At 40.1% G+C, this 288358-nt stretch overlaps 8 protein-coding genes across 18 annotated transcripts in view; 5 read left to right on the plus strand and 3 right to left on the minus strand.

Moving 5' to 3' along the window:
- The first annotated feature begins 2365 nt into the window (after positions 1 to 2365).
- On the plus strand, positions 2366 to 56366 carry LOC124147109 (endophilin-A3-like). 6 transcript variants are annotated; one of them, XM_046517735.2, is made up of 13 exons: positions 2366 to 2516; positions 3291 to 3359; positions 19220 to 19292; positions 21398 to 21541; positions 34258 to 34391; positions 34982 to 35049; positions 40598 to 40632; positions 42850 to 42855; positions 44956 to 45056; positions 46989 to 47092; positions 47925 to 48091; positions 49616 to 49645; positions 53516 to 56366. In XM_046517735.2, exons 1-13 carry the CDS (start codon positions 2472 to 2474, stop codon positions 53710 to 53712), a joined length of 1173 nt encoding a protein of 390 aa, XP_046373691.1. In that variant the 5' UTR covers positions 2366 to 2471; the 3' UTR covers positions 53713 to 56366. The 6 variants fall into 6 exon arrangements, with proteins under 6 accessions (XP_046373691.1, XP_046373690.1, XP_046373693.1 ...); XM_046517734.2 differs by lacking the exon at positions 49616 to 49645 and adding an exon at positions 48737 to 48772 and having other exon boundaries at positions 34982 to 35048; positions 40600 to 40632; XM_046517737.2 differs by lacking the exon at positions 49616 to 49645.
- A 15678-nt stretch (positions 56367 to 72044) lies between these two features.
- LOC124147108 (heterogeneous nuclear ribonucleoprotein K-like) lies at positions 72045 to 128411 on the minus strand. 4 transcript variants are annotated; one of them, XM_046517731.2, is made up of 16 exons: positions 128311 to 128411; positions 100923 to 101125; positions 82595 to 82713; positions 80986 to 81042; positions 80026 to 80069; positions 79444 to 79516; positions 78640 to 78753; positions 78210 to 78338; positions 77875 to 78041; positions 77479 to 77721; positions 77027 to 77139; positions 76677 to 76732; positions 76395 to 76466; positions 75929 to 76098; positions 73839 to 73868; positions 72045 to 72881 (listed from the first exon to the last, which is right to left on the minus strand). In XM_046517731.2, the coding sequence occupies exons 2-16, from the start codon at positions 100948 to 100950 to the stop codon at positions 72854 to 72856; spliced, it is 1443 nt and encodes a 480-aa protein (XP_046373687.1). In that variant the 5' UTR covers positions 100951 to 101125; positions 128311 to 128411; the 3' UTR covers positions 72045 to 72853. The 4 variants fall into 4 exon arrangements, with proteins under 4 accessions (XP_046373687.1, XP_046373688.1, XP_046373686.1 ...); XM_046517732.2 differs by lacking the exon at positions 128311 to 128411 and adding an exon at positions 107077 to 107210 and having other exon boundaries at positions 72045 to 72900; XM_046517730.2 differs by lacking the exon at positions 128311 to 128411 and adding an exon at positions 107077 to 107207.
- Positions 128412 to 128586: 175 nt separating this feature from the next.
- Positions 128587 to 137780, plus strand: LOC124147107 (DET1 homolog). 2 transcript variants are annotated; one of them, XM_046517728.2, is made up of 3 exons: positions 128587 to 128627; positions 130787 to 132363; positions 137141 to 137780. In XM_046517728.2, the coding sequence occupies exons 2-3, from the start codon at positions 130793 to 130795 to the stop codon at positions 137331 to 137333; spliced, it is 1764 nt and encodes a 587-aa protein (XP_046373684.1). In that variant the 5' UTR covers positions 128587 to 128627; positions 130787 to 130792; the 3' UTR covers positions 137334 to 137780. The 2 variants fall into 2 exon arrangements, with proteins under 2 accessions (XP_046373684.1, XP_046373685.1); XM_046517729.2 differs by having other exon boundaries at positions 128592 to 128680.
- Positions 137781 to 148021: 10241 nt separating this feature from the next.
- On the plus strand, positions 148022 to 181673 carry LOC124147106 (GTP-binding protein Rit1-like). Its single transcript, XM_046517727.2, has 5 exons — positions 148022 to 148251; positions 176764 to 176820; positions 177341 to 177414; positions 177691 to 177882; positions 178195 to 181673. Exons 1-5 carry the CDS (start codon positions 148167 to 148169, stop codon positions 178438 to 178440), a joined length of 654 nt encoding a protein of 217 aa, XP_046373683.1. The 5' UTR covers positions 148022 to 148166; the 3' UTR covers positions 178441 to 181673.
- Positions 181674 to 185464: 3791 nt separating this feature from the next.
- Positions 185465 to 186103, minus strand: LOC125372173. The gene has a single exon (XM_048381331.1). The coding sequence runs from the start codon at positions 186101 to 186103 to the stop codon at positions 185465 to 185467; it is 639 nt and encodes a 212-aa protein (XP_048237288.1).
- A 5027-nt stretch (positions 186104 to 191130) lies between these two features.
- On the minus strand, positions 191131 to 198309 carry LOC124147105 (ATP synthase subunit alpha, mitochondrial-like). Its single transcript, XM_046517726.2, has 10 exons — positions 198155 to 198309; positions 197183 to 197258; positions 195815 to 195981; positions 194599 to 194772; positions 193891 to 194054; positions 193506 to 193654; positions 192877 to 193028; positions 192365 to 192697; positions 192076 to 192220; positions 191131 to 191575 (listed from the first exon to the last, which is right to left on the minus strand). Exons 1-10 carry the CDS (start codon positions 198212 to 198214, stop codon positions 191343 to 191345), a joined length of 1653 nt encoding a protein of 550 aa, XP_046373682.1. The 5' UTR covers positions 198215 to 198309; the 3' UTR covers positions 191131 to 191342.
- A 2991-nt stretch (positions 198310 to 201300) lies between these two features.
- On the plus strand, positions 201301 to 218729 carry LOC124147103 (tetraspanin-3-like). Of its 2 annotated transcripts, XR_007223061.1 has the most exons (8): positions 201301 to 201467; positions 209283 to 209474; positions 210909 to 210983; positions 212661 to 212753; positions 213088 to 213228; positions 213666 to 213749; positions 214470 to 218022; positions 218093 to 218729. XR_007223061.1 is itself a non-coding variant. In XM_046517725.2 (7 exons), exons 1-7 carry the CDS (start codon positions 201405 to 201407, stop codon positions 214566 to 214568), a joined length of 747 nt encoding a protein of 248 aa, XP_046373681.2. In that variant the 5' UTR covers positions 201301 to 201404; the 3' UTR covers positions 214569 to 218729. The 2 variants fall into 2 exon arrangements, 1 of the variants encoding a protein (XP_046373681.2); XM_046517725.2 differs by having other exon boundaries at positions 214470 to 218729.
- A 10459-nt stretch (positions 218730 to 229188) lies between these two features.
- The window catches only part of LOC124147102, a 69745-nt gene continuing 10575 nt past the window's right edge, over positions 229189 to 288358 (plus strand). Inside the window, exons 1-2 of the mRNA XM_046517724.2 lie at positions 229189 to 230071; positions 278929 to 279123. Of these exons, the coding sequence (XP_046373680.1) occupies positions 229828 to 230071; positions 278929 to 279123 (439 nt within the window). The 5' untranslated portion in view covers positions 229189 to 229827. The remainder of the gene's footprint in view (positions 230072 to 278928; positions 279124 to 288358) is intronic.

A 288358-nucleotide genomic window follows, 5' to 3' on the forward strand; every position in this document is an offset into this window, starting at 1 on the left:
TTAGTGAAGAGTAAAATGTTTAGTTCGGACAGCATGCTTTTATCGGGCTCGAGTCTCCACTTTAAGATTATCTGCATGTCCCCCATTTCACAGGTGATTCACGCATAGTGACTATGGTCGATATTCACGAAACCAAACAACGGCATTTAAATAAATATACAAACTGAAATGATGAATGAGTGAGTGAATGTTGTTTTACATCCAGCAAGTAATGCCACATCCTCCCTCCTTAACTACATTCTGCTTGAGTGCAGTTATAGTCAGTAGCTAGTTATAACAAAACTTAATTCCAATTATTTTACATCACTGCACAGTGGATAATTCTACTCGATGTAAGTCTGTCTTACACACCCCAGAGCGCATACACAATATCCATCCCCATTCTGCTGCAGCCTGTACGAAACACATCAACAGATCACTGGAAACATATCAATAGAACACTGGGAACATATCAATAGAACACTGGAAACATATCGATAGAACACTGGGGACATATCAATAGTACACCGGGAACATATCAATAGAACATTGGGAACATATCGATAGAACACTGTGAACATATCAATAGAACACTGGGAACATATCGATAGAACACTGGAAACATATCGACAGAACACTGGGAACATATCAATAGAACATTGGAAACCAATATCAGTAAGTTCTTATGTCAGTTGCATGTAGAGCCAATTGCAATAATCTCAAATATACTAATTAATATAAAATAAACTTGTGTTCTCTGAACCATTGGAGTGGGTGGGTGAGAATGGTTTTACGCCGTTTTAGCAATATTCCAGCAATATCACGGCGGGGGACGACAGAAATTGGCTTCACACATTGTACCCATGTCGGGAATCGAACCACTAGGCTACCCGACCGCCCCAGCTCTCACGAGAGTTGGTCTCCCCACTCGGACAGCGGACATTGTATCCTACCGATCCACTGGTTTGTCTGTATTGAGACGGGGGTTGAACAAATGAGGGAACTGAATAATGTTATCTCATTAATACACGGCGAACACCCTTTCCCCTGTAGAGCCTACAATCCGTCTCCCAGACCCTACAGAATATATTAAAAAAGGAGTCAAACTCAAGTCTAGAATGATTGGGCAAGTCTAGAAATGAAGCATTATTCTAGACTCAATTTTTTAATTTTTGTTTATTTTTATTTTTTGTGTGGATATCTATTTTTAAATAAGATAACTTTATTTCGAGGGATAAATTTTGATCTAGGCCTATTTATATGTGAGGGATTGGTGCTGGTTTGTCATTTAAAACATGTAAACATGAAATGTATATGTATTGTATACACCATGTATTGACATATATCCACAAGCCACACAGTAGAACCTACGACAATATGGAGGGGGTGTATCGGATGTAGTATTGCTTACAGTGATTATGTCTGTGTGTGATGCTGAGTGTGTAAAAGAGACACCGCCTGCTTAAAGACAGCCTGCAAACAATGGCAACACACAGTATGTGTTTGTGGATACATCCAGACTGTTTTAGTTACCCAACGATCAGGTGTGATCAAACACCACGACAGAAATACAAACAGCGGACGGGTAGTGAGAAGTAAAACCAGTGTGTCTAATGAACTGTCTGGTGACTGGTTACAAGGGAATATCAAGCAGATAACACGACAACGTCAATCACGACAATACATTATTATTATTCTACACAAATTGATACTTTGGTCAAAGAGGAAGTGACACATCATTCAAATATGTTTAATTATTATGTGTGTGATTTGAACATGGCATCGATTGATTAGATAGTTATGTTTATGATGACATAGTTATATTTTTAAATTAATTTTGTTGTCCTTCTTATGACAATATCTAGGAGGCTTGTTGCCTTTTCATAGTCATTTGTGCAATGTCGTAGCAGATATAGTGACGTTTTGCTGTGAGTAAAATTACCAACAAGAAACTACTCTTAAATATGTCGAAATGGAAGCAAGTCTTTAGAAGAAAGAATCTTGCCGTCCTTGATACGTAGCCATTTCCTTTGATCGGTATCCCATAATGAATTCACAATTAAAATAAATTATCTTTTATCATAATAACTATCGAATTTATGAATGGCACAACATCTTATGGAAATTGATTTAAGTTTACTTTTTATTTGATAACACTCGTATAGATTTTGAATAAGTGATAATAACCTTATTAAAAAGAATAAATACATCAAGTATGCCAGTGAACATCTGACATATTGATAAACTAAAAATTTCATAACTTAATTTGGTTCTCTCTCCTTTTTCACATAGTGACACTTTGAAATTGTAACTATCGAAGGAAACCAGCAGAAGGTTTATGCATGCATCCTTCTTTAAACATTAGTCGTAAGGATAGTACGATCCATATGACGTCTAAAGGGATGCCCCGTCGGTGGGAGTAAATTCGCTTAGAGAAATAATCACGGGTGTTTGAGTATTGTAACGCATGTGAGTCTCTCACGCTTGTCAAAATGTCGTTGGCGGGACTCAAGAAACAGTTTAACAAGGCCAATCAGGTATGGTGATAAAACAAATCATATGTATAGAGAAATGAACGAGTAACGGGAACGAGAAGGATCTGACAAGTCGTGTGTTTTGACAATCTGGCGGAGTCAAGTGGCTGTGTTTCGCCACCGCACCGTGTCACCCTTCACTGATTCTGAAGATTCGTGCTAGTTGGCTACCGTTATGTGTCATAGCTGTGTTCTTCGCAGTATTATACATCAAATCGCCACCCTCTATGGATAATTGTTTACTGTATAATTTTGACAGGTGGTTGACAACCTGTTCATACGCAATGTGAGGCTGAAAATGTTTTGAGACATTGGTATATATCGTGATTGAGAAAAAAACAGCCAGTTAAAAAACACGTTGACTATGACAAAACATTCCAAGTTCGTTGTTGTCTGTACATTATATTTGGTGTTTTTTACTGACAGTGAATAAGTCAGTGCAATAGTTCCTTATAAAGGGTATGATCTTCAAATCAAACAGATTATTTAGTCAGATAGGTGCTCTTGTCCAGTTTGAAATCTTAGTTTTATCCTTATGAATATGCTTCACACAGTATTACTCATTGAACTGTATTGAACAAAACTTTCTTGCCAAATATATCAATTGACAATGTCCTCATAATTTACTCTCACTTTGACCACTATGTCTCCTACCTATGACTTTTTTGCACAACATTTATAAGAATATTGTTTCCAAGTGAATGGTTCTGGCTGGTGATTCAACCTGCAGCATTATTTATCCAAAATGTTACTTTAAGATGGCCTCATTTGTTGCAGTATGTCAGTGAAAAGATTGGCGGAGCCAAAGGCACAGAACTCGATGACGAGTTTACGGAAATGGAAAGAGTAAGTATCATTTGGCCTGTTAATGACTTGCAGAGTTCATATGACAGTTATGAAAAGACTACAGTATTATGACTATGATTCACCAGCAATAGCAAATAAGTATTTGCAGGCTTCTCATTGATATATATATATAGGTCACTTTTCTCACAAACTAAGACAATTGTCCTCATTTTAAAGCTTCCCAAACGGGTTATAAAAAGTAACAGATCTTTAATCTCTTATAATGTTTCTTAAATGATCTCAAACTTAGCAGAACTCCAGATTACACTGTGGAGTCAACATTTCTGCTGTAGCAGCTATAATTAGCACAAATATTGACCTAATTACATTTATGGCATACTGAGCTATATGTCATGATTGACAGTATGTAGTGTGTTGATTGACAGGCTGGATTATACAGACTATGTTATCTTTGTAGATAGGTTAATAGATAAACCACAGTAGATAGGTACTGGAAGTTGTCACATTGTTATGATTATGGAAATATAATATGCTAATTGATATCAAGATCTAGGATACTGTTTCTCTTTATCAAATTGCCTATTTACATGAATTTGAATGTGTATTGTGATAGCCTTACACTTCCTTTGGAGTAATATGTGTTTAATGATCTACTCGCAGTTCTAGTGTAACTGATCAAATGTTTAGAATATTTTCTGTTTGTCAGCTATCTAAAAAAAACATTCCATAGCTGCTATTGGTCCTGTGTCCTTTCTGCATATGACCTTAGTACTGTATTTGTTGTCAGTTTGCTATTTACTTCACCTCATTACACAAAAACAGTGCTATCAATTGTTGAGGTAACTCACAATCATGAACTATTGACCTGTCATTGTAAACAAGTCTTGTCTCAAATACATTTTGTGTGGAGACAGATTGCAAGTGAATATATTATGTTTGGTGAAAGATGCATAACAATAGTCCAATTGCCCCAAATGATAATCTTTTGAATGGTTTGTATGTTCTGTACATATTGGGGCCTTGCAGTAAGTTGCTTGTGCCAATAACAGGATAAGGACATGTAGGACTCAGATAATTCTCAGGATGGATTTCAACACACTAGGTTGTGGAGTAGTCGTGACCTTGTATCGATGTGATGGTCAAAAGAGAGGATGACCTGACAGCAGGGTGACCTGTGTGACCATCAAGCCTTCAGGAAATGACAAGATTAAGATTAACTTATCTCCCACAATCTGTAATGAAGAAGGAAGTAGTGAGAGGGAGTTCAAATACACGTTGTCAGTACTTTTGTATGGGAATAATGGTTTTGACCTAAGTACCAAGACCAAAAATCAACAGATGTTTCACATAGATATTTAAGTCATATTGTGGAACCTGTGTTTATTTAAGCTTTTGGTTAAGGTGAACATCACTACCATCCAAGTAGTAAGACGTAGGTCCTCAGTTGTGTATTGGTGCACCTTGACAGTCAAATTGTTGAGTTGTTAAGCGGTGAAAGGTTCAAGATGTTTGTATGTTTGAGATAACAAGGTCTGGCTATGTGATGTCACTGCAGCCTTTAGGGTACTTGAGCCAGGGCTAGAATAACTAGGGGTTAATAGTGTAAGCGACAAGTAGGTTCAAGACAAAAAGATTTATGTTGTCACTCTGTAGCCTGTCCATCTTAGCAAGGGCTAGACAACCCAGGGTTAATAGTGCGAGCGACAAATTGGTTCAGGATGACAAGATATATGTCAAATCACTGCACCTGTTGGGTACTGGAACCAGGGCTAGCAAGACCAGGTGTTAAGAGTGTGATCAACAAATGGATTGAAGATGTCTGTATGTTCCAGATGTTTGTATATTCAAGATGACAAGATATATGTTAACACGCTGCAGTCAGTAGGGTACTTGAGCCAGGGCAAGACAAGCTAGGGGTTAATAATGTGATCAACAAATGGATTGAAGATGTCTGAACATTCAAGATGTCTATATGTTTAAGTTGACAAGATATATGTTAACACGCTGCAGTCAGTAGGGTATTTGAATCAGGGCTAGACAAGCTAGGGGTTAATAATGTGCTCAACAAATGGATTGAAGATGTCTGTATGTTTAAGTTGACAAGATTTATGTTAACGCGCTGCAGTCAGTAGGGTACTTGAATCAGGGCTAGACAAGCTAGGGGTTAATAATGTGATCAACAAATGGATTGAAGATGTCTGAACATTCAAGATGTCTATATGTTTAAGTTGACAAGATTTATGTTAACACGCTGCAGTCAGTAGGGTACTTGAATCAGGGCTAGACAAGCTAGGGGTTAATAATGTGATCAACAAATGGATTGAAGATGTCTGAACATTCAAGGTGTCTATATGTTTAAGTTGACAAGATTTATGTTAAAACGCTGCAGTCAGTAGGGTACCTGAGCCAGGGCAAGACAAGCTAGGGGTTAAAAATGTGATCAACAAATGGATTGAAGATGTCTGAACATTCAAGGTGTCTATATGTTTAAGTTGACAAGATTTATGTTAACACGCTGCAGTTAGTAGGGTACTTGAGCCAGGGCTGGACAAGCTAGGGGTTAATAATGTGATCAACAAATGGATTGAAGATGTCTGAACATTCAAGATGTCTATATGTTTAAGTTGACAAGATTTATGTTAACACGCTGCAGTTAGTAGGGTACTTGAGCCAGGGCTGGACAAGCTAGGGGTTAATAATGTGATCAACAAATGGATTGAAGATGTCTGTATGTTTAAGTTGACAAGATTTATGTTAACACGCTGTGGTCTGTGTCTGTTTGAAAGTTAGAAGAAAGAAGACCAAAAATAAGTACCATCTTGTATTATACATTTCTAAAAATACTTCTTGAGTTATGCCTCTATTATGTATATAGTGTTTTGTTCAATTAGATTGCATCACTGTCACACAACTTATTAACTGTTGCAATTAATAATCGCTGCTTGTATGTATATATGTACTCTTTCATGAAACCAAATGTCACAACACATTGATTCACCAGTATTAACTCTTCTTTTGAATATTTATTAATACTATTACCTGCTTATGGATGATATCCAAATATCATCAATAACTCTGTCCATTGAGAACTCTGTGGAAGTATATTTGAATTCGGCTGGTATCATATTCTGTTTCCTGCTAATAGTATAGTACGCTATTGTGATAAGTTGACAGTAACAGGCAGTATCATTTGAAATCATGAAAATACAGGCCTTTTGATGTGTAAATATGCGGAAAGTGCATGTAGAACATGTAACCTGAATGAACTTGTATGAAACAAATATTGTGTTTAAAACCAACCAGTTTATTTCAGTACGTGGCTGATCAAAGCTATTAATAAGTCATATGTATTCTGTAGATCTAACTTCACAAGGTCACTTTGATCTTGCAAGTAGTTCCTGGTCAGAATGGGCCACTTAGTACGACTGCACAGTGTTTGAAATTGACACTAGTCCTGTAGCCCTTTCCAAACTGCCCAATATCATAAGAACTAGTAGAAATTTGCCATTTTAAACGGTTTTGCTATGATTGTGTTATCATCAATTGGACTCAGGGACTAATGTTAGTTTCTACCGCTGTTGCACTGGCTGATTTATATACATCTTGCAACCATCTGACTTTCCATCCAAAAGGTGTCCAGCTCATCATCCAGATCAGTTCTTAGCCCATCTAAAATGAAGGATCACTATGCCCTCATGGAATATCTCCAAGCTGAAACAGTGACATTTGTTCAATTCAGAACAAAGTTAATATGATTCCGTTCTCTGTTCTGTGTTCTAAAAATGTCAGGTTGACCACGGATCCCAGACAGGTAGTTGTGTGTTGTGTGAGGAATCAAATAGTCTGTGTTGTCCTGAATAGTTACTGAATGTCATATGAAATGGCTATCTTGCATGTCTTAAGTGTATGCAAACTCAAGTCAAAAATAATTTATCAAGCAACCTTAAGTTTGTAAACCACAACAATTATTTCCTGTAGCATTGTGTCTCTGGTGACGATGATTCTTATGTAACCTGACCTAACAGGGCTGAAAAATGTATATAGGAGCAGTCAATTACACTCGTCATTGTGATTACACTCGTCATTGTAATATTTGAAAAACCAAAATATTTAATAATGAATGAAAGTAATAGGTCTTGTCAAATTATTATTGAAAATATTGTACAGTCTCTCTCTCTCTCAAATTATCATTCAATTTGCTCTGAACAATAAATTTCATGAACTGACTGGGTTTTTCTCAAAAGGCATTCATGTGTGGGTAATCAGGAAAACTTCTCGGTTCAATAAAATTCCTCTTGAAGCCTGTGTCGATGACTGTACACTGCTATTTATGGCTGAGAATGAGGTGCAGGTGTGCTGCCTGCATGAGTGGTTCTGATGGTGGGGTGAACTGGACAGAGGGTCACAGGTCACTTCACTTGAGTCGTGCTAATCAGGGCTATTTGTGGGGTTTGAGTTCATCAATAGGACTTTTTATTGCAATGATTACCTATGGTTTTGTTCGAATATCAAGTCAACATGTTTTGATTTTACTCCCTTCAGTCACCCTTGTAACATTTCTTCATGGCAGGGAAAGCTCGTCATTTTAATATATAAATGTCACTCAATTCAGTATTCATGAGTTACCTGGTTACCTGTATCTGGGGACAGCATTGTGTGCATGCATATCAATTTGATAAACTTGTAATATGTGGCATAATGACAAACTCAGCCACATTCCTTCTGTGTTGCAACGGGGCTAAGTTGTTGTCTACCTGCTGACCTGATTTCCTAAACACATATAGTTGTAAGCTGAGCAGCATATATATTCATCATTAAACTAATCAGAATTGATGCAAGATCTCACCTCATTTTCATAATGTTTGGGTACAGTTACTCATAGTCAATTGTGTCAAATCAGGGCGATGCAGTGATTATTCGAAAGGTTTCTAGGGTAGATCAAGGTATTGATCACTGTGTTAACTGAGAAATGTCAGCTTTTACAGTGAAGAAAAGTAGAAGTGAGTTATAATTCATAACCAAAATCAGGAAGTAAGATCATTTCCACAAGAAAGTTTCCACAAATGTCAGTTAGATCTTTTTGTGTCTTTATTTGTTAAACAATTGTGACCCCAAGGTTTATTGTGTTCTCCTCTTTGTAAGGGTAGGGAATCAAGAGCCCTTGGACACCATGCCCTTGGATGCCATGTCCTTGGATGCCATGTCCTTGGTGCCATGCCCTTGGACGACATGTCCTTGGTTCCATGCCCTTGGTACCATGCCCTTGGATGCCATGCCCTTGGTACCATACCCTTGGACACCATGTCCTTGGATACCCTGCCCTTTGACGCCATGTCTTTGGATGCCATACCCTTGGACCCCATGCCCTTGGATACCATGCCCTTTGACGCCATGTCTTTGGATGCCATGTCGTTTGTACCATGCCCCTGGTGCAATGGGATTCTAAGAAGTCTGATGAATCTCCTGTCCTGCTTAAGTTTGAGACTGATGTTTATTTGCAGTATTTGAGGTGCAATGGTGGATTCTGTTGATGTCATTGATTTGTTACATCATTGGCAGGAAAATCTAATTATGTCCTTACTAAGTTCTGCAGTAGGTGCATGTCTATGAATTTGAGTGCTTTCGTACGGTAAAGGCAAGTATTGTTGTTAGATTTTTCACATTGATCAGAATGGTATGCAGTTTTTAACTAGAAGCTCACCACTACTTAAGGCAAGCTATTTCTGGTGTCATCAGGGCTTCCATGTTAAAGAAAATAACAATATTAGGTCTGTAACAATAATATATGCAGCACTGATTTTGTAACAAATGTTATATTTGGAATTACACTTTCTTTATCATGTTTATAGTGAAATACAATTCTAGTTCATTTTTATGTTGAGTTCCATTTGGGATTCAAAACCACACTCTCAGAGTGAGGCACCTAATTGCCAGCACACAAAGTCATGGTGGCTAAGTGAGTTAGATCGGTGACTTTGTGTGCTGGCGATTAGGTGATAAGTAGAATTTGTACTTTAGTAAGAAAGTGTAATGTCATATAAAATATTTGCTACGTTTGACCACTTTCTGAAAGACATGTATTAATTCAGTGACATTACCGGAGACAAATGGCATCTGGGCATTTTCCTGATATCTTCAATTTTCACTCGCATGCACGCACGCAAGCACACACACACGCACACACACAGAGTCTCTGTCTGAACAGTGTGGCATTCCACACACAATACATGAAAACTCCAACTCCAACATCCAATGAGGCTGCAGAGACTTGCAACACAAGCTAATTGTAATGGGTATTCAGTGCTGACAATGACAACGTGGTATTACTTGGTTTGGAGACCACAAGGGAAAACAGTCATGTCTTGGATGTAAGCGTTTTTTGTTCACACTGTCAAGCTCAAATAAAGTAATAATACGAATATAACTATATCAGTATATGTAGTTTTGGTATTTGATTGGGAAGCATCTTCCTTTATGTTCAGCGATAGTGTATTAAATGTATGGATGCCCTAAATCTGTGTTTTGGTATTACTTTCATGCTAAATCCTGGCACTGTTGGACAATGACAAAATGCCACTTATGTGATGCTCCAACACCCACAAAGATTTCATTGTGCCTAATATGAGCTGTTGCTTTCAAGTCAGTGAACATTATGCATGTGGAACCATCAATGGTCTAGGATGCAGCATTTTGCCACTGTGGTTAAGTATTGACTTGAATCCGTCCAACAAAGCTGTGTATTTAGGGATACATATTATGATCCTATTTGTGACAGCCAGAATCTGATTGCTCGTCTCCAGGCAGTATTGATCAAGTATTCGATCATAATGCGCTAACCACTGATTTTGTAGTATGCTGACACAGCAAACTCTAGCTTTTAGTGTGATAAAAATGTGTGTCCTCTTTAAAATAGGTTGAAGGTGAAGCATTTCACACCATCTTGTGTTAGCTGACAACTTCAGTTTCAACTTGCATGTTGATCTGAGTTTACAGATAGATTTACAGACTGACAGAAGACACATCCTCAAAGCTCAACAATTAAGGAAGTTAAAGGGGGTCTGTGCTCCACTGTCTGGTGCCAAGTCGAGGGCTAGATGTTGTAGTTAGTGGCATGTTTGAAAGTGAGACATTCTGTCAGTTTTACTGAAGATCCAAAAGCTCAACAATTAAGGAAGTTAAAGGAGGTCTGTGCTCCATAGTCTGGTGTCAAGTCTAGGTCAAGATGTTGTAGTTAGTGGCATGTTTGAAAGTGAGACATTGTCTCTATGTACTTGAATTCAATTAAGAATTATCAACAGTGGATAGACATCATAAAAGTAATTAACAGATATCAAAATCTGTGTTGATTGGAATCAAACTTGCTTGGAATTCCAAGTTGCCTGAGTCTCCCTTTAATGGCAGTAGGCAGGATAAATTATCCTAAAACATTTATTCACCCGAATAATGTGAATAGTGATGACATTCTCCCCAAAGCCTGAAATTCTACTAAACCTCAAGATACCTATGATATTAACTTGGCCCATCTGACTCTGGCTCTCTGGCGAGTGCAAATTTCTGTCCCTGCAGTTGACTAGTACCAGTAGAAATATATAAATTTCGGAAGATGTCCTTCACATTCATTAAAAGGCGAAGCCTCTTTTCCCAGTTGTACAAAGAAATTGTAGCCTTATGGTGCAAGTTTGTGAAGTTTGGGAGTTATGACGTAGTGGTATGATCGCTGTTTACCATATGGGCCCTTGTCAGTGACAAGCTAAGATATGCCCCATAGACCTGCTCTCTATATATTCTACTATTCGCTATAAGCATTTTAATTTATGTAGAGAAGCACAAACTATGGCACACAATGGCAATGAAATATTAATAAAACAATTTTGTTGTTTGATATTGATTACCACTATGCCCATGGCATTTCCTGAGTTGGTTTTAATAGCCCAACAGGTTTTAATATAGATAGCTTATATCAGTAGTGTTCAGAGCACAGCATGACATTGTCATGTCTATTTCAGTTACTATGTTTTCAAGTAGTATCACATACTGCAATAGGGTTTGTGATTTCCGATTCTAAAAAGTTGTGTGTATTGAATATATCCTATATGTACGTGTAGCACATTTGTCAACATAGTCCTCTTGTTGGTGTGTTTACATCAACAATGATGAGTGTGACTGCGACATGTTACAATGCATGCTCCATCCCATTCAGAGTAATGCATAATCCCAGAAAATACATGATTTTGATAGAAACAAATAACTCCATGTCAATAGAAAAGAACCCCAATGAGACGGGAGATTCAGAACCTGAGGAAAATATAGACATCTCTTGATTTAGGATATATTAGCATTTGACAATAATTGGGTTGTTTCAGGATAATTTGAAAGAGGAAATCTGAAACAAATTGAGGAATGAGATCGTGATGTGTCTGTTCAAACTTAACTTTTTCGAGTGCCACAGTCAAAATGTGAATGTGGCATTGTCTTGAACTGTTTGTTCTAAGAAAAGTGGTTGTATCTGTTTCATTGGCTACTTTTTGAAAACTGACCCAAATACTAATTTCAGGACCTGAGCCCTCTTTAATGTCACGAGCAGGCTAAGAAGGGCCCCACCAGTTTTAGCAGCTTAAAAGAAAACTGGAGTAGCATATATGGAGTAGAATAGTTAGAATAGGCCAGCAGCAACCTATACTGGTCATAAAGGCAACCAGATGGATGGGATGGTCGGTTGTTTGCGTGTTATCGTACCCCTACAGCATGGATAGTTCCTCACTCAATTATTTCCAGGCCACCATCATCTAGCTGGAATATTGCTGTGTGCAGTGTTAAACAACAAACAAACAAAATGTTTCTGAAACCCTGATTGTGACATGACTATGTCAAATGTATGATATAACAAATGGTATATCGGGGGTAACACTTTCTTAGTAAAGTACAGATTCTAGTACTTTTTAGGGTTGAGTCCCCATCCAAAAATGTACTAGAATCTGTACTTCACTAAGAAAGTGTAATATAACAGATATAACATTTGTTTCCTTTGGCCACTTTCTAAATGGCATTGTGTTCCTAGCTATTGTGTGCTGGCGATTAGGTGCATCAGCCTAGCAGTGTGGGTTCAAATCCTGGATGAGATTCAACCCCAAAAAGTATGAGAATGTGGACTTTACTAAGACAGTGTTATCCCATATATCGGTGTATCATTTGTTTCATTTGACCACTTTCTAATTGCATTGTGTGTTCAGCATGTTCAAATGGATGACATGTGATCGGTGTCCATCTCCAGGCTGCAGAAGACTGAGTAGGTATGTACAGGGCAATAATGGACCTTGTGTTGTGGGAGGTGGTGAGGTGCCCAGAAGTGTTCAACCCTGCTTGAATGCCAAGTGTTGCCAGTGTAGACCAGCAGACCCATGGGAATGACTTGCCTATCTCTCCCTAAACGTAACATGACAGCTCACTCATCCAGCTAACTAACCTGGTAGATTACCACAAACTTACTGCAGACTAGCTATTATTGTTTTGGCATCAGTTCAAGTTAATAGCTGAAGAAAAGTGATAAAGTGATGTGTTTAGGACTCAAAATGGATTGTCCAATGAAGCATACTGTTGTACATGTGTTGTATGCAATGCTGCTAGGCTAAAATGTGGTACTCTAAGTTCTAATATGTACTTCTTGTTGTAGTTGATACTCTAGTTTCTAGTACTAGTACCTTTCTTCAGTTGTGTATGGGACAGTGAGGTAGCCTAGTGGTTAAAGTGTGTGCTTGTTATGCTGAAGGCCTGGGTTCAATTCCTCCACATGGGTACAACAATGTGTGAATACAATTTCTGGTGTCCCCTACAATGATATTGCTGGGATGTTGCTAAAACCATATGCAACACTCATTTGTGAATGGCCGACATATGTCAGCTGCAGAATGCTGTTGGAAGTCCATAGCTTATCTTCCCACTTCTAACTAACTGCCCATGGCACCCTGCTGTTGTTTCAGGCTTTGCTCCCACTATAACCATATCAATCCTAATAATTTCCTAATGTATTTGTCATATTACTTCCCACGCTCCAACAGGCATCCCCTGACAGCTCCTTTTCTAGCTCTCAATACAAAGCTCCAGTATTTACACGACAACCCATAATTGCCTTGTAACTACTATAAGAAATGCTTTAGTTTCATTGACATCTGAATTAAGTCTGTTATCCATCTCTTGATCTCTGACAAGTTTAACTTGTGAATCCTTTGTGAAGTTTCTGAGCACCCAGAAGGCTTATTGCGGCGACTACGGTAATACATTATTTTGTTGAAAAACTTGCACAGATTGCCGGCAGGAGATGCTGGATAATGTATGGTGGCAATAAAACTTTCCTCCCTGTCCTGAGGATGTATTTTCAGAAAAATAAGAAATTGCAGGTAATATTCAATTGATCCTATTTGCAAGCTCAATATGAATTCCGTAGTCACACAGACCCTGAAACAACTATATTCAGTTCAGTCCATGCAAATCTATAATGTATATGGCAAGTTAGATTACTTCAGTTTCTGAAAATAAAGCAAGTCTCTTGTCTCCTTTTTGCTATATTATATTAATATGATTTAACGACGGGTTTTTTTTCTGTAAAATATGTTCATTTCAGAGACCAGATGCTAGTTTATGAAATTCATATCTATCATGAAGGCCTCCTTGGAGACGTCATGCCAGACACCCTGTAAGATCTCAGAACAATAACGCAGAATAATTAAGTTCATGGTGGGGAATAATAAAATACAGCAGTGTCAGGAAGAACTAAGCCTTTTCTGTCCAGAAGATGAAACAGGGATCAGTATGTCTCTCTTTCTTTACTTGACAGCCGGCTCAGGTAGATCAACCAAGAGCTGTATGAACAGTCGTCACTGACATTCACTTTGACTTGCTTTCAAACAGTTCCGGTTAGCTAAATGCAGCACTGATCTCTGACACTGCTCTTGTGACTGAAATATTCCATATATTGTGTGCTCGCAATATATTTCATAGTACTCAAAACAAGTTAAAGAACACCCACAATTGGAAGTATGTGTTAATGTGCAATACGCACCAGTCGTCACAGAGTAACTCGTCATGTGAAAAAATGGGGTGTTCTTTAACTGCTCTTGAGTAGCATATTTTGTACTTGAACTGTGGTGAGCATACTACATTGATCTTTGTTCATGTTATGTACATTTGATTTGTAGTACACGAACCCTATATACATGATTGGATATGATGTTTCAAGTTCATTCAGGTGTAGAAGGTCCACTTTATTTTGATGTATTTGATCTCTTTTTCCTCATAATATTTTACCTGACTCAGCCTTGAGGACAAGTGTTGTTACAAACACTATAGATTATCACTTATCAACAGATAGGGTTGTCATCAGGTCATCAGACAAGCATTCTGTCGTACCTTTTAAGGATGTAAGCATTAGCTTCTGTTTGGCCAAATTTGACAGGCTGGCACAGGAATTGATTTACATTAAGACAATTTTCCTACCTAAATTTTACCTTTATCCTTGTTCTGATTCAGATGACGTTTCTTTTACGTTTAGAAATACTTTAGTCAAACTATAGTTTTTAATATGCCAGGATTTCAAAGTCATGTCCTAATTTTTAGGTCAATTGGTGAAAGATGAAACAGTTGTTGTTCTGGAGAGTAAGAGGTATGACTTGGTCCTTGAGTGGGGCAGCATGGCCCCGGGGGAGCTGCCCACTCACATTAGACCAGGGTCTGTATATGCAGTCCTACAGTGAGCTATTGATATCATAGCTACACTTATTCTAATGAGATTGTGGGAGATGGGCCAGTGATGAAGACCAGCCAACCCCAGATGAGCACCTTTGAAGTGGTTCTTATTGACAGTGGGACTGCTTGGGAGAATAGCTCTACACAAGTAATCTGTTTTAATCATAGCTTTAGAGGCCATGCGGAGCATTTTGCTGTGATATTTTCTGTGGTAATCAATTATTGATCTTCAAATCAATTTGAATTTTCTTTAATTTTGTGACAAATTATCCTTGTTGAACTGATGTGTGAATCAGTGTTTAGGCAGAAGCTGTCTAGGTTGGAGGATGTTTTGAGGGTGGGGAAGTGTTGGAGAAATGAACTGCTGTCATCTGAACTACACCAAGTGGTTTAGGTAACCTGAGAATATTTGTGCCATCTTAGCACTGTAGGCTGTACATATCATATTGGATGCTTGTGGAGAGAGATTATCCCTTGGGGGTGGTGATGAGGGGTTCCCTTGTGGAGATTACTCATCTCTGGGTGGTGGTGGTTGTGTACCCTTGTGGAGAGAGCTCATCCCTGGGGTAGTTGTGTACCCTTGTGGAGAGAGCTCATCCCTTTGGGGTGGGGGTAAGGGGTACCCTTGTGGAGATTACTCATCTCTGGGGGGTAGTTGTGTACCCTTGTGGAGTGAGCTCATCTCTTTGGGGTAGGGGTAAGGGGTACCCTTGTGGAGATTACTAATCTCTGGGGGGTAGTTGTGTATCCTTGTGGAGAGAGCTCATCCCTTGGGGGTGGTGGTGAGGGGTACCCTTATGGAGATTACTCATCTCTGGGTGGTGGTGGTTGTGTACCCTTGTGGAGATTACTCATCCCTTGGGGGTGGTGGTGAGGGGTACCCTTATGGAGATTACTCATCTCTGGGGGGTGGTGGTTGTGTACTCTTGTGGAGAGAGCTCATCCCTGGGGTAGTTGTGTACCCTTGTGGAGAGAACTCATCCCTTGGGTGGGTGGTGAGGGGGTACCCTTGTGGAGATTACTCATCTCTGGGGAGTAGTTGTGTACCCTTGTGGAGAGAGCTCATCTCTTTGGTGGTAGGGTGTACCCTTGTGGAGATTACTCATCTCTGGGGTTGGGTTGGGTGGTTGTGTCCCCTTGTGGAGAGAGCTTATCTCTTGGCAGGGCTCAATTTAGCTATATAAAACATGCACCAGTGCAACCTATTATTGAAAAATGCAACCTAACCTACATGCGCTAAGTGACTAACCCAAGTCTGTCCACACAACAGCGATTGATCTTTAAACACACTCAGTACCTCTATGCTTTATTTACCATACCATATGTTATTCATGACACTTGACATAGTCATCAGAGATCTGGAATTGTACTTGTTTAGACTAGTTTATGCATCTATGTGATATCTGAGATAAATTTATGGGACCAGGGTGCAACCAGCTAATGTCTGGTGCAACTAGCTTGGGAGTGGTAGTGTTCCCTTGTGGAATGAGGTCATCTCTTTGGGCCAGGGGCAGGGGAATGTGGTCGGGTAACCTAGTGGTTAAAGCATTCGCTCATCACGCCGAAGACCCAGGTTTGATTCCCGACGTGTACAATGTGTGGGGTTAGCCCAGTGGTCAAATTAAGGCCTTGGTTTGATTCCCACATAGATACAATGTCATCAATCCCATGTAATGGCTGAAATATTGCGGAAACTCATTCGCTTCAGCTTCTTGTTCCTTTGGTCAGAATTGACCCTAATTGATATTTCCATTCACAGTGATCTTGATTAAAGTTTATGACATGTAAGTGTTATGTCCCTCCGCGACTGTACAGCCTCAAGACAGCCTGCCCATTCCCCATGTTTACACTATATAGTACATGCATTACACACAGTTGATACACTAGAGCAAACCTCGTGTTTCTCATGGATTTGATAAAGATGTATATTAGTTCCATTATTACTTACAAGATCGCTAAGTTCCATTTTTTTGTTTCTGTATGTTACATGTAGGACTACACTGGTATCCTGGAATACGCTTTATAAATGATACGTATTGGAATATTTATTCTGTATTTCTTATAAGCTTCTTTCGTATTTTATTGTTTAACCTAAATTCTACGTAGAAATTCATTCACAAATGTTTCCCTTCAAAATTAGTTGACAAAACGGTGGTAGTGTGGAGGTGTTGTTATCTTGCGTGATACTGTTTACTTTAGTATGTTGAAAATAGGACTCACATGTGCAACCAGTCTCAGTCACTGCCACTAAGTTCCCGTTATGTCGCAATACGTTCCACAATACAGACACCTGTATCGCAATACACTGCAGTACAATATTATGCTGATTCATGTGACGGTTGTATTTAACATACATGACAACCTTGTTCTGTCATATTATATCAATATTTTATATTTGGGAGCCTAAAGGGAAATATGTGGTACATTGTCAGAGACAGGATAAGATGTACATGTAGAGTATGCTGATATGAAATGATGGTACCAAGGTGGAAAACAACCCCATTCTTATGATACAGTATTTACTGCTGTCCGTGTCTGTAATACCAGATTGCTAATACATGTCATTACCCATGAAGATCCATGGTAGAATAGGTCTTCAGCAACCCATGATTGGAGTAAAAGGTGACTATGCTTGTCGTAAGAGGCGACTAACAGGGTCAGGAGGTCAGGCTCACTGACTTGGTTGATGCATGTCATCGTATCCCAATTATGTAGATCGATGCTGATGATGTCAATCACTGGATTGTCTGGTCCAGACTTGATTGTTTACAGACCGCCATCATATAGCTGAAATATTGCTGAGTGCAGTGTTAAACAACAAACAAACAATGATACACATCGTAGGCTTGGGAACAATACTCATGCCAGTGAATATGAAAGGAGAATAGTATGTTGTATGTATTACATCGAGAAATATTGTTTCTGTATTTGTGAACATGATGAAAAGAACACCTGCATGTTATGTTCTAGGGCACCATTACCTTCGTCCAATATTGGATTGCCCAGACCCTACCTGGTATTTCAAAATTGATTAGATGCTTTTTGCAAGTCAGTGTATGTTCATTGTAGGCAATATGATACCCATTATCAAGTTGCTGTTGATAATTTACAGAAAAAGAATACTCTGTTCTCTAAGATAATTCAAGGTGAACGCTAAATAAGTTACGGTTATTTTAATTTTCCTGGTTATTTCCTGGTCATAATGCATCAGTCTTGTTTGCAAAAGATTATGTCATTTGAAAAGGTTTAATACAGATGGTTTTGGGTATGGTCATCTGCATATTAGCAAATAAACTACAGTCAAACAATGTTGTGTCGAGGTTGAACAGAGCTATGAAAATACTTTGATTAATCAAAGGTGGACAAGAGTTACATATAAACTAAGCATGCATTGGTATATTTTGTCTAAAGTGTAGGAAGTTATGGAAACTGGCAACACTTTACGTTGCACCTTTTTCACTTGCCTTTACCAGATTGATGGAATATTTATAAGCACCTAATTTCAATGTGCTATATTGATTTAGCCCTTAATTGGTGCCAAACATGCAGGGAGAACATGCATGAATCACAAATATGCCTGTCCGTATCCTAATTCTCTGTAACAGTGTAAGACTTCAATGGTTTTATAACTCTGTATCATCTGTTTGCTGGTTTAAACAAAAAGATTTCTTCTTAATCGCAATTACAAACAGGACGAGTTGACTTGGTTGATGCATGTCATCGTACCCCAATTGTGTAGATCGATGCTTATGATGTCAATCACTGGATTGTCTGGTCCAGACTCTACTCTTTACAGACCGCCATCATATAGCTGGAATATTGCCGAGTGTGGCGTTAAAAAACAAACAAACAAAACAAACAAACCTTGCTGATTGTGTGTCATCATATGGGTGAGTGAGTGAGTAAGTGAGTGAGTTTGGTTTTACACCGCTTTCAGCAATATTCCAGCAATATCCTGCCATGACGAGCGAACACTTTAACCACTTGGCTACCTGACTACCCCTCATCTTATGACATATGCTTGGCTTTTGATCATGCAACCAACCATTGGTTTGCCTCTCCCAGACTCATTTATGTACAGGACACTCTGGTACAGCCACAATATTACTGACGGGGCATAAAACAATATTCACTCACTAATTCTTTTCTCTCTATTGCAGAAGATCGACATTATGGGAAAGTTGGTGGATGACCTTATCATCAAAACCCAGGAATACCTCCAGCCAAACCCAGGTGTGTGTGTGAGGCTAGCAGCTGTCTTTGAAAAAAACACAGCTCCAATAATCATGAAATGATTGGGGCTTGTTTTGTTGAGTTCTATCCTTTCTAAGAAATGTTGCAACATATAGTCTGAATTTATGGCCATGAGGACAATTGTGCAATGAAAATCTCAATTACACTTTGATATCTCACATGATATTTGTACCTGTTTAATTGCTGATTTATCTTATGAAAAATACTTGTTCAAAGATGTTTAAGATAGGAATCTGTTTCTTTTATGTGGATAACTGCAACTGGTATTGAACTTCTTGATTTGAACTTGAATGGACTGGTACATATTTGTCACACATATACAAATTCTGAAAATCATCGATTGTATTTTGACAATAATATGTACATGAAGTCTTGTTTAGTTCGTTATGTTTTTGAGGGAAGTAAGTTCACCATTTAGGTTGTATAGATTTACAGTAGGAACACATTTAGAACAAGACACTGGAACACTCCAAGTCAAAAGATATCCTCCACACACTTCACATCAAGTTTTTGAAAGGAAACAAGAAAGATTGTTGTCTTAATCTTCTTGTTAGGAATGAAATATTCAGAATGCCTAGATTAAAATGTTTCACCAAAAGGCTCAAGGCTCGTGAACCCACCTTCATTTCTAATACTATTTTCAATAATCTGAATCTGAACATCAATTATTAATCAGTTGGAATTGTTTTATTTCTCTTCAAGAAGTAATTATAGCACATCACACAATTTAAGTCTTCAGCTGGTTACCTGCCTGCTGTAGACTCCTATATAGAGAGAGAAAGGCGGCCCCGTTGGGACTCTGGGTTAGAACAGGTCCCCAGCACTATATTGCTTGTCATGACATGCAACTAGGTTGGTCAGGCTCTGTGACTTGGTTGATTGCACATCATTGTGCCATGATGGTTGGGATCATTGTTCAACTCTTCAGTCACTGGACTTGATTATTTACTGAGCATCAGGATTGAGTGCACTATTGCTGACTGTGGCCTAAAACAAGATTCAAACACTCACACAAAAGATATTAACAGCCACATTCTTAGGCAAAGATAGTTCCTTACAATAAAGTGTATGATTTGATATTTTCTTGTGATTACAGTACAAAAGCTGTTATCTTGCCATTGTTTCTTTTTGTTCTGTATTTATTGGATATTCCCTGTTGGCACTGAAGGCAGAATAGATCCCAGTAAGGCTGACTATGTGAGGTGGTAGTCACTATGTGACATGACTGTGTGTAGTTTGATGTCATGGATCATTACCCCTGCTACCAACCACCAGTTTGCCTGGCCCAGACTGGGTTATTTACAGACCGCTATACGGCTACCAACCTCCAGTTTGCCTGGCCCCGACTGGGTTATTTACAGGCCGCTATACCGCTACCAACCACCAGTTTGCCTGGCCCAGACTGGATTATTTACAGGCCGCTATACGGCTACCAACCACAAGTTTGCCTAGCCCGAACTGGATTATTTACAGGCCGCTATACGGCTACCAACCACAAGTTTGCCTGGCCCGAACTGGATTATTAACAGGCCGCTATACGGCTACCAACCACAAGTTTGCCTAGCCTGAACTGGATTATTAACAGGCCGCTATACGGCTACCAACCACAAGTTTGCCTAGCCTGAACTGGATTATTAACAGGCCGCTATACGGCTACCAACCACCAGTTTGCCTGGCCCACACTGGGCTATTTACAGGCCGCTATACGGCTACCAACCACCAGTTTGCCTGGCCCTGACTGGGTTATTTACAGGCCGCTATACGGCTACCAACCACCAGTTTGCCTGGCCCAAAACGCGGATTATTTAAAGGCCGCTATACGGCTACCAACCACCAGTTTGCCTGCCCCAAAACGCGGATTATTTACAGGCCGCTATAGTGCTACCAACCACCAGTTTGCCTGGCCCGGACTGGATTATTTACAGGCCACTGAAAAGCTGGGTTGTTGACTTTGCCATAAAATAACATTCACTCTTACTCATGTTTTGACATCACCAAAGGTTTTGCCAGTTCAGGTGGATTGATTGACCAATATTTTATCAATTGTTGCAGCACTAGAACCATTATTTTCTCCTTTTTTTCAGCATCAAGAGCAAAATTATCCACAATGAATGCAATATCAAAAGTCCGGGGCCAGGGTAAAGTGGCTCCGTATCCACAACCAGAGGGAATTCTGGGAGAACACATGATCAAACATGGCAAGGATCTTGGAGATGACAGTACCTTTGGTAAGTAGTCCTCCAAGCGTGGGATCCCACACCACCAAACACACAATACCCATCACAGGGAATAACTTACAGTCATCAAATGTGACATGAGAGACCTATTTTAGAACTACGTTGTTGGTCTGCAAGGTGTGTGCGGTAATGAAGAACCTTGTTGTGAACACTACCCATGGAGAAAGTAGATACATGCTGATGTACGTGTAGGTTGGCATCATGTTTGTTTGTTTGATGTTGAACGCCGCACTCAGCAATATTCCAGCTATATGACGGTGGTCTGTAAATAATAGAGTCTGGACCAGACAGTCCAGTGATTGAAATCATGAGCATCGATCCACGCCTTGGAGATAGGATTACATGCATAAACCAAGTCAGCAAGTCTGACCACTCGATCCCGATAGTCGCCTCTTATGAAAAGCATAGTCACCTGTTATGGCAAGCATGGGTTGCTAAAGACCTATTCTATCCCGGATATTTAGAGGTATTGGCATCATGTAAGAGGGACTAAAATGGAAGTAATGTGGCAACAGTGCCTGCTAAGAATGAATCCTTCTTGGAAGGATGTTGACAGGGTGAAAATAAACACTCAGTTGTGACCTGGTTGATTGTGTCACAGTGCAGGGATAATTCTAGGGTGGGGCCTTGTGCTTTTAGCCCCTAAACTAGGAAAAAGGCCCACATTTTCAAATACAATTTTATTTTTTAACATAATGCTGTATGGGCGTGCCTCTGGAATTTTTGAAATTTTCACATCAAGGGCCCATTTGAGAACGTTCCTGGAGTGAACCCTGATTGAGCCCAAACCATTTTTGAGTGTCGTATGTAGAAGTAGTTGACCATAGGTTCATCTGTCCCAGCACAAACGGTCATCATGATACATAATGCTGTTAATAATGTATGGTGCAAGAAGGGATGATCACTGGGTCAAAATGAACTCACAGCTGTGGAGTGGGAGTTAGTCATGGGAAGATATAGTTGATAATAAGGCTGAAATGACTATGAAGTTCCTGCAGTTGACTAGTTGCTTGTTTCATCTGCCTGAGTTCATTTTATGTAATTCTTTCTTGTTGCAACACCAACCAACCCTTTTAGTTTTCTTGTCATGAGACATGTATATATTCATTATTACATACCCATGGTGGAGAAACAAATGAAGTTAAAATTATGGAACTATTTTGTCATAGATCATTATCGTAATGAGTACTCTTATTGGCCTGCAAACATATATTCATAACCTCCCGCAAGCAAATTCACAATGAAATCTAAGTTCAGATACATGCAGACAACCATTTTTGTTTGTATATTAGCATTATGACTAAGTCATCCAAAGTTCTTTATACACATGTATTATTTATAGGTTGCAAAATAAAAGCTGCTAATTTTTAAACAAGGTAAAAGCTTTCGTATGTGAGGTGCTATCCTCACACTTCCATACCAGTCTTGACAGTCACTTACCGACTGTTTGAGGTTGGTTTTCATTGGTCAATTCATATATGGAATGCAACTTGATGGAACCATTTCAAAGAAAACTCGTATTTTTACATTGTGTGTCAAATAACGACATTGATAATTGAGATTTGTTTGTAGTCTATTTTTTCATTTCGAGTACTGAAGAATCAATAGTTACGTTTTCTTTGGCATCATCTGTATACAAAAAATAATGTACAAGAACTTAGAAACCATCCCTGACACTTCGACCATGTGCTTCGTCTTTTACTGAATATGCATTGTGATACAGTTAACTACCACTAATTTTAGTTCGTTATAACCGTAGTTCGTTATAAGCATTATGCTGCATATATACAGCAAATGGACGAGATCAAAACTCATTTCGCTATATCCGCAGTTTGTTACAAGTGTGTTTGTTATGAACGTGGTTTACTGTATTTTGCTCATGCTGAGTTGTAAGATTCTGTGCAGGTTTTTGGCAAAGGCTTATTAATAGAATTTGTGGGATTGACAAGATTTACAACGATATACAGTCATGTCAAAACTTAAAGCATACTTCTTAATCAAATGAAATGCAGAGCAAGAAAAGAAGGCCAACTAGTCTACCATATGTTTGATAGCATTCCAATGTTTTGAATATGGATTTTGAACAGATAACTCAAATAATTTAATATTTCAACTGTATCAAAATATCAGACTTCAACAATAGTGATTAATGTCCGTCAGAACACTGAATGTGGGGAATCATTTTGTTTCAATGCATGCAATATTTATGAGTTTGTAAAATACGAACTTCAGTAGCACACTGGTATAGGGAAGCTGTCTCCAGCATGAATATTCATTGTGACATGTTGAGGCACATTAGGACCATTGTCATCAACAGCTGCCATGTTGTGCTATACGACATGTATCACATCTCCAAGCACTTATAACATGTGCTGTAACGTCACTTGGTGGTCGGCAGCAGCACGACTTTTATTGCCTCATGCCACAATTTAAATTGGCAATTTAGCACATTATGATTGATGATTAATGCCTCTGACTCATGTAGACAATTATGACAAACTTTTATATTTGACATATTTTATGTGTTGTCAGATTCAGAAGTATTTATGCCCCGAGTGCATAATATCCCCTTTGCCCAGGCTGTAATGTGGTGATGGGAATAGATCGTTATTTGGTTATGATTTTTTACATGACAAAAATGTTTTTCTGATTTGCTTTTGATATGATTTTGCAGGATTCGTTTTCCGTTGACTGTTAGATGTAACTCAATGCATTATCATTCCTTGGAAGAGCATGACATTCTTTCCAGGATCAGTGTGCACGGTTCTGGGTTACAGGGTTGATTGCATTCCAGATACAGTCATCTCATTTATTATTTATGATCAGTAATGTCATGAATAATTAGTTCACTGCAAGTGTAGTCCAGCCTAAGATAGGGCCAATTTGAACACAAGGCTATATTGACGTTATCTTGTGTTGAGAGGTGACATGATGGTATTACACTTCAGATCATTGAGCCAGTTCACTCCAACACGGATGGGGGCAGTTGGGTAGCCTAGCGGTTAAAGCATTCTCTTGTCACGTCAAAGGCCTTGGTTTGATTCTCCAAATGGGTACAATGTGTGAATCCTATTTCTGGTGTCCCTTATTGCTAAAAGTTGCGTAAAACCATACTCACTCACTCCAAAACGAGTGCTGGAACACCCATCACATTGAATATGTGACACAGTAAGGAGGGGTTGGTAGCCCAGTGGTTATTTGCTTTTCATGATAGTTCACCGAGTTTGATTTCTCACTTTGGTACAATTTATGACTTAGTGTAGGCTGCCTGATATGGCTGTGATGTTGCTGACTCCAGTTTAATACAGTATTCACTTTACTTCATTTTATGATGAAAACTGCTTTCTGTAGACTCTTAATTGTCTTATTATTTATTACGTCGAATACGGCAGTCTTATTTCATTGTTAACCAAAGGAGACAAAGCTGGTTGAACCAAGCTGCTTCTCCATGGACCTTCATTCTATCTCCATGTTGTTTGTGTTGTTTGACTCACTGTGAAATATTCATGTGTAGACTTGCTATTTGCCCCTTATCTTATTCACATTATAGATTTCTTGGATACAAAAACATTGATTTCTTTTCATCTTAGATCAGGTATTTTTAGACATTGTTTCCAATAAGTACCAAACTTATTTAGAAGATTAATTTGTATCTTTAAGCTCATATTTCAAACCTTTTCAAGTATGTCTAAGAAATGTGTTCATTGATATAGAGACTTGTATCATGGAGAGTACACTTCTGTTTTGTCCTGGGGGTCTAAGTTAAGACGACCTTGAACTGACACATTACGTGTGAAGGACTGATGAACGATCCTGTCCCATCTGCCGGCCTGGTTCATGTCCATGTGGAGGCTGGCCAGTGATCATCAGCCATGTGTGCAACTCACTGAGTGTGGTGGGACTACAGAGTGTATTGATTCCTGTACTCATGGCCATACCTACAGCCTGGGGGAGTAAATCACACCTCACTGGCTGTGATAGCTGCAACACATGCTACAAGGCTCTCAATGGCTGTCAAACACACAGCTGGTCACTTGGGCAAGGTTTTTGTTTAAGTAAGGTTCAATCCAACCTTTTCACTGCCTCCGTGGTAGACTGGATAGAGCGTCTGACCAGAAATCATTATGATATAAAAAAGGTCTAGCTGGCTTGGAGTCAGTAATGTGTCGAAGTGGTATATCCAAGCTGAACTGAGGCATGATATCTCAGTGGGCTAGCACTATAAAACAATCATTAGTCCCAGCTAGTGCATGCACATATATCAGTATGAGTGTAATATTCTTGAAAGAAGGTATACCCTATTTCACCTTGCCTCACCTCACCTATCTGGTCATATTTAGGCACCGGTGGCCCAGTCGTCTAAGTCGCCGTGATTTGTGTCCCTTGGGCACGCCACAAACCTATGATTGTGGGATCGAATCCCAGTTCGTCCCGATTATGTTTCTAGGTTTGTCAGCACCATATCCATGCTCGTGGGTTTCACCAAAGTGGCAAATGTATGAGACCTGCATCAATTCGGGCTTTCCTCCCACATTAAGCTGACATGCCGTGATATAACTGGAATACTGTTAAAAGCGGCGTTAAACTCAACTCACTCACTCACGCACTACTTCCCCTTTAACAGCATTGAACAATTCTTTTCTTTAGTTTAACATGTGGCTATTTAATAGCCCTCTTGTGAACTCTATTTTCCTTGTAGTTATTCTTGTCTATTTCCTTTGTGTGTCAAACACATTACCAATGACAAACTAATACAAAACAGTTTCAGATACTAAATATTAGCAAATATGATCACGATAATTTCCTGCTTCATGTAATTATATGCACCATCACATTAATGGTCATGAACTTATGAAAGCCACACACAGTGGTTTGGTAGTTTGTCACTGCTTGCACTGGTGTCTGTACTCCTTCCAGCATACATAGATCAATGTAGACAGACAATGTAGATTGGGAGAAACTAAACAATGGCATCCATCCAGGGGAGACCACCTGGTGTATATTTGCATCAGCTTTGTCCATGTGTTGACACAGCCACACCCCCAGTGTCACTGGACCCCACATACCTGGCGGGCGGGGCAGAGGCCGTCACTGAGGGTGGGGACTCAGTCATCTGTAGCTGAATCTCAGCATACAGGCCACCAGCACCTGTCCAAGCCTTGTCTTAGCGATATTTATGGTGTTGATAACTAAATAATTACTCAGGATCAAGAAGACAAATATGATGTATTTGCCGCTCCACTAACCCGCCAACATGATTTGATGTTTGTTTGGCTAAGTCAGAGTTTATGAGGATTTTGTTTGTGAACTGAAAAACTAGGATTATATTTTTACCTCTACTCTGTGTTGCAGTCCGAGACTTGATGCCCTTGTTGACAGCTTGTTATGTCTTGTATTGTTTCAAATATGTCCCAAGGGTAATTGAATACTAAATAAATCAATTGCAAGTGATTCAGTAGCATTTGATTGTTTCACCAATTGTTTTTTCATGAACAAAAAAATAGTCCACGCCGAAATACTGTTACCTGATTGACTTACAATAGAATTGGGGGAATGCATTATTGTGCTGAACTGTGTCACTCATTTTGAATTGTTGTCCAGTTTTTTGTGTGTTAATGATTGTGCAGCCAAGAAGTTATCAGGGTTTCAAACCATTTCATTTTCTGGCACATTGATTTTTATCTAAAATGTCCCGAAGATATTTTTCACTTCAGGTGATGGTATAGAAGAATGTCCTATTTAGATTTGTTAAAATCATGAAAATATCCTGATGACATGAAGTTTTGTCTCCAGCAAAGTCTGCACTATTGTTGATGTCTTCATTGATAAGAATTGACTGTGATAAGTTTTTTGCATTTATGGAAGTATATACGTTAAAACCGATGTGCACATATGGAATTCAATTCTTAAATGAACACTATGGATATTGTTCTGATGTTATAGCCTTGCCAGGTGTCTCAGAATCAAGGCATGTATTTCAGTAACACGGCTTATTTTCATGACCTTTCGGGAATCAAAGCATTCCTATGGAAAGTAATCAATGAAAACAGATCTTCTGTCTAACAGTGACGACCAGCCTTGATGAGATGAGAGCTTAGGTGTAACTACAGCAGATATTCCTGTAGGGAAGCATTGGGTGATAGCAAAGAGGATGACACAGGATATAGGAAATACCACCGTTGGAGAAGTGATACTAGCGACAGGACAGGAAGAGTTTCATCATATTGCTCTGCACACATAGAGGAACTATTATTTCTGTGTGATTGAGTTTCAGTTTCAAGATGTATGAGGTGTAGAAGCAAGTGAAATGGTTGGTACATGTGCAACTATCAGAAAACGTGACCACTTGAAAAATGACACTTCCTCTGTCTGTAAGAGACGGTTTCCTGGCTATAATTAGTCACCACATCAAGCTCGTTAGTGACGCTGATCTTGAGCCTGTTACAGTGTAAAACAACCTTCTTTTTTGGTCAAATTGGTTAATAAATGTTTTTGTGTGTAGATGCTTGTTACACATTTGGTAGAAGGGAAAATGGAAATTAGAGTAATTTGACAGCATTTAGTGAACCAGTCACTAATTGTAATTAAAGTTATGAAGCTGTTTAGATATGATAGATATTGTATTAATGAAGATGAAGCCATCGGCCAGCTGATGTCATGCCCTGGGTGATAAGTAGGATCATGTGATGAGCCCTTTCATTAGCCAGATAAAGATAGTTGACCCCTGAGGTTTATCTAAAAGTAGAACACACAATAGGAATGTGTTATTGGCCAGTTGAGTGCAAAACTTTACTTTGGAGATTGACCTATATACTATGGAGATGGCCCTTGGGTGGATTACACGAAGAGGCCTTAGGTATGAGATTGACTTATGACAATTGTAGTGCTATGGTCCCTTTGTGAAATGGGAAAAATGGCCCTGAGATACAGCTCTCTTCATACCAGCATTGGGTGGACCAGTTGTCTAAGGCCCCGTGATTCGCTGTGCAGAATTGTGTCCCTTGGGCATGACAGAAACCTATGATTGTGGGTTCGAATCCTGGTTCGCCCCGATTATGTTTCTAGGTTTGTCAGCACCATACCTGTGGGTTTCACCGAAGTGGTAAACGTCTGAGACCTGCATCACTTTGGTCTTTCCTCCCACATTAAGCTGACACGCCGTGATATAACTGGAATACTGTTAAAAGCGGCATTAAACCCAACTCACTCACTCACTCACTCACTCATTGGGATCTCTCCAAGGTATGGTATGCTGAATGTCAGGACTAAAACACATACAATGTTTTTATTTAAACCTGTATTTACAAACAACTGTTTTAAACAAAAGTTTAAATACAATTCTGTATCAGCATGTGTCCTTACCAATCTGCCAAATAGTTAAGGTATCATAAGGCCAAGCAGAAATTTGCCATTATTAAGTGTTTTGCTATATGTTAGTTTCTAACACTTTATATTAGTAATTAAAGATAAAATGGCAATTGGCAAGTCATTGAAATGATTTGTGAACAGAGGTACTATAGGTCGAGACACAACCAGGCCAGCCAGCCTGCCCACCCAATCCTGTTAGTCGCATCTTACAGCAGGCATGGGTTGCTGAAGACCTATTCCACTCTGGATCTTCACGGGTCTGGAGGAAGTCCTGTGGACTACATGTCAGCTGTATGACCTACTGTGTGCTCACAAACCAACCTGAAAAGGAAGCATGACCTGGCATTATGTGATACTGTCATCGCGGCACGAACTACGGTCGCACTGAGCAGGCAGGCACACAGACACTTCAGTCGGCATCTAGATAGGGAATACTTATCAATTATGAATTATTTCTCCTTACAAGTTTAAGTCAGCATTCTGTATGGCAGGGATAGAAACTGGCACTAGCTCTGTAGTCCTTGCCAAACTGCCCAATAGTTAAGGTATCATAAGGACTAGTGGACATTTGCCATTATTAAGAGTTTTGCTATCAGTTATCATTATAAGGACTAGTGGACTGAACTGTTAGTTTCTACTGCTGTATGGTGTAATTTTAACCAAGCATTATGTGTTTATATTGTGCAGCACAGCCTTGTTGATTATGATGTTTTTTAGTACTGAATTTTATCCAAGAGCAGTTGAGGTAAAGGATTTGGCAAGATTACATCTCTAGTCTTAGCTTTATGTCTTGGGCCTCCTCTGTACTTCTTATTTGTCTACGTGAATCTTTAGTTGTATGTGACATTTCGGTTTAGTCCTATTATTATCTTTAGTTATTGATAATTGTCACATGCATATGACAAACTGTAAGTGTCAACATTGTTATTTACATTGACATTCATGTTAATTGATGCATTGAATAAAAACAACCTTGTTAACTAGGTTGTATTGACCTTTGTTTTTGCAGCAGAACTTACTGATGAATTTACTTACTATAGGATCCTCTATTACACTCAGTTCCCAAGGTAGTTGATGCTATGGGCCCGAGACCGCCTCCGTGGTCTTGTGGTAGAGCGTCCGCCCGGAGAGCAGAAGGTCCAGGGTTCGATCCCGGGCCGCGTCATACGAAAAGACGTTAAAAGATTGTACTTGTTGTTACCCTGTCTGGCGCTCAGCATTAAGGGGCTAAAACAAGGACTGGTCGGCTCGGAGTCAGTATACTGTGTCTGAGTGGGGTATTCATGTTAAACTGCGGCATGGTATCTCAGTGAGCTAGCACTATAAATCGGCATCAGTCCGGACTAGTACAAGCAGCCACACACACACATACACGTGCATGCACGTCGCTATATAAGTGCAATAATCTTGGACGCGACGTTAAACCCAATTTCACCTCACCTATGGGCCCGATATGTCGGGATTAAGGGATTATTTACACGTTGAAATTGTGGCCTACATTTTGTGTTTGGTGTTATTAGTAGAATTGCTATAACATATACTACTCAAAAGAAGTTAACTATGTTTAATCTATCATGGCTTCTTTTAGTATTTTGGTGTTATTTGTTTAATTGAAATAGCATATTTTACTTAAAGAAGTTAAAAAACACCCATTTCTTTTATATTACTGTTGTTAATCTGTCATTATAGTAATATGAAAAAAGTGGGGGTTCTCTTGAGCACAGTATATTAAAGTGGTCACTTACCAGTGGTAAGTTATGCCTCCTTCTATATGGAGAAATTGTTTGAAAATGCCCTGGTGATATAAGTGTCTAGGATGGACCGATTTCCTTCCTATTTGTGTCACAAGGAGACAAATCCAAGGCAGACAATGGGCAGCTCACAGGTCAAGGTCATCAATATCAAGAGGTCAATTCCTCTACATCATGTTATGTAAGATCCATGAAGAGACTTTGAGGTGTAGGAGAATATGATGTTATGTTGAGTGTGCCACACTTTTGCTCAACATGATTGTGATGATCTGTTGTTCTGAAGGGGTCACCCTCGATCGGTTTACCATCAGGATGTACCTTGGGTTCCCCGAGGCCTGGATTTGCCCAGGTTATATTTCTAGGTCTATCAGCAACATTGCCGTGTTTATAGGTCATAAATATAAAAGACTTGCATCATGCCATGATATAGCTGAAAACCTGGTCAGACAGGCATCAACCATGCCAGTAGTTCACTCACTCAAACATTTGTTCATTGTTTGTTTTTTAACACCACACTCAGCAATATTCCAGCTATATGACAGCGGTCTGTAAATAATGGAGTCTGGACCAGACACTCCAGTCACTGATATCATGAGCAACGATCCACACAATCAACCGAGTCAGCGAGCCTGACCACCTGATCCTGTTAGTCGCCTCTTACGGCAAGCATGGTCACTTTAACAGCAAGTATAGGTTGCTGAAGATCTATTCTAAACCAGATCTTGTGGGTTACATTTGCTCATACTTTGTGAAATATTAATATCAATATTATTGGGTATAACCTATATGACTATTATCCTAGATAAGGCAGTTGAAAGTGTAAGCTATCAAGTTTAACACAAAGGGTAATCTCAACATGATTTTCAGCTAACTAAATATTAATAACAATAAGACAATGCTCCATCAAGGTGACACCATGCCAATACAGGGAAGAAACCGGTCCTATGTGATGAAGAAACCAGTCCTATGTGATGAAGAAACCGGTCCTATGTGATGAAACCGGTCCTATGTGATGAAGAAACCGGTCCTATGTGATGAAGAAACCGGTCCTATGTGATGAAGACACCGGTCCTATGTGATGAAGACACCGGTCCTATGTGATGAAGAAACCGGTCCTATGTGATGAAGACACCAGTCCTATATGATGAAGAAACCAGTCCTATGTGATGAAGAAACCGGTCCTATGTGATGAAGAAACCAGTCCTATGTGATGAAGAAACCGGTCCTATGTGATGAAGACACCAGTCCTATGTGATGAAGAAACCGGTCCTATGTGATGAAGAAACCGGTCCTATGTGATGAAGAAACCGGTCCTATGTGATATGGATTTTATTTTCAACACATGTGTTCATTGCACTCAAGGAAACAAGATTATCCTGTGGGAAGTATAGGCAAGCCATTGTGAACACGTGATTTCACAACTAATGACATGTGGCATTGCATTTGGTAGTTGTAAATTATCTTAAATTAAACCAGCTGGTCATAAAATAGAACATTTTCCAACAGAATATCCCAAACATTAGGCTGGCCAGGATAATGCAAATCTGTTCTTTCATCTCTATCAACATTTACAGACCATGCTTGAAACAGTAGTAGTGTAAGTTTCGAGACTGTTGTACAAACTGATATTACCTGGTACTTACTTTTGCAACGACACCTGGTGTATATTGCTGTGCTCATGAACTCCCATGATTACATTGAATACACTGCTGATGACTCAACACTGGTAGCTGCGTTTTAGTTTCATTGAATATTTTCCATAATAAATTGTGTGATCTTTGAAACTCACCTGTGTCATCAACAAGACAAAACAAGTCTTCAGCTGCAAGCTCATTTTGTGGCCTAACCAGGCTTTCTATGTCTGCCTTGACAGTTTTTTTGGATATGCCATAAAAAACCTGAGTTTTTGTAGATAGCTATGTGCCATGTATTACGCAATAAATGTTGACTGAAAGCTGTGTTAAGGTTAGTTTGTGTTTCTAAATAAAATCACTATTTGATCATTTTAGGTATTCCCTTTTACCTATCCTTGTGTCTGGTGAAATATTTTCCTGCTTGCTTGATAGAGTGAGGCTATTGAGGAGTTTTCTCCAGACACTTCAACCTGAGTTTGTATCTGCTAACTGCAAGACCAAGGCACAGATCTGTGGTCTTATTTGTGGGAAATTAGAAATTCCTTCTTCATTCTTGTAATATTGTGAATTTTGCTTCAACAGTAGCGTCCACACAACTGGTTTTGTTGAGGATCTGCTGCGCGATGCAAACAGAGCCAGATCCGAGATAAACAGTCAATGTTTTGTCACTATTACAAAGATGAAACGTGGACCAGCACACAAACACTGCCCTCACAAGTTCTACACTGATTGTGCAGCGCCATCTGTCCAGGTTCCTACACACCCACATGTCTCAAATGTTTTCTAATTCATTGCCACATATAAAGAAGGGGGGGTGGGGGGAATAATTTTTTAAGAAATATTCTTGTGGAGTGGAAGTATCTGTTGATGTTAAACAGATTTGTGTAATAAGATGTTTGTCGTGTCAACATGGGGGGAAGCATCGCTAACAGATTGGTTGGGTCAGCAGTGAGAACAACAGGGTAAATACAGCAAGAGGAACACTGTCAGCTTGTTCATTCTCTAGAAGTGCTTTCATATAGAAGGACTCCATAACACAAAGAATTCTGTTTATTTTGCCTCAATCAAGATGTACATGTTTAGTTTTTGGGAGACTTTTATAGTTATGAAACAAATAGTACTTTATTTCTATTTGTTGTGATGTGTTACAGATGCACTGACTCTAAAGTTTGCAAATGTAAAATAATTTTTTAGGATGCTATGTTGAAACTGTTTATTTGTACATAACTGTGTTCATATTTATCTTTCAACGTTTACCTTAAATTTACCTCACATACTGGTATACCTTAAGTTATGTTATTTTGTCTCTTCCATCTTAGAATGTTGACCTGGAAATTGGTAAAACCAATATATTTGTTGTTGTGGCCTTAATAAGACATATATGAGCAAGAAACTACATAATTCTTTAGTAATTCGCTATTAACAAACAAAAACACAAGTTTCTGTTAATTATGAGTGAGTGGGTGAGCATGGTTTTACACCGCTTTTAGCAACAGTCCAGCAATATCATGGCGGGGACACCAGAAATGGGCTTCACACACTGTTAATTATGAAATACTCCATTTATATGTCCTCATGTTGAGTATCATTGGTGAATGGTAACACATTAGCTCCCATCCATCCATCCATCCATCCATCCATCCATCCATCCATCACCCCTGCCTCCTGACTTGGTGTGTAGGGGAGGTGGGGAGCACTGGAATGGGTGGCCCAGTGGCCTACTCTATCATGATTGCTGTGCATGCCTTTGTGCAATTTACTGATTGTGAGTTTGAGTCCCAGATTCACCCTGATTATGATCCTTGATCTGTGCATATCATCCCATGCTTGTGGGTTCCACCACAGATGCAAACATGCTGTGTAATTTTTGGGTTACAAACTTCATGTTATAAAAAGTCTGTACTATTGTTGAACCCCATCTTCCTCGCTCACTGAAGGACTTATTCTGTTGCAGGATCGTGCCTCCAGGAAGCGGGAGAGACGTACAAGCACCTCGCAGAGATCAAGTACAACTTGGAGGACAATGTCAAACAGAATTTCCTGGAACCCCTGGCACTGCTGCAGACAAAGGACCTCAAGGAAGTCAACGTCAGTATTAGTCAGGCACATGTTTATACTCGTCTTTCATGTCAAATAATGTGTTAAAAAAGTCTTTGATCATCTGCCCTTTAACAATGTGTCTGTACCAGCTGGAACTTGTCTGTTGACATCATTTTACCCCGACTTTAATGTTTCTGCCTGATGGTTTTGTTAATAATTTTAACTATATTTTCAGGTTATGGGTTGCAGGATCAGATTGTGTAGAATATTTTGTCATATTTCTTCTTATATGTGTTCAATTATTATTGAATTATTTTTAAAGAAATGCAAATTTATTAAATTATGAGTCAAAGATAGTATTGTTGAGGCAATGTGCTGTGATACAAGGGAGGTAACTCCTAGTATTTTATAGTTGTCTCCCTTTGGACTCTTGAAAGGGTGAATACATCTGCTTCATCATTCCTTATTGTAAGATATGAGTTAATAATTGTACATTTTTCATTGTATTCCATGACTGAAATAATGCTTTTCTTATTCAGCTTTGTTTTAGCCTAGTGTCCTGTTCTATATGGACACACGTATCAGCCTTGTGTGTTATTCTGTTTTGGTGACTGTTTTTCAATTGTGTTTACTTGCAGCACCATCGAAAGAAGTTATCTGGGAGACGGTTGGACTTTGATTGTAAACGCAGGAAGAAAGAGAAAGGTGCGTATGTGATGTAGATGTGTGGCAAGATGACGTAGGTGGCGCCACACCTGTGCACCTGCTGTCACACTGACGCACAATGCTTACACGCATCTACCTCATGCATCAGATCCCTCGTGATGATGGTTTGTCTGTAACGGACACTAATTGTAAATGTAACTTGGTCTGCTGTGTTGTTGGCTCGTTTTGTGTCAGCGACTATTGCATTAATCTATATTACATGTGTGAAAACCCTCCCTCTTACATTTAATACAAAACAGTTAAAAATGTTATATTCCCCATGCCATAATCAAATATTTCATTAATATATCTTTGTTTAGTCATCATATGATGTATTTTAATTTATTTTCATCATCATATTTGATATATTCCTTTCACATCTGTTTTCTGTTTGCCTTGAATTCATTGTGAAATTTGTTTTCTGCTCAATGGTGAATGAATCCTTGTAAGACTTCAGAATTACAGTTTATCATAATTATTTGTAATATGAACGCTAACACTTTGAGCAATACATTTTCTTTGTTTCATATTCATTATTTCTTTTTTACTTTGATAATGATACAGGGTAATTTGAAAGGAAGGCAGTGACAGATTGTATTTCCACCACCCCTGTTGGGCATTTCTCTTTATTTCAGCGATAATCATAGTGACATGTATCATATATATCAGTCATCATCTGTGTGGCTTAAAAAATATTTTAAAATGGGTTCTCAGGCAGCGTTGATTTTTTTTAATATAGTGTGGACAGGCGATTGGCCTTTCTTTTTCTTCTTCGTTTTTGCCAAACTAGTATGTTATCAAGTAAACAGTTTGTGTACGATCATCCTGGGAATAGGGCACTCTAGATAAATATATTTATACCTTGTTGAGTGAAATCCTGATAACTTTGTCTCTTCTTCCAATTTGAAGTAGCTAATCTGTACTAAAGTATGCAGTTTGGTCATGTTATTACGCTATCTAATTATGAAAACTGTTCATGGTTTACGAGACAATGACACCGTATTTTCAATCTCTGCATATTTATTTATCGCAAATTTCACAAGCACACAAAACATGGTTCAAAATACAGCCATGATTCATAACACAGGTGTGCAGTAAAACACTGTCAAGGGAAGTACAGCGGTCCCTCGCTATTGCGCTATTCAATATAGTGCTAATTCAGTTGTAGCGCGCGGTAAAGCATGGCTCCCAAAATTTACTAACATTTTTAATAAACTCAAGTTTTCCAATGACACGATGTTTTCCCCCATCTCAGAAAACATTATCAGCTGATCACCGGGATCACCAGTCAACAAATCCGAAATGAAGTACGCATTTTAATCCTATTATTATATTTGGTTATAGAAAAAGTTTTCATTGTTTATCTGGACTAATGTTGGACTAATTAATATATTTTATTAATTATATTCAAGATTTCATTCAATAATTATAATCATGTTTACAATAATTTCGACGAAATCGTATGCAAAGTGATCGGTACATCGCATAACTCACCGTATTTTCATATGCAATTTCTTCTGACCATTGCATCAAAATTCTTTGAAGTTGTATCATTTGGTACTTTTTAACTAAATCGCCGGTAGATTGGGAGGAAACGTGTGCACAGCTGATTGCTTTTTCCGGCTTAGTTTACGAGAAAATACACATGGTAATCTTAATCTCTGCATATAAAACAATGCCTTGGAGAGCAGGAAATACATTTTTATTGGTAAATCATAGTGTCTAATGATGTTCTATATCAAATTTCATACTTTTATTGACCAAGTTTGTTATACCTGTTTATTCACCTGAATTCACTGAAGGAATATGATGTGGTTTTCTTAATCGCATATCAATACTTGATAAATCTTTTATTCCACTATGAATCATACACAACTTCTATTCTAAACTCTGAAACGTGCAACATTACATAGATCGTGTCAGGTAACAGAACATGTATGCTGTTTTGTTGATCATCTACCACCTACGACTCGACCTCCGTTTAACTGCTGATCATCTATAACGCTGATCAATTTTTATTTACACCCCGAAGGTAGAGTTGTAGCGAGGGATCATTGTACTGGTAACTGTGTTCTATATTTGATTTACATTTTTCGTATTCCAGCATTTCACTGCTGAGGTGTTCAAAACACAGAAAATTTACCAATAACTGTTGTTGTGTTTTTTTTTAATGGAAATAAAAAAACTAAATGTATAGCAGATATTATGATGATGCAATGCCTGGGAACCAAGCCTATTTTTTAGTGTGTATAATGTGAATTCAGTGTCAGATTTTCCAGCTATTTGACATGCTGTCAGTATTGGACCAGGCATTCTGTGCCTGTCTTTGGTTAAAGTTCCTCTCTTGGACTTCTGCATCATTCATCCCTTGTCATTCAGCTTCTCAACAACGTCGACAAACCCCAACCTTAAACCTCATGTTTCCTTCCTGATGACGCTTTACAAGCTGCAAACCCAAACCTTCTTTCACCCTCATGCTTTTTCCTAACCACATGTTATCCTTCATTTTCCCTGTTCCTTATGTCATGCTACTTCCCTGATGACACATTTTGTCAAACCCCATTTAGCTACGTCATGCTACTTCCCTGATGACTAATTTCGTCAAACCCCAATCAGCCACGTCATGCTACTTTCTTGATGACACATTTTGTCAAACCCCATTCAGCTACGTCATGCTACTTCCCTGATGACTAATTTCGTCAAACCCCAATCAGCCACGTCATGCTACTTCCCTGATGACTCATGTTTTCAAACCCCATCATGCTACTCTCCTGACACTTAGCCTGACCCCAATCTGTCGACTTCCCAAGAAGTTTTTATACCCTGATCTGTCACTTCAAGTTACTTTACAATGACACATGTTGTCATGTTCTTATATGTCATTTATTGCAGGGGGCAGGGGTGGCTAAGTTGTCTAAGGCACTGCTATTCTCTATGCAGAGTAGCATCCCTTGGACACACCAGGAACTTACGAATGTGGGTTCGAATACCTGTTCACCCCGATTATTTTTCTAGGTTTGTCAGCACCATACATGTGCTCATTGGATTGACAAAAGTGGTACATGTCTAAGACCTGCATCACTTCAGGCTTTCCTCCATCACAAAGCTGACACGCTGGGATATAACTGGAATACTATTCAATGTGGCGTTAAAACGAACTCACCCACCCACTCATGCTACTTAACAATGACACATGTTGTCAAAACCAAATCAGTTTTCTCATGCTATTTCCCTTTTGATTATTATGTCCCTTCATTTTCTCTTATCCTCTCCAAAAATCTCCACCTCCTGCTACTTCCCTCATGACACATTTCCTCCTTCCCAATCTGCCAGCTCATGCTACTTCCCTAATGACACATGTTCCTACCCTACAGGAGGTAAGACTCTGACAGTTGCTGTCAAACACATGGTTTACAGCTAAGTATTTTTACTTCTCAGCTCACAACACTGACTGCTCTGCTGCTTCAACTTCTAGTGCTGGTTAGCGGTGGAATTTCTCTTACAGTTTTTAACAGTCATACCATGAACAGACCCCATTCATTACACTTTTCCAAACAATTTTGAATAAAAGAAAAAGTGTTATTATCCATGTCTAAAACTACAAATTTAAACTTTTAAGTTCACATGACTTTTTAGAAGAAATGAAATATTTTCTGCATTTTTCCCATTTTGAATTAGGTGACATCCTTAAACATTTGTTGATGGCGAAATACTAAAGAGAATTCCATGTCTTACTAACATTTAACAGGTGGTTGTGATATAATAACTTAACCAGTAGAAGAGATGCTATCCATTTAACATGTTTTTCTCCATGCTTCCCACTGTAGGCTATAGTTATCTAATAGCTCTAGACAGTAATACAGTGCATGATCTCAACAGATTGTGTGACAGGTGGAACCTCTCGTATTCCACAGGAGAGCATTTGGCGATGGCATGTAATGACGCTCACGTAACATATATACCTTGCAGTTCGGCTTGCGTCAGCAGGTGTTGGGTAGCTCACCTTGTCCCTAAACATTAGTCTGTACAGTTGGCATTGTCATGGAAACCATGCTACTAGTGGATACATACTACACAAAATGGTTTGTTTTGCATGATTGTATCCATTGCACAATTGAAATTCCTCTATAACATATGCACCCACGGTTTACTCTAACACTTGACTGGTTCTTGTTATGGTGAATGGTTCTGCGTATATTTGTATGTAGCATTTTGACAAATCTATTTAGCTGTCAGTGAATATTTCTGAGTGAAGTCAACCGAAGAAGGTACTTCCTCTTCTGACCATACTCATGTATGCCTAAAGGTTGCTTGGTGTGGTCAAGGGCTCCATTCCATAGTGGTTCTAGTGCTACGGTTGTTACAGCTGTTGGATATAGCCATAGGTCCACAACTGAAACTCCCTTGCTTAAACATTTCATTATCATATCGTTATTGGATACATATTTGATATTTCCCCTACTTATCCCTGTGCATATGGTACCTACACTGGTTCCTATACTATAACATAGATATATCATTGTGCTGCTACTCCTACTTTACCTGTCTCATAGCAACAGTGGTCATATAGAATTGTGGATTGAGGGTTCCTTGTTTTGAGGTGTCAATGTAATTACTTCTATCAATTTTTGTAGGGGAATTGGGGGCTTAACAGTCCGGAAAATGGTTAAATTATTTGCAGAGAGGATTTTACTTGTTGGAGGCAGATATATAAGATGATCACGGTCACTGCATTGATATCCCTTCAAGGCGATTCCAGGACAAAGTCACGAGTGGTGTACAGGGAAAATGGAGATTGGTTACCATGCCAATGACTGTTGGACAGGAACCAATACAATAACAATACTCAGATCTAATGTGGCCCCTTAGCAGATGTCAGCCCTGAGCTGGATTGGGGTGGTAAAAAGATGATATAATTCAGATATAGCTGAGATATAGCTGGCTGGGGGCAAAAACAGTTGTGTCCTTTCACTGCCAAGAACTGCTAGCCATGGGTTTGAATCCCAGATTTGCTCCAGTTTTGATCCTTGGTTTGTCAGCACCAAATCAATAATGTTTAGTTTCAACAGATGGTGAAAAGCCTGCATAGCTTTGCTTCCACTTAAGCTGACATGTAGTGATAAGACTGACATTCTGTTAAAAGTGGCTGAAGACCCACCCAGACTCACTATTTCACTCACTGGGGTCAGATTTTGTCTGTAAATCCAATCCTAGGTTTGCCACTGTCCGGAGCGGCTTGATGTAACTGGTGATAGCGGTTGGAGCTTCCATTGGAAGTGTTTCCTAAGTTCTGATGTATATGCTTGCATGGATTGCTTCTGTTTCTTGAACTGCATGCATGCTATTGGCAGTTCTTAACTCAACCTGTACTCACTTTAGACATATTTACATGAGTGATCACATCATAACATTTGTCCTTCTTGTACCATTGTTACTTTACTCAATGATCATTACAGAACGCTGTTTCATGCTAGTGCTCTATGAACCCAGTGTATAGCATTACCACAGTTGTGAGGTAGACTGCTTAATGGCATATGATTTACTTACACAGGAAGTGACAGCAAGGGAGGCTCGCGGGACCATGGTAATAACCTCTCACTTCCTGAATGATAATGATGCATTGTGGTCTGGTTTAGGGTTGTATTACTGCACACTTGAAGCTCCGTGTTCCTCCACACTTAGTGTCCGCCATGTTTTGGGATAGCTAGGGCTTAGTGTTTTGTTTTGGACATTTAGTTACTATTTGCATATCTTTCCTTACATTCCTTTCATGCCTGACATTTAGATTTTATCATGTTTATATTCTTTTTTGAAATTCCTTTTTGCTGTACATTTTTTGTACAATAGTTTTTCCGGTATAATTTTTTTTCTCTTTGTTACATGAAAACATGATGTTGATATACAAAACATTTGTGTCAAAGTTTGACAATGGGACAAAAATCCAGGAGGACTGTATGGAGAGAACATTTGAATATTAATTTGTAGCTCACCTGGACCTAAGGTCTTGATGGGTATATATTGAGGCCTGCTCGTTTGTCACTGTCATCTGTTGACATTAGGTACACCCTATAATCTGTCAGAACTTCTCCCAAACTGTGGAAGCTTCCCCTTCGTGTCTGTTCAAAGATGGAGAACTAAATTCATTGTTTAGAGAGATACATTTGTTCTGGATTACACATCCATATACTGTTTTTTCATGAGGTGTGGTTATTGGTTATACATAAAATGACAAAGCACTCCCTTTGTGGATTCTGAGAAGAATGGTCTTTCTGGAATAAGCTTCCAAGTTGGGTGTAATACCTGATAATACAAGGTACTGGTGGCTGCTTACATATATATGTCCCAAGACTGATCCTGACCACGTTACAATACATTACAGTAATTGTATTCCGTTCCAGGTTAACCGTACGGAAACATCCATGATTGAAATAAGAAGCAACATTAGTCTATTTTATGCAAAATGTTTTGTCCCCCCCCCCCCCCCCCCGAATAGAACTACAATACCTCTGTGCCTAAATAAATGTAATTGTGTCATCCTTGCTTGGATTTTGGTTTTACCCCGCAGTATAAATCTGTGTTTATGACATCACTGTTTGCTGGGGTCAGCCTCTATTAGTTTGTGTAGTGTTAAGACTACAGTTTGATACCTGTATAATGTTTACTCACCTATTCAGAATTTGAAAACGGCCACTTTGACTAATTTGACAACAAATCTGTTTGCAGACTCACTCATATTAGTAACATTTTCACTTCATCCTTGTCGTACTGCCAGGTTTGTGGCAGTATAAGTATTACTGTAGTGATACCTTTAATGATACTGTGGCATTTTGAACTTTCATTCAACAAAGCAGGTCAGAAAGTTCACAATGACATTGCATATATGTCCTGTATGTAGGCCACATTTTTATGGATGTACATCTGTGATTGGATATTGGTTACACTTGAAATTCCTTACTTCCGAGGCTTTGATAAAACCAGATTTGACCTTTGTGTGATATGTCAGTGTCACGACTGAACACATTGGTTCCCTTCAAGCCACCGCGTGAGCTACAGTGCCATGGCTGTATATTTTCTACAAACTATGGTTTATTAATGGTGCATGAATAATTTCCCACGTTAACCTTTTACCAAGTCTCATGACCTTTATATCTCACCACTTGTGTGGTAGCTGATATACTGTCCCGAGATCTCACTTAGGGATGGAATATGTTCAATTTATGTGGATGCATGATTTGGTTCAAGTATATTTTTATTCGGTCCATGGGCAATTTCGATTTTCACGGTGTGATTATAGTTTCATGGAATTGGTTGAAACTCAGGTTCTTCAATTTCAATTTGCATGACTCATATGGTAATAATGGTTACGGTCTCAGTTTATATTCAAGTTTGCTGATATACCCCTCTTCAAGTCAGCCAGCAATGTAATGAGAATGATATGCTGAGACTGCCTGGTAGACATTGTTATGATATCAGTATAGGAGAAAAGGATATTCTTGACTGACAAACATTCCCGAGATGGTTTGATTTAGCCATAAGAGTAAGGATATTTTTGTTTCAAGCAAGTTATTCCTGAATATAATAATATTGAATGGCATCCATTTTCATCCCCTTGAGAACTATGATTGTGTAAGTTGTGTGTGGTAGTTTGGTCTGATTTGTTGGTCTGGAAGCTGTGTTGGACAGACAGTCGGCACCACACTGTCAACTCTATTGAATTCACTGTATTAGTTATAACACAGGTTGACAGATAAACACTATTTCCATTTTAATTTGACTTATTTCTTTGCATGCTCCCTGAAAGCTGGAGGTAGTATATTCATTCATTCATTCATTCTACTCATCATTCTGCTCATTCTACTCATCATTCTGCTCATTCTACGCATTCATTGTTACATTCATTCATCCAGCATGCCGTCACACTGTAGTAACCCGTGCATGTCTGGTCCATGGTGTGTGGTTATGTATGTGTTTAGGTTACGGCTATGACAATAGTTTTATAAGATACCAAAGCTAGGCACACAGGTACTGGGGATATTACAGTGTGGTCTTTAAATATGTGATGAAAAGGATGCTTGAAGTATTTTGATAAGATAAAAATGTTTTGGTCTGTGGTTGTAAAATACGCCAAGCATTGAGGAGAGCATGTCTTCAAGTACAGGTTTTAGGGCACCAAGAGGATGGTGAAATGGGCATTCATTCTAGATAATGTTGAAATAACATCAAGACTTGAATATTCATGGTTCAATTTTTACAAGAAACAAATGCCTTACAAATCATAATCTATCAACTTTGAAGTCTGCAATGGATACATGTATCTGATTTTGTTAAAATGCTTAAATGACAGGCGGTAACAGTTAAAGGCTTGTGTTTGACCCGTGTAGTGTATGTGACACAGAGTGTGTGGATCTGGTGCCCCTGTGCTTTGTGATTGTGTTGATTGTGGCCTTCATCCCGACATATCATGCTCATATCGACCTGTAGAAGATGGCCTGCCTGTGGTATATCCTGCTATATCATCATGGCCATGCTGCTTCATATAGTCAACAAACAACAGCTCAAATATAGCATACTAATTCATACTAAGGCCAGACCTTTTCTTCTGATGGAACCTAAGGCAAGGAAAAATATTGGTCTGGCCTGAGTAATAATACTAAATATTGAGTCCCAAATCTGCCTCAGTGGGGGATCCAGTCGTCACAATTTGGTGATGTCACCCTGCTCATTGTGTCATTGTAGTCCTGTTACTGTGGACTGTTTGTTCACACCATCAGCAGCTGTTTTGTCTGGAACACTCAAGTTACTTACAGGCTGCTTATATTAGCTGTAATGTTCCATGCAAAGGCATCAACTAATATTAACCTGGCCACATAAGAGCAAGATATAAGTTCAGTTCACTATGGCTTCTGTATGTTTAAATCAAATCAAATAAAATACAAGGAAGAGGATTTGTGGGTGTCAACTTCTTTATTATGAGGAACACTGAGGCGTGAGGAACACTCCTTTATCAGGTGATATCAGGGCATATACTCCAAAACATTGTGTTCCTCATAACAAAGAAGTTGAGATCCATAAATTCTTTTCCTTGTGTGTATTCACTTCTGAATGTTTTTCAAAGACTTAAAATAAAAAAGTCCATCAGCATTTTGTTGGAAAACGATATCAATACTTCAATATATATATATCTGTAGAGGAGCACCATCTTGATTTCAGTAACCCTCAGCTTTTGATAGAATCTAACAAAGCAAAGTTGCATTTTATTATCTTAGTAATTCATTGAATCTATTAAATGCCAACTCTCTGCCAAACTCAAGATGTAGTAATAACAGGAGACAGTGTAATAACACATGTAGTACTAGTAACATTCTCAAGCGACATCGTTACATTGACCCAAATTACAAAAGTGTACCGTGTCTGTTTGTTCACAATTAGTTCTATGTTGAATCCTATATAAAGTCAAGAAGCAAGTATGCCACAGTTTGAGAAATAAGGATAATTGTGTATCCAGTATCACCAGTCATCATCAGGTTGTGCCTCGGACATCCAGTGCTTTCTGTGTTGGCTAGTGAGTGATGTATGGTGGTGGTGTTTTGTCTCTACTGATGGTGTGCCAAGACGTCATCAACTTGGAACATAATTTCACTTTGTCTTTTCACTATCCGATAAATACATGAAGTAGCAGCAATACAAATACTCATACATGTATAGTTCTGTTTGGTCAAGAAACACTTTCTATACTATAAAAGGAAAGCAATGTTTATGTATATATGTATATTAGCATTTTTATTTATGTTTTTTCTTTACAGTTTGCCATGATTTATGTTCTTTGATTTGTGCAATTAATTTTCCAGACCACAATCCAGTTGATTTTATTGGAAAGAAAATGGTGATTATGTTTGTCCTTGCCTAGGTTCCAACATAACAGATGAAGAGCTCCGTTTTGCGGAAGACAAGTTTGAAGAGTCAAAAGCCATTGCAGAAACCTCTATGTACAATGTGTTGGAAAATGAGGTTGGTTTGCCAAGCATGTAGATTGAAGTTATTGAACATATGTTGACTTTTTTCTCTTTGTTGACACCATCACAACATGTTGATGGTAGCACTGTTAAGTTGCAACTCCGAGGGGAGTACAGCATTAGGCGTTGGCACTAGTCCTGTAATCCTTACCAAACTGCCCAATAGTTAAGGTATCCAAAGGACGAGTAGAAATTTGTCCTTTTCAAGGGTTTTACTATATGTTTTGATTATAAGGATTAGTGGAGTAAAACTGTTAGTTTCTATTGCTGGGAGTATGGGTTACAGGTTTATTCTCCCCAACAACCTATGCCGGTTGTAAGGGGTGATTTATTGCATGGGGTGATCAGGCTCGGTGACTTGATTCATTGCATTTCATCATACCCTGATGGCGTGAAACGTTGCTGACAATATCGATCACTAGATTTTCTAACCTGGACTTGGTTATTAACAGGCTGTTGTCGTATAGCTGTTATATGCTTAGTGCAACGTTAAACAACAAACAAACAGTTTCTCTACATTTCACCTAGCATGATCTGCAGTCATCATATTTTTGGTGATTATTTCCTTAAGAGATATGGTTTTCAACTGTGACAGTATGAGAACATTTTATTTGTCCGACCTTTTGATACCAGAATATATATGACAATGGACCACAGTGTAATACCCCACCCTTGTGAATTGTAATAAAAGTTAGTAGTATAAGCATGGGTTGCCCCATATGACTGTGCAGACTTGCCTCCCTTGGCCAAAGCAGGATAGGCTGGTCATCAGTTTGAATCTCTAATCAATCTCGATTATTATCCCGTTTCATCACCTTGGATTTCTTACCATGTTAAGCTGACACACTGTTGTATAACTGAAATACTGTTTAAGGTGGTGTTATCATAACTCAGTCATTCACTGATCCGTGAAGATCCAGGTTAAAATATACTTTGTGAAATATTAATATCAATACTATTGGGTATGAACCCGTAAGATCTGGTTTAGAATAGATCTTCAGCAACCCATGCTTGCTGTGAAAAGCGACTAATCTTGTCTCAAGAGGCGACTAAGGGGATCGGGTGGTCAGGCTCGCCAACTTGGTTGATGTATGTAATCATATCCAAATTGCATGCATCGATGCTCATGATTTCAATCACTGGATTGTCTGGTCAAGACTCAAGACTCCATTATTTACAGACCGCCGTCATATAGCTGGAAAATTGCTGAGTCCGGAGTTAAACAACAAGTCATTCACTGGTAGTGTTACTCACTCGCCCACAAATATATGCACCAATACCACACATTTGTGTATTGTGTTTGGCTTTTGTGTTTGTGTACACTGTCATGGGGCATGGGTTGCCCAGTGGTCTAAAGTTTGGCAGCGTGCTGTGCAGGGTTGCATCCCTCAGCTATCAGGATCTGTTCTACGGTTTGAGGGGCGGTGGGGTAGCCTAGTGGTTAAGGCGTTCGCTTGTCACACCGAAGACCAAGGTTCCATTCCTCATGGGTATAATGCGTGAAGCCCATTCTGGTGTCCCTCACCGTGATATTGCTGGAATAATGTTAAAAGCTGATTGAAGCCATACTTACTCACTCACCTTGATTATGTTCCTGTCGGCACTATTCCCATGGGGGCGGTCGGGTAGCCTAGTGGTTAAAGCGTTAGCTCGTCACGCCGAAGACCCGGGTTTGATTCCCGACATGGGTACAATGTGTGAAGCCCATTTCTGGTGTCCCCCGCCGTGATATTGCTGGAATATTGCTGGAATATTGCTAAAAGCGGCGTAAAACCGAACTCACCCACCACCACCACTATTCCCATGCTACCAAAGCAGTAAGTATGTACAACCTGCATCACTGTGGCTTTTGTTCCACATCATACTGACACTGTGATATAATGGAAACTGAGTTTTACCCAGCTGACTGAGGGACTGGCTGTTGCAGGTGGAGCAGATTGCCCAGATGGAGACATTTGTGGAAGCGCAGTTAGACTACCATAATCAGGCCATGGAGTCGCTACAGTCTCTGCTGGAGATCATCAAGGACAAGTGAGTATGGGGTCTCCAGTCAGTGCAGCAACCTTTCATTACCAATATCACCTAAAGAAATCTGCAGGGTCTAAGATAAGTCTGTTTGACTAACAGGGCCTTTTCCACAAATTGATCTTAGAGCTACAAATGTTGGAATACATTGAGAAAATGTGGACGTGTTTGTCTTCCTGCTAGGACTGCATTATCTGCCACAAAGTGTAAGGGGGATATTGGAATGGGTGCTGTCCGTCCATCCTTCCATCCGTCATGTTTCGTTTCCGGAGCAGAACTCAAAAATCATGAGAGATATCTTAACCAAACTTGGCACATTGATAGGTCTAGTGGTGAACTGGTGCCTTTTGAAATTTGGGGATTTTTTTCCATGGAAATTACTTTAACTGAAATGGCAGTATTGGTGGGGGATATAAGTATTTCCTGCTTGTTGAATATGGGCCTTGTTATCACATTGAGAATGAGCTCTTAAGATGCAGTTGGTTGTCAATTTAGGGATAATATTTTTGTGCAGATTCTATACTGGTGCTTACCGTTCCTAGTGTGCAAAGCCAGACTTACTATATGTAGGACACCCTGACATCCCAGGTGTGGATAAATCAATACTAAAACAGCAGACAGTGCCTGTCAAGTGGCTGCACTGGAGAAGCTGGACTGGAGTTGCCTCCCTTTGGTCATGTGTTAGAATCCCATAGCTTCCACAATTATGATACTTAACCTCTTAACCCTATGCCTGAACACATCGTTTTTATCAAAGATGTAAGTGCCATGGCCTGTGTTACATTGTACTTTCTTCCCACACAAACTGACATGCTGTAATAAGACGATGTGTGTACAGACGGAGCGAGGCAGCCAGCAAGCCACGAGGAGAGCACATACCAAAACGAGTGTCCTCCTTCAGGAGAAGCGAGTCTCCCTCCTCCTCCATGTTTGATACGACCAAGAATGATAACTACGATGGCAACTCAGGGAGCTACAACTTCTCTTCGAATTTCAACCAAACAGGTAGGTTCACAATTAACTTAGTATCATTAAACCATTTCCTAAATAACAAAGCAGTCTATGAGATTAATCTTTGATATATTTGATAGAATAGTTTTGAAGATAGGAGATAGCCCCCTAAGCTTGTCATTTAAGGCTACTGAAATGTTGATTAGATGTCCATAATGGTTGGTTAGAGTTCATACTTGACAATTCTGAAGATTATTTCCATGTGTTACCAAGTCTGATTGTGTCCTGACACATCAGGGCAGTGGGGTAGCCTAGTGGTTAAAGCGTTCACTCATCACACCGAAGACCTGGGCCCCGTTGTACAAAGCAATCTTAGCACTAAGGTGATCGTGACTCCTATACCTTAACATAGACTTACGACAGTCGTAGCGGTATGGTTGATTTGTACAACTGCACCCTGGGTTCAATTCCCCACATGGGTACAATGTGTGAAGCCCATTTCTGGTGTCCCCGGCTGAGATATTGCTGGAATACTGTTAAAAGCGGCGTAAACCCACTCACTCCTGTCACACATAACAACGTGGACCAATGTAACACCATGTCCCCCAGCCCACACGTCATACAGCTGTGGTACAGCTGACGGTGGTGACCACTCCCTCGTACCCTACTCAACTCTTCATCTCTGTCCATGCTAACCAGGTTATGAAGGCTTCGATGCCTTTGATGAGTTTGAAGGTGAGTTTAGCCGGTAGCATCCATGTCCCACTCCTGCATGTGGCCGACTTTTGTAGTACAGTGTTGTTCTTATGTCATAGTTAGCACAGTGTTGTTGCTGCTGCTGTTACAGACGATGCAGATTATGCTGTCATCTACATGCATGTACCTACTACAAGACTTGCATGACAGAGCTTGTAGTGACCTATTTTTTAGGTTTCTCATGAAAAAGGCCCTTAGATAACTTGATTGAAAAATATATTTTTCCTTAATATTGTACAACAAAACACTGGAATCTCAATTAGGTTTTTTTTAAACTTCAGTGAAGTAGTACAATCTCTCTGGAATAATTGTTTAACAGTCGATTAGAAAATCCATAGGAGTGTCATTGTACACAGAGGCAACACTGTTCGTTTGACCCAGGTCGACCTGTAGACTTCAGTGTTGTTGTTGAGATAATTTTCCTTTAACTAATTTGGTAAAGGTTTTCATGAGGTTTTTTATACCTTTCTTTTTTAAACTTTTTCTCATTCCGTTCATGTGAAATGGTATAAAATATTGTGTGCACACAATTGTTTGTTCTTGTTCAAGCAGCTATTTAGCACATGCAGAAGGTGAATTATCTGCCCGCATCTTCTCCAGGCCATATACATATGTAGTAATGGTATTGTGAACTCATGGTATAAAACAACCAGGTCTTATAAAGACACTCCGAAATCCTGTTAATGTGACCTGTCCCATTTCCAGTGAAGGTGTCATGATGGACCCCTCCAGGTTCTGTAGTAATCATCAGTATGACCCTTTGTGTGCATGTGATGTTGATACATGTTCATAATAAACAACCCACCATAACTCTACCTGTAGAAAAACCCAGAGGATTCCATGTCATCGAGTGTAAGTTTATACAGTCTTGCCTAGAAAACTCAGCAACAGTAACTGTGTCTTCGCTTGCTTTACTCTGATAACATTACGAGACTAGCTGTGTCCCTGCCCGTAGGAACTGTCAGCCAGTGAACGTCCATCCTTCCATCATCTGTCTCAGAGCTACAAGGACATTATCTTTGATTATTTCTGTCTTTGCAAAGATATTTCTTCACCGTTTGATCCATGAGACTAGTGAAGATGAGGACCTGAATTGATCACAATTCCATTGACTTAAATGGCATATTTTTAAACTTACCCTATCTCACACTATGCATTTATTCCTTCTTCTATCGATCTTATGTGGATCGCATCAGGAACAGACTGTTGAACTGGCACAGTAGGGATGTCATCTGTAAGAAAAATATCAGAAACGTGGTGATGCAAGGTGATATGCCGGAGGTGGTTTGACCTTCATTACAGAAGAGAGGACAGCCGGCTTGGTTGACTTCTTAGACTTCTTTTGGGGGGGTCGGGGGTCGGATAGCCTAGTGGTTAAAGTGTTCGCCTCATCACCCTGAAGACCCGGGTTCGGTTCCCGACATGGGTACAATGTGTGAAGCCCATTTCTGGTGTCCCCCGCCGTGATATTGGTGGGATATTGCAAAAAGCGGCATAAAACCATACTCACTAACTCTTAAACTTCTTAACGAAAGACTGACCATGTTCTGAGTTCCTAGATTTTGAGCGCTGGTCAATTTTCTGCCTGTGGTGTTGTTGTCGATAAACAATGAAGGATTGTCTTGTAACATGGGCACACAGGCAACAATACTTGTTAGTACTGCAACGGCCGTGACAGTGACAGCATAAGTCATGAGGGTCCGAAGTAGAAAAGGTAGTTCTACACTCAAGACAGGCCAGGCGAGGTTTCTTATCTGTACACATCTTCCTTCAAACTTTAACGTAAAGTCCATACAATGTTGGAGGGAAATCCAGCATAAACAACTAAAATGTATTCTCTGAATTCTGTGTCTCCATAGTATGGCAATGAGAATGATGTGGCAGCAGCATTCATGTGATCAGATCGTGTAGGTCCTCATGCGTGGAAGGACAGTGTGTGGCCCCTTTGTTTGGGTGGTGACCATGGGAATGCTGGGATATGTTGGGGTGATTGTTTTAGAAGCTGGAAACTTTGTTCAAACACATTTCCACATAGAATTGAAAGGAGGAAGAAATGCATAGTGTGAGATAGGATAAGTATATAAATATACATTTTAATGTAACATTTACAATTTCTTTAATGACTACTATTATGCTTAGCTGGTTATAATTGATCATGAAGATTAACACAAACTAGTTTTCATCATGAGGGAATATTTAACAACAAAATCTACATTAAGGTACAGGTACATATGTTAGCATATATTAATTTTTTCTCAGATTCAAGAATAGGAGTAGTAAAATTGTTATGAGTACTCATGTTTTGCTTGCCTGTCAAGTAATGATTCTTTTTTCTTTGCGTTCATTTTATTTTCTCTCTGCATTGTTTTCCCATCTATGGCCCATAAGGCTAAATTTGAGTCTCAGACTAGTGTTCCAGTCACCATTGATCATGGTGTCTCCATGGTAGGTATGCAGTGTTTTGTCAAGTCTGCATGCGTAGACCCGTAGAAATTCTTCCATTTTGGTGTACTAGTTACGTATTATGGCAGTAAAGTTTATCTCCCGTCTATATTGTGTGCCATCCCACCTTGTCAAGTGTTGTTATACATGAGGTCACTCCTAGGGGTCAGCTGGTGATGTAGTCTGCACTGTTACCTGTTATCTCCAGATCAAGTGTTTGGTCTAATAAGCATGCTGTGCACTCTGTCATACTGGGGCTTTTTCTCAATCAATTCTCAAGACAAATGTAATTTTGTTGTCAAGTGCTTGTTGTAAGTGGCACCAAACTGTCTGATATTTATTCTGAATTCAAATGTATCTCTTTGAGAATCAACTGTTGCTTGTAATTATGTCCTGACTCTTCATCACGCTGTAAAATCCCCATGATTTCCTCAACAGACTTGGAAACATCATGCACATGCCTTCATACCTTTGCCCACCACCCTTTGTTTGTCACAGTCTCAGATGATATCAGAGTAAAACAAACTTTCTCTTCCTTCAATCTTGCAAGCTTGCTGTCTGTGCTGTTTGCATGGTGTGCACATCACTCTTTGATTAAGAAGACAGAGTTGACTCATTGATATCAAATTTCTTCATCCTTCTATGGGCCATTTGGGTACCGGTGCTAGTGCTTGCTTGGTGAAGGTACCAGCACCTGTACCAAAATGTTCCATAGAAAAACTGGTTGAAATCCATAAGTCAGCTATTCATAATGCCACTTCTAAACTGCCAATTGAAGATATTCTTTTCTATTTGCTTCTATCATTGGTGTCATTAGGCATTGGAAGTAGAATTGTTTGGTTCCTCTTATATAATAATGCTGTCAAGAAATAAGAAAGTAAATTCCAGGTGGAAATACCTGTTTATTTCAAAGTTATGTAAGAAATCACACATCATACACTAGAAGGGTGTTTCTGGATCTGGTTATGCACAGATTTGTACCTCACCTGACTGAATGTTTTTTTAAATTAATGTTCTCATGTGTCATTTTTGCCCTTCATTTCCGCATGTATGATTATGAAATGTCATGTGCAGAAATTACATGTGCAGAATAACATGATATGATATGACATATTTTGAACCCAACTCGGGTGTCTCTTAAATTCCAATCTTTGAACATGGCAGCCATTATTTCAGGTTAGCTACAGCCTTTTGAGGCTCAATTTGTTTTTTATCATTTGCCACAGAATATTGAAGTCCAACCAGCCAATTCTGCTTTCAGAGACACCTATTATCAAATATTCATCAATAACATTTCACACCTGTCTACATTATTACGTTCGCTAATCACAGAGCATTATACTTAGTACTTACTCATGGTGTTGGACTAGTACAGGTGTATGTCAACTTTATATTAGACCTCTTGTGTAACAATGTTTGGTGAGGTGGAGTGGGACGAACTGTTGTTGAGAAACACTGATGGTTGAGTCAGTGACACTGGTTCTCATTCGTGTGTAACATGGTCACCATATCTTTGATATTCAGGCTACCCAGGAGAGACGTTTTCAGTGGCAGAATTTGAAATGTGTTTATTATATTGCAACCTGAATATTTAGTTTGATCACATTAAAATGTACTGCATGACATTGTTCTCAGGTTAAACAGCAGCTTACGATTTTACATTTTTGTGGTCACAAAACTTTACCATTCACTGCCTGTTTGTATTGCTGATAAGATGTTACGTCTGACTGTGGTCCAGTGAAGATCTGGGTTAACATTGGTCTCTAGCAACCCATGCTTGTCACAAGAGACGACTAATGGGATCAGGTGGTCACACTCAGGTGGTCACACACAGGTGGTCACACTCGTTGACATGGTTAAAGGGCAAGGAAAGTGCAACAAATGATTGCGATTTGTTTTGTAAATATTAATTTCACTAGGTACATTTAGAGAGAGAAAAATTCATAATATTCATAGAAAGTATTTAAGTGTCCAAGTGAAAGTGATGAAATCACACACTTCGTAATTGGCATCAAAACACAGACCTGTTTTTTGGGCGTGGCCTCAAGCTACCGGCGCAGCAGTGACAACTGTTTTCATTGGCTGTTACGTTTGGCAAGTACATGTGATTAAGTATACCCTAAGGTATTAAAATCTGCAAAGCTGCTATGTTGACTTTATTGTCGTTTCCCAATTGTGTAGACAGATGGATTGTGTGGTCTGGACTTAATTATTTACAAGCCGCTGGAATATGGCTGAGTGCAGCATTAAGCAACAAACAATATCTTATTTGTGTTGTAGGCCCATCACGTTCCCAGCCATGTGCGGAGGCCATGTACGACTTCATCCCAGAGAATGAAGGAGAGCTTGGCTTCAGCGAAGGACAAGTCATCACCCTGCTGACACAAATAGATGAAAACTGGTACGAAGGATCTGTTGATGGACGGACAGGATTTTTCCCAGTAAACTACGTTGAAGTGCGTACACCACTGCCCTAACTCTGCATTCCAGAGTGGGTTGTCTCCCTTGACTCAACTTGCCACCTTCAGACAGATCGAGAACGATGTGACCAAAGTTTTCTTGATTGTCTGTTTAATTGAAAACTTGTTGTGTGCGACAGTTTATTGATAGTATGGTGCAAATATATGAACAGTTCTAAACTGTTGATATGTTTATATTATGACAATACCTACCATCCAAGTCACTTGTATTATAGAATTCTCTCACACTGGTTTAGTACAAAAGGGATTAACATATCACTTAAATACCTGGGGATGAAATCTCCCAGCATTCCTGGTGGTTAAAGTTGAAGGAAGGGAGATAACTTACTAACATCAGACTCTCAAGGTCTCAAGGACCCAGCTAGGATCATCCTTTCTATTCAACTTAGTATTGAACTAGACTGTACACAGATTGGCCTCGTAGGCTTATATTGTCTCGTATGTACCAACTAGTTAGGACAAGATGATGTTTGGGCGGATGTATAGCTTCCCTTTACCAACATACTTGGTGCTATACCCTCTGCTTTTAATATCAACTGGATGTGGATTGAGGTATTCGCTATATAGCAGTGGTCATTGTTAAATACGGTTCTGTTTCTAGAAACCTCAGATTATCTGTTGATTTTAACATTTGACATGTTATTGTATTTTTACAGTGAGAATGAACATCTTGTAAACAACATTGATTTCCTGTATTATTTATGTTGAATCATAATCAAATGTATTGAGTGTGAAAGACCGATTTGTTTTAATCCTTTTTACAACTTTGGTTCGATGGTTAGATGTGAAATGTCCTGCACCAATGATTTCATCTGTCATCTTCAGTCACACATACAAATCTTTCTTTCTGAGTTTGTTTCCATGCAAACGTCCATTCATAATTCAGTCATGCAACATCATCATTTAATGACTGCATCTTAAAATTACCTCAACACAACTCTTCTGGTAGTTTTCTGTCACAATACAAGAAACAGTTGACTTTGGTCTGCATAAGTTACCTCCCTCTGTTCAGGCCCTACGAACCTTAAATGCACTTTTTGGGTGTCCCAGTATATATGTGTCTACATTTCAGACTGACCATTGACTATGTAACTACCAGTATCTATGGCTATGAGTGAAAAACTACATTTGCAATTATAGAATGTATTTTTATTTTCTTAAATTTTCTGTCTTGATTAATTTGAAGCATTTTTGTAGGTAACTGGTTTACCTAGCGTTCCTGTACATAGACTGTTACTGTTCTCCAGCTAGATCCACTGTTCCATGAAGAGTGCTGCCCCCAACAACTCCCACTTCACCTCCCCTGTAAATGATCTGATTAAACTTGCTGGAATGTCCCTTGAGCCGCAATACATCAATTATTTGGTCTTAATGAAGCTATCTGAACTTTCACAAATTTCCTGTGGATCTGTAAGTAGGAACGACTGACGTATTTCAGACATTAACTTGTCATTTTGTGAAAGAAGTAAAGTCATTCCAGGGATCTTTTGATAGGTTGAAAGTCGTATGTGTCCATACTCAGTCTGGCTGTTCAGCCATATTCATACCTGTCCAAAGTGAGTCCTTTTGTTTTATTTAAAGCATAAAGAGCAGGTAACTGATTTGTTGCCGTGGTAATAAATGATCTTGTCACCAAACACAGTGAGTTCATGCCACCACACGGTCCAACATGCTGAGGGTTCACAATGAAGTACAACATTCTTGAGACAAGCAGGTCAAACAGCCCTACTCTATGGAAAGTTCTTTCAATTCACAACTCAATGAATAAGAAGTATGTTTCTGAACCCTTCAAACAGACTGTACTCCACATTGTCACTGAGCTCAAACCTCGGTAGATACTGGAAGGGGTGCACATAGGAAAATGAGACATCGTCTCTAATTAATTGAGGACATTATTACCTGATTGATACATGTCATCATATTTGAGTTAGCAAACAAACTTGCAAAGACATGACCAAGCTTATATGCCTGCCCTTTGATTGAGTATGTTATGAACATGACTGGTGGTATAAACAACTGCAGGAAGTAGTGTGTGGTCCTGTTCCTGCTCCTGCTGGGTGGAAGTATTCATCACAGGAAGCCCTGTGTATGTGTGTGCACACAATGTTAGTATGGCTGTAGATGTTGGATGTGGCTGCTTACAGCGGGGACCAACCATTTCATATTCTTGGGGGGGCACATATTTGTTGGAGATAATATGTTCTCGGTCACTGCTTCAAGACGTAATATTTATTTTTTTGTTAATATTACTATCTCGTAGGTCTTTTTGTTTCGTTGTGTGTCAAAGCTTAGACAAAATTGATACTATTCCTGCATTTTCTGGAACTTTTGAAATCCCAGTTCTCCCCCCTGAAAGTGAAATGGTCAATCCCTCAGGCACCATGTGGGAAGTGAGAGTGAGAGATGGCTTCAGCATACACAGATTGGTTGAGTTTAGAAATCTTGTTGATGTTATTACACATGTTATCAGTTGTTATTTACATGAACTGTTTCTGTCAAATGGAGCACTGGTAAATCTCTACATAATCCTTAGGCTTTAAACACTTTTTGTATATTATGCCAAATATATTAACTGGTAAGCGCATACATTTGTGTTATTTCCTTCATTAAAACAGGGGCATCTTTCTTAGGTTGACTGTACTTCCCAAAAATTGTAACAAAATGACAATGTAGCTCAACAATTTTATTGTAAATAGAATCTGTGTATATAGCCTCACTTATCAACTTCATAAGGCTTACAACATAAATCAGATAATGTCTACAGTTAATGAATGGCATAGAGGTTCCACTTCTATATGAGCTCAAACACTCTGTATTTGTTTTGGTATTATTCCCAGTCGTGGTCCATGCGGAGAATGAAAATTAAGAACTGACTACTGAGATAGTTACTGGTATGGTTAATTGGCGAGAGATTTTGCTGTGTTGTGAATTCTGTGAAGATCATTAATCAGGGATCCTGAGCCAATGGTTAAGTATCTTAAAGGCTTGTAGCATTTTCAAACATTTTGGGTGTGCTCTTATGTGTTATCACTTCCTGGTTAATTTCTATCCCTGTTGCTATGTACGACACATGTACTGTACCTGTGATCGACATGTACCACACCTGAAGTGTACCTGTGATCTACCTGTAGCTCACCTGTACCTGTGTTCTGTCTGAGCTGTGATCTGAGGTTGTAACATGTGGTTGCTGGCAGCCATTATGGTATACCACTCCCTGGCAACATAGCATTGTATGATTATATCACCCACACTATACAGGCTTGTAGCAACCCTCTCATTATGCAATCACATATGTATAGGTATACATCGCCTTTTTTGTTAATTGTCTTATTGACACAAATATTTATGCTGATAATTTTTTTGTGCTGATTTGTTTTGGAAGAGCTCTCTTTGACATGCAACAGATGTACAGAACCATTAGGGACAACTGTTGATAGCATGGTTATGTGTTCCTTGATTACATGAGTGTGGGTATGTTGAGGGATGCGTGGTGAGCTGCATTACCATGACCCCCTAACCAGCTCATAAACATTCATTTTGGAGGGTTTTACATGGAACTTTGAATTTATGACATAGTCTCTTGAAACACCTGGATATCAATTTCTCTGATTAAAAAATGTTAAAAAATGACTTGTGTTTTCAATATGTTGCATGTCGTGACAGTTGTTGTATGTCAAGAGTTGACACAGCTTTCCAGAGGACTCCCCCTGGCAGAAACCCGGGATTGATGAAATAGTAACTTTACATGGACTATGGGTGACCAGAAGATGTCTTATCGGGGCTTAATTCTCGAGTTCACCCCATCATGTGATAGTGTAGAGCCTTTCAGACTATTTGATTTCTTCTAAGCACCAAAAATCAGATAATGTGAAGGTGTCCAGGCCTGGAGGAGATTCCTGTGCGTCCACATCCCTATTGCAATATTCTTCAATCAACAAGTACCTTCAAACACCTTCAAACAAGACAACTACATTTTATCCCTTTGACTTGATTTGGAACAACAGATTGTACAAAATATTTAAATTGTGGATATTTGACAAAATGCTGGGGACACCAGAAATTGGCTTCACACATTGCACCCATATGGGGGATCAAACTGCGAGCACTCTAACCACGAGGCTACCTCACTGCCCCTCCTGATTGTGTCATTGTACCCTGTAGACGTGTGCCAACTCCATAGTACATCTGAGTTAATGGGCAGGCGTAAGAGGAAGACAATGAAAACAAAGTTTTACAAACAGTGGACAAAATGAAATCCCAAGCAAACCTTAGTGTTGGATAAGTTGGGTTGGATCAGGCAACAGGAAACTGGTCTCACTGAAGCAGGTAATGCTGATTGAGGTAGTATGTAATGGAGCATGTTATTAGTGTGAAACCTGAGAGAAATATTTAATGTTTCATGAGTTGCATACTCGACTGACTGATGCTTGGCGGAGCTGAGGGATTTGTACTGTTGTTAGATTCATTTGAATATCATGTCTGATTGAGGATGTGAAAAGGATCAGCCTGTCAGAAGTAGGTCATGGGTGGGGCTGTTGTGAAAGGTTCCGTATTTGGTTGTGCAGAGTTTGTCCCTTGGGAGTGTCAGACACCGATGATGGTGGATTTGATCACCAGATTCACCCTGATTGTTTCTAATTACTCATGTGTTTCACCAAAATGCTAAACCTCTAAGACCTGCATCATTCATCATCTTCTCGAGGTAAGGGAGTTAACTGACTTTAGCTAGGCTGAAATTTGTATGGCCCTTCTATGGCCCTTCTATTGCCCACCTACTGACCAACAAGACAAAAAAAAATGGCGGCACCTAGTCAAAACAATGCCATCGATAAAAAAAGTTATTTATTGTGAAAAACAGGTTTTACTTCACTAAGTGCATCAAATCACTTGAGCACCTTGATTAAAAACATGAAAAGATTTGTAAAATATCTGTCACAAAGCCCAGTTGACAGCACACATGCTCTGCAAATCCTGTAATCGAACAAATTTGGCACAGCAGTTGCCATGTTGCTTATGAACTGGTTGTCGATTTCGTTACGGGATTTTGGTTGGACTATGCATAGATTGGTTAGTCCAGCCTAAATATAACTCCATAATTCCAGTTCAGCTGTGGTGGAAACTGGACTTATAAAATCAGTCAATTAGCTGGTGCCTAAGCCTGTTGGTTGTCTATACCTTTGGCTTGTCCAGTTTTGATACTTGCATTGCAGGTTTCTGTGGTCAATATGCCAACATGCTGTAAAATCAAATAAGAATATTATGTTGGTCTAAGGGTAATTTGAACCACAGAAATACAAACAAAGAGCATATTTTTATTCAAGCAATAATTTTGTAATGTTTTGCTGGGCCATGTTTTCTTATGTTGGGTTACACAACACAGTGCTTTCTCTCTCGCAGTTCAAAGTATTGAAGAAGAAACGAGGTCAGAATATTTTATGAACAAAAGATTTATATAGGTATCAGTGTTTCAAAATATATTCATTTTGTAGCCTTACACTGCAACTCCATGTTCTCTCGAGACCCTAAGATCCTTAACCGCAGCTGTACATGTGTACATGCTAGGCACCAACTTACTGTATACTTCCCTAATAATTCAAAGAAAGTGTATCAATATTAATTTTCGGACATTTTATTTTGTTTTTGTTCACAAAATGACATACACAAAATACAGAAAACAATATTAACTATCTACTGACATGTTTTTTAATTCTTCCATGGTAATAGGAATTCACCACCCTTTGTTTTGCAATTTTGGCTTCTTTGCATCATGTAATGAGACCCCCTCCATCACCCCCCCACCCCACCCCACTGTCATCCGCCTCATTACCCAGACTCCCCGGCTGGTTCTAACATTGATGTTTTGCATTGTTTAGTCCGGCCTGATGAGCTGCTGAACCTGGCCACACCCAGATGGCTGCCGCTTGTCTGCTGCTCGCGCCAATCACACTGGCTCCATTCCTACTGTGGCCTGCACCGTTGTGGGCAGCGACAACTCCATCATCGTTAGCAACTTCATTCCTCATTACATCAGACTAACTCATTAAGATAATTTGCACTACCCAGCCATTCTAAATGAGATCATAGATTTTCATCATTTAATCGTTCCCTTATGCGAAATGGTTTGTCTTACTCTGAGTGTAGTAAATATTGGAGGTCAGACGGCTGGTTATGAAAATTGATGCAGAAGAATTACTTGTTTTTTAATTTGCTTGCTCCGAGTTGATCGAAAATGGAAATGTTATTTCGTTTTGTGCCAAGATACAGCAGTGACTGCAAAGAGAAATACCATTCCAAGCTATACAGTTAACTGGTTGAAATCAATTTGCACAAATGAATAAAATCAAATCGTTTCTATGCTGTCTAATTAATAATGCAATTGAAAAATATTGATCTGTAAACTTTTGTGACTAGGGACTGATATGAATATTGATATTATGAGAACATGTATTTGTGATGCGGTCCGGAGTATCTTTTCAATCTGTGCGGAACTGTAATGTCACTTCATTGGTCGTAGCTGCCTCTGCAGCAGCAGCAGCAGCAGCAGCAGCAGCAGCCAACTCCGTCAGCATGAATAACTAATGGCCTCCAGTCAACACCTGTTGGTTGCTATAGCAACTGGTTGTGTACAGGTATTTTGAAGGCTACCTCACAGCCAGGGTTAAATGAGCTAATTACAGTAACGAGGGACTGGCATTAATATTTATAATTCTATCTAAAGAAAGAGGGTTGTTGTGGCAGCCTGCTCATTGAATACACGCATTGGTTGAAGAAGAGGGATAAAACTTGTCACAAATCTCATTATACAGTTGGACGCTGGCAGCAACCCAGATAATTATCGTCTCCTTACAAGAATTAAAAGACGATGTCCAATCCTCCATGAAAATGTTATTTAATTTTATTTAGATCCATTCCGTCTGCAGTTGCTCTGCTTCCTGACATATTCATCAAGTACTTGAGCCATGGCTGTAGCTACACAAAACAGTTTCATTTCAATGAGAGTGCGCTATCACAATTCTTCTGTAGTGCTGTGGTATTGTGACCGAACTTTGGGATTATTGTATTGGAAAAAAGGATTAAATATTTTGCTGGTGTTTGAAAACATTTTTTTTGCATTGAATTGTTAGGAAATTCAAGTGTGTTGTGGAGATATTGAACTAAACAACCCTAAGTGCCATTGTATGCAAGTATTGGTCTTGGTGAATTGTTTTTCTTTACTTCTGGAAATTTTCTTGACTGAATGGTAGGGCAGTGGAGGGCCTAACCTAGGAGGGGTAGGGAGGGGTGGTGGTGGGGAGGGGTAACAAGAAGGGGCCTGGCCTAGGAGGGTTAGGGTGGGGTAACAAGGAGAGGGAGGGTGGGAGGGCCTGACCTAGGAGGGGTAGGGAGGGGTGGTGGTAGGGAGGGGTGGTGGTCCGGAGGTGTAACAAGGAGGGGGAGGGCCTGACCTAGGAGGAGTAGAGAGGGGTGGTGGTGAGGAGGGGTAACAAGGAGAGGGAGGGTGGGAGGGCCTGACCTAGGAAGGGTAGGGAGGGATGTGGTGGGGCGGTGCGGGGTAAAAAGGAGGGGGAGGGCCTGACCTAGGAGGGGTAGAGAGGGATGGTGGTGGGGAGGGGTAACAAGGAGGGCCTGACCTAGGAGGGGTAGAGAGGGATGGTGGTGGGGAGGGGTAACAAGGAGGGGAGGGCCTGACCTAGGAGGGGTAGGGAGGGGTGGTGTTGGGGAGGGGTGGTGGTGGGGAGGGGTAACAAGGAGGGCATGACCTAGGAAGGGTAGAGAGGGGTGGTGGTAGGGAGGGGTAACAAGGAGAGGGAGGGCCTGACCTAGGAGGGGTAGAGAGGGATGGTGGTAGGGAGGGGTAACAAGGAGAGGGAGGGCCTGACCTAGGAGGGGTAGAGAGGGATGGTGGTAGGGAGGGGTAACAAGGAGAGGGAGGGCCTGACCTAGGAGGGGTAGAGAGGGATGGTGGTAGGGAGGGGTAACAAGGAGAGGGAGGGCCTGACCTAGGAGGGGTAGAGAGGGATGTGGGGGGCGGGGCGGGGTAAAAAGGAGGGGGAGGGCCTGACCTAGGAGGGGTAGAGAGGGATGGTGGTGGGGAGGGGTAACAAGGAGGGGAGGGCCTGACCTAGGAGGGGTAGAGAGGGATGGTGGTGGGGAGGGGTAACAAGGAGGGGAGGGCCTGACCTAGGAGGGGTAGAGAGGGATGGTGGTGGGGAGGGGTAACAAGGAGGGCATGACCTAGGAAGGGTAGGGAGGGATGTGGTGGGGCGGGGCGGGGTAAAAAGGAGGGGGAGGGCCTGACCTAGGAGGGGTAGAGAGGGATGGTGGTAGGGAGGGGTAACAAGGAGGGCATGACCTAGGAGGGGTAGAGAGGGGTGGTGGTAGGGAGGGGTAACAAGGAGAGAGAGGGCCTGACCTAGGAGGGGTAGGGAGGGGTGGTGTTGGGGAGGGGTGGTGGTGGGGAGGGGTAACAAGGAGGGCCTGACCTAGGAAGGGTAAAGAGGGGTGGTGGTAGGGAGGGGTAACAAGGAGGGGAGGGCCTGACCTAGGAGGGGTAGAGAGGGATGGTGGTGGGGAGGGGTAACAAGGAGGGCATGACCTAGGAGGGGTAGAGAGGGGTGGTGGTAGGGAGGGGTAACAAGGAGAGAGAGGGCCTGACCTAGGAGGGGTAGGGAGGGGTGGTGTTGGGGAGGGGTGGTGGTGGGGAGGGGTTACAAGGAGAGGGAGGGCCTGACCTAGGAGGGGTAGAGAGGGATGGTGGTAGGGAGGGGTAACAAGGAGAGAGAGGGCCTGACCTAGGAGGGGTAGAGAGGGATGGTGGTAGGGAGGGGTAACAAGGAGAGGGAGGGCCTGACCTAGGAGGGGTAGAGAGGGATGGTGGTAGGGAGGGGTAACAAGGAGGGCATGACCTAGGAAGGGTAGGGAGGGGTGGTGGTAGGGAGGGGTAACAAGGAGAGAGAGGGCCTGACCTAGGAGGGGTAGGGAGGGGTGGTGTTGGGGAGGGGTAACAAGGAGAGGGAGGGCCTGACCTAGGAGGGGTAGAGAGGGATGGTGGTGGGGAGGGGTAACAAGGAGGGCATGACCTAGGAAGGGTAGAGAGGGGTGGTGGTAGGGAGGGGTAACAAGGAGAGAGAGGGCCTGACCTAGGAGGGGTAGGGAGGGGTGGTGTTGGGGAGGGGTGGTGGTGGGGAGGGGTTACAAGGAGAGGGAGGGCCTGACCTAGGAGGGGTAGAGAGGGATGGTGGTAGGGAGGGGTAACAAGGAGAGGGAGGGCCTGACCTAGGAGGGGTAGAGAGGGATGGTGGTAGGGAGGGGTAACAAGGAGAGGGAGGGCCTGACCTAGGAGGGGTAGAGAGGGATGGTGGTAGGGAGGGGTAACAAGGAGAGGGAGGGCCTGACCTAGGAGGGGTAGAGAGGGATGGTGGTAGGGAGGGGTAACAAGGAGAGGGAGGGCCTGACCTAGGAGGGGTAGAGAGGGATGGTGGTAGGGAGGGGTAACAAGGAGAGGGAGGGCCTGACCTAGGAGGGGTAGAGAGGGATGGTGGTAGGGAGGGGTAACAAGGAGAGGGAGGGCCTGACCTAGGAGGGGTAGAGAGGGATGGTGGTAGGGAGGGGTAACAAGGAGAGGGAGGGCCTGACCTAGGAGGGGTAGAGAGGGATGGTGGTAGGGAGGGGTAACAAGGAGAGGGAGGGCCTGACCTAGGAGGGGTAGAGAGGGATGGTGGTAGGGAGGGGTAACAAGGAGAGGGAGGGCCTGACCTAGGAGGGGTAGAGAGGGGTGGCGGTGGGGAGGGGTAACAAGGAGAGGGAGGGTGGGAGGGCCTGACCTAGGAGGGGTAGGGAGGGGTGGTTGGGAGGGGTAACAAGGAGAGGGAGGGTGGGAGGGCCTGACCTAGGAGGGGTAGGGAGGGGTAACAAGGAGAGGGAGGGCCTGACCTAGGAGGGGTAGGGAGGGATGTGTAGGGCGGGTAACAAGGACACATCATACTGACTCTGAGCCAACCAGTCCTTGTTGTATGTTATCAAAGGTGAGCACAAGGCAAGGGAACAAGTTCCATCTTTGGTCTTTTGGTATGGCGGTCGAACCACAAACTTTCCGCACTCATTGCGCTGGGCTATCCACTAGATGCGGCAGTCTAAAATGAACATGACATATTTGGTATGTCAAATCTTAAACCGAAACAAAGGTATCATGGAAGCATCCAGACAGGAATTTCAAATAGTCATTCTCACAAGCATAATATCTGTCTCATTCATTAACTGTTTTAAGGTCACACATTTTTGTGTGTGACAAAAACATCAAACCAAAAACATACAATGTCTAAATCATTGTGTCAATACTTTCTCAATATCATTAAAATCCGATCTTAGTTCTCGCTACCCCTAAACAAAGTTTAGATCTGATTTTAATGAGATTGATACTTTCTGATCCATTTTTTTAAATGTGCCCATTACCCAAATGACCTTGACATTGACCCCCAACTAATGAGATGCAAGGAGTGATTATAATGGTATTGATAATTAGTTTTTGCATTGGACAATCCCTTGCTTAGTCACATCAATGAATGGCACAGCTGTTCACTAGAAATACGTTAATAAATGATGAAAATGCATTGCACATCCAGACTTATCGGACATAAAGTTAGACTGTGAAACATGCTGAAATGCCTGCTGTGATTAATGACATTCAAAATGGCTGCAGTCACAGCAATGTTTAAACTTATCCTCATTCAGTAAAGACATTTAAAGACAACAGTGTTATACAACAAGCCATGATGATAGACGTGTCATGACATGAGCTCACTCACACTGAACATGGATATCCTTGAACATGGGGCAGGAATTGATGAAAGTATTAATTATTCATTCATTATTGGAAAAAGCTATGTATCTTAAGAATGTTACTATTTCGCTATGTTTGTATGTTAACCTTGACCTTGAATGGATGCATGCTCAACTAGGAGTATCAACCCACAACCAAGGGACATAACTCTGTTAAATGCAAACCTATTGGTCCAATATCCAATGTGTATTTGCACCAAATAATTGTTGGCAGGAATAGTGAGTGAGTAAGTGAGTATGGTTTTATGCCACTTTTAGCAATATTCCAGCAATATCACACTGGAGGGGGGACACCACAAATGGGCTTCACACATTGTACCCATGTGGAGAATCAAACCAAGGTCTTCGGCGTGATGAGCGAACGCTTGAATCATAGGGCTACCCACCGCCCCGTTGGCAGGAATATACTGAGGGTGCAGTAAGCAGTAGTACGGAACATGTGCGGAACCCAAACAGAAAACCCATCTGACAACTGCTGGTCAGGTCACGTCCTTCAGTTCGCCTGAAGCTGATATAGCTTGTTACAGTGACGTCATCCGCTGTGTAATAGTTTCATGTGAATCTGAAAGGCTCAATGTATAGAGAACATGATTCATTCCATATGACTGATGGATACAATATTGGATTTGTGATCAATAATCATTGAACACAGAGGCGGATGTAGGATATTTTAAAGGAAGGGGTTCAAATTTTGAAAAGTTAACATTGTGTGGAAATATGGAAATATGAAAATCTTTTTTCTCTTTTTTTTCTTGTTTTCCTGTGTTTTATTTACAGTAGATGTGTGGAACCAATCTGGACTTTATTACAGATATTTCAAATCAACCTCTGTACTGGATAGTTTGTAAACATTATTTTAGAGTCCACTTTGTAGAAAAGGAGGTGAATAGTGCTAATTTGTTCTCATGACATCTTAGTTTGTCAAACAGTCTGCAGATTGGATGTTGGATTTATCAGCTCAATGTCTCGATAGATCTGATTGGTACATGGTGATTGAACAGTCAGTGGTCAAATATTTGAAAAAGATTTTAGAAAAATCTGAATTTTTCCTAGCACTCGTTCCACTGCCCAACCCACCACACCACACTCCACACCACCCCGACCCATCCCAGCGCACAACACCCCACCCCACCACATCACACTGCACCCCACCCCACCACACACCCCATCCCCACACCACACCACACACTATTCCACGTGCCACACCACACCCCACCGAACCCCACCCCAACCCACCACACCACACCATGCACCGCACATCACCCCACCCCACGCCACATCACACCCCACCACACCACCGCACATCACCCCAACCCACCATACCCCACCCGACCACACCCCACACCACCCCACGCCACACCACACCACACCACACCACACCACACCACACCACACCACACCACACCACACTAGCTATAGGCCAGGATGTTCTCACAAGCACTGTGATAATGTTTGTTTTTGTGGACTTATAATGCAGAAAATATGCTGAACCATTTTGGTGAAGTTTAACTTGAATTTATTCAAACTGTTCACAGTTTTCCTGCAACCTCTGCCTTCACAGCCTGGGTGCTCATGCTTGTTGCCCTTGTGAATCTAACAGATCATTTGAATGATTCAACCTCGGAATTACATGTAACTGTACCTTTTCAATTTTCTGGACTTGATGTGCTTTTTGAAGTTTGATTTAGAAATCCAAAATCAAGGCTGAAGTGGTTAATAGTCAATTTAAAACCTCCAAACTTTATTTTATTGGTTAATAGTATTCAGGTATGAATAACTGCACCGAAGAAAATAACGATTACTTGCTGTCTGAAGGAGTAATTGATAGTTCATTTCAGATATCAATTACCTACCCAGTGACACAGGAATCTATTGCATCCATTATTAGGGTTCAAATGGCTTATGACTCACTTTCAACCAAGGTACTGGAGCTTACCTTGCATTATGAAACATGTGGAACCAAACTATCTTGTCTTAAATCATTGTGTCTAACCTTTTGCACTTACATTGACATTAAATATTTACTTGCGAACATTTGAAATATATTTAATTGAGACAGCTGTACTGGATGTGACCCTACTAGAGACAGCTGTACTGGTCAGTCTAGTTACCCCTGGATGTGATCCAACAGCTGTACTGGTCAGTCTAGTTAACCCTGGATGTGACCCAACTAGAAACAGCTGTACTGGTCAGTCCAGTTAACCCTGGATGTGATCCAACAGCTGTACCGGTCAGTCCAGTTAACCCTGGATGTGACCCAACTAGAGACAGCTGTACTGGATGTGACCCAACTAGAGACAGCTGTACTGGTCAGTCTAGTAACCCCTGGATGTGATCCAACAGCTGTACCGGTCAGTCTAGTTACCCCTGGGTGTGACCAAACTAGAGACAGCTGTACTGGATGTGACCCAACTAGAGACAGCTGTACTGGTCAGTCTAGTTAACCCTGGATGTGATCCAACAGCTGAACCGGTCAGTCTAGTTACCCCTGGATGTGACCCAACTAGAGACAGCTGTACTGGATGTGACCCAACTAGAGACAGCTGTACTGGTCAGTCTAGTTAACCCTGGATGTGATCCAACAGCTGAACCGGTCAGTCTAGTTACCCCTGGATGTGACCAAACTAGAGACAGCTGTACTGGATGTGACCCTACTAGAGACAGATGTACTGGTCAGTCTAGTTAACCCTGGATGTGATCCAACAGCTGAACCGGTCAGTCTAGTTACCCCTGGATGTGACCCAACTAGAAACAGCTGTACAGGTCAGTCTAGTTAACCCTGGATGTGATCCAACAGCTGTACCGGTCAGTCTAGTTACCCCTTGATGTGACCAAACTAGAGACAGCTGTACTGGATGTGACCCAACTAGAGACAGCTGTACTGGTCAGTCTAGTTACCCCTGGATGTGACCCAACTAGAAACAGCTGTACTGGTCAGTCCAGTTAACCCTGGATGTGATCCAACAGCTGTACCGGTCAGTCCAGTTAACCCTGGATGTGATCCAACAGCTGTACCGGTCAGTCTAGTTACCCCTGGATGTGACCAAACTAGAGACAGCTGTACTGGATGTGACCCAACTAGAGACAGCTGTACTGGTCAGTCTAGTTAACCCTGGATGTGATCGAACAGCTGTACCGGTCAGTCTAGTTACCCCTGGATGTGACCAAACTAGAGACAGCTGTACTGGATGTGACCCTACTAGAGACAGCTGTACTGGTCAGTCTAGTTAACCCTGGATGTGATCCAACAGCTGAACCGGTCAGTCTAGTTACCCCTGGATGTGATCCAACAGCTGTACCGGTCAGTCTAGTTACCCCTGGATGTGACCAAACTAGAGACAGCTGTACTGGATGTGACCCAACTAGAAACAGCTGTACTGGTCAGTCTAGTTACCCCTGGATGTGACCCAACTAGAAACAGCTGTACTGGTCAGTCCAGTTAACCCTGGATGTGATCCAACAGCTGTACCGGTCAGACTAGTTACCCCTGGATGTGATCCCGATGAAGACAGTTGTATTGGTCAGTCCAGTTAACCCTGGATGTGATCCCGATGAAGACAGTTGTATCGGTCAGTCCAGTTAACCCTGGATGTGATCCAACTTATGAACTAGTCTGTGAGTTAGTTGGGTTTAACGCCGCTTTTAACAGTATTCCAGTTACATCGCGGCGTGTCAGCTTAATGTGGGAGGAAAGCTCGAAGTGATGCAGGTCTGAGACATTTACCACTTTGGTGAAACCCACGAGCATAGGTATAGTGCTGACAAACCTAGAAACATAATCGGGGCGAACCGGGATTCGAACCCACAATCATAGGTGTCATGCCCAAGGGAAGCTACTCTGCACAGCGAATCGCGGCGCCTTAGACGAATGGGTCACCCGTGCCCCCTGAACTAGTCTGAGGTGAAATTGGGTATAACGTCGTGTCCAAGATTATTGAACTTATATAGCGACGTGCATGCACGTGTGTGTGTGGTTGCTTGTACTAGTCCAGACTGATGCCGATTTATAGTGCTAGCCCACTGGGATACCATGCCTCAGTTTAACATGAATACCCAACTCAGACACAGTATACTGACTCCGAGCCGACCAGTCCTTGTTTTAGCCCCTTAATGCCGAGCGCCAGACAGGGTAACAAGTACAATCTTTTAGCGTCTTTTCGTATGACGCGGCCGGGGATCAAACCCCAGACCTTCCACTCTCTGGGCGGACGCTCTACCACTAGACCACGAAAGGGGTCTGAACTAGTCTGAAATTAGCAGGAGCTGTATCAGTAAACTCTGAACTTAAATAACACTCAGCATAAAATTGGGTGCTGTGCATCTATAAAACACTGTGGGAGACCAGTGAAAATGGGTATGATGCTGGCAACATAATTAGGGTGAATTGTGAATGAAAACCCTTGGTTATCAGCGAGTCATGACTTTCAACATCCTGAAGAGATGGTTCAAATAGCATGCAGCACCTTCAATTACACCAGAACATCCTTCCACCCACCCACCCCCAGTTCATGGAAGGGATACTGTTGTTAATCCAGGGATTCTGGTGCAGATAAGTTGCCAAGCTTGATTTAAGCATTAACCAAAATTGGGAAATTACAATCTGATCAGGCAGTGCCATTATGTCCCTTTATGCTGAATGCTTGTTCTTGCTATCAATCACTGATTTGTCTGATTAGCATGATAAACTCTAATATTGTTGTGACAATGTGGTGTACACAAACATTCCCTCACTCACCTAAAACTAAACTGTGTGGGGTACGTTGAAAATGGTATATTGGTGAGGTGAAATGGGGTTTAACATTGCGTCCAAGATTATTGCACTTATATAGCGACGTGCATGTACGTGTGTGTGTTTGTGTCGCTGCTTGAACTAGTCCGGATTGATGCCGATTTATAGTGCTAGCCCACTGAGATACCATGCCGCAGTTTAACATGAATACCCCACTCAGACACAGTATACTGACTCCGAGCCGACAAGTCCTTGTTTTAGCCCCTTAATGCAGAGCGCCAGACAGGGTAACAACAAGTACCATATTTTAACGTCTTTAGGTATGACGCGGCCAGGGATTGAACCCCGGACCTTCCGCTCTTCGGGCGGATGCTCTACCACTAGACCACGGATACTGTAAATGGTATATTGAATATCTGATCACATTGTCCACAATATCTCTTGTGTACATGGCAGTGGGGAAGAATAGGTGCCAGCACTCCACACTTAGAGCCCAGTGAAAACAGTGAGACTAAATGAGTTTAATGCTTTCTTAGTTAGGTGTGAGAAGCCCAAAGTAAATGCAGGTCTTGGACAATAACCACTTTGGTGAAACCCATGACACGGGTGCAACTCTGCACAGCAAATTGTGGTACCTAAGATGACTGGGCTGCCATGCCCCGCCCAGTTATGAGGTGGTGGTGGTGGTTACTATGTGACTCAGATGATTGTATATTTGTACTCGGATGGCTTTCTTCATGCATTAACAACGGGTTTGCCTTGCCCAACTTTGACAGTGATGTCAGACAACATGCACTCTCTCAATTACGATAAATATATATGGATGAACAACTTCTTCATTACAATTAGGAGTGAAATTTTGGTGTAGGTTCTTATACCATTATCAAGCAAATGGTGTTAACCTACACCAGAACGTTGCAAATTGTAACAAAAAAGTTGTTTATCCATATATCTTATCCTTACTTAGTACTCCAACTTCTAAATGCCTCTCAAAGATGTTATTCACTCAGTCATCAATATGAACACCAAATTGCACATAAACAGACTGATTCTAAATTTCCCTTGAACTTGGGTGTTTACCTGTGCATGACAATAAATTCATTCTAATTACTGTATTCGACGTAATAAGCGCCCAGGGCGCTCTCAAAATTAGAAATAGGGGGCTATTATAAGAATATATTTTGGTGAGATTAAAAACGAGGTTGAAAGATTGTAAATTTTGTGGTTTATGCTGACAGCCTGAAATGATATAAAAGAGGAATCTGTGTGTATTACACGATAGATATATTATCGAGAATTGAGTTGCCCATCATTAAGGGTGCATATAACAAACGAGTGCATATTATACACGAATAAATAAGTCTTGCTAACTGGTGCTAACTGGGATTGTTCATAGCCAATATATTAGCAAATAACACCGTGGGCGCTTATTAGAGCGGGGCGCTTATTACGTCGAATACGGTACCAATAACAATGGTATTCACATAACAAACATATCAGAATAATCTTTTGTACTATGTTTTGTTTGCTTGTTGTGTAATGCCGCACTCAGCAATAATCTAGCTATATGATGCCAGTCTGTAAATAATCAAGTCTGGACCAGACAATGTGACTAGATTCACACCTATCAGTGGAAAATGGATACATTCACATGTCCTGAAGTAGGAACCATATTTGGAAGAAATAATAATAAAATCTCTGATTTGGCACTTGGCACTAGATTTCGGTAAATAGTTTTACCAAGGGTATTTGTTAATGCCACATACTGTCATCTTAGCATGGATCAAATTTGGCATCCAACCCACGGAAACCATATGAGGAAACCACTCCCCATTAACCAACTTGCGATGAAGTGACATCAACATGTAAAGATCTTTAACCGAGTCATCTCAAACATCTCATCTAGTCCAGATCATAACAAACACATCTGTTGTGTGTGTTTAGCATGGGTGCTTGCTTGAAATATTACCTCATTAGTACAAAAAGGTAAGGATGTTATTTTTTACAGTATCTCATTCTGGAAACAGTTAGCTAAGTTACTTTACAGGCAAGTGATAAAGAAAAGACTTGTTGGAACAAATACATCCTATCACTCCCAAGTCCATCGATCACAAAGACCATTGAGATCAATCAAGAATGAGACCACCAGACAACAATTAACCTCATGTCTGACCCGTGTTTCCAGCATCGTCTCAGCATTTTGAAGCAACAAGGTCTGGACATACTGTGCATGATAGACTACCAAGTGGTCGCTCTGTGCTTCATACCACACCTAAAACTGGTCTAAGCTAAACTGTACAGGAGTGATGGTGAACCTCTGATATACATAACTGTATATTAACAGTATTACCAACATACTAGGGGTGTCACAATTCATCGATTCATGACATGCCTACTCATGTGCTGATTTATCATTGTATTCTGGATCAGTTTTCAAAAGGCAATATTTATGCACTCTTGCAATAGCCTGTATCATTTCAGGATAGGCTAATCTCTCAAACATTATGAGATCTTCTTAGCAATGCTAACAATAATATCATTTGGCAAATCTGACTATAGTTGAGAAGCAGAGTCAAATAAGTCTTTGCTAATAATTGTTTCTCAACTGATTCTGCATCCTTAACTGTTCAATTTTCTTTGGAGACCAAAGATTTGCTGGACTAGGCTTGTATGTTGGCTACAGGGGCGTACTGTTAAAACACTGACTTGTTAAGGCTGACCATGTTTTGAAAAAGCTGCATGAATACAACAAACACAAATATAGAACTGAACTGTTTATTATAATAATAACATATTATTTCAACATGTTTTACATTTTAAAACAATGACAATACAATGATAAAATGACCCGCTCGGACCCCCGTGTCCGACCTACACAAACATGCTGCATCAACAGAACCTAAAAATAATTACAATGATGTATCTTGTGTTAAATAATAAAACAAACACAACCTATGTGGTTGCAAGTGAAAAATGAGTATGAAATTTGTGAAATAAAACATAGAACATCTGATACAAACATGAGATGAAAGGGAGATAAAAAAATAGTCACTTGTATTTATTACCAAAATGCACTTTTAATACGAGATTTCTTGAATGTAGTTTGTGAGATGTTGAGCTACGTGGAACAGACTTCTCAAGCTAAGTTTGTTCATCTAGGTCATAACAAAATGAACACATACATGAAGCGTGGCTTGTCATTAACAGGTGACAATGAATGCTTAAAACATTATTCTTTATGAATTGTCGTGATTTCATTGTAAAAGATTTGAATGTTAAGCTCATTTCTAGTGACAGGTCAGTGAAGAACCAACAGTTATTGCCCTATCAAAAGTGCAGTAGTTGAATACAAATATACAAAAGGCATGTGTCGTGGAATCTCCCCGTCCGCTGCAGTGAGAAGAGGCTCTCCACAGTCAGCGCTCAGTGTCCTGCCTACAGTATGTGCTATGTGACAAGCTGCCTACAGTTATTTCCCCTTGGTTGTGCAAGCACTGTCAGCATGAGCTATCTAGATGAGACAGAGCCGACTGGTCCAAGTAGATGATCCCCCAAAGTCACATACATCTCCTAGTACTTCCCTGAGTACTTCTTCACACTGCAAAATAAATTAGATTCTACTAAATATTTTTATCACTCAACATGCTCAACGACAAGAACTACTTCAAATTATGAAAGAGACTTTCTTTTGGAGTTCACAATAATGCAGACATATTCAGGTGTCTAATTAAGCATAGTGCAGATAATGGCAGTAATCAATATAAAAAATACTGAAACAGCTTCAAAATTCTTCTCACAGATATATGATAATTCAACAATTTTGTTGAATTTATTGTAAAGTGACATGGACAAAATAATGCAGCAGTACACATGCAATGGATATGCTACAAGCTATGACAGCAGACCAGAAATATACAATGAAATGGCAGAAATGCTGGTAATTTTATAACAAGAATTTTTTGTGAGCGAAAAAAATGAAGGATAGCAAAGCTCCTCAGACAATGAAAGATATCTAGGATCCTCAAACAAGGATATTGAAAACCTGGCTCCTCAGACAAGGAAAGAGATCCTGGCTCCACAGACAAGGAAAGAGATCCTGGCTCCTCAGACAAGGAAAGAGATCCTGGCTTCTAGGACAAGGAAAGAGATCCTTGTTCCTTGGACAAGAAAAGAGATCCTGAACAGGAATCAGGATCTGATCATCAAACTTAGCTTCATATCCGGCAACTTTAGCTTGGGCCCATTACTACCACTACATGGTCAGCAGCTTTCAATGACAAGACCTCATGCATGACACCAGACACCCTCACTCCTGGACAGGGATTAGTACATGACAGTATCAGCTGTGAGAAGTAGGTCAAAATGGAAGCACTGCAGAAGGAGACCCCAGCTTACAAAGTGTAGATAGCAGTGAGAGAGACAGACAACACACAAGCTTGTCAAACTTTTGACCATCTTGTGATGACATGCAAACTAGCTTGTTGGCCAGTGAGTAATGATGGAGCGCTGAGCGGACTACACAGTGGTGAAATGAAGGACCTGATGCTGTACTCACCCCCCTGCTTGTTGCATCTGCCCTCTCAGTCTGATGATTAGAAACACACAATCTCAGTATACCAACAGTCAACACAAAGACATACAACATTAACACAACCTAGCACAAAATACTTTATGTCATTTGGTTTTCTTGGCATTAAATAGAAACATTTGGAAAACACATCTAGAAAGGTGACTTCAGATCATGATCAAACAAGTGAAAAATAATCCAGATGAAATAATTACAGATTACAAGAACAATAAATATGACAAAATGGATCGCTGTTGAGGTATTAGATAGGATAGGTATCATGTTTTAGAATAAGAACAAAAGGTTCAGAAGACAGAAAATACTAAAGAAAGAGTCATTTTGTAAGTAAATATGCTTAAGACAAACAGGAGTGGCCTATTGAACTGCCACACACCAAAACCACAAAGTTACACAAGTTAGGACAAATCGTTATCCTTCCACTGTATAAGGTTCTTTGAAATTAGAATAAAAGGGTACATAGATCATGCACACAAACTACCATGCCAACACAATGTATCCAAATGTACTTTTCTAGGTAGATTATTCAATAAATACTGATCTTTTCCTTTAAACTTTTCACTTCAGTTTGATGAAGGGACAAATATGGTCAAAGTTTGACAACAGATCAGCAATAAAATGTAAGTGAAGAGAAGGTTCTTGATAAAGACCAAAAATATATAACAAATCAAGGAAACAGAGTAACTTCCTTAACACTACAGCTTTTTTCAATACCCAAAATTCCATATGCAAACTTGGTTGGAAATCATCACCAAACTTCTTTATTACTTGTATGTGATTCACAAGCCCATCTCAAATCAAAGGATCACAATTTGCAGAGTTCTCAATTTGCTTTAACTAACCAATAAACAAACCACTCCACTGAATCTGATCATAGATATAAGTACTACACCTACACAACTGTAAACTTTCGCGTTCCAACTCTGACTGTAACATGACCTACCACGACAATCTTCATCTCAGTGTCCTAGCACTGAGAAACACACAATGAAGAAAAATCACTCTTAACAAAACTAGATCCTGAAGTCCAATATACCAGCTTCTGTATGAAATCAAGCAAAAAAACCCATCTCCATGCTAAGAATGTTAATATGAAACAAGACTTGAAGGGTCATAGTGACCTAGGTCATCCAGTGTGAATGTCATGCTAGGTTAGGGTCAAGGCAGCAGGCTGTTAGGCACAGCCTTAGTCAGAGAAGAATGTGATTTATTGTTAGGTATGTACAACAACAAAATCACTAGTCTTCCAGACTAAGACTGAGAGTTAATGGTAGCAAGCATCCATCACCAGGTGGTAAGTATCAGTTGCAGATCAGGCAATTAAACAAGCATCTAGCCAACACCATCTAGCCAACACCATAACTAATTACAATTGCAAACACTCCATGGTAGTAGAAATTCCCCAACACCTTCAATTAACAAATGATATCCCGGGACTTAGAAGAACATTGTAAAGATTGAATTTTCCAAGCCATAGGAAGAGAATAAAACTTAGTTGATGTATCAAAACTACCCAACAAGCAGTTACAAGCAGCACAAGAAACCAGTTCCACTATGTCAGGTGTTACAAGTTAGGGCATATTACTGAACTCAAATTGTTAGATCCATGCCTTAAGGGAACCATGCAAAGTCGCAGCAAGATTTTTACGCTATCACTAACCAATGTTAATCCGAGCACCTGACAAGATTCCAGAGTTAATCCACTAGCAGGGGAGAGATGTTATCAGACATGGTAGGAGTCAAGAGTCAAGCATCTACTTGTCTATCACAGTACAAGATACAGTCTCAACAAGTAGAGAATTAGAAAGCTTTCAGTTAGTGTTGCTTATCTGTCTGAAATGATTCAATTCCTTTGAAGTAAATAGATCTATATTCCAAAAATAGGAAATCAAAAGATCAAAAAGGAAATTATTAATAATTTCATTTTTGTGTCTCAAAATTTGGAAAACAAATTGATAATCAATGAATGCTTTTTTTGGCCTGCTCTACTTGTGAGACTGACTAGCTTGACTATATTGTTAGGTACTGGTTATACAAGCTTAGTATTTGTAAAGGCTCACCTCATCTGCAGCAAGTACTGAGCGTTTTGTATCTGGTCGGGGGTTCCTGTAATAGTGATGATTCGGTCATTGGAGCCTGGTAGGGCCTCATCAATCACGATCTGAGCATTTGACTGGCGGCGAATATCCATGATACGACTACCACCTTTGCCAATGATTGCACCAGCCATCTGAAACACATGAAGAAAGAAGTGTCATTCTCCGCTCATTTCTGCCATGATAGAAATTTGAAAATAAACAATATGTCTCCATAACATTTTCTGGTAGAATTATTATTCTGCATAAAAATTTATAATGACAAGTCAACTATACTAATATGAAAGAACCGGGTGTTCTTCAACTTCTTTTGAGTAGCATAACATGTGATTTCTTATTCTTTTTCATTTTGAATAATAGTTATCATAAGGACAAAATCATAGAGCCTTTTTCGAAGCTGTTGATTTTTTTAGAGAGCCATCATTCTTACATCTTTTGGAATGGTGACTTGTGTGGAGTTTGTTTTTTCATCAAACATCATCCCCTGGTTCCCCATGCCACCCTGGAACAAGGATAAACAGTCAAACATAAAAAAAATGTAAACACAGCATATTCACAAGGTACAAGTAGCAAGCATCGAAGATATCAAGGGACACACTTTCATTTGAATCGTTATCTTAAATAGAATATTAATAACTATATCTGTCAATGAAGTTGTGATCAGGCCACTGCACAAATTGCTGACATGACAACAACTGGTACATCAACTCACCATATCATCCCCGAAGTCATGCATCCCTCCTCCCTGGTTGAAGCTTCCTCCCATCCCTGCAGACACAAAAGCCATACAGACAATATACATTAGCAGTCCAGTACAACACATGCTCTACAAAGTCAGCTTACTTATTCAGGACTAATATCACAAAATGGAAACTTCAAAGAAGGTTTTTTGACATCAAGTGAGGGAAAAAAAAAAAAATTCAATATGAAGAACATCTTGTCACACAACATAAAACTGGTTGCATGCTTTCATAAACTCACTTGTGATAAGCCTACAGATCAAAGAAAATAGAAGTAAGTGAATTGATAAAGATATATTGAAGTAATAGCAATTGTTCTGACCTTGGTCAACATCAGCAAGTAGAGATTTGGGAGAGGAGAAGTCCCCCTGGCCACCTCCGCCTCCACGGTTCATGTTCCCTCCACCGCCGCCCATATTGCCATTTGGAGACCCCCTGGAATACATTCAAAAACATGTTAAAGCAAGGATCACTGACATGAAGATAAGGTTTCATTTCAGCAAGTTCGGTACTGCACCCTTTCGAGAATTATTCATGGAAGAGGCCCCCAAGAATGAGCTTCACACATTTTACCCATGTGGGAGATCTAATCAAGGACTTTGGCGTAATGAGCACCACTATATAGTTTAACCACTATTCAACCCAAGTTATCATTAGAATAATAATAAATAATTAACATTAACTTGATAACAAACTTAGATATTTGTGTACACCTCCATGAAGAAAGATAAATCCCAACTGAAGAGAAACATAGATAACTGAAGACTCATATACCTCATTCCTCCACGTCCTCCCATGCTGCCTCGACTTGTTCCTTGTCCGAACGCCATTCCAAAGGAGCCTCCCCCCATTTCACTCATGTCATTGTCCATTCCTCCTCCCATGCCCCCCATACCACCACCCATACCTCCTCGCATCCCCCCTCTGCCCATCATCCCCCCTCGGCCCCGTCCTCCACGGCCAAAACCCATGTTCATCCCTCCACCCATACCAAAATCATTCATCCCCATTCGGCCCCTGAAAGAAAATCAAAAAGTATTTAATGATATTTATTTCAGTGAAAATACCAATTAATTCAATATCCAAAATAAATAATTATATTTTGCAATTTAAACGAATATGCAAATTTACCACCATCTACATAAGAAAATAAATGGTGTCGTGACTGACCTTCCACCTCTCATTCCGAAGTTTCCTCTGGGTGGGGGAGGAGGAGCTCCCCGTGGGCCTCCCTTGCCTCGGCCACCTTCAGCAGATGTGAAGCCACCATATTCATGTGCAAAGAACTCATCATAATTGTGAGGGTCGTATGGCTGGATGGGCCCTTTAGGTGGAGCCTAGGAAGAGTTGAAACACATATACTTATTATCTAGATGCAGGTTTCGTGAATACACAAAGTTATTCCATTTAAACTACACATATCAGTACTATCACATGAAGAAAGGTTTGACATTATATGCATAAAGATAAGCTAATGATTTACGAGCAGTAAAGTTCAGTCTCACCTGCTGTAGAGTTTCAAACACCTCCTCAATACAACCAACGACAATTTTGGGCTTGCCAGAGATCATCACCACCCGATCTGTGGACTGTGGACAGCACTGCGAGTACACTTTAATGTTAGCTCCAGTTTTCTGAAACAATTTAGGCAAGATAAAGACAACATGATCTGGTCCATATTAGCATAATTGTATTGTGTCACCAAAGGATTACTGACATCAGCATAAGACAGACACAGGTCCCCATATACAATGAGCAGCATAAAATGTTATGGCAAAGATGGAGGACACAAATCAATGTTATAAATTGAAGAAGGTCCTCAAGAATTAATATTTCTAATTACAACCACAGTGGGTGTTTGACAAAGTACATCATGTAAGCTAAACAGTGTAATATTCAGCAAACTATGGGGTGCTGTTTTGAATGCTGACCCACCTCTCTAAGTTCTTTGATCTTAAAGCCGGCTCGGCCAATGATGCATCCTGCCTGACTCTGGTGAACCAGCATCCGCATCTCACAGTCGAAGTCCAAGTCATCATGATTCTTGTACTGGTGTACAATGGACAGCATGAGTACACAATGACATAGTAACTTGTTCAATGCAAAACATAAACATCACACTTGGGCAATGATAATGTCCATTTCAAGTATAACATTGCAAGAATCATTGGACTTTCATCATTAGCCACAACAGGATAGTGTGCTAACATATATCAAAAGAGGTAAACTGGCGGAAGTGAATAAATGCTATTTCACATTGATCTATCATCACTACAATTCCAGGAATGAAAAAAAGAAGGAATTTCTTGAGTGCAATGTCAGCTCAACATTGATAGTTACAATTGCAAAAAATCATGGAAGTATTTCTATTCCATCTGGTGCAGGCATAAAACTAGAGTTATATTGTCTCCGCAACAGCTAATGTTGGCAGCGGGAATCACACTGGCAATGTCAGGCATGTCCACAAGCCATATTTAGCTTTCAGGAAAAACCAAGACACCATTTCCTTGAGTCAACTATTGTAGGATCCAGAATAAAGGTGCGTTGGAACGTGATCACTGCCACATCAGTTAATAGATTAATGTTCTGATAGATTTCTGCAATTTAATTCTTTATAACTTTATCTTATTAAATATACAAAAATACAAACATGGCTGTATTGTTAATCATTTCTGGTGATAAAAGTAACTAAATTTTCCTGTGAAGTATCAATATTGCGTTGTCATGGTGAAAGCGTACCTCTTCCAGATTGGGAATGACATCAAGTATACACTCCAGTACGGTGCCGAGGTCTGCGCTGACGGAGAGAATGCTGCAACAGTAGTATGATCACAGTTACAGGGTCGTCAGAGATGCACACAAGACACAACACAACATTCACGCTATGTGTAAGATCTACAAATACCAGATGTTAAATTCTCCTTGTTGGACTCGGACTTGAAGAGTAAAATTTTTGTTAACTCAAAACAAAACAAAATGTGTTTAATATGCATACCATGCTAACTTCTGTAACTTTTTCATGTACTTTAACTGTATTTCTTTAAACAAATGACAACACATAAAAGAAATTAAATCCAAAACAATTCACGGCATTCATTGCTGGCAGGCATGACTTCGGGTAATTTTATGAGGTCAGAAAAAAAGTCTGGCCAAGGAACTTTCTTCTTATTTCAATTTTATTACAAGGGCACACTCTGGAGCTTATAAAGGGTTCAGAGGAAGTGTTTTCCCCCACAAAATCCAACAACCCCTTGAATACCCCCCTCAAACTGGGCAGTAGGCTGTGCGGGTGTAACCAACTGATGTAGACAGGGTGCATACCGTTCCGGACCGTCGCTATCTGGTACCGTTACTGTGGCTTTGAACTTCAGAGGGCGAACCATGATTCCGTGTCAAGGACATTCAGACAATCAGGGTCAAGGCCATTGTTTGATGGGCGGGCGGGCGAGAGTTTGGGGTGGCGAGGAGGAAGGAAGGGTACAAGAATAATTATCAGATCTTCTACACAAAATATATGGGCAAGGATCATACTTAGTCATTCTGTTACTCACATTCTGAGAAAATAAAAAGGCATGTCATTATCCAAGAATAAGCAAAAATTGAAGCATGGTAATGACACAATGTTCTAAATGGGCTCTATAAATGGGCTATTTGATTACATTTGGCCAGAGTGGATGGCCCCAAACAACTGGAGGACCCCAGGCAAGAGGAGGAACAGGGCCAAAATCATTGTATTATATATCAAATTACCTTCAAAAGGAAATATTTTATCTACATGTTTTCTTTGTGATTATCTCATTTTTTAATTTCATTTACTTATTTTTTTTCAATTTATTGCATAACAGTGTCCAAGCCAAACTAAAGTTAAACATCTTAAAGGGTTCAAACAATTATGTTTCATGTAACAATTTTGTTTAACATATATGATTGTACGGGAATAATCCACAAACCAGTGATACCTAAGGACAACTAACTGCTTTGGAGGTATACACTTGCAGCAAAACAATCACTGTAGAGCTACAGCAGAGGACGTGGACTCTGTTGAGCGACATATTGGACACCTCAGGCAGTGCCTGCAAAGCTTTAGTTGGAAGTACTATGAACTTCATGATATGTCAGAAAACATAGTTTTCAGGGGTTTGGTGTACTGTCACTTCAAACTTTTGTATTAGTCAAACTGTTGACATGTGCTATAATGATGTGCATGTGATATGTTATCTCTTACAGAAATTGAAAACAGTAACAAGGGGAGTAACCTTAGTCTGTTCATATAATACTCACATCACTTCGAAGACGTTTGATATTCACTCCTCCTTTGCCAATAATGGCACCTGCATTCTGAAAACAGAAACTTCCTTTTGAAATACTGGGGACAAAATTCATAACTATCAAATAATATCAAATAGGAATAAAACAAGAACAACAAACAAACTTGTTCTTTTGTAACTAACCATCTTTCTTTGTATGAAACAGAGACATTAAAGTTTCACCCAAAGTGGCAATCTGATAATACTCAATTGGAAGGGATGCAGGTTGTATTGTCTTATGGCTGACTGGCAGAGATATGTACACGCAACTGTAAAGAGTGTTATTTCAAATATAGTTCTGAACTGCATCTGTGACCCCATCCCCTTGTATGACTGTATGAATCTTGAGTCATCTGGCTTGAAATCACTAATTAGATATAGGCTACTTCTACAGTTCAACAGTTGGAAAACAGATTAAGATTCTGAAACTCATAATCTTTTCTTCCTTATATTCTTGGGTTCAGACTAGCTACATCACTACTGATGATACATGCTGAATATTATCTTACAGGAAAATCTGACTATAACTAAAATAAGTGGCACGTCTAGCATGTCCAGCTGAGAAATTGTTGCAGAGTGGCTTCAGATTTTCCTTCAACTTTCTAATCGATAAAAAATGACTTAGGAATAGTTTTGCAGCAAGAATACAGCAGATGCAGAGCTTGCTTCACTATCTCATCAAGATCCAATCACGCTGCTCTGAGCTTCTTGTAATGGTAACACAATTATAGCGACAATCACTCAAGTCCCTTTGGTCTCAAAAACATTCCTACCCCATTAGCAAGGAGAGTTCCGTATGGTGATTTATTGCCATATTTGAGGCAGTGTATGGAGGCGATGTAAGGAACATGGTCAATCCAACAACATGAATAAATCATTGTCCCCAATACTGCCATTGTTGTTCAACAGATCAGCAACACCCAAAGCTCTCGATTAACTCACAACATTGCACAGGTGAAATACTAATGGCAGCCAAATGAATTTGTGGCAAACAGTTTACCTGAATTATTCATTAAGATCCTATAAATAGACCATTAACCTCCTACATTATAAAGATTTAATCTTTGTTGCATTGTTTGGAGACTTCAGGTGCTAAGGGTTAATCTGGTTCCGAGTCCCACCCCCAAGACAGAAGTGGACACAGGATGCTTGTTCATTGACATCTTCCACCGGCACACAGGTGAACAATAGCCCAAGGAGATGGACGGCACAGCATGGGGGACTGATGTGGACATTAACCACTTAAAGGCCACGGTCAACAGCTCTTCATCCAACTTGGGCACGTGCCCCATTATAGAAGGCTGCTCTCTGACTACTGGTTCTATTGTACAGCCCTATAATGACTCACATACAAGATGACTAGCAGAAGCTAACACATGAGTAAGATCTTGTTCAGACTTTTAACAGAGAAAAAAACCTATCCAACTGAAGTGTTATTGCAAATAATCACCAGGACACAAGGACACAAGGATCTACAATAAACTAATATTAACATTTTGAAACGACACATCAGTACATTAACAGAAAGATAAGCATGTATCATTTTGTTTCTCAGCTGCCTGGGGTATCATAATGCAACTAACCTTGCTTTGTATGAGCACTCGCAGATCCACCTTGGGTCCCTCCCCTCTCTGCCGCTTGGGGGCACCACAGTTCCCTTCCTCCTCTTCTCCACCTTCATCTAGGGGGCGTTTCATTCTGCCTGAAAGGACAAAGTTTTTACATGTAGTAATAATATTAACAACAGCTAGTACATAAGAAGCCTCACATCTCAGCGCCTGATAAATTGCTAAAATACAATTTGATGCAAATTAATTTGTGTGCTACCTACTTTTTATATTGTGAACATAATAAACACAAGCTCACATAAGCGATTGCAGGGAAAGAAATACAATCCAAACAAAACTTGTGATAAATGCACTTGACTCCCTCAGAAAAGAATGTCTCCCTATGGCTTTGAATTGCTTATTCATTATTTTCCCACCCCGCTATCCACCTTAACTGACAAATCCAGTACGCAGCAGATGTGCAGCTATGTTCAACCATGGTGTTGAGGGCTTCAAACTTGATCTAGCACATATCTGGCACACTTTAACAAGGATATTTCCATATGTATGAGCAAGTGAGACAGATATGAACAAGAAAAGGAAACTAGTTTTACCTGTGTTAGCATAGACAATGATTAAAGACTTGAGCAGGTGGTCGACTGGTGACCTCCCACCTCACCATGACCGGTTGTCATGCAAGAGGCACCACCTCCAACATATTAATATCCTAACAACTGCTATTCACTTAATTTGCTGGAGAGTAGGCACCTGTTTAGTTGATTACATCCCAGCAGAAGCTGAATAATTGATAGATGTGGCATGCTAGCACCTCAGGCAGGCCCCAGGTAGCCAACAACATACACCTTACACAAATTTTAATACCAGAAATTTGACGAGGAGATATATCAGACACTAACACAACACAGTGATTTAAAAAAACACAAAATTAAAGAGAGAGAATTTCTGATTCAATGTAAGTCTAATCATTGTTATAAAAGTGTATCGTATTATTTCCTTCAGCATCATTGTTTCAAATTTCCTTCTAAATGCTTGAACTAATCTAAAAAGCCATTTGGCCTATTATCAATACTGGTAATTTCTAACTTGGCTATCCACGGCCATCAAGTCAAGACATGGAGCCAGTCAGTCTGGTGGGCTGGACGCACTAATTTAAAAAACTAATGCTACCCAATATTGGCCATCTTGAGCGGACAGAAGCCTTAAAAGCAGAGCCATTATGATCGGTAACATGGTCAATGGAACCTGGTCTTTCTTACTGTGGGAAAGAAAAGGCTGGGGAACAAAGAGCCTGTTACTACACTCTGCTACCTGAGCAGACAAATATTGGTGGTGGAAGCCAAAATCAATCTCTAAGTCTGCCTGGGATTGTGTGGATTTAATTTTTCTGTTATTCCCTTTCTTTGCATTGTTTCTCTGTTCCTTTTCATTAATAATTTCATCTGTTGACCTTTCTTTTCAAATTTTGTTCATTCACTCTGTGTTGCTTGATACTGCTTGTGGCATTTCCCAGGTATGAATAAACTATAGCAAACTGGATAGCAAAAGGAGTTCTACAAAAGATTGCATTATTTATTTCTTGACGATCAGGTAGATGTCTTGTTGCAAATGTAAAATGGCCTCATCAGCGGAAAGTCGTGTTGATCAACGAAGAACAAAACAGCAGGAAGCATAAGGGGGATTTCCAACTAAACAATTCACTAACCAAACAAAACATTATTTAGACACAATAGGTAACAAGGCAGAAAATATTTCCAAATAAATATAAATGAAACCTAATTTCCAGAATAGAAGACAGGACAACAAAGAGATCCTGTCTAATCAGTTTGGGATACAAAAGAAAGGTTTAGCCGAGATTAACCTGGCCTCAAATATCCCCCACCTAAGATCTGTAGTTGAGTATTTAGCATCATTAGATGAAGCTATTGATCGCCTGGTCCCTTAGTGTCAGACCCCCACAAACAAAGGCAATTTTTTGTTTGATTCATTGTTTTACATTCTGAGGCTGAGCAAACATAGAGGCCTGTTGCAGGACCTGGACTTCCAATAATCAGGTGATGGTTAGATTTGATAACTGGAGGTGGCACACGCCATCATAATCTGACTGATTATCTTCATCAACCTGTGATAGCCAAACTTGAGGCTCAGTTAATACAAAACTGGACAGACAACCATAGACCAGAAGGACATTTCATGAGCACTTATTCGGTAATAGTACAAGAAGTATGCAACAAAGATGTTCATTTTTGAAGACAATTGTTACTATAGTGCAATCAGCTAACCATGTACAACTTGGCCATTTCATGTGTTTACTAAGTCGCGAGAAAGCGACTTTGAGGGTCTTCTCACTAAAAGATTACTTGGAGGGTCTTCTCACTAAACTACAAGATTTTAAATACTTTTCAGAAGCCATTTCACATATGTGCCTTTGGGTTCTGCAGTTCCATACAAAACTATCCAACCAAATTTCAGTTTGACAGCAATATTTCTATTCTGTGGAACAGTATCAGGTAAAGGGAGCCTTATGTTCGATTTTGGCATCAATACCTGGAGGTGAAAATCAATGTGTTTTGATTGATCACACAGTGGACACGCAGTCTCTGGCAACTCACAGCCAATTAGAACTCAGAGCAGCTACTAGCCTGGCAAGCCATTTCCCTCATTTCAAACCAAAGCTTATTCTATCACCAGCAATGGTTATTAATCAAATCTGTCGAAATAAAACTTGTTTTAGTTTCCAATTAAGGTAAGAATTTCCATGAAAACTGTGTTATTTCAGCATGGAGTCGGCCTCAATTGCTACCTGCATCAAACTGACGGTAATTGTTTTCTGTTGAGGTTTACAAGAGTATCAGAACTCATGTAATCTGAATTAACTCTGCAGACATTTGAATGCCATCTACTAAACTACATCGACATATAACCAAATCTGTTGGTTTGACACAATCATGGTTTGCGATGTAATTGTGGAAATTATCACTGTATCATGCTAGAAGTCCTTGCACAGCAAACCTACAAATACTTAAGAAATTACTAAGATAATCCATGTATTGGTTATTGATGATCTTCAACAAATATTTACTCGAAAGACAAACAAATGGAGCCTATGCTTGGAGTCAGTTTCCACTAGAACCACCTGGAGGAGCACGTCTCCTGTCTGATCAATAAGACACACATGGTCTGGACACATGACTGGGTGGTAGGGTCGAAACGATACAGCAAGGTGATGATACAACATGTATCGCGATATGCATATTTACGCCAAATTGTGTGGAAACGTTTTGACTCTTAATATTTCAGATCAGGTTCAAAAGGAAAAGCTAGCTGTAGACACATGTCCGTAGCGAATATTCTTATTAGTGAACTTGAAATGCTAATTACTGTATAACACATTTTGCAATATTTGACTGACAAAGATGCTGGGGTTCATTAAACTGATACAGAATAAAAGATGCATCATGTATTGTATCGTGTATCGTATCGTTTCTACTCAACTGGATGGGCCAGGCATTACAGAGACACTCTATATCTGACCATCAACTAACAACTATAAAAACATGTTTTAATTCAACAAATATCAAATGAAAATGATATTCTTTAAGTAGAAGTCCAGCTATTCCAATTTCCCTGAGAGTTCTGCCAAGACCTACAAGCCCACTTACTGCCATCATGAACTGTGATGTAGTGAACAGCACATAGAAATTGTAAACTAGCCCCTACAATAAAAGCAGTCTCCCTACTGTGCAGAGCAAATGAGGCCTACCATTACTACTTTCAAAGTCCTACTCCTGGCAGAGGCTATTACCACTGACTTTATAGATTGGTATGGGAAGCATAAATGACTAGACATTACTTCATGTTTATACATGATGCATGATTCTCATTAACTGTGGGCAATAGAAGTGTTTCCAAATAACAGTTCAAGATAGTTACCCCTACAATCCAGTCACCATTACAACATGTTTATACATGATGCACAACTACATTATCCCATAGTCGGATGATTCACTCAGAACAATCATGAACATTCTGTTCAAGTACCTGGAACTCACTAATAGTTCTGGTTAACAGTTGATGAAAATCCACAACATACACATTTACTGGGCTAACACATATCATACAGCTTTCACTAATGGAAATCGGCTCCTGCTAAAGCCTCTAGCACTGCTACTATAGGCGATCAATGCTATATGTGAAGCCTGAGTGTATTTAGAAAAGATTAAAAGCAATTAATGCATGACTGAGACAGGTATTGACGATGCCAGCCATGTGATAACCAGAAACAAAGGTCCAATGCTGAGTTACAATGTATGGTCGACCACAGAGGTGTTTAAACAAGGGGTGATGGTTGGGTAGTCAATACCCATTACTCCAGGGTCAGATGATCGAAACAGTTTCATTTCATTGTTAAACAAGCCATTGTTATAAGTGCTTTGTTTGACTACACATAGCATAATGGCCACATTTAGGACAGTGAGCCTGAATGGGCCTTCATGTCTTCCCACCCATGATCAAGTTATTATCATCAGCCAGGTATGAAGGCCAGCCGTTAGATCAGGCTGCGGAACAATATGCACTCGTTGCCACATAAATACTTTATGCCGCTCTTGTGCATATGCTCCAAGACACAGTAGCCTGACACAAGTAGCAACAGACTACTGGGAGAGTGGGACAGCAACAATGTAGTCTCCATCAGCAGATCTCTACCATTATGCTGTTGCATGACAACTGACAAACATGGCCCATACAAATTTGTCTGCTTTGTCTCATCAGTATTTCAGTTTTGGACAAAGCCGTTTGAACCTGTTTGAAGGACAAATGCAGTTAGAGCATTGCAAGACGTGTTCAGAACAGATCAATTTTATGGTTCAAGCAGAGCAGAAGCAGCAATCTTCAAGTCTGGACTTGTTTGAACACCTAATGGTCATGTAATTTAAGATAACATTTCCCACAAATTTTTCTGCAGCAAAATGTGTATGATAAAGAAACAAAATTATTTATTAATGATGCCAGTTCCTGACAGTAAGATAAGAAACATTTATGACCTTGATCCAAATGACCTTTGAATCACCTTCATAAAAAAAATTACTTTGCAAACAGGTATAAAACAGAAGTCCAAACCTGAAACCAGCCATTCAAAATTAAGAATTCTTTTTACTCATAAACATCGTTGTATTTGTCATTTTGGGTACTTCATGTAACAATGTTGTATAATTGACATAACTTTAAGATCATTAGGCCTGATATCTAATTCATGAGTTACACTACACCAACCAAACAGTGACTATAAAGTCACCAGCTAACCTGACAATATATGCCCTCAGAAAGCCATTCGCTGCGGCTAGCCTTACCTGGTTTGACTGAGACATGACAAACAAGAGGATCATATTTCCCCATCCCCCCATCACCCTTGCCTCTCCCTTTTCACCCACAACAGGTGAGCATTAACAGACAAGATAAGTGCACTCATCACATTTCCAATTAGTTAAGTAATGACTGATGTGGACACTGTAAAAGCCGCTCGGGAGGCTCTCTGGTGTCTCCTGCTCATCAGAACAGAGTGTAGGGTTACTCTTGCTCTGGGGTGTGGTGTGGTGTGTGTGTGTGTCCTGCTGGGAAGGTACAACTGCTGTTCAGGTGGGGGAATCACCTGGACACTGGGAAGCTAGCACAGGAGGGCTGCTAATACCTACTAATGATCAACTTGGGTTATTACTATAAAGGCCAAAATGTTTGACAGTGCTGATTGTAACGTCCGACCTACTGGGGATTACTCAAAAGCAATGAAGCATGAGATACTCTCTGTCAATGAGACAAATATAGTAAGAAGATTTGGGATTGGCCAAATCTGGTTATTTTTACAACAAAGGTCATATAGTGTAATCAGTCCGTAAGATGACAATTATTTCATTGTTTTCAGTTTAAGAAGTGTAATTACTAATCTTAACTAATATAATAAACCAAAGATAACCTGCCATACCATATTTACATATCAGCTACTTTGTTGACAAAATACTGGAACAATCAACATATATTTGCATCCCATGAAAGTACTCCTTAATTTTAATAAATTAGAGGAACACACTACAGTGAAACCTCCTTTTGCTTAATTTACTTGCAAAATCCTGCCATTGGTACAAGCAATAACCTTCTTGATAAACACTGTCATATGCTGACTGACACTTGCATGTAAACTATAGACAAATATTGTATGGTACCTTGGATGTAATGTTAACATTTTTTTTAAAACATACACATACAGAGGTAACAAGCGATAAATTTATCTGAAATCATAACCAAGTATATATACATGTGAAAATCTGTTCAAACTTATATCTTAGCAATACTGTCCTTGGCCATCAAGAACAGCCCCTATTGTGGTTATCAGATTACAGGAAGTCCTTATGACCTTTGATGTCTGGAAATGCATCTATAATATATCCATACAATAAACAATGTACATTCAGCCACACTGCCTCAAAACATGGAATACAAGTCTCGTCGCATGACAGTAAAGCAGCATGCCTTACATGAAATAACAAACAGGATCAAAGTACAAAGGCAAGGGTTGTGAAGATCAGTTTTGTTTATTAATATTGTCAGATGATCTGTATAATAAAATATGATGCTTTTGTTTGTTCTTATCAATATTTTATCATAGTGGAGTCTCCCTCAATCTTAACACTTGCAGAACTCCTCTAAGCCTAAGTCATCAGTGTGATGCAGATGTCCTAAGGTGTGGCTTCAAATAGTTTCACCTTCATCACACACCTACATGTAGTCTATCACATAAGTGGTATATGTCTTGACAGTCATTTCCGTTGTTGATTAAGTATAACATGAGAATCACATAAGACTAGACACAGGCATTACATGTAATCACTGAATTATTATTTACTTCAAAATACTGAAAACTTCACATGAATGAAATACCAAAGAAAAGGGTAAAACAAAGCAGATAACAGGCAAATTCAATTTCTTATTTGGATATGCAGAAATAGGAAGTCTCACCTTTGAAAGAACCTCGGTTTTTGTTTTTATTACTGGTTTATTCATCAAGAATACTAGCCACAAGAGAGGACATAATGGCTGGTGTAAGAATCTATGCTCCAAGTAACAATGACAACTGTTCAGTGTGATTCCTACCTTTTCTACTCAGTCATCATTAATGGCAGAAAATGGACAGTGCTGTTTCTGAGCTAAATATAACTGTCAGCTGAGGTTTGGCTACTTCATTACAGATAAATGATACTAATTCCTTCCAAACAATGCTCCACTTTTAATTCAGCATCACACAGCTATTGTGCATCTTGGACGAGACTACTACAGCCTGGTTTCAAGTTTCTAGTAATTCTGTCTCTGACATTTCCTTCCCCCTTATTCCTGCCATGGGTTCTGATGAGTCATGCAAGATGCTATTTATACCTGGTGATACCTGACGAGTTATATGACAGTGTTAGCTGCACAGGGATCAATTCTTGCTCTTTTAGTCCACATCCACATCCACCCCCACTTCTGTTTTTGCAATGTGTGATAAAGAGACCACTTGACAAAATGACATAAAACCTGGAGTGCGGATACAGCAGTGCCATTATTGTTCCATTGTAACACCAATACCATACAGACAGACAAAGCTGTCAAGGAAAAATGACATCTTTGTCTGTTCAAAATTATTGAATATATCCAAATACGTTTACAGAATTATTAAAGTCCAACTTAGTACAACAGGATCAAAATGATTGCAGAAAATGAGTGAGAAACAAAGACCCAGTCTAATGTCTTACCTGTGCAGGTGAGATAACGAGGCCAGCCTCCTCCCTGATGGCAGGTGCTCACAGGTACAACTATCGTGTTTGGTACCCCATCTTGTTACTGCTACAGGCAGCAAACACCCCCTCCCTCCCTCTGTTGGTCTTTCTCCCCGAACTGACGAGGGGCAACTGACAGAATGCCTACCTGGACAGGTAATGTAGCCCAAGCATGCAAACTACCTGTAAATGATCAGGTTGTCTCTACCTTCACCAACCCTGCTGTTGACAATCTGTCACCTAGCAACAGCCAATCAGAATGTGCCAGCATCCTGGTTGTTAAATGATGCAGATGAAATGCGGGTTCATTGAGCTGAGTATGTACGTAGACAGGTGTGGCAGGGAACCTTGGGTAGCCGGACACAGGGAGGGGGCAAAATACGGGGATTAAAGGGGAGGGGCTCAACACAGGTGTTTGTCAGAAAGGGAATACTGCAATTATTGTCATTCACAATTTACATGTTTGAGAATTTACATCCTATGACAGGAATTCCACATCCATATAAGGAAGGAAAGACAAATGTGTTCGAAAATGACAATGGGAAAAAGACCATACAGAAAGTGTATCTAAAGCACTGAGTAAATGAGAGTGCATCTGCCCTTTGAATGCATCAAGGAGGTGGCCCGGTGCAATGCATTTTAATGTCAATACGTGGTTACATTTGCTTGTCATATTACAGAAATACATCAGCAGCAGAAATACTAGGGTAGCTTTGTACCTTCATACACATAGACAAATATTCGTGGGTCTGTACCATTTATGTCTATCATTCCTAAAAGTTTAACTTTACCCAAAGAAGACATTCTACACCTTCTTTCATAATTCCCAAAGATTATTCATGTCAAAGAGACAAGTAATACACCTGATCTTCTGCTGATGGGCAGATTAATAAGATTGCTGACCTGCAAAAGGATTTCACTTAATTCCAGTTTATTCAACGAAGCACTCCTCTTTTGGAATAGGTTTGATGCATTAGATATGCATCAATTTCCATTTTTACAAACAAGTTACATCACCTATTTCAATTATGCTTTCAAGTTGCTTGAAGAGTTACCAGTTTCACACAAGGCACTATAAGTATTCTGAGGTGTCGAGAGATCCAACCCCCAACACAATAGGAAATTTGTGACAATGGTTCTCACCCCAAACCCCCATTCACCTGTATCCCTTCTACCTTTGTAGTCTATATTGGCCTGCCTTAGGGGTAATTAGACATCTGGAAAGTTGTTGTACAGGATATTCCCTTCTCTAGCACAAATCTCATCAGTTTTCATCAGAATGTACAGTCATGCTGTCACTATAAATTCACAAAAGCCAATAAAAGTTTTCTCACACAAAACCCCATGCCAGTGTATTAAAGTAATGATATGCTGTTTGACAAACATTCATCAACAATGTGATGCAGGAAGCATACTGTGAAGGGTATTTGTTTGGCGATGAACACGAGATGGGAGATGATTTCCTGCAACTGAAGTTGGCAATACAGATCAGTGCGAAGACCGTGGACCCCTTGGGACAAAAACATTAAGTGAAGAAAATTGGATGACTAAATTAAGAGCTATTATTGAAGCAATCTTTTCTCCAGGTGCAAAACCAACCAATGAATTCGAACTCATTGTTATAAATGATGGAGTCAGACTTCCCCAAACAAACAATGTTGATCACACTTGCAACAAAGACAAATTTCTGTATTGAGACTGTCCACTGAGGCATAACCACTGCCATGCATTCATTGCATTTAGGACTGACAGTACAACAAATGACAAAGGAATGATCTCTATTACCATTGAGGAATACATGAAACATTTCATTGTTCGCAAAATGCAGTTTAATACCATCACAATTGATTATTACACCTCCAGGGCACACGCTTTGATCAATTAAAAAACAATTAACTAAAACCCAAGTTGCATCATCACATAAAAGATGCAAGGTTTTTGTCCTTACTGAGAATTATATGACACTTCAAGTGAGGCAGAAAATATTTTTTTTCATTGTTTATCACTACAGAAGCATCATTTACAGAGTTGTTCTACAGGCCAGGATCAGCCTGTTCGCTAATCCACTGTGCTGTTTTACGATCATTGTACATGCCATGTTGTTTTTGGGTCAGTAAAAAAATGCTTAAATCTCGAAGTCTTTGAAAGGCATTTAGAAGTAATACAAATTCTCTTCCTTAAATCTTGAAGTTGGTTATGGTAAATTTTCAGTCATACATCCAATCCCTCCTATCACATAATGTAGGTACCCTGTCAGTGTTTTAGACCTGTGTATATGTCTTTGGTTGAGCATGTTATGACTGACTCGAGTCAGAAAGGTAAGTTTCCATACATTGATGACCCCTTTATACTAATTCAGATTTTCACATTCACTTAAAGATGTCACACGACAATGAATAACCCCAAAAGCATGTGCGAACTTACTATTATTTAGAAGGGGAAGGGTACTTAAGAAACAGTTTCCTAAAAGGATGTCATGTTATTCCTCTTTGTGACTGTTTCCACACGTTCATCATATATGTCATCTCCTTTTTGAAAAACTGGTGAAAATACTTTGTGTCATTAGACTGAGAAATACCAATAAAGCTGACATTCATACATTGAAACATTAACCGATATGGTCCATGACTTTCTGTGACTAATAACATTACAGTCCAAGAACAGATCTGCAGTTCACTTTGACATATTTACTGAAACTGGTTAACTGGGAAGCAGTGATTAAGTCAGTATCAAATACAACGATAGACGCAGATTACAATCCTATCATAATGCTGCGATTACTGTGATAGATCAAAGGTAATTTGGGTATTGGCGTTATCCATCAAACTATGCTGCTTGTTGAACCCTCAGGGAATTTTAACGAGTTGAGCTGCACAATATTGCTGAATAATACCTGTATTTATGTCACGCCAGATTGGCTCATACAATCAATGCTAGCAATTTGGAGCTCTGTACAAAACAATCTTTACATGATCAATTCATCATTCTCTTGACGACTTAAATCAAACAATGCAAAATTTCTAGGAACATGTATCAGGCCTACCTTGAGTTCTGGCCCATAACAAGCTTTCCTCGTGGTTGTCACTATACAGCAGCATATTCTCACCATGTACACAACTTGTAAAATGTACACCCACAAAGTATAGGTTTCCATTGAAACGAGCTAAGCATAAAACAAACAGGAGTCATCAGATGACTACAAATCTCCCAGCCCCCACAAAATCGAAAGAACAAATCATCTGACTATTACATTAAGTCCAACTTCATGAGAAAATTTCTATTTAATCCGTCTGTCCGTATACAGGAGTAGTTATTGAGCTATTAAAACAATACCATGGAATTGGGATTCGGAACTTTGTATTTCTATGTCAGGTACACACCAATTTGAACAGTCATGTCAAACTTGTTGCCGGAAACCTAAACTAAAAATCCCTTTATAATAAAAGGCACCAGTCGACCCCCACCCCATAATATGCCAGGGGTATAAAAATGAGTCCCTATTGACTAAAGATTGAGAAAACAATCCTCCAACTTTGCGAATGAGGGGTAATCTCTGAGATACCTGGGCAAGAGACAGATGTGGTTCTGTCCATGTTGCAGCACTTACATGTATGTGGCATGCATGTGCATGTGCTCGTGTGGGCTTGAACTAGTCTAGTAACTGACGATTTTTTAGTGCAAGCCCACTGATATACCATGCCGCAGTTGAACATAAATACTGACTTGCCCTTGTTTTAGCCCCTTAATGCCGAGGGTATCAACAAGTACCATCTTCTGATGTCTTTTAATATGACGCGCCCGGGGATGGAACCCCTGACCTTCCTCTCTCAGGGAGAACACTCAACCACTAGACGACAGAGGCGGTCCAAAACAGTGGAGATGTTCTAGTATTGTCGCAGCAGCTAAAGGTTGGTATTTAACCAAAAAATAAATATGTTGCTACCATTTTTTTTCTGGTGGTAACACTTTCAGGAAAGGCCAAGAAATGTATCATGAAATAAATTTGGTAGTTACTCACTGACAATTTACTCAGTCTCATTATATAATACAAACCTACCTCTTGACTTACAGTAAAATCATGTATGCTACCAACCAAAAAAGCCCTGCAGATGTATGGATTTTTTAAAATACATTTATGGGTACTGAACTCGTAAATCCTACATGGCCAGCAAAGGTATTAAACACTGTGCCAACACCACCTTCAATGTAAATATAGGATATTTTGTCATTCAATACAACCTGATATAGAATTATTTTAATTTGGTTACTATTACAGGGATATATTAGAGAATGATATTGCTAATGGAGCTTGTGTCAGGAAAAAATGTTCACGGCTGCCGAGTAGGGCTCACAAACACATCCATGACAGCCTGTGCACAGACATTTCTCTACAGGGGTTAGATTAAGTCTCTGCATAGATGTCAACCAACCTAACAGATAATATATGGTAATCATCAGCCAACCAAAAACCATAAATCAATGTTTACATTTGCTCTTAACCGTAAGGATTTCACAGTCAAACATTGAATTTACTGTGAAGTTAAGCTCCAAATACTGTCACCCATGGTGTGACATGCAAATCAGACATGCTTTAATAATTATAAATAATAATTCCATACATTCATTAGAAATTTTCTCCTACTTGGAACACAACAGAGTAACCATTTTAGAAAAGGGATATTTTTGGACAAATCATCTATAAAAAAAAGTTTTACTTGATAAGATGTGGACATACTATACTGCCTTCAGTTTTGATAGAATTCCCATTTCTTAATTCCCTAACACTGGCAGTAGCAACATCCCATCTATTCACCCTACACAATAAGCTATTGTTCCCAATTGACTCGGCCAAAGCTTGCTACCAGAAAATGCCATTATTTTGATTTTTTCCCTGAAAAGATTTCATTGAGATTTCACATTTGTCAGAAAAATCCATGATTCTGAGGCGATATTGGACGCTTGCATTGTGGCAGTCACAGGAAGGAAACGAGATCGGGTGTGGATGGGTCCATTATGAGATCAATACAATCCCTGGGTCCAGTTGCCACGATAGCAGCGAAGCATCACCGTACGAATCCTGCACTCTCTGATCCAAGCGTGACGTCGACACTGATGATGCTCGATTCTCACGCCCGGCCTCAGGTGATAAGCATTCAATGGTGCCGAATTAATTTCAAATCAGCATCTAAATCACACGACTGAGCACCTTAATTCCAGCAATTCTCAGCTAAACAGTATTTGCCTTCACTGCAGAAAGCTAAGCCTTCCAATCTCTCTACAAACACACCTGAGCAGGCTGTGATAAACACAAACTTTCATGTATAACTCATAGCTCATTAAGGTAATTTGATAATTCAAGGCATCAAATATCCATGACTGTTTAAACTTTGGATTTTGCATGTGCCCCTGTCAGATGAAAATTTCAAACAACGATAAAAGTTTTTGTGTTGTAAGCTAATATGTTCTCGAGCACATTTTCCAAAGTGGTCATGCTGTGCCAAAACCTTTAGTGTTAAGTTATATCTCTGTAACTTAATTCATAAATCATACCTTAAACATATGGGCTTTTACATTATCAATGATCATGAGCTAGTTTACTGGAAGCTTTTACTCTGGCTTTAGGCTAGTGGTCATAGATACATGCTTCCAGGTGTATTGTTCATATTTCCAGTCAGTGACTTCAAAACACTTGTAGAAAGTCAGCATCAAGTAAAATTTTAGCCTAGAAACCTCAGCTTATGACAGCCAATACAAAGGAGTAAAATCTAGTTAAAAACACAAGGGAGGACAAGTTCAGGAAAGGCACAAAGTCTTATTCTAGCTAAATTATTAATATCATTGATCACCATTGGAAAATACTCCAAAATAATTCAAGTGCCAACAATTTTCCTTATTAGGATAAGTCATAGGTAAATGGCCACCTGAATGTGGAGCAGGCTGTTGTGAAAATTCCTTGAGCTAGTAGCAAAACTGATCATTAACCTTGATGATAACTGACTCATCAAAAAGATTGTATTTGAGTACAAATGGTGATAATTTGCAATATATTGATGGCACAGATCTCTTCACATATGGGCCCCTCCCTGTCATGTGATCATGTCGAGCCAATAATCCTTTCATAATAACACATTCATATTCTTGTCGAATCAAGAAATATCGGCACAACAAAATGAGGTAGTCAATACATCCAGAAATATGTGGATGATAAATGAAAGGAAAAGATCAAGACACATTTTTTTTATTCATTTGATGCCTTGTTCTCAACTCCCCATTGATTAAATTATGTTTTAAAAAACATCATAAGATTTTTAAGATTACTTTTTGCAACATGGCACTTCTATGGTGTGCGAAAGTTGGGTTATATAACACTGCCATACAGTAAATTAATTTCAAGAAGAACTCATATTTCTACCTGGCAATGAAAGATAACCCAGATGGAGCAGGTATGAAGTCTCTGCTGATATTTCCCGTTTAGCTGCAGCATAACCAAACACAGGTGATTAATTGCATTGCCATTTCCACGGCAACACAAGCAACACACCCTGTCACATGAGCTAGAACTGAAACCTCATTATGCCAACTGGTGCTAAATTCTCCATTATCAATCCAGTTTAATGTTCCCATGGTGTGGGGGATGGTATATTTGTATATCATAGGGGAGCAGTATCTGTCAAATTCTTCTGTGTTGTGTTGTGTTGTGTTGTGTTGTGTTGTGTGCAGGACAACCTCATATCTATCTTGAACAAGCTGGACAAAGATGCTAACACAAAAATGTACTGCAGAAATAATTTCTTTGAGCAGATTTTTATTAAAGGAATAACAGCTTCTCCAACAATGGACAAAATGTTTTGAACAGCTGGACACCTGGAGTCAATAATGTTGACACCAACTTCCACTACAGAAACCATTTCTTTGAGTGGCATTTTATTAGTGGAATAACAGCTTTTTACATAACTGACAGGAAAGTTTCGTGTCTTCCACCTTCAAGCATGATATGCAGAAGCTTACTTTGTACTGCTGTTTCAGCTAAACCATGACAAGGAGGATACAGTAAAAGTGGTTTTTTTAATATGGCAACTTTAAAGAATGTCAGAAGATATTCATTTAAGATGTTTTTAAGAGATAGTCATATGTTTAAGTGGCTTCTTAGTATCACAATGGTTTCTGAAAATGTTCATGCAAGAGCCACTCAGTTCCAAGGAAAGAAGGTTAAGTTAGAGGCCAGTTGCTGGTTACTGTTAGGCTGCCTGAAAGTTTCCTCCACCTGCCCCAATGTCTGGCAGATAATTTTAAGACTACTTATGAATTCAGTTTTATTATAAGTCCTTATAGATTCTGAAGTAATTGTTTGCAATATTTCCACTCAATCAAATCCGCGGTCTGTCTATATTTTTTTTGTAATTTTTCAAAATTGATAATGGCTGAATGCAGGCAGGTTACTTTGAAGATGGGCAGGCAACACTTGTGAGTCACCTGCCCGGCTGTCTTTTGAGGTTTTAAAATGATTTCAAACACTCGATATAGTACACTGGTTCCATATGAGTGAGTGTGTGAATTGGCCAATTAATGTCACTATCATAGTCACATCAAGCCAATGTAAGGGAAAGTATAAAGTCACAATAGTTTTTTTGTTTTATTATGTGCAATGTCAACATAATTCAAAGATATTTAAAAATCCTTAGCCATAACTTCTGAACTTTCAATTTTTGCTGAGACCCCAGGAGAAATTGGACTTACCCTAATGGTAAAATGAATCTTGCAATTAGCTAGACAATGATGCATCCATCCCCACTGCCCAGGTTAGGACCGGTTAGGTGAAATGGGGGTTTTACGTTGTGTTCAATATTATTGCATTAATATGATGATGTGCATGCACATGTACGTATCTGCTTGTACTAGTCTGGTTTTATAGTGATAGCCCACTGAGATAACATGCAAAGGTTTAACATGGATACCCCTCTTAGATACAGTATACTGCTTGTGCAACCAGTCCTTGTTTTATCCCCTTAATGCCAAGTGCCAGGCAGGGTAACAACAAGTACCATCTTTTAACATCTGTTGGTATGACACACCCACAATCAAACCAGTGATTGTCTGCTCTCCAGGCTGCTGCCCTCCATGTGGAGGTGGTCCAGGGTAGGACAGACAATAATACAGATGCTCTCCTATAAGTCTACAGCTCACAGTGCCATCATGATGACAGAGTAGAGCACATGTTGCTGGAATGTGCATGACACGCCATATCTCTCCCACCATTCTTTGTCTTCAAGCCAAGGTGTAGCAAGAAGCTCCCTGATAATAGTCCCTAAATCATAGCAGGAATCAACACATGTACAACAAGAAAGAAGTGAGCAAAGCTCACATACCCCCGTTATCCCCGCTGGTCAACAACAAATAGTAAATAGTTTGTTAATTGATGAAATATTACATATTTCTAACTGATTTTAACTTCAATGTTTTAAAAAGTAACATTGAGTTCCAGTGATAATTGACACACACCCCCCCCCCCCCCCCACACACACAATCTCCCATGTTACCAGTGTTCACTACGAGGAAGTAGATCACCATGAACACGTTTGAATAAAAAATTGATTACATAAGAAGAATTATCAAAAGGACCAAAAATTGTTGATATAAAACCACATAAAAAATGGAACAATATCATATAAGAAAATCAATAAATTAATAATTTCCATCTAGCCTTAACAGATATGGTAAAGAATTCATAAATTCAAACTAACACAAAGCACAGATACTTATGATGATCTACATATGTGGAAACAATTTTGGAAAATATATTAGTTATACAAAACCAGTCATCAAAATTTCTAAATTCCATCACGTTTCCATGAAAACAGCAAAAGAGAAAACTTTCAGAATCTTATAAAAGATAAAAAACAATCATAGTGGTTAATGTAGCAAGTTTGCTGAAGCTAGGATACATAATATTGTGAACATGGATCATACAAAAACTCTACCCAAAATTTAGGTTTCACCATGATTCCATGGAAACAGCGAAAATTAAAAAATTCAGAATCTTCAAACTAGCAAAAGGCACAAGTACTCATTGTGGTAAATGTGTGTAGCAAGTTTGGTGAAGCTAGGGTGCATAGTTAAAAAGATATAGGCCGTACAAAACACCCACCCTAAAAGTTTAAGTTTCTTAATGTTTCCATGGAAACGGCAAAAATTAAAAAGTTCAGAATCTTCAAACTAGCAAAAGGCACAAGTACTCATTGTGGTAAATGTGTGTAGCAGGTTTGGTGAAGCTAGGGTGCATGGTTAAAAAGTTATGGGCCGTACAAATGCTCGGACGGAAAGACGGAACGCTATATACCCCCGATTTACTTCGTAAACGGGGGTATAATTATTTTATTACTTTAATGATTGAAATGTTCTTACATCATAAAACAGTCAAGCACTGAATATGACCACACATTTACCCTAATGATGAAACAAAGTCATTAGAGAAGTGTTTACCTACAACAATGACTTCTCATCATTTCCAATGGACGTATTGATTTTTGCTCTGGTCATGTGTGTTAAATAAATCATTAAAAGTTCTGGAGTTGTGATGTTGTTGTGATAACAACATCTAACGACACTGTCTTCAAATCAACAATAGCTTCAGTCTCAGCAAACATGTCATTAGTGAAAAATTGTGAAATTAATTTGTTCACATACTTTGAACACTAATGGGAAAAAAATTAATTTATTTAAACAAGGGGATATTCATAGTTCTATCACTATTTCCTTTAGTTCTTCTGTTGTTTCAAAGCACCCAAAGAATTTCTAAAAGCATGGAAAGCAAAGTAAAGGATCATAATGCCCAGGGTGGAGTTTACCTCTAAAAATCATTGTATGGAATAAATAACCTGTAATCTTTTAGGGTAATTTCAAATGTATTTTACCTCTCACATCCTAGTGCTGCTCTGAATAACCAATCTCAATGATAAGAGGTTGGTTTAAATTTTAATCCAAGAATCCATCAAGATACTCTTGATCACTGTTTTTTCCAATCATAAGTTCCTTTAAATAATGAATATTTTGCATTCTACAATAAGAATACAGATGTATGAGTATGTACTTACAAAAATCATATATAAAATTCCCACAAGAGAGATAATTCATAAAATCAATGATTGCTTTTGTCAAACCCCTGATTAATCTTGACATGTGGACCAACTCCCAACACAAGCATTAACACTGTTAACACCTTGTGTGACAACCACCTACATCAATAAGTACTAGATGACTTCATAGTTCAGGAAGTCATCAGGTTTAATATTCAACACATCATTGCACAAGTGAGGACATGTTATTTGCTGACGTGGCAAACAATATGATTTTTTTTTCACTATCATTTTGGATGCCCCCAAAATACACCAGGTTTTCATAAACAGTTTGGTCAATAACATTACTAAATAACCAAATAACATGATTTACTGTGATGTTTTATTTCAGTTTTCTTCTCAACCCCGATGATTTCAAGACTTTGAATTCATGTCCCTGACAGCTAAAATGGTGCATGGTCTCACCTTCCAATCCCTCCATCCCTTCAGACATATCGTATGCCAGTGTGAGTTCAGGTCAGTGGCCAAAGCCCAAGTTGATAACAAAGCTGGAGAGGTGTCGTCGGTGCTAATTAGCAAGCCAAGGGCTCTAATTAGCAGTGTCACAGGCTGTAATTAGCTTGTCGTTGATTCAAAAAGAGTTGCAGGTCGACAACTTGCCAGCACACCTGAAATGACAAAAGCTACAACCAATGACAAAGCTCCAGGTAGAGTTACTTTCAGCTAATCAATGCCTCATTAAATATTGCACATGAAGGTAAGTACATACATGTGTATAGGCAGCAGAATAGCCCCAGGAAAAGCACGAGCATATACTGAGTCTGATCACATATCTCTCACACTGATTACACACTCACACTCATCACCTGCAATCAGCAGGTAATATTGATTAAACACCCCTTCAGTAAATCCAATATATTTCAACTTATAAATAGAAAAAACCCTGAAAGTCTGCTTGTATAAATAGTAGAGACTTCCATGGAAACAAAAAAAGCTTAAATTCTACTAGTTTAGTAGACCTTTAACATCAGGCACAACTGGCCCCAGCTAGATTCATAATTTGTCTCCATTTACTTGCACTAATTCATTGCAGTCTATGCCGATAATCTCCAAGAAATAGGTTTTATTGTCATATTAAAATTGACCCATCGTCAGACTTTCTTTTTCTCACAACACAAATACATGTACACTGAACACCCCAAGAACATGCTTTTATTGCTAATGTTTATGGAAGTGTACAAACAGAAAATAAGCCTCATTTTAGCCCCCCTTACAGATTTGATACAGACCTCAATGGATCATATGCATTTTCTTTACATCATGTAGTTAATAATTCTGTACTAATGTTTCAAGCACTAACAAAATAAATGTTACTGCAAAAGACTCCTGTAAAGATACAGATTAGAAATTGTCTTCAGCAACCAATGCTTGTTGTAAAGGGCCATAAACAGGATCAGGTGGTTAGGCTCACTGATTTGGTTGATACATGTCACAGTATAACATTTGCGTAGGTCGATGCTCCTGATGTCAGTCACTGGATTGTTTGATTCGGACTTGACTACATACAGAGCGCCATCATAAAGCTGGAATATTGCCTAGTGTGGTGTTAAACAACAACAAAACTGCCATAGAATCAGTTAATTCAAATGCAGACTACATTAATACTGTATTGTTTCGGGGGTGGAATATCATTTGACCGAATACTCATCAGTTAATTCAAATGCAGGTTACATTAATACTGCATTGTTTCGGGGCTGTATATCATTTGACAGAACACTCATCAGAATGTCAGCAATAATGGCATAAAAAAATCAGACAATTGAGGTTGCAAAACATGCAACAATGTGTTCCTGAAAGTAATAATTACATGCAGTACTTAGGTTATTCAGATGCATTAGTTCATGGTAGTATTGATACATAAAATATCATAAGAATTTCATACGATGTAAAGCAATGTGTAAATGAAAGAGTCTACATAACTATTTTACATTGGTGACACAGGAAGAAGTGCAGTGCACGTGCACGTGCATGCCCACGCACATTCTCATCTGATCAACTGCTTCGAAAATTGAGTTGTTTTTCATACTACAAAATGTACCTAACATTTCATAAGGGATAGTTATCACGAGTTATTGGATGATATTCTTGTAGCAATTCAAAGAAATATCCATCAATATTGTTGTAAATTAGTAATTAACAAGTGCAAGGGAAGGAAGGGCACGCTGCCTGATCAACACACAGGGCATTCCCAGGAGTGCTGTCACACTCAACTTGATACAATGTCACCATGTGACACGCCTGTCACGCTCTGCTACCTATCGTGGGAGTGAGATGGCACGACCATTGGCATGACATGAATCGTGCATATGTAATCAAAGACAAATACTGTATTTCACTACAACAAAAACCCTGTTTCTCTCAATGGAGATCAGTCCTGCCATCCTTGTATCTACTAAGGCATGCATCCTCCCTCCTGCCGACACCTAGCAACATCCTGAGAAGCAGCATATTGATTCTCCACCCTGTGAACTTCATCACCATTAAATATTTACATACTCTGTTATGTCTTGGACTATCTACTAATAAGAGCTTTGTATGGCCTTTGTGAAAGATGTATACTTTGTTTATAGCAATCAGCCCATGGCATGCCTGGGGTGAAACTAGTACTTCACCTCAGGCATGCAATCATTGAAGTTTCCTGACCACATGATCAATCTGACCCTACTTACTCAGCACTTTTAAATATTACCAAACTATGAATTGGTAGGTCAAAAAAAAAAGAACTTCATGAAAGATTAAGTTTGATTTCTGATAATGGGAAACAAACCACTGCATAGTTTTAAACAAGTAAATCCTCATATGAATTAAAACAGTTGACTTGCACATACATTTAAATTAGAATTTAGATATTAGGTATGATAGAAGGTGCTAATGTTTGCCAAGTACATTTGGAATGAACAGGAAGTGATACAAATTGAAAATTGTTATGAGCGTTTTTGATGTTTCCCATATTATAATTGGTAGTGTGATATGGTCTGTTCGATGTGCTGGATGACAGTCTGGCATCAACGTAATATTCAAAAGAACTTGAAAGAAAAATTCTATGACATTAGACATACAAATAATCATCACAGTTGATACAGTATTTACTGAGGTATCAATATGACTGGCTGAAGCTTACATGCTGTATGAACATTTCCCAGTTAAATTCTAGTTCTACACGTTCCAACAAAGTTTCAGCTCCCTGCCCCCTTTGGAAGAGGCTTCCTGCAGATGTTTTCTGCATTTGCTTAAGAATTTATATGTACAAATGTAAAGGTGAGTTCATAAAGAAGTCAGAACTTAAATTGGAGCTCTTCCTCAAAAAATTCTATCCTGGAAAGCTAAAAATGAAAATTCTGCCTTTATTATCAGCTTATATTTGAGCTATTATTCAAACATTGCATCTATAATGATCAAGGTTGTCAGATGGTCCTATAGGGCAACTTCCTGGTTAAAAGTATTTTCTGTCACCCTTGGGTGCACTCCTTATCTGAGATATTTTCAAAAAGATTCATTACTTATCTAAATGAAATCATAATGCATCAATCCTATTCAAATGCATGAAATAACAGCACAGTGTAAAATTCATTCTTTACATTAAATTTGCTGACAACAATAGGAAGGTTTTGTTTAGATTTCACCACTTTATGTAATGTGTGCAGAAAATGTTTTCAGTTTATCTTGAACAGAAATATTATGTCAAAGATTGCAAAACATCTGATTGCCAATTCAGTTTTGAAAGAACAAGCTTCCTATCAGATCTAAGCACTAATCTTATCAAGTTGTCCCCTTTTTGATGCTTTTATTCTTTCAGTCAGCACACTCTCAATCTCGGTGTGCGCCAGTGCAGAGCTCTCTGCGCTGTTTGTTGAGAACATTCAGTTCCGTAGCAAACTGTACACTTCCTTCCAAGAAAAGCATTGCAGATCAAGGTGATTCTCAAAGTCCTCACACATCGATGGGCCCCAATATTCCTAACAATGACAACCAGTTCCTTGATGCTGAGCAAGTTTGAGACAAAGACGAGGTATTGTCGTGAAACATCAATATATCTGGAGCCGTGACAGAGGATCAATGTAAAAAGGTGCCCATCAGGTGATATTGATGGTGAATGGGGAAGGAAGCATGGGGGATGGGAGGGGTGGGCGTGGCATCTAATTTCATGTCATTTTAATTGTACAAAAATATTCATACCACAGAAGATGGCTAATTCTCTATTTTCTCTGCCTAAACACATTGTAACAAACAAGCATATTACTCTCATCAGCAAATATTCAGCAATACCATGGTTACCACAATGTGTCTTTTAACATCAGCAATACATATCTGAACCAAAGCCCAACATAAAAGGATGGAAATCTAACCAAATCTGATGCTCTTACAACATACAACAGGAAACATGCAAACTTGAACATTACCAAATGAGACCACTATTGTACAGTCTGTGCCCAAAACTTTCTCATCTACTAGCCCCAAACAAGCATTGTCTTCAGTTGAGTTCAGTGTTTTCATATGAAATATTATCAGTGAGCTTACAAGACCAAACAGAATTTTACTTAACTCTGCTTCGGACTGGTTGCAGGCTGGTATTACCATATATCTCGACCACTGCTAAATTGGCAAACAAGAAACTAGTGGACAGGTGGCAAAACCAGTAGGATAACTTTAGAGTGCTTTCTAATGCACAAACCAAACTTAATGCTGCAATGAAACATGTAGCTGTACAGGAACAGCCATTGCTCACACTAATTGCAATTCAAGCGCCTTTCATCTCTGACCAACATATTCTACAACCTTCACAAAAACATATGCAAATTTATTGCTTTTTGATGGCAGTGGAAAGAATACACCTGAAATTAAAGAAAATCTAATCAAAATTTCAACAAACAGAATCAGAGAAATGATACATAATGTTGATAACTTGCCCACCCTGCTGGGAGAAGTCTGTCCCAATTCCACAACTCACAAAGCATATTCAGATCAGCAGAATATGCCAAACCTTTTGTTTGGTTTGATATCAATGAAACTTCCCACAGTTCCATAAAGACGGTTATGTTGTATTTTGGGTAGCAAGCAGAAGACCAACATTGCAATTATTCTGCAAGGTAGTACAGTAATTGGAATTGAGTTTGAGAATTGCTAATCAGAACATTGACCCTTTTTACTTGACATACAAGCTTGAAAGGAATTCCTACCTGCTAACAGTACCAGTAAATGTGCTGTGTATTCAAAACTCACAATGAACAAGCAACTGGTATTACATAGCCTTAACATGCCAATCCAATAAATCAGCATACGCCTACAGATACCAACCCAACAAATACGCTTAGCAACACAACAACCATCATATGAAAATGCATAATGAAAGTTCAGTAGAGTACAAAGGAAAATACAGAGAGGGATGTAACCCCTTCACAAATATCACTGATCACATACGAAACCAAACAAGATTTCAGAATAGTAGCTTAAATGACCTGCCAACAAAAAAGTCTAATCCCCTTTTAAGAATCTGTATATTCAAGTCTGGTGCTGAAGATGGGACATAACCTCAAGTCAAAGGGTCTGTTCCCCACCACTTAACTACAAACAAAGACTGAAAGAGTGTTTGCAAATGGACACAAGAGTTCATGAAGAACACACTACTCTATATCTGTTTCTTTTCTTGGCGTACAAAGTGCCACTGTCAACATTGCCGATCAGAAAATAACCCAATGACATGACAAGGCTGGATGCATGTGCATTGCAAGTGCACTAGTCAGACATGTCAATCTGTGAGCATATCAGTATCTCACTACCCAGGCAAGCATTCAGGGCCCAACAGCAAACTCCACACCAGATCATGTGTTCCTTCCCTCAACAGTTTGTGTGGCCATATATATGCATTTGAGACAACAGGGTCATTCTGATCACATCTAATGTAAAGTTTTTGTTTGTTTGTTGTTTAACGCCGCCGCCAGCAATATTCCAGCTATATGAAGGCCTAACGTAAAGTAGCGAACCATGAGTCTTACATTGTTCTTTTTCCGAAACTATTCAATACAATGACAAGGACTGTTTCACCATACAAACAATACCAAATTGTTAGATATTAATTCCTAAATGACAACAAGATGTTAACTACTGTGACTTCACAGCAAGCTTTTGTCTTATCTCCATATCACAGCTTAGACCTTGTACTAAGTCAAGGGTGATCCCAAGCCTACAGTGACTGCTAGGAACCTAGGCAGCACTTGACTTGTTCTCTTCCCACTAAGTAAGATTACATTACAGTTCTGCATCAGAGTAGGGAATTAATTTTTACTTTCAACAGTCCACAAAACATTATCCGCTACTACTGGTGAAAGTGGCAGTCCACAAGGAAGTGTCACGAAAACTCTGCATGTTACTATTCTCAGACAAGTGGAACCCTGTGCTCACATACAACATCACTGTACATTAACATGAAACAGTGAGGAATGATGTTACAAGTTTCCATTGCATGAGCCAGTATTCTTGGACAATGTCTTATCACATACTGGTGACACATTGTCCAATTTCTGCATAATGCATCTTAACAACAGAGCAGAACCCAACTTACTGTGTGTACGTTGAGAGAGCCCACCTTCAAACCAGTCAACAAGTCACTTGATGTTGCAAGCCTGTCTATTCACAATCTGGACAGCAGTGAGTACATACAAACAAATGCAAGTGCAAGATATCTGACAAATTCATTTTTCCAAGATGAGCACAGCTAAATGTCAGGAGGCAGGGCCTACAATTACCTTGACATAGCTGGCACAGCTGGTATAGATATATGTTTCTGTGTACATCATCACACTACCATGCACGCCTGTGCTACCACCGCCCACAATCAAATACACATATCAAAACTTTTACGACCAGTGCATGTGCACAAAACCCAGTTAACAAGGTCTATTTTTAGTGCCTGCATATTTACGTTGAAAAAGTTTGTCTAGGTATTCTGCATTACAAATCTGGATTTCATGAAGAGAAAACCTGTTTGATGTTACTGAGCTGTTGTGCCTTGCTTCAAGTTTTGGAGTTTTACTTGCAGATAATGTTTTAACAAAGCACAATACAACACTGGATTGACTTTCTTAAAGTGAATCATTTACAGGTCCCCATCTTATCGGTTTATCTCACCCCAAGTGTGACGCTATGCTCGGAGATATAACATTTCATTTCAAGCTGGAACGAGTTGTTCAAATGCTTGAACTCATTTCCCATAAGCAGTATCAAAAACACTGTCGCTAAGATATTCATAATGACGTAGGACTTGGTAAGTAAAAACCATATTTTTCAAGCAATCCCATTGTGATGATGTCTTGTCTGTGATGACGGCACTGATGTAGTATTATCAAGATATGTCTCATCTCTTGACGAACAAACTATGGTCATATCAGAAAAACGGGTGTTCTTTAACTTCTTTTGAGCAGTACATATTGTTGTAATTCTTTTATTGTGCACTCCCCCTTTCTTACCCAATTAACTAGATCTAACGACAATTTTCTTTCATGGAGATGCAAAAACAATACTTTGCAAACAAATGTTATCAAAGAGTTCATATATTCCATTTTGAAAACATGAAAATCACAATCATACGTGAAAGAAATTTAGGGAGCTCCTAGGGTCCTTGGGGTTTTCTGCTATAGTACTTATCAATAGAAACTTCAAACATAAAGCTTATGAAAAGCCCCATGACTTTCATTCAATTTTGAACACTGATGATGCATTGAAAAGGTACATCATACTTGTACTTGTTAGTACAGGAGATCAGGCTAACAGTAAGTTTCTACTGCCAGAGTTCAAAAAGGGGGGTCTTTTCAAGCATGCCACAGGGCACCATAAAGATTTTACAAGAAAATTAATTATTTCTTTTAAAAAAGTCTGTTTGAAATGCTGTCTTTCATTCTTGCAATCAATATTGTTATGAACAATGTCACTCACTGGTCAGTATAGTTAACCTGGAATTATAATTCATTTTAAGTTGAATCAACTATAATCAGTGGGTAACATTTTCCACTTCTTTCAGCAATATCACTGCGAGAGACACCTGATATGGGCTTCACATATTCAACTCATGTGGAGAATGGAAACTGTGCTTTGACGAGCAAATGCTTTAACCATTAGGTACCCCACTGCTTCTATCAACCATCAGTTTCTATTTAAATGCTGTTATGAAGTCATTCCTAAATCCCCAGGTTTATTTTGTGAATCATTCTGAAATTGAATGCTATCAAATGTTCACTTTCAATGCCCTTTTGGCACAGGAACCTAATCTAACCATTGCATTATAATCCAGACTGTCAATGGCACTCTATAACAAGGAACCTCGAACCTCAGTCAATGCTATACAGCAGTGTTTTTTCTAGACTGTGTCATTGCAACATTGCCACATCTTTTCTTAATAATTATCACCCATGTGCGGGCGGTGTTTACATCGAAAATGACCAGTGTGCAAGCTCCATACCTTCATAACACTCTCATATTACAGAACAGGGAGGTATGCTGTAAGGTCTGTTGCAGTATCTGACATGTAGAACATGCTTTTTGATTGGCTTGTGTCATACATAAACATTGTTACGATTGGCTCACGCTAGCATGGGTAAAATTCTCTCTTGTCAGATAATCATCAACACAGCAGTAGTTTCAAGAGTTTTAAGATGCTATTGAATTTTTTTACAGAGAACAGACTCTCCATTCAGGAATTTGGAGATCAGCAAGCCAAACAACAAGATAATTACAGGCGTGTTGTCCCTATCACTACTGACCTTGACAGATGGTTTATTCAAGGGAAGAGATTTGCCAAAATTGGAAATTTATGAGTTGTGAAATGTGCATTAAGCACAAGAATCAAATACGATGATGAATACAATGGATTGTAAAACTGCTTATCAAGCATTTGTGAGCTGGAAAGTCATGCCTCAAGGAAGGATCCCCATGTAATTTGTGCTACCCTTTTTCAGATGACCCCACCTTTTTCATGACGAGTGGGCGTGAAGGTCCATTCTTATTTGTCAACTTGAATGAACACTATAACAATATAACCTACTGTAACGAATGTTGAGAGAAAAATATTGAACATAACTACCACTTTCAGCATGACTTTTAAACCACTTACATCAGGGCAAAAACAATGGATAAACATCTTTCAAGTACCCGAGACAACTGATATCAGTCCATCTTTGTAACCTATATTTACATAGACCTACAGTTAGCGAAAACAAAGTGCATGTATATCGATTGTCCCACTATTAGGCTTATGAGGAGAAGTGAAACTATGTACACATGTATGAAGCATGCCCAAACCAAACTGAAAGCAGATGACTCAAGCATATGCAGAATTTCTCCATGACTTATCACGTAGCATCACCAACAATAATCCACACATTGACTTTGGAAGGTCACAGTAACACATCTTGGCTTACACAAAAACTTGTTTCCATGGTGGAACACAAAAACATGTCTGTAATTACTGCAGGTATGTGCAATTAATTTTGAATTTGCACAAAATACTATCTGAAGATCTGTCTGTATACTATTTGATATGCCGTTAAAATGAAAATGCCATTAACTGATAGTGAGAGATGAACTATTATTAAGGAGTAAAAATAAATTTTCTAAAAAGGACACCAAGGGGCTCTACTTTGAACAATGGCTCTACAACTCTTTGCCAAAGTCAACATTGCAGGTCATCACAAGATTTTGAATATACAAAAACAAAATGTTCAGCAGGTTTCAAAGAGTTCAAAAATAACAATCTGCAAGTGTGCCCAAAAAATATGTCATCAATGTAACGATCAATCACCTTTAGAACATATGATCCAAGTTGACCTCAAGTCTTTATCACAATATTGCTTTAGATCAAGAATAAAAGATCCTTTGAAAGATACATCTTGTACTCAGTGACATCAGGTTAGTAAGGCGAACAAACAATGACACCTCCAATGTGGATGGTTCTTCAAGCAAACTACATCGCAGGTGCTTGGCAACATGTACATCACAGACAACAACCACAACATCTCCCATATACAAATAATATTGAAAATAGAAAACAGTTTTCTTCATGCTCAAGCATGACTATTGAATTGCAAAGACAGAAAAACTGAGTGCAACTCTCTAAACAAAAGAATGGACAGCCCATTGTGTGCAGTCAGAACAGAGTAAATACCGACACATTTCATTTTAATGCACCAATCGCACACATATTGATAGCCAATATTTCTGGATGTAGGAATATTGACAGAACTTTCATGGATAGAATAGAAGAGAAAGTAAAGGTTTTACATGCCGTCATCCCAACAGTGATCTCAATAACAAAAGACAACTGGGTATCTATTTGGGAGAGGGAAAGGAGACTAGCAATTAGAAATTGTTTGCAAGAGACTATGTATGCCTAGCACTTGCTGCACAGCTCTCAACAATGAAAACAACATAGGAGTCAGTCTCCATTAGCTGTTGTCAGGGTACCATTTGCCTCCCATTAGAATCAGGACGTCTCTTGCTAACAGCATTCTCATAACAACTAGTGTATTGAACACACATTAGCAAGACAATGATGGCCATGTTCGTAAGGTCATATGATTTTAACCCACAATACATAGCAGTCAACCAGAATGATGACTGTATGAAAGAAACACTTACAAAGACAAATTAATCTTAGAATCAATTTTGAAACATTTTTCAGGAAATAATTACTGATTTCACCCTGAGTGATAAGATGGGCCTATGTTTGGAATGTTCATCTACCCGAGGTAAGAAAGTTAACTGACTATAAAAGTCCATTTTCCACCCTTGCCGAACTAGGCTGGTATTATGGAGTTAGATTTTGGCTGGTCTAACGAGTCTATGCATCGTCCAATCAAAATTGTGCACCGAAATCGAAATTCAGTTCGTAAACTGTCGTGCAGATTTCGGTCGATTGCACCGCCAACTCAACATATATTTTCTTTTCAAGTTTTTAATCAAGGTGCCCACGTGATTTGATGCACTTCGCGATGTAAGACCCGTTTTCTCACAATATAGATCTTGATTATCAATCAGATCTTCTTGACTGGGCGCCACCATTTTGTTTGAAGCAAATACAAGTGATACGAGAGGTGGAATCTGACTAGTCCATAGGAGAGGCATAGAAGGGACTTAATTTGTAACAGCCACTGGTGGTGCTACGATCGAGCCCAGGAATTCCAGCCTAGTTCGGCAAGGATGAAAACTGGACTTTTAAAATCAGTTAACTCCCTTGCCTCGGGAAGATGGGAATGTAAGAATTACAGCTTTCAATCGGGTGGACCACATTTTTTTGTTCTGAACAATGACAATAATATTCACAGCAAGAACTGAAAGAATCTCCTAGAAACATTTTCTGGTCCTTGAGATCCCTTCAGATGCAACTATTAAAACATAAGAATCAGTTATTGCAAGAAACAAGCCCAAAATGATAATGACGCTGATCTATTATGAATTATCAGAATTATGACCATACAGAAAATATTCACGATGTTATTATACCTACTATTATTACATTATTATCATTCAGTGCAAGCATTTTCACACAATAAACAGGATATGATTGAATGATAGTAAGCTTGATGAATATTCAGCTTCTACATGATGCGCTTGTATGACAGATATAAGCAACCATGAACTTCACTGAAACCACTGCTGTATTTCTACAGGACTTATCAAGTTTCTTCAGTGCATGTGTCTTGTTGCACATGGTAGAAATGTGTGTCACTGCAGATACAAATCAAAACTTAACTCCATCTATAACCTTACACTATTAATATTAGATTGTTCTTAAATGCCAAAACATGTTGATACTGTGTTCAAATGCAAGCTCTCTATACACCAGGACATGACTAAATGTCCAATACTGTCTAGTCAGATACTCCATAATAACCTTTTAAATGTAGTTACAAAGGTGTTTGAATGTAACAAGACAATGAAACAAGACAATAAAGCAAGCAAATTCAGGTGGGGTGGGGAAGGGCATACAAATAGCTCAAGGCATCTTTTCCCGTCTCTACAGCAACAAGAGTCAGTGTCTTTGTTATACGGATGCATTTAAAAAAAAAAAAATGACGCAATTTGCTAAACAATGATTATCAATTTCATAAAGGAAGTTTGCCTTGTAAACATCAATTATTGCACAATATGCCATTCTCTGGGACGAGTCTCACTCTGAGTGCCAGCAAATGATAGTATCCGTTCTGAAGAAGATATGGAATAACATTATATACCATCATATTCCATACATATCCCAGTTGGTTATGCAATGTTATGTTTCCACCCTTTTAATATTAACTTATTCAACAACTCTTTATATTTCTGACTGACAGTAGCATTCATATTTTTTTGCAGTTCCAGACTTTAACTTTCTGATATCACCACGATTGGTATTGCAAAAATGAAAGTATTGGTTGGTTTGTGGAAATGTATGACAATATGATACAGCAATGCAATCAGTCTAGCATTAAATATTCAATCTAGTTTATTAATTTCACCTAAAAAAATTTTTTTATCTAGAAAATTAATTTTTGTTCAGTAACAAAATCCAAAACTGTAACCTTCAACTTGATAAAAAAATGCCTGAAAGTAGCATTTTGTACATGATACGACATATCATCTTGTACATTTTACTCTAAATACTACAGCAAATAAAAATGGTTTTAGTTACTTGGGTGTCATCATATGAAGCATAAAATTTCAGCTTCATTGATTTAGTGGTTTCTGACGAGTCATGTTTACAGTGTGAGGAAATGTATTTTGAGACAATTTTGGTCAAACCGTAACTGTTAAATTTTATATCGTCGCAAAACATGGAGCCTAAGTGTTGAGTCCCACTACTTGCTACACATATTGCAAACTTGATACAATGACAGGCATAAGTCATAGGAAAAACATATCCACCGGTATTACTTCAGGAATACCATGAAATCTCAATTGCGATCGTGTTGCCTGGTACCAATATGCAACAGAAACAATCTAAAGGTGAAGCAGGCTGAAGGAATTAATTATTAACAGTACAGAAACAACAGAAGGCTAAGAGCCCAACCTTGCAGAAACATGAAACCAACTCATGGAAAATTTAAAACAAGGCCTATATCTATATACATATATGTTGTAGTGCAGCTTATACCTACTGATATCAATGATTTCTCTATGCAAAATTTGTGTATGGATACATGAAAATACTATCACCTCTTGGCACATCAGACAATTCTATTTAAATGTGAGACTGACTACTGTTTACATCTTATACAAAACGAAAGCAATCAGATGTATTTCTGATTCTATAATTTGGATTTACGAACAAGTCTGTACCTACGTTCTTGGTCAACATCACTTCAGATAAATATACACATCATCTAAAATATTCTTACAACTTCACATCACTGTCACTGTCACTGCCAGCCAACCTGCCAACCAGGTACCGTATTTGACATAATAAGCGTCCAGGGCGCTCTCAAAATTAGAAATAGAGTTGAAAGATAAATTTCGTGGTTTATGCTGACAGCCTGAAATGTTTATACACAACAAATATATTTTTCCAGAATTTAATTGCCCATAATTTAGGGTGCATATAACACACAAGTGTATATTACCGTATTCGACATAATAAGCAAAGTTAGAAATAGGAGGCTCTTATTAGAATATTATTTTGGTGGAAAACAACAGAATTGAAAGAGAGTAAATTTCATGGTTTATGCTGACAGTCTGAAATGTTTATATACGACAGATATATTTTTTCCAGAATTTAAGTTCCCATGATTAAGAATGCATATAACATACGTATTATACACGAAAATAAATAAGTCCTGTGTACATTGATCAATCAGAAGGGGTGCTAATTGGGATTGTTCACTAGTCAATATATTAGCAAACATCGCTGTGGGCGCTTATTAGAGCGGGGCACTTATTACGTCGAATACAGTATACACGAATAAATAAGTCTTGTGTAACTTGAACAATTGGAAGGGGTGCTAATTTGGATAGTTCACTAGCCAATATATCAGCAAATATCGACATGGGCACTTATAAGAGCGGGGCGCTTATTACATCGAATACGGTATTCCGTAGATGAATTCCTTCAAAAGTGGACTATTTGCACTAATTATGTTACATATATCTCAACCAGTGTTTGAAATAAAACAAATTGCCAGGCTGCCATCAGGACAGACAGACTTTTGGCCCTCATTAAAAAAACCTGCAGCTTATTGTGACAAATAAATACACACCTAAATTTACCCAACCAACTTTGAAACTACATGCCCGACACAAAACCTACCTGCCCCGGGCCTACGGGCAGGTGCTTATTTCGAACACTGATATCAACTATTGCATATTCAATATTACATAAAGGTGGCAACTGCCATGTAAATGGGACATTTTTGCCTCTGATTCTGCCTCTAATATGTCTACTCGACCATCGATGACCAAGCACAAAGCTGTCTCCTGCAATATTCACCTCCATATTCAGTTCATGACTGCACATAATGGCAAACCTGACCCCCACCTCATACCCTTGGCCATCAGGATTCCTCAAGGGCCAATAAAGGCTCATCCACCTATCAATAATTAAAGTTGAAATGACCTGGCTCTCTTGATCTAAGACTATTAAACCTCTTCATATATTCAGGTAAAATAGAGAATCATCTGAAGAATAAGCTTTTAGGTATGTGCTAACTTATGCATGACACAAACAGGACAGCACTATAAAAGAAGCAAGCAGATAAATATGATTAACAAGATTTATCTAAATTGGATGTTAACTCACACATCTTCAAGCATATAGCCCAAATTATCTGATAAAGAGAAACCCAATAGCAATTTGAATACAAGGAAAGAAATAGCCCATCCCTCTCTAACAAGATGAGAAAAGGTTTAAATTTTATAGTGAATAGTTTGCCTATATGTGATAATGACTAAAGTTGTCTTTCGTGTTATAATATGATTTCATAATCATTTAAACCAAAAAAATATATATTGAAGAAAGACTATGTACATGATGTATTGATGTCTGTCACAGTAAAAGCAACAGGTTTACATTCATCTGGTTCAATTAACCTCCTGATATATTTTACCTGTAGCCAACTTTCTTTGTTACTGTACTTGTCCAATCCCTTGTTAATTTGCCCCCAGACAATGACATCTATCAGAAAATCTTGTTACACACTAAGAATAAAAATTCATAGCAAGCATATTGTCTCCACTTCCCGAAACACTAGCTAACTGCTACAGCACATGAAAGATGCATCTTCCAATACTTTGTACTGGACATATCTACACAAGCATCACGCTTGTTTCTTGCTGTGTTATTTCTACACTATTATCATAAAGTATGACGAATCCTCCCAGAAAACAAACAAAACCATGCAGCACCAAAAACCCTGCAAGGATCAAATCATTAACAGTAGCAGAAACATCTGAGAAGAATTTCTTCAGAAATATTGTTGTAGATTTATTTTTGGTGCCGCATTGTGACAAGATGTGAAGAGGTAGAATAGCTTGAAGGCTGGCTCATAAATAATACAGCACATTTTGAAAGGGGGCTGGTTACCGAGGCTGTGGCATCAAGCCAAGCACGTCTAAGGTTTGCTGATGCATTGTTCACAACTCAGTACCGGTCAATGGAATCGATCAGCCCCGTTCCTACCTGAACAGGCCGATCAATCCCAACATGAACCAACATGCTCCTCCTATCCCTCTCCAGCAGCAAGTGCATCTCATGGCAACATTGTAACCTTTTCAATACAATCAAAGTCAAATAAGGCTACTGAAGCTCTGGGATACTTTAACTGGTTTGTGCATGTGTCTGTCATCACAATAAAGAAATATACTGCTGAGTATTGGCCATATATTGTCTGGTCTGAAAACTAACCGCACTTCTCCTATTTCAACTGAATGGGGACAGAGAATGGGAACACGCTCCAAATGTGTTCATTATCCACAAATGTATTCATTACACAATTGTTTATCAGCTCCAAACATTATACCAGGTGACACTCAAATGGAAAGCATTGTTTAAAATGAAGTTTCTTGTCGTTAAATATGAATTAAACCTCATTGTTAAGCATCTTCAGTACACAAAGACATTTGTTATAAATAAGCTACACATACAACATATACAACAAACTGATGCTAGTTGCAACCTAACAACGATTAACAAATAGTCTGTTTCACAAAACGAGCCATAACACAATCTGGATCAATTTCCAGCATTATTACAAAATATCTTAAGGTTCAAGCTCCATAACAAGGTGTGCTCCTGGGACAGTCTCCACAAAGTCTATCCAAAAGCATATGAAATGAGAGTCATTGTCCTAAGAAAACTTTATCATGTTTGAAACGTGAGATGTTCTTATTGGCTAGGGGCTCATCCATCATTACAAAAATTAATCATTGATCATAATCGGTTCAATATTTGGCATTTAATTAGTTTTTACATATCAAACATTTGTCAAAGTGTCTGATTTTGTCAAGACTTAATTTTTAAAAATCTTACTGGAGAGAAAATATCTGCTTAATTTACTGTATTTCCTCAGTATGCTGGTCAAAGCACACATAGATCTGATTGGAAAAACCTTCAAAATACACAGAAACAAATATATTTTTCTCTACAATAAAAACATGATAAATTAGGAACTTAAATCAATCCTCGGGGGAACTGATCTGTATTTTAGATCGTTGGCTTCCATCCCTCCTTCTCATAAGATTATCATAAAATCATGGTCATTTACCACACTATGATCTATAGGCTTGTGAAGCAGTTGTTAAGACAAACTACATCAAAATGACCTGTTCTATCCTGCAGAGAAAACAGGTGCGCCACATCTGAAACCTATTATGTCCGAGTTACCAAACCAATGTGATTATGTTACAATATGAGGTTTTCTTGTTAACTAATTTAGACATGTAACAATGACCACGCTGACCACTAATCAGTAGCATGTTTGCCAGGTTGTGCCACTGAAAGGCAGTCCCAGGTGCAGTCACACAGAGACAACTATTACCTTTACTAATTCATATGGCTTACTGCTATAATTAAGCCCCTGATTGGATAGTGAGCTTCTTGGCTATAGCAAACATCCTAGTATCTTATCATGCTCCCGAATTATCATTGCTGATCAAGATTTCAGACTGATAATTATGGGAGATTGAAATCGGGTGTGAATTGGAGTAGATTTACATGTTTCCATGGAACCTTTATGATTTATATGGAGACTAGTAAGGAATAATCTTGTACTGTCCAATAAAGACATAAAGCTATGTCATGAACATTGATGCAGTAATACAAAACTGTCCTTTATAATTAACAGAAGACAAAATCTAACTAAAAGCAATTACTGATCCACTGCACCAATGCTACAGTAAACTAAGGATTACAAGTAATACAGAAAGTAACAATATCACAACTCCTTACCAACATTTGTTAAAAGCAAACTTAAACATGAGGTGAGCTGTCACCATTTTGGGGGTTATGTTAGATTTAAATATTGCCTAAACCTACAGTTGGAATAATGTAGTATGTTTTGTTGCCCAACATAACTGCCATATTGACCAACAGGTGAAAATCTAAAATTCAACCTAACAAAAAATCTGCAAACTGACATTTCTTCACAATGGTCATAATGGCGTGCATTGCAGTATATCCCCATTCTGTAATTGTTGTGAAATTCATTTATTTGTTTGGTCATGAAAACATCACAATATCTAAAAATCATTTAGAAACATGTTTATCAGAATGAATTCAATCTATTGACAACCTCAAGGAACCATGTTTGATAATGATATAACAATCTCATACCACACTTAGTACAACAAAGACAAAATAACATGACAGTTTCTCTAAAATAAACTTGAGATTAGTATTTGATCAAAGCTCATGTGCATCGTTCATTTAGTTCTTAATACCAACAGTCAGCACACATTTATTCGACATGTCAGACCTTTTGGTTGAAGAAAAACGAAATGAAAAAAAAAGAAATGTTCAACTTGTGTAACATTACCATTGCTATTAACAACTAGTGGTATCTATGACATATATGCTGACATCTAATATCTATAAGAGAATGTTGATAGCTTTCAGAAATGATTAGCACAAAAAAAAGGCTCAGGTTTTTTGCAACTGATAGAAAATGTGAAACAGGGCAAGGGGAGAACCAGTTCATTGATTCAACCTCATGAATAAAAAATGACATCATTAATAAGAAAGCAATGGTAATTTCCCTAGTCCTTGGGTCGTGTTGAAGCCATCTTTCAGGTTTGGAGATAAATAATTGAAACAAGTACCAAGGAAGCTCTTAATTAACAGGACTTTGGTCCATTGACCCGAAATTAACTGCAGCTTCTGCCATCGAATTCCCTTCATTGTCGTGGGTGTAAGGGTCAAATACACTAGTAATGGCAGTATTTAGAACCAAATGTCCTTCTTTAACAAGTTTAGCAAGCTAACGCATTCAAAGATTGACATTGGTAGAAACCCTACCCAACCCCTGACAAAACTACATGAACAAATAAAAAAATAAAAATGAATTGAATAAATAAAAAACAAAAAATAAACATGACTTATTATCAGAGAAACATTCATCACATATTTTCCATTGTACCTACAGTGTTAATGCATTAATGACAAATCTGGAAGTAAACATGTTGATTTGTAGTATACATGTGCGAAACATCTGTAGTTATTTCCCTTCAGCAAGCCTCAGATGTTCAGATTAATGTCACATTTACACCAGCAATGTCTACTGATATAGTCAAAATCAAAGAAACTTCAAATCCCTCGCACTTTCCTGCACTACTACTAATCCTGTAAAATGCCAAATGGGGAAATTCAATGGTTGCCATAGTGATAAACAAATATTAAGGAAGTCTATAGAATTTCTTGACAGCAGCAAACATAACCATGTGACCTGAAGTGATTGCCTGTGTCCAATCCAGTGTTAGCATGGGCCTCTTAATGAGACATAAATTAGTATATTGTACCTCTTGACATTAACTTCAATTATGCACTTTGCTGGCACATTTTCAAATATTATTTATATATAGAAGTTATAATAGAACATATGTAACAAGAAATACCTGCAGGAAATTAAATTTTTGCATGCGAATTAATCATTATTGTTATTAAGCTAAAAATTAAATTCTGCATAAACCTCTTTACGCATATATACTACTCAAAAACCTGATTTGTTCATATGTCCATAGTTAATTAGTCATGCCTGGTGGGTATTGCAACACACAGCCTTCCAGTTGTGGGTTTTCTTTAATATTTTTAGTAGCATATTTTTGCAGGTTTTTTTCTGTGACATACCTCTAAACATACATGTAACATGCATCAGAAAACATCTATGGTTAAAACTGAAGGGGTCCTGAGGCCCTTGAGGTTTGATGCTAGAGCACTTGAATCTTTAATTATTTACAACAGGGATATGACAAGAACCCCTGGACTTTCAGGCCTTATTAAAAACACACAGAGATGCAATTCTGATATGTACGTCATCAATGATTATGTAAGTGAACAGTAACATGAAATACCCCTGCACAATGAACAGACACCTTAATGCTTAAAGCCACCCTCCAAAGAAATCTCAAAGCGACATGGTAAGCAGCAAAACAAGAAATTTCTACTCCTCAAAGACAACAATGGGCAGATAGTTCCAGGTGGGTGGGAGCACATTGGTTCTACACTACCTTCCTAAGTTAATAAACGCTACATTGTGGCATCTAACAGTTTCAGCCCTGCTTCACTGTCTGAGTCTCCTTGCACTTTTGCAGTGCCGGTGTAGAATACAGACACCACACATGGCATCCGGCATCTGAACTTTAACTGTTTCTACATCTGCAATAACATCTTGCATCAGTTTGATCTGACGTGAAGAAAATACACCTTCAAACTAGTTCCACCCTTCATCTAGCACATACCTCACACTGGATCTACATATCATATTCACAGTGTGTTTGTTCGAGTAAAACAAGTTTCCTATCTTGTACTTCCCAGGACCAATCTCATTAAAGACGTAACAAAGTATAGTATTGTAAGATTAACTCAAGGATAGGATATTAGAAAAGAATTTCTTTGCGATTAACATACTGGTAATGGTTACTTGTTCATAGCTGCAGTAACCGTACATGTGTGCTACTTCCTATAAACAATTTTGACTTGTCACTACCCAGAGCTACGGGCTGTCCTATAGTCTTCTCTTAAAGATCCCTGATCCATATCTGCACATACTTTATATGCTTCAGTAAAGTGCATGCGTCATGATCTAAAGATAAGTGGAAGAGAATTCACTTCTGAAGACACTTGCCTTCAAATAAGAGTACTTGTATTGTAGATTGTGCAGCAATATATTTACTTATTGAGTTGGAAACCAGATCAGTCAAGCTTTTTTTTTATCAGGACCTTCTCGGCAATTCCAACCCCCCAAAAACATGGAAAGTTGCATGATCAGAAATATAAGTACTTGTACAGATATTTGAAGGCAAGTGTTTGAGGAAGCAAAAGGTGTTGCAGTTTTCATGGGATTATGGTTCATGTACATCATGGCTGAGTTGTTAGTGTGGTGTGTCCCATATCAGGAATCTATAGGAAAACATTATGGAACAGCCCGTGGCTGTGTGTGGTGACAAGTCAATATCAAAATCGTTTATAGGGAGCAGCACAGAGATAAAGTTACTGCATCTAACTTGTTCAGTGAATTATTTCTGACCAGATGAGACCGTCAGAGATAATATTCTTTAGTTTTTTAAAAACTTAATCATACCATCTTTCAAAACAAATAGGACAGTCAGATCCTTGGACCTGTCCGACAGGTAATAACGTCAGCAGTAAACACAAAATACTATTAACTGTATTTCATGTATTTAAAGGTATTTCACTGACTGAAAGCCTGCAAGTCATGGATCCTGTATTCTATTTAGGAATGCATAAAAATCAAATTCTGAAACATGGACCCTCAAGAAAAACAGCACATCCTAGCCTGGCCTTAAGTAATACAAACTTAGTATTTTCTCTTTTGGCGCAATGTCCTGACTGATAATGATGAAATCATTGGAAAAGATATGTAAGAACATTTTCACTGAACAGAAACCAGGACACCTCAGAGCCATCTGCCAATGCAAACCTGTTTTGCTTTCTTCTATGTAATTCCTGCAATAATCAGTAAGGCTATGTGCATGAATGAAATCAACTCTCATATTAATAAAATCTCTCATACTGCTGAATTGCAAAAAGAGTGAAATGCACATATCAACTACCATTTCACAACAGTAAACATGACTAAAAGTAACTTTATCCAGAATATGACATGTATAAGTAAGAACAAAAAGATATGCGCATTTGCACAATTAGGAACATGCCTTACTTTTAGAAGCGCACAAAATCAGTTTAACAATTAGGATAAATTATTCATGCCATTCAATATAAATAAGTCTGATGAAGCATCATTCACTTGTCAAATAGCTATTTCTAGGAAAGATGTAGACTAACATCTGGTCTCTGATATGAACTATTTCACAGAAAAGAAAGAGTTGCTAAACTATAGTCATAAAATATAATAAAAGGAGCCCAGAGGCTTTATTCATTTTATGCAGTAATCAGGATTTCCAAACAGTATCTCACTTACATTGGCTGTATCGGATATATTTGTTTCAGGGTCTGTATTACAGACCAGGAAAATTGTTACACTGTACATTACATCAGGTAATGCAACCATTCAAAAGGTATCATATGGTAGTCTACTGTCTTTTAAAGGTAATTATCAGCAACAATAATATTTCAACAATCCTGTTCAGTTGTTACAGATCAGTGCCAATTTATATCTGTGACATACCACAAACATCTAACCAGCAAATGAAACCAAAAACCCTTCATTGCAGCTTCCTACCATTCACATAATCAAGTTTCATGTTGCAATTTTCTACACGTTGCAATTTTCTACACATCAAATCTTTCATGTCATAAGCATGAACTGTTATTTGATTTTTCTAATAACAACCTGTAATCACATATGAAAATTGGCTTCTCCTGTTCTGAAAATGCATTGCTCTCATGAAACAAAATGTCAAGAAGGCCTCAGGAGTTACTTCCCTTCCTGAGATTACTATAAATATCTCCAACTATGAGGTAAGGTGAAATGGGGTTTAACGCTGTGTCCAAGATTATTGCGCTTATATAACGATGTGTATGCATGTGTGTGTGTGTGTGTGTGGCTGCGTGTACTAGTCGAACTGATGCCGATTTATAGTGCCAGCCCACTGAGATGAATACCCCACTCAGACACAGTATACTGACTCCGAACTGACCAGTCCTTGTTTTAGCCCCTTAATGCTGAGCGTCAACAACAAGTACAATCTTAACGTCTTTCAGTATGACGCTGCCGGGAATAAAACACCGGACCTTCTGCTCTCCAGCTGACGCTCTACCACTAGACCATGGAGGCAGTCTCCGACTATGAGGTTTACATGAACACAAATAAGTTTCAGTATCCAAAAAGTAGGCATAGGCAGTTATTCACAGCGAGGAGGAGGAGAGCGGGGAAATCTTTGTTAAAATATATGTTACAAGATCTTGCTAGACAAGTTTGAAGCTAATATCACCACAGATTAGAATTGATTTTATCCATTTCAGCTGAAACATCTTTGCAATGGAGCCTGGTCCAAAATTTGGGGCTGTTTATGGGAGAAGCTATCATATTTTAGCAAATTTGTGGTCATTAGAATTCTCATCCCTGATCACTCAAAAAGTTTGTGGTGTTCCTCTCAGAATATGAATTAAGAGGTTCGCCACAAGGCAAGAGAGTAGATCATGCATTATTTCAATTTCAGGAATAAACATAATCTATTGCAAATATAATATATATAATCAGAAAAGCGTTATGCACTGACTTGATTGTGTGCTGACTTAGCAATGACTAAGAGGAAGCTAATACCAGTGTTCCCCCTGGCTTTTGAAACTGCCACTCCTTGTGGACTGGCAACTCAAAAAATTACCAGTCCCCCCTCCTAATTTTTGCCAGTCCCAACTTTCAACAAATAAATAAACACATGAAAATTATTTGGTTTTAATTCTTTCAACTTCATGTTCAGTGCAAAGATGTCATCTCTGAAGTAACTTAGCTAGATCTATACGTCATTCACACAAACTTCAGTCACAATTTTCTCTTTATTTTTTAATATTTCGAGACGAAGATGCTTCAACTGGATATTTAACCTAGAAATAGACAAGGGGAAACCCTGATGGTAACAGACAGGCTGACTTTGTTTGAAGAATGTACTTATATGAATAACAACAAAGATTTATAAGTACTTTATTTGCCGGTCCACAGGGACTGTCAGTCACATCAATTACCAGTCCAAGCCTAATTTTACTGGTAAAAAACTGGTAAACAGGAACACTGTATACATATATTGTTTATTGTTAAATTGAGCTAATGGTTAGCTAACATTTATACTCCTTTTAATGTTTTACGCCACACTCAGCAATATTCCCGCCATATGATGGTGGCCTGTTTATGATGATAAACAACAATCCACATAAATCAGGGTATGATGTCATGCAATCAACCAAATAACTGAGTTTGACCACCATGGGATGTTGGGGTCCTATAATAAACACAGAATAATCACAGGGCTTAAAATGAGCTTATTATTGAGTGTAGTAAAGTGTGAGTCTAATTCTGTTATTCCACAAAGAGAGTGACTCAAAACAGTAGGAATAGTGCCTTCCCACTGACTCACTGTACCAGTTATTGACATAGCCTAATATGATCTCACACTCCTCTTTGTTTATGCAAAATACTTCCTTAATGCACTTTAGGTCAACCAGAAAATTAAAGTACTTTGAAGAAAGAAAAAAATATATAATAGTTTGTTGGACAGAAACCTTCCTTTCTTACAAGTTATTAATTAACATTTATTATTGTAAGAGAGCAAAAATACATTTTCAACATGGCAGCAAAGAATAACAGACTAAAAGAATTTGAGGGAAATACATAAATATGCATGTTTTTATCCATTTTCTCAACATGCTCAAAAATGTGCACACTATCACGTTTATATTAGCACTTTATTATATATGTTGCTAAAATATTTTTAAAAGTTAAAAACTATTAGATATATATATATATATATATATATATATATTTATTTTTTTCTGTAAAACTTTTAAGGCTTCAGTTATTTACCTATAAATGCTTCAATAGTGAAGTGTGAATTGGTGCAGCGGTAAAAAAATTGCTACTAGCTGACATTATTCTGTTTTTGGACAGTTAGATTAAATAACAGATTTTCAAAGAACCTACCTAAGCAAAAGTTGTATACTCCTAATACAGATCAGTGGACATCCTTTTCTAAAAACCAACAAAATACTTATTTTTTTTATTTGTTCAACACTTCAACCTTATTGTGACACCCAACTTTATACTTAATTTGTTCAACAATGGCAGCCATGTGGTCATTTTAAACTTTCAGATCAATTCAATTTAAGCAATGAATAAACACACCATTTACAGACCTAAGGGCTAAAAATCTCATCGTTCAAATGATGAAAAGCATACTCAGTTCCAAATGAGAGTCGGAATATCAATGATGTATATAAATTTCACATGGTATACTAAGACTGATATTCTTCCTTATCAGAAGAGACAAAAGTAGTGTCTGTCTAGTCAGGTAATGAGATATCAAGGATTACTGTAGGAGCAAAAACATTGTCCTGACCTAAAAATATTTCTGAAGAAATTACTTTCTCTATTAATGTGCATGTATAAACAGATTCTCTGAAACATATATATTACCTCATAATCAAAGACAAGACAAATTGCTGATGTTACTCATTCCATTCTTAGAAAACTAGTGGCAATGCACTGTGGAGTACAGGTGCATGTACATTCCAAATAAGCCTTATGTTATACGAAATCAAACTTACAGCATGCCAAACACCACAAGCCATTAAGTGCATTGAACAAAGGAAAGTATGGCTGTGTAATGTGGTCGTTTGGATGTGAGATATAGCTCAGTCTGATAAGAAACATAGTATCATATGTTATTAAACATTCATGTTTATTACCACCACATTTGGCAAAGCAGTTTCTATGCAGTAAGAAATGGTAAATTTCCAACATCGTAACAATGGCCACAGTGAGTATATTTTCTCAATCTAAAACCAAGATAACATCAGGTAGGTAGGTAAAAATGTGACAAACTGAAAGTAGGATATTCATAATATGACATATTTATGTTGATTAAAGCATTCATGCTAAAATGCACAAACTTGAGTTCATGAATCACAATTTGACTGTTGCTGTTACATAAACAGCACGTATACTTGGCTTGCTACCTTCATGAACTTAAAAGCTGTTGACATCTAACATATTTCACTACAATAAAAATTCTGGCATATTTCTCTTTTGAATAATGAATAGGTTACACAACAAAGATACTGAGCGGCATATTTTGGATCGAAATGAATGGGAAAGTTAGTGAAAAACATGATAAACAGCATTTGTCCATTATCATTTCTTATTGACATAGTTATCAATACTTTCAAGAGTATATAACAGCATCAAAGTCATCTATTGATACTTTTTACTGTTCACTTGACCATGGCCTATTGCATGGACAGTTTGGTCCATCATTACACCCATTATCAGGAAGAACTGTTCTTGTAGTGAGTGAGTGAGTGAGTATGGTTTTACGCCGCTTTTAGCAATATACCAGCAATATCACGGTGGGGGACACCAGGAATGGGCTTCACACATTGTACCCATGTCGGGAATCGAACAATTTGAAAGCATTCACTAACCCAGCTAGCGTTCACTAACCCAGCTAGCGTTACCTTACCACCTTTCTAATAAGGCCTACGTTGACGTAAGTTGTGGACACAAATGAATTGTCTCTTTTACCATTGTTTACACTTTTTGTTTTTCAAATTAAATTTTGGTTAAGTATTTGTAATTAAGTATGCCCTACAGTACCAAGTCATAATTTATGAAATAGATCTGCAAACATAGCGTTTTCTCTGGTACAATACACATAAGAATTACTAGCTTTATACATCACGTACATTGTCTACTGTCTAGATTATAACATAAATCTGCCCAAGCAAACTACAAAGTACTGTAAAACCTGCAAGTGGCACATATACACAATATATATATATACACAATTGTTTGAACACCATCATGAACATGATGAACATGTAATTGTAGAATTAAACAAAACAAGATTAATGATGGCACATATCTTTATTTCATCTTCAGATGATGTATCGCTTGAAAGGAATGTGAATGTTAATTGGCAAATTAATAATAATAATTCATTAAGACATATGCATACATAAAACACCTAACTTTGTATTTGCTTAGTCTGGCTGATTCCAAGTTGTGCCAAACCTGACAAATGGTCTTAACTGTGTTCTTGAAAACAACACAAGGAGCAAAGTAGACACAATTTATGGATAACAACTTCTTACATAACTGTAAAGGCAACGTTTCGGTATAGATCTTTATGTCGCTGTCAAGCAAGACTGAATGCTGAACATGGTACAGAATATATATAAATATAAATTGAAAATGAAATACAAGGGGATACAACCCCCTTAGACCCGTAACAGCACAAAAAGCCTCATATCCATCCTTGTCAATACAAATCTAATTGATTTATTGCAAAAGAAGTCCCACGGTAGATAGATAGTGTTTGGACCGGCAATGTTTAGATGTGTGCAACGTCAATAAATATCTAATAAACTGCACTCTTGTGCACAATGGTGCATAATTATGAAAACTACCATACCATTTTTTTTTTAAAAACATGCTTACGGTATTAATTCCCATTTACAATCCATTCTTCAACAAAGTAAGTTGAAACCGAAAAACAATACATATTGTAAATATAAATGCTTTTTATGGCCTTCTATAAAATGTGTCGCTACTGGCTATATTTAGTAAACAGAATATCAAAAACACTCAACATCGCTTGGCTAATTCAATGACATTGCTGATACAGAGATGGGGTCTAAAATAAGTAATCATGATTTAAATATTGTCAATGTTGGTGGAGAACGCATGTTCATCGCGAACCCCATGACAAATAGAGAAATATGAAGAAGCCGAAGAAACTATTCATATAATCATGATAATACCTGTGATCTTAACACTTAAAGTTTAGGTTGTGCTGGAACCACTGTTTCCATAATCATGAATAAGTGGAAAGTCATGCTTGGTTCGGTCCCAATATTAACACGTTTTACGGGGAGCAGACAAATAGGCTACGTTCCAAGGGAAGTAACCCATAACGTACCTGCTACAAGGAAGTAAATATTCCTCAAATCCAAGTACCAACGTCAAATAATACCATTTTCACACACGCAAATTAACTTTGAACATTATAACGCTTCACGCAGAATACAAAATGAACATCCTTCATAAAAAGAAGCAAATGATTTCACGAATCATCATAAAATGGACATTTCAAACATGCAACAACATGAAAATTCAAACGAATGGATATTTTGTCGAGAATTTATTAATTTAATTTGATGCTACAATACTCATTAACATTCATTAAGAATTCGAAAGCACATGTGAATTCAAAGAAAGTGTTTCCGTAACAATAAAATAGCTTACGGAAAGAATACAAATTGTTATTTCAATTTAGCACATGCAATGGATAGCTTTTCAGTTAGTCTAAGTGGCGTTTGTAGGCCTCGCTAGGTAAGTATCATCTATCATGCTCGTTCTGATGAAACACTACCATTTGGTTATAATGAGGGGTTAGTGATTATTGGACTTGATTATATCGCAACTCTTACCGGTTTCTGAAAAATTAATTTTGAGTTTTTCAATTTCCGTCTAGCAAACTCTTGACCAAAAATGGCTGCCGCGTGGTTGACCTCTCGCATGGGGATTGACCTTTACCCTAGTTTGAAAGATACGGTCGGTTTTTATCTTTTATAGCCAAAATCGAGGTTTAGTTTGGTTCTAATATATCATATGGTATTTATCGAATAAAAACATATAAAAGTTTCTGAATGGTGCCCTACATGCATGGAAACATTAAATGTGTGTGGTCAGGTCTAGTCAAACTCGGGTAAGTAAACATACCGCCAGTCAAGATGAAAGTTGCAAGGTGTGGATATGTGAACGATTTACACTAAGTTGGTCGTGCTCGCAATACAAAATGTTAGTAGAGCTTGTTACCTAGATTATTGAATTAGTTTTGTTGAAGGCAGCGAATTTTGGAACGTATAATAAATAGGCCTAGGTGAACTTGGGCCTCTCTTGATGTTGTTGAAGTAAACTTTTGGCCACAGTACTAGGCTAGGAGATGCTCCGCTGATGTTGCTAGTCTTGATAACAACACTCCTCATCCAACATTTAACGTGAAGGGTTGAAAAAAACCAAGACCCATTTACAGCTCCTTTTCATCCATGCCGTTAACTTATATTTAATCTGTTGCAAGAGAAAATAAAATTTTCTTCTGGACATAAAAATTGGGACAGTTGATTCTGTTCCCAATAACTGCTTGAATCATAGTTCATTGACATAGGGCCTAATACCTTGTTGATGGTGTGTCATTTTGCCCAGATGACAGGACTTGTCGTTCATGCAATCATCCATTGGTTTGACCTAGCACAAATTTCATTATTTCCCACCAACTACAGCCGTTATTTAGGTGCAGTACTGTTTATTCTCTGTAACAACGTTTCAGGTCTACTTCTTGTCCCATCATCAGGTGAATACTAAACAAGCAACTTGAGTTGGTATAAATAAGCTGGAATGTTTACACACAGTGTGATTAATGTACAAAGATTACAATTTACAATAAGAAGCCAATGGGATTAACGGAAGATTAAGTACAGTGCATATTAGGGCTAGGACGAGTCCAAAAGTAATACCCACATCCCTGTTACCTGACCCTACCTGGGTACCCGCTGTTGGTGTCAAGAGATAGGTACAAAATGGGAATAGTTTGACAGTAGCCCTGGCAAAATGTATTTAGATACACGTATAATACAATGTGGTCATGCATACACTGAAGCTGACTGAAGTTTTATCTTTGTTCAAACATATGTAAGGCAGATGGAATGCGTCCATAGACATGAAGAAAAGCGAACGTTAGAGACTTAAAGTTGTTGTGTAACCATAGTGAATATTTGTCATGAAACAATATATCACTTGACTAACCACGGGTCCGCGTAGTCCTGTGGGTACCTGGGTCCTACTCACTACCCACCCGATCCGAATTACCCGTCCCAAGAGTAGTGCATATGTAGTGATGGCGCTGGATGTTATAACAAAGACGTCACTGTGGTAACAATAAGACTATCAAGATATCCATTTGCGATTTATTAGAAGGTTAAAGACCACTAGGGCGAGGAATGTTTTTCTGGTTGGTTTATGGAATGTTGGTTTGTTCTTACTTTGTTGATGGTCTAAGTTTTTGGTAAAATATGCTCTTCAAATGGACATGTCATGGTCAAAATAAAATGTGAACAAAAATCGAATTGAGTTTTCTGCGCATTAAAAAAACTACATTGTACCCCTTCAGGTGAATGAACAGGTGATGACAAGGTCAACTAAAATGTGAAATTTGCAATATAACATCTTAGACATAATGATTTTCCATTTAAATTTTATTTTCTGTTCTGCTAGGTATTGTTTTATTTGCAGTTGTGGTTTCTCATAAACTAAGTTGGGAACTGCAATCAGCTGTACACACATTCTCCAGGATCTATAGTGATTCACTGTGCTGAGTTGTGTCCCTTGGTCATGCCAGAAACCTATGATTGTGGATTAAAATCCCGGTTTGCCCCGATTATGTTGCTAGGTTTGTCAGCACCATACCCGTGCTCGTTGGTTTCACCGAAGTGGTAAACATCTGAGACCTGTATCACTTCGGGCTTTCCTCCCACATAAAGCTGACACGCCATGATATAACTGAAATACTGTTAATAGCGGTGTTAAACCCAACTCAATCACTCACCTAATGTGTTATTTCAAATCTGAATTAGAGTTAAGCGCCCCCTTTGCCCCATTTTTACAATAAAATAGCTTTAATCATAACCTGCTAGCAGTTTCACGATGGAAGTCAAGATTAACCATGCAGCAGCTTTCACTCGTATTGGGATGTTATTAGTTTTCACCAATCTATCAGTATTACTTCTGGTTGTATATTTGATAAATGTTATTTCTTGCCAAGAGAAGACAAATTTTGAGCAACATATTCATCCTGGTGAAAAGACAAAAGTGAAAAGTAAAAGTAATGGGATGCCACTTTTCTTGCAGGTAGCAATGAACCCTCAGTCTTGTGAGGTGCAGATGAGAGCAAGTAACTGGATGTCGAATGCAACCAAGAGTGTTCCGCTGGACCTTTTCAATGATGAGGCCGACATTTTTGCCTTTGCTGACAGACCAGCACCAACGGAAGAACCGGGAATACGCTTCCGTAAGATTCCAAATCAGAATGTTGTGCATCGTTTGATGAACAGAGAAATTCATGCAGCAAAGTCAGGAAATCAATTTCATCAGGCAAGAAAGTTTTACACCAATGTTTTTCCAAATTACACTGTCATCAATGTTGAGAAACCTCCGTGCTTCCTTAGAAAGTTTTCACCAAGTGGGCGCTACTTTATAGCATTTTCATCAGACCAGACATCAATAGAAATATATGAGTTTCAAGGGTCAGCTTCAGCCGAAGATCTGATCAGTAATCACAAAGGCGATGTTCTATCAGTGTCCTCAGACCAGGCATCGCAGCAAGTTCGTAATGAGTTGTTTGAGAGATTCTTTAAGTTAAGACATACAACAACTGTTGCCCAGAATGGAGAACATTTGAACCGGGAGTGCAGTTTGTTCACCGACGATGGCAACTATGTCATCGTCGGGTCAGCTGTGTATCTCCCGGAAGACCCTCACCCTCATTTCCATGACATGTACCGCAATAACGAGTCTGTCCCGCCAAACCAAAGGTCACCATTGGAGGACTATTCCTTGCATCTTGTGGAGCTTGAGACGGGGAGACTCTGCGACCGGCGCCGCTTCAAGTGTGATAAGATTTTCCTGTCTCACAACCAGGGCCTGTACTTGTACAAGAACACTCTATCGGTTCTGTCTGTGCAGCAGCAGACAATCCACATCTTTCAAGTGACTGCTGATGGTCAGTTTGTAGATGTCCGAAGCATCGGCCGCTTTTGTTATGAAGATGATGAACTCCTCTACAGACAGGGCTTGGACCCCCGCAATCGCAACCATCCTCGCAGTGAAGAAACCGTCAATTCACTCAAACACAGACTGTTAGTGTTCTTGTTTAACAGGGCCAGACATGAAGGTACATTGTATGCTCTCAGGAAATTCTATCAGTACTTTGATCAGTTCAGAGCACTGCGAATGTGGAAGATGCAGTTGCTGGATGAGAATCATTTGCTGATCAAGTATGCCAGTGAGGACGTTGTTACACTCCGCATCCCAGATCCAAACTCACAACCATCGTTTTTCATTGTCTATAATATGATCACAACTAAAGTCGTATCTGTGTTTGAGAACACATCAGAAGAACTTCTTGAGCTATTTGAGAATTTTTGTGACTTATTCCGCAATGCCACGCTCCACAGTGAAGCCCAGTTCACATGTTCGGTGTCCAGTAACATCTATGCTTGGCAGATCCAGCAGAGATTCAAACAAACGATCATCAATGCAAAGTTTGGAGGCCGTGTGGAGGCAATTCGACGTTTGCTAGCCCAGCTTCCAATCAGTGCACAGTCGTACAGCAGCTCCCCCTACCTGGATCTGTCCCTCTTCAGCTATGATGACAAGTGGGTGTCTGTGATGGAGCGACCCAAGGCGTGTGGAGATCATCCCATCAGGTGAATAAGAGGCTCTCTGCCCATGGGTTTTATTGCAATACAGAGTCTTTAGGTTTGGGAACTGAAAAAGTAGGATGTTTCTGTTTCAATTTTGGGTCACTGCAGTTGAGGGTCTTATTTGAATATGTCAGTAATCCAAGTAACAAAACCATGTCCCATAAATTGTACACAATACAAATTTCAAAATCTTTAGGAAATGAAAATATTTTTGATTGAAACAGTGAAACCATTTAATTTGAAGATTTTGAGATCCTCAAAACATTTCAAGGCAGGCATGGTACCAGCATAACCAATATTGGTCTTTAATAGTGCCAAGATAACCTAAACATTTAATGCTCATGATGATTAGCTTTTTCTCGATATTTTATATTTTGAAGTTGATTGTTTAGGATCATGCTCTTAAATTCTCTCCAAATGCATTTTTGGCTTTGTGAACCTATCTGACTGAAATTTGGCATGTGCATTACTTGTTATAGTGACATCATAATTTTTTACTTATCCTGCATTACTCCGTAATGCATATTACTGCTTGAAGAAGTTGTGCCAACAAGCTGAGAGGCCACCCCTGTCACATAGCTCCCACGTGACCAAAGGAAGTGACGTCACGGATCTTCACATTACTCTTGTCACTTACTGAGTGAAGACCTGTTTTTCATCTGTAGCATAAACTTGTTCAAACCCTCACGTGTTTGCTCCTTGATGTAATGTTTATTGTCTTTGTGTTGTGCATACGGTTTGTATTTTGTACATTTTATGTTTGATAACATGTGCATAACATTTTTTTAACCTGCTGGCTTTTTTCTTTTAAGAAAACAAAAGCCATTTTGAATATTTTACTTGGCCAGTAAGTTATGAACTCGCCTCTGTTCTATATTCTTCTTGCTTGGTGATTTTACACTGCTTCATTGCAGATACCATGCCCTCCTGCTGAAAGGCCCGTAATATGTCGGCGTGGGATCCCCACCCCCTGTGCCTTAATTGTACATGTCAATTCCTCCAGGGTTCACGATGTAAAGAATGTCTTCCACTTCCCCCCACAGCTTTCAGATAGTACCTCCTTGTGTCAAGAAAACAGATCTCAACAGGCCAGGAAACACTGGCACAAGATGTCTGACCTCTCCGAGAATTTGCCCAGTACTAAATCGCCTATGTCGCACAACAACCAGTCTCTACCAAGAGCACCCTGACGACCACTACTACGTCTATCTTTACAGCGGCGGCCACCACCATGAGGCCCGGCGTGGCGCTCTCCTACCCAATGGCACCTATCAAGTCCACCGGACAGACGCATGGCTCCCAACAGGCGCCCCCGCCTACGGCACAGATGCTTATGATAGATGCCTCTCTCCTCCAGTACATCCAGTACTTACAGGCCATGCAGATGCCAACGCCTATTGCCCCAGCGCCTATACCTCTCATTACTCCTTGGACTCAGCTTCCCCAAGTTTGTCCTTACGTCGGAGTGATAGTCGGTGGTCTTGTAGGGGTCCTCGATCTAGGAACTGCTCCCCTGTTCGCAGACACTCTAGAGGCTACCGTTCCGACTCCTGGGAGGGTGCCTTCATCCCTTGTTATGACGACACCCCCATGGACGTCGAGTCCCACCTTGGCCTAGACCAGGTTGCAGACTGGCCCTGGATGAGGACTTCAGCAAACTTTCTCTGACTCCGTCCTTCCGACCCCCACGCTATAAATGAGGCAGCTACCCAGTCCTCTCTTTCCAGGTCGCTTCAGATGAGGAACTGCTCCGAATGACTAGGCCCAACTGCTCCACCTCAATGCAAGTTTCTGACAATAATCTCGCCTACATGGAGACTAAGATTCGCCACACTCTCAAACCTCTCACTTATGGGGGCGTCCTCCAGAGCCATTCTCCACGACTTAGGATAGACGACCTGACCACCCATGTATCCTACCTCCAGCAACAAATCGAGCATATTGGCTCCGATATGCGCGCCGCCCTGATTGAGCTTACAACCTTGGCTACCTTGCTCCATCGGACTGGGACCCAGAGTTCAAGAGAGATCTCCTTTGTCAACCATGGTTCTCTCCTGACATATTTAACGGACAGATCACCAAGACTCACTCCCGAGCCTCAGCCTTGGCTCGAGACTAGAAGGCTCTCAAGGCCTTGGCTAGGGTGTCACAGCCAGCCTTCTCTGCGATGTCCCAGTCTGGCTCCTACCAGCCGTGATGCAACTCCCTCAGGGGCGGGGCTCCACCTCAGCCTCTCAGGGCAAAGGTAAAGGCAAGTCCTCGGGCTCATACCAGTCCTGCCACGGCCACTCCAAGGAAGGAGGCGCCGACCGCAGGGACTTCAAGTGAATCGCCAGACACGCATGACAGGGACCTCCCACCCCCAGTCGTCCAAATTGTCGACATTTCAGTAGGTGGAACACAGGGTCAACTCTGTCAGAATTGGGAGATCCTGGGGGACCCATATGTCACCAACATCCTCCGACGTGGGTACAAGCTGGCTCATAAAGACGACCCGCCTCCCACGTCGTCCTCTATAGCGGACACCTCCCCTCCATAGCGGCTACTAGGCCAGAACATCATCTTACTTCAAGATGACCACGCTCAGGCTGCTGCGATCCCGGATCCAGGCACAGGATGTGCTTATCAGCCTGGATATTGAGGACGCCTACCTACATGTCCCAATACATCCCGACGACCGGAAATACATCCCATTTGGAATTTCTTTCTTTTGCTTATCTTAGCCAGCTCTCGGAACCAGGGAACGACTCACTTGGCCTCGCTCCTTCAACAGACCTTCCGAATTCATTCACCTGGTGGATCATCTGGGGTTCAAGGTCCAACACATTCCAGGCTGCCAAAACATCCTAGCGGATGCTCTATCTTAGCCAGGCAAGGTTTCCCCCACAGAGTGGAAGCTCCACCCAGATGCCTTCTATCTTGCTTGTCGAGACCACGGTCTCCCCAACGTAGACCTATTTGCCACCAGCCAGAACAGACCCCTGGGAAGGACCAACAGTGTACGCTTTTCCGCCACCTGTACTCCTTCCCAGGGTCATCCAGAAGATCAGATCGACACAGAACCTTGATCTGACTTTGGTCGCGCCCTGGTGGCCGGCAAGGGTTTAGTTTGTCGATCTCAGTAAGCTAGCCGACTCAAACCTGCTGCCACTCCAAGATTGGCCAAACCTGCTGATCATCCCTCACAGCAGGCAGCCGCACCTAGGACCAGACAAGTTATATCTTCATGTCAGGTCCATTTACAGAGAGCACTGAACGCCAAAGGCTACTCGGCCAGAGCGGCAAAGGCCATCACGATGGAGCCTTGCCCAACCACTTGGAGCCGCTATGGTGACAAGTGGCAATCCTTCGAGAGCTTTTGCAGGGGCAAACAACAAGACCCCACTACTGCATCACCTCTATTCCTGGCCGAGTTCATGCTCTATCTCAGAAGCTCAAGGGTAGAACCATCACAACCTACCTTGTGGTACTCAACTCTGTCCTTTGCAGTTCCGGAAGATTGGCACATGACGAAAATTCTGGAACTACAGGATCTGCTCCGCTCATTCAGGTTGGAAGACCTAAATCCACCAGCTTGGGATGTCATTCTCAACTCGATTAGAGACTTACTACCGGCACTAGCTACTGCAGCCCGTTTCAGTGAGCTACACGCCTTGGACCTCGTGAGTGGAAGTCAGCCACAATACGATCACCCTCTAGCTGCGAGCCATCACTCTCGAGGCCTACGAGGCAGCAGGATTGGCCCCCCCACACTCCAACAACCCGCATGAGATCCGGGCAGTCGCCTCCACAATGGCGCTTCACAGCAACTGCTCTCTACGTGCCATCATGGAGGGGTGTTTCTGGGGTGTCCTCGCCAGTCACTACCTGCGAGACGTCGCATTGGAGGAAGTGCAAGGCACTCATAGTTTTGGTCCATTAGTACTGGCCCAACAGGTCACCACTACTAAACGCCATTTACATCGCCTCAAAGTCCAGAGCTGGCCTCTCGACCTCCTCTGGCTTAAATGCCCTGGACTAGAAGGTTCATGCCCCACTTGCATACGGCTCGGTACACCAGTCTAAAACATTAACTTGAGAGGGTTATCGTCTATGGCTGCGTAGTACCTGGACACACCGCATACCTGACTCTTGGTTCCCATCCGTGAAATGGTCATTGATGCCGACCATACAGCCGAGGACCTGCTGAGGGAAACGGTGGTTCCCATAAATGGATTGGTCACTCGAAGCCGACTACACAGCCGAGGATTGGCTGAGGGAACAGAGATCTGAGATGTAAGTCCAAATCTGAAGGTAATCCATAAAGAGGCATTAAGGCGTAATGCAGGATAAGTAAAAAATCCAGTAAAATCCTAGATATTTTTATATATTTGTATACTTATCCTGCATTACTGCGTTCTAAAGAGACCCACCCATCGCAGAGCTGCCTCCCCACAATGCCTTCCGATGTTCCGGACTCAAGAGTAATGTGAGGATCCATGACGTCACTTCCTTTGGTCACGTGGGAGCTATCTGACAGGGTTGGCCTCTCAGCTAGTTGGAACAACTTCTTCAAGCAAAGACCTTCACACAGCTCTTTTCTCTGTCAAGACAAGCAGTAATATGCATTAAGGAATAATGCAGGATAAGTATACAAGTTTTTTACTAGTTTTGTCCAAATTATTAGGATGGATAAGGGATACATCTCTACATCAGGTAAAAAGCAAATGTGAAAAATGAGTCCCTACTGTGGAACACAATCTTCATGATGATTGCTCCACTTTCCTTGTCTTGTCTTCAGATTCTACACGCGAGACTCTGGGCTGTTGATGTTTAAGATCTACGCAGGAGTACTGAGCCGCAACCCGCCTCCCGCTGCAAGACGCCTTGTTGCCTTCACCTTTCATCCTAGTGAACCATTTGCAATCAGTGTACAGAGGACTAATTCTGAATATGTTGTCAATTTTCACATCAGACATTGTGTTTCCAGCTGACAGATACCGGTAACCGCTTCCTAGGAGGTTAGAATCCTGAGATTGTACCCATTTTCAGAGACCATATACTGATCGGTGTATTGTCTCTGCCAATGTTCAAATGCAAATTAATCCTTGTAGTTTAATGAGAAAAAACTTTTGGTTTTAATATGAAGCACTGATAACCCGGACGATATCCCGTCAGTGAAATAGTTCAGATTGACAGGTACAAAATAATACATAATTAGATGTCCCCAACAAAACACATAACGAAGGGTTTTCTGATAAACATGCTTCACTGAACATTTGGACAATTAAAGCGGTAATGATGACCATTAATGTAAACACCAGTTTCTCCATATGGTCATAGTCATGAAGGACTTGAAGCTTGTACATCCACCATGTGTTACTGTCATTGATTACAAACGCATTAAATAAATGTCTTGCTGCTCACAAGAGCGATGGTCATGTTCTGTCTTGTTATCATTGTCTACGGTTGCCTTGTCAAAGTCTTGTCTGAATTGATATTTATTAGGTTCTGATTCCTTTGAAATATTAGAAACAAAACAGTTTCTAGAACTGATTTGTGTTTGAGTGAAAGTGGTTATGAAAACCTGAAGTGGTTTCAAGATTATTCCAGGCAAGATCAACATTTAAGTTGGGCCATTGTAGACGATGTTGCAAAAGTTTTTTTCGCATTTTCAAAGACACTCTTGCCTAAAATCTGCTAAAACTGTGTGTGGCACTGTATGCTTGTCATTTGGAAGTTATGGTTTGAAAACAGGTATCCCTTATTTGCTGATTGCATATGTTTTTTTTCTTTTGAAGGGAGAGAATTGTTTGTTGCATGGTGTTTGTTCCCTTGTTCATGTGACAGAGAGGGCTGTGGGTATGGAAATGGTACATGTATTGATAATTGCAGTAGTTTGGAGTGTACCAACCTTGGCTTGTATCACACATCAGGGCCACAGTTGCCTAGATTCAGGGATCAGCAGGAGTGTTGCGAGACGAGACAGCTGTAGTCTTTTATGAAGATATTCAATGTATTCTGAATAGATTAAAACATGGTGTATTTTACATAAATTAGTCATTAGCATAAAATGGTAAAGTACTTACAAGATGCATTCATATTTCATTTTGATAATTTCATTACGATATATCTTTCAAAATTATCAATACTGCTAACATCTTAAAGCCATATCCGAGCCATAACTCAAGAACCGTTCTACAGTTTTCACTGAAACTTGCCATATGCCTTGCTCATCAGCTTAACTGGTGTCTTTTGCTATTTTGAAATTTTTCAAACTTTATTTATTTTATTTTTTTCCATGGAAACAATTTGGATTTAATCTCAAACTCTGGGCATTTTCGAGGCATAACTCTCTAACAAATGAGTATTTCTGCATGAAACTATGTATGTGAAATGACTGCATGCTCAACTATACATATATACTCACACGCAAAAGAAACGCAAATGGTTTTAAGCTAATAGGTAACAAACACGGAACCATAAATTGATACGAGTTTTAGCCTGTAGTGAAGCCTGATGGTGTTATCAATATTTTTGGTTGTATTTTTGAAGTCCCGAGTAAAATCGCAACATAAAAAACGAATCGCCAAAACACACCATTTCAATGAATATGTGGGTATCATGCACCCATTTCTCGCAAAATCGAAAATGCACGAACTGTCACGAACTGTAGTGGGTATAAAACTGTGGCTGATTCTTGGACCTACCACTCCTTGGTCAACAATGCTAACTCAAATTCAGAGAAACCAGGCTATCAGACGTTTGGAAGCTGGAGAGTCAGTCAAAGATGTTGCCCGTCATTTCAACGTTAACATAACCACAATTTACCGTCTCCTGCATCGATACAATGCTACACAGACCACAGATGACCTTCCACAGAGCGGTCGTCCTAGGGTCACCACACCTCGACAAGATCGGCAGATTACCCGTCTACACCAGCGACATCCGTTCCTAACTGCAAGTGAAAGTGCTCAACAGACCATAGGAACACATAATGGACACATTAGCCGGGACACTGTGATCCGACGTCTCTGTTCCAACAACCTCAGATGTCACCGACCAGCACGTCGTCCTGTTCTCAAACCACGGCATCGACAAGCACGATTTCAGTAGGCACAGGGTCTAGCAATAGCGTCATTGTGAGTGGAGGCGTGTCATCTTCTCTGATGAAAGTCACTTTTGTGTCTCCCATGCAGACGGAAGAGTCAGAATTTGGCAGCGTCGAGGTGATCGTTGTGGAAAGGGATCCATGGGGTGGACCTAGCGTCATGATATGGGCAGGGATTGGACGTAATGCGGGACTTGGACCAATGTGCTTTCTGAATGTTGGTCAAGGTCGGGACACGACGTCACTGCTCAGCGGTATATCGACCAAGTGATCAGACCCCACGTTGTTCCATTTTTTGCGCAACATCAACAACACATTGCAGGACAACACTCGTACCCATGTTGCCAGAGCTACCATGGCCTTTCTGCAATAACACATCATCCGTGTTCTACCGTGACCAGCCCTCAGCCCTGATCTGAACCCCATCGAACACTTTTTATGATGAGGTTCAAAGGCGTCTGCACAATGTGCGCCCAGTCCCTACAACTGCTGATGAACTACGCACAGCTGCTCTGGATGTGTGCAGGAGGATCCCTAGGGCCTTCACAAATCGTCTGATCCACTCAATGTACAGGAGATGTGTGGCAGTGATCAATGCTAATGGTGGTCACACCAGGTATTGACTGACATTTTGGGTATTGACCCGAAACTGTGTAAGCCCTTAACATTTGCCTTTAAATCCATTAAACTCTCTCCAGTCAAATTTTTGTCAATCTTGCCCTATTAGTTTTTCATGTCTTTACTGTTGAAAATATATAACATGTATACTGCACATGCGTGTGAGTATAGTTCAATTCACTAAGTCTCGAACAAGTAGCATTTGTTTCCCGCAAAAACTTGACAGCTAATGAATATGTCTGCATGAAACCATTTCCTTTCCAGACTATAATTTGCCATTATTTTGGATTTACAAACACGTGAAATCTGAAGTAACAACTTGAACTAATGTATCAAAACAAATGAGGGGAAAGACATATGTTTTTTGAGTAATAACACGTTCTAGATCATCATTGTGTCAGTTACAATCCTTATGTAGATTATTGATCAACCAAAGCCATCATCATGAGAGGCAGACTGATGTTATTATCCCCCGCCACTAAGTGGTCGGGTGATATAGGAAAGGGTGCCTGCCGTCTGTATGTCCTTCCGTCGGTCTGTCCATCCGTGACATTTCGTTTCTGGATCAGTACACACAAAAAACAATGAGAGATATCTTATCCAAACCTGGCACATAGATAGGTCCAGTGGTGAACTGGTGCCTTTTGATAGTTTGGGATTTAAAAAAAATAATTTTTCGAGTTTCTCTGGCAACGACTTTGACTTAGACTGAAAATGGCAGAAGTGCTTGTTTCCAGGGCAGATCTTGAAAACCGTACAATATTTCTTCACCAAACTTGGCACATAAATGGGTCTAGTGGAAAACTGGTGCCTTTTGATACTTTGGGATTTTAAAATTTTTTTTTAAAAATTGAGTTTTCCTGGCAACAACTTTGACTTAGACTGAAATAACTGGTAGTTCTCATCTCCAGATCAGATCTTGAAAACCCTCCAATAATTTTCACCAAACTTGGCACATAAATTGAAGTAAACAAAAAAGCATTGGATGAGATGACTAGATTGTGGAATGAAAGACTTCACCTGGACACACCCGGTAGAGAAGAACAGTCATGGCGATGGACTCAGGTGGCTCACTCAATGTTCGATCCCTCAATGCTCATTTCAAAGATGTGAAGAAGGGTAAGTTTCTTGGAGTGATTCATATTTTATGTTTCACAGAAACGGACATGGAAATAATTACAGTGAAAGAGACCTGCAAGGATATCAAGTCTATCCAGGAGACACGACACATGATATTGCTGTGCATGTTTCAACAAGTTTCAAGAACAGTGTCCAGCTATGTGATGTAATGTCATCTCGCAGTATTGAATACATGTGTGTATGTTCCTCCAAAAGTGTCATGGACACGGTTGTCGGTTGTGAACATGTCCTAGTTACTGGGGATTTCAACTGTGATCTGAGTGAAAAACTGAAACTTGAAGATTTCTTTTATAAGCTGAAAATGACTCAACTCATTCTCCAACTCACTGTCTGGGTGCTACACTGGACTTGTTGTTTACTGATCCTGCCAGTGCTGTAGCATTCCAGACTCCAGTCTACTACTCAGATCATCAGATGATTGGTGCTGTACTTCTCAGTACACCTCATGTGACCCCCTCTTTCTAAGTAAAGTAAGGACTCCCTTATTTCTCTGATTATTGTTAAAGTAGTAACACAACTCATTACAATTACAGTTACGTATTCTATCATAAACTGCAGATCGCAAAACAACGCCAGTAATAACTTTTTTAGTGCTTCAATTAGGCCATTTACAAAAAGGCCCAGTGAACATATAGTTCACAGAAGCTAATGCATTGCACACAACCGGACATGTCATACTGGCGGGGGATATGAGTATTTCATGCTTGTTAATCATTGGATGTCTGCACACAAGTCCATGTGTACTCAGATGTTGTTTGTCATAATGTGTACTGAGGTTGTGGTACATGTGAAATATGGCTTTAATTGTATGTCATTACAAGCATCACGTTAAGCGTATCAGGTAGGCAGACAGGTCGTCAGTACCTAATGTGTCACAAACCAGGATGTAACATTTTGGAATTGGATTGATGCATTTTTATGACAAGTTAACACACAAGAGGACGATGGATGCAAATCCCCAAAGCCTTTTGTTTTTGGTACTGCTAGTTAAGGGGGGTACACCCCCCCAGCACCACCCCTACGGATCTGTAAGTTAAGGGGGATATGCACCCTGCACCGCCCTTACAGATCTGTAAGTTAAGGGGGGTACACCCCCCTGCACTGCCCTTACAGATCTACAAGTTAAGGGGAGTACACACCCCTGCAACGCCCCATCCCATCTTTAAGTTAAGGGGGATATGCACCCTGCACACTCCCTATGTATCTGTAAGTTAAGGGGGGTACACAAACACCCCGGACCGCCCTTACAGATCTGCAAGGTAAGGGGAGTACACCCCCCACCCCCCACCCCCCACCCACCCCCAAACTGCCCTTACAGATCTACAAGTTAAGGGGGGTACACACCCCTGCAATGCCCCATCTGATCTGCAAGTCAAGGGGGGTACACCCCTGCACTACCCCTATGTATCTGTAAGTTAAGGGGGGTACATCCCTGCACTACCCCTATGGATCTGCAAGTTAAGGGGGGTACACCCCAGCACTACCCCTATGGATCTGCAAGTTAAGGGGGGTACACCCCTGCACTACCCCTATGGATCTGCAAGTTAAGGGGGGTACACCCCTGCACTACCCCTATGTATCTGTAAGTTAAGGGGGGTACACACACACCCCGAACCGCCCTTACAGATCTACAAGTTAAGGGGGGTACACACCCCTGCGATACCCCATCTGATCTGCAAGTTAAGGGGGGTATACACCCCTGCACTACCCCTATGGATCTGCAAGTTAAGGGGGGTATACACCCCTGCACTACCCCTTTGGATCTGCAAGTTAAGGAGAGTATACACCCCTGCACTACCCCTATGGATCTGCAAGTTAAGGAGAGTATACACCCCTGCACTACCCCTTTGGATCTGCAAGTTAAGGTGGGTACACACCCCTGCACTACCACTATGGATCTGCAAGTTAAGGGGGTATACACCCCTGCACCGCCCCTACAGATCTGCAAGTTAAGGGGAGTATACACCCCTGCACTATCCCTTTGGATCTGCAAGTTAAGGGGGGTACACACCCCTGCACTACCCCTATGGATCTGCAAGTTAAGGGGGGTATACACCCCTGCACCGCCCCTACAGATCTGCAAGTTAAGGGGGGTACACCCCTGCACCGCTGTTACGGATCTGCAAGTTAAGGGGGATATAAACCCCTGCACTACCCCTATGGATCTGCAAGTGAAGGGGGTCATACCCCCTGCACCGCCCCTACAGATCACCAAGTTAAGGAGGGTACATACCCCTGCACTACCCCTTTGGATCTGCAAGTTAAGGGGAGTATACACCCCTGCACTGCTCCTATGGATCTGCAAGTTAAGGGGAGTATACACCCCTGCACTACCCCTATGGATCTGCAAGTTAACCGGAGTATACACCCCTGCACCGCCCCATCCAATCTGCAAGTTAAGGGGAGTATACACCCCTGCACCGCCCCATCCGATCTGCAAGTTAAGGGGAGTATACACCCCTGCACTATCCCTATGGATCTGCAAGTTAAGGGGGGTACACACCCCTGCACTACCCCTATGGATCTGCAAGTTAAGGGGGGTATACACCCCCTGCACTATCCCTATGGATCTGCAAGTTAAGGTGGGTACACACCCCTGCACTACCACTATGGATCTGCAAGTTAAGGGGGGTATACACCCCTGCACTACCCCTATGGATCTGCAAGTTAAGGGGGGTACACACCCCTGCACCGCCCCTATGGATCTGCAAGTTAACGGGTGTATACACCCCTGCACTACCCCTATGGATCTGCAAGTTAAGGGGAGTATACACCCCTGCACCGCCCCATCCGATCTGCAAGTTAAGTGGAGTATACACCCCTGCACCGCCCCATCCGATCTGCAAGTTAAGGGGAGTATACACCCCTGCACTATCCCTATGGATCTGCAAGTTAAGGGGGGTACACTACCCTGCACTACCCCTATGGATCTGCAAGTTAAGGGGGTATACACCCCTGCACTATCCCTATGGATCTGCAAGTTAAGGTGGGTACACACCCCTGCACTACCACTATGGATCTGCAAGTTAAGGGGGGTACACCCCTGCACTGCTGTTACGGATCTGCAAGTTAAGGGGGGTATACACCCCTGCACCGCCCTTACAGATCTGCAAGTTAAGGAGGGTACACCCCTGCACCGCTGTTACGGATCTGCAAGTTAAGGGGGGTACTCACCCCTGCACTACCCCTATGGATCTGCAAGTTAAGGGGGGTATACACCCCTGCACCGCCCCTACAGATCTGCAAGTTAAGGGGGGTACACCCCTGCACCGCTGTTACGGATCTGCAAGTGAAGGGGAGTATACCCCCTGCACCGCCCCTACAGATCACCAAGTTAAGGAGGGTACATACCCCTGCACTACCCCTTTGGATCTGCAAGTTAAGGAGGGTACATACCCCTGCACTACCCCTTTGGATCTGCAAGTTAACGGGAGTATACCCCCTGCACCGCCCCTACAGATCACCAAGTTAAGGAGGGTACATACCCCTGCACTACCCCTTTGGATCTGCAAGTTAAGGGGGGTACACACCCCTGCACTACCCCTATGGATCTGCAAGTTAAGGGGGGTACTCACCCCTGCACTACCCCTATGGATCTGCAAGTTAAGGGGGGTATACACCCCTGCACCGCCCCTACAGATCTGCAAGTTAAGGGGGGTACACCCCTGCACCGCTGTTACGGATCTGCAAGTGAAGGGGAGTATACCCCCTGCACCGCCCCTACAGATCACCAAGTTAAGGAGGGTACATACCCCTGCACTACCCCTTTGGATCTGCAAGTTAAGGAGGGTACATACCCCTGCACTACCCCTTTGGATCTGCAAGTTAACGGGAGTATACCCCCTGCACCGCCCCTACAGATCACCAAGTTAAGGAGGGTACATACCCCTGCACTACCCCTTTGGATCTGCAAGTTAAGGGGAGTACACACCCCTGCACTACCCCTATGGATCTGCAAATTAAGGGGGGTTTACCCCCTGCACCGCCCCTACAGATCACCAAGTTAAGGAGGGTACATACCCCTGCACTACCCCTTTGGATCTGCAAGTTAAGGGGGGTATACACCCCTGCAACCGCCCCTTTGGATCTGCAAATTAAGGGGGGTTTACCCCCTGCACCGCCCCTACAGATCACCAAGTTAAGGAGGGTACATACCCCTGCACTACCCCTTTGGATCTGCAAGTTAAGGGGGGTATACACCCCTGCAACCGCCCCTTTGGATCTGCAAATTAAGGGGGGTTTACCCCCTGCACCGCCCCTACAGATCACCAAGTTAAGGAGGGTACATACCCCTGCACTACCCCTTTGGATCTGCAAGTTAAGGGGGGTATACACCCCTGCAACCGCCCCTTTGGATCTGCAAGTTAAGGGGGGTATACACCCCTGCACTTCCCCATCTGATCTGCAAGTTAAGGGGTGTACACACCCCTGCACTATCCCTATGGATCTGCAAGTTAACGGGAGTATACACCCCTGCACCGCCCCATCCGATCTGCAAGTTAAGGGGAGTATACACCCCTGCACTATCCCTATGGATCTGCAAGTTAAGGGGGGTACACACCCCTGCACTACCCCTATGGATCTGCAAGTTAACGGGAGTATACACCCCTGCACCGCCCCATCCGATCTGCAAGTTAAGGGGAGTATACACCCCTGCACCGCCCCATCCGATCTGCAAGTTAAGGGGAGTATACACCCCTGCACTATCCCTATGGATCTGCAAGTTAAGGGAGGTACACACCCCTTCACTACCCCTATGGATCTGCAAGTTAAGGGGGGTACACACCCCTGCACCGCCCCATCCGATCTGCAAGTTAAGTGGAGTATACACCCCTGCACCGCCCCATCCGATCTGCAAGTTAAGGGGAGTATACACCCCTGCACTGTCCCTATGGATCTGCAAGTTAAGGGGGGTACACACCCCTGCACTACCCCTATGGATCTGCAAGTTAAGGGGTGTACCCACCTCTGCACCGCCATACACCCCTGCACCGCCCCATCCGATCTGCAAGTTAAGGGGGGTACTCACCCCTGCACTACCCCTATTGATCTGCAAGTTAAGGGGGGTACACACCTTTGCACCGCCCTTGTGGATATGTCATTTATGATATATGTATCCATTCTCTGTCAGCTTAAGTTCGTTTAAGGCGTCGATAACGGTAATCTGAGCGTGGTTGCTGTAAATAAGGGTGAGTTGTGCGATCTTCCGAAAGCTTCACACACGATTTCGCCGGAATTTATTTAAAGAAAGTTGTAATAAAATTTATGAAATAAGTACAAACAAGTCCATGTATACAATAAACACTTTTTATAACCAGACAGTGTTATTACATGATTATTTTCGTACTTCAGTATGGATTTGTTGAAATGGTATTTCCGGTGTTACGTGCTCACGGTAATGTCTTTGCGTTGGGGGAAAAAACCCATCAAAACTCATTATGGCGTGAATAATGCGCACCCCCTTCTACACAGTTGTGTTTTTTGGAGAAAAAAGTGCGCACTATACTCAAGAAAATACGGTAAGCAGTGTTGGTCATGTCAGGTAACTGACGGATGTCTTCCCTGTGAGGTATATGTTGGAGATGAAACTAAAACGGTAATAAAAATGAAGAAAATGGGGAAACAAATTATTTCTTTAAAGTGTCTTATTGTAAAATGCATGTATGACAATACAAATATTTATATAAATAGACAATGTCAGGCTACATGGCCTGTGAGACTACACAACATATATACAAATATATCAGGTGGTGAGGTGAAATGGGGTTTAACGTCGCGTCCAAGATTATTGCACTTATATAGTGACGTGCATGCACGTGTATGTATGTGTTTGGCTGCTTGTACTAGGCCGGACTGATGCCGATTTATAGTGCTAGCTCACTGAGATACCATGCCGCAGTTTAACATGAATACCCCACTAAGACACAGTATACTGACTCCGAGCCGACCAATCCTTGTTTTAGCCCCTTAATGCCGAGCGCCAGACAGGGTAACAACATTTTTTTAGTACCATCTTTTAACGTCTTTTGGAATGACGCGGTCAGGGATCGAACCCCGGACCTTCCGCTCTACCATTAGACCACGGAGGCGGTCTTCAAATATATGAGGTGAAATGGGGTTTGACGTCGCATTCACGATTATTGCACTTACATAGCAACGTGCATGCACGTGTGTGTGAGCGCAGGTTCCCAATGTTAAGAGAGAGAGAGTATGTTCCCAATGTTCTCTGGCAATTTCTTCAATTTTAGGTTTCGTGAAAATATCTACTTATAACTACGTTATTTATTATCGGAAAAAATGCAAAATATTCCATGGAATAAGCAGTTGTATGCTAGTGCAATGCATGGTTAGGTAATTAATAGGTATATATTTATTCATTTTTCCCAAGGGCTTTTAAACAACGGGTCATGCATGAGCAACAGACTGCGCAGGAAATATTTCATTTGTCTTAATTAGCGTCAATATGCACACATAACGTATAGGTTCAACAGAACTTGGTAATATATATCAGGTGTATCAAGACAACTGGCTGTATTCTGTTTCATCGTTGTCTATGAATGTGCACACATTTCAGATATCCGGGCGCCATATCAGGCGTGAAAATAATAAAGTTCCAGACGTACATCTGACACAAACTTTCAGTAACGCATGAGTACATGAGATATGAGTAACGGGACATCCAAACAACTTTGTGTCGGATATGTCTCACGACCCATGACCTTTGACTGACTAGGTTAAACTTCGAACCAATCAGCTTGCTATTCTGGTAATCTATAAATATCTACCAATCAATGCAGCTGTCACGGGCTTCGGCAGGTGCCCGACTGCGGTGTGCAACAAACTATCTTTAGAACATCTTTGCAATCAAAACATTTACACGCAAAAACGACTTGCGTTTGTATATGAACATTTAACAACATGGCTTGACAATGTGTGTGATAGTTGTAAGAACATCGGAATGAGTGGAGCGACATCTTCGGCGGCTAAGACCAGGACAAAATACAAACTGGTGATACTGGGTGACGGAGGGGTTGGAAAGAGTGGTAAGTGTGTGTAAACTCGATTTCGCTGTCGACTATGTCCAGATACAGTTACTAGATATGTCATTTTCGGGAAAACGAACAAGAAAATTGTTGGTAAATACCCGCGTTTGAGATGTTTAGTTTATTCAGTGTAAATGACCCTGACGAGGAAAACTGGGTGATGTTCTACTGGTGTTTTTTATTGGGAACCATACCGTGCGTGAAATCCGGGAACAGCTTGATTAGGTGGGGCCCAAATAGGGTTGAACAAGATGACATCGTAACGAAGATATTTTCTGGAACTCCTACTTCTGTTTGTTAACATTCATATATTCTGTATTTGAAACTAAGAAGTATTGAAGAAATGTTATACTCCTTGATAGACTTCCTTTTCTAGAGCATCATGGGTTTGATCACATGAAGTGTTTACAATTTACGGACCCATATACGTACAGATATATATATATATATATATATATATATATATATATATATATATATATATATGCATGTAGTTGACATAATTGAGATTATACGTAGGCACGCAGGTATCGGAATGTTGTTGGGAACCTTTAGATTGCTTTGTAGAGCAAGTCATGCACAAAGTAATTACAGTGTAATTGTGAAAGTTAGTCAGAATGTTCAGTATGTGTGCCTAGTGTTCTGATTAGAGCTGGGACGGGTAACATTGGTACTCGGGTCGGATGGGTCTTGAGTAGGACCTGGGTACCCACAGGACTACCCAGACCCGTGGTTAGTCGAGTGATTATGTTGTTTAATGGCAAAAACTATCTAGAAGTCTATGAGTTACACTATAAGTGAGAAATGTTCACATTTCTTCCTGACAATGCACACAAATCCTTCTGACTTTATATGTTTGTATTAAGATAAACTTCAGTTTATGCATGATCAGATTGTTTTATACCCGTATCTAAATACATTTTGACAGGAGGACGGTCAGACTGTTCCCAATCGGACATTTTGTACCTATCTCTTGAGACCTAAAGCGGGTACCCGGGTAGGGTCAAATAAGGGGGGTGGGTACCCGGGTAGTAAATTTGGACTCGTCTCAGCCCTAGTTCTGATAGGTAGTAAAATAGTCTAAAGTGCTCTGCACCCAAACCCAACCGGACTCCAGTTCCAGGTTTCAGCACACACTCCATCCAACAATTTGTAAAACGTTTTGTGAAGTGTAAGAGCAGCTGATGCATCCAGTCAAGGTAACGGCCTAGACGTCCTAACTCCAGATCAAGCAACCATCTTTAGTTGGTACTACTCTCTATAGCAACAGAAAATCAGTGCCCCATAGTAATTATTATAATGACACTTACTTATTTAGACACTTCATCGCAATCAGAGTTATCAGGCTGCATGACAAATACAATACTGGTAAGACTTACCTTCAATTAACCAGTTAGTATCACATCTGTTGTAAGAAGTGAGTTGTTAATATAAGATCACATGTTAGATTGTGATAACAGCAGTGCCTACAATACTTAGTCTTGGAACAAAAGGAAATACTAACCTAACACTAAGAATAAATGAATGAAATATTGAACTTTGTGGCATAGATATCCAAAACATGAAGCCTGTTGTCGGCTTACAATTAAAGAGCTTGTTTGCCTCAGATTATGGCAAGTGCATTTACAAGTTTTTCTTATGTTCTGAGAGTTCATCCAACCACAGCCGACTGGCCTACCATTGAAATTTATGCCGGGTAAAAATTTGCAGGAAGGTAATTCCTACAATTGATAATATTCATGTACTACTCTTCCCATGTGTCCTCATTGAATAAGACCCGAATAATATTAATTATATTAATTAATTTAATAATGTTGTAAAGGAGTGATTGAGTGAATTTGTTTACCACCACTTTGTCATTATGTAGGGGGACCAATGAAGATCCGGGGTAGAATAGGTCTTTAGCAACCCATGCTTGCCGTAAAAGGTGACTATGCTTGCCGTAAAAGGTGACTATGCTTGTCATAAAAAGGCGACTAACAGGATTGGATGGTCAGGCTCGCTGACTTTGTTGATGCATTTCATCGATCCCAATTGCGTGGATCAATGCTCATGATATTTATCACTGGATTCTCTGGTTCAGACTTGATTATTTACAGACCGCCATCATATAGCTGGAATATTGAAGAGTGCAGCGTTAAACAACCAACCAACCTGAATAATGTGGTGATTTCACAATTCACTTTATCATTTTGATACTTATCATTGTAATCCTTGCAATTGCTATTGTACAGCATAGAATATAGCCATAGGTAGTTACTGCCTGGTTGAAATAACTCGTGTGACTGAAGTTATCATTACAACACACACACCATGGAACATGTCTTACTTGTTGTGAGGCGGCATGTATCACATATTACTGTTGTTTTTGCACTAATAACAGAGCTGATTGGCTAGTGAGGTTTTACGCCGCTTTTAACAATATTCCAGCAATATCACTGCGGGGGGGCCTGGCTAGTAATGACGTCTGATCACAGTAACCATGGTAACAGAATGTAAAATGAAGCATGAATATTGGGTAGATTACTGTATGGTGATATCATATTTCAACACTGGATTTGGCATTTGTGATGAAAGTTATAAGCAAAGATAATCACATTATTAGTATTGAAATCATTAAAACATTTATTTTCACAAAAGTATGAATATGGATTGGTAAACATGCGAATTGCTTATGTTAATTTCGATACTTGATACATCAATGAAGATTGAATGTAAACAACAAATGTACTTGCCAAGCTAGACGTGTATATATGATAAATATATTTGCAGTTTATATATGAAATTAAATATTGAAGCCATAGCTTACTGTTATTACTCACGCTTAAATCAATTACAGTGTAAGCATATCTGCCATGTAAAATAATTAAAGAAGTAAACTTCTTCATTTGGTTTTATTTGTTTCTATATTTTGTATGAGAAAATTGATAAGGTATGAGAAAACTAATTCATATACACAAGGATGTTAACCTTCTCCATGACAATATCACAAGGATATTTACCTTCTCTGTGACATCACACGGATGTTTACCTTTTCCGTGACATCACAAGGATGTTAACCTTCTCCGTGACAATGTCACAAGAATATTTACTTTCTCTGTGACATCACACGGATGTTTACCTTCTCTGTGACATCACAAGGATGTTTATCTTCTCCATGACATCACAAGGATGTTTACCTTCTCCGTGACAATGTCACAAGAATATTTACCTTCTCTGTGACATCACAAGGAGGTTTACCTTCTCTTTGACATCACAAGGAGGTTTACCTTCTCCGTGACATCACAAAGACGTTGACCTTCTCCGTGACAATGTCACAAGGACGTTTACTTTCTCTGTGACATCACAAAGACATTTACCTTCTCCGTGACATCACAAAGACGTTTACCTTCTCCGTGACAATGTCACAAGGATGTTTACCTTCTCCCTGACAATGTCACAAGGACGTTTACCTTCTCCCTGACAATGTCACAAGGACGTTTACCTTCTCCATGACAATGTCACATGGACGTTTACATCTCTTTGAAATGTCACAAGGATGTTTACCTTCTCCGTGACATCACAAGGATGTTTACCTTCTCCGTGACAGTGTCACAAGGATATTTACCTTCTCTGTGACATCACAAGGATGTTTAGCTTCTCTGTGACATCATAAGGATGTTTACCTTCTCCGTCACATCACAAGGACGTTTACCTTCTCCGTGACAATGTCACAAAGATGTTTAGCTTCTCCGTGACAATGTCCCAAGGACATTTATCTTCTCCGTGACAATGTCACAAGGACGTTTACCTTCTCCGCAACATCACAAAGACGTTTACATCTCCCTGACAATGTCACATAAGTGTTTACCTTCCCCGTGACAATGTCACGTGAACGTTTACATCTCTGTGACTGTGTCACATGGACATTTACATCCCTGTGACATTGTCACATGGACATTTAATCTCTGTGAAATGTCACAAGGACGTTTACCTTCTCCATGACAATGTCACATGGACGTTTACATCTCTGTGACAATGTCACACAGACTTTTACCTTCTCCGTGACAATGTCACAAGGATGTTAACCTCCTCCATGACATCACATGGACGTTTACCTTCTCTGTGATAAGGAAGTGTTTTAGGGCTAAACGGCACTTGGGGAGAAACAAACATATTTTTCCTGTCATACGGAAAACAGTGACTATTCATCACTTTTTTCCTATATCCTGTGCATATATTATATGTGTACATTGTCTGTCAAAAACCTGTAATCAGAATGTGAGAACTGTGTGTGGTGAGGGAACCAGACTAACAGAAGAGTTTGATAGGATTTTGAAGTGGGAAGAACATGAATACATGACACTTTTTATGGAGAACAGCTTCTTATATTTTTTGTCATTTCAAAGGGGGCGGTCGGGTAGCCTAGTGGTTAAAGCGTTCGCTTGTCACGCCGAAGACCCAGGTTCGATTCCCGACATGGGTACAATGTGTGAAGCCCATTTCTGGTGTCCCCCGCCGTGATATTGCTGGAATATTGCTAAAAGCGGCGTAAAACCATACTCACTCACTCACTCACTCACTCACTCACTGAAATTTCAAAGCTACTTCTTGCTCCTTCAACTGGATGTTGTAGAGGTAGAGGTTTCAAGAAACTCTGATTCATTATGAGTTATGTTTGACATTAGTCCGTGTAGCTTGTATGTGTAATATGGCCAGATTTAGGCATGTTACTGTGATCACTAGTTGTAATGTTTGACTGGTCCGATAGTGATGAGGAAGTTATTCCCTCAGCCACACACTAAAGGTAAACTGATAGCTATGCATAAGAAGGCTACTTTGTGTCAATGTAGTATTTTTAGCATGCTTAGATAATGCTATTCATGTTTTAATTTTATGACACCAGACTCCGCTGATGATATTTGTGAAGCTTGTATTATCTGTGTTAATGAAAAATGCAAACTAATAACATTTACATCGAAATCATTGAAAACACTAAGCTTGTTGTATACATCTGTGAGGAACAAGCCTATAGTTTTCACTGATGTATACAACAAGCCTATAGTTTTCATTGATGTATACAAGCCTATAGTTTTCACTGAAAACATTAAGCTTGTATACATCAATGAAAACTATAGGCTTGTATACATCAATGAAAACTATAGGCTTGTATACATCAGTGAAAACTATAGGTTTGTTGTATACATCAATGTTAACAATAGGTTTGTATACATCAGTGAAAATTATATGCTTGTATACATCAGTGAAAACAATAAGCTTGTATACATCAATGAAAACTATAGGCTTGTTGTATACATCAATGTAAACAATAGGTTTGTATATATCAGTAAAAACTATAGGCTTGTTGTATACATCAATGAAAACTATAGGTTTGTATACATCAATGAAAACTATAGGTTTGTATACATCAATGAAAACTATAGGCTTGTTGTATACATCAGTGAAAATTATAGGCTTGTATACATCAATGTAAACAATAGGTTTGTATATATCAATGTAAACAATAGGCTTGTTGTTTACATCAATGTAAACAATAGGTTTGTATACATCAGTGAAAACAGAGATCATGGTAAGTAGCTTGTGTTTTTATCCTTGAAAACAGTGGGACAGCAAGTTTAAGCCGTCTACTTCAATGAAGACAGTTGGACTTTGAGGGCTGTTGTGACGACCTCATGTCTTTCTGTCAACTAAGTTCACAAGCTGTGCTAGCCAAGTCTTTGCATGGGTGACTCCAGCAGCGACGTGCCTGAAAATTGCTCTAAATAATGTGTCCAGTTTTTCCACATTACCACCATTATAAAGTGTCCTTTTGGATTTTTCATCCATGTATGGGGGCAGTGAGTAAGCTTATGGTTAAAGTGTTCACTCGTCACGCTGAAGGCTTGTGTTCGATTCCCAACATGGGTACAATGTGTGAAGCCATTTCTGGTGGCCCCAGCCGTGATATTGCTGGAATATTGCTAAAGGTGGCATCAAAACCTAACTCTATCATCCTGCTCATGTCTGCATCTATGTCCAGTTTCAGATTTGGTGAGTATGTAATTTGTAGTAGTGGGATGATACATCAATGCAATGGTGGATTGCGATTTTTCACTTCTCGTTACAAGTATCAATCACAATCGCACACGAAGTAAAATGTATAGATTCTTACCTTAAATGTATTCTTCAGTAAATGTTACACCAAACTTTAATTACTAATGAGACTGAGTAGTGAAAACGTAAATATTTTTATCCATTGCGCCATACTTGACAATGCCAATAGTAAAATTGTTAATGTGCCAGGTATTTGGCCATCCTGTCTATGAAAAAGATGGGTTACGCAACACTGATAAGAACATGTGCAAGTATCTTGATACGTATCTGATCGTGAACAGGGTATCATAATACGTATCAGATCGTACAGTTGGTGTGTCGTCCCAGCCCTAGTAATTTGTGAGTGTAGTTTTAGAATTTAGTCACTTTCTCAATGTTGTAACCCGAAAACAACAGCTGTTGATGAACAGCCATGCAACAGCATGACTTCTGTTGTTGTTTGGAAGTGTTGTTTGGAAATATTGTTTGTATAATACCCGGTAGGATGAGATGTCAAGCTTGGATTGTGTACTGCCCAGGGAGCTGAGAATGATTCTTGAGTGCACACTGAACCAGTCACCGGGGTAATAATAGCGCTTTCAGCATGCCCCGGAGTGGTGTGGAAATATGTGCAATATAAATGGCCAGTTATTATCATTATGGGGATGTCTGGTCAAAGAATACCAGTTGAGCACAATTCCTTCAGTAATTCTTGAAATATTTGATAGTCTACAAACTCAATGTAAAGGGTAAGTTTGTGATATTTACTTTTGGTATTAGGTTAAATCTGTGACCAGGTCCCGGTGACGATCTGAAACATGAAAAGCCCTTTGACAGTTAAGCTTGTTGGAGAGGCCCTTTTTGAGATTCTGCTCCTCACTGATAGAGGCAATCAGATACATGTCTTTGTGTCACCTAAACGGCTCCTCCCCAGTTTCAAGCTTCCAACTGGCAGTGTTGATTAACAGAATTCCATTGATTAGGTTGCTATTTATATGAGGAACAATATTGATTAATTGGATGAAAGTATTTTTACCCTTGTTTGATGTTATTTTTGTATGGTTGGGAACTGGTATCTTTGAATATTGATGTCATTATGACATCAGAAAGTATTGAACTCTTATAAAATATGAACAAATATTGTCTTGTGATATTTTGTTTGGAATTGTTAATTCGGTTATTTTGTCTTCTAAACAAACACACGTTTAATACGTTAGGTTTGATGTATTGTGACCAAGGAAAGAGCTTACAGTGATTTGAAGCATGTGATGATGTGGATTGAACTAATGAGTGCAAGCTTACAGTTGTTTAGCACATTATATATATTGATATCCATCAGCTATTAGGAAGACTCACACCTGAAGGGAGGTGAGTTATATCGGTCAGCTTTTAGTCTCACACCTGGAGGGAGGTGAGTTATATCGGTCAGCTTTTAGTCTCACACCTGGAGGGAGGTGAGTTATATCGGTCAGTGTTTAGTCTCACACCTGGAGGGAGGTGAGTTATATCGGTCAGTGTTTAGTCTCACACCTGGAGGGAGGTGAGTTATATCGGTCAGCTTTTAGTCTCACACCTGGAGGGAGGTGAGTTATATCGGTCAGTGTTTAGTCTCACACCTGGAGGGAGGTGAGTTATATCGGTCAGCTTTTAGTCTCACACCTGGAGGGAGGTGAGTTATATCGGTCAGCTTTTAGTCTCACACCTGGAGGGAGGTGAGTTATATCGGTCAGTGTTTAGTCTCACACCTGGAGGGAGGTGAGTTATATCGGTCAGTGTTTAGTCTCACACCTGGAGGGAGGTGAGTTATATCGGTCAGCTTTTAGTCTCACACCTGGAGGGAGGTGAGTTATATCGGTCAGTGTTTAGTCTCACACCTGGAGGGAGGTGAGTTATATCGGTCAGCTTTTAGTCTCACACCTGGAGGGAGGTGAGTTATATTGGTCAGCTTTTAGTCTCACACCTGGAGGGAGGTGAGTTATATCGGTCAGCGTTTAGTCTCACACCTGGAGGGAGGTGAGTTATATCGGTCAGCTTTTAGTCTCACACCTGGAGGGAGGTGAGTTATATCGGTCAGCTTTTAGTCTCACACCTGGAGGGAGGTGAGTTATATCGGTCAGTGTTTAGTCTCACCCCTAGAGGGAGGTGAGTTATATCGGTCAGTGTTTAGACTCACACCTGGAGGGAGGTGAGTTATATCGGTCAGCTTTTAGTCTCACACCTGGAGGGAGGTGAGTTATATCGGTCAGTGTTTAGACTCACACCTGGAGGGAGATGAGTTATATCGGTCAGTGTTTAGACTCACACCTGGAGGGAGGTGAGTTATATCAGTCAGTGTTTAGACTCACACCTGGAGGGAGGTGAGTTATATCAGTCAGTGTTTAGACTCACCCCTAGAAGGAGGTGAGTTGTATCAGTCAGCTATTAGGAAGATTCACACCTAGAGGGAGGTGAGTTGTATCAGTCAGCTATGAGACTCACACATGGAGGGAGGTGAGTTATAGCGGTCAGTGTTTAGATTCACACCTAGAGGGAGGTGAGTTATATCGGTCACTGTTTAGATTAACCCCTAGAGGGAGGTGAGTTATATCGGTCAGTGTTTATACTCACACCTGGAGGGAGGTGAGTTGTATCAGTCAGCTATTAGGAAGATTCACACCTAGAGGGAGGTGAGTTATATCGGTCAGTGTTTAGACTCACACCTGGAGGGAGGTGAGTTAAAGCGGTCAGTGTTTAGACTCACCCCTAGAGGGAGGTGAGTTGTATCAGTCAGCTATTAGGAAGATTCACACCTAGAGGGAGACGAGTTATATCGGTCGGCTATTAGGAAGATTCACACCTAGAGGGAGGTGAGTTATATCGGTCAGTGTTTAGACTCACACCTGGAGGGAGGTGAGTTGTATCAGTCAGCTTTTAGGAAGATTCACACCTAGAGGGAGGTGAGTTATATCGGTCGGCTGTTAGGAAGATTCACCTAGAGCGAGACGAATTATATCGGTCAGCTTTCAGGAAGACTCACACTGTAAGTGTTCAGGTGTAGAGACCAGTGTCAAGGAGCAGGAAGGTGCATGAGCTGGATGTAAGATGATCGCACAACAGGAGATTCAGGTAGTATGACAGGTCTGTCTGGAATGGAGAAAAAGATGAGTCTGCTTTTGTGATAATGAAAAATGTTTGAATGGTAAAAGAGTAGATGAGGGCCTAGGAAAAAGGTGGAAAGTTAATTAGTCCTAAACGATATATCAGTTTACGGTGTCCCAGCTAGGCATGGGTGAAGTTTCTGTATGTGCTGGAACTACTTTCTGTTGTAGTGCAGTCATTTGGTGCTCTTTCTGTAGGATTGTTTATGTTTTCAAACTTAGAACGTGAATTTGTTTTGTTTTTAGATGTGCTTATTTCATATGTATCCCACATATGTATGATGTATACTCTAGACAAAAGTTTCGTTTGCAAAAGATGATCATCATGTCAGGATATTTTGAAATAGAAGCCACAGAATTGATTTCCAATATTTGGAAAGAAACAAAATACACCTGGTCATATTATGAAAACAGCTTTAAGTGAGAGCTTTCAATTGAATTGGATATTTTTGTATCAGGTGACTGATTGCCTATGAAAATGATAGACCAGGTTTAAGTTAGAGGATGATAGGTGGCCTGAGTCTTCTTGTGGTACACCTGCGATATGTGACAGACAGGCCTCGCCGTCTGCTCACAAGTATGTCTGAAACCTGCTTCTTTTTATTATCCCCCGCCGCGCGAAAGCGCGAAGCGGGGGATATAGAATTAACGACCGTCCGTACGTCCGTCCGTCCGTACGTCCGTCTGTACGTCCCACCTGTTTGTTGCCGCGATATCTCAAGAACTAAACACTGGATTGTCTTCATATTTGGAACTATGGTGTATATACAGACTCCGCAGACACCAGTCGGTTTTGGTGACCTTGATCCCATTTTCAAGGTCACAGCAGACAAATCTGCTTTTAGAGTTGGAAAACGGTGTTGCCGCGATATCTCAAGAACTAATCGCTGGATTGTCTTCATATTTGGAACTATAGTGTATATACAGACACCGCATACACCTGTCAGATTTGGTGACCTTGACCCCATTTTCAAGGTCACAGCAGGCAAATCTGTTTTTGGAGTTGGAAAACGGTGTTGCCACAATATCTCAAGAACTAATCGCTGGATTGTCTTCATATTTGGTACTATGGTGTATATGGCGGGGGATATTTCGTCACTCTGTGACAAATACTTGTTTCTTTTTGTTTGAATTTTCTGTGATTTTGTGTAATTTTTACTTCAGTACATACTTAAGTGACAAGGGTCAGATCTATACCGAAACGTCACTATTAAAGTACACTTGAACCTCATGATCTCGAACCCTGTTATCTCGAACCTTCCAACTGCCTCTGTGGTCTAGTGGTAGAGCGTCCGCCTGGAGAGCAGAAGGTCCAGGGTTCGATCCCCGGCCGCGTCATACCAAAAGACGGTACTTGTTGTTACCCTGTCTGGCGCTCGGCATTAAGGGGCTAAAACAAGGACTGGTTGGCTTGGCGTCAGTATACTGTGTCTGAGTGGGGTATTCATGTTAAACTGTGGCATGGTATCTCAGTGGGCTAGCACTATAAATCGGCATCAGTCCGGACTAGTACAAGCAGCCACGCACGCACGCACGCACGCACACAAAACACACACAAAACACACACACACACACACACACACACACACACACACACACACACACACACACACACACACACACGTCGCTATACAAGTGTAATAATCTTGGAAGCGACGTTAAACACCATTTCACCCCACATAACCTCCAACTTTCCAATATCTCAAACCTATTCTCGGGTCTGACTGCCTTATGCTTCTTTATCTCAAATGTCCAGCTATCTCGCAGTAACAACACTGTCCCCTCCTGCCGCGAGGTTTTATAATGGGGTTCGACTGTATGGAGTTGTTATGCCTTATGAGTGAGTGAGTGGGTTTTACGCCGCTTTTAGCAATATTCCAGCAATATCACGATGGGGGACACCAGAAATGGACTTCACACATTGTACCCATGTCAGGAATCTAACCCGGGTCTTCGCGTCACGAGCGAACGCTTTAACCACTAGGCTACCCGACCGCCCCTTGTACTCAAAGTGTATCCTACTTTGGAAGTAGTAAATGCACAAAAAATGTGAAAAAAACCAAAAACGCCCAATTCAAGTTTTAAGAAGAAGTATGTGTTTAGTTTCTGAGGGCCCTTCTCATGAAGAGTTAACCTGATGGGATGTGTGAACTTCAAAATCAGTGCAAGCACCTGGCTAGCTGGCCATCATCATCTTCTTGATATCACTTTAACACTCGCACTTTCGGGGAAGGACTCAAGCAGTGTACAGACATTTTTTTTGTAATTGATTCTAAGGCATCATTCCTCAGCTTTCTTTTTTAAACTTATTTAGCTGAATGCATGTTGGTGTAGCGGATTAGAAGAAGACGTGCGCTATGTCTTTTTGAAAGAATTATGAAACTTGAGTATTTTGAGAAAGTCCATAGGAACATCTGTGCCAAAATGTTTGGAAGAAAATGAAAAGGTCAGCAGAATTACTTGCAGACTTTATTTGCTGCTGATACAATAAAGATACAGCTGTGAAGGTTTTACTGCGTACCAGAGAGTTGAATCTGTGGTGAATCTAGTTAGTTTGTGACAGAGTTATTGGGATAGTGTGATGCCTGGATGATCAATATAATCAATGCACACAGCTCTCATTGCTTCCAAGTTAAGTGTCCATGGACACGATAAGGGATGGTCATTGTATTAGTTGGACATTCTTTAAATTGTGCTTTACAATAGAAATAATCCCAATGCATATGGCTATATGTATCAGAATTCTATCCCAAACAAGACCTGATATGTTTAACAAAATAAACAACAACGTTATTGAAGAATATTATATGGATACTTGTATTAGAAAAATTTGGCATTTTCCTGACCTCTGGTTGCCATGGCATCATTATATGCAAATGTAAATATGTATAGGATGTAAACTGTAAGAAATGTGCCATTTTTATCATGATAATTGTATGATCATTACACTTGCAGAATATGCCGCTATAACCATCTTTGTCGCTGTATATTCCATACATCTAATAATGCAGTATAAACACTTGACTAACTTTCAGTCTATGAAATCTTATATTACACCATACTCCTCTCACTTCTAGAATTAGACAAATAATTTTCATCATGATGATTTACTAGACCTGGCTAGACTTGCTTTTGTATACATATCTAGATTGATTTTTTCATTATATAAGTTTATTCCATAGTAATTGGGGAGGACTATATAAACATAGCTACCATTTTTGTCACAACGTTCAACATGTTCAAAGCCAAACAGGTCGACACAGCCCTTTCGGACAGACAGAAACCCAGGAGTTGTTTTGTGGGGAGGCAAATTGTTTTTAATTGTTCAAAGGTTCATTGTTTTATTTCCTATTATGCATGGTTGTTTCACTTTGTTGAGAACTACTTTGCACACACAAGTATCCAGGACTATTCCATGGCTTTTCACTGGGGCACCTCAGGGTGAGTAGCATGGCTGGCCTGAGCTTTGCGCACATCAATATCATGTCTAAAATCTCTTTCCCTGACAAACGGCCATGTTCAGCTAGGGATTCCTGTCTCCAATCAGATGGTGTGTAACCCAAGACTGATGACTGCACAGGCTGTCGTGTAGTATCAAGCAACTTTAATCACAGGAGAGACTGGCTTCCTTTCCATAATCTTGTGCTCATTAATGGGAAACTGTCAGGCGAAGACTTCAAAACAAATCTAATTGCCCTAGTTACCCACTTTGTAAGCTAAACATGATTGAGATGTTATGCTGCCGTATCATAAATTATTGCTTTTATTTCCTCAGTGACAGTCATTTGTGATTTTTTTTTCTGTTTTTACTTAATTAAGTATTTTGCACTGTATATAGTATGGTGTTGTATGAAACTTTTTAAGGAAAAGTAGATATTAGGTATTCAGGTTTTTGCTTGCCACGACATGTTTCAAGGAAGTACATATTCATTATGGGATGGTTTCATGTCAAGGGGGATTACGGAGGGAATAGATCCTCAGTACCTCCTGGTTGGTTGTGAGAGCTAAACAAAACTGGGTTTGGGTTTGCAATTTGATAGAGTGATAGATTTGATTCGCCACATAGAGTGGATCATGTTTTCAAGTGTGACTGGACCTGACTGATTGAGACAACTGTGATGTTTTATACAGAAATATTGTGCAATGTATAATAAATATCCTTGTCTATGAATTTGACTGCATTCCACAGCCCTCTTGTATATGTTTAAATCCTTGTATTTAAGGTTTGACTGTGTATTTTTGTTGGTTCATTGAGGTATGAATCAAAAAACCAATATGCAAACTGTATGAATCCATTTACACATCGGTTTTTCTCCATGAACCGAAAAAAATACACAGTCAATTCTTATAATTAAATTCGACAACGTAAAACATGTTTTTTTTCTACAATAGTTCAACCAAAAACAGTGGTATATATCAAAACAGACAAAAATGACGAGATTGATAAACATTCCAGGTATTGAAATACATACTGTGGCGTGACATGAATCAGGTGATCGTTTAATTTATGCACTAAACTTGACACGCGATCAAAACAATGTTCACAGGACCTGTCAATTAAAGCAAGAGGCGAGAAGAACTGCAACAGTCAGACTGTAACGAACCGGACAAAATATGTCCAGTAGAAGGCGGCTGTTTCAAATGACATGGTTAGCTACCGCCAGATTCAAACATTATTCCTCTGGAAACGAGAGTTGGAAAATTGCGGGTGAGAAATGAAACCCAAAGACATGAAATTTTTTGGAACCGAGGCAAAAGCACAAAACACAGGAGAGCGAGGCTGCACGTTTGCTGTTTCATTCCTTCTCGAGAGGGTAGTTTGGACAATGAATATGCATGAATTTGGCTAAATGTCCTGTCCATAACAATACATGTGAGCAGAAAGGGAATTGCTTGACTCAGTGGGAAATGAATGCAATAACAAGTGACCAATGCAGCCAATCAGAATGCATGAATTATAATGAACACAACGAAAACTGAATTATATGTGTTTGACTGTGTTCCACAATCCCTGTATGTTTGAATCCTTGTATATGTGTTTGACTGTGTCCCACAGTTCCCTGTATGTTTGAATCCTTGTCTATGTGTTTGACTGTGTTCCACAATCCCTGTATGTTTGAATCCTTGTATATGTGTTTGACTGTGTTCCACAATCCCTGTATGTTTGAATCCTTGTCTATGTGTTTGACTGTATTCCACAGTTCCCTGTATGTTTGAATCCTTGTCTATGTGTTTGACTGTATTCCACAATCCCTGTATGTTTGAATCCTTGTCTATGTGTTTGACTGTATTCCACAGTTCCCTGTATGTTTGAATCCTTGTCTATGTGTTTGACTGTATTCCACAATCCCTGTATGTTTGAATCCTTGTCGATGTGTTTGACTGTATTCCACAATCCCTGTATGTTTGAATCCTTGTCTATGTGTTTGACTGTGTTCCACAATCCCTGTATGTTTGAATCCTTGTCTATGTGTTTGACTGTGTCCCACAGTTCCCTGTATGTTTGAATCCTTGTCTATGTGTTTGACTGTGTCCCACAATCCCTGTATGTTTGAATCCTTGTCTATGTGTTTGACTGTGTTCCACAATCCCTGTATGTTTGAATCCTTGTCTATGTGTTTGACTGTGTTCCACAATCCCTGTATGTTTGAATCCTTGTCTAGCTATGTGTTTGACTGTGTCCCACAATCCCTGTATGTTTGAATCCTTGTCTATGTGTTTGACTGTGTCCCACAGTTCCCTGTATGTTTGAATCCTTGTCTATGTGTTTGACTGTGTTCCACAATCCCTGTATGTTTGAATCCTTGTCTATGTGTTTGACTGCATTCTGCTGATTGTTCTTGTCTGTTCGTGGTGCATGACATCCATCTGTTGCATTAACATTCCAGACAGGGAACTGCCTTTGTTTACAGGATGTGTAATGACATGCAGGACCAGCTTTCTATGCCATCCAGGTCGTGACAGGCAAGATAGGTGGCCCTGGTATGCTTGTCATTTTAATGTGAACTGTCATGGTAGTTACTGGAGTTGGACAATAAGGCTGAGCTGGGGTATTTCTGATGTGGACATTTAAGATTCCTACTCTGTGCGTCACTTTGGGTAAAGAGGGAAGTAACATTTTCTCGACAAAACAACTTTTGGAGAACAAGTCTGTATATATCAACAAAGAAGAATGGACATAAGTCAACTTAACTGAAGCAAACTAATGCATAATTTATGGAATCTAAAACAAATGTCTCTTCTAATCTTGTTAGCTAATCTGTGACTGAAAGTGAGATTTTGCCTTGACTAATATTAAGTCTCTTAAAAAGAAAATATGTATAGATTTGTTTGTTTAATTGTCCTTAAGTGTCCAAAAGGAAGAAACTCTCTGCATTTTCAGACCTTAGTTTCAGGGTCTGTATCCGAGACCAGCATAGCCTTGCTCCAAGTCTGTACTGAATGATAAGTCCTGGGATGTTAAGTAATTATATCCTTATAGTTGGCAAGTCTAGATAAGTGGACAGTAAGTGGATAGGCAAGTCTAGATAAGTGGACAGTAAGTGGATAGGCAAGTCTAGATAAGTGGACAGTAAGTGGATAGGCAAGTCTAGATAAGTGGACAGTAAGTGGATAGGCAAGTCTAGATAAGTGGACAGTAGGTGCATAGGCAAGTCTAGATATGTGGACAGTATGTGGATAGGCAAGTCTAGATAAGTGGATAGGCAAGTCTAGATAAGTGGACAGTAAGTGGATAGGCAAGTCTAGATAAGTGGACAGTATGTGGATAGGCAAGTCTAGATAAGTGGATAGGTAAGTCTAGATAAGTGGATAGTAAGTGCATAGGCAAGTCTAGATAAGTGGACAGTAGGTGCATAGGCAAGTCTAGATAAGTGGACAGTAAGTGGATAGGCAAGTCTAGATAAGTGGACAGTAAGTGGATAGGCAAGTCTAGATAAGTGGACAGTAAGTGCATAGACAAGTCTAGATAAGTGGACAGTAAGTGGATAGGCAAGTCTAGATAAGTGGATAGTAAGTGCATAGGCAAGTCTAGATAAGTGGAGAGTAGGTGCATAGGCAAGTCTAGATAAGTGGACAGTAAGTGCATAGGCAAGTCTAGATAAGTGGACAGTAAGTGGATAGGCAAGTCTAGATAAGTGGACAGTAAGTGCATAGGCAACTCTAGATAAGTGGACAGTAAGTGCATAGGCAAGTCTAGATAAGTGGAGAGTAGGTGCATAGGCAAGTCTAGATAAGTGGACAGTATGTGGATAGGCAAGTCTAGATAAGTGGACAGTAGGTGCATAGGCAAGTCTAGATAAGTGGACAGTATGTGGATAGGCAAGTCTAGATAAGTGGACAGTAAGTACATAGGCAAGTCTAGATAAGTAGACAGTAAGTACATAGGCAAGTCTAGATAAGTGGACAGTATGTGGATAGGCAAGTCTAGATAAGTGGACAGTAAGTGGATAGGCAAGTCTAGATAAGTGGACAGTAGGTGCATAGGCAAGTCTAGATAAGTGGACAGTATGTGGATAGGCAAGTCTAGATAAGTGGACAGTAGGTGCATAGGCAAGTCTAGATAAGTGGACAGTATGTGGATAGGCAAGTCTAGATAAGTGGACAGTAAGTGGATAGGCAAGTCTAGATAAGTGGACAGTAGGTGCATAGGCAAGTCTAGATAAGTGGACAGTAAGTGGATAGGCAAGTCTAGATAAGTGGACAGTAGGTGCATAGGCAAGTCTAGATAAGTGGACAGTATGTGGATAGGCAAGTCTAGATAAGTGGACAGTAAGTACATAGGCAAGTCTAGATAAGTAGACAGTAAGTACATAGGCAAGTCTAGATAAGTGGACAGTATGTGGATAGGCAAGTCTATATAAGTGGACAGTAAGTACATAGGCAAGTCTAGATAAGTGGATAGTAGGTGCATAGGCAAGTCTAGATAAGTGGACAGTAAGTACATAGGCAAGTCTAGATAAGTGGATAGGCAAGTCTAGATAAGTGGACAGTAAGTGGATAGGCAAGTCTAGATAAGTGGACAGTAAGTGCATAGGCAAGTCTAGATAAGTGGACAGTAAGTGGATAGGCAAGTCTAGATAAGTGGACAGTAGGTGCATAGGCAAGTCTAGATAAGTGGACAGTATGTGGATAGGCAAGTCTAGATAAGTGGACAGTAAGTACATAGGCAAGTCTAGATAAGTAGACAGTAAGTACATAGGCAAGTCTAGATAAGTGGACAGTATGTGGATTGGCAAGTCTAGATAAGTGGATAGTATGTGGATAGGCAAGTCTAGATAAGTAGACAGTAAGTACATAGGCAAGTCTAGATAAGTGGACAGTATGTGGATAGGCAAGTCTAGATAAGTGGACAGTATGTGGATAGGCAAGTCTAGATAAGTGGATAGTAAGTGCATAGGCAAGTCTAGATAAGTGGACAGTAAGTGGATAGGCAAGTCTAGATAAGTGGACAGTAAGTGCATAGGCAAGTCTAGATAAGTGGACAGTAAGTGGATAGGCAAGTCTAGATAAGTGGACAGTATGTGGATAGGCAAGTCTAGATAAGTGGACAGTATGTGGATAGGCAAGTCTAGATAAGTGGACAGATGTGGATAGGCAAGTCTAGATAAGTGGACAGTAAGTGGATAGGCAAGTCTAGATAAGTGGACAGTATGTGGATAGGCAAGTCTAGATAAGTGGATAGTAAGTGGATAGGCAAGTCTAGATAAGTGGACAGTAAGTGGATAGGCAAGTCTAGATAAGTGGACAGTAAGTGCATAGGCAAGTCTAGATAAGTGGACAGTATGTGGATAGGCAAGTCTAGATAAGTGGACAGTATGTGGATAGGCAAGTCTAGATAAGTGGACAGTAGGTGCATAGGCAAGTCTAGATAAGTGGACAGTAAGTGGATAGGCAAGTCTAGATAAGTGGACAGTATGTGGATAGGCAAGTCTAGATAAGTGGACAGTATGTGGATAGGCAAGTCTAGATAAGTGGACAGTAAGTGGATAGGCAAGTCTAGATAAGTGGACAGTAGGTGCATAGGCAAGTCTAGATAAGTGGACAGTATGTGGATAGGCAAGTCTAGATAAGTGGACAGTAGGTGCATAGGCAAGTCTAGATAAGTGGACAGTATGTGGATAGGCAAGTCTAGATAAGTGGACAGTAAGTGGATAGGCAAGTCTAGATAAGTGGACAGTAGGTGCATAGGCAAGTCTAGATAAGTGGACAGTAAGTGGATAGGCAAGTCTAGATAAGTGGACAGTAGGTGCATAGGCAAGTCTAGATAAGTGGACAGTATGTGGATAGGCAAGTCTAGATAAGTGGACAGTAAGTACATAGGCAAGTCTAGATAAGTAGACAGTAAGTACATAGGCAAGTCTAGATAAGTGGACAGTATGTGGATAGGCAAGTCTATATAAGTGGACAGTAAGTACATAGGCAAGTCTAGATAAGTGGATAGTAGGTGCATAGGCAAGTCTAGATAAGTGGACAGTAAGTACATAGGCAAGTCTAGATAAGTGGATAGGCAAGTCTAGATAAGTGGACAGTAAGTGGATAGGCAAGTCTAGATAAGTGGACAGTAAGTGCATAGGCAAGTCTAGATAAGTGGACAGTAAGTGGATAGGCAAGTCTAGATAAGTGGACAGTAGGTGCATAGGCAAGTCTAGATAAGTGGACAGTATGTGGATAGGCAAGTCTAGATAAGTGGACAGTAAGTACATAGGCAAGTCTAGATAAGTAGACAGTAAGTACATAGGCAAGTCTAGATAAGTGGACAGTATGTGGATTGGCAAGTCTAGATAAGTGGATAGTATGTGGATAGGCAAGTCTAGATAAGTGGACAGTAAGTACATAGGCAAGTCTAGATAAGTAGACAGTAAGTACATAGGCAAGTCTAGATAAGTGGACAGTAAGTGGATTGGCAAGTCTAGATAAGTGGACAGTAAGTGGATAGGCAAGTCTAGATAAGTGGACAGTAAGTACATAGGCAAGTCTAGATAAGTAGACAGTAAGTACATAGGCAAGTCTAGATAAGTGGACAGTATGTGGATTGGCAAGTCTAGATAAGTGGATAGTATGTGGATAGGCAAGTCTAGATAAGTAGACAGTAAGTACATAGGCAAGTCTAGATAAGTGGACAGTATGTGGATAGGCAAGTCTAGATAAGTGGACAGTATGTGGATAGGCAAGTCTAGATAAGTGGATAGTAAGTGCATAGGCAAGTCTAGATAAGTGGACAGTAAGTGGATAGGCAAGTCTAGATAAGTGGACAGTAAGTGCATAGGCAAGTCTAGATAAGTGGACAGTAAGTGGATAGGCAAGTCTAGATAAGTGGACAGTATGTGGATAGGCAAGTCTAGATAAGTGGACAGTATGTGGATAGGCAAGTCTAGATAAGTGGACAGATGTGGATAGGCAAGTCTAGATAAGTGGACAGTAAGTGGATAGGCAAGTCTAGATAAGTGGACAGTATGTGGATAGGCAAGTCTAGATAAGTGGATAGTAAGTGGATAGGCAAGTCTAGATAAGTGGACAGTAAGTGGATAGGCAAGTCTAGATAAGTGGACAGTAAGTGCATAGGCAAGTCTAGATAAGTGGACAGTATGTGGATAGGCAAGTCTAGATAAGTGGACAGTATGTGGATAGGCAAGTCTAGATAAGTGGACAGTATGTGGATAGGCAAGTCTAGATAAGTGGACAGTAAGTGGATAGGCAAGTCTAGATAAGTGGACAGTATGTGGATAGGCAAGTCTAGATAAGTGGACAGTATGTGGATAGGCAAGTCTAGATAAGTGGACAGTATGTGGATAGGCAAGTCTAGATAAGTGGACAGTATGTGGATAGGCAAGTCTAGATAAGTGGATAGTAAGTGCATAGGCAAGTCTAGATAAGTGGACAGTAGGTGCATAGGCAAGTCTAGATAAGTGGACAGTAAGTGGATAGGCAAGTCTAGATAAGTGGACAGTAAGTGCATAGGCAAGTCTAGATAAGTGGAGAGTAGGTGCATAGGCAAGTCTAGATAAGTGGACAGTAAGTGGATAGGCAAGTCTAGATAAGTGGATAGGCAAGTCTAGATAAGTGGACAGTAAGTGCATAGACAAGTCTAGATAAGTGGACAGTAAGTGGATAGGCAAGTCTAGATAAGTGGACAGTAAGTGCATAGGCAAGTCTAGATAAGTGGACAGTAGGTGCATAGGCAAGTCTAGATAAGTGGACAGTAGGTGCATAGGCAAGTCTAGATAAGTGGACAGTAAGTGCATAGGCAAGTCTAGATAAGTGGACAGTAAGTGCATAGGCAAGTCTAGATAAGTGGACAGTAGGTGCATAGGCAAGTCTAGATAAGTGGACAGTAAGTGCATAGGCAAGTCTAGATAAGTGGACAGTAAGTGCATAGGCAAGTCTAGATAAGTAGACAGTAAGTGCATAGGCAAGTCTAGATAAGTGGACAGTAAGTGGATAGGCAAGTCTAGATAAGTGGACAGTATGTGGATAGGCAAGTCTAGATAAGTGGACAGTAGGTGCATAGGCAAGTCTAGATAAGTGGACAGTAGGTGCATAGGCAAGTCTAGATAAGTGGACAGTAGGTGCATAGGCAAGTCTAGATAAGTGGACAGTAAGTGCATAGGCAAGTCTAGATAAGTGGACAGTAGGTGCATAGGCAAGTCTAGATAAGTGGACGACTTTTATGGGGTCAACTTGTTCTTATTATTCTTATAATCTAGGAATTATGATCTTTTCCTCAGAGACTTGTGCAAGTCTGCCTGCCTGTATGCCTTATATGTTGTAAGTACAATAGTTCCAAGCTCACAGTAAAACGTTGACAGGCAAGTACCTACAGATCAAATGGGTTCAGATGTTTTCAATCCATGTATTAATTAAAGTCTTAATTGTTTTATTGCTCATGATCATGTGCAGGTAATTAAACATAAAATAATATGATTATTTTGAAAATCATCTGGTAGCTAGATAATCAGTGTGATACATCTTACAAGTTCATCACGTGAACTCTGCCATGATACCAGGAGGAGCGGTGGTTTTCTTGTTGTATAACTAGATGATGGTGCTTATATATTGTTCCGTGTTGATTCCAAAGTTAAAACATTAATCCCCAGAGAACTAAATTGTGAAATCCGTCAATAACCACACAAAGATTGAAGAACATTCAACAAATTAAATTGAAATACACAGGAGAAGGTTTACAGTCATACAGGCAATACAATGGATCAAGTTTGAGGCAGCAACAATAATGAACAGGCTCCATCACACAAGTCTGTGTGCTCACGAGTGTCCAGTAACTGTCACAGTTGAATGTCTTGAATGAGGCATGTGCTCCGTTCTTTAATCCAGGAAACAGTGTTGAAGCAGGCAATAGGCAATGGATTCCAATAGGTATCCTATCCACACTGGGCAGGTAGATGAGACACAAGTCTCGCTCCTATACAGGTAAAGCCAGCCTTCTAGAAACTTCTCAAACTGTAGCCTTTCTCTGTGTCAATATGGAGCAACTCTGGGAGGTAACTCTAATTTACAAAGGCTGATGACAATTACTCTGAATGTCGCTGTCCATCAATAAAAACAATCTAGAAACAATAGCAGTGACATTTTGCAAGCATTACAGTTAGCTGCAACTTACAATCACCAAAAGTAAACTGACTAAATCCACTGCCACGTGACAGTTTTCTGTTTTCTACTGATGGGTGTCTCATGAAAGACATGAAAATTGTTTGTTGTTTAATGCAGCACTCAGCAATATTTCAGCTATATTACGGCGGTCTGAAAGTAATTGCATCTGGACAAGACAATCCAGTGATTGACATCATGAGCATCAGTCTATGCAGTTGGGATACAATGACATGCATCGACCAAGTCAGTGAGTCTGACCATCCGGTCCTGTTAGACAAGCATAGACGTCTTTTATGGCAACCCATTGCTGAAGACTGTTCTACTGCAGGTCTTCATGGGATGAAAGGTGCAGAGCCACACAAGCAAACAATACCACACTTTGTCATGTCTGCTTTTATCAAACTGTTCATAACATGTTCATATAAATACGAGAATATCAATCGAACATAGTAAAGAGGTGTTGCATTGCTACTGGTCATAAAAAACTGTTACGAATTGTTTGATAATTTTCATATAGGTTAGCTGTTTCAGATCAGGGAAAACTAGGACAACAAAAAATCTTTATGATAACATTTTCTATGGTACTAATGCATAAATGATATCAACTTGTTATTGTGCCTACAGAGTCTAAGGTAATCTGAAAATCAGATTGGAAAGAAATCATAATAACTTGGTGTTTCAGTTTATAGGATAATGTCATCTGTGCATGGTGTATAGAAGATGTATTCAGGCTCTGTTGCTATGGAAACATTTCTACTGATAAATGAAAGTGAATGAGGTGAGAGGGACAACAATTACCAATGGCTGACACAGAAGATGTGACTGAGTTCGTTTGACACAAACCTGTCTATTTGTTTAAAGATTTCACAAACCACAAGACCCAGAAATGTGTAGTTTTGTGTGAATCTTTCAACTCGTTTATAAAGACGTTGTTTGAAAGAATAAATTGTCTTTGAAGTTACTTTTCTATTGTGTTAGATATTATAATTTCAAATGCTGTATCAAACTTCCTTAATGTATTTCATGTATTAAACTTTATTGCTTGGTTATCTACTGAGGCCATAGTTTATATGTTCTATGTTTTACAGAAGTATTATGGTATTATCATGGTATTATTATGGTTCTGTTCGGATGAACAAAACCTTCCAATTGGTGTGCTGGTTTTCTTAGGAATTAGTCAGCAAGGAGCCGGAGTCACAGGAGACTAATCACAATTTTATTTACAAGAACAATTAACAATGAACAATTTATGATATCTTAGAATATAGCCGAGGGTGCCACAGAGAGTCGGTACAACCCTTTGGGTTGTGGGAGAGAGATCCGCTTGGTATGAGCGTCAAACCCCTTCTGCTTAACATTTGGTTTCTGTATGTATTTAACAAAACTTAGAACAATAAAAAGGAATATGATTGGTTGATACATGATGGGGTGTGCCTTATGGTTAATGAATGGCTAGACAGAGGGGAATACTTAATCCTGTTTATCCTGTTGGACTGGCACTAATATTGTTGACATACTTACTGGGTGCTTTGAAAGAGATTATGGTATCACTATAGATGAGCTTGTATGGGGGCTAATCCTTAATGAGTCTAAATTGAAGTAATTGCTGAATGTTATTCTAATATAGGTGATGACAGATTTACTTAAATAAAATAGTTCAAGGCAATCTATAAGACTATGTAGACATATCTTTTGTCTTATTGGATATTATGTCTGGGAGATGGGATCATCATGATACCTTAGGCTAGTATTTATCTAAAAGCTTTAAATCTATTAAACTATGAAGACATAACTTTTGTCTTATTGAATAGTATGTCTAGGAGATGTGTTCTCGTTACCTTAGGCTATCATCTATCTAAAAAGCTATAACTGAAAGTACTGATATTTTATATATGCATATTACCTGATGATATGTATAACTTGCTTAACTATAATTATATGAAATGATGTATAAATATTACACCATGATAACTCATAAAAGCACTTGATGTGGATCTAGTTATTATAGGAAAACTTAGTATAAATGTTATATCATGATAGAAGTTTCACTAACCAGTCGAAACAAAATAAAAATAACTCCTCTAGCCCAGATTTGTTTTATATTATTATATTCCATGAATGAGTGAGTATGTGTTTATGTCGCTTTTAGCAATATTCCAGCAATATCACAGTGTCCCCATGTGGGGAATCGAACTCAGGCCTTCTGCGTGATGGGCAAACGCTTTAACCACTGGGCTACCCCACTGCACTTGTTTTGCATGATGTTGTATGGGTCTGTTGGTTTTTTTTGGAAAACTATATTCTGACATTGTTTAAAGTTAATTACTGTATTTAATCAATTATTACAGAAAAAATGTAACAGCTACTTGAGCTTTTTTCATTTCGTATGATTTTGTGGTTGTGTTTTTTTATTTTCCAAAATCCACCAATGATGGAAGAGTCAGCCAAATAAAAAAAATAAAATTGGAATTTTTTTTTTTAAGGTTTGTAGCTTTTGGTACCAGTCAGTTGAATCTGTCAGTCCGAAAACAAAAAACGTGTTGCCTTATCATAGAGCTCGATCAGTAGAAGGAATAACCATGTAGATTGTGGGAAGTGGGTGTGTTTTTATTTATGGAGACCTGCCTTTTGTACAGCAACAGTGTAACAGAATATCCTTGCATCATGTTTGCACTTTATTTATTGTTGTTGCAGTGTTTGTGCTTTTAACCAGGCTGACAAGGCGTTGATTGTCAAATCTGTTGCATTTTCCATAGGCAAGGGAGTTAACCGACTATAAGAGTCCAGTTTCTACCCTTGCCGAACTAGGCTGGAATTATGGAGTTATGTTTTGGCTGGACAAACAAGTCCGTGCATAGTCCAATCAAAATCGCATAATGAAATCGACATCCGGTTCATTAACTGGCGTGTAGATTTTTGTCGATTGCAGGATTTGTAAAGTGTGTGTACCACCAACTTGGCATCAATAGATATTTTCCAAATCCTTTCATGTTTTTTATCAAGGTGCTCTCATGATTTGATGCACTTCGCGAAGTAAGCCCCGTTTTATCACAATATAGGTCTTGATTATCGATCAGATCGTCTTGACTGGGTGCCACCATTTTGTTTGTAGCAAATGCAAGTGATATGAGAGGTGGTATCTGATTGGTCAATAGGAGGGACATAGAAGGAGCATAACTTGTAATAGCCACTGGTGGCTCTATGATTGAGTCGGGAATTCCAGCCTAGTTCGATGATGAATCAGCTGTAGTGTAACACATGGTTGAGCTCAGTAATACACTGGTATCAGTTTGGGAAAAATCACCAATGATTTTAGCTGGAGTAATCGTATCTCTGTGCTGCTCTGTATAAATGATTTTGTTTATGACTTGTTGCTTTGTATACTCTGTTTGTTGTGCTGGGTTCTATTGCAGACACATTAAACATGCTGTGGCAGTCAGTTTTTCCAATAAGAATCAAAGACATGAGGTCAATCCAGTCAGTGGGTTGTTTAAGTCTCTTTGAGTGTGGCTACTCATTAATAGGTTCATGTGAATGTTCCAAGTGGTAATCAAATATGATATTTGGTTAGTAATAACAGTACGAGTATTTCAACAAATAAGGTATGTTAATAAGGCCACAGACTCTATTTTCATAAAAGGTGAAGAAGAAAGAAAAAGAATATACTTTTTTGTCACAATCAAAAATATTTTGTGATATCTCAGTATTGAAGAAAACATCATCCACAACATAATGTTGACATTCCACAACATGATGACATTCTACAACATGATGACATTCCACAACATGATGACATTCTACAACATGATGACATTCTACAACTTGATGACATTCTACAACGTGATGACATTCTACAACATGATGACATTCTCCAACATGACATTCCACAACGTGATGACATTCTACAACATGATGACACTCTACAACGTGATGACATTCCACAAGATGACATTCCACAAGGTGATTACGTTCTACAACATGATGACATTCTACAACATGATGACATTCCACAACATGATGACATTCCACAACATGATGACATTCTACAATGTGATGACATTCTTCAACGTGATGACATTCCACAGTGTGATGGCATTCTACAATTTGATGACTTTCCACAACATGATGACATTCCACAACATGATGATATTCCACAAAGTGATGACATTCTACAACGTGATGACATTCTACAACATGATGGCATTCCACAACGTGATGACATTCCAGAAAGTGACATTCCACAACATGATGACATTCTACAACATGATGACATTCCACAACATGATGACATTCTACAACATGATGACATTCCACAACATGATGACATTCCAAAACATGACATTTCACAATGTGATGACATTCTCCAACATGATGACATTCTACAACATGATGACATTCTACAACATGACATTCCACAACGTGATGACATTCCACAACATGATGACATTCTCCAACATGATGACATTCTACAACATGATGACATTCTACAACATGACATTCCACAACATGATGACATTCTACAACATGATGAAATTCCACAGGGTGATGAAATTCCACAACGTGATGACATTCTACAACATGATGACATTCCACAGTGTGATGACATTCTACAATTTGATGACTTTCCACAACATGATGACATTCTACAATATGACATTGTACAACATGACATTCTCCCTTTGTTTTAAAACACACACACACACACACACACACACACACACACACACATTTCACACACTTATGGAAAGTCACAGACCTTACAGGCAATGGGACGGTGGGGTAGCCTCGTGGTTAAAGCGTTTGCTCGTCACACCGAAGATGCAGGTTCCATTCCCGACATGGGTACAATGTGTGAAGCCCTTTTCCGGTATCCCCTGCCACGATATTTCTGGAATATTGCTAAAAGCGGCAATGGAAAGTCTCCTCTATTTCAAATGTTTATCCCATTGTTCAAAGCGAGTGATAGGCAGTGATTTTGACTGAATCAGCCCGTAACAACACCGTGTAAACCTGTTCAAGGTTGGATGATTCGAAAATACATTAGAACACTCACATTCCCAATCTGGTAAGAGATGTTTTGATTTGACAAATGAAAGGTCGTTCTGACATCTGAGATCTTTGTTTAGCCGTAGCGAGAACTAAAATCTGATTTTAAGGAGATTGTGGTGTCTCTAACAATTCCCTCCAGCTGCTAACGTGGCCTCCAATATGTCCTTATAATTCAGGTGAGCTACAGAGGCTTGGGGCTCCCATTGTTCCCTCCCCCGTGACCTGTGATCCAATCTATACAAAGATTATACCTTGTACAGCATCTACAAATGAACTCTCCCTACCTCAACATCAAAATGCAATTTGTGGCAGGTGAGCTACAGTCCTTCCTCGGTTTCATAGTGAGAATAAATATGTCCGTATCCATTATTAGCTTGTGTGTTGAGGAGAGGGCAAACAGGGAAGATATTGAGTGTGGGAGGTGACATGAGCTGTGGAAGAAGGTGTGAGGGAGGATCAGCCTATAGCATTACAGAACACTGGCCGAATGATGCAACTATTGGAATAAACGTTATGGGAGATGCAGCTGAACATAAGTCGGACACAATTGAAATTCTTGAAGAAACGACTATTAACAGCCTGAAATATTTGAACAGAAACTTAAATAATGACATTAATGTGAATAATGCCAGTGTCCCTTGCATTAATTAAGTGATGGATTTTGATGTGGATTTAGGAGAGTTGTTCGCTTCACATGCTGGAAACAATGATGTATGTCACATAACAAGATTGTCAATAAACAACGTAGTGCTAGACACAGTGTTTCTCACTAAGTACCAGGGGGAGTGGATGGCCCATTCCTTAGGCATGCCATGAAAGCTATAATCATCGGAGGCCCTGGTTTATCTTGGTTATGTTTCTAGGCTTGTCAGCACCATACAAATGCTTATTAGTTTCCCTGAAGTGGTAAATGTCTAATGGGCTTTCCTGTTTCCATCCGTGTTTGACAGTAGCTTTGTTCTTGGCAATCTTGTCCAATAATCTTATATTTAAACATTTGTTGAAGGCAAAACACTGCCTATTCACGTAGTGAAAATGTCCACTACAGTAACTGCAGACATGATGATATGTACTGAAAACATAAAATGCAATAATTTCATGACATGTTAGGCTGGAGGACAGTCATCGCATTGATTAACTTCATGAGTTACAGTAAAGGTCATCTGGGTTAGCCTTAAATTATGAAAAAGAATGAATTCCATTTTATTGTTCAATATCCAATGAAACAGGATGTAAGAAAAAAAGTTGATTTATAAATTAAGTTTCAGGTTGTGAGTAGTGACTGATTATTGTCATGGTTTATTGCATGGCCGGGAGAACGATCATGTCAGGACTAATAATATTGTGGCCGAAGATGGAAAGAGAAATATCTACTTTTGTGATACATATTGTTGGGGGTCAGGTGCTTATTTCTTGAGAATCTTCGACACATGCACATCCCTGCACAAACCACCTGTGAAGGTCTGGGTTAGAACTGGGTTTTTAGCAACCCATGCTTGTCGTATGAGGTGACTAACGGGATTGGGCGGTCAGGCTCGCTGATATGGTTGATGCATGTCATCGTATACTTGATTACTTATAAAGCTGAGTGCAGCGTTAAACAACAAACAAACAAACATGTATGTTAAAGTGATCCTTTGTTTTGCAGCTCTTGTCATACAGTTTGCCTACCACAGATTCCAGGAGTACCACGACCCCACTATCGGTACGTACATCCCGCCCGTGGAATGGTGTAGTAGGTTAATCTGAATGGATTTGAAACTCAAGTCTCTACTCTCTATGAATGTTTTCTTTAATAATCTCAACAAATGAGTTTGTTGTTTTTGAATCCAATATCATTGATAAAATACAAGCTCCCGAAGTTTCTGGCCCACCTAACTAAATGAATCTTTCTTTCAGTCTGTCGTTAACTTTAGCATTTTCAACATCTCCTCTCAAACTACAAGGCCCATTGAGATGGGACTTGGCATGAATCATCCCAGCTATAGTGTCACTGATAATTGCTCATGGAATTCTGATTGATTTTAAACATGGCCAACATGTGTACAGTGACATATGGTTAATGTGAACAGTACCACCAGTATTCCGGTATTTACCAGTTTCCAGATAAGCAAATCGTGGATACAGAGATATATCTTTAACCAGTTAAACACCAGACTAAACCTGAAATTACAACTTGTGAGTTTTGTCTCCTGTTGGTTATTGATTGTGATTTCTTTATGCAGAAGATGCATATGAGCACCAGTGCCGTATCGATGGTGAGGCAGCACATCTGGACATCCTGGACACTGCTGGTCAGGTCAGTACTGTGTCCACACTAGAGTGTTAAGAAAACCATTCAAAATTCACTGTCATTGTTTTACTTACGAAAGGTCACAATTGATTTTTTGCCAATTTGAAATTCCTCACAGTGAAGAATTTTTGTTTAATTTTATGAAATTTTAACAAAATGTATTTAAATTTTGTTATATATTCTCTCAGCAAGTGTTTAGAGGCTTCCTGCTAAGAGTGACCAAGTGTATCCGTAAAGAAATTACATTTGGCTTTGTGATCATGATGATGTCATCTGTTACAGCCGGAGTTCACCGCCATGCGGGAACAGTACATGAGGAAAGGAGAAGGCTTTGTCATCTGCTACTCCATCACCGACCACCGCAGCTTTGATGAAGTTCTAGCGTACAAGAAACTGATTGACCGAGTCCGATGTGACCAGGATATTCCCATTGTGCTTGTTGGTAACAAGTGTGACCTTGAAGAGAGACGCAAGGTCAGTACACTCACAGGTCTTCTATTCTAACTGACAGATAGTCATTGATAGAAATCGTATTGCATCATTTGAACTGTTTTATAAAGGCAGTATTCCATGCTCTCTCAGTGAAACTGTGATGCCATTCTTTGACATACCATTTGTGGAGGTGGGTTTTGTGATAATGGTGATTTTTACTATGTAGGGACATAATTACTGCAATTCTGGCACTGTTTACATGGATCCAATCGGTTTGTGTGTGTGTGGGGGGGGGGAAGATACTAAACAGGTCATTTAGATCTGTTTCTCATATCTCCTCCTAATTATTTGCAGGTTTCCACAGACGATGGAGCTGCCCTGGCGCGTCAACTCAGGTGTCCGTTCTACGAAACCTCTGCCGTTCTGCGCCAGTGTGTAGACGATGTCTTTCATGGACTTGTTCGAGAGATTCGCAGGAAGGAGAGGGAGGCTACTGAAGCTCAGGCTAAAGTCGACCGCAAGAAAAACAGATTGCGAAGAATGCGTTCATTTTTCCATAGCTTGAACTTATTTAAGAAGCGGAGGGCACACCAGTCATGAAGAACCTTTATCAAGAAGCTTACATACGCAAACATATGTACTTTCATACAAAAAAGCAAGATTGTTTATTCTTGGAGATTTGAATTATTTTTCTGAAACAATATTTAATTTGATTATTTATTTAGAAATCATTTGTTAGGTCATATTGATGTAACTGAAATGATATTTTTTAGCTTGACTGGTCATTGACCTGAACATTTTGACATTTACCATGTTAACACATCACTCTGGATATCTCCTCCAAACATTTCCAAACAATACTCCAGAAACTCGAGTTCAACTTGTACAAATTCTTTTTAATTCTGAGTTTTCATTTGGGCTAAATGCAATAGGAAAGAAGGGTTTTCCTGGAGGGTGAGATGTTAGCCTCAAGGTTAGTGTGGTCAGTTGCCACCCAGAAAACCCATGTTTTCCTTCACCATAGATACAAAATTGGAAACCCGTTCTTGTGAAATTGCAGCAAACTACATTCATTCTACTCACTCATTCATTGACTGTCACGTCATTCGTTCTGATTTCATTGGCTTCTGTGACCTTTCTTGTAGTCATATTCCACCAGACCCAGTTGAGCACACTCTCTCCCCACTTGTCTGTCATACACGTCACGATATAACTTACTGTTAAAAGCGGCATGAAACCTAACTCACTCACTCATCTGTCATATGTGCAGCTTTATACGGTGTTGATGTTCTAACTTGGTCTTGGTCATGCATGTATTTGTTGTTATTTTAGTCAACATTGTGTAACAAACTTAATGAATTCTCTCAATCTCATTAAAATCAGATCTTAGTTCTCGCTACCGCCAAGATCTGAGAACATCCCACTGCGGGTCATGTCAGAACGACCTTTCATCTGACCAATCAGAGCATCGCTTATCAGATCATGAAAGTGACGGTTGGAATGTGATTTTTGATCGTGCAACCTCGAAAAAAACACACACAGGGTATTCCGAACGAAGTTATGGGCTTTATCTGTATTCGTACAATCAAGACCATCCATAAGCCATTCCAGATTGTTCTTTTGTTCAATTTTTGATATTTTAATCGGGTGTATGTCAATATATGTTTCGAAGCATTGTCGCCAGTTTGAAACTCGTGCTGTAAAGCTCGATTAAGCTGCCTTCTGATTGGCTATTGTCGACTTCTTGTTAGTCATTCCATTGATCAGTCAATGTTCGCGAAAGGTCGGTCTGACGTGACCAGTAATTGGATGTCCTCAGATCTTTGTTTAGCGGTAGCGAGAAATATGATCTGATTCTATTGAGATTGTGAATTCCCTGAATGTGAGAAGAAAAATTACATTAATGCATTGCTAATGGAAAAGAAACAAATTGAAAACTGGACTGACAATGTATCTGGTCAACATTATTCATGGGAGCATATTCAAATTTTGTTTTACCTTTTTGCCTCTACAAATGAATGATCACCATTTTCTCAATGAGAATTGATCCAACCCTCAATGGGGCACTGTTTCCAGCTGCATTGGATCATTGATGTGTTGTATTCCTTGTGGTGCTTGGTGGCGTTATGCTTGGTATGTCAGAGTAAATAAACTTGGATGCATGGTATTATGTACCATGTGCCAGGTGTCACTGCATGTGTATCAGGGTACATTATCATGTTTGTCACTGTATATGTGAGGGTACTTGCTTGATAAGGTATGCCAGTGTATGTATCAGGGGTGGTAACCCTGCTTACCATGATACATGGTTTGTCTGTTGTTTAACGCCGCACTCAGCAATATTCCAGCTATGTGACAGCAGTCTGTACATAATTGAGTTTGAACCAGACAATCAAGTGATTGTCATCATAAGCATTGATCTATGAATTTGGGATACGATGACATGCATCAACCAAGTCAGCAAGCCTGACCACTTGATCTTGTTAACCACCACTTACAATAAGTGTGGCTTGCTGAAGACCTGTTTTTACCCAGATCTTCACGGGTTGATACATGGTAGTAGATACTCTGCAAGTATCAGGGGAGGTAACCATGCTTTTTGTGACACAGGGCAAATATAGTGCATGTATCAGGGGAGGTAACTCTGGAAACAATGATACAGGGTAGATTCACTGAATCAAGCTCCTCTCAGCGATAGCCTGTTTGCGGAGCTCTCTATACTATCGCTGCCACCAGTCAAAACTCTGCACTGTGATAGGTGGCCACAACCATGCTTGGAGGTGAACTCGCAACCGAATGACCATTATGTTTACAAACAAGTGACGACTATCGTGACTCCATTTACTGCTGCTAAATTACTTTCTTTATTTGTCAATTTGAATTTCTATTTCATTTAAACTGTCATGTAATTAATATAGTATGAATGGAAGGGAGATGTTGGTTGATTTTCTGTTAGTCTGCAATCTCGAACCAATTTGATTATACAAACAACAAAATAAATTCATATGGAAAACATGATCAGTGGTAAACCTTTTCAAAATAAAATATGATGGCATTCCCAAAAACATAAACAAAAGGATAAACATTACTACATTTTGGGTTAGAGGCCAAATTTCAAGGTTCTTGTAATGATCTCGCCCACACTGGTGGCAGCGATGTTACTGAGAGTGAAAAACGAAAGTGTCACGCGATGGGAAGGAGCTTGACGCAGCCTGTATCAAGGGAGGTAACCCTGGGAACCAGAATAAAGGGTAGATACACTGCATGTATCAAGGGAGGTAACCATGACATATGCTCTGGTCACCACGACCAATGTGACATTGCTGACTATGGTGTAAGACCCCATTCACTCAGTATGATTGGTAAATATACTACTCAAAAGAAGTTAAGGACCACCCGATTCTTTCACATTACTGTAGTTAATCTGGCATGCTATGACAAATTAACTATGTTAATATATAAGAATTGGGTGTTCTTTAGCTTCTTATGAGTATTATGAGTAGTATGATTTATTGAACAGTTCAAAATATAACATGTATATTCAGTATGTGTTATCGATAATTACAGATCTGTTTCAATGTCTTCAGGATGTGTTATCGATAATTATAGATCTGTTTCGATGTATTCAGGATGTGTTATCAATAATTATTGATCTGTTTCAATTTATTACTCTTGGATCTACCCAGAAAATATCCTACAGTTCTCCGACATGTGAAGATCCGGGGTAGAATAGGTCTTCAGCAACCCATGCTTGCTGTAAAAGGCGACTATGCTTGTCGTAAAAGGCGACTATGCTTGTCGTAAAAGGCGACTAACAGGATCGGCTGGTCAGACTCGCTGACTTGGTTGATGCAATGTCATCGATCCCAATTGCGCGGATCAATTTTCATGATGTCAATCACTAGAATGTCTGGTCCAGACTCCATTATTTACATCCGCAGTCATATAGCTGGGATATTGCTGAGTGCGGCGTAAAACAACAAACCAAACCAAAATCCTACAGTCCTCCATGTGCGGCTACATCACCCGTGGTATAGGCCTCCTGGGATATTGGTGGCCCAGTTGTATAAGGCGCGACGATTCGCAGACAGTTGCTTCCCTTGGGTGTGCGAGATTCCTATGATCATGGTGTCAAATGCCGATTTGCATTGTGTGTTTTTAGATTTGTCCGCACCATACCCGATCTCCTGTGTTTCACTAATGTGGTAAACATCTAAAACTTGAATTACTTCAGGCTTTCCTATGTCATCAAGCTACCATATGACTGGGGGGCGGTCGGGTAGCCTAGTAGTTAAAGCGTTCGCTCGTCACGCCGAAGACCCGGGTTCGATTCCCGACATGGGTACAATGTGTGAAGCCCATTTCTGGTGTCCCCCGCCGTGATACTGCTGGAATATTGCTAAAAGCGGCGTAAAATCATACTCACTCACTCACCATATGACTGAAAATTATACCGCGTTACACTGTGCTGATGGGTTTCACCAAAGTCGTAACCATCTTAAGATCTACGTCAGTTCAATCTTTCTCCCAGGTCAAGCTGACATGTCATGATATAACTGAAGCACTGTTCTAAACCATACTCACTCACTCACACACTCACTCATGTGTGGCCATCTTGTTTGTTGCCAGTCTGTGCTAGGTTGTCTATTTTGAGATTTTGCTCTTGCATTCTCACTCTCTCATCTTACTCAAATAACATATTTAATGATAATATTGTCATCATATTCTTATTTTATCCAAAGAACAAATATTATGATTATTTATGAAATATTTATTTATGTGAAGTGACATGTTTTTTCTGTTACTGCCCTGCATGTGAATGTTATTTATTTTGTGTCTTAATGAGTTGGTATTTATTCATAAGTATATATACACCGACATCATAACTTGTGAATGTATAGAATTACGTTTGTGTTACCTCATTTACTGCTGTTGTTCTCTTGCTTTGGTTTGTGAATCTTTTACAAATCTGCCAAACCACATATGTCAACACAACTTCATTGACTTGTTGAGTTTATCTTGTTTTGCAAGGTTCACTGTTAATGCTGTTTATCACCCCCTTCCTATAGGATTACTGGTGCTGGTGATGACCACTAATGTTAGAGAGGCACTTCAGCAACAGGGTGTACGGTAATTGTTACACACATTCACCAGCTGGATTCGCAAATCTCTGTCATTGTTTAACCCATTATATTTTTATTTCAACACTTTTACTCACTCATCTTATTTTGTTGTGATTTGATTCATCCTCGTTAATCTATTGTATTATTTCTCCATTCAGACTCTGTACACATTTGTTACCGTAGTGTTGGTTTGTCTGGTTCAGACTTGAATATTTCCCGATAGCTGTAATACTGATGTATAACATGGAGTGGAGTATTTCCAGATAGCTGTAATACTGATGTATAACATGGAGTGGAATATTTCCCGATAGCTGTAATACTGAAGTATAACATGGAGTGGAATATTTCCCGATAGCTGTAATACTGAAGTATAACATGGAGTGGAATATTTCCCAATAGCTGTAATACTGATGTATAACATGGAGTGGAATATTTCCCGAAAGCTGTAATACTGAAGTATAACATGGAGTGGAATATTTCCCAATAGCTGTAATACTGATGTATAACATGGAGTGGAATATTTCCCGAAAGCTGTAATACTGATGTATAACATGGAGAGGAATATTTCCCTATAGCTGTAATACTGATGTATAACATGGAGTGGAATATTTCCCGATAGCTGTAATACTGATGTATAACATGGAGAGGAATATTTCCCGATAGCTGTAATACTGATGTATAACATGGAGAGGAATATTTCCCGAAAGCTGTAATACTGAAGTATAACATGGAGTGCAGCCTGAAGCAACAAAGTACCATATCTTCATGAAGAATGTGACATCACCATCTCCGTCCTTATCAGTAACTTCAGGATTTCTAAAGCTTATGAGCAGTTATGAGTTAGAATTGATTGGATTTCTAAATTTAGCATCACATACATGTATTTTCAAATCCAACCCTAAAGGAATCTGTGGTGGTGCATGTGACTAGGGTGTTTATCCTAATAGAATGGAGATATAACACACTGGTTAAGTGATGATTTGTAATGATGCATTCAGTATAGCTGCATTAGTTCCCTGCCATGGTATAGACTGTGCATGGGCTTAGCTATACACACTCTGGGTCAATAAGTACAAGATGCATATATCATCAGCATAGAAACTCCCAAAGTGATTGTTTCATCAAGAATTTGTTGTCATTTTAAGATGAGAAACGTTACTATTTCCATCAAGTACCCACTTTCGACCTTGTTGTCTGACGAATGGGTACTTGGTTTTGTTTTGCAAAGACGTATTACGGATCTGTAGTACAATGTACAGATAGAAACTACTTGTTTTGTACTTTCTACCCCAGTAGTCAGTACAGGCTGAGCATATTACCTCTATGCTCGAAGCATATTACCTTTATGCGGGAAATAATGGATGCAGATATTTTGAACAAGGATGAGGGACAAGATGGTCAAACCACAACGTGTCTTTTTTGCTGACCGGAACAGCAGCCATCTCAGTGCTCCATGCAGCAGACTTGGTGTGTCTTGTATTAAGGCCAAACTTTCTTTGGTTCTTGTTTCACAGACAAACACACCTATATTCTCTAGCTCATTGCCTATGAGACGTTAGATTTTATCTTACTCACTCACTGTAGTTCAGCTGACTGAAAGTCAAGTGAGTTTTGTGTCGTGGCTCTTTGTCCCTCCATCTGGTTGTATGTTGTCAACTTTTGCATTTCTTACCTCCTCTGAAACTACAATGCCTATGGAGCTGAAACTTTGTATGAATGATACCAGTTATGGTCTCCTATCGGATTTTAGACATGGCCCTCAAAGTAAAAAATGCTGTTATTGGCAATATTGAAGTCATCTTCCTGAGGCAGGGGTGTTAACTGACTATAAAAGTCCAGTTTCCACCCTTGCCGAACTAGGCTGGTTACCACTGGGCACAGGACTTATACTTCATGTGAACATTGACCTTAAAAAGATCCAAGCTTGTCCAAGGCATCACTATTTGCACTCAATTGATTTTAACAATTTTGCAAGAATCCATTTTTATCTTTTCACACCATTGTTCTTTACACTCTACAGATATTTGTCCCAATTACATCAGGTTGACGTCACTTCAAAAATCTGGTGAGCTACAGAGCCTTGTGGCTCTATTTCCTTTTCACGAAACATTCTGGAAAATACAATAAGGACATGCATTGCTTGTCAGATCATATGGTATGTGCCACTAAATCTGGAAGATCTTGAATATGTTTTAGAAGTGAACACTGTACAAGTCCTACTATTGAAAGCAATATTGAACATCAGTAGCAATAATATCTTCAAGGTAGAAAACGTCCAACGGTCAAAATGCATCATTGGTTGATCTTGTTGATCAGTGGCGCCCTGTGATGATGATTATTACTGTGACCATGTTTGATCAACTCAGACTGATCCTTTCATTCACTGTATGTGTTTTACAATGTTTTGGAGGCATTTCTATACTCATCTAGCCCTGGCTAAGCTTAACCCTAGGACTACCGTGAAGCTGACACCTGTACTTAGCTGTAGTGCAGAGATCACTTTACACATTTGGGCTCAGGGAACTGGCTGTTCCTTTTACTCGGCTTATATCTGCAGAATCTTGCAGGCCTGCCCTCTGGCCAACATCTGCAGAATCTTGCAGGCCTGCTATACAGCCAACATCTGCAGAATCTTGCAGGCCTGCCCTCCGGCCAACATCTGCAGGATCTTGCAGGCCTGCTATACAGCCAACATCTGCAGAATCTTGCAGGCCTGCTATACAGCCAACATCTGCAGGATCTTGCAGGCCTGCCCTCCGGCCAACATCTGCAGAATCTTGCAGGCCTGCTATACAGCCAACATCTGCAGAATCTTGCAGGCCTGCCCTCCGGCCAACATCTGCAGGATCTTGCAGGCCTGCCCTCCGGCCAACATCTGCAGAATCTTGCAGGCCTGCCCTCCGGCCAACATCTGCAGAATCTTGCAGGCCTGCTATACAGCCAACATCTGCAGGATCTTGCAGGCCTGCCCTCCGGCCAACACCTGCAGGATCTTGCAGGCCTGCCCTCTGGCCAACATCTGCAGATTCTTGCAGGCCTGCCCTCCGGCCAACGTCTGCATAATCTTGCAGGCCTACCCTCCGGCTTAGATCTGCAGGGGTGACCCAGTTGTCGAAGATGTCACTTAGGGTCCCCTGCATCATGGGTTCATATCCCTTCTTCCCACAGATTATGATCCTTGGTTTGTCAGCACCATAGTGGTATACATGTCAGACCTGCATCACTTTGAGCTTTCCTCAAGCTGACAAGCTGTATGTCAACTGAAATACTGTTCAAAGCAGCATTTAACTCTGTAACTCGCTCCTATGGCTGAAGGACATAAATTTCTGTCCCTTAAGATCATTTCGGAGCTTATTCTCATTACTATTATTTTATGTGCCATATCCACAGTTCATACTAAACCAGTTGTTTGTACAGAAAATGGTATCACTTTTGCATGGCTTGGGGAGCATTTATTATGAGTGTTTGAAATTTTTCATGAATATCCAATCATAGCTATGAATGGATTGTTTAACATTTGTTTTTTTCTTAGACTCCTGGGTCAAAACTGTTACTCAGTTTTTAGAAAGTTTGATTTATCTGCCTCCCCGGTTGTGAAGATATCTAATTGCCAGTATGTCATTTGCACATATCAGAAAAGAACTGGAGCAATATCAAGTATTGAAAATGCTGGACGTCACTTGGCAAATATGTCATTTGATCTTGTGTGCTTACCTCATACCTGTCAACAGTGATACCAGGGTCTAGAGCTAGATTGCAACAAAGTACTGGGTATTCAAAAAATAATGTGCCTGCGGCAGTATTGCAACATTGCGAAGTTTCATGTGAAAGTATTCAAACATATTGTGGGCCTATATGAAGGTGTGTTGGTGCAATAAGTGCTATGTGGCTGTGTGATAATAAAGAAGTCAAAAAAAATCTTTAACGATTTTGTCATGTGTCAAAGAATTGAAAAGATTTAATTTCTCTCTAGCATGATCATGTGATGAGACACAATTCCGCGTGATGTTTAAAATATCGCTCCATGTGATAAATCCATCTGAGCTATGACGAGACTTAACTGCAGGGTTGATCACAGTATGAATACCTTGGAACACTTGGATCCACCTCCAAGCTTCACCTTTTACTAGTCAAATGTGTGGCATGCAGAATAACATGTTTGACCCAGCTTTCACAAACCCATTCAATGAGATTTAATGTGCATTATATTTCCTGAAACCTCGGATTTATGAATCTGATTTTGTATATTCCCCCAGAAATAGCAAATAGCATCTCCAAATACTGCTCCAAAATTCTGCTCACATCCTCCCCGCCACTGAGCAAGTTCTGCATGTATCGTGATGAAGTAGCCAGAGTTTTGCCGCGAGTCTACTTATATTTCCACTCCACCCTTCTACAACCTTTATGGTTTGATGTTGCAAAGCCATGATGAGATAACTGTCACAAACTAGCAAACTCTTTTCACTTATTCCAGACATAATCAGGCTATCTATGGAGCTGTTTTAGCCTAGTTTTAGTAATGCTCAAATTCCGATACACATTATCAGATCCTATGGAAGGCTGGTTATAACTTCGCACTCAGCAATAATCCAGCTGTATGACTGCGGTCTGTAAATTATCGAGTCTGGACCAGACAATCCAGTGATTAATATCATTAGCATCGATCCACGCAATTGGGATCGATGACATGCATCAACCAAGTTAGCGAGCCTGACCAACTGATCGCTTTAATCGCCTCTTACGAAGCAGATATATAATGATTGCCTGTATACAAGAGTAGTTATTGAGCGGACAGATTAGATAGAAATTCTATCAAGTAATGTTCAGATGATTTGTTTCGAATTTGTGGTGGCCAAGGGGATTTGTCATCTTCTGATGACTCTTGTTTCTGAATGATAGAAAATAGTGCCAGAGCACTGTAAGTCAGCATGTAAAGCACACCGCTTAAAATGTCAAAGACACTTAACAAAACACAAAATAAACACAACTACCAAATTTCATTACCAGGAAGACTTTGTAAAGGTAATGGCCACACATTGGTTTATTAATAATGACAAGGCTCCATTTTGAGTATTGAACTTGAACAAATTGGTCATGGTCACGTGAGAACAAGTTTATCAATTTTTATTGGAATTGTGGTTTTGAATCGAGGGAATTAAGGAGCATGGGCAAAACTTAAAAATGCACAACAGACATTTGTTGAGGCTCACTACCAACTACATATGTACCAAATTTCATTCTATCTTCAATAAAAATGTCTGAGTAATGGCCCAAATTGGCTTTTCAATATGGCTGCAGTGGCAACCACATTGAAAATCGATATAATACCTCTTGAATAAATTCAGACATCATTGGTGCTAAAGTACTGTCGGAAATGCTAGAAAACTACTTTTTGCTTGTTAAAAAGGGATATATTTTTTCACAGACTGTTGTTATTGAAATATCGAATAGCCCTACCCCTGGTTTGAAGTATTTCAGCCACAAGGAGTCCTATCGACAAGTTTACAGGAGACAAATTTGAACAAAAACGTGAAGTTCACATTTATTCTAAGTCCAATGATGGCAGTCTGAAACGGACTATAGAAATGTGCGCACGTGACGCCGTTACAATGATAATAATGTAGTCTTCATAAAACATCTACTCCACACACAAACATTTTGAGAAAATTCTAGATGTGCATCTAAAATGACAAAATGACGCTGCGTTTTCTTTTGTTAACATTGCTCCCATGCATTACACTTTCATAGCCATAACCAAGGTACATGATATGGAACCTGGACTTGGAAATGCATGCAAGTTCTTTACACTTTAGAGAGATAGAGGGAAACCATTTATTAATTTAGATAGGGTTACTTACCGAACTGCCCAAGCTATGGTGTTTTCAATTCATACCATTAAGTCTACGGTAGGATAAGAAAACAAAACAGGTATAGGGGTGGTCTCGAAAACAAAACTGGGGCGTAAAAGGATTCAGACAGCTTTGATACAGGGTGATTAGGCGTATAGTGTACAAGCTTTATGAGCAGAAGGTAACCCTGACTTGAAGTAGAACTTGGGTGGAATTAAAGATACAATTAATGTTTACCAGACTGCACTATTGCTCTCCAAGAGATGGGATTTTGATACACTGCGCGTGGAGATTACCGAGCACTTTTCAGGGGAAATATTCCATCCTGTCTATGAGGTCACATTATCTCCTAACCATTCATAACTATCAGAGTCAGGGCGTAAAGCACCCATGGTACCATCAGGTAAAGGTTATCGTGTCATTGTTTTGCACGCTGCAACCCATGATATGTACAGGGTTCGTGGCAAAACATAACACAACATTCCAAAGTACAGATTCATATACGTCATCAGCGGAGATAAATGCTACCTCAAGAAACCATCTGTAGAACAACAAATACTTCTGGATTCCAATACTCATCCCGTTTCATAGCTCTTAACTAGTCCATGTTTCCAAGCAAATATAATGCAGTACATATCCTAAATTGCTACCTCATCAACGCATGTCAATTAAGTACAATAACAGCAATATTTTGAGACCACCCCCAACTCGGTGACATTTGCACCTGGCAGAATGCACGGGACTGTGTGAGGTCATCACCTCGGGACAGGTGTTAGGTAATTACCTCAGGGTATAGGCCATTTCATACATGCATGACAACACACGAATATTTTCTAAGTTTATCATCATTTTACCTGTAAAAGTACATTTTAAGGGTAATCACAGTGTCAGTTAGTACAGGCTAGATTAGGGCAATATGCTCAATATGCTCTTATTATAGTCCTATGACTCGTATTTATTAAATGAAGCCAGAAAAGCCGTTTTCTAGCATTTCCGACAGTACTTTAGGAAGCATGTAAAATTTCAGGTTTGTTGGTTTCTGATGAGAATGCCTACAATGTAAGGACATACTCTTTGGGAGAATTTAGGAGTATGGACAAATTATCAAGGTTAACATCAAATCGCAATTAGAGCCCCACTACCAACTACAGGCAAACCAGGATGAGTTGTGACCTGACAATTAACCCCACATGTCTGAGGTCCACCCACTGGCGCACACCATTGTGAAAAAAGGGGGAGCGGGTGGTCCGAAAAGTATTAAGATGGATATGTTCATGTCCTGTCTCGAGTTTTAGTGGAGACTTCAAAAGCACATAATACAGTACATCCTGATGCGCGGTACCCGATGACTGAAAATTGTGACAGCTAAATTGCATTTGAGAAGTATCGTGACAAATGGACCAGTGGCAATGCCAGCTTTTGACAATTCTTGAGATTTATTTGTACATTCTTTTTCCATGTAATTTATGACATAGGCCAATTCTCAAGCCTAAGGATGTATGACTTGGCCATGCTTATCTAGCCTTGACATATTTGCTTGTAAGTAACTTCTATCACATGACTTTTAGAGAATTGTGGTATCGACTTGTTACACAGATCTCTTAATAGTCTTGTGAGCAAAAAGTGTGTCCATGGGAGTGTTATCAATTTCATGGTCATGAACTTGACGTGCAAAACATGCATACACCCTCTCTACCTGAAACAAACATGTTTTCCCAAATTCCTTGCACCGCCAACTTGTCTCAAAAACCTTTTATGAGTTGGTTCAACTTATGGAATACACTTATACCAAATTTCATTACATGAACAAACATGGCCACATTGAAATCTGATGGAAACAGGGTGTCATCTTTGGTAGGAACAAGCATGTGAAGTGTGAAAATGATGTGGGCAACAATGCCAGAATAATTCCCCATATAATTCTGATATATGTTGTCTGGTGTTAAAGTGAGTGAGTGAGTGAGTTTGGTTTTACGCCTCTTTTAGCAATATTCCAGCAATATCACTGAAATGGGCTCCACACATTGTACCCATGTCGGGATTCGAACCCGGGTCTTCGGCGTGACAAGCAAACGTTTTAACCACTAGGCTACCCGACCGCCCTCTGGTGTTAAAGAAAATTCAAAGTTGTGATCATCAAATTCCCCATAAAGCCAAAAAGTGGCTACTTAATGACCAAAATAATGTATTCATAATGCTGTTGGTGTAGTTATGAGAACTGTCACCATGGAACATGCAGACATTAATTAATGGCCATGATCAAGAACATAAAACACTCTTCTGGTCATCAGATCCGAGTACAAAACAGAAGACACAAATGGTATCTTTGCATTTATTTTTAAAATGCAAACGCAATCGAATTTCAACTTCTGTACATACTTCACTTTTGTTTTTTTAGGCTTATAAACAGACACCTTGGTTAAGTCTTGGTCTTGCCTCTGTCACACATCTCAGGGTAATCCAATAAGTAATTGGTAGTATCTAATATACACTGGTCAAACAATGAATGATGTCCTAGCAACAAGCACAATTAAGACTGGAACCCGGCTAAGAAACTTGTCACAATTGATTTCAGTTTTTCATCTGACTGGTCTGTGATTTTTCCATCCACTGCAATGGTCTTCAGCAAGTCTTGGTGGCTGCTCTTCAGATGTTGCAAGAATTCAGCTTCGAAAAGTGTGATTTTTGATGGATCTATTTTATCCAGATGACCTCTTACTCCAGCATAGATGACGGAAACTTGTTCCTCAATGGCCATCGGTACTGTAAACAGGATAAAGGCTTGTTACACCAAAATAAAGAATACGATTCCAAGTGGAATGTATTTCCACAAAGCAGTCTGCAACAAGGACATTTGTGTCTACCAGCACAAACTTTTCCAGTAGGTTCTAGTGGTAATATATGGACATTTATTAAAGCATGCTTACTGGACAGAAACAAGTTTGATTTTGACCCCTGGACAAGTGCCAAAAGTCACACATTGTAAAAATATCAAGACAAAGACGCTTATATTTCTTTTGTCAACTCGTAAACTGTTTACTTATTTGCATAAAACAGGACTCATTTGGCAATTGCTGTCTTGACCTGACCTGGAGTAGAAGTGGTCTCTGGAGACATGTCTGCTGTACTTCAGGTAACAAGTTAACCCTTGTTCTAATCGTAAGGCTTCAGCAAATGGATAAATAGCATTGTCAGGTCCGTAACTGAATTCATACCTGCTAGAACTCTCACTAGAAGTGACAACTAACACACGCTTCACTTACCATACTGTCCCTGTTTCAACAGCTCAGTGAGACGAACTCCTCTGTTGAGCAAGTTCTGTGTGGCCTGGTCCAAGTCAGAACCGAACTGGGCGAAAGCTGCAACCTCTCGGTACTGGGCCAACTCCAACTTCATGGAACCAGCGACCTGTTGCAAGAGAACAAGAATTATTATCAGCAACTGGCACATTGACAGGCAGCAAAAGTTATCGCTTCTATTAATACTGACAGATGAAACATTCAGTGTCTTATGATCTAAAAAATCACATGCAGAAGATAGGCAATATGTCACCTGTTTCATGGCCCTGGTCTGAGCAGCAGATCCTACTCTGCTGACAGACAGACCTACGTTGATGGCGGGACGGATACCCTTGTAGAAGAGCTCAGTCTCCAAGAAGATCTGTCCGTCTGTGATGGAGATTACATTTGTGGGGATGTAGGCTGACACATCACCGGCCTGGGTTTCAATAACAGGCAGAGCAGTAAGGGAGCCACCCTGATGGTCGTCATTCATTTTGGCTGCTCTCTCCAGAAGACGAGAGTGAAGGTAGAAGACGTCACCAGGGTAGGCCTCACGACCAGGGGGACGTCGCAGAAGCAATGACATCTGACGGTAGGCAACAGCCTGGAGACAGAAAGTTAATTTTTAAAAACTTGTGGATTTCAAATTCAATAGTTGCACACAATGTTGCAAAATTCCAATGATTTGAAATTATAACCAATACCAAATTCATACCGAGCTTGAAGTAATTTAGAAACTAAACTAGATTAATAATTTCAGTGTAATTGTTAAAGGCTAGTTACCTGTTTTGACAAATCATCGTAGATGATGAGGGCGTGCATGCCGTTGTCTCTGAAGTATTCTCCCATGGCACAGCCTGAATATGGAGCCAGGTACTGCAGGGGTGCAGCATCAGAGGCTGTGGCGCTCACAACAATGGTGTACTTCATGGCATCTGAGGTGAAGATGAAGGAGTCAAATATGGGAACTACTCACCACAAAACTTCAGTTGCATGCATAATGCCATCCCAAAAAAACTTAAAATAGGCATGTCCAATGCAAGTTTCTGATCACAATCATCAACACACTATGCCTGACTTGGATTGCAGGGATAATTCTAAGGTAGGGTGCTTTTAGCCCCTAAATTTGAAAAAAAGGACAGCATTTTCTAATACAATAGGATTTTAACATAGTGCTGTATGGGCATACCTATGGAATATTTGAAATTTTCATATAAAGGGCTCATGTCAGAAAATTCCTAGAGTTACCAATAAGAAATATGGTTTAACAACATTGCTGAGCATGTGTGCTTTGTTATATTACAGCTGTTGTAAACTGACATACATATCTTTGCTGCAATTTCTTGACCAACTGACCAAAGTAATTCTAGTCATATCAGTTTAATACGGATGTTCCTGAAATTCCTACATACCAGCGTCTGTTAGCCTTTTGACGAGCTGAGCGACAGTGGATCTCTTCTGTCCAATGGCAACATAGATACAGTACAGTTTGGCTTTTTCATCTGAACCCTCATTGAATCGCTTCTGGTTGATGATGGTATCAATGGCAATGGCAGTTTTACTGCAAATAAATAAGCCAGGTAGCAAATATAACTATTAAAAAAGAAATTCTTCATGTTTGCTGATTTCTTGTAACAAGTTTCGTTAAATGTCACTTGTTACACCGATATTCCTTGATGCTCATAATTTCTTGCCTCAGATATATAGTGATTTACACAAATAAATTCACATTCAAACACATTCGGGCCTGCAATTTCAATGACTAATCAAATGGAATGTTTAAGATTTGTAACAAACCCTGTCTGTCTGTCACCAATGATGAGCTCTCGCTGTCCTCTGCCAATGGGCACAAGACTGTCTACCGCCTTGATACCGGTCTGCATAGGCTCTTTCACAGATGTACGTGGAATGATACCAGGGGCTTTGACTCCCACTCGAGCCCTTTTACCAGGGATTGCTCCCTGAAACAAAATGACACTATTCAGCAACCATGACAGGATTTATATTGTGCAGAGTTACACATATCTTTTCATCATCCTCTGACTCCACAAAATTTGACAAGTTCTAAAATAGCACTGACATACTGAATACTGAAATCCACGAGAAAAGATAATGTAAATTATGGTAAATTACATTATACTGTATTAAATGGTTTGTCAGATCTTGAGTATCTACAGGGCACCATGGTATAGCTTGAATATTCAACCATGATGCATTGGTGTTCATGTAGCCAACTTCAGATGTAATTTTCATGCCTACAAATAGCATTACCTCGCCAATTAAGAAGAGTTATCAATGTTCATCAGAAGAATATTGCCTAATTTGTTTGATGCAGTTAATTATTCCTGAAACATGATTTCATCATAGCTTTTTACAGTTGCTACGGAAACTGTACATCACAGATTTAACTAGTTCTAGCTCTAAATTATCAGTCTTTGTCTTTAAATCAATTTCTGCTATGCAAACTATAAAGTTTTTCACACATATTTTAAGACAATTTCTCACTTTTCCATCAATAGCATTTCCCAAGGCATCTACAACTCTACCAAGCAACTCTGCTCCAATTGGGACATCCACGATGGCTCCTGTTCTCTTCACAATATCACCCTCCTTGATAAGCTTGTCATTACCAAACACTACAACACCAACATTGTCAGGCTCCAAGTTCAAGGCCATACCCTGAAAAACAAGACAGTTGCAGCATTAGATACAAAGCATTTATGTTCAGCTACATATTCAAAAGAAGTTAATTCTACTAATAAAAAATCAATCCGCCCACCTTATCCATTCTGAATGAGTGATTCTGGGTGTCTCATTGTAACAATTTGGTTAAAAAACCAGGACCAATAAAACAGTGACCTCAGTTCACGGTGAACTACACAGTCATGTACATAATCATTATTAATAAATTGAGAATAGGATTAAGAAGGTAGTTTCAGATGTTACTGTATTTTATATGGCACATAGGGCAAGTTATCTTAAGACCAAAATTAAAATGGGTAGAAAAGTATGTCCGCTATTGCCCAAAACGAACAGCTCTCGTTTATGCTTGTTTGTCTACAGCTAGCAATATATATATATTTGTTGCCAAGTAATTTAACAGTGTTGCCTGTATATATACAATGTTTAAAGGGTTAAATATCATTAAAATCTCAATAAAACTCAATCCATTTTTCAAGTCATGTCTTGTGAAATATAGATGAATGAACTGTCAAATGGAACCACCATCGGAAATAGCACTCATCCATGCTAGTTGGGGAGCACTGAATATTTACACTGATTTCCCCCCCGAAACTTCAGCATGTTCAATGTTGAAGGAATCATTGCTTGGACTACCTACTGTATTCTCTTGATTGATAAAAATCACACTATACGGGTGCTACCTGTTTTTGCAGCAAGTGTAAATATTCGAGTCTGGACCAGACAAGTGGCCGACATAACGAGCATCAATTTACGTAATTGGTATACAATGACATGCATCAACCAAATCAGCATGTCTGACCACCCGATCACCCGTTAGTTGCCTCTTACGACAAGCATAGTCACCTTTTACAGCACGCATGGGTCGCTTAAGACCTATTCTCAACTCAGATCTTAACAGATCAGTCAGTAATAGTTGCCATACTAAATCTGTAGGAATTGGCCTTTCAGAGGCTAATCTGATATATGATCTTAGCAGCTTGAATATATGAAAGGAGCTTCTGTGTAACGTTCCAAATACCTTCAGCCCACTGGAGAATTCCACCATCTCTTCTGCCTGAATATTTTTGAGACCATAAACACGAGCAATACCATCACCAATGGAGAGTACTCTGCCTGTCTCTTCCAGCTCTGCAGCTGCAGACTGACCAAGGATACGGTCTTCAAGAATGGAAGACACCTCAGCACCTGGAAATAATATAATAATTTAGAATAGTTTTGCTTTGAGTTTGTTACAAATTTGTTTGCATGTCTATTGTACAAGATGCACTCAGCAATAACAACTATATGAGCATGGTGAGCAAGTTAACTTTAACGTCACATCGGCACTATTATCAGCCATATAGCTACAAGAACACATTACAATATCCACAAGCATCGGCTAGTAAATAATCAATTCTGGACCAATCAATCCAGTGCTTGATATTTTGAATAATGTCCTTCAACAAAGTGATACAATGACACACAACCAACCCAGTCACAAAGCCTGACCAATCGATCTAGTTAGTCCTCTTACAACCAGCAAAGGTTGACCATTTCTAACCCAAAATCACTATGTATTGTAATTACATGCCTATCCATTTGGAGATAGTAAAAGAAACTTATTTATTCATATGAAAAATGTAATGGAAAGAGAACACATTACAATATCCACAAGCATCGGCTAGTAAATAATCAATTCTGGACCAATCAATCCAGTGCTTGATATTTTGAATAATGTCCTTCAACAAAGTGATACAATGACACACAACCAACCCAGTCACAAAGCCTGACCAATCGATCTAGTTAGTCCTCTTACAACCAGCAAAGGTTGACCATTTCTAACCCAAAATCACTATGTATTGTAATTACATGCCTATCCATTTGGAGATAGTAAAAGAAACTTATTTATTCATATGAAAAATGTAATGGAAAGCATTGTAGTGGAAGTAGCATCTGAATTTAGATACGTAAGAGGCAGAAGCAAATGTAAGCAACAAAAGCATGTGATTACAAATAATATGATTTGAAGTTAGCAGTGTAGGAGGGCCTTGTTGACGAAAGCTTCAATCATTTGATATCTGTGCCTACACATAAGCCTGCAACTTTAATCAGAAGTCCAAAGCCCATAAACACTTCTGAAATGGATGTACAAGGACAATTTTTTATTAAAAGTAACTGGTTTCCTTTTACAGAGTGACAGTTCAGGGACCAAGGTTATTTAACCCCCCAAAATAACCATCGCCCTCCATTTCTGAGCATCAGTCTCTTGGCCATATATTTCTGAAGTCAGCCCCACAGTTGACTTGATCCACAATACATAAATCGATCTGAAGCTCCATGAATACAGGAATAAGGCAAGCATTATTAGTATATATCATATAGAAGCTCTAAAGTGTAGTGATTGTACCTGCAGCAAATGCTGGTTTTGAGGTGTGAACATTTCTAGCTGCAACAAAACCAGCCCCCAGAGCATGTTTGCACACCTGGAACAAAACATCAACACATCAAGTAGTTTCATAATTAATATGTCAGCATGGTGATTTTAATGATTTTGTCTTGGAAAGGTTGCCTGAAGTATTGTGAACTTGAACTGACCTTTCTGTGTTTTTACATTTTTCCAAAAATCTTATACTTGACACTGAGATCAGTATTCGACTGGTGAAGTAATAATGCAAATTGTGTATAATTATTTATCTTCTCCCCATTATCAGCAGGTATCTCCAAGTTCCAACCTGATTGGCACAGTCTAACTACATGTTATCCATACACAAAGGTGCTCAGAGTCAGTGTTTCCTTTCAGACATAAGGTACAGGAACATATACATACTGAAATTTCTCAAACATGCGACTGCCATTAGGCCTAGACAGACCCTACCAATCAAGCACTGACAGGACTTGGAAACGGTATGCACTGCAAATTTCCATGTGCACTTTCCGTGGATACCAACGTGGGTTTACAAAACACTAATTGTGTCATAGTGTTGTTCGATGCAATGTTGATGCGAAAATGGTTAATCTGTGTGTGTTCAGTAGAAGATTTAAAGTAAAATATTAAGATTTGGGACCAAAGATTCATTCACGAAGGTCAATTCAAGTTTACAACACGTCCTTCTTAGTGACAACCTTTCCAAGACACAAAAATGCTACCGAAGCGATAATAAATATATGCCATCGTATAAAATACTGTCTACCTATTTGTTTACTATTTATTTAATTAGAACTGGACGGATGTGCTTGGAAAGCATGTCTACATCCGCCGGCGACCTTGGGCTGATCTTGCAATCAGCACATAGAACTTATTACGATTGGTTATTTCTCAAGTCTGTTAGACAATAGACGGAAAACAAGTACACATGCATATACAGCAACTCTTTGGTACCTTAGGTGCAGCTCTGGGGAGCTGTCGTGCCAGTGCTGATGCTAGTCTTGCCGAAAGCATGGCTGTGGTTACTCTCTCAGCCGACCAATATGGCCGTCAAAAGCAGGAGACCGTGCGCAGGAACGCGATTCCCCGTGGCACCCGCCGGTTATCCTCGAACCCAGCTTGCCGTGCCGTAAAACTTAGTGTAGCCGAGATAGTCGAGGCCTTGAGAAGGTGCTATATGTCCGGTTTTATATATCGCAACTTTGTTTTATCCCTTGGTCATATCAAGCAGCACCGCTCTCATCAGTTGAATCGTATCTGACTTAATCACCATGAGGGATTAATAACAACGCCGTTTCATGATGGATTGGACAGGGTTTTAAAGGAAAAATTGCTCAGTAACACAAAAACTGAAAAGTCCCTTCGTCATGTCAGTGTAGGCTTAGGCACTGTATTTACTAGTTTACATTATGAGTCTGAGAAAATTACCACATACAGTGAGGTAGATCATAAAACATTAGTGAGTTGACAGTGGGGTCTCAATTACTTATCCTACAACAGCAAAATGTCCCGAAACAGCTTCCCTTAGCATGATATAGAGTTCAGATGTGCGAACTTCACGTCTGTAATAACCAGTCGGAAATATCTATATTACTGCACATGGGCGGATACAGAGGGGGGTGCGGCACCCCCCCCCCCCCCCCCCCCCCCCCCCTTTTATTTCGAAAAAAATCTTTATTTCTGTATAAATGACCACCAAAGACAATAAATAGATCTTAATTGTGCACCCCCCCTTTTCAAAAAAGCTGTATCCGCCCATGCTGCATCATATACCGAATGCGGTAACCTCATACTCTATAGGGTATCCTATAGCTTTACCACATATCACAAAAAGGGCGATTGTTATCGACCGGGGATATGACATACACTGTTTTCCTTCTTCATGCTTGTTTGTTTGTTTGTTGTTGTTTTACGTCACACTCAGCAAAATTCCAGCCACATGACGGTGATCTGTAAATAATCGAGTCTGGACCAGACAATCCAGTGGTTGACATCATGAGCATCGATCTACGCAATTGGCATTTGATGACATGCATCAACCAAGTCAGCCAGCCTGACCACCCGATCCCGTTAGTCGCCTCTCATCACAAGCATAGTCGCCTCTTACGGCAAGCATGGGTTGCTGAAGACCTATTCTAACCGGGATCTTCACGTGTTTCTACGTGTATGTATATATAGTTATCGGATTCAATGGGGATTCATTGTTACTGAAGATGCACAACTTACTATTCTGCACTGGCTGCAAACTGACGCATGAATGTTTAATGCGGGTATCTCGTCTTCAGGTACTACAGGCTTCTGGGCCGATGGGCAGTCAACAATTAAAGATTACAATCCACAGATTAGACGGTTTCTTAACAATCAGATTAACATATACCCGAAGAGGTCTTATTGATTTGCGATCAGGTGTCCGTACACAATATTGTTATACTTAAAATCTTTGATCTTCCATACACACAACAAAGATTTTATGAAAACGGTTAAGCAAATCTCAAGTGTTCGTAAAAGAGTGTAATAAATATAGATATTAACACATTCACCTGTGATCGAATGCCATGATGCTGTATATAGCTGTCCAATCAAATCACTTTCTTGAGCGCGAGCAATTTCGTGGTAAAGTAGAAATAGGAGCCATGGCTGTGTTAACATCGCTTCCGATGCAAAGCAATGGCAGCGAGTGACTTTTAGGGGTTTTATTAAAATAACAAAATACACTGAATAATCGAGGATGGTGAAGATTTAAAGGTAGACATAACAGCAATAGAAACTATCATAGTTAATCCACTAGTCCTTACCATGATAATGTATAACAAAACCCTTAAAAATAGCGAATTTCTACTGGTCCGTATGATACAAAAACACTCTGCAGAGCTGAGCTGTCATTCTTTCCCTAAAACTTACAGACATTAATAGAAATGTGAAATGATACTGGCATATTGGCATATCTGACATGTGACCAATATTGTTTAAAATTATTGTTTTTTAATAAAAGACTTAGTGTTAATGTGGCCAAAAACAGCATTGTATCTTGGATAATCTTGGAATCGATAAAGTGCTTCACACATTGTACCCATGTCGGGGAATCGAACCCGGGTCTTTGGCGTGACGAGCGAACGCTTTAACCATGCACTAGGCTACCCGACCGCCCCGTTACTGAAAGGTGTTTAGAAGACCTAATCCATCTTAAAACTTCGTTAACCATGTACTATTCCGTCGTATGATATCCTTGTATAATGTCAGCCAGCTACTGTACCCGACTTGACATCCGTGTATATAATATATGTCCTCTACTAACCATCGTATACTATGTGTGTATGCTGTGTCAGTCAGAAATATGGAACACTCGATCCTAAACATTAATCATTGAAACAGTAGTCTAACTGGGAAGATGTCTCTATTTCCCAAATTATTCGGGATAATAAAGTGTTATCTTATATTATTGTCCAATTTCCCAACGCACATGGACAAACAACTTTAACACATATCACATGATTGTGACGCCCAGCAGAGCTATGACTCTTACATATGTCAATCACTGGTGACAGAAGGACACCAGAGATCCCGGCCCGGGGTTTGTTTGAACTATTTCAGTTACCTCAGTTCGAAAAAACCCGATCTTGAATAAAAGCATGACCCTATTCAAGTGCAAAACAATGCTTTTATATAAACGTATGTTTCATGTTATCCCCTGCGTATACTGGAGCAAATTTTAAGGTATTTCGGATTGTTATTGGTGCTATTTTATGATACCTGTGTTTAAATATCGCCAAACTGTTATTCCGGGATCTTATTCTATTCAAACTATCCTGGATTTTTTAGTTTTGACTATGCAGTACATAATTGAAAGAACGTTTTCACTCATATAAATAATTGCACTGAAAACAACCCAAATAGGGCCCCGAGGATACCGTTTTGGCAGTCTAGCTGACGTTATTTATAAATGTAGAATATGATTTTGTTATCTGATATCTTACGAACCCAAGACAAGGTTATTTAGGTAGCATACATATATGTTTTACACGAACTCGTGTTTTCATACCTAAAAGAAACAGGAATTTCTTTGGTTTGAGAGTAGGAAGCAATCACATGACTTTCTATAAATATCTCATGACGGAAGAACATCTGACGGGTTGAAAAGCAGACAAGTGCGTGTTTATCATCAACTGTCGTTACTGAGAGGACTTTGTCAACGACATTCCGCAACATGGCTGGTGGATGTACTGTAACTTCCAAGATCTGTTTAGTAGTGGTTGGACTGATATTTTGGGTAAGATATTGACAACGTTTTTGAGTCACGATATCATGGCGCGCCATGACATTTCCCCAACAACAACACGATCTAATGTCAATGGAGACTCACGAAACATCACAAATCCAAGTGCAACACTCGGGCAGTTCTTAACAATTCTTGGCAGATACTTAATTTTACTGTGAATCCAATTATTAAAGACGTATATTTGATACGCGTTTGGTTTTGATACACTACATGTATTTGTATTATTTTATCATGCAGTAGGGATACTGGGTCCTTGTCACAGGTACAAGAGAAATATACCCCAGGTACCTTTCTGTATCAACAAATGTACCCTAGCTACCTACCTGTATCCTCATATGTACCCTAGGTACCTTTCTGTATCCTCAAATGTACCCTAGGTACCTTTCTGTATCCACAAATGTACCCTAGGTACCTTTCTGTATCCTCAAATGTACCCAAGGTACCTTTCTGTATCCACAAATGTACCCTAGGTACCTTTCTGTATCCTCAAATGTACCCTAGGTACCTTTCTGTATCCTAAAATGTACCCTAGGTACCTTTCTGTATCCACAAATGTACCCTAGGTACCTTTCTGTATGCACAAATGTACCCTAGGTACCCTTCTGTATCCACAAATGTACACTAGGTACCCTTCTGTATCCTCAAATGTACCCTAGGTACCCTTCTGTATCCACGAATGTACCCTAGGTACCCTTCTGTATCCTCAAATGTACCCTAGGTACCTTTCTGTATCCACAAATGTACCCAAGGTACCTTTCTGTATCCACAAATGTACCCTAGGTACCCTTCTGTATCCTCAAATATACCCTAGGTACCTTTCTATATCCACAAATGTACCCTAGGTACCCTTCTGTATCCTCAAATGTACCATAGGTACCTTTCTGTATCCACAAATGTACGTTTGTATGGCACTGACTATTTTCACAGAGCCATAGTATGTTGATTACCTTAATCCCCTACAATTCTAACTCTAGAGCCATTGATATTGCCACCCTAGTGTACATTTATGTATACAGAAAACTGCCTGGGGTGTGTTCTTGTCATACCTATTTTGACAAAGCTCTTGAAAGCGATGTTTATGGCGCTGGAGTCCAGATTGTAGGAGATTAAGGTAAACAGCCCAATTGTGTTGTGAAAATAGGCAGTGCTGTATATATGTTACCCACTTAGGGTACATGTGTGTATACAGAAATATAATGGAGTACATGTTTTAGTACCTGTTCCGATAGCGACCCTGACCATTGCAGTAGGTTGTGGTTGCCAAAACATTCTGGGAATTGGGAAAAAGAAATTGTACAGCAAAGGATAAAAGTGATCTACAAACATTTGTTATATTCAGAAGTGTAAGTGAGTTTGTTACAATTCATCATCATTAGCAGTGTCATTCTTCATCATGTATATAATTTCAATATATTTATTTTACCTCAAAGTGGAACTTTTGACTGATTTTATTAGAATATTTCTGATTGTGATGAGTAAACTTGACTGCTAATGCTATAGGACATATTACAAATACAGTAGACATGGTAGGTAAGAAATTGGCCCAAATATATTTTAGGAAAAGACAAGTAGGGAATGTCATGTGAAGAGTTGATATAAACAAAACTCCCACAATGCACCTTTAGTTCCATCATTGTTTACAGTCTGTTTATTACTCCTGGGGGGCACGGGTGGCCCAGTCGTCTAAGGCGCCGCGATTCGCTGTGCAGAGTTGCGTCCCTTGGGCACGCCAGAAACCTATGATTGTGGGTTCGAATCCCGGTTCGCCCCGATTATTTTTTCTAGGTTTGTCAGCACCGTACCCGTGCTCGTGGGTTTCACCGAAGTGGTAAATGTCTGAGACCTGCATCACTTGGGGCTTTCCTCCCACATTAAGCTGACACGCCGCGATATAACTGGAATACTGTTAAAAGCGACGTTAAACCCAACTCACTCACTCACTCACTATTACTCCTGGTTTGCATCCATTGACTGACGACATTACTAAAACCATTAGTGAATCATAATCACCAACATAGATGAATGCAACACTCAAGATATGTGAAATGGGCTGTATGAGATGCATAGCATATGTAGTCCAGACAATGGCGATAACTTCCATGGTTCATGAATGGGAAATATCCACTGTTGTACTTCCCTCTCAATGTAGAATAACACAAAACAACTGGAACATAACAGTCCCCATTATTAAACTACTCTAATATGATCTCTTATCCATGTACAGAACTCTTTTGAACATGTTAAATAAATAATGATATAAAAACCTGGGTTTGCAAGTATTCTTGTAATATCTGAATCACTATAGTTTTTAAATGTTTTGATTTAAGTTTTGAAGAAGTCATAAGTATTTGAAATAACAACACATGTTTACCTGTCTGGAATTAAATATGCAAAAGGTGATGTGTTCATGGTGTTGGTAGGTTTGAATTTAACACAAACTAAAAAACAAGACATCTTGTATTTTACTTTTGATTTTGGATATATCAAATATAGGTGATGTTGTCAGCTTCCAGTTGTCTAGGCATGTTATCACTAGTCTGTCTCACAGTCCCTGAACCATATTATTTTCCCAGCCAAGCCCAGCCCAGCCCAGGTCACTGCAAAAGCCCTGCTTAATTGTTTTTCACCAGGTTCCGAATGTCCCATCTCACTGGGGATCCTTTTCAATCTAAATAGAGTTATTTGTTTTCATCAAAATTGCATACTTTCAGAGACTATGCGTTAGTCTAATGTTTTGACCAGAAATTTGGCTTGTGAATTTTCAAAGAAATTTAAGCCCCCCAAAATGAAATTTTGCATTAATCTGGAGAATGATAATGCAAAACGATTTAAGTGGTTTTGTTAGATCAATTAGAATCAGGACCACCTGCAAAAAATCCTTAATTTATTAATAATTATCTGTCAGAATTGATGGATACTGCTTGTTGATGTTTCAGTCAACTGTCCCTCACCCTGGATAACACTCGCAATAGGTGCATGAGTTTGCTACTGACCTGGTTTAAATGCCCAGAGCACTAATTATCTCAATTTCTTTAAAGACAAGTAAACATATATCCTACATGTAAACATATATCCTACATGTAAACATATATCCTACATGTAAACATATATCCTACATATATAGAGGTTATCACGCAAGTGTGTTTGGGGATGGTAAATAACCTGCATTAGGAATAAACATTGTATTTAGCGAGCCTTGTCGTTTTGCGTATGTGTTGCTTCGCCACTGTATAAGAATCAGATTTCAGTTGGAACTATATTGGCTACTGTCACTGTCCGACTGACACATCACTTACCCTGTGACGTAATAAATATTAATGCGCGCATTCCAGGAAAACTCGCAATGTTTCGGTAATGTTTATGAAAGAGGGAAAGCGATTTTGAAGCACAGAATTAAAGAATGACATTATATGATAAAGAGGTTATCACGCTTGTGTGTTTGGGGATGGTAAATATCCTGTATTAGGAATAAACACTATGTATTTAGCTTACCAAGGCTCGCTAAATTCAATGTTTATTCCTAATGCAGGATATTTTCCATCCCCAAACACACTCGCGTGATAACCTCTTTATATCCTACATATAAACATATATCCTACATATAAACATATATCCTACATATAAACATATATCCTACATATAAACTGGAAAACATATTCAACATATATACAGGTAAACAAATACATGTATTCCATAAGAAAACTTTCAATTGGCCAATTTTATGAATGCATAATGGATGTGCACAATTCTTGTTCAGCTTTAACTTTCATCATACAACTTGAAATGAGTCCGAGATCTTAGATCTTAAAAAAAAATGCTGTAGTAATTGAAGGAAGGTGACATGCTAAACATGATGAACCTATTGTTGGTTGTTGTTTCAGAACCCCCGGCAACACTTGTTGCCTTGACCCAACAAGGTTTGCAAGACAAGAATGGCCATTAAGCATGTTATGATGAACAAATAAACAATTTCTGTTGAAGTTCCTGAATGTTTTTGTAAGGACTAGTGGTGTACTGATAAGAATATGTTGCATCAAATACATGTATGACTGATGTGAAGTTTTATTAGGATTGTTTTGGATGTAATAACATTACATATGTAGGAGTTATTTCAAGTTAAATACTTCAAGGTATGAAAACGTCTTGAATTGAAATGAAGTCTATGGAATGCTTCATGCTTTTAGTACACTTCTGTAAGAATCATATGAATGGTTGTTTTCTTTCTTAACCGATGCCTTCACAACTGTGCACTCTAGGAATGCAAGCATGACTCTGGATGAACAGTTGCTACTGGTTACAGCAGAACTGTTACATCTCAATACACAACAATCGATACTGACCCACCCTGGAAAGCAGGACGGCATGCAGAGTCTTAAAATTCATGCTGATTACGTTGATCAATATTATGCCACAGATTATTGATCGTTTCATTTCACATCAATAACCTGCCCAATCGAATTTGAATGCAAGAGCTCTTGACATGATTACCTCCCTTGGCATCTTAGTGTTAATTTGTGTTTTGGTATGTTTAAGTCTCCTGTATTTTCTACGTACTTGCCAGGGTTTGAAATTCTTGTATTTTGGTGCCCACGGCACACTCAGACATAATATTTTAACATCAAGTCATTGTGACATTGCGTATTATATAAAGTTAACAAAAAACATGACAAACGCATGGAAAATGATGAACATGTGAACATGCATAATGCACAGTATTATTCACAAAATACTTTTGGGCATGTTTGGGTATTCACTATTCAGAAATGAAAAAGGGTATTGTCAATCTCGATCAAAAGGAAAGGGGCAAACTTTCAAGATTACAATCAACTAGCCATGTTGAAATGACGTTCACCCAGTTGTTGATGAATCAGACTTCTTGTTCTAATTGGCACATTTAAGCTCCTAAGGACACACAACCTTGAAAATAACTACATTTCTGTCCCTACAGTGTAAGACAGAGACCAACAGTACTCTAGTATTTATGATACATGGTTAACAATATTTAATAATGTTGTACAAGAAGGATTGAGTGAATTTGTTTACCACCACTTTGTAATTATGTAGGGGGACCCATGAAGATCCAGGGTAGAATAGGTCTTCAGCAACCCATGCTTGCCATAAAAGGCGACTATGCTTGTGGTAAGAGGTGACTAACAGGATCGGGTGGTCAGGCTCGCTGACTTGATTGATGCATTATTTCCCCATTGCGTGGAATGATGCTGATGATGTCAATCACTGGATTGTCTGGTCCAGACTTGAATATTTGCAGTCTGCCGTCATATAGTTGGAATAGTGCTGAGTGTGGCGTTAAACAACAAACAAAAACAAACATTATGAAGTGTATATCTAGTTTTGGGAATAGGTTGTGAAATCATGATCGATGATTGAATCATCCTAACCGATAGGTCATTAAAAATTAATCAGTTTAAATAGCATCATTTTGCAGTGTTATGTTCATTGATTATGTATTGTGCAGGTCTATTTTAAACCAAACACAGCACTGTATTCTTTTTAAGAAGACACTGGCCTCCTTCTTTCTCACTTTGTCTCTCCAAGACGTTAAGAAGTAAATAGTAAATATGCCTTCTCAGGAAACCAAACCGTCTCATAATCGAATATGTTGAGAGTGTAGGCAAAATCGTTTGGATATTGCTTGACCTTTCTGTCCGTCTTTGAGTATTAGCGGTGTCACCACTAGTTTTACCACATCAAAGTGATGCAGGTCTTAACCCAGACTAACAGAAACATAAGCAGGACGTGTTATATGACCAAACAATTTCATCTTTTGCTTAGAAAAGAAACAACAGAAACTTGGCAATGTTTAAAACATATTCTGTTATTCAATACTATACCATGGAATACTACACTGCAGGTATAAGTAAAGGTCAGTTCTTATTGTAACTGTCATTTGCACCTGTGTAGAAGTCACTCACTCATACCTGGTAGGATCTTGTATGTATATGTATGTTTACAATCCAATACGGATGATGTAGTTTCCAGGAACCCAAATCATTTAACCTTCATTTCTGATCAAAATCGTGATGAGGTGAAATGGGGTTTTATCATAATGTCACGTTCAAGATTATTGCACTTATATAGCAACGTGCATGTGTGTGTGTGTGTGTGTGTGTGTGTGTGTGTGTGTGTGTGTGTGTGTGTGTGTGTGTGTGTGTGTGTGTGTGTGTGTGACTGCTTGTACTAGTGTGTGTGTGTGTGTGTGTGTGTGTGTGTGTGTGACTGCTTGTACTAGACCGGACTAATGCCGGTTTTATGGTGCTAGCCCAGGGTTACCATGCCACAGTTTAACATGCATACCCCACCCAGACACAGTATACTTACTCCGTACTGACCAGTCTTGGGCAGGATAAGTACCATCATTTAACGTCTTTGGTAGGATGCTGCCAGGGATTGACGCAGCACTCAGCAATATTACAGCTTTATGATGGCGGTCTGTAAATAATTGAGTCTGGACCAGACAATCCAGTGATTGACATGAGCATCGATCCACACAATTGGGATCGATGATATGCATCAACCATGTCAGGAAATCTGACCACCCAATCCCGTTAGTCGCCTCTTGCGACAAGTAGTGAAAATTAAATGGCTCCATCATGACCATTTTGTAGCAATAATAATCATATTGCCCATATGCTTCAGAATGCGGTCCTTTTTTCTCAAGGTGGTGAGCCACTTACCCATAAGGATTCAAATTAGTCAAATATTCTGAAATACAGTTCGGTCTTGGAGTGTAATTTGGTAAGCATGATCCCTTAATGTTTTAATGCATTGCAACAGAGTAGGGAACCTGGGTGCTCAAGCAGAGAAACTGGTAGAGATGAACCAACTCCCCTGGTGATTAAACAATACGCTTGTGTGCATTACAGCATGAAGGAAGTGGCAGACAATCATTCATTATTTAGTGGTTATCTGACGTCTCACTCAGAGTTGTTTCCCCTGAGGTGACTCATTATGTGTGAGGGGATAATGACTTAATCTTAAGTTCTGTTTCCTTATAATTGTTAATCTGTTTTCCATGATTTGTGTCATTCAATAATGCCTTGTGTAAGATTGCATAATTATGTAATGCGTGTAGATGAAACTCTGTTACAAAGTAGATACAATCTTTTATCGGGTAGAATTTGAATTTCCATGGACAAGTGTTGCGAAAGTGAAGGAGAATAACTTTATCATTGATCTATCTCATGTTTCATTGGTTAACAGTGAGTAACCACGTGATTGTGTTACTGTTTGATAAGGCACCATGTCCTTTTCGAATCGACGATTGGAATCTGTTGGTTTTCAAATTTGTTTGTCGCCAAAGCTTTTCTGAATGTTAATGTCAGAAAGTGATCAGACATCTTCCCGAGCCAAGGGAGTTTCAAGCCTTGGCTGGACTAATGAGTCTATGCATAGTCCAATCAAAATTGCGTAAACAAAATCGACATCCGGTTCGTAAACTGACATGCAGATTTCGGTCTTTTGCAAGATTTGCAAGGGTTTACAGTAGGAGGGACAAAGAAGGGACAAAGAAGGGACAGAACTCGTAATAGCCACTGTATACACATTAGTTTTAATATGCTAGGATTTTATTTGTCTTGAGTATTTTAAGCAAATATTCACCTTACCTGGAGCACTGATGTCACATGCTGAACAGTGTACTGAACGGGGGGGGGGCAACTGTGATATTTAAGGGTGATCTGTAGGCCAACAGATCTAACAGGGTTGCTGCCACGCTTTGTGATATTTTCAGGGTGAGCTACAGGCCAACGGGGTTTCCATGGTTACTTCAAATTGTGATATTTTCAGGGTGCTGCTGCAACCCTCTGCTTCATAGGAGCATGGGTCTACTCAACGTACAGCCACTTTGACGAGGTGACGGAGGCAAGCCTCACTCTGGTGCCAGCCAGCATCATCATCAGCGGGGGCATCTTCATGTTCATCATCGGGCTCCTTGGCTGCATCGCTGCATGTAAGGAAAACAAGTGCCTATTAGCAGCGGTGAGTTTTACAATGATACAGGGAAGTTCATCGGGGATGCAACTTGGTAGTAGCCGATAAGCCCATTGGACCATTAGACCATAAGACCATTAGCATGATTAGCCCAATACAGTCTAGAGTTTAAGGTATCCTTGAAGTTACATGTAGTAGTAGTCAGGCTTGTTACTGCATGTCTATACATGTTTTCACTATTAGTAAATGTTGAACTGTCTTTTTACTAGGGCTAGCTAAAAAGATTGATAATCTGAAGTTATCGTTGATGGGAAGAAATATTAACTATTATTATGAAAAGTATCATCGATAATGACTTACATAAACTATTGTGATGAAATATTGTTTAACTTAACCGACATAGACTTGTCATTGTCTATCATGTCAATTGCCGAAGATGAAATGCAACTGTTTTTGTTATATCTCAAACCACTCACCAGTGGGATGAAACATGTTGATTTCTTACAGACTTTTTATGATATTTGCTCAAATTTACCTTTCCAATATTGATTGATATTAATTAAATGATTATGAATCTCTATGATCTATATCAATAGCCAGCCCTACTTTGTACAGACTACAAGCCTATAAGTCACTACTGGTCTATAAGTCACTTCTGGTCTATAAGTCACTTCTGGTCTATAAGTCACTACTGGTCTATAAGTCACTACTGGTCTATAAGTCACTTCTGGTCTACAAGTCACTACTGGTCTACAAGTCACTACTGGTCTATAAGTAACTACTGGTCTGTAAGTCAATGGTCTATAAGTCACTACTGGTCTATAAGCCACTTTTGGTCTATAAGTCACTACTGGTCTATAAGTCACTACTGGTCTATAAGACACTACTGGTCTATAAATCACTACTGGTCTATAAATCACTACTGGTCTATAAGTCATTACTGGTCTATAAGTCACTACTGGTCTATAAGTCACTACTGGTCTATAAGACATTACTGGTCTATAAGTCACTACTGGTCCATAAGTCACTTCTGGTCCATAAATCACTACTGGTCCATAAATCACTACTGGTCCATAAGTCACTTCTGGTCCATAAGTCACTGACTCAGACATTGACAACATTCTGGGATAAATCATGTTTCTTGTACATGTCGCTACAAATGAAAGGAAATATTTCATGTCTTCATCCATCTGGTTGAACAGATTCTGGTCTGTGTAGTTTCTAGGAGTGACTTGTTACTTTCATGGAATTTATTTTTCACAATTGATTTTATGAAATCATATTACTACTGCCATTATTAATGTTTACTAATTTATATTTCAAATAACTGTATCTTTACAATTACCAGTGACAACATGCCCTCTTTACTTAGTGTCAATACTGCTGCAAGTTTGACCATGTAAAGTAAAAACAGTTTGGTTAAACATTAAAGACAATATAATTTCCACTCATTTTGATGTTTTATGTTGTTTTACTCTACAGTTCTTCTCCCTGATTCTCCTGGTGTTCCTGGCAGAGGTTGTTGCAGCTACTATGGGCTATGTGTTCAGGAATGATGTGAGTTATCCATGTATGATTCATTGTCATCGGGTCGGTGTTCTGCATGCTTCAATACTTGGAAGTTTGTTTTGTTATTCACAGGGGGCACGGGTGGCCCAGTCGTCTAAGACGCCGCGATTCGCTGTGCAGAGTTGCGTCCCTTGGGCACGCCAGAAACCTATGATTGTGGGTTCGAATCCCGGTTCGCCCCAATTATGTTTCTAGGTTTGTCAGCACCATACCCGTGCTCGTGGGTTTCACCGAAGTGGTAAATGTCTGAGACCTGCATCACTTCGGGCTTTCCTCCCACATTAAGCTGACACGCCGTGATATAACTGGAAAACTGTTAAAAGCGGCGTTAATCCCAACTCACTCACTCACTGTTATTCACAACAGTAGTTGATAATATGCAGGAACTGTTACGTAGAACTAAGCTCAGTCTAACTGGTTCATTCATTCGAGGGGCGGTCTGGTAGCCTAGTTGGTTAAAGCGTTCGCTCGTCACGCCGAAGACCCGGGTTCGATTCCCGACATGGGTACAGTGTGTGAAGCCCCTTTCTGGTGTCTGGTGATATTGCTGGAATATTGCTAAAAGCGGCGTAAAACCATACTCACTCACTCACTCACTCATTCATTCGAATAGCACTGTGTTCGTCATATTACAGGGTTCTATCTAGATCTGCATAAAGGCCAAATGCAATGTTTGGTTCAGAGTTGGGAACAAATGTCAGTAAAAATTCTGAAATTGGAATTAAAACTTTCCAAATTCCTGTTTATCATGTTAATATAGTTATATCTTAATGTTATGGCTTTGTAAAGATGACAGTATATCACTGATAACAGGACCAATACAGAGGAAGTAGCTTTAATGACTGTTTTTACATTATTGCAATGGTAAAATACCTCAGAATTTTCAGTATCTTGATGTGCACTGGAGTAGGTGCCTGATCACGTTGACGGTACAGGTCCTTTTTTAACTTAACCTGAAAATTATCTGACTTTATTAGCTGCATTTTCCATTGTTTTTAGTTCAAAGAGAACAAAAACTTTGCCGCTGTACTATCTTGTGTAACAAATAAATCTTGAAGTAATAAAACGTGTTCCATGCATTGTAGAAAGGCAGTAAAAACAGGAGTTTGTCATTCTGTGAGTTCTGAGAGGTTCTGGTGTCAACGCTGATTATATTAATCTGTTAATGTTCCATGACACTCCTGTGTATTTGCTGATCAACATGAACAAGTATTGGCTAGGGTAGATACAGCTTACATATGTTGTCCTGTAGCTAGCCACTTGTGTACAGTGGGGGCGGTCGGGTAGCCTAGTGGTTAAAGCGTTCGCTCATCACGCCGAAGACCCGTGTTCAATTCCCGACATGGGTACATTGTGTGAAGCCAATTTCTGGAGTCCCCCGCCGTGATATTGCTGGAATATTGCTAAAAGCGGTGTAAAACCATATTCACTCACTCACTTGTGTAGTGTTTGTTGTTGTGACAGGCATTAGCTTTCCTGGTACAAATAGTGGCCCATGATGATGCGAGGTCCATAGTGACATGAGAGCTTCATCTTGATATTAAGCCATCTGAAACCAAACTTTCCAAAGTAAAAAGTCTCATCAGTGCCATTTCATGGAGGTGAGACCCTATTGGACATGTTGACCATGTTTGTGTTTGTAATAATCATCTTTGTTCATTTTAGGTGAGAGATGTACTTGACACAGGTCTGAAGGATGCTGTCAATCACTACAATGAGACTGCTGAAAAAAATCAAATTGACTATATTCAGAAAGAGGTGAGAGCCCATCATTGCTATTTATGATAAGCCCAGGACCTTATTGGTGAAATGTTCTGCTGTGTGAAGATCACTGACTGGTGTCCACAGAGAATAGGTTATTGAGACTGTATATATATATACTAAACAGCTTGATTGAAATTTGAAGAGTTTTTTGTTGGTGGCAGGAAATTGTATGTTTGTTTTGAAATTTTGAATACTTACCAGTCTGTGCCAAAAACTTATAGATGATCAGCCCAAAGATGTCTTTTTAGTAGACATGGTAGATTTTAGCCTAAACCTATGAACTATTATTAGCTGAGTTTACAAGACAGGATGTGATATTGTGCTCCAGCTCAAGTGCTGTGGGGTTCACAATGCCTCCGACTGGGCGACCTCTCCAGGCTGGGGGAACACGACCATGGTTCCAAGGAGCTGCTGTAGGAATGCAACAAGCTGTTCTCCATCACTTACAGGAACAGACATCTATAATGAGGTAGGATTTCAGTGCATAATTTTACATTGAATATTTTCATTATTCTTCCTTGGAGTGCTGCTTGGAGCAACCATTCTCCTATGGGTTAAGTGCAGTATAAATGCACATTATTATTATCATTAATATCTTCGCCAAAATATTTAAGCCTGCAAGCATTTTCAGTATTTTGTTTGTTATATAGACTAGGGGTAAAGTGAAAAAAAATCCCAATTTAAAAAAAATTAGGATTCTCTTCCTTAGCTTGCCTGCCAACGTCACTTTGTCGTTTGGAATCCTAGATAAATTCCTAGAATTTGATCTGCTATGTTTCTGGAAATATGTTCTTCAAACTGCAAGGCTAGAATCTGATTTCACAATACCAGGCAGAGGAGACTGCATTGATGCTGCTTTCATTGTCACCATTGTTGACCGTAGTTTGGAACTTTGGCATGTTCTAGGGCTGCCTGGACCTGCTGAAGGATAAATTCCTGATGAACCTTGTGTACATTGCTGCAGTGACTGTTGCCTTCGCCATCATCCAGGTAAGCAACAAATATTTTGTGATAACAGATTTAAATCCTTGCCTCTTCTGTTGTCCTTTATGATAAGCGACCAGTTCAAAAGTTCAAGGTAGGCTTTGTTACTATATTATGCATTGAGAAATCAGGTAAGTTGTAGTGTCAAAGTGCCATTCATCCTCCCCCATAAACTTGAGAAATAAAGATTTTTATCCACCATCAGACTTTTCAATTGGTCCCTAAATGCCCATGACATTTCAGGCTTTTGACCTCATGAAGACCCGGGTCAGAATAGGTATTCAGTAACCATGCTTGTTGTAAGAGGCAACTGACGGGATCGGGTGGTCAGGTCATTGACTTGGTTGATGCATGTCATGGTATCCCAATTGCGTGGATCGATGCTCATGAAGACAATTACTGGATTGCCTGGTCCAGACGCGATTCTGTACAGACCGCCCTCTTATAGCTGGAATTTGTTGAGTGCGGCATTAAACAAAAAACACAACATAATAAACCTTTCGGCTTTTTTCCCACATCAACCTGACATTTTGTTAAAGCAAACTCACTCAATTACTTAAAGTGATATTAAACCCCAATTGTTGGGTATACATAATGGTAACAATACAGTTGTGTTTAGTTAAACAGGATGTCTTGTAGTCAGTGTGTTAGTGCCAGGATTAGGTGATCGGGCAGTGTTTGTTAGCGACATGTGGTGTACTGACTTCCTGTATGTTGTCTCCACAGATCCTCGGCCTCATCAGCGCTTGCATCCTGCTGTGTCGATCGCGCGATGTACGTTACGAAACACTGGAGAGTGCCCAACGGAACGGACTACGCGTGTAGAGAGCACACCTCCTCATCAAATTTCCATCCATGGACCAGTCTAGCTGGCCTTGTTTCACAATGCTCCTATGTTCACTGGGTATATTGAGCTTTAATGGGACACACAAAGCTTTCCCTTACGGCAACATGTCACTAGTTGATAGTTTTGATGTGACTAGCATAATCTTCAACGAAATAAATTAGTAAGTTCTAAACAGGAATAGTGTATGCTTTGCAGAAATCCAAAATTGTATTTCTGTGTTTGAAGCATTGTTTTGTTTGAAATGTATGACAAGAAAATTGAAATTAGGGCCATGTTTGGTTACTGTGAGTACTAACCAGTTGACGTGTATCCTCATATTATACATGTGTTGTTTACAGGAGAAATTGTTCCCACACTGAAGTGTGGCAAATCTTAACTTGGAAATTGAGAAACAGTTATGAAGGAAACGGATTGTCCACCTAGCATGTCTGATAGACAGGCGACTGTATGTAATTCATGAATGTAAATATGTGTACATTTTATTACTTTACATGTCTAGATCTGATATAGATTAATAGCTGTCCGTGTGCATTGTTGGATGACCCTACTGTGATGGACAAAGATTTGTAATCAAATAAGATTTCATTCTCTCGAACTCAAATGCAAGCAGAGGGCAGTTGAAATTGCTTGCATGTTGGCAAAGTGTGCAAAAATATATCATCTTGAGTTGGGGTAAGTTGATCACCTTGCCAGGAGATTTGTTTCGCAAAAATGGAATTTTTCCTGGTTTAAATTTTTTTTATTTTATCAGTACACGTTCAGAATATTATTAACTTTGGACAGGACGTTGTTCAATAGTATTACCAAATCTGAATAAAACCTTTGACATTTTGGATGACAAGCATCAATGTCCAAGAAAATGAACTGATTTGAAACCCTGAGTTGGTGGCCGGTGGTAGGAGACCCCTTGTCCTGTTGACTTGTTAAAGGGAGACTGCTCCAAAATCTGCTGCCAATTTCCAATTTATAATAAATTAATCCAATTAATAAGTAGTTAATTAATATGTAGTGTCTTATGTGAGCCTAAGACATTGTTTCTGTGTAGTTAGGTTAATGATCAACTGTAAGATTGATACTCATAACAAAACTTGAAGTAGCAGACAGACAAGGAATAACCTGCGTCAAACTTGCTGGTACTGCCAATTTACCTGAGCCAAGTCTCCCTTTAAGAGTGAGTACGGTTTTAGGCCGCTTTTAGCAATACTCCCTCAATATCACGGCAGGGGAAACCAGAAATGGGCTTCACCCATTGTCCCCATGTGGAGAACCAAACCCGGGTCTTCGGCTAGAACAAATGAGCTGTACCTATTATGTTATGTTTGAAGCATTATAATTTCAGTTGCTAGTTGTTTTAGTTGGGACTTCTGGACTAGTGCTAGTTGCAAGTCTATGACAAGTATGGGAGCTGAAGTAATGGTGCCTATTCTATTCTAGTTTAATCTAGTTTGGGAATATGGTTATTTGCACGAAGTCTCAGAATTATGATTGTAATATTACATATATATTTTCCCCCTGTAATTGGATTTTGCTGTTGTTTTATTTATCAGCCAACATTTAAGCAATTCTTTCATGACTGATTATCCTTGTATCTAGTACATTTTAAGTTAAGACCTCACATACCCTCATTATATATCCCTGTAGTTGACACAAGTATAGATATCATATATTACCAACAGAGGCTATGAAGAACTACTTTAACACTTGTGATTGTCTGTGCCTTGTGGTTCAGGGAAGAGACGATAGTCAGGCTGTAGTTGAAGAACTCTCTTGTCCTTTACTAAGTTAGATCATGGAAGCATTTGAATGATTATACCATGACAGGTGTGTTTTGATACAAGGGAAGGCGATACATGCCAGCCCTTCTGTGTGGTTTAGTGGTTGTGAGAAATGACACTTCCGTGTTCTACTTCATCCTGCATCATGATCATCACCACCTACAACTGCACCGAGCAAGTGATAAGAAGTTACGCGTGAAATGTGCTTTAATCAGTGTTAATGTCCATTGGTTTCTAATTTGCACAAATATTATGTCTCACACCTCTGTGTTGTGCGAGAAATTATTTGATGATGTTTTGATGTAAGTATTTATTAATTTCTGTTGTTTTTTAATTGTGTTGTCTTTCATAACTTTGACAGCTGTGTAGAGCTAGTGCTGCTGTATGTGGGTGTTAGGGCTGGGACGAGTCCAAATTTACTACCCGGGTACCCGAAAGGAACATTTTTAGCATAGCCCTGGCAAAACGTATTAAGATACATGTATTAAACAATCTGGTCATGCATACACTGAATTTGATTTGAGTTATATCTTTATTCAACCATATGAAAAATCAGAAGGAATGGGTGCATAGTCAGAAAGAAATGCGAACATTATTGACTTGTAGTGTAACCATAGAGTTCTAGATAATTTTTGTCATTAAACAATATATCACGTGGTTAACCATGGGTCCGGGTAGTCCTGTTGGTACCCGGGTCCTACTCAGTACCCACCCAACCCGGGTACCCGAGTTACCCGTCCCAGCCCTAGTGGGTGTTAACAGTGACAAGAGAATGCTGTTATTCAAGTCAAGGTTTCTTTCAATACATGTATTTCTTTACCTCTGGTAGATCAAACCATGTGGTGGTCTCAAAAGGGAAACCTTTTTGAACAACAGAACACACAATAAAGCATGTAATACTTTCCTTTTTTCAGCTACGTTAATATGAAATGGTCATTCATCTGTGTAAATGTTTACCCTTGTCATTTTAGCCCACCTTTTTTCAGTGTTTTACAAGTGTATAGTTAACTAGTGGTGTATTCTTGGGGTGAAATGATGCATTTTTCTGTATCGATACAACACGATTCACTTGTGAAATAAATAACTTGATTCTAGTTTGACGACCCCTGGCGTTTTTGTCAGTCAATTATTACAAAATAGGTTGTAATTAGCGTATGAGGTTTAATAATAAACATAGCAGTTACGAACAAGTTTTCCTTTTGAACCTGCTCTGAAATATTTATTGTCAAAAAGTTTCCATGCAATTTGACATAAATATGCGTAGCGCAATACATATCGCATCATGACCTCTGTATCGTGATACGTATCGTATCACATCCTTGCTGTATCGTTTCACCCCTAGTATGTTCCTCCATTTGGTATCACTAATTGCATTTTCAGCTTCACACAGCACATGTAAATAGTTAGGCCTGTCATACATTTACTTTAACATCATGTGTTATTGTCAGTGCCCAGATGCACAGCAGGAAAATCATCACAATAATTTACAAAGTCTTGCCAATGGTGCGGTAATCCCAAACCTCCGCGCCCCCCCACAGGGAGTCCTGTGTGCAGTGGTTGTCAGCTGAGTAGAGTAAGGATGAGGTTGTCACAGTGAGTGTGTCCTCATGAACCGAGGATGTGGATGGTTGCTCAGGCAACGATTGATCATGTACAGGTCATCAGGAGTGTGTCCTCATGAACCGAGGATGTGGATGGTTGCTCAGGCAACGATTGATCATGTACAGGTCATCAGGAGTGTGTCCTCATGAACCGAGGATGTGGATGGTTGCTCAGGCAACGATTGATCATGTACAGGTCATCAGGAGTGTCCTCATGAACCGCGGATGTGGATGGTTGCGCAGGCAACGATTGATCATGTACAGGTCATCAGGTTACGTATCACTGGACAAGAGGGCTTCAAGTGAAAGAGATCCAAGGGGCTGAGGAATAAGCTTAATGAAATGGTGTAATTTGACAACTAATATGAAATACTGACAGTGTACTCTTGTGAAGTTCTGATCTATATTGTATGTATACTCAGTGTTCTGATGGCCTCATGCTGGCATGGTGACCCCTTGGTGTCGATGAGAGGTGGCCCACTGCTGGCCTCAGACCAACATCAGTCCTCTGGCACAGTCAGATAGATGACCTCAATATAGTTGACTGTATTTGAAACTGAAAACAAGGAAATGATTTAATTTAATTCTTTTCAGAATGTTGTTTCACATTGGCTTGATGTAGAGATTTGTTTTGAAAAGTCGTGATGTAGGTCAAGTGGCCGATCATCCCTCTCCTGAGTGTCATGTGCTGTGTAGTATGGCTTTCATCACTGTCATGTGTGTAGCTGTGTGTAGCTGTGTGTAGAATAAACCATGAACATCAGTCTCTTTGTCCTGATTGTTTGTCCGTGCTCCTTGCTGTAGTCTAGCAATGAAAGCAGCTTATACTCCACTGCAGGAAGAAAATCCCCAATCTCAAGGATTACATGTGTTTCTGTTTTCATCAGTTTTATATTGATCCCGCGTGCCAGTACGATATAAACAAGTATATTTGAGAGAAGGCAACACAGATAAAAACTTGACCACACAGTCATGATTATTTGCATATATCTGCATGAGTTTGGATCTGACACAAACAAACCATTGTAGATACAAGGAACATGACCCATACAGACATCTTAACTGGTTTCATCTAGTACAGACAAACCAATGTAGATGTGAGTGACATTACCCACAGAGCCATGTTTATACGTGGGTCCCATGAGTTTGGGTGTGGTACAGACAAACCATTGTAGATGCGAGTTGAGATGTGTTTGACTTTTGTATAGTTATCTCAAGGAAAGGAGAGTTGTTAACCAACAAGCACATGTTTGTTATTGAAAAAAGTTTTCAACAGTTTTAACTGTTGTTTAGTCTCGGCTGGTTGTGTTAAACCCAAGACTTGCTCATGGTTACAAGTCACTCAACAAAATCAAATGGGTCTGCTTCAAAACGAAGCAGGGACACGAGTGGCCAAGTCGTCTAAGGTGCTGCGATTCGCTGTGCAGAGTTGCATCCCTTGGGCACGCCAGAAACCTATGATTATGGGTTCGAATCTCGGTTCGCCCGATTATGTTTCTAGGTTTGGCAGCACCATACCCGTGCTCGTGGGTTTCACGGAAGTGGTAAACGTCTGAGACCTGCATCACTTCGGGCTTTCCTCCAACATTAAGCTGACACGCCGGACATAACTAGAATACTGTTAAAAGCAGCGTTAAATCCAACTCGACCCGTGAAGATTCCGGGGTAGAATAGGTCTTCAGCAACCCATGCTTGCCGTAAAAGGTGACTATGCTTGTCGTAAAAGGCGACTAACGGGATCGGGTGGTCAGGCTCGCTGACTTGGTTGATGCATGTCATCGATCCCAATTGTGTGGATCGATGCTCATGATATCAATCACTGGATTGCCTGGTCCAGACTCGATTATTTACAGACCGCCGTCATATAGCTGGAATATTGCTGAGTGCGGCGTTAAACGACAAACCAAACCAAAAATCCAACTCACTCACTCACTCAAAACGAAGCAAATTCTCATGAAAGATGACCCTTGAGCGTTTCTGATCAGGAGTTGGAAGCTCTAGCACCTGTGTCCTGAAACCTTTGTCATGCCCATTTCATTCCTCAGTGTTCTCAGATCACATGAGAAATTCCTGCTGTATTGGGTACTTGACGTGTGTCGCCAGTCAACATAATCATAACATGTATTTTATTAACATTTTACTTCGTGGTGACAGTTGAGAGTCTTCCTGATTTTGTCTTAACTTCGAATCTCTCTCTTTTCTCCTTGAACTCCGCTGCTCACCTCTGGCAAAGGGAGGAGTGCCATGCCCTTGAGTGGACACCAAATCCCCGTGGATAGCTGTTTGAGTTAGCCCTTTCAGTTGGAGATACTTTTGACAGCGAAGTAGTCAATTTTGTCCATGTTCATCAACAGGGAATACCTAGTCACTGCGATGCCGGCAGACATGTGCTGCCTGGTTATGTATTTGGTCCAAATGCAGACGCTAAGCATGGGAAGTATTGTACTTAATGCATGATCAGGGCGCACTATACATCATCCGTAGTCAGGCTCAGAACCTTTCTGCCACCCCAAACAGCCATGGAAATTGTGCCTGGTACATATAATCCGATCCTTCATTATCCAGTATTATGTCACCATTCTGTTATGAAATACGAGGAACAATATTTGAGGTTTGTTTTGTTTTGTTTGTTTAACGCCGCACTCAGCAATATTCCAGCTACATGACGGCGATCTGTAAATAATCGAACCTGGACCAGAAAATCCAGTGATTGACATCATCAGCATCGATCCACGCAATTGGGATACGATGACATGCATCAACCAAGTCAACGAGTCTGACCACCCGATCCCGTTAGTTGCCGCTTACATAGTCGCCTTGTACGGCACTAATGGATTACTGAAAACCTTTTCTACCCTGGATCTTCACGGGTCCAATATTTAATATGTAAGGAGACTCCTGTCATTTCAGTTGTAAAAATGAAATGACTCTCTTTGTTGCATGAGACACAGTACCTGAACACGGATAGAAAATTCGCTACAAATTGTGCACGTGTATAACATGCCGTCCATGGTGACACATCCTGGTTACTAGTATGTGCATGCCAAAACTTCCTCAAAAAGCGAACATGACAAGAAATGCACAATTGCGCGCACTAGCCTGGACCGAAGCTGGCCAATCTCAGAATGCAGTTGCCAGACACTTTGGTAATTCTAAAAGTGTGATATCCAGACTGATGGAACGATATCTGGTAACTGGTGGGGTTAAGATAAGGGTCGGTGGAGGAAGGCCTGGTAGGACTACTCCCAGCCAGGATCGATATGTGCGCACCATTTCGTTAAGAGAAACAGCTTCATTTCTGGCTTCCGGGCTGCCACAGGAATTCAACTTTTGACATCAACGATACGGAACAGGTTGAAAACTAAGGGTCTATAATCAAGACGTCCTCCCAGAGTAAAGAGTCTGACTGTGGCACATAGGCGCCTCAGACAACAGTGGGCTCAGCACTTTGAAGGTCGTCAAAAGCGGCATTGCATACACCATGTTTTTTATGAATCGAGTTTCTGTATACGCTTTACAGATGGTTTGTTTGTTTGTTTGTTGTTTAACGCCGCACTCAGCAATTTTCCAGCTATATGACGGCGGTCTGTAAAATAATCGAGTCTGGACCAGACAATCCAGTGATTGACATCATCAGCATCGATCCACGCAACTGGGATCGATGACATGTATCAACCAAGTCAGCGAGCCTGACCACCCGTTAGTCGCCTTTTACGACAAGCATAGTCACCTTTTACGGCAAGCATGGGTTGCTGAAGACCTATTCTACCCCGGAATCTTCAGGGGTCTCTTTACAGAAGGTAGACAAAGTGTTTGGAGGCGGCGTGGAGACAGGTGCTCTCCGGCAGAAGTCCAGGAGCACGATGTTTAGGCACAGTGGTGGCGGCATGAAGGGCTCTGCTGGCATCACATGTATACGATTTGTATCGAGATTAGATATTTTTTCAGGTTCAGCTGCAAACCGGGTATTTTTAAAAACTTTGAGCCTGATTTTTTTGGTAAGGAAATCACGTTGCTACAATGACAGGTAATTTCATTTTTTCATTTCAACAGTCTGAAGCATAATTATTTTTTCTAGCATTTTCGGGGACAATTTATTGTTTGTCGACAAAATCCCAGCCCCCTCCCCAGGAATATCAAATAGTCGGCCCCTTTGGTATCAACTGCCCCTAGGATCGACATAGTAATTATGAAGATCGATTGGTCACAATGGCTGTCGTTAAGTTGTTCACAATGTCTATACTGTTCTAAATTAAAATTGAAAAGTAAAACTTTACCCCCAGATGTTAGTTCTATCAAAATGCTGCCTAGTACAGGCGGATAAAGCTTCTCGGCAAAAGAGGGGTGCATTTTGCGGGGTACATATTAACATGCACCCCTGTACCCCTCTCTGGCTCTCGACCGCCTTCTTGGTCGAGTTGATACAGCGTTGCCCGGAGAGCGGAAGGTCCGGGGTTCGATCCCCGGCCGCATCATGTCAAAAGACGTTAAAAGATGGTACTTATTGTTTCCCTGCCTGATGCTCTGCACAAAGGGGATAAAACAAGGACTGGTCGGTCAGTCTCGGCTATTTGGTTGATAGCTTGTTACCGTACTCCGACGGCGTCGGACATTGCTCACAATATTACACTGGTTTAACTGGACCAGATTCGATTATTTACAAACTAAAAACAAAGAGGCTACGCGCACACACACACACACACACACACACACACACACACACACACATACATATATATACGTTTTCAGACACTGCATGCTTCCTTATAAGGAGTGGTTCTTTGGTTCTTCTAAACATTGTTGCTAGAGTTACCTGTTATAAGAAATGGAGATTTTGCAGGTGCTCACTTGTGCCATATTGTAAGAAGTTTGTTTGTTAAATCATAAGAAGTGGTGAGGTGCACTATTATAAAAAAAAATGGTTATTTCACAGGTGCTCTCTTGTGCCCTGTTGTATGAAGTGGTGGTCATCAGGGGTGGCCTCTGTTTAGCACTAGCCTGTCAAATTATGCGTCGTAATGCTTGTATGGCGTTCGTCGATCACACTATCAACCACTGGACCAGTCAGTTACAAGCGCCGTGATTGAGCTACATTCTAAGGCTTTAAACACTACTCGTTCCGTGAAGCTTCCGGTTTAGAATTGGTCTTCAGCAACCCATGCTTGTAATAGACGACTAACGGGATCGGGTGGTCAGACTCGCTTGGTTGATGCATTTCATCGTATCCCGTAGATCGATGCTCATGATGTCACTCACTGGATTGTCTGGTCAAGGCTCGATTATATTTACAGACCGCCGTCATACAGCGGGAATATTGCAGAGTGCGGCGTTGAACAACAAACAAAAAACAAAACACTACGCTTTATGTGAGGAGATAAAAACCAATTCATTTTCACTTTCCATTGTCACTGACGGAAGGATCTCCCAACCCGACATGCTAAGCCATGTCCCCGAAACAGTAATGCTGCTAGTTGCGATAGTTCGTTCCTAGTTTCTAGTACTCCTACAGAATGTGCAGTTGTGTGGAGGAATAACATACTCTGCTAATATTCTAGAGGTAGTAAATGACACCCGAAGCGCACGTAATATACCTTTGAAGTAAAACAGTTAACCCGTCAATTCGTTTTACCATTGCAAAAGGACTTCATCTTTTTGTTGATGGTTAAGATGTAATATTCCAAACTATGCACGGATATCAAGATTTGTTGTAGATGTATTAAGATTCGAACCCTTTCACCACAATACGACACTATCATCGTTTCTAACTAACTTTTTATCAAGAAGTACGTCAGTGGGCGAGTGAGTGAAAGTTGTTTTACGCCGCAGTAAAACTTGTACATGTCACTTGCTTTTAGAGGTACAGCGACCCCCGATAGATGTCCGCACTGCCTGCATTGCGCTTCAGTATGTTCATGTGTGAAGTTATAATCATCATCAGTTGTGATGCCATGAGAGATGTTTTTTCCAGCTATGACCATTCTACTCTACGCGACCCTACGACTGTCGCAAGTCAGTGTTAATTCATGGGATTTACGATCGTTTCAGCACTAAGATCGCTTCATGGGACGTTTTAAACGTCATCTCAGCTCTGCGTCTCTCGTGACTCCGATAATGTAACATCCACGTACGCCAGTCGTATCTCTACAACTAGAGTAAAATACGGGATATATGTACGCTCTACTTGGCGGAAGGGAGATTGCTCTACTCGCAACAATGACAAACCACCCTTAACACAAGTCATGTACCACACACAGTTATATTTGAACATTTTCTCGAAAGAATACGTTTTTACTGTCAGTTTCTTTGCAGTATTTCTGTCGTATGCCGCTTGATGTCTCGGCGTTCGTTTTTTAAGTGCATACGTACCTGTTGGCGTCGTCACTGCAAACCCATGCTGAATGATTGATCATGTAACTGACACTTGGACCGTGTGCAGCATAAAGCATGAAATTCATACTCTGCACACCTCGCATCACCGGTGCAGTGAATCCCAACAAATACATTTGATGTCACTTATTCATTGATCTAAGACTTAAATTACCACTTTCTAATATGCACTATTTCATCATAGAGAATTGTGATTTCAGTGATTTTGCCCAAGCATTGTTACCCTGAACACACGCTTCCAATACTTCATCAATGAAGGTTTTCGGCCACGTAAGAAACAGCTCTTTTTTCTAATGACTTCGCTGGACTAAATGAGGAAAGTGATCATTAATGTTTCTGTTCATTAAGAATGTTGTTTTTGAAAATTAGGGTTGTGAAGATAAATAGGATTTTATATATTTTATCTTACTGCTAGTTGTGCAGTGAGAAAGGAATAAAAATAGTTAAATATATCCCATGGCGAAATCCATTGTGTAGATTTACATCCCCACGCGTCCCTTGTCTAACTTTGGGTTTGAATCCCAAATTCGCCCTGGTTTCTTGATCCTTGGTTTGTCTGCACCAGGTTGGCACGTTCATGGGTTTAATTAAACTGGTAAACGCCGAAGACCTGTGCCACTTCGGGCACACACCCCACCTTAAACTGACACGACCTGTTGTAACAGAAGTACTGTTAAAGCAGTGTCAACTCCGTTTCACTCACTCACCAATACAGATCCGGGTGGAGAATAGGTCTTCAGCAACCCATGCTTGTCGTAAGAGGCGACTAACGGGATCGGGTGGTCAGGCTCACTGACTTGTTTGATGCATGTCATCGTACTCCAGTTGCGTAGATTGATGCTCACGGTGTCAATCTCTGGATTGTCTGGTCCAGAAACGATTATTTACAGACCGCCGTCATATAGATGGAATATTGCTGAATGCGGTGATCTTGATCTACTAACCCACTGGATATACCTCACATCTCACGGTGTTTGTGTAATGTGTGGGGGAACAGGCGGCCCAGTCGTCTAAGGTGTCGCAATTCGCTGTCCCTTGCTGTCTCTGGATTGTCTGGTCCAGAAACGATTATTTACAGACCGCCGTCATATAGATGGAATATTGCTGAATACAGTGATCTTGATCTACTAACCCACTGGATATACCTCACATCTCACGGTGTTTGTGTAATGTGTGGGGGAACAGGCGGCCCAGTCGTCTAAGGTGTCGCAATTCGCTGTCCCTTGCGCACACCAGAAACCTAAGATTGTGGGTTCGAATCCCGGTACGCCCCGATTATGTTTCTAGGTTTGTCAGCACCATACCCGTGCTTCATGGGTTTCACCGAAGTGTTAAACGTTGAGACCTGCATCACTTCGGGCTTTCCTCCCACATTAAGCTGATACGCCGTGATATAACTGGAATACTGTTAAAAGCTCACGCACCCTAAGGGTGAGACGCAGTGTTATCGTTCCGGGAACTATCTGTGGTAAAGAGACGAAGGTAAGTGCATGCGCAGCTAATGTATTTGTACTAGAGTTGGTATACCTCTAGAATATGTTTCATGTAATCTGTCTACACTCAAAACATTCGGCGAGAACGCTTCTACGATTGTCGTCTGCCATTATATATCACTGCGCCCTGAAGTAAACATCAAGTAACGCCCCCTCGCGGTGAAATGTCCTTTCAATATTCACTTATTCAAAGTGAAATGCATGACCAAAGATGTCCCATTCACATTTGTGATTTTAATTCATGAAACACCGGCCGTCTCTTGCTGTAGATATAGCGATGACGAGCTACGGTTTGTCTGATGCTAACCCCCGTCAATGTGAGCGTGTCTTTGTATTGTCGGCGTGAGGTTTATTATACGAAGCCATGCCCCACTCTCTACCTTTCAATACTGTACGTAACCAGGTCGCCATTGTCCTCTATTCAGCTCGACTCTCTGGGGCCTATTTATTTCCATTCATACTTTTAGATATACGAGGACATCTAGAAATTGCATTTATTTGCGATTTTTTTTACTCTCGCCGAAATATCTTAAGAATCTAACGTGTACCTGTATATCACCACCTATTGGGCGTTTCACGGCTTTACTTTCCAGTAGCCATGATGTTTGTTACAGCCAGATGTTTGTATTCGAACGGCATACTTTGTCGAGGTCAGACGAGCACAACTTCATTAGCCTCGAGACGTGTTAATCTTGAAGACTGCTCAAACGTGGTAACATTATAAGTTGTCCGTCGATCGCGAGGGGACATGGGTTGAAGTACGCTCGATGTAAGTATATGCTCCCTTCGTTCAGGCCCGGGGAACATAAGCTAACATAACTACATCCCAATCTACTCATCTGCATAAACACTGCCTCATACCTGTATATATGCTTGTCATCCATACTCCGTACATCACTTGTTGAAAACGGTGTTAAAACCTACACCACGTCACTCTCCATATTGTAATACAGTAAACTACGGTTATAACGAACACGAGTATAACGAACTGACCGATATAACGAACTTACTTGTTAGCCCCGGCCATGTGTTGCATATATGCTGTATATATGCTTATAACGAACTACGGTTATTACGAACTAAAATGGGTGGTCCCTTTGAGTTCGTTATAACCGTAGTTTACTGTAATGAAGTTGTTCATCCATATATCCTGTCCTTACTTAGAACCCAACTTCTAAATTAATTCAAATATTCGGAAAATATCGTAAATATCCAGAGAATGGGGCCTTTAATTCGACATTGTGGTTGCTATGTTACCAGTGCAATGCCAACAGTTCGGCAGTTAGAACGGGGAACATACGAAATGTACCTTACATGTTAGCGGGGTACATTTAAAATGATAGAATGGGTCTCAGCCAATCAGAATCGAACATACGTATCGTAAGATAACAAAAACATTAAGTCCCACGTGCATGTGGACTAGTCGAATATGATACAGTGTCTACCCCTGCCTATGATCTAGGGACACGGTGGTGCAGTAGCGTATGCTACTGGTGAATACTTGCGTGTCTTAGGCGTGTCAGGAACCTATCATCGTGGGTTCGAATCCCGGAGTCTCCCTGAGTGTTCCTAGGTTTGCCTGCACCAGACCCGTTGCCGCGTTGTGTTTCACCACATTTATAAACGTCTAAAACCTGCATCACATCGGTCTTTTCTCCCACAGCAAGCCGCCAAGCTGAAACCAATAGTGTTCAAAACGGCGTCTCCATAGGAACTCGCGACACTAAGCCCCCTTTGTGTATGACCAGGTATTCATGTGATGTATTGTCTATATCAAACACACAGTTATCTGCTCTTGATTTGCATGTGCCCAGCGGCATGTTTGGCAACGAAATTATTCAGGTGTGTTTGATCCTTACGTTCGGCTATTTCCGTAAAACTTGGAAAAAAACTGCTCTCTATTGGCAGATGTCTTGATTTTTGAAACGGTGACAAGCGCGCCGGATGTTAAAAGCAGTCAAGGGACTTTCGCTGTTTTCCGGCGCTAGCCCGATGAATTCCACGGGAACCAGCGAATCTCGTGCCATATTTGGTAGGGAGTGTCTGTTCGAGGCTGCACTGGGGTACACAAGCTCCGCGCTTGTGGGTTGTGGTCGCCGATTCTCCCCTATACACACCAACCTCGTGCTGATTCTTGCTGGCCAGAGAGATGACCATATTTTGACGTACAGCCAAATGTACGTCCTCATATCCCACCCCTAGGGGATTCCGGGTGAGAATAGGCCCCCAGCAACCTCTGTCGGTCGTTAGAGGCGACCAATTAGACCTGGCGGTCAGGATCGGTGACTTGGTTGATGGTGTGCCATCGTACCCCGACAGTGTCGACCGTGGTCGCTTATAATATGAGTGACTGGTTTACCTGGATCAGACTGGATTATTCACAGGCCCAAGTCGTAAATCTGGAATACTGCTATAGGTGCGTCGTTAAACAAACAAATTGTTTTCAGGCTGCGCACATACATGTTCAGACACTTGATATGCTACCTTATAAGGAGTGGCTCTTTAGTTGGTTCTTCTATACCTAGTTATGAGAGAACCCTATTAGAGGAAGTGGTGACTTTGGAGGTGCTCTCTTGTAACCTGTTATAAGAAGTGGTGATTTTACAGATGCTGTCTTGTGCCCCATTATTAGAAGTGAAGATTTTGCAGGTGCCCGCTTATGCCCCATTATAAGTAGTGAAGATTTTGCAGGTGCCCGCTTGTGCCCCATTATAAGAAGTAAAGATTTTCCAGGAGCTCGCTTGTGCCCCATTATAAGAAGTGAAGATTTTGCAGGCGTCCGCTTATGTCCCATTATAAGTACTGATGATTTTGCAGGTGCCCGCTTGTGCCCCATTATAAGAAGTGATTTGCATGTCCTCCCTTGTGCCCCATTATAAGAAGTGATATGCATGTCCTCCCTTGTGCCCCCTTGCAAGTGGGAATTCTCATGACTGGGAGATTAATAAAATGCCACTTCTTGGAAAGCTGGTATGATAAGGAAACAATGAATAGTTGCATGTATCCTCTTATGCAATATGCATTATGCATTACAGATACAACGACAAAAATGTCCAGACAATCATAGATATTCAATGATTACTCCGCACAATGCAAGAACGTTCACCCACGCAACGTAACCATCTTACCTCAGTCGTTACTGATACGTACACACAAACGCTACACCTCTTGCATAGTTTAAATATCACACATAAATATAATTAGCTACGTAGCTAATATGTCGCTTCAAGAAAGAACCCACTTCCGGGTATGTACAGTTGAGTGGAAACCGGATCAACGAACCGGTTTCAGTCTTGACTTATATATGACGTTTCACAACCTTTCTAAATCCCTACCCGATTTTATATCGAGAAGACATTTTGTCTGCCGACATGTAGCGATCTGATTTCGCGATATGTGTTAAGTTTCACTCATTCATAAATTCACCGTATGATTACACCTCGACCCAACAGCTGATCACGTTGACAGCCTGTCCGGCCCTCCAATCAACCTGCCTGTGGCAATAGATAGTGGGCGGTTTAGCACATGGGCACATCCACAGCGAAAATTAGTGCCAGCTTTAGTGTTGATTTCTAAATTAAGACAGGACGACAACGCGTGTGATATTCTACATATTACCTGCGTGTCTTACACCGTGTTAAGTGGTGTCCTGATTCCCCTGGGTAGTGCGAAGCTTGTCACCTGGCGAGACAGCCATTCAAACAATGTCTTTCCTTCGACATGTCATTCATTCTGTGCCTGGGAAGAAAGTCGTTTAATTCGGATACCACGTACTCCAGGATCATATGTACCCGACGTTACAGTGACCACAGGATATTGGGATCAATTTGGCGTACGCTACGACGTCGTTTCGTTCTTATTAATTCATGTTTGTGGTGTTGTGTGTGGTGTTAACAGACAGCATACGCTGAATGGAGCGAGGAGTTTCAAGAGAGCAGGAATGATCCGCGTGGGCCAAGTAGAAAGGCTTGTTCTGTGGTCATGAATGGCCGTGTGCTCACCTTGACGCTAATACTTCTCGTCATCCACGTCCAACAACTCGACTTAAAAAAGCATCGTCACGATGACCGTCATCGCAATTGTGGGCGCCGATGTCAACACAACATCGTCAAACGTGTTGAACATCGAATGGAGAAAACAGTTAATCGAACCGTTAACAAAATTCGCAAGGAGTATCGGGCATACCAGAAGAAGTATGAAAGTTTGCTGAGTGCGATGAGAAAAGGTAGGGTAGAAACTATTTTCTCGAGTCACTGTTGTTGGCTATTCCGTTAGTGAAGACGAGATTGAGTAGGTCACACACCTATCTTATACCTAGATAGCCGGGGCATGTTACTCGGTGCGCGTAATCAGCTGACGGACTTGCATGTCCCCCGACCCCGGTCCTCTGTTCTGTTTGAACGCTGGAGACAGCGATCATCCAGCTGTTTTCTTGGTCAATATTCTAGTGTGTACAGACTTGATTGAGTTAATAGTTTAATACGTGTATGACGCTCTTATCAAACACGTAATGACCATGATAATTGTCGATGGCCTTTCAGCCGGTTCGTCTTATATAACATGCTGTCGTGTGATAACGCTAATGTACACTACTGTACATCGTCCAACGAAATGTATGTGGTTTCATTTTAACTGAGAATGATTTGAAATTTGAGTATGGTTTTACGCCGCTTTCAGCAATATTCCAGCAATATCACGGCGTGGGACACCAGATTTGAAATCTTTTATATATTTCATCGTTCATCTTAGTTAAGATTTTTTATTTTTTCCCAATAACATGGAAATGACTCCTGACCTCGACGTTTGTGTAATTTGCATTGTTTATACTTTCAGATTAAGATTTCTTTAACATTATAATGCATTTTAATGTTGTTTCCCTGAATGTCATATAGGGAGTATTTATGAAACGATTTGCCCTATGTTTATCATAGTATTGGAATGTATGTATATAGTTCACAAGCATGCATAAATGAATTTAATGTTCACAGAAACAGAAACTCATTTTGAATATTAAAGCATGCTATAACTGTAATGTAGGCCGAAGTTTAGGTTAAACATTTTAACAATGCTATGTTGACTTTGAATCCCCCCCGCCCCCGCCTAATTTTATCGGAAGTAATAATACTATGTGTAGTCACATATTAAGTATGAAACACGACAAGCATGCATGGACCAGCTAATGGACTCTGGGATACACAGCCTGTCATGTGCAAGTAGGCACACGTTACACACAGGGAAGTAAAGATGGCCTCACAAAACATATGCAACATTCAGGCTGATTTTAAGACAATTTGTCATGAGTATATTGTTGAAGATGATGCATGCTTTAGTCCATGTGTTCTTTGCCTCTCTGAGAACAAGGACTTCGTTCATGCATGCTTTGTGTGACCCCGTTGATCTGAAGAAGACATTGTCTGTATCTCTCAAAGTGTTACACCAAACGTATGTCTATAATACACGTGGACGGCTATTTTCATGTTGATTCATGTTGAAGACGTGGAGGGCATCTTGCCTACTGCCATGGTTAACCAATGGAATGAATAAAAGGAACGGGAAATTGTCACATTCAGGGTGGGGAGGGAAAACATGTGTCTTCAGGGAGCTTCTTGGTGGGCGTGGATATGTTGAAAAAGTGCATGTTTTAGGTCGTTTTATTGTGGTCGTGGATATGTTGAAAAAGTGCATGTTTTAGGTAGTTTTATTGCGGTCGTGGTCATGATGAAAAGTGCATGTTTAGGTCGTCTTATTGTGGGCGTGGATATGTTGATAAAGTACTTGTTTTAGGTCGTTTTATTGTGGTCGTGGATATGTTGAAAAGTGCATGACTTAGGTCGTTTTATTGTGGTCGTGAATATGTTGAAAAAGTGCATGTCTTAGGTCGTTTTTGTGTGGTCGTGGATATGTTGAAAAAGTGCATGTTTTATATCGTTTTATTGTGGTCGTCGATATGTTGAAAAGTGCATGTTTTAGATCGTTTTATTGTGGTCGTGGATATGTTGAAAAAGTGCAAGTCTTAGGTCGTTTTATTGTAGGCATGGATATGTTGAAAGAGTACTTGTTTTGGGTCGTTGTATTGGGGTCGTGGATATTTTTAAGAAGTGCATGTTTTAGGTAGTTTTATTGCGGTCGTGGTCATGATGAAAAGTGCATGTTTAGGTCGTCTTATTGTGGGCGTGGATATGTTGATAAAGTACTTGTTTTAGGTCGTTTTATTGTGGTCGTGGATATGTTGAAAAGTGCATGACTTAGGTCGTTTTATTGTGGTCGTGAATATGTTGAAAAAGTGCATGTCTTAGGTCGTTTTTGTGTGGTCGTGGATATGTTGAAAAAGTGCATGTTTTATATCGTTTTATTGTGGTCGTCGATATGTTGAAAAGTGCATGTTTTAGATCGTTTTATTGTGGTCGTGGATATGTTGAAAAAGTGCAAGTCTTAGGTCGTTTTATTGTAGGCATGGATATGTTGAAAGAGTACTTGTTTTGGGTCGTTGTATTGGGGTCGTGGATATTTTTAAGAAGTGCATGTCTTAGGTCGTTTTATTGTGGTCGTGGATATGTTGAAGAAGTGCATGTTTTTGGTCGTTTTATTGTAGGTGTGGATATGTTGAAAAAGTGCATGTTTTAGATCGTTTTATTGTAGGTTTGGATATGTTGAAAAAGTGCATGTTTTATATCGTTTTTTTGTGGTCGTGGATATGTTGAAAGAGTACTTGTTTTAGGTCGTTTTATTGTGGTCGTGGATATGTTGAAAGAGTACTTGTTTTAGGTCGTTTTATTGTGGTCGTGGATATGTTGAAGAAGTGCATGTTTTAGGTCGTTTTATTGTAGGCATGGATATGTTGAAAGAGTACTTGTTTTAGATCGTTGTATTGTGGTCGTTGATATGTTGAAAAATGCATGTTTTAGGTCGTTTTATTGTAGGTTTGGATATGTTGAAAAAGTGCATGTTTTAGGTCGTTTTATTGTGGTCGGGGATATGTTGAAGAAGTGCATGTTTTAGGTCGTTTTATTGTAGGTTTGGATATGTTGAAAAAGTGCATGTTTTAGATCGTTTTATTGTGGTCGTGGATATGTTGAAGAAGTGCATGTTTTAGGTCGTTTTATTGTAGGCATGGATATGTTGAAAAAGTACTTGTTTTAGGTCGTTTTATTGTAGGCATGGATATGTTGAAGAAGTGCATGTTTTAGGTCGTTTCATTGTGGTCGTGGATATGTTGAAAAAGTACTTGTTCTAGAGTGTGGATATGTTCAAGAAGTAACGTGTTTTACGGTGTTTTATCGAGAGTGTGGATACGCTTAAGAAGTCCATGTTTTGATGTGGTTTAGGGTGGATGTTCCTATGATCAAGAGTTGCATACTTCATGATGTTTAAGTGTGAGTGTGGATATATTAAAGTGCATGTTTAGAATGTTAGGGTGGAAGTACATATGTTCAGGAAATGCATGTGTTCGGGTGTTACGTTTGTGATTGTGGAATGCATGGGGGTCTGCACCCTCCAGGTTGTACATGGACATGCACAATGGAGGTATTTGTGACACATGCCATGGCTTCATCGTACTCTGTCAGCTTACATTGTGAGTCATGCTCAAGCGACTGATTTGTCTGCTTTAAACGTGATATATCGCATGCGATCCTTCTGTAACGGGTGCCGACCACGGAGGTAAACGCATGTCCCTCACTCATTCTTCACGATCGCATAGGGTTTGCATGGTGGCTTATTTAATAATTGTTGAAACCTAGACAGTGTTCATGTTTGTATTCAGTTGGTCAAATGGAAATTGTCAAAGAAAAGCGATACACCACTCCTCCCATAGCCCTGTCGATTGTACGATTTCGACTGTCTCTTGAGAATGTGTTCATGAATCACTATCAAATACATGTTCTACTTTCTTACCAATCAAATATCACTGCGTAAATAATAATAGTGATAATAATAATAATAATAATAATAATAATAATAATAATAATAATAATCTGTAACAAATGTTATATTTGGGTTACTACTTTCTTAGTGAAGTACAGATTCTCTTAATGTTTGGGGTGAATCTCTAGTCGCCAGCACACGAAGTCAACGCTCTAACCCACTCAGCCACCGAGGCTTCCATAAACTGGCTGTCATTTGATTTATTAACTGTAAATAAGCATACATGTAAATCTATGGGAGAGGGCGTTCTTAGTTGTGATAACTTGTGCCCAATCCATTTCATGAGAATAAAATATGTTTAAACTAAACTAACTGGTTGTCCAGATCACATACTTTGTATACCCCTCTGACAAGTGTAAATTGGCACGGCTCCCATGGCCGAAAGTTATGAACACACAATGCCATTTAGAAAGTGGTCAAATGTAACCAATATTATATTTGGGATAACACTTTCTTAGTAAAGTACAGATTCTCGTACGTAAATTGCATTGTGTGTTCATATAATACCCTGGTTTTATACACAAAGGTATTTGTATTTTGACAAAACATGAAGTACTGCTATTTATTGATTCAATTTAATAAAGTAGTCGAACCTATAGTGTATGTCAATAGTTTGTGTCACTTTGGAACCATTTACCATACAGAGATTCGTCTACTGTTTTATACTATTGTTCAGTTACTGGCAGTGAAAGGATTGAAGCAGTTCTACTTTCTATGCGTTAAATTGTTTATTACACATGTCATGCTGTAGGTACGTGTCAATTGATCACACCCATATCATCTATACAAACTTCATACCGTACTCCCCATAAACAAGTATAAATACTCGTGCAGGGAGCTGAAATGCAGTATGGTTGCACACTGATCCATTAACCGTCATTATCAACAACAACAACAACAACAACAACAACAACAACAATAATACTGCGCCACAGGCTCAGTTTTTACGACCACTGCATCGGTTTAAGTGCAGTGTGCTGAGAGGATAAACAACCCTGCAGGTTCCTTCGCTTGGATGAAGTCGGCTGGCCGGAAAAGGGACACAGAAATCGTCAATGTGTGATTTTGCATCAAAATGTAAATTTGAAATGTAGATTGTGCAATGGATTTAATGAGACTGTCCAACACATTGTCAATGAAGGCCCAGTTTTGGTATCTGAAGCGACATGGTGGCGTGGCTCGATACATTACTTTCCGTCCACGCCATGCTTGTGGTTTTGACTCAGAGGGCCGTCCATTGTACGACCCAGAATATGTAGACACTGATAATTATTAAATTCTTTGGTAGGCCCATGTGCAGCCTCAGACGTGTCCAGGCCTACAAACCTTACCTTGTGCATTTTGATAAATCCAATGAAAAAATAAATATCATTGAATTCTCTGGCCCTGGGTGGGGTGGGGTGGGGTGAGGTGGGGTGGGGTGACTATTTATTTTAATCCGTATAACGATGATATGAATGACTACTATTACTAAATAATAATAATAATAATAATAATAATAATAATAATAATATTAAAATAATAAACCTTACACATTGATTTCGGCTTTAGTGTGCAGGCGTAGAATATTACATTTAATATCAAAATACACAAAATATATTTCATAGAATTTCCATTTACTTCCAAAGAGTAAATACATATTTAGATATAGCTTTTAGTAAATATTTATCGAAAATGTTTTCAATATTGATCTACTGCGATTTGTGAGAATTGGCATTTTCTAATAAATTGCAAATTATCATTCGCTAGATAGTCCATGCTACACACTACAAGTGATGCATCATATATTATTGTAACTTGCAACAAAGTAATACATTCGACCTATTTATAATCCATGTCCTACGTAGCAAACCGATACCATGCACTTAGTTTTGATATCCTCGTTATTCGTTGGGCATAACGGTATGTATTAAAATTGCATACATGTATATAGATAGCATTTCATCTTGTACATCATTTGAAAAAGAGAAATGCCATTTGATAAATAAAGTTATGAAATATTTGTTTCTAATGACTTACTATTGAAGTGTTCAATTCATTTTCATCATTTTGCACTTGATACAAGAGAACCTGCCACTTCTATAATGGTTAATTTTGATAAATATGGTATATGGTATAAAGTAACGTATTATTATTATTATTATTATTATTATTATTATTATTATTATTGGTGGTGGTGGTGGGGTAAGCTCGTCACGCAGAAGGCCGATTCCCCACAATACATGGTGCAATGTGTGAAGCCCATTTCAGGTGTCCCCCGCCGTGGTATTTCTGGAATATTTTAGAAGCGGCATGAAACAATACTCACTCACTCATTATTATTATTATTATTATTATCATCATTATTATTATTATTATTATTATTATTATTATTATTATTATTATTATTATTATTTGTGGCTTGTTAATGTTTTTGACGTACCTGTCACCAATGACATACTGTATAATCTTTTCTAATAATGCAGATAGCTGCAAATACGAACTCTGTCTCTTATCAGTTCTCTCACGTTATAACTACATTGTGTCATCATAACGACTTGCATGTAAAAGTTTAAACCAAAATGACCTCTGACAACGATCCGATCCAGGGATCCTTCCCGAGAGCCTTGTCAGTGTTCAGTCTGCGTTAGTGTCTGCGTCCTCCATACGCTCACTGACTTATACTGATCTACAGTCGACCCTACAGAGTAAAACCCGACCCTTAGCGAGCGCAGCGTTGTGTGTGGAGTAAAGGGGGGGGGGGGGGGGGGGGGGAGTCAAGATGATTCCTCCGTCATTCTGTCCAATGACAGAGAACGCTGACTTGCAGCGTGCCCGCCCTCGCACCTGTCTGTTATAAGTGGCACACCTTGATTCACACTATTGTGTAACATTCCAGGTGCATTGGTATCGTTATGTGTCGCTTCCTTCCTAAGTGTTGATCACTGACATACATATGATCAATGCAATGACTCTTCACGTCCTCTCAAAACACTTGTACATTGTACACATTGTACAACATAATAATCTGACGATCACCCCCAATGAGGGTACGGTATACGCTGGCGAAAATCAGGAAATCACAGGAACTCGTTATTGGTCAGTAAATAAAAATATATATATACCCTATATGTTAGTTTCTCAACTTACATATAGGGAGTATATATTTTTATTTACTGACCAATAACGAATTCTACTTACATATAGGGTATATATATTTTTATTTACTGACCAATAACGAGTTCTACTTACATATAGGGTATATATATTTTTATTTACTGACCAATAACGAGTTCTACTTACATGTAGGGTATATATATTTTTATTTACTGACCAATAATGAGTTCCTGTGCAGAAATCAATTCTTGTCCCGCATCTTGTCAAGGCATAATTAATGGGAAGGGTAATCAACGTGTTTAATGTTCACAGCCCTACATATTCCGTTAGTGAGCACATGTTATTGTATTTGGTTCTTTGCAATTGTGACTTTGGGTGTGTGGTGCAAAGAGTGACAAATAGGTTTGTATTTATGACGTTATTCCTGCGCAAATGGAGTGGGGGGAAATCACGAGAATCGAGATCATTGAAAGCCCTTTAATCCGCCCACTAGGCACTAAGACGCTGCGAATAGTACTCGTCTGGTGCCAGGTGTCGTGGGTTTGAATCTCTGATTCGCTCCGTCTGTCAGAACTTTGCTTGTGAGTTTCACCAAAGTGGCAAATGTCTACAGTTTGTGGCACTGGTTGTTCTCCCACATTCTAACACAGCTTAGAAACAATGGCATTTGCCATATTACTCTGGGTCGCCTTAATTCTATACCTCGTATTACATTGAGTATCTCACCCGAGCGTCTTCCGAGCTCAAATATACTAAGACGAGTTGATAGACGTTACAAATCTTTAAGCATTGTATTGCAGGTTATATTTAGATATTATATTGTAGGTAATATTTGATATTGTAAGCGCAGGTTGCTCGTGTGACCCAATACTTATATGTTTTAAATATGTGATTTAATTTATAATTTGTTTATATGTCAAATGTCTCTCATAACCCTGAATGGGTGGCCATCTTTTATCTTGTGGTGTTATGTATTTTGTGACCATGGGTGAGACAAAAATAAACAATTTTTCTCTCTCTTTCTCGTTACAAATATCCGAGGCTTGACGAGGATTTTTTAAATTTTCTCATGGAGTCTTCCAAAAGTTGATCTTGGAAGACACGAGGGTGAGATTCTATTTATCATCCGACGTTCATTCTGCCAATTTTGTCAGTTTGTAAACAGTAATAACAAGTGTCTTGAGTGTAAAAGTTCAGTGGCAGAGGGTATAGTGATGTCATTTGATTGTGGCGTCATAGTGACCAACGATGTCACAATGGTCCGCAGTTTCATTAAAGTGATAGCTGCCCCTAGGGGATATTGTCACCCAAGCGATGTCACCCGTGGTAGCCAGTTTCGGATGATACATATCCACCATGCAAGTGGTTTTCCTGCAGACAAATTCAGTGACTAATACTGAAATCTTATGCCCTGACTAATAGGATAGACTAGTGGTTAAAGTGATTGCTCGTTACGACAAACAACGGGTTCGATTCCCTTCTTTGTTTTCGACGAAAAGGTACCTGTGAAATATTCTTAAAAAGTAGATCAAAACCTTACACATCAGCTGGTTTTTATATACTTTTTTCAATAGGATTATTTTTTTCCGAATTATTATTTTGGTATTTGTATTTCAATCTTTGTATTAATTGTTAGAATAATTACCATAATGTTAGGTCAACGTTCTGTCAACAGTTAAAGCTAGCTGGCTGTACAAGTGAGAATGTGTATCACTGATTTAGATGCGCGACTGGCTGGCGCTTAATACCTAGACATGCATGGAATATATATCTGCATTTAGGAAGCAATGAAAAGCTTCAGTTTGTTCAACAAAAACATAACCAAATGTACAATTAACTGATATTGGTGGTTTTTCTTCATTTTTTTGTGTTGAGCAGTTGCAGTTAGTGTAGTTTATTCCCCACTGGAGATGTACAAGAGGTTGGAAAGGCAGAGACACTTGTTGAGGTGGACTGTCTCTTTCACCCAAATATGCATTCACCAACTCTCATCTGTTAGTTACAAGTTAGAAGAATGATTAATCTGTCAAACCACATAGGCCATATAAGCAACTTTCATCATCATCATCATCATCATCATCATCATCATCATCATCATCATCGTAATAAAAGAATAAATATATAATATAAAAAATAAATAATAATAACAACAGCAATAATATAAAATAACTACTACTACTACTACTACTACTACTTCTACTACTACTACTAATAATGAGTGAGTGAGTGAGTGAGTATTGTTTTATGCCGCTTCTAGCAATATTCCAGAGTTACCACGGCGGGGGACACCTGAAATAGGCTTCACACATTGTACCATGCATGTGGGGAATCGAACCCGAGTCTTCGGCGTGAAGAGGCTACCCCACCACCAATGATAATAATCATAATCATAATCATAATCATAATGTCATCATAGTTAATTTGAACTTTGAGTATAGTGAAACACACGAATGGTAGAACATTATTTATATGCGAACATAACATTAACACACATTAACAAGGAGAATATACAGAAACTATGTGAACTCGTTTCTTATAATACCTAGTTTACATAGATTTGTACACTCATGGCTTATTATCAAGTGACCACGTGGGCTGTGTCACATGACTGTCGTTCACGTGTTTGAATAGTCCTGAGCTTCCCACGCCAATAGCGCCTCCGTAGATCCAACACTCCAATACTGTGAAAGAAGGGGACTTGATGAGCGGGTTGGACTGTTGCGTAATGCAACCACGTGACCGCCCTCAGTACGCAATTGTCTAGAAATATTCAAACATTTTTGTTGACTTTGCTGACAAGAATGTTTGGTTTCAGCACACAGATTAAATGTCGAGGACTAGGGGTCACTGGGGCATTGAGAAACTACTTCATTAAAGAAAGAAAGATCGCTGTAGCACCTACAGAGCAAGACGGGTCAATTGCAAATCAGAGATCGATAGCCTTAATGTCAGCTGCAACGAGGAAATGACATCTGATATTGGTATTCATTTTTCATTTGTTAGATTCTGTTTCGAAAAGAAACTCGTTCAGAAAAATCTTACTATGATTCGAATCCAATACGATATTTTATATCCAATTAACGAACTTCCATATGATAACATCCGAGTTTTGAATTTTTTATTACTTATTGACATTAAAGTTATCTTCAGACACTTAAATGGAGTCTTGTCATTCAACATGACTTACTGTGTACTTCTCAATGTATATAACGAGAGAGAGAGTGTATGTATGTGTGAGTGTGAGTGTGTGTGTGTGTGTGTGTTGTGTGTGTGTGTGTGTGTGTGTGAGAGAGTGTTTGTGTGTGTGTGTGTGAGTGTGTGTGTGTGAGAGAGTGTGTGTGAGTGTGTGTGTGTGTGTGTGTGAGTGAGTGAGTGAGTGTGTGTGTGTGTGTGTGTGTGTGTGTGTGTGTGTGTGTGTGTGTGTGTGTGTGTGTGTGTGTGTGTGTGTGTGTGTGTGTGTGTGTGTGTGTGTGTGTGTGTGTGTGTGTGTGCTTGTACTAGTCTGGACTTTGTCGGTTTATACTGCTAGCCCACTCAGATACAGTTTTCAGTGACTAACTAGATACTACTATTCATTTATCATGCCGTGTGTCGTTCTTGCTGACCCCAAGAGTTGATACATTGCGTGGGCCTTTTCTGATCCCAGGTGCACCCCACTGCCCTCGCTACCCCTCTCCGCCCCCACCCGGGATGTTGAACATGCCATCGCCTCCCACCCAGTGTTTGAGGAGTTAGATTTGAGAAGCTATTGACCCGGGGGTGAAGTGTATTTCAACTAAGCATATAAGCCAGGCTTACATGAGGACGAACACTGAAACACGTATACCTATAATGACTTTTATAAATCTAGTTATTTTTTACATACTTTTAAAGGTAACACAGAACATGTTTACTCTGCAGCCGTGCACCTTACGTACACTCATTAGAACTAAACATATGTATCATGAAGTCAAAATGTGCAAATCATGTGCAAATAGAGACAGTCATGCCTTTATTACATTCAAGTTGTATTATAATCATAATTGTCATGTTCTTATTTTATATCGCACAATATACACTTCATGAATTTGATTGAATATAATGGAATTAAAATGTATCTCTCATAAATGTTTGTTTTAATTTTATATATGCATCATTTCCTTCATACGGGCATAACCGCAGTGTGGGGGACATTGTCAACTTGGGTTAACGGAAAGCGGCAAGTGTAGGCGAGAGAACATTCCTCAATGTGACGGTCATCACTTTGATTACCCCATGAATCTGATAAAGATTTTAGCCCGATCCAGCCTGGCACAGCTGTACTTAATTACATGTTGTAACTGGATAGTGATGTGGCTAGTTTCATTCGAATATACAACAAGAACATCTTTGAAACCTGTTTACACGCCAAGACTCTACTCCAAAACTCTACTCCAAAACACCATTCAAAGACTCATTCCAAACCATCACTCTAAGACTCCACTCCAAGACTCCCCCATTCCAAGACTCTATTCCAAAACTCTACTCCAGAACGCCATTCTAAGAGTCCATTCCAAACCTTCACTCCCCAAGACTCTATTCCAAACTCTATTCCAAACCCCATTACAAAACTCTATTCCAAAACTCTGCACTGCGTCTCCACTTAAGACCCTCCTCCGTCACTCCGCTCCAACTCTCTATTCCAAAACACCACTCCAAGACTCTATTCCAAAACACCACTCCAACTCTCTATTCCAAAACACCACTCCAAGACTCCATTCCAAGACTCTATTCCAAAACACCACTCCAACTCTCTATTCCAAAACACCACTCCAAGACTCCATTCCAAGACTCTATTCCTAGACACCACTCCAACTCTCTATTCCAAAACACCACTCCAAGACTCCATTCCAAGACTCTATTCCAAAACACCACTCCAACTCTCTATTCCAAAACACCACTCCAAGACTCCATTCCAAGACTCTATTCCTAGACACCACTCCAACTCTCTATTCCAAAACACCACTCCAAGACTCCATTCCAAGACTCTATTCCAAAACACCACTCCAACTCTCTATTCCAAAACACCACTCCAAGACTCCATTCCAAGACTCTATTCCAAAACACCACTCCAACTCTCTATTCCAAAACACCACTCCAAGACTCCATTCCAAGACTCTATTCCAAAACACCACTCCAACTCTCTATTCCAAAACACCACTCCAAGACTCCATTCCAAGACTCTATTCCAAAACACCACTCCAACTCTCTATTCCAAAACACCACTCCAAGACTCCATTCCAAGACTCTATTCCAAAACACCATGACGTAAGTGGAAATAACCCTCACTATATGACATCTTAATTAACTTTACCCCGAAGTTGGAATTCTTTATGTATTTTTTGTTCTTCTCTTCACTAAAGTGTATAAATATTGTTGACGGATCTATAAAATTGGAAGCTCTGAATGTTAAAGTTTGTGACAGAGAACAAAATATTTTCATAGTTTGATTGTATGGCATATCTTAATTTGAATACTCCTGACATGTTTTTGAGGATCGTTCAGTGTACTATCATCAAAGGTCAGGTGACCCCTGCCTGTGTTTTTGTGCACAATGGACCTCTAATATCCTAATACTATGCACAAATGCCATGAGATAAAATGAGGACCCGGGTGTTAATGTGGCGTGGTCTTTTCGGCTCTTCCTACCACGAGGTTCGCTTGTCCAGATTTAATTACGTACAAGTTGTTTAGCGCAGCTGACTTCCAGCATACCAGCATCCTGTTGATGGCCGACGTGTTCAACAAGGTACAAACATTCATGGATATACCATACTGTTGTGCGCGATCCATAAAGCACGTTTTACAAGATAGACACAATATTTTATGGATAACAACTTCTTTAATACTGTGAAAAGCGACGTTTCGGTATAGATCCTTATACCGTTGTCAAGCAAGACTGCCTTGACAGTCTTGCTTGACAACGGTATAAGGATCTATACCGAAACGTCGCTTTTCACAGTCTTGCTTGACAACGGTATAAGGATCTATACCGAAACGTCGCTTTTCACAGTATTAAAGAAGTTGTTATCCATAAAAATATTGTGTCTATCTTGTCATCCGTCAACTTCTAAGTAATGCCTATCAAACAAGTAAAGCACGTTTTTCTGATGTTTTTGCCACATGACATACAAGTAGAACAATCATATATTTTCGCACATTTTCTTTAGGATATCCGGCTATTTTATTGCAGTGAACCTGAAGTAAATACTTTATTTTCTGAAACAAATTCGTTTCATCAACATATCCCCCACCTTGGAATATGAAATGGTCGGTCCCCCAGCTCGGCTCTCACAGATTTTACCGTTGTACACTGCGTTCCAAGTTCTATCTTTCTTCATCAGGTGAATGATCGACCTTTATCTGTGTTGAAGTTTGTCCGGCAATAATTTGTCTGTGTTTGACAGTTGAAGTATATCGTCCACTTTGAGTATGTCAACATATCACCATAGCCAGTCCATTCCCTGATAGCACAGGACCAGTTGTCAAGTGGTCCTATCACACAACTCACATACACCGACTGTCGATGTGCTGGACAACAAAACAAGCACCTTGATAACACAGGACTAGTTGTCAAGTGGTCCTATCACACACCTTACATACACCGACTGTCTGTGTGCTGGACAACAAAACTAGCACCTTGATAGCACAGGACTAGTTGTCAAGTGGTCCTATCACACACCTTACATACACCGACTGTCTCTGTGCTGGACAACAAAACTAGCACCTTGATAGCACATGACTAGTTGTCAAGTGGTCCTATCACACACCTTACATACACCGACTGTCTCTGTGCTGGACAACAAAACAGGCACCTTGATAGCACAGGACTAGTTGTCAAGTGGTCCTATCACACACCTTACACCGACTGTCTGTGTGCTGGACAACAAAACTAGCACCTTGATAGCACAGGACTAGTTGTCAAGTGGTCCTATCACACACCTTACATACACCGACTGTCTCTGTGCTGGACAACAAAACTAGCACCTTGATAGCACATGACTAGTTGTCAAGTGGTCCTATCACACACCTTACATACACCGACTGTCTCTGTGCTGGACAACAAAACAGGCACCTTGATAGCACAGGACTAGTTGTCAAGTGGTCCTATCACACACCTTACACCGACTGTCGATGTGCTGGACAACAAAACTAGCACCTTGATAGCACATGACTAGTTGTCAAGTGGTCCTATCACACACCTTACATACACCGACTGTCTCTGTGCTGGACAACAAAACTAGCACCTTGATAGCACATGACTAGTTGTCAAGTGGTCCTATCACACACCTTACAGAGACTGTCTGTGTGCTGGACAACAAAACTAGCACCTTGATAACACAGGACTAGTTGTCAAGTGGTCCTATCACGCGCGTCTACAGCTTGAACACGACCATTACACTGAAATGTATAGGCATGGTAACTAAGTAGACTTTGTTTCAAGACCGCACGAGACAGGAAAATGCGAGACTGCTCCCACAGACGCGCGTATTTCCCCACTGACCCTTCTTATATCTGCTCATAATTTGACACACGTCCCACACTTTGATCTTTCTTACACATCTTCTCACATGTAATACCTCTAACCCACTGATCCTTCTCTCACATCTCTCAATTTGCCCTTCACACATCCCATAACCCTTAACCAAACCCATAACCCTTCACACATCCCATAACCCTTCACACATCTCATAACCCTTCACACATCCCATAACCCTTCACACATCTCATAACCCTTCACACATCCCATAACCCTTCACACATCTCATAACCCTTCACACATCCCATAACCCTTCACACATCCCATAACCCTTCACACATCTCATAACCCTTCACACATCCCATAACCCTTCACACATCTCCTAACCCTTCACCCATCCCATAACCCTTCATACATCTCATAACCCTTCACCCATCCCATAACCCTTCATACATCTCCTAACCCTTCACACATCTCCTAACCCTTCACACATCTCATAACCCTTCACACATCTCATAACCCTTCACACATCTCATAACCCTTCACACATCTCATAACCCTTCACACACCCCATAACCCTTCACACATCTCCTAACCCTTCACACATCTCCTAACCCTTCACACATCTCCTAACCCTTCACCCATCCCATAATCCTTCACACATCTCATAACCCTTCACACACCCCATAACCCTTCACACATCTCATAACCCTTCACACATCTCATAACCCTTCACACACCCCATAACCCTGCACACATCTCATAACCCTTCACACATCTCATAACCCTTCACACATCTCATAACCCTTCACACACCCCATAACCCTTCACACAACTCATAACCCTTCACACATGTCATAACCCTTCACACATCTCATAACCCTTCACACAACTCATAACCCTTCACACATCTCATAACCCTTCACACACCCCATAACCCTTCACACAACTCATAACCCTTCACACATCCCATAACCCTTCACACACCCCATAACCCTTCACACACCCCATAACCCTTCACACATGTCATAACCCTTCACACATCCCATAACCCTTCACACATCCCATAACCCTTCACACATATCATAACCCTTCACACATGTCATAACCCTTCACACATCCCATAACCCTTCACACAACTCATAACTCTTCATACATCTCATAACTCTTCACACATCTCATAACCCTTCACGCATCGCATAACCCTTCACACATCTCATTACCCTTCACGCATCTCATAACCTTCACACATCCCATAACCTTCACACATCCCATAACCCTTCACACACCCCATAACCCTTCACACACCCCATAACCCTTCACACATCCCATAACCCTTCACACATCCCATAACCCTTCACACATCTCAAAACCCTTCACACATCTCATAACCCTTCACACATCCCTTAACCCTTCACACATCCCATAACCCTTCACACATCCCATAACCCTTCACACCCCCCATAACCCTTCACACATCTCTCATAGCCCTTCACACATCCCATAACCCTTCACACATCTCATAACCCTTCACACATCTCATAACCCTTCACACATCCCATAACCCTTCACACATCCCATAACCCTTCACACACCCCATAACCCTTCACACATCCCATAACCCTTCACACATCCCATAACCCTTCACACATCTCATAACCCTTCACACATCTCATAACCCTTCACACATATCATAACCCTTCACACACCCCATAACCCTTCACACATCTCATAACCCTTCACACATCTCATAACCCTTCACCCATGTCATAACCCTTCACACATCCCATAACCCTTCACAAAACTCATAACTCTTCACACATCTCATAACTCTTCACACATCTCATAACCCTTCACGCATCGCATAACCCTTCACACATCTCATTACCCTTCACACATCTCATAACCTTCACACATCCCATAACCTTCACACATCCCATAACCCTTCACACATCTCATAACCCTTCACATATCCCATAACCCTTCACACATCCCATAACCCTTCACACATCCCATAACCCTTCACACATCCCATAACCCTTCACACATATCATAACCCTTCACACATCTCCTAACCCTTCACACATCCCATAACCCTTCACACATCCCATAACCCTTCACACATCTCATAACCCTTCACACATCTCATAACCTTCACACATCCCATAACACTTCACACATCTCATAACCCTTCACACATCTCATAACCCTTCACACATCCCATAACCCTTCACACATCTCATTACCCTTCACACATCTCATTACCCTTCACACATCTCATAACCTTCACACATCCCATAACCCTTCACACATCCCATAACCCTTCACACATCCCATAACCCTTCACACATCTCATAACCCTTCACACATCTCATAACCTTCACACATCCCATAACACTTCACACATCTCATAACCCTTCACACATCTCATAACCCTTCACACATCCCATAACCCTTCACACATCTCATTACCCTTCACACATCTCATTACCCTTCACACATCTCATAACCTTCACACATCCCATAACCCTTCACACATCCCATAACCCTTCACACATCCCATAACCCTTCACACATCTCATAACCCTTCACACATCCCATAACCTTCACACATCCCATAACCCTTCACACATCCCATAACCCTTCACACATCTCATAACCCTTCACACATCTCATAACCCTTCACACATGTCATAACCCTTCACACATCCCATAACCCTTCACACATCTCATAACTCTTCACACATCTCATAACTCTTCACACATCTCATAACCCTTCACACATCTCATTACCCTTCACACATCTCATAACCTTCACACATCCCATAACCCTTCACACATCTCATAACCCTTCACACATCCCATAACCCTTCACACATCCCATAACCCTTCACACATCCCATAACCCTTCACACATCCCATAACCTTCACACATCCCATAACCCTTCACACATCCCATAACCCAATACATCCACTACAGCCCATGCAAGTCTATAATATTTGGCAAGTATAGACGACTACAGTATCTGAAAATGGAGGAAAGTCTCTGTGCTCCTTTTTATTATATTATAACTGGGTTTTTTTCTGTGAAGTATGTTCATTTCAGAGACTAGATGTCAGTCTACTAGCACTACTTTAATCCTGTCTCTCACACTCAAGCATCAAAGCAAAATTACTTACATCACACACAATCGCGTTATATATATTGACACGGTCGCATAAAGACCTTCGACTCGCCAAAGAATGCCTCCAGCATCAGAAGATCGTATACAGTTGCTTACAACCTAACAACGTCTTTCTCCATTGACGTTGGCGTTGTGAGTTGTCTATTCTTGCTGGCCCTTTAAGCAGACACGCATGATCTGGAATACTGACCAGGTCTATTTCTAGGTACCCAGAGCAGAATAACGTTTGATATTTGGTGCCGATACAAAACATCGCCCTGGCACCGCGCAGACTGCCACACTCGCGACGGGCACACGTCGACACACTGAAGTCAGCCATGCGGCAGGTATGGGGTATTTATGTCCGTTATATATGGCGGAGAGAGTGTCGGACATTGACAGTCCTCGGAGACCCTTGTCCAGATAAGAATGTCGGCTGTGTCAATAGATAGAGGGGAATACTGTCTTGTGTACCTGGCATGTGCATTGTGAGAATGTATTGATTTATGATACTGTAGGCCAGTAGCTTGTGAAATGGTAATGTTAATTTGTGAAAATATCTACATGTTAACATCATTATCTTAAATTTCACACTCGCCCGTATGTTAATTATGTCTCCTTGACCATTCTAAGAACATACGTTCTGTGCGTAACGCTAAGAGCTACACATCTCTGTTATTTCACACAGATCTTGTATCTGCGTTATCCCGAATATGTCCGCTGTCGCACTACATACACGTGCATTGTGATACATATCGGAACTGTGTCAACGGCCGCTTAATGTTTCCCCTGGGCACCTGCACACTGACACAAGGTGGAAGGGAAGTGGTGGTACACGTCCGACCCCACCCCTCTACCTACCCACCCCACCCCCGCGCACCTGCACACTGACACAAGGTGGAAGGGAAGTGGTGGTACATATCAGACCCCACCCCTCAACCTACCCACCCCACCCCCGCGCACCCGCACACTGACACAAGGTGGAAGGGAAGTGGTGGTATACGTCCGACCCCACCCCTCTACCTACATACACCACCCCGCGCACCTGCACACTGACACACGGAGGAAGGGAAGTTGTGGTACGCACCGACCACCCCAACCCCCTCCCCACCCCAACCCCGCGCACCTGCACACTGACACAAGGTAGAAGGGAAGCTAGGGGTGCTACATATCCGACCCCACCCCTCTACCTACCCACCCGACCCCCGCGCACCTGCTCACTGATACAAGACAGACACGCCCAGCTGCACAGCGAGCCAGAGTGCTAACCCTCAATGGCTAGTATCACCACCATTCCTGGAAGACAGTCAATGTCTTCACATAAAGTACATGTTATCATATCGTAGTTTTTTCCCCTTCAACAATAAACATTGTATGATAATCACACTGTGGTTGTATACAAAGCGAGTTCGGCCGTAAAGACTACTACTGTGTCAGCCGTTTGCCTGAACACCCCGATACTCGAGAGGGCCTGCTGAGACAAACAAAACTCCTGTTTTTGTGCACCCGACCGAAAATATCTACCGCCTGGCACCAGCCCAACTGTTAACATTGTGGCAGTCCGTGTCCTTGGTAAATGAACCTAAATATGGTAATAGAGTCTATTCTTATAATGCTACACAAACAAAGGTATCGGCCTTTGTGTTTTAGAGTATGAATCATGTTGTTTGTGTCATGACGGATCAAGTGTGTCCTGCAAAAGATATCTAAAGATATTACTTAAGAAGTACTGCAATGAAGCAAAAGAAAACAGATTACGCGAGTAAAGAGTAAAAAAAAAATTAGTATCGCCCCTAAACAATACATCAGCTTGATGAGTAATATTCAAATATACCAAAGTAAAACAAGTATCCTGCTCAGAGAACTTGAACAATATGAGTGAGTGAGGATGGTTTTACGCCGCTTTAGCAATATTCCAGCAATACCACCTCGGGGGACACCAGAAATGGGCTTCACACATTGTACCCATGTCGTGAATCGAACCCGGGTCTTCGTGACGAGCGAACGCTTTAACCACTAGGCTACCCGACCGCCCCCTGAACAATATGAATGGAATCTCTTTGTGTCATATCCGAGTGTTGGGTTGTATTGTCTTGAGACAAATTAGCTGTTTCACCATGCTTTCATTTTGCAAGGTCCGTTTCCTTCAATATAGGGGTGATGTTGTACTCTCAGGGTATTTTAGTCTGCTGTCGTCCAACGTCTTTTGTGTCAAAGTTAATGTAACAGTTAACATACTTGTCACTCTCTATGTGTTATAGTTAATGTAACAATTAACATTCTTGTCACTCTGCATATATGTCAAAGTTAATGTAACAGTTAACATACTTCTTATCTCTATATGTTATAGTTAATGTAACAGTTAACATACTTGTCACCACTCTGCATATATGTCAAAGTTAATGTAACAGTTAACATACTTGTTACTCTCTATATGTTAAAGTTAATGTAACAGTTAACACACTTGTCACTCTCTATGTGTTATAGTTAATGTAACAGTAAACATCCTTGTCACCACTCTGCATATTTGTCAAAGTTAATGTAACAGTTAACATACTTGTCACTCTCTATGTGTTATAGTTAATGTAACAGTTAACATACTTGTCACTCTCTATGTGTTATAGTTAATGTAACTATTAACATTCTTGTCACTCTGCATATAAGTCAAAGTTGATATAACAGTTAACATCCTTGTCACTCTCTATGTGTTATAGTTATTGTAACAATTAACATTCTTGTAACTCTGCACATATGTCAAAGTTTATGCGACAGTTAACATCTTTGTTACTCTTTATATGTTAAAGTTAATGTAACAGTTAACATACTTGTCAATCTCCATATTATAGCAACAATAGCATTTTTTAAATAGTCGAAGCATCTTTATAAGGCCACTTGTTATTTGATGTGTGTCGCTGTGGAAGTCCTTTAAACAAGATAAAAGCTTTAACGGTGTTTGTAAATGTGTATTGGGTACGCCTTAACATGTGCAAGAAAGCCCCGGTTGTGTACGCAGATAGTCGTCACGTGTACTACACTGAATCTATTCCCTCAATGTAATTGTCAAATATTTAGCTGGGCGATTACTTATGTGAATACGTAAGCTGGCAGCATTGTGATTGCAAGACGCTGTACACCTTGACAGGCCAGTACACGACAGACACAAATCCGTCGGGAGTGTTTAAATGGCCACATTGTTTGGCGTATGTATGTCACCACCTATGTCTACGTCCGACCTCATTTCCAACACCAACAGGTCAATTTACTTTGCTGAGGGTGATTTGTGAAGAGATGGTGAATTACCCTCGGGAAGCAGCCACTGTCACGTTCTAATATCTGAAGGAACCTTCATATTTGCAGTGAATCCGTGAAGGACATTTCAAACAAAACAATACCAATGATGCATGGTGCTATTTGTTGTGAACATCTCAAGGAACTGTCTAACAATAAGACCAAAGATGTTTCACCATATTTGTATTGAACGTGTCAATGAACCTTCAAGCACTAAAACAATATTTTGTCAAGGATTTTTCAAACAATAAACAGAATTGTAGTGCAATATTTGAATTGAATATGTCAAAGAACTTTCCAACATTAATGCATTGTGGTATTTGTATTGAATATGTCAAAGAACTTTCCAACATTAATGCATTGTGATATTTGTAAGGAATATGTCAAAGCACTTTCAAACATTAATGCATTGTGATATTTGTAAGGAATATGTCAAAGCACTTTCCAACATAAATGCATTGTGATATTTGTATTGAATATGTCAAAGAACTTTCAATCATTAATGCATTGTGATATTTGTATTGAATATGTCAAAGAACTTTCAAACATTAATGCATTGTGATATTTGTATTGAAAATGTCAAAGAACTTTCAAACATTAATGCATTGTGGTATTTGTATTGAATATGTCAAAGAACTTTCAAACATTAATGCATTGTGATATTTGTATTGAAAATGTCAAAGAACTTTCAAACATTAATGCATTGTGGTATTTGTATTACATGTGTCAAAGAACTTTCAAACATTAATGCATTGTGATATTTGTAATGAATATGTCAAAGCACTTTCAAACATTAATGCATTGTGGTATTTGTAATGAATATGTCAAAGCACTTTCAAACATTACTGCATTGTGGTATTTGTAAGGAATATGTCAAAGCACTTTCAAACATTAATGCATTGTGACATTTGTAATGAATATGTCGAAGAACTTTCAAACATTAATGCATTGTGGTATTTGTATTGAATATGTCGAAGAACTTTCAAACATTAATGCATTGTGGTATTTGTATTGAATATGTCGAAGAACTTTCAAACATTAATGCATTGTGGTATTTGTAAAGAATATGTCAAACAACTTTCAAACATTAATGCATTGTGATATTTGTAATGAATATGTCAAAGAACTTTCAAACATTAATGCATTGTGGTATTTGTATTGAAAATGTCAAAGAACTTTCAAACATTAATGCATTGTGGTATTTGTATTGAATATGTCAAAGAACTTTCAAACATTAATGCATTGTGATATTTGTAATCAGTACATCAAGGATCATCATATTTAAAATCAACGCATCAAAGAACTTTGTAGCATTAAAACAAACATTCAGTATATTTGAAATTAATGTTTTAAAACAAGCATTTAAACAATGAAGCAAATATTAATTATATTTTATGAGGAATCATATAATCTACTACTATTTGATATGATAATTATGTTGATAATTTAATTAAACAATAATTCATTTTGATATTTCTTGCAAATATATATCAAGGTTCTTTCAAACAAACAAAAAACGTTATTATTATCAAACAAAAAATATAAATTGTCAATGCAAGAGAATAACATGTCTACATTATCCGCAAAAATAACAACATTCCATTTGTCGTAAAGGGCTAAATAGCTGTGAAAATTATGTGAATGGACCAATGAAAATCAGTGAGGACACCAGGTGTTCGCGATGAGGGTTATCATGTCCTGCCCTACCGGTAGCACCCGCCATTCACACAGTTCGCACAGAAAAGTAAGTATTTATTGCCCGACGCCGCACAGTAGAAGACCTGTCATGCGACGGTGGCCTGTACACAAACCTGACAATCAAGTGATCTATGCACCAGAAAACCTAGTGACACGATAGCGTATTTACTGATTTTGTTGAGACTAATAAAAACGATGTGTTAATTTTGAATTACACCTGCTGTGTACAAGTGCAGCAAAACAATATTTTTTACAGATTTGTGTAGTAATGATCTCAAGGAAGTTTCAGCTAATACAATCCAAATTTATAAAGATGTTTAATGATAAAAACATAATGAACATAGATTGGAAACCATCTCACAATATATTTTTGTAATAGAAATTCAAGGAACTTTCAAGTATATAGAGTATTTCGTAGCAAGAAACAAAAAGTAAAACGTAGCTTTTGTAATAAAACTGGTCTGGTTCATTTTTTTCCAATTTGACTACTTTGCCAATACATCCGCCCACTATAAACTCATTAAGCAATAATCACCCCACCTATGTACGCTTAATTCTGTCCATGGGCTTCTGTCTTTTTGGCTTCCTCTTCGTGTGTTCTCTGTCCATCATGTTGTTACAGTTTTATCAGGCTCGCTGACTTGGTTGATGCATGTCATCGATCCCAATTGCGTGGACCGATGCTCATGACATCAACCACTGGATTGTCTGGTCCAGACTCGATTATTTACAGACCGCCGTCATATAGCTGCAATATTGCTGAGTGCAGCGTTAAACAACAAAACAACCAACCAACCTTATGTTGTCATTGTTAACCTTCTCATGCTAATCTCTCATGTATGCAATTGTTAACTGTTAATCCTCCACCTACTATATAGATTTTGTACCATGCTTATTATTCAGCCTTGATTGACAACGGTATAAGGATCTATACCGAAACGTCGCCTTTACAGTATATAAAATAGTTGTTATCCATAAAATTATCTCAACTTTGTTTGCCGATGCTCGGTACCCACCTCCGATGTCACAACCTTTTCAATTTAGGGCACTTCACGTTTTGGGGCACTCACAGTATCATAGCGAATTTAAACTGTCATTCAGATGTCATTTTACACTTTCCACGAATTCTACACCTTTTTATCATCGTGACATTGACTATTTATATTAATATAGATACTTAAGCTTCAATAACACAATTAGTTACACCGTGTCAGATGTCTTTTGTGGAAGGCATAATTTATGTTGCATCAACGACTCTTTTCCCTTAGCTTAGGCCTGTCTACACGAGAGAGTATTCCTTTGCCATTGTCGTCCATTTTGTTCCAAATGTAATGAAATTTGGTGCAGGTGTAGACGATCTACACTCAACACATATGTTCCGTTTTTGGCAATATTTTAACTATGGACCTTGATTTGACAAGACAGCTGAAACTTCTAATGGCCATTACTCAGCCAGTGTGTTTCAAAATGTGTATCTGTTTGGTTTGTGGGGGCGGTGGGGTAGCCTTGTGGTTAAAGCGTTGGCTCGTCACGTCTAAGGCCCGGGTTCTATTCCCCACATTGGCACAATGTCTGAAGCCCATTTTCCGGTGTCCCCCCGCCGTGATATTGCTGGAATATTGCTAAAGGCTGCGTAAAACCATACTCACTCACTCATTCTTGGTATGTTGTGGGTTTCAACACTTACGTTCCGTTGTTTTACCAAAGTTTTACCTTGCTTTCCCAATGTTTCTAAATTATCTCACAATTTATATCTTAGGCTCTATGATCGTTTTTTTTCCTGATTGAGGGAGCTAAACGTTGGCAAGTATAACGACATAGTTTGTTCATATCCTTTAATTCTCGTGTTAATTTTTAGTCCTTAATATTTATGCAGAAACTGTTTGAATATCAATGCTGTCAGTAACTTCTGTTTAGTGGCTGTCTTATTTTACAAAGATATATTAAAAAGACATTGAAATGAGACTAATATGATTGTGTTATGTGTCGAGAAGTAGATCCTTGTAGTGGGTAAACAAACCTACATTTACCTTGACATATAGCCTTGCTCCAAGGCTGTACTGAAAGATAAGTCCATGGATATGTAGTAATTCTATCCTCCTAATAGAGAAGTCTACTACATATGTGTACAGTACACAGGACTCCAGTCTCTTATAGGGACTTGTTCTTATTATTAACATAATTTAGAAATTATGGTTTAAACTAATAATTATTGCCTTAGAGACTTGTGAAAGTCTACTTGACACTGCATTATTCACTGCTCATACTCAACGGCTTTCATCAAGTTGATTAGTCCTGCACCATGATTATAATAATTATTATAATTATTTTCTGGAAAAAATACCACAATCTAGAAAAGTATACAAAAGCAAGTCTAGCCAGCTCCAGCTCGCTCTATTCGTCAGCATAGGGATTTTTTTAATTTCTTTTAGAGTCAAGAAGGATATTGTGTAATTTAAGATTTCATAGACTAAATGTTAGTCTACCAATTGATAAACAACTCATTTAACGAGCAGGCATACACTTGCTCCGCGTCAGTCTGTCTTGGTTATAAACTAGTCCACTATCTTTCTTGACATAACTATGCCATGTCAACTTGAAACATTACTCCAGACGACCCTACAACAGATTCATGCCAAAACGCTAGTCAACAATCTCCATGACTGTTTTTCATCATTGCATTGTTTCGAGCTTAATCCTGGCATCATCCTCGATTGTCCAAGGTACAATATATCCATTCTATCATATAATATATACCATATACATACCTTAGACCTATTCGCTAACATAGTTTCGTTTGGGACAAAATCTCCAAGTCTCCCATCAGTATTGTACCATAGAATTTCTTTCGCTCATGAGTGTAATTGCTTTCAGTAGAATGGATGCGAAACACACTAGATATCGACACTCTTTAGGCACTATACATTGCCATTTCTGGGTACCGACATCATGAACATCGATTCACACGGGATCGGGTGGTCAGGCTTGCTGACTTGGTTGATGCATGTCATCGTATCCCAATGGACCCGTGAAGATCCGGGGTAGAATAGGTCCCCAGCAACCCATTCTTGCCGTAAATGAGGACTATGCTTGTCGTAAGAGGCGACTAACGGGATCGGGTGGTCAAGCTCGCTGACTTGGTTGATGCATGTCATCGTATCCCAATTTCGTGGATCGATGCTCATGATGTCAATCACTGGAAATGAGGACTATGCTTGTCGTAAGAGGCGACTAACGGGATCGGGTGGTCAAGCTCGCTGACTTGGTTGATGCATGTCATCGTATCCCAATTTCGTGGATCGATGCTCATGATGTCAATCACTGGATTATTTACAGACCGCCGTGATGATATATAGCTGGAATATTGCTGAGTGCGGCGTTAAACAACAAACAAACAAACAAAAACTTCATGTCTCCTCCCCACGAAGCTCATGCAGTTCAGGCGCTACTTCAGGTTCCCCTCGTTGGTCATACAGTTTCCATGTAGTGTTCCCACGTGCTCGTGAATACAAGGCGCTACTGTGCTTGTCTTTCCTGTCTTGTGTAAACAGGTTGTCTTTGGTATCTCCTCACAATACGCATGTAGACATGCACCTTGGTCGGGATCACCTAGCCCATTGTGATCAGCAAGTGTTAAATCAATCACTGAATATTAATAGCTTTATAAGTGCTAATATTCGAGCTCATTGAACCGAATATATCACACAATACAAATGGAAATATATCTGATATAGAAGACCAGAACCATTTACGCGTGTCAGACAATATGCCTTTGTGTTATTCAGTCTGTGTGTCATTGTGTCTGTAGGCGAGCGCCAGGGGCCTCCTGTGGAAATGTCTTATGTTGCCACCAAGAATGGCGCCCTGGCTGACGACATACGGCAAATTATACGTACAGAACAGGAGCTGATACCTTACAGGCTGACTGTGCTGATGCAAATTAAGACCGAGTTGACTATGGACTTCAACTTCTTTATTCTTTGACGTACAGGTGTTAGAACTTCTGCACGCAAGTGATAAGGCTTGATAAAGGTAGATCACCTGTATCGAAGAGCCGCATTGAAAGAAATTCAATAAAAATATTGAACCCTGTCTCCAGTAATACTACTTTCTTTTTAAAAAAAATCCAAGGAAAGTTATTGTGCTGATAAACATTAAGAACAAGTACCGTATTCGACGTAATAAGCGCCCCGCTCTAATAAGCGCCCATGGCGATATTTGCTAATATATTGGCTAGTGAACAATCCCAATTAGCACCCCTTTCGATTGATCAATGTACACAAGACATATTTATTCTTGTATAATACGTATGTTATATGCACCCTTAATAATGGGAAATTAAATTCTGGAAAATATATCTGTCGTATATAAACATTTCAGGCTGTCCGCATAAACAAAGAAATGTAAGATCTTTCAACTCTGTTGTTTTTCACCAAAATAATATTGTAATAAGAGCCCCCCATTTCTTATTTTGAGAGCGCCCTGGGTGCTTATTATGTCGAATACGGTACAGCTTTATGGATAACATCTTCTGGTTTATTGTTATAAATACTCACGTTTCGACGTATATTCTTACTCCAGCTGGATAACGGTGGAAGAATCAACGTCGAAACGTCGCTATACGCAATCAGAGGCCAACAAATTAGACGGTCTGCATAATTATACAATAAACTAGATGTTGTTATCCATAAAGTTGTATGTTTTCTTATTTACTAACCAACTTCTAGAATGCGTATCAAAAAGTTGATAAACATTAGACCTACACAACTAATGGAGTCGAGAAATGATAGGCTTCAAAATACACACACGCAAAGGATTATCAGCTGAAAGGCTGTGCTGAGTAGAGCGGCGGTAACCACCGTTAATCTTGGGTGATTCTAGTCTGTCTGCTCTCCGGTCCTCCATGTGCTGCTGTGTTTGTCTACGGTTCGGTATTACCTAAAATCGGTTTGTCTACATATCGGGCCGACACCGTCAGGGCGCGGATGTGCTGGTGTTAGCATACTTCAAAGGCGTACGGTAGTCGTAGCGCTAAGATAGCTTTGTGGTACGGGGCCCGATCGGCGAGTACGATGACGCTTCGTCAGCCAAAACCCTGAGTCTCGACCCCTATTTTAGACTAGCATGAGATACTAGGGCATATTCTGATCTGGAAGGGGCGGCCGGGTAGCCTAGTGGTTAAAGCGTTCGCTCGTCACGCCGAAGACCCGGGTTCGAATCCCGACATGGGTACAATGCGTGAAGCCCATTTCTGCTGTCCCCCGCCGTGATATTGCTGGAATATTGCTAAAAGCGGCGTAAAACCAAACTCACTCACTCACTCACTCTGATCTGGAAAACCCAACTTGACGGAACTACACGCACTTTCTTGAAGTAGTTCGGTCAAATTTGTTCAGATTATTCTCGCGGACGGATTATTCAAGTTGTGTAGTACTATATTTTGTTAGCTTCCTGAGTGAACTGAGTGTGTCAGTAGCAGATCAAGGTGAAGGTCGTGCACGTCAGAAATCTGTCTTGCGTTGACATGGGGTGGAGAAGAGATAAACAACGCATCAGTCAACTCAGTCGTTATCTCATCATTGTTTACGTCAGATACCCCGCTGTTTACATCGTCACCGAATAAATTTGCTTTACACAAAGGCCAGTCGCTGAATACTCCTCCAACACGATATCATCTGATAAATAGTTTCTTACAACACGGCAAACAAGCCAGAAGGACGGACTCCTTGCAGGGCCGTTCACCGACAAAGTGTGGACACTCCAAGCCGGATGATGAAAGAGCGAGCTGTTGATAGGGGGCAGATATGTCTGAGATTGTAGTAGCCTTTGTTTGAGAGGCCTAATCAGTCTAGAGTAACGGCACGTGTTCCGAACATAGGGCTTCGATATGGATCTCGGTGTCTGCCTTGTCATGTTGTGTTAAGTGTTTTAAAGTAGGATTACAAAAAACGTTTCTACTCAGTTGAGAAAAAATGTTTTCATTAGCGTCAGTAAGGTTGAAATGAATGTTATACATTTTTCACAACTTATATGTATACATTATATGACATGTATACGACTGAAGACAACCCAAAATATACAACTGTGACCTGTACCGCCACACGTGGTGTTGAAATGTCCCGTCTGTCGCTGTAGTAGACCCTGCCGTGGTGACCCTCTCACACACACTGCGAGAAGACATTTAGATGCTATCACAATCCCTCCCTGATCAAACGTAAACAATCTGACAGGGGAGATAACCCGATGTCGATGCTTCTAGGAGACCTCAACCAAAAGTAGTACATGTGACATCTTTCTCATGTTTGTGTACATTACCTATTACCACTATCATCACATAGATGTATGAGCTATTGTTTTCTTAGAGAATAATAGATGACTTGGTAAACATGTCTTCAAGATTACAGACCACGGCAAGATTTTACGTGGTTCCCATGGAAAAATGATTCTGTAATACAAAATAGAATATATTTGTATCGCAAAGACGGAGTTCGTGGCTCATGGACGGTTGGAAGGTTGGCTTTTATGTTAGATGAGGTGAAATTGGGTTTAACGTTGCGTCCAAGATTATTGCACTTATATAGCGACGTGTGTGTGCGTGTGTGTGGGGTGTGTGTGGGGCTGCTTGTACTAGTCCGGACAGATGCCGATTTATAGTGCTAGCACACTGAGATACCATGCAGCAGTTTAACATGAATACCCCACTCAGACACAGTATATTGACTCCGAGCCGATCAATCCTTGTCTTAGCCCCTTAATGCCGAGCGCCAGACAGGGTAACAACAAGTACCACCTTTTTACGTCATTTTGAATGACGCGGCTGGGATCGAACCCCGGACCTCCCCCCTCCAGGCGGACGCTGTACCATTAGGCCACGGAGGCGGTGGCTTTTATGTTAAATCATAATGGTGTGATACTTCCCAAACACACATGACATAGATAAGACCTCACGGATACCCTTGATTCCTTAGGTTCTTGTCACATCTCGGGTGTTTTTTTACTGAAAGTTAACTAAACGTGGTGACCATAGATATAGATACATCTCTATCTAAACAAATGTCATCTGAAGATTACTTCACACAACAGAAACACAAACAATATGTGAAATGTTGACATGTCGGGGTGAGACATTTAGGCTGGAAGTCGACATCCTCATGGGCATCACCTGTGCTCCACTTCTTGATGATGTGTTTCTTTATGCTTATGTATCGAATCAGGAAGTTTAACTTAAGCTTCAGGTATATCGATGATCTGCTATCGTTCAGTAGCCATCAAATAGCCAGTTCCCCTGATTTACCCCCCTGAACTAGAAATAAAGGGGCCAGTGAGACCGCCTCATCTGTTTCATATTTAGACCTATGCCTAAAGATTCAAACTGTCAAAACTCTCCACAAGACTGTATGACAAGAGGAATGACTTCAACTTTCCTATGGTCAACTTTCTCTTAGTGCTATAATTCAATCACAATTTTTAAGGTATAATCAAGCATGCTCTTTCAAAGAAAAAATTCAAAGAGTGACTCAAAAGCTGTTTAATTAGAACTGCAACATTCAAGGACTCAGTAAAGATTTCTAAATTTCTGAACGTTTTATGGTAGACATTTGGACCTTTCCAAATTTGACGCATCAGTGACAAAAAGTATGTCTCATGAAATTCCCTATGTTGACTTGTAACCTATGTTGCCGTGTTTTTAGGTGAACAACTGATTTGCCTTTGCATGTGTTTGTGACGAGTGCAGGATTCAGATCCAATGATTCCACTGGACATATATTACTCCGTGCAATAATTCAGAAATATGTCTGTAAAAAGAAAGGTGTATTCTGCTGTTTGTCTATTGATTTAAAAAACGCTTTTGATACTATTAAACATGTTGTATTACTGTCAAGCCTTAAACATATGTGCACAAATGGGAAAATCTTCAATATTCCTTCAGCAATGTGTTATCAGCCTGTGCACGAACTTCAAATGTATTGTCTAATTACTTCCAGTGTAATATTGGTATTCGCCAAGGCTGCATCCCCATCTGTTTACATTCTTTATCAATCAACCTGTTAGTGTGTTGTAGACAAGCAGAAATACATCCCCTGATGTAAATAATCTATTGGCTCTCATGTTTGCTGATAACGCTTCTGTGGTAGGTTTATACCACATTACAGTTACGAAAAAGGATTGATGGTTTGAAAAGTTTTTTGTGAATTAACTGGTGTGAATTTTTTTGGTAAAAAGACAAAGGTTATAGTGTTTCGTAACCGTGGCCAATTGCGACACCATGAGAATTGGTATCTATATGGCCAAAAGCTTGAGGTGGTGTCATTGTATAAATACATGTATTAGGATTCGTATTTACAACTAGTCTAGGTTGGACCAGAGCACAACCTGCCTTGCATCACACGTTAATAAAGTAGCCCCCAAGGCTATATATATACAGTAAACTACGGTTATAACGAACACGCTTATAACGAACTGACGGATATAACGAACTTACTTTTTGGTCCCGACTGTTTGCTGTAGTTATGCTGTATATATGCTTATAACGAACTACGGTTATAACGAGCTAAAATTAGTAGTCCCTTTGAGTTCGTTATAACCGTACTTTACTGTACAGGTATCGTGTAATCTTTTCAGATTTTTGATGAAATGATCACGCCGAGAGTCTGCTGGCATAGTCACATGGGCTACACATTTCAAACATATTCTATTTCGATTTGGGTTGCATATGGTATGGATGAGCAAGGATATTGGAAATATTAACACTTTCAACAGACTGTTTTATATAAAACAGTTTTGATAATCTTAAACAAAACTGGTATTCTACGTTCAATACTTCTCATCAACGTTCCAACTACATTCTGTATAGGTCACCTTTACACGTGGACCAATATCTGCATTGCTACCCTTTACATTTGAGAATGTGTTTCACAAGATTTAGATGTGGAATTTTAGACTTATGACAGAGACAGGAAGACACACTGACCATTCAAGAGAATGTTCTCATTGTAGGCTTAATGACAAAATGTACGTAGAAGATGCAGAAGAAACAAATGTATTTTAGTAAATATATCAGAAATGACAGTGCAATCAACACATTCATAACTATAATGAACACTCAACATACACAAATAATACATGACCTCTGTTCATACCTAGTTAATGTGCATAAAATACGAAATAAGTTTAATACCACTTAATATAATTTATTTTCAAGAATACTACAAATGAAGGTGTCTGTGCTTTATGTGTGCATAAGTCCGTGTATGTGTTTATCTACCTCATACCAAGAACATTACTAATTACATCCTTATTAAGTACGTTCTACTATCTACTTCTGTATTTTGGGCCAGTGCCTTCTATATTTAATAAATTGCCTGCGTCTTACGGGTGCTATCGGTAGGGCAGGATATGCTCACCTCTTCGCGAACACCTGGTATCATCACTATCTTATAGTGATTCATAAACACCTGGTATCATCACTATCTTATAGTGATTCATAAACACCTGGTATCATCACCATCTTATAGTGATTCATAAACACCTGGTATCATCACCATCTTATAGTGATTCATAAACACCTGGTATCATCACCATCTTATAGTGATTCATAAACACCTGGTATCATCACCATCTTATAGTGATTCATAAACACCTGGTATCATCACTATCTTATAGTGATTCATAAACACCTGGTATCATCACCATCTTATAGTGATTCATAAACACCTGGTATCATCACCATCTTATAGTGATTCATAAACACCTGGTATCATCACCATCTTATATTGATTCATAAACACCTGGTATCATCACCATCTTATAGTGATTCATAAACACCTGGTATCATCACCATCTTATAGTGATTCATAAACACCTGGTATCATCACCATCTTATAGTGATTCATAAACACCTGGTATCATCACCATCTTATAGTGATTCATAAACACCTGGTATCATCACCATCTTATAGTGATTCATAAACACCTGGTATCATCACCATCTTATAGTGATTCATAAACACCTGGTTTCATCACCATCTTATAGTGATTCATAAACACCTGGTATCATCACCATCTTATAGTGATTCATAAACACCTGGTATCATCACCATCTTATAGTGATTTCATAAACACCTGGTATCATCACCATCTTATAGTGATTCATAAACACCTGGTATCATCACCATCTTATAGTGATTCATAAACACCTGGTATCATCACCATCTTATAGTGATTCATAAACACCTGGTATCATCACCATCTTATAGTGATTCATAAACACCTGCTCATGACAGTCGGAATCGTACAATGGAATTTGCTTTCAGTAGATATTTCTTATCATTATGGTAATGTTTTGTCGCTTCTGTATAGCCCGTTTACATCCTTACTCTTTTTATGAGTATTTTCCATTATATATAGTGTCAAATAAAGTCAAATGTTATTTTCGCAATAAGTTGGCCTATTTTTTTAAATTTGTTACTGAATCAAGTGTTTCAATTTGTTCTGTATTATCACAATAATTAAAATCAACTGTTTCAAATGGTTATATAATGCTGATACAATCTCATCTCCTTAATAGGTATCAACTATTACTTTGTAAGTTAGTCTTCATTTAAAGTGTAGGTCATAGATGATATCAAAATGTTGGAGATATATACATGTAACAAGACAAGTTGTTCATATAAGCGAAAATCTAAGGCGCAGAGCTTTGAAGACATGGGTGACTCAGTGTTGCAGAGGAGGTACATTCAAGACATTAACATGTTAAACTTATGTTGGGATGGATTTACATCGAATTTCTGAGGTATGTACTTATATCTCAGATTTTTATATACATTGCATATTAGAACAAAATGACATTCATCCTCGATATATTGGCGTTTGCAGATTAAACACAATCTGTCTTCTTTAGGGTCTTTTTATATCCTATATCTGCCAGTCTCCATTCTAAACTGGTGTAAGCAGCATCTCAATTGAGTAAGTGCAACCCTAAATTTGGAAATGGACTAATCCTTGATATAAGTTTTGAGAAAATATATGAATTGAATATATGATAGCGATTTAGAGCTTGGTGCCACGACTGCACGCCAATCTTGCTCATATGAACACTAAAGTCTAAACTGAAGTTCCGACAGAAAGTTCGAAACATTATTTACATTACTCGTACATGGCTTGAGTGCGCACCGACACGGGGACGCAGAGGGTGGTCGGTTTATATGTATTCTAGTTCATCTTTACATCCCGGTCTCAGTATAAACTACTTGTTTGTTGTTGTTTTTGTTACATTTGGGATAGGTGAAATGATTTGATGTAATTGTTTCAGGGGAAGGTTAACGGTATGTAGATGTTACGGTGAATATATATTTATATTTGCAATGAAAAGCTACTCGATACGATGTGATGACATAAGGTTTGCCGTGGTCACGTGGTCGACCCCCCGCTGACATTCATTGACGTAGCGAGTCCAGTATTATAACCTGGATTATCAATAGGTTCAAAGGTGACTGTTTAAGTAAGTTTAACGTCATCATGATCTGCACATGCAGCGTGCACTTTGGTCCACATTCTTGAGGATTCGCTATACTACGAACCTTAATTAGGCTAACATTTAGGTCCGTGGTTATACGCAGTGTTTTTGTATTAATATTCAGTATAGTGTACCATACATTTTCCTGTAGTCTGTTTCACATTCTCTGAACCATATTCCCACCCCCATCCCTTAGCCCTAAATGAAACAAGTCTAGGTTTTCTACAGGTTCAAATTCAGGTTCTGAATCTTCCATCTCACTGGCGCAGCTTTCAATTTACATGGACTAAATAATAAACATCACACTATAGCCCCCCGTGGTATAACCGAATACTGCTGACTATAGACCGCCGTGGTATAACCAACATATTGCTGACTATAGGCCGACGTGGTATAACCGAATACTGCTGACTATATACCGCCATGGTATAACCAACATAATGCTGACTATAGACCGCCGTGGTATAACCGAATACTGCTGACTATAGACGCCGTGGTATAACCGAATACTGCTGACTACAGACCGCCGTAGTATAACCAACATAATGCTGACTATAGACCGCCGTGGTATAACCGAATACTGCTGACTATAGACGCCGTGGTATAACCGAATACTGTTGACTGCAGACCGCCGTGGTATAACCAACATAATGCCGACTACAGGCCGCCGTGGTATAACCGAATACTGCCGACTATAGACCGCCGTAGTATAACCAACATAATGCTGACTACAGGCCGCCGTGGTATAACCGAATACTGCTGACTACAGGCCGACGTGGTATAACCGAATACTGCTGACTACAGACCGCCGTGGTATAACCGAATACTGCTGACTACAGACCGCCGTGGTATAACCAACATAATGCTGACTATAGCCCGCCGTGGTATAACCGAATACTGCTGACTACAGACCGCCGTGGTATAACCAACATAATGCTGACTATAGCCCGCCGTGGTATAACCGAATACTGCTGACTACAGACCGCCGTGGTATAACCAACATAATGCTGACTATAGCCCGACGTGGTATAACCGAATACTGCTGACTATAGACGCCGTGGTATAACCGAATACTCCTGACTACAGACCGCCGTGGTATAACCAACATAATGCTGACTATAGACGCCGTGGTATAACCGAATACTGCTGACTATAGACCGCCGTAGTATAACCAACATAATGCTGACTACAGGCCGCCGTGGTATAACCGAATACTGCTGACTACAGACCGCCGTGGTATAACCCCAATACTGCTGACTACAGACCGCCGTGGTATAACCAACATAATGCTGACTATAGACCGCCGTGGTATAACCGAATACTGCTGACTACAGACCGCCGTGGTATAACCAACATAATGCTGACTATAGCCCGCCGTGGTTTAACCGAATACTGCTGACTATAGACCGCCGTGGTATAACCAACATAATGCTGACTATAGCCCGACGTGGTATAACCGAATACTGCTGACTATAGACCGCCGTAGTTTAACCGAATACTGCTGACTATAGACCGCCGTAATATAAGCAACATAATGCTGACTATAGACGCCGTGATATAATCGAATACTCCTGACTATAGACCGCCGTAGTATAACCAACATAATGCTGACTACAGGCCGCCGTGGTATAACCGAATACTGCTGACTATAGACCGCCGTGGTTTAACCGAATACTGCTGACTACAGACCGCCGTGGTATAACCGAGTACTGCTGACTACAGACCGCCGTAGTATAACCAACATATTGCTGACTACAGACCGCCGTGGTATAACCGAATACTGCTGACTATAGACCGCCGTGGTATAACCGAATACTGCTGACTACAGACCGCCGTAGTATAACCAACATAATGCTGACTATAGACGCCGTGGTATAACCGAATACTCCTGACTAAAGACCGCCGTAGTATAACCAACATAATGCTTACTACAGGCCGCCGTGGTATAACCGAATACTGCTGACTATAGACGCCGTGGTATAACCGAATACTCCTGACTATAGACCGCCGTAGTATAACCAACATAATGCTGACTACAGGCCGCCGTGGTATAACCGAATACTGCTGACTATAGACCGCCGTAGTATAACCGAATACTGCTGACTACAGACCGCCGTGGTATAACCAACATATTGCTGACTACAGACCGCCGTGGTATAACCGAATACTGCTGACTATAGACCGCCGTGGTATAACCAACATAATGCTGACTATAGACCGCCGTGGTATAACCGAATACTGCTGACTATAGACCGCCGTGGTTTAACCGAATACTGCTGACTATAGACGCCGTGGTATAACCGAATACTGCTGACTACAGACCGCCGTAGTATAACCAACATATTGCTGACTACAGACCGCCGTGGTATAACCGAATACTGCTGACTATAGACCGCCGTGGTATAACCGAATACTGCTGACTACAGACCGCCGTAGTATAACCAACATAATGCTGACTATAGACGCCGTGGTATAACCGAATACTCCTGACTAAAGACCGCCGTAGTATAACTAACATAATGCTGACTACAGGCCGCCGTGATATAACCGAATACTGCTGACTATAGACGCCGTGGTATAACCGAATACTCCTGACTATAGACCGCCGTAGTATAACCAACATAATGCTGACTACAGGCCGCCGTGTTATAACCGAATACTGCTGACTATAGACCGCCGTAGTATAACCTAATACTGCTGACTACAGACCGCCGTGGTATAACCAACATATTGCTGACTACAGACCGCCGTGGTATAACCGAATACTGCTGACTATAGACCGCCGTGGTATAACCAACATATTGCTGACTACAGACCGCCGTGGTATAACCGAATACTGCTGACTATAGACCGCCGTGGTATAACCGAATACTGCTGACTACAGACCGCCGTAGTATAACCAACATAATGCTGACTATAGACGCCGTGGTATAACCGAATACTCCTGACTAAAGACCGCCGTAGTATAACTAACATAATGCTGACTACAGGCCGCCGTGATATAACCGAATACTGCTGACTATAGACGCCGTGGTATAACCGAATACTCCTGACTATAGACCGCCGTAGTATAACCAACATAATGCTGACTACAGGCCGCCGTGTTATAACCGAATACTGCTGACTATAGACCGCCGTAGTATAACCTAATACTGCTGACTACAGACCGCCGTGGTATAACCAACATATTGCTGACTACAGACCGCCGTGGTATAACCGAATACTGCTGACTATAGACCGCCGTGGTATAACCAACATAATGCTGACTATAGACCGCCGTGGTTTAACCGAATACTGCTGACTATAGACCGCCGTGGTTTAACCGAATACTGCTGACTACAGAACGCCGTGGTATAACCGAATACTGCTGACTAGAGACCGCCGTGGTTTAACCGAATACTGCTGGCTACAGACCGCCGTGGTATAACCAACATATTGCTGACTATAGACCGACGTGGTATAACCGAGATATTGCTGACTATAGACGTGGGTGCTGTGACCGAGATTCTGCATGACCAAAATAAAAATCAGTTCGCTATTGAGTATAACCTCGTACCACAGTACTCCCTAGAGAGGGTAACCGGCAAGGAATCAAGGGTAAGCCCCTACCACAACCCCACTATAATGGTGTGCACTTGGTACCCGACAGGAAATCGGACCACTATAGTGTATCACGCTCTACCTCGGTCCTTTTTTTCCTAAATGTTGTGTAGCGGGTACCCAACAGGACATCGATTCACTACAAGGTATAACGCCACACCTTAGTTGTCTAAATATCTTCACTATATTATACTGTCCTGCCGGGTTTTATCGATCGTTATAAACTATAAACCCTGGCGAGTCACGTATATAATGTGAATAACGACACTCCCTTTGACACAGGGAGATAAATACATTTATTCAGGATTCTCCTATAGTGCAAAAAAATACCACGTTTCACCCTGAGAAGGATATATCATGATGATGTCGTTAACACCTTCACAGGGATATATAGTGCAGTTATAAAGACTTCCCACCACTGTTTTATCAAATTAAAAAAAACACAACCTCCACGCACGTTACTGATACGTTGAAAGGCCTCTGTGGAATGTTGAGCCGCGTGTTCGGATTACGAAGGTCACTGGCAACTATTTGTAGCAGTGGTCGGTCAGTCATGTAAGCGTTCAGTGTAATCGGATGTGGAACGGTTGCTGTGACAAATCCAAGTGTGAGCTTACAATATACCTACGTAGTATTTTTAGCCGTGAGGCAATATCTTTACTCTACGATGCAAAAAAGAGTTTACCATAAATACATATTTCAAAACACTGCGAGGGCTTTGACTGCATTTGTTTGTTTGTTTGGTGTTTAAATACCGCACTCAGCAATATTCCAGCTATATGACGACGGTCTGTAAATAATCGTGCCGATGCCATGTGGTAGGCGTGAAGATGCATGCGCACCACATATCGTGTTCTCGTTCAAGTCATGACCTATTAAGGAATCACAAAAAATATGTTTCAAAATATACCTCATGAATTTCCTTCAACCTTTGTCCATGTTTATATCTGTTTGTTTTGACCTTCCCCGCGATGGACAGGGGTTTGAGTAGCGGTATGTTTCCGGTGCGTATGACTAGACTGGTGCGTGGATGGCCGTCGACCTGCAAAGGATGTTGACAGTGACGGATCGTCTGCTGACAGGACATCCGTGACGTCACGACACCGGTCACTTATTTCCTCCATGTGTCTCAAATTAAATGCGCAAAACAATCGCTGTGTGAGAAAAGGTCACACCATGTGCAGCTCCCGGTACTTTGGTTTATATTCCACTTCAGTAATGGATGGTTATTGCGCACTTATAACCAGTGCCATTTCTGTATCAGAGGCACTGATCGCCAACTCACGGAGCACGATCTCCCTGCGCACCAGCTGATGAAGCATGAGGAACGTCAATGCCTACAAACTGATGGAGCACGCTCCATCTCATTGCCCACATGATTTCGGTCTTAACAAAAAAGGAATCTTTTCGGTTTCGTGTATAGCAGCAAGCAAAAAATGTCGTGATAGGCGACTGTTGGGTAGCCCAGTGGATAAACCGAAACGTCACACTGAAAACCCGGGTTCGATTTCAAACTTGGGAGCATCTTGTGAAGCACACTTAATGTCTTCCTTGATTAAATATTGCTCTCACTCACTATATATAGGCTTTTTTCGAACAGTGTCGCATCGGGAAATTGGGAGATAACACCAATTTTAGAATAGTTTGACACAAGATGGTTACTACTATGTGAATGTAGAGTCGATGAGACGTAAACTGAAGCGAGGGGCAAGCTATTGAACTGATTCAGACCGCGCGTATTTATCTGAGATCGGAACAACGTTAGTATGGCTGTCGATACTCTGAGTCCTACCCTTCTCTGTACCTACGTCTGTCAGACATAAGACAGTAACATGCACAGGTAGATTGTGGACGTACATGTTGAAGTTATTTATTCAATTGAAAGCTGTTTACATAACGCACTACTGTCGTCGGAGCACTGTCGAACGTCTCGTCTATCGGCTCGTCTAAGACTATCACAAAATAGGACAGCTAAGGATGAACTTTAACCTTACCCACCCCCATCCGACCCTGAACTTAGTGCAAAGGACAAACACATTGAGAGACCCCCCACTTCTTAGACCCGCCCACCCAGCATACTGCAGAGGAAGGGGCTTTATGGCCATACAATATTCCCGGGAAAAAGCGCGCTACTGATAAGGAGCTGACAGTATGTAGGTACATGTAGATAGTTTACACTGGCACATCGCCAGTCCGCTCGGCACGCGAAAACAACGTTGCTATTGTTCTTTTCAAGTAAATCTTTGTTACCCCTGAGAGTTACCTCCCCTTGCTACAACCCGACAAGTGTACGTTGGTAGTGGGGTGGGTAAGATTTTATATTTGTGGATTAGACGAGTTGGCAATGCGCCCGTCTTTACATAGAGTGTTCAGTGTTCGAACCTCAACCAGTCGCCAGCTGACATTTCTTAAGGATTGCATTGTCAGCGGTTGAGTGTGATTCTATGAAGGCTAGTCGCACCTCAGTGCTCCCGAAGGCTGGCGGACAATCAGTAGGCTTTGTCCGCCATTGAATCCGAGGCACACGCGTTATGCTGGCGACAGAGCGGAGGTATGGTCTGGAGAGATGTGTCCATATTCATGTCCATATTCATGCCTGACACCTTACAGGAGTCTCGGACACAGGTCAGCTCTATACCTGTCGAGACGCCACGAGGTCAAACAACAAGACGGCCATTGTATAGAGCCAGTATCGGGGTCAGGCAAGAACCCATGGCCACGGTCAAAACAGCATTGGCCATTGTTGACGACCCGTGATCATTATCACGTCCTTCAACGAGTGACATACAGTTAGGGAATTGTGCAGGACGTTTAGTTAATGTGTAAGGCATAGTCTATAAAGGATAGTATATTTATAAGGTCATTATGGAAATGGCAGTAAGGGCGCTCAACTTATGGCTAAGCTTTGAAATTTATAACCGATTGCAGTCCTGTTTCAGATGAAGTAGCAATACTGAGTGTGATCAGAATATGGGCGGGTGAAAAGGCCAGAACCCTGAGATAAGAACGCGGGACAGATTTATTTGTTTGTTGTTTCACGGGGCACCATCAATACTCCAGCTCTATCACGGAGGCATGTTCATAATTACGCCAAGCAAATCAGTCACTGGAAGTCACCGAGCCTGGCCAAAACATAGGACAAACGTAGTACTGTTCTTACCCAACAGAAAGACCTTCATGTGGACACGAAGTGATATGCAACAATGAAGCTTCTAATGCTTGGGGCGGTGCTCGGATAGCCTCGTGATTAAAGCGTTGACTCGCTACGACGCCGATGCCGCGTTCGATATCCAATACGGAGATGTATTTATGAAGCCCATGCTTGGTTTCCATGGTCGTTCACTAAGAATATGTGATCGCGTTCTTTACCGTGCATACATTTTGCAATGTTGCCACGTCAGAATGTATACCGTACATGTCACATGAAATCTTACACCTTTAGGATCTTGTACTTTACACAATGTTGCCACCACCAGGATATACAGCCCTGTGCCCCACAGTGCATACCGCATGTAATATTGCCATCGTCAGGATAATTATGCACTATACCGTATATATTATATACAATGTTGCTACCATCAGGATATATATACTTGCTATTTTACCTTGCATGGCCCATCTATACTTAACGTTGCCGTTAAGTATATTTAATCCTGTACTCTACCGTGTATACCACATGTTATATTGCCAGAGTCAGGATACTTAATTATGCACTTTACCGTGAATACTATATACAATGCTGCCCCCATCTTGATATATAACCTTGTACCTTACCTTGCATGACCGTCTATATACAATATTGCAACGCCACCGTCCATATTACATGCAATGCATATTTTGTAGACCCGTGAAGATCCGGGCAGAGAATACGTCTTCACCAACCCATTCTTGCCGTAAGAGACAACTATGCTTGTCGTAAGAGGCAACTAACGGGATCGTGTTGTCAGGCTTGCTGACCTGGTTGATGCATGTCATCTTATCCCAATTGCGTAGATCGATGCTCATGATGTCAACTTTCAAGGTTATACAGTATTTCGTAGCAAATATCTCAAGAAACAAAAAGTAAAACGTAGCTTTTGTAATAAAACTGGTCTGGTTATTTTTTTTCCAATTTGACCTACTTTGCCAATACATCCGCCTACTATGAACTCTTTAAGCAAGAATCACCCCAACTATGTACGCTTAATTCTGTCCATGGGCTTCTGTCTTTTTGGCTTCCTTTTCGTGTGTTCTCCGTCCATCATGTTGTTACAGTTTTATCAGGCTCGCTGACTTGGTTGATGCATGTCATCGATCCCAATTGCATGGACCGATGCTCATGACATCAACCACTGGATTGTCTGGTCCAGACTCGATTAGTTACAGACCGCCGTCATATAGCTGGAATATTGCTGAGTGCGGCGTTAAACAACAAACAAACATATTTTGTAAGTGTGGAACAAGCATGCCGCAGTAGGTAAACAGGCGATATGTTATAGGCTGAGTGGAAAAGGCACACATATGGCAGCTTTCCGCATCAGTAAATAAGGCATATTGTCCCAAGTTATAAACAAGTGTAATGAAACGTGAATGTGAAAGGATTTGACATTGAACATATGAAAAGAAAGTTCAGTTCTTGATCCCCATCCGTTGCTTTATATCTTGCACTCTTCCAGGTATACACACAGCTGTAGCCATAAAATATCGCGCTTGTGGAACGCAGAGACGAGCCGAAACAAACACGCCCAGCTCCGACTTTATGAATGATCAGAATTATCGATTTGTATGTACTGCCCCACCCCCGTCGCGTCTGGCCCACCAGGGAGGTATAGGCTCACTACAGAGAGAAAGAGTGGAATGTCATTGACGACTGTACACAGGGCTGCAGACAGTCTGCCTCAATAGGGGATCGCATAGCTGCATATTGTACATATACCAATATACAGGGACAGTGAAACCAATGGTGTGATTCATATTACAGCAGCAGATAACGGTAGAAACGTTGTATATCACACCCTGAATGATTGAATATTGTCACCGTCACACCCAGAGTCAAAATCTGGTTCACATATTATGTTTAGATATGATAAACAGCACAGCTATTTCCTTTTGATCTTCTGAATCATTTCCGAAAATATGCCAGTGTGGTTCAGCAAAGAGTTGTTTTTGTTGAGCTTCTGAAGCATGCTTGATGTAGGTGTTGTTATGTACCTGACATGCGAACGTCTACTTTCACTGCTGTGACCGGTGATTTAGATGGGTGCTGGAATGCACCTAAATGCCCCGCTCACATAACTCAAGGATACTGCACAGACATAATGTAATCCTGGAATGCTTCGTGGCCATTGACATAAGGTGTTACAGTTGTAATTAGCGAACAAGCGTGTCACATATGTTCGAGTATTGAACCTATAAGATTTCAGGGAAATACACTACTGGGGACGAGTGAGTGAGTGTGGGTTTCTGCCATTCTTGGCAGTAAGCCAGTTATATCACTGCAGGGGACATCATTGTCTACACAGTGAACCCAGGTGGAGGATCGAACCTTGACCTACGACGTGACAAGCTTTAACCACTAGGCTACCCCACTTCGGTGACAAAGCAAATACGATGCAAATGTTTTTTGTGACTCCGTTGTATTTGCCCTCCCTTAATTACAGCAGACAGGATTATGTCTCATGCATATGGCGGCACAGCTGATAACTATATGTGTATATCAGACAGTCAAAGCAGGCAAAGGGGACAAACACACACACACACGCACGTACGCACGCACACACCCACACCCACACACAGACACAGACACACACACGCACGCACACACACGCACACACACACACGCACGCACGCACACACACACACACACAGACACACACAGACACCACACACAGAGAGCAAACTGTCTCTGACATATGTCATTACTGCGTGCAACTTAGTGACTTTTATCATCTATATCGTTTGAAGATAAGGGAGTGAATAAAAGAAAACATACGAAGTACGTACGTCATACCTATTGCGCCTTTTCTCAGAGGTTTGAGTCACCCAGACGCCATTATTGGCGCAATTATGGAAATTGTTGACGTTTCATGTAATAGATTCTTTCATTATAGACTGAATCTGATCCTAGAGCGTATACCATACCAATATGACCATATCTTCGTATGTAACACACCAATATGCATTTTACCTTCGTATATAACATACCAATATGCATTTTACCTTCGTATATAACATACCAATATGCATTTTACCTTCGTATATAACATACCAATATGCACCATACCTTCATATATATCATACCAATATGCACCATACCTTCGTATATATCATACCAATATGCACAATACCTTCGTATATATCATACCAATAGCTAAAAGGGGCCAAAATGAAATTTGTCCCTTTTTGCATATTATTGCATTAATAACATCTACCTGTAGAAAGAATATTGTATGTTTTCACTGATGCGTTTTTTGAAATATAGCTACTTAAAAGTCTATAAAAGGGCCAAAGTCAAGTTCCAAAAGGGCCAAAGTCACTTTGCTAGATTTTGGCCCTTTCAGCTCTTATTTCTGTGTGTTGTTGAGTTGGTATTGGTTTAAATCATTTAAAAGTACTTCAATAGTATGTGTTTGTACTTTCAGTAGTAGTTTATCAATCTCACATGTTAAATTCCATGCAAATGCCTGAGGGTAAAATAGGGCCAGAATACAGACATTTGCCCTTTCCCTTTCTTGAATGTTTTTTTACAGCAACATATATATCCCTACTGTCAGAATGCGTTAATGTCTAGGAATGTATCAGTAAAAAGAAAGTTCATTAACATGCATATAGTTATGGTTTTCATCACTTTTCTCAAAACAGACTCCACATGACATTGGCCCTTATGTCTCTACGCTCTTCATTTTAACTTCGTATATAACATACCAATATGCATTTTACCTTCACATAGAACATACCAATATGCATTTTACATTCGTATATAAAACACTGATATGCAATTTACCTTCGTATATAACATAGCAATATATATTTATCTTCGTAAATATCATACCAATATGCATCTTAATTCACATATAACATACCAATATGCATTTCACCTTCGAATATAACATACAAATATGCATTTTACCTTCGAATATAACATACCAATATGCATTTTACCTTCGTATATAACATACCAATATGCATTCTACCTTCGTATATAACATACTAATACGCATTTGACCTTCGTATATATCATACCAATATGCATTTCACCTTCGTAGATAACATACCAATATGCATTTTACCTTCGTATATAACATACCAATATGCACCATACCTTCGTATATATCATACCAATATGCATCTTGACTTTGTATGTTACATACTAATATGCATTTCACCTTCGAATATAACATACCAATATGCATCTTAATTCACATATAACATACCAATATGCATGTTACCTTCGAATATAACATACCAATATGCATTTTACCTTCGTACATAACATACCAATATGCATGTTACCTTTTTATATAACATACCAATATGCACCATACCTTCGTATATATCATACCAATATGCACCATACCTTCGTATATAACATACCAATATGCATTTTACCTTCGAATAGAGCATACCAATATCCATTTTACCTTCGAATATAGCATACCAATATCCATTTTACCTTCGAATATAACATACCAATATGCATTTCACCTTCGAATATAACATACCAATATGCATCTTAATTCACATGTAACATACCAATATGCATTGTATCTTCGTATATAACATACCCATATGCACCATACCTCGTATATAACAGGGGGCACGGGTGGCCCACTCGACTAAGGCGCCGCGATTCGCTGTGCAGAGTTGCGTCCCTTTGGAACGCCAGAAACCTATGAATGTGGGTTCGAATCCTGGTTCGCCCCGATTATGTTTCTAGGTTTGTCAGCACCATACTCGTGCTCGTGGGTTTCACCGAAGTGGTAAACGTTTGAGACCTGCATCACTTCTTGCTTTCCTCCCACATTAAGCTGACACGCCGAGATATGACTGGAATACTGGTAAAAGCGGCGTTAAATCCAACTCACTCACTCACTCACTCGTATATAACATACCAATGTGCATCTTAATTCACATGTAACATACCAATATGCATTTTACCGTCGTATATAACATACCAATATGCATTTTACCTTCGAATGTATCATACTAATATGCATTTTACCTTCGTATAGAACATACCAATATGCATCTTAATTCACATGTAACATACCAATATGCATTTTACCTTCGTATATAACATACCAATATGCATTTTACCTTCGAATATATCATACCAATATGCATTTTACCTTTGTATATAACATACCAATATGCATTTTACCTTCGAATATATCATACCAATGTGCATTTTACCTTCATATATAACATACCAATATGCATTTTACCTTCGAATGTATCATACTAATATGCATTTTACCTTCGTATAGAACATACCAATATGCATCTTAATTCACATGTAACATACCAATATGCATTTTACCTTCGTATATAACATACCAATATGCATTTTACCTTCGTATATATCATACCAATATGCATTTTACTTTCGTATATAACATACCAATATGCATTTTACCTTTGTTACCTCATCATACCTTCATACTTGACATATGTTATATAATATATCTGCAAGCACTGACATGTAAACCAGCTACACCGTATATATTGCTCCTATATCACAGCTAGGTATATAACGGGCAGAAATATGGCAAATACACAGTTTTTTCCAACATTCATGAAATACCTACTGTGGCTTGATACTATCGGGTCTTGTTTATGTCTTCCAGTGACTTTTATCATCTATATCGTTCAAGATAAGGGAGTGGATAAAAGAAACATACGAAGTACGTAGGTAATAACTATTGCACCTTCTCTCAGAGGTTTGATTCACCCAGACGCCATTATTGACGCTATTATGGCAAATCTTGGCGTTTCATGTAATAGATTCTTTCATTATAGACTGAATCTGATCCTAGAGCGTATTAAATAAAGAAAGTGTCACATTCACGTGTTAATCGTGCCGGTTTCGCAAAACAACTGTCAGAATTCAGTACATCGTTGTGACGCAGGTCCGTGAAACGCGCATGTGTAAAACAATCTTCCCCCTGAACTGTCAGAGAACAGTGGAAACAGGAGTACAGTGTCAGACCAACACTCCACAAGCCCCGTTCCGCAAGAACTCATTCATGAATGTAAAACTGATTAAGAAAATGCATGTGACGTTATCACAAATACATGGAAACACACTGGACGCATTTATAATGTGGACTGACAAAGAACACAGGACACAAGAAGCGTTAACACTTTGAAATTCCAGACAACAATATTGAATGTTTAGATCATTGTGTGATTTTACATTGTTTGTGTGTTGTTGCCATCTACCCAGCAGATATACTCAGTGTATGTTGACATACAGACGAAAGGATTTACAATGTAAAGTCCCAGGTGTTCTATACAGACCTGTGTCTGTGAGCCGGACACAGACGCTTCGAATTGTGACAGATACTTCAGTGTGTCGGGATCAATGGAAGTGTCTGATAGGCTGACCCCAGCACACCTATATAATATGTCCTGTTTGGGAAAGTGTTCGTATCGCTTATCAAGGGTGAGTGAGTGAGTTAGGTTTAACGCCGCTTTGATTTGTGTTCAGTTGTATCACGTCGAGTCTGTAAAATGTTGGAGGAAAGCCCGAAGTAATGCAGGTCGTGCTGAAACCCATGAGCACGGGTATGGTGCTGACAAACCTAGAAACATAATCGAACATAAGACGAATCTGGGATTCAAATGACCATTGTTCTGTGGATCTTGTGACCTGACAGATACTAGTAACCCCGTATGACTATGTCCTTACTGGCGCCTACCATTGTAAAGAAAGGGGTAGCGGGTGGTCCGTGGTACGATGGATATGTGCATGTCCTGTCTCGGCTTACATAGAATTCTAGTGGCGAGTTCACTAGCACATGATAGTACGTGCTGGTGTGAGGTACCCAATGACTGTGACGGTGACGGCAAATTTGCATAGATAACAGTAATTGAGAATAGTTAAACGACTTTTAGAGAAATCTGGTATCGACTTGTCACGCCGACCTCTAACAGTCTTATCAGCCACACCTGTGTCTATGGGAGTGCAGTAAATTTCATCGTCATGCCCTGCACGTGGACAACATGCGTACACCCTAAATACCTGTAGCAAATCAAATATGTTTGCCCAAATTCTGTGCACCGCCTATTTGTCTCAAACGCGTTTTTGTGAGTTGGTTCCACTTATCCTGGATGAACACTAGTGACACCATGTTTCACAATAGAAAACTGTTATGTGATTGAACTCAAAACAAACCAATTGGCCCATGATATTTATCATGTCAGAAGTGATATTTAAAAATCCGGACAAAGGATAGAGCTGACTTGAGCCATATTTTGTGATATGGTGAAAACAGGCCAGGTGAGCTACTGACCCTTTTTTGGATAAAACACTGGGAAAGCACACATTTCATAATTCCCTGTATTCATAGATTATTGGTGCTAGGTATCGAAAAACAGGGAAACATGTGTAAAATGTTTATAATATCGAGACCCTTAAGTTGTAGTTGTTACCAAGACAACCTTACCGATACCATCACTTGGTATTTTGCCTAAAACTGCAGCCGCATCATGATACACATTTGCAGATGAAGAAAATGAAACATTTATCAAAATAAAATGTATTTTTTTCTTTCTAATTGTATGTAATCGCCACAGCGCTTTCAAATATTTGTTTTAAAATAGTTTAACCGAAAGCGTACGAAAGCATGTTGACGACATGTATAAAATTATACCTTCACAGACGAATTTCTTTAATAAATAACCAAATTTCAATTCGTTTTCATAAACGAAATTGTACTGAACCAAAAACATTCACCTTGTTATGCTGTTTATCAGAACCTTGCATCAACATTGTTATGGCTATATCACGGCGACCTGTAAATTATCTAGGTCAGGCTAACCAGCGGTTGATAACCAGAGCAACCCCCCACGCTGGCGTGGTACGGCGCCCACAGCAGGCAGGTCACATACAGATCTCCATTAGTCGGTACTGGCGCTAAGCATGGCGTACGTGGCATCTATTCGGCCACTTCTTAGAAGTTATCTTTAAGAATAGTATTAAAGCATTCGATGTGATGTCCATTTTGGTGTGATTTTTTCTTGATTTATTTTGTTCGAATCCTGATCCTCTAGATCTACAAATTGAAAACGTCCTGATCTGACATGCTGTGTTGTTTCAGAGCTGGAGTGTTTATCCCACCTGTGTCCGACTGGTTTTATACGCTACAAGAAGTATTGCTTCCGGTTCGTCATGCACAGCAGGAAGACGTGGAGGGATGCGCAGAAGTACTGTCAGGACGCTGGCGCAAACCTCATCTTCCTCAACTCCACCAAGAAACACGACTTCGTCGCTAAACATCTCAAGGACAACTTTGGTGAGTTGATAGTTCCTGGACGCTGAAGGGACAGACTTTTACAATCTTAACGTTTGTATATATCACGGTTCTTCCTGAAGGCTCAGGAAAATGGTCAGTCCCAGCAAGTTTGATCAAGTTTTTCAAGATAGTGAGATAGTGAGAGAGAATGAGACAAGGAGATAGTGAGATAGTGAGGGAGAATGAGATAAGAGGATAGTGAGATAGCGAGGGAGAATGAGATAAGGAGATAGTGAGATAGCGAGGGAGAATGAGACAAGGAGATAGTGAGATAGCGAGGGAGAATGAGACAAGGAGATAGTGAGATAGTGAAGGAGAATGAGATAAGGAGATAGTGAGATAACGAGGGAGAATGAGATAAGGAGATAGTGAGATAACGAGGGAGAATGAGATAAGGAGATAGTGAGATAGCGAGGGAGAATGAGATAAGGAGATAGTGAGAAAGCGAGGGAGAATGAGATAAGGAGATAGTGAGATAGCGAGGGAGAATGAGATAAGGAGATAGTGAGATAGCGAGAGAGAATGAGACAAGGAGATAGCGAGATAGTGAGGGAGAATGAGATAAGAGGATAGTGAGATAGCGAGGGAGAATGAGCTAAGGAGACACTGAGATAGCGAGGGAGAATGAGATAAGGAGATAGTGAGATAGCGATGGAGAATGAGATAAGGAGATAGTGAGAAAGCGAGGGAGAATGAGGTGAGGTGAGGTGAGGTGAAATTGGGTTTAACGTCGCGTCCAAGATTATTGCACTTATATAGCGACGTGCATGCACGTGTATGTGTGTGTGTGGCTGCTTGTACTAGTCCGGACTGATGCCGATTTATAGTGCTAGCTCACTGAGATACTGAGATATAAGGAGATAGTGAGATAGTGAGGGAGAATGAGATAAGGAGATAGTGAGATAGCGAGGGAGAATGAGATAAGGAGATAAGGAGATAGCGAGGGAGAATGAGATAAGGAGATAGTGAGATAGCGAGAGAGAATGAGATAAGGAGATAGTGAGATAGCGAGGGAGAATGAGACAAGGAGATAGTGAGATAGTGAGGGAGAATGAGATAAGGAGATAGTGAGATAGCGAGGGAGAATGAGATAAGGAGATAGTGAGATAGCGAGAGAGAATGAGACAAGGAGATAGTGAGATAGTGAGGGAGAATGAGATAAGGAGATAGTGAGATAGCGAGGGAGAATGAGACAAGGAGATAGTGAGATAGCGAGGGAGAATGAGACAAGGAGATAGTGAGATAGCGAGGTCCCAATGAGATAAGGAGATAGCGAAGGAGAATGAGATAAGGAGATAGTGAGATAGCGAGGGAAAATGAGATAAAGTGTGAGTGAGTTTGGTTTAACGCCGCTTTTAACAGTATTCCAGTTGTTTCACGGCGTGTCAGCTTAATGTGGGAGGAAAGCCCGAAGTGATGCAGGTCTTAGACGTTTACCACGAGGGAGAATGTAGACAAGGAGATAGTGAGATAGCGAAGGAGAACGAGATAAGGAGATACTGAGAAAGCGAGGGAAAACGAGATAAGGAGATAGTGGGGGAAAATTAGATAAGGAGAAAGTGAGGGAGACTGAGATAAGGACATAGTGAGATAGTGAGGGAGAATGAGATAAGGAGATAGTGGGGGAGAATGACATATGGAGATAGTGAGATAGCGAGGGAGAATGAGTATGCCAGGGCACATATTGTTCGTGTGCGAAGGCTGCCTGTACTGTCATGGATGAACGCCTATTTCTGGTGTTCCCCGCCGTGATATTGCTGGAATGTTGCTAAAAGCGGCGTAAAACCATACTCACTGAATGAAGGGACCCTCTATACAGTCGTTTCCTTGGTCGTTTCAACAGAGAAACGGCGATACATATCAATCATATGTCCTCTGGTTGGAATAGGCCGATCTATACACAGTAAAAAAAGTGTTGCACCCCCACATTAATACGTTTGATACATCACAACATTTAAAACGCCCGACTCTGGTTTTAATGGTAGGTATTCCTTCGGGATCTGATGTTAAATGTGTAATGTTTTCGGAGGGAAGATGATCACCAAAACGTAGCAATCAGCACGTGAATTGCATGGTGCATGACATTTGCAGATTGCAGTATCTTCTTAAGCTCAACATCGCCTATAAAAGATGTTCTCTGACAGCCCAGTTTATTGTAGCCCACAATGCCGGGTAGACGATTGTCAGAAGCAGTCAAGTGGCAGATTATTGGCCTTCATGGAGCAGGTCTTTCGTTCAAGGAGATTGGCAGAAGAACCGGACATCACTACTCAACAATAAGCCGTTTGGTCAGAAAACACGCACAAACTAATGATGTAAGGAATCGCAGACCCTCTGGCAGACCACGTAAGACCATAGTTAGAGATGACAGAGCGTTGTTGAGGGTGGTAAGGCGTCATCCATTTGCTACAAGCACAACCTTGAAACGTCTTTGGCTTCCTCGTCAACAGTTCAGTACCCAGACCGTGAGAAATCGTCTTAAAGCTGCAGGGTTGAAGTCCAGAAGGGTTATCAAGCGACCTAAACTCACAGACAACCACAAACGACTACGTCTAGCCTGGTGTAGACTGAGACAGAACTGGAACTTGAGGTCCTGGAGAAGAGTCCACTGGTCGGACGAAAGCAGGTTCCTTCTGCATGTTGTGGATGGCAGAGTGAGAGTATGGAGGCGTCCTGGAACAGCTTATACTGCAAGAAACATCATGCCAACTGTACCATATGGAGGTGGATCTGTTATGGTCTGGGGATGCTTCTCATTTGATTGTAAGCTTGATTTAGTGACCATACGAGGCAACTTGACAGGGGAGCGCTACATCCAAGAGGTGCTGAATCCAGTTGTGGTGCCCCATTTTGACAATCATCCACTGGCCACCAGACCGATATTCATGGATGACAATGCCAGACCACATCGTTCACGAGCTGTGACCCAGGTTATCCACAACAATGCTCTGACGCAGATTCCATGGCCAGCAATGAGTCCAGATCTGAATCCTCTGGAACATGTATGGGACATTTTGGGACGCCTGATTTATCGTCGGGACCCTCCTCCACAGAACTTGCGTGAATTGGAAGCAGCATTACACGAGGAGTGGCAGCAGCTGCCCATGGAGCGATTCCAACGTCTGGTGAGGAGTATGAGACGAAGACTTCAAGCTGTGATCCAAGTGCTTGGTGGAAGTTCTCGATATTGACTTACTGTGTTCGTCAAATCTCCATATGACATTCTTACCCTATTGGATGAATTTGGTCACTAAAGATTATTGAGATGTCACCATACTCAATGCGTCTTCGTTGTTCGTTCATTTTTCGTAAAAGTTCAGCATGAGATTATTACATGCCATAAGGTCATGGAATACCCCATTTAAGTTCATTGTATAGACAATTCACTGGTTTGTTGGTATACACGAAATCCTGGTTATAATATTAATTCGGTTATCTTTACACCCTTTCAAAACACCCCTCCATGAAAAAGTATAGGGGGTGCAACACTTTTTTTACTGTGTATATATTGAATATATGTTGTGGGCATTTCTATGTGGCCCTGGCTAGCGCGTCCGCGTCAATATATACTTATAAATATGCATGCGTATATCTATTTCATTAAGACATGTTTACGTCTAAAGGTAACCGTTTGAAGGTCGGTGTGAATGTTTATCTATTCGCGAAGATTTACATAGTATGGACGGCAGGGGCTCCTTGAACAAAACAATGTCAAGAAGACGAGATCGGACTTTTAAGCGGTGCCTAGAAAGTACAAGAATGTACTGAAGCATGGTCTACACAGGAAGGTCCCGGAAGCTGAAGACATAGGGTTTGACGATGTTAACTGTTTCTGTATAGCAGAGTTATTCCTGGAGGCTCGGGCAAATTGTCAGTACTATTAAGTGTGATCAGACAGTTCAAATTCGAATCTGTTTGTCAAATGGTTTTATGTATTGGAAAGATAACAGCAACGTTTATCTTATATCTCAATTTCAATGAAGGAATCCGTTTCATTGCCTGCAGTAACCTGAAGATGCATTCGTGACCAACTCGTGTCGTTCCGGGACAAGCCGAATGGCGACTCGTACCCCTCTCATGGACATTTTTGTGACAGGGTTCCGTCTTAGCGCAAATGGGCATACCTAAAACAATTGTCAACTCGTTGCGTAATGGTTCACATATGCGTCCCCATACATTATATATATTTCAGATGCAATTTAAAGCACATCGGGACATGCGGAATTACACAGTATGATTGAACACATTTAACTGTGTCTTTGTTATATTTTTAGATGCAAGACATGTGTAAAATCAAAAGTTATTTCTGAGGGATTCTTTGACGGAGAACTTGAAACCATACGCGCATTCCGATTGCTTTGTCGTATTTTCGCACATGACATTCATCGATAAGGGGAAGAGTCATCTTCCAGGCTACGGAAAGGGGCGAGTGATGACGAATGCTGAAGATGGACAACAAGCCGGGAAATATAGTCCCCCGTTACAATGGAAAAGCAATTTCCGAACTATGATATACAGTCCACGGAACAGTGAAAAGATATCTAGAGTCAGCAAAAGGACATTTCCAAACATATATCGCTAAAAGAAGATTCCTCTTTTGTAGTCGCATTGCACAGCGGGGACCAGTTTATATGAGAAGGCTTGTAAATGCAGGTGTCGCAATGAACGGCACGCACCACTGAATGAGGATGGTGACCCGTGATATGCTAATCGAGATAGAAAAGGGCGTAAGGAGGATAAACACATAGAAACTAACATATAAACGTAAGACCTGTCAAGTCCAGTGAAAACCTGATCATACACTTGATTGGTTCTGTTGTTATATACAGAACACATGTGCGAATAATTGGAGTGAGTGAGTTGGGTTTAACACCGCTTCTGACAATATTCCACATATATCACGGTGTGTCAGCTTAATGTGATAGGAAAGCCCGAAGTGATGCAGGCCTAAGAAGTTTACCACTTTCGTGAAACCCACGACCACGGGCATGGTGCTGACGAACCTCGAAGCATAATCGAGGCGAACCGGGATTCGAACCCACAAGCATAGGATTCTGGCGAGCCCAAGGGACATAACTCTGCACAGTGAATTGTGGCGTCTTAGATGGGGTGTTGCCAGGTCACCCTGAAGACTTCCGCATGTTTTATTGTAAAGAAACAGGTGCCCCCAGCTGTGATGTACAATTTCCTAAAAATCACGTGACATCTTACTCTTTCTCCTCCACTGTGGCTGTTATGATGGATAAGGGCAGCTGTGTATTAATAAACATTCCAATTTTAAGTTTATATTTGATGAAAGTTTAAAATGAATCCATCAACCAGGTTTTTTCCTGGAAATGGACAGAAACACGCCTATACATCTTGAATGAAGTATGCATGTAATGTTTATACGTTGAGAGCGTTTGTTGATGGCACTGCTTAGAGGTGTGTGTTTTGTGCATTCGTTCAATGCATTCGCCGCTTTTAGCAATATTCCAGCAATATCACGGCGGGGGACATCCGAAATGGGCTTCACACATTGTACCCATGTGGGGAATCGAACTCGGGTCTTCGGCGTGACGAGCGAACGCTTTAACAAGTAGGCTACCCGACCGCCCCGCATTCGTTCAGGGTCATATAACATCAATGTTAATACTCCACTTACATAAGCATTGTATTGACAGCGTGTTGTAACATTTAATGTTACAAATAGTACATACTGGTTACATACTCATTCATGGCATACTGGTTGAAATAAGGGGCAAACCGTTTTGAGTGAGTGAGTATGGTTTTAATAGCAGTATAATATATCATTTTTAGAAAATAAGAGACACCATGTGTCGCAAAAGCCCTGTGTCCTGTTTTCTTCAGATTTAGAGAAAACTGATCAACTTGACATGTTTCTACTCACAACTGCTCGAGGAACGTACTGTTCCATTACTGAGATTGTGGATGATGGAAATAAAACTTTTGATGTAAACTGGCGAAGAAGCTTTACCAAACTGACATTTGGACATGCTAGATCCAAAGCCCGAATAGTGTTGCCACATGGTTGAGAATCAATCGCCCAAACACAACCAAATCAATTTTGCTGAGTAATGCACATGCTACACTATCCAAATCATTGGAACTTAAGTTTGAAGTGCAACTTTGGCTGGTCATGGCATGGCAACCTGCAAAGATATGGATATATCGATGTACTGTTCATTAACACCCAAACCGTTAGACAGCAGCAGGCTAAGATTAACGCTGCAGCAGAGAGAACAAGCTGTTTGTGTGATACATGAAGGGGCAAGATTCAAGCTGTTCCTGGCAGATGGAAGAATTTGTGTCAACCGGAGGAGAACTTTGTTGCGTTCAAGATGTCGAACTGTTTGGAGGTGGAAGCATCTATAGCCCTGTCAATGCGACATCATAAGCCTTGTCAATTCGGCATCATTAGTCCTGTCAATACAACATCTGTAGCCAAGTCAAGACAGTGCTGGCGTCTTTGGAAGGAAAAACCACTGGACCCTGTTGGCCTACTGTTCTTGCAAGAGAACATGACAGACCCTGTTTGAGCAAGATAACACAAGGCCCCTAACTACATCTTGCCTTTGACAGCACAATCACCAGACTTATCATCTGTAGAACTCTTCTGGGATCACCTGGACTGTCAAATTAGAGCACGACCAGCGGCCCTTGTAACAAGGATGATATAGCACAGGCCCTCTGAGAAGAATGGCGTTGAATCCCATTTCTTTTGATCAGACATATCACATCTTCTTACTATTGTAGAGTTGGGGCTTGCATTTATTCCCGTGGTCGGCATATACTGTTGTGACATTCTCATGTTTCATGTGCTCAGTCTTGATGGTTGATCGAATACTGAACAACTGACCCCATCCTCCAAACTGTGGACACAATATCTTATTTTTCCGTTCTCATTCATGGCATAACATTTGATCATGTTGATATATAATTCATGCCTTTTAACCATACAAGAATGTTTATGTTGCATTTTTGTCCAAGTAAGGGTAAATGATGCCTTATGGTCATTTCACATCAGTCAACAACTGTTTCAGTCACACCACAGCGGGACAAGTGGAGTCAATAACCTTGTCCAAGGATAGGACACAGTGACTTGCATGATATGGCATCTTGAACTGGAAGATGTGAAGGCGGTTGAGATGCTACTGTCTTTCATGCTCATGTCTCGATGTCAAAATGCTCTGTTTTGATGAAGATGGCCATATTGCGGTCGAGACATTTTATTGAGGATGAGATTGCATCAAGCAGATGGAGGCTGAGTGTTCTATTTAAAAAAAAATATGAGCTGTGTGTTTTTTTAACATGGGCTTGGAGAGACAGTGATGTTTTTGAATACGTTTAGACAGATTCTTACTGAATGTCCTGAGCAGTATTGGCATTTGGAAATTTCTGATAGAAAATCTTTATACTTCTACTCATGCTAAAAATGTATAGTTACGTCAGAGTTAGGTTCATACCCTGTTAACACCAGTGAAATAAGGTAGAAAGGCATTACTTTTGTTTTGAAGCTCTCTGTACTCTCTGATACTACAGATTGCATGAAAAGGTCTGTGTGATATTAAAGATATCGAGGCAAATTGTTCATTGTATAATGTCATTGAAGATGAAAAATTAATGAATATTTTTTTTGTATTTTCCATTATATGAACTCCTGACATTATTACAATACTTAATAAGGCTGTGCCCTGATAGAAGTCAGTCATAGAAACTGAAAGCACTGATAGATTATTGATGTTATTAATTATATGTTAGTGATTATTTATATAACGTCTTGAAGGTTCTTGGTGATGCTGTTAATATTACGATTTGTACGGGTCAGTTGGCCTTGAAACAATAAACATTGAATGACTTGCACCATCGCATACACCAATGTGCAATCGAGCTGCCAACTTTCCCTTACCATCATATATATATATATATATATATATATATATATATATATATATATATATATATATATATATATATATATTCGTTAATTAAAAATAATTATGCTTCAGGCTGTTGGATAAAAAATGCTTGCCACAAAAATATCTTTGTTTATTACAAGGTTTATTTCTTTAAAAGAAATCCAGGCTAATGGGTTTAATTTAGAAACATGTCTGGTTTTGTAGCTATTGCTGAAAAAAATTCTTATCTCGATATAAACTTGAACACTTGTTTTATCACTATTTGAAAGTTATTCTTAAACGTATGCTTATGAAAAGTCGGAATCGTACAATGGACACTGCATTTATTGGAGATTTCTTATGAAATGATTTTTGTCGCTATTATTTTCATATATGGTAGAACTGACAATTTTCTCCAACACATGAATGAAAGTGTTGTAGACCTACCCACCCTGTAGTTATGTTAGAGGTCTTTCAAACACTACTAATAGAATACAAGGTTTCCTACAGCTCTAGAGAATAACAAGGCGGTACTGAACGAGAGCACTTTCAAAGAGCCTTGACATTCTTCTCAAATGTAAAGGGAAGCATGGCGAATATCAACCAGAATGATCTCCCTTACATAAAGGCCGTAGTGTGGGTAAGTAACCAGCCGTACTATACCGGTGCTGCTGGCGAACGTGCGATGTATCATCGTGTTTAATCTACTGTACATAGGAAGATATGCGACTGTGTTTGTTGCCAACAGTATCGTTCATATGTTGGTTGGTTGGTTTGTTGTTTAACGCCGCACTCAGCAATATTCCAGGTATATGGCGGCGGTCTGTAAATAATCGAGTCTGGACCAGACAATCCAGTGATTGACAGCATGAGCATCGATCCACGCAATTGGGATCGATGACATGTATCAACCAAGTCAGCGAGCCTGACCACCCGATCCCGTTAGTCGCCTTTTACGGCAAGTATGTACACACGTGTATGTGCAGGCTCGAATGACACATTTACACATAATTAATCACCTTAAAACTAGCTATTGAAGGTGAGGTGAGGTGAGGTGAAATTGGGTTTAACGTCGCGTCCAAGATTATTGCACTTATATAGCGACGTGCATGCACGTGTATGTGTGTGTGTGGCTGCTTGTACTAGTCCGGACTGATGCCGATTTATAGTGCTAGCTCACTGTGATACCATGCCGCAGTTTAACATGAATACCCCACTCAGACACAGTATACTGACTCCGAGCCGACCAGTCCTTGTTTTAGCCCCTTAATGCCGAGCGCCAGACAGGGTAACAACAAGTACAATCTTTTAACGTCTTTTTGTATGACGCGGCCCGG

This window comes from Haliotis rufescens, unplaced genomic scaffold (genome assembly GCF_023055435.1).
Source record: "Haliotis rufescens isolate VD_foot unplaced genomic scaffold, xgHalRufe1.0.p SCAF_1, whole genome shotgun sequence".
NCBI lineage: Eukaryota > Metazoa > Mollusca > Gastropoda > Lepetellida > Haliotidae > Haliotis > Haliotis rufescens.

Coding starts and splice junctions, on each gene's coding strand:
- LOC124147109 (XM_046517734.2), top strand. CDS start 2,472: ATGTCGTTGGCGGGACTCAAGAAACAGTTTAACAAGGCCAATCAG. Junction 19,293..21,397: donor ATACCTCCAGCCAAACCCAG/GTGTGTGTGTGA, acceptor CCTTTTTTTCAG/CATCAAGAGCAAAATTATCC. Junction 48,773..53,515: donor TGCCTTTGATGAGTTTGAAG/GTGAGTTTAGCC, acceptor TTTGTGTTGTAG/GCCCATCACGTTCCCAGCCA.
- LOC124147108 (XM_046517731.2), bottom strand. CDS start 100,950: ATGTCTGAAGGGATGGAGGGATTGGAAG. Junction 78,042..78,209: donor TGTTTGAAACTCTACAGCAG/GTGAGACTGAAC, acceptor AACTCTTCCTAG/GCTCCACCTAAAGGGCCCAT. Junction 73,869..75,928: donor CAGTACTTGCTGCAGATGAG/GTGAGCCTTTAC, acceptor TCTAATCATCAG/ACTGAGAGGGCAGATGCAAC.
- LOC124147107 (XM_046517728.2), top strand. CDS start 130,793: ATGAACCCTCAGTCTTGTGAGGTGCAGATGAGAGCAAGTAACTGGATG. Junction 132,364..137,140: donor TGTGGAGATCATCCCATCAG/GTGAATAAGAGG, acceptor TCTTGTCTTCAG/ATTCTACACGCGAGACTCTG.
- LOC124147106 (XM_046517727.2), top strand. CDS start 148,167: ATGAGTGGAGCGACATCTTCGGCGGCTAAGACCAGGACAAAATACAAA. Junction 148,252..176,763: donor CGGAGGGGTTGGAAAGAGTG/GTAAGTGTGTGT, acceptor TTTGTTTTGCAG/CTCTTGTCATACAGTTTGCC. Junction 177,415..177,690: donor TCCTGGACACTGCTGGTCAG/GTCAGTACTGTG, acceptor CATCTGTTACAG/CCGGAGTTCACCGCCATGCG.
- LOC125372173 (XM_048381331.1), bottom strand. CDS start 186,103: ATGCAGGGGACCCTAAGTGACATCTTCGACAACTGGGTCACCCCTGCA.
- LOC124147105 (XM_046517726.2), bottom strand. CDS start 198,214: ATGCTTTCGGCAAGACTAGCATCAGCACTGGCACGACAGCTCCCCAGA. Junction 194,055..194,598: donor GAAATGCTATTGATGGAAAA/GTGAGAAATTGT, acceptor ATTTTGTTTCAG/GGAGCAATCCCTGGTAAAAG. Junction 191,576..192,075: donor GTTGAAACAGGGACAGTATG/GTAAGTGAAGCG, acceptor TCCTGTTTACAG/TACCGATGGCCATTGAGGAA.
- LOC124147103 (XM_046517725.2), top strand. CDS start 201,405: ATGGCTGGTGGATGTACTGTAACTTCCAAGATCTGTTTAGTAGTGGTT. Junction 201,468..209,282: donor TGGTTGGACTGATATTTTGG/GTAAGATATTGA, acceptor TGATATTTTCAG/GGTGCTGCTGCAACCCTCTG. Junction 212,754..213,087: donor TTGACTATATTCAGAAAGAG/GTGAGAGCCCAT, acceptor ATTGTGCTCCAG/CTCAAGTGCTGTGGGGTTCA.